Source organism: Solanum verrucosum, unplaced genomic scaffold, assembly GCF_900185275.1.
Source record: "Solanum verrucosum unplaced genomic scaffold, falcon-dt-bn FXZP01001278.1, whole genome shotgun sequence".
Taxonomy (NCBI): Eukaryota; Viridiplantae; Streptophyta; class Magnoliopsida; order Solanales; family Solanaceae; genus Solanum; species Solanum verrucosum.
Genome location: NW_026020317.1, coordinates 809,331 through 1,094,017, shown reverse-complemented (window position 1 = coordinate 1,094,017; position 284,687 = coordinate 809,331). Strand labels below are relative to the sequence as shown.

Below are 284,687 nucleotides of genomic sequence, written 5' to 3'. Positions count from 1 at the left end.
TATTGCCAGTGTTACTACTCTGATTATAAATTTACTGTTTTGGATAAAGTTAAAAAATATACTATATTATATTGTTAGAAAATTTAAATAAAAAGTTCCAAAAAAAGAGTCATCTTATATAAGCCTGATTAAAACGAAAAGCATATATAGAAATAAAATGGGAATTTTTAGAGGTCAGTGTATTATGATTTCCCAAGCTTAGTGAATGATTTTTTGTCCAATGACTTTATGGAACTCTTTATCTAAAAAAGGTCACTTTATGTAAAGCTGCAACTCTTTAAATGAAATGTGTATTTTAATCCTTTTTTTTAATAATGGTATATTTTATGTATTTAACAAAAGCTTTATTCAAATATTTGTATGTTATTTTTATTAACATTTGTTTTACAGAAATGAATATGACACGTTCAAAACTAGAAGACTAACCAAGTATTTTGATATGTTATTCATATTTTTAATTTGAAATCTTAATATAGATAAAAAAAAAAAAACATATAATTAAATTAAAACACATCAAATAAAGTGGATATGAGATACTTTCTCTGTCTCAATTTATGTGACATATTTCGGATTTCGAAATTCAAATAAGTTATTTTTTATCGTAAATTTTTCATATATCTTTTAAATATTTTGGATTGTCAATTATTGTGACTTATAGTACTTTTTACGTTGTTTACAAATATTTAAATTTCATTTCAAAAAATTGAAGATTTCATGCGAATATTTTCGATCAAATTTAAACTATTTGACTCTCAGAAAATGAAAATGTGTCATATAAATTAAGACAAAGTGAATACTATTTAATAAAAAAAACTTACTTTTGATTAAATAAAAAGAAAAGGTAAAATAATTGTTTTTTTCAAGGTATATGAATAGGTTAGTAACCATATACGTGTGATAGATATAATTAGGGGAGCAAAAAGTGCAAAAAGGAATAAAGTAAGGTGTAAATTTCCAGTAAAAGAATAAAAGTAAAAAGGGAGCCGCCATGAGCAACAAACAAGGTTCTTTTTTCCTTTTTATTCTTTATTCTATCATATGAGTATATATATGAGGTTGTGGGGGTGGGTGGGTGGGGAGGCTACAAAAGTTGATGCTGAACTTTTTGTCCACATCATTATTCCACGTCATCTTTTTGTGTTGAAAGTCTCCATGAAGTGGGACCTACACCAGGTAGGTTGCTTATATTTTTCAAAAAAAGTGGGAGTTATTATTATAAAAAAAGATAAGGCCACAAGGGGGGTGAATATAAAAGAAAGAGATAAAGCTAAAAAAAAAAAAGGAGGTCTTTTCTAATGTTTAGTTTAATATCAAATCTGGATTAGCTTTTGCCTATAAAGTATTTTCTTTTATTTAATCAAGATTGAGATTATGCTGACACATCATGTTCATGCCATTTAATCCTTAAGGGTGAAGCTCCAATATTTTTTTCCCTTCTTCTTCCACTCAATCCATCCATCAGCGTGAATTTTTTTTAGACGGCGTTTCACTATTTATATTGTATATATAGCAGTGATAAAATATGCTTACACTATTCATTTATAATATTTCATTAGATATATTATTATTATTGTTATTCCACTATTTACACCAAACTAAATAATTTAAATTCTATTGTTAAAAATTTGAATAAATAGTACATATTAATTAATTAGACGCACCTTCGTCCAAAATTCCAATCCTTACACTCTCCTAAGTTAAGTCCTAAGTACGCTTATTTTAAAATTTTAAAAAAGTAATTTCTCTAGGAAGATAACTTGTGGATATCATTAAAATTATGATCTACTAATTAGGCTATGCTTAAATAAGATCAAAATCGATGATAATGTTATATGGTGTCAGCGAGGTTGGATACATTTAGGTGGCATTTGAAAGGAAAATCCGTGAAAAAGTTTTTGACCAATTTTATCATATTTTCAAAATTTGAAGTTGTTTTGTTTGATAGACAAAAAAAATCATCAGCCATACTAAAACTTTACAATATGCCTACCTTAATTGGTGCAATTTCTTGATGGAATCAAAATTATCTTTTTTCTAATCTTAATCAGCCATATATATATATATATGGAAAAATCCTTTTGACCAGAATGATATTTTACTTATGTTATTTTACCTTTTTAAATATTTTTACCCTTTTAACTAAAGTATACCGTTTGTAGGGGTGCGCATCGGTCAGTTCAGTTCGGTTTTATGTGTTATTGGTTCGGTTTATCGGTTTTCGATTTGTAAATACGTCAAACCGATAACCAAACCAATAACATATTTCTTATCGGTTTTTGGTTAATCGGTTTATGATACTTAACAATTCGGTTTTCAGTTTAACCAATAAGAAAATACTCATATATATTAATATACACGATAAGAAAATTTTCATATAAACCATATGATTTTTCCAGCATTTGGCATGAAAGTAATTATCATAAAAGTAACAGTCATTTTTCTTGCAAGTTTAGACACTAGACAAATTCAAAGGAAAAAGTGTGAAAGTAACAATCGTTTTTCAGCAAGTCTAGGCAATTGGCACATTCAAGTTAGAAGTGTGCTTGCAATTACAGAATGAAACAATAATCAGGGTTTTAAGTAATACTGAGATTAAAGTAATAGGGTTTGTAAAATGTTATATAATTAAGGTTTACTGGTATAGGTATAAAATAGTAAATTTAGTATAAAATCTTATTGGGTTATCAGTTTAACCATTAATAAAATCATAAAATCGGAAACCGAACCAACAACCCAATAAAAAAAATTGCGAAACCGTTTAAAAATTGTTAGTCCAATAACCCAATATCAATAAATTAATAGTGTTTTTTCGATTCGATTTATTGGTTAAATCAGTTTTTGCACCCCTACCTGTTTGAATACTTTCAGTTCTTTTTAAGTCCCTCATCATTCATTCAACAGTTTTTTCTTCTTTAGACCAAGGAAAGAAAAGAAGTTATTAGACATGATTGCATATAATGTAATGCACACCACACATCTTTATCTCTTTATAATTAGTACCAACATTTAACAATGATGATGATGTCTAATGGCGGAGCTATAAATTTTGTTAAGAGGTGTCAAAAAATATAAAATAGATACACGATAATCAACATATAATATATTTATATAAAATTTAAATTTTAATCAAACTAAACAGTACAATTTTTTTATAAAAAAAATGTCACTTCCTAAGCATAAGATGGCTCCGCCACTTATTGATACTGAGTAAGAAAAAAACCTCCATATATAACATCAACGTCATAAAATCCTATTAACTTTGCATACAGGGAAAAAGAAGCGGAAGAATTATCTTCCTTTGAAGGTAATGACACATGTCATGATTTTATTGGTACGTTTATAAATATATTATTTAGTGGTCAAATATAAAAGTAATGTATTTTTGAAGGAGGGACGTATTACAGTTTACAGAAATATTTCACTACAAAATTACTTTTCTATTCACTTTACTTATTTACAATTGAGCTTAATACCTACCTATTTACATATTTTATTATAATATTCATATACTTTTAATGAACTTAAAAAGGTAAATCAAAAAATGAAAAGGAAAAGGAAAAAAAAAAAGGGTTTCCCCTAAAATAACGGAAAAATCATTGACTTAACTTAAAATGAAGGGGAACAGAGAAGTCATAAAAAGAGATAAGAACTGAAAGATATTTTTGGAGAAACCAAAAAAGGGGATAATTTTATACTTTAAACTTTAAAGTTGGATGCTTGTTATGGTAAATAAATGCTATTCCTTTTGGCTTTTTTTTCTTTAATCAAAGTCTTTGCTTTTCAAGCATCTATTAATATTTTCTATTTCTTTTTTCTAATTACTTTTATTATGTCATCTTTTTTCAAAATCAATCAGAATTTTTAGTAAATGTGTTGCTGTCTGAGTAGCTTTCAGTTCATAAAAATTACTAATAAAATAAAAAAAAATAAAAAAGGTAGAGGGAGTACCTTTTAAATTTTCAAGATTATGGTGTTACCTTTAATAAAGTTATATAGTCTTTTCTTTGATCAAAACAGGCTATTACTACAGAGCTTCTTCATTTCCAACACAAAACTTTTTCTTTTTTTTTATTCTATATATTAAAATGACAAGCATTGAAGTCCTTTACATGGAAAAGATGTATCCACTTTTTCTTTTTGCTTGCTTGTATAACTTATGCTTAAAAAAAATTTCAAAAGTTTGTTGAATATATATGTAGAATATTCAATCTTATGGTAATTGTAATTAGTTCTTCACATTTAATTTCCACTTAGTTGCCCTTATAGTTACCACTATAAATAGCAATATAATCCATAACTAGTTGTAAGTTACCTAAAAAGAATTGAATTTAAGGTGATTTAAAACTTCAAAAAAATCAAGTTTAATGGGAGAAATCTACAGTTATAGCTTGTTTCGTAGAGTCTAGCCTCATCGCGGTAATATATGCTTTAATTAATGAAGATTTTCGTCCAAAATTTCAATAAAATAATATAATAAAAGATAGTCTTTCCCTTAACAATCACATCGATCTTCTATCTCAATCCAAGTAGCAGAATTAACAAATATTATATTGAAAGGCAAAATCAATCAATATTTGAGTAGGGTTTTTATCAAAGTGTTACTAATGATGATGGTTATTATTATAAGTAGAATAATGTTATAAATAAGTAAAATATAATGTGAAAAATTGATTTAAAAAAATTTGATTATCTTCGTGAAATGTTATCACAAAAAATGATTATTATAAAAAGTTCTGACTGTACCTAAATTTTGAAAATGAAAAAAAAGAAGAAAAAGTTGAGCTAATAAAAAGCATATAATTAGGGGTGTGTTGGAAAGGCTAAATTGCATGTTGGTGCTGTTGTGGATGATAACCAAGTTGCTTAAACTAATCAAGGGAAAGAAAACCTTTCTTTCTTTTCTTTTATTTAATTAATTCATATCTTCTTCTGTAATTTATGTTATTTTCCTCCAATTAAAGACCAAGTTGAAGACTAATTGGGAAATACATCATCACAATTAAAAAATATAATTAACATAATAACTGTTGATATTGTAGAAGATAAAAAGTAATCTACTCTAGATACATGCATCTTTTTCAAAAGATATTGTTTTGTTTTTAGGTCGAAATTAATTAATTATTCTTGACGAATTTATTAATTATTATCAGGATATTAGCCAAGACACATGGCTTTTTTTTTTGGAAAGAAACAGATAAGGTTTAATGGGGTACGTTTTTTTATAGCACTAAAATTTCTTTGTCCTATTGTTTGGTCTCTTACTTGTTACGGAAACTTCTTTTGTTCTTGTTAATTTGGTACTCACTCAGGTTCATTTTAATGGGCGGCCTTTATGATAAAAATAGATATTTTATTTTATTTATCTATTTTAGTAAATTGTTACTTTATCTACTCTTTTTTATTTATTATATTTTGCTTTACAAAAATTAATTTAATTAATTTTTGGAGTTAAATTGAATTTGAATAATTTAATATTTAAAATTTAGATGTTCGGAAACTATATGAAAAAATACTATAAGTTATAATTCTTCTCACGTTAATATGATAAGAAAATTACATCTTTAACTATTGTTGAAAGTTTATATTGTTTGACTCTCAAGAAGAAATATGTGATAAGGAAAAAAGAACAGAGAGAGTACTCTTCTTTCTTTCTTTTTTGCATATTGCCTTCATATTAAATAACGGCATAAAATAATAATAATAATCAAATTTAAAATTTCAAAGTATAATTATTAGGATTAATTTAATAAAATATACTTCTATTTTAAAGCTTTTTCAAAGAGTATGCCAGGTCAAACTATTTTATTTTATTTTTTATCAAACTAATTAACTTATTAATATTATATTTATAAAGCTAGAGGGAGTGGAGGAATTCGATGATCATAACTCCAAATGAGTGTGTATAATTTTTAATTGAGAAGTGGTAAATGCCTATTGCAATTTGCATGTAGTAGCTCATTTAATTTAATAAGATTCTTATCAAAATACTCGATTAGTTTATTTAATTGATTGTCAAATTATTTTATTGAATAATACTCATTCTAAAAATAATAAAAGATAAAATTCATAATTCAAATAAAGTTTTAGGACGTTACTGATCAAACTATTTATTTATTTATTCTTTTTAATCCCTTTTCAGGAAAGTTGCTCTTATATATCATGAGCCTGCAAATTCAAAATTGATAACATAAAAGCTTAATTACTTACTAGGTTAGTGATAAATTATTTATATTATTATTATAAGTTGTCCACCCCGAGCATATTTAAAAAAAAACAGCTCGAAAAGAGGGACAAGTTTGAGGTTTAATATTTTGTGGCGTTACCTTCAAGGCCAGTAGTTGCAAAAGATTCTAAAGTAAGTAGTAAAAAACAAATTAATTAAGTAGCAGAAAACAAGGAACACCTCAACAGATTTTAGAAACAAGCAAAAGAAGGTGTTTTTCTTAAGCAACTTCAGTTCATTTCTGGGTAAGAGTTGAGACCTGTCCAAAAGTCAGTTCTACCACAGCTGTATTTCTTGATTAATGATTATGAACAACTTGCTTTTAAAGATTGTATAGGTCCAAAAACTCATGCCACTAATTAATTACTATTTCCGTCTTTTACTTTTACTTGTCCAAATTTAGAATTTGAACCTCTTCAAAAATAATGATTGACATGAGTATTTTATCACAATATCCATCTTTGATTTTATCAAAAAATAATTTATTTTCACGATACAATATCTATATAAGAAAGGGCCGAAATCTCAACTATTACATCGCCCCTCTAAAATTTGCCCTCAAGAATACTATATGTAATTGTGTAGAGGTAGATGCTCTACTGTTTTAGTAGAGGAACTATTAGCACAGAATATTTTTAATCCAAGTTGCCATGGTTCCTGGAGTTTGACCCTAATTTTCAGTGAAGAAGTCAATCAAAACCCAAGCTATAACCATATACATATAAGAAAAAGAAAAAAACCCTTTTCCACATGACACGGTCAGAAACTTTTGAGTCGTGAACAGCCGGCTAATAAGCTACAAAATAAATTTAAGAAAATAATATATAATTACACAGGTAATTAATTTAATCCCATGGTTAAATAAGATATTCCACGCAATGTAATTTTATACTAGTCACTTCCCATTGTTTAGAGATATTTGTTCTACTATTTATGTTACAACTATTACTTCAACTGAGTATTACTTTGGATGTCTCAATGTATTACTACTATTATTTTTAGCTTGTACACTTGTTTATATATTTAGAGAAACATCTCAATTTTAATACTTTTAAGATTCACTTTGTGCAACTGCTAATGTTTTTAGCTTCCATATCTATGATGGGTCAGCCATGGAAGCAACTTCAGCAGAAAATCTGAACCATTTCATTATTTCAAGGAACATGTAATAAATATATCATGCCATCCCATTACGAGAATCTCAATGATTTACTAAGGAGTCAAAGAGCACATAATATATAGTACAACAATTGTTAGGACTCCAAGAACAGCTGTGAAATAATACTAGATAGATGTTGAAAGCATCAAAAGAGAGGTGGCTTATGCATAAATTTATGCCTTGAAAATGTTGCTGGGTCATACTAGAGTTTAGAGCACAATGTTTACAGAAACAGGTTGAAAGCTACCTAAGGTGAAAAGCTAATCGAGATACAAAAAAGGGGACCTAAAAATACTTACAGATAACAACTAGTTATTTACACACACTCACCTAACTCCAGAGGCAAAATTATACACGCTTGGGTTTGATAGACTAATGTCATCATTCTTGAAAAATATTTCAAGTGTCGCTCCAGTTATCTTCTCCATCATCACTTCCAACTGCCTGAATACAACAAGTTGAAAATAACAAGTCAATGAAAAAGGAATAGTTGGACAGTTTAGCTGTGTTGGTAGTTTGTGCTTCATTATTCTTGGAGTAGCCAGGAGGGTGAGGATTCGGGGTTGTACAAGGGAGAGAAGAATGCAGGTTAAAATGTTGATACCTGACGGATTGCATTGGCTTTCTCCAAAATTGCATTGACCTTGACGCTTGCTGGAGGCACTGTAGTTCCAGTTGGTTTTGCTGGAGCAGTTCGTCTAAGATTGAACGACTGAATCACACAACAAAAAAGGAAAGTAGATAATGATAATTCGTAAAATGACATGAAATTGGTAATTATTATTAGATGCTTCATCATCCTCAAGTATGAAGATCATAACTTCAACCCCTACTCACGTTTCAAAGAAGAGTGAAAGACAATTACCTACAGAAGGTGGGTCACATTCATGAGAAAGAAAATTAGAGGGTAGTTCAAGGAAACATGAGGCTTAAAGAAGCTAGTGAACCCATTGAGGTAGCAGGCTAAATCTAGCTTAGCTATCCAATTCAAAAAGAGCAGCTAGCTGATTTTCCAAAGCAGATATAAATTCATGAAGTATTCAGGGAATCCACTCAGGCTTAAAGAAGATTAACAGATAAAGATGGTAAACAAATCTGCACTAGTCAATATCAAAACCAGACTGCAGACAAATATTCAATCACCAATAGAACAATAATGACCACTCACTTTTGCTCTAATCTGGTGCAGGAAGTCTTCCTTTTCATTGTTTCCTCTGCCATTTTCAGCATGATCTGCAAATTGCTGCCCAGTTGTGTCTATTGAGTGTGGCTGCTGCATGTGTAAATGTGTTATTGTCACCTCCTACTTAATCAAGTGGTATATGAAAGAAGAAAGAGAACCTTCAAAACAAAATTTCTGTTCCTTTTGATATTTTGTAGTGAGGTTAAGAAGAATACCTTGCTTTTCAATGTAAAAGCAGCTTCAATAACTTGGTTTTGCTTGAATGGGGGAGGCTTAGGTTGATGGGAAATGGTAGATCCAGGCTCCTTTTGATCAAACACATGATGGTTTTCAGAGAAAAGATGTAGATCATCTTGTTCGTCATCTAAATGTGATTGCATATTCTGCCACTGCATTGAAGGAAGAGGTGGAGGAGGTGGTGTAGATTCCTTACCAGACAATGGCTCTAGAAAATCTCTTGCAGACGCAATATTACCTACTCCATGCTTGAATGAGGAATGCTGGGTATCCAGAACTGGAAGATCAAATAAATTATCCGACTGAGAATCCTCCAGAGAGTATTCTGCAAAAGGAACATGGTGTCTACTGCAGGTGTGCAAATTCTGATGAGCTGTTCGGCCATTCTCGAAAGATGTTGAAGTTGAATCAGTTAATGATATTCTATGCAAAGCATTGTATACTTCTTGGTCCTTTACATTAGGAGAGTTACCAGATTCCCACTGTTCAGAGTTTGACTCAGACTGATGGCTAAGATAATCATCTGATAGGTCCGGAGATGATCTGGAAAATGTGTCATCATCCGAGTCTGAACCAACTTCTTGCAGAGGAATAGAAGACTCTGGTACTAGCTGAAATGAAGGAAACATATCATTATTGCTTTCATGGATATTACTCCTATCAGGAAATCTGAGTTTCAATTTCGTAGTCTCAATGCTGTCTATTGGCTGGAATGAGATTTTCATATGTCCAAGTGGGGGTGATGAAGGAGGTGATGTGAAGGGGGATCCTCTTCCTGGGAAGTCTTTGATTGTTCTACCCACACATTGTTGGTAGTCATTTATAGGCTCATTGCTTCCAGTGTTTAAAGAACTGGCTGAATCCGTCTTATCATTCCAACCAAGTGAGAGTTTCCCATGGAACCCATTTGTAAGCAATCTATTACCTAGTTCAAGAATACGTGATGAATTCTTTCCGTTCTCTTGACCAGCTGAAATAGGGGATTCTGGACTCACTGGTCCCATTGTCCTAGATGTCATACCAGATCCATTTAAAGAACTGTGTAGGGGATTATCAGTGCAGTTTTGCTGGTATAAATTACTTGACTTGTCAAGTTTGACATCTAAATCTTTGGCTGAAAATCTTGATGATATGTTCTTAATAGAAAAGGCAACTCCTTGATCAGAATTTTGGCAATCATCTTTCTCTCTTGACGTATTCTGTACATCATCTTGTTTCCCTGCATGTTTTTCACTGCTGGGAACAGGATCTTGCCTTGAAGCAATGACTTCCTCATTTTGATTAGATTCATAAACTTGACCAACACTATTTATTACACCATCTGGTGGCTTTGAGGGCTCAAGCCCGAGCAAACCACCATTTGTCCAGAATTTGACTTTAGAAGTGCCAAGAAGTTGGGGTGGAGGTTTTTCAGAGTCGGAAGGACCACAATGGATCTTGTTGACCACTGGCAATGCTGAGCCAGGATTCCTAGGGTTAGAGGTGATATGATTGCTAACAAGTGGTTCCTCTTGTGATGCTTCCAGAATATTGGATTTTTTACTTGAAGGGACACCTATAGAACTGTCTGATTTTAAAGTAATTCCAGCAATCTGCGGAGACGATAAAATCTCACCAAACCCTGAAGAGACATTCTCTGGAATTTCCTTACATTTTACTTTGTCAGAGGAAGAGAAATCTCCAGGATCAGAGTCAGCAGATACCAAGTTGGTCTTACCACCAAAACCACAGTTCTCGGGGGAATTTCTGGCTGCAGCCTCGGGTATAGGAGTAGACAAATTCCGATCAGAAAATTCTGCTCTATTTACATGGGTTCCATTGAAGGATGATTCAGTCTTCAAACTAGACTCCAGCTCCATTGCTCGTTTTCTTTGGCAATCCAAATCAGTTTCAGACTCTGACTCAATGGTGTTAAGTGCATCCATAAAACTGTCAGTTTCACTTTCAATGTCATCAAACTGGCTTTCATAAGAAATTGACCTTTGTATAATTTCAGCCTCAGGCTCAGAACTTTGCTGTTGAATATTTTCAGAAGTTGCTAAATCTAATACCCGTGTGTCTAGGACTAGATTTTCTTGAAGTGTCTCCAAACTCTCATCAAAATCATACTTCTGAATACTCAGGTCCAACTGTTCATTCTTAACACTGCTACTTGAGAAAGGTGAACTAAGAACCACTTGCCCTTGTGGAAAATTGTTAATCTCTTCATCAGATATGACCCAAAGCTTTTCATCGGGAGAAGCATCTTCTATGGAAGCACTTGGATTCATCTGCAACGGAGAGTAGAAGATTTCTTTAGACTCTACTTCTGCAGTTCTCATCTTACCACTCAAAGCAACAGACAATAAGTTGCGGCCAATTTGGTCCTCTGTTGAACTATTTCCCATATCACTGTACTCATCATCGCCTTTTCGATCAGGGGAAGCATAATTAGGCAAATCATCATGATGAATCTGGGATGGAGAAGAGAAGGATTCTCTAGACTCTTGTTTCTCACGTCCTGTTTTATCATTCCAAGTAACAGAAGATGTGCAATGATTAGCTTGCTCTTCGGATACAATATTACCAATGTCATCATAAACTTCACATCTTTCCTCGGGAAAAGCATGATCAAGCATATTGTTAAGATGAAGCTGTGAAGTTGAATCAATGGATCCTTTAGACTCTTGCGTGTCAGGTTGCATCTTCAAGTTCCAAGAAACAGACGTTGAAACAAGGTCAGTTAGCTCTTGTGAAAAATCATTGTCAATATCATTGAAAGCATGATCACTCTTTTCTTCGAGAAAAGAATAATCAAAGGACTGATTGTGCTGCATTTTTATTGGAGACGAGACAGTCTCAGATTTTCCATCTTCAGGTTGAATAGAGAAACTTGGCTGTGAAACATAGTCCGTCAGACCCGACCCATGTCTCGAATCTATGTCAGATTTGACGGTCGTATCATATGTGGAGAAACTCTGAACCCAGGAAGGACGCCTATCGAGATTTCTATAAGCAAATTGCATTCTGCAAAAATCACAAAGTTATATTTCAGAAAATTCCGATCTGTAAAAGCTACAAATATACTCCCCCCTACCCCCTTCCTATCATACATGAATGCTCTAAAGTCACCACTTTTTCTCCATCTTTTCTGTCCACAAGAGAAGACAAGTAATGCATACCTACTACCATAATTGGGCATAGACGCACTACGAGAGACTTCTCCATTCCTCCTCCATGATCCTTTCTTCTGTTCAATGTTGACACATATTTGTGTTAGAAAATTTATTGAAATTACCACCAAATATAAACAAGCTTGCAATAGCTCAGATTTTTGTTTAACATTCATGAGCACTTGTTGGAAAACACCAATGGAGCTAAATCCTTTTTTGGGCTTATTATAAGAAGCACTACAGAAAATAAATTCTAATATTTCAGGGCCGAAGTAACACCCCGTTAAACAAAAGACCATTGTCTCTCAGTGCAAATAAGCTCTGATCCTTTTCAATTTTTACTAATGGAAGGATGACTCATAAGAAGCCCATCCCCCTTGCATCTTTTGCTCAATCTGCATATGTAGTATCACCTTTCATTTCCGTTCTTTGTTAGGAGTATGGTTATGGAATTTTTTTTTAAGATTAATGCAATTATAAACAGACAGTACTAACTTGTGCTTCTAGTAAATCCTTGATGTTCACTGTGCAAAGTTAGATTTCATCAATGTCAAGCACTGGTATGCTCAGGGGTTGTCTCCTTCCCCAGCCTCCCCTCCTCAACTTTTTTTTTAATGCCAAACACCTTAACAACTCCCCCATGAGCAACCCCAAAACAAGAAAAATAAAGGAAAAAAGGACAACCCTGAATTGATATATTGGCAGTGGATACCTAACATTTGGTATGAACTAATACAACTATTTAGTTTTGGAACCTTGCTTGGTTTCTATTTATGCCCTCCCTCCCGTTCAAGGATAGTAATTAATACATGAGATATTAGCTTTCCACACAAAGAAAGTTCTTCAAACCCAAAATCTAAACAGACAACGCGGAAAAAAGATGAAAGAAAGGACAATGTCGTGGTCCATACCTTACCTAGGCCCTGCGCATAGTGGGAGCTTAGTGCACCGGACTCCCCTATTTCTTAGTTCCAATTGACAGTGTAAGTTAAATATTTAGATGACAATGCTATGTCCAAAAGAGAATTTCATATGAACTACCACTTGAATATAGTTTCATTAAATTTGTGCAAAAATATATTGTTGATATGTTTCTTTGCTCTATTAAATGTATCCACCAGTGAGGAATCAGTGTTTAGTTTCATTCAGTTATTTTCTTGAAAAGAACTTTAATAATAAAAGATCAGGTTGCAATTTTTCTTTGTTGAAAAGACAGTTCCATTGTGATATTATTAACATACTGGTCTCTTATTTTTTTTTAATCTGCTAAATTTGTGTGATAGTTTTCAATCAAAGCTAATTTCATTTTCATTTCATTCAATTTTCAATAATTTTATCTCATTTTTAGACTTCTTTTGTCTATGTATATAAACTAATACAAATTTATACTCCTAAATCTATATATTTGACATAAATGATCTTCTCCCTATGAATCAAATTTCTAGCTATCCCTGCTAATTATATGGTTCTAACCAATCCCATACAGCATACTTCTGGCTCTACCTAGATGCAAGTCACATTTTGGAGAGGCTTTCATTGATGTGTGTGATACTAGTATTTTTCCATTTAAGATGTAGTTCTTCAACTTTGTAATATCTTTTATGTCCTGTGAATATATACGAAGATACTGCTCATAATGTGTGGTGACTTCAATGTCACTAGATATCCGTCAGAGAGAACAAATTGTCACAGACTGACCGGTGCTATGTCATAATTCTCATCCTTCATTGAAGAAATGGAGATGGTTGATCCTCCTTTATGTGGAGGCTCTTTCACCTGGAGAAAGGGAGAGAATAATATTTGTGCTTCTAGAATTGACAGATTTCTATATTGTGCAGAGTGGGGAGAGAATTTTACACAGATAATTCAAAGTAGTCTCCCCAAAATTGCTTCAGATCATAATCCTATTGTGTTGTCCTGTGGAGATGAAGGGTGGAAAAAGTCTTATTTTAAATTTGAAACATGGCGGTTAGAGGTGGAGGGTTTCAAAGAGAAGGTGAAAGATTGGTGGGAGTCATTTAGTGTCACTGGCAGACCAGGTTATATTTTGGCTGAAAAGTTTTAAATGTTGAAAGTAAAGCTTAAGGAGTGGAGCAAAAATAATAAGGGGAACTGGAAACAAAGGAAGGAAGATATTCTCAATCAAATTTCTAATTGGGAAACAATTCAGGAACAAAGGCCCCTCACAGATGATGAACTGCTGCAAAAGACACATCTGGGCATGGAATTTGAAGATGTGGCAAGGAAGGAAGAATTAGCTTGGAAGCAAAGATCAATAATCCAATGGCTAAAACAAGGTGACAAGAACACACGATTTTTCCACAGAATTGCAACTTCTCATAAAAGATTCAACTATATAGACCAATTGGAAGTGGATGGAGCTGTTACTAAGGATCAAGCTGTGATCAAAGAGGCCGTGCATAATTTCTATAAAAACCTATACAAGGAGGCAGAACAATGGAGACCTGAGTTGAGACTGCAGGAGGCTACAATGATCACTGAAGAAGAAAAAGTATGGCTGCAGAGACCTTTTGAGGAAGAAGAGATAAGGGTATGTTTGAACTTATGTGCAAAGGAGAAAGCCCCGGGTCCTGATGGATATCCGATGGTATTCTTCCAGACTTTTTGGGCCCTGTTGAAGGAAGACATCACCAATACAATTCAATTTTTTCATTCTAATCAGATTTTTGAGAAAAGCTTTAATGCAACTTTTATTGCTTTAATCCCAAAGAAACCTGGAGCATCAGAGTTGAAGGATTTTAGGCCAATCAGCCTGGTGGGGGGAGTCTACAAGATCATTGCTAGATTGTTGGTTGAAAGGCTATAAAAGGTGGTGTCAAAATTGATCAACAAACATCAAATGGCTTTTGTAAAGGGGAGGCAAATCATGGATGCAATACTCATTGCTAGTGAATGCATTGACTCAAGAATGAAAGGAGGAGCCCCTGGTCTAATGTGCAAATTGGATATTCAGAAAGCCTATGACCATGTGAATTGGTCTTTCCTTCTGAATACTCTCAGACAAATGGGATTTGGCAGCAAATGGATAAAGTGGATTGAGGTGTGTATAAAAACAGTCAAGTTTTCTGTCCTTGTGAATGGGGAACCCGTGGGCTTTTTCGAATCAGAAAGAGGGCTGAGACAGGGTGATCCTCTTTCCCCTTTCTTATTCATTTTGGCAATGGAAGGCTTTGATAGTATGATGAGGATTGAAACACAAAACAGATGGATTAGAGGCTTTCAGGTCGGAGATAGAGTGGGGGAAGAAAAAGAAGTGTGTCATCTGCTCTATGCGGATGATACTATCATCTTTTGTGAACCTACAGCAGAACAGATTAGGTACATCAGAGTGATTTTGGTTTTGTTTGAAGCAGTTTCAGGGTTGAAAGTAAACTGGGGAAAAAGTAGTCTCTTTCCGGTAAATGAGGTCCCTCAGATCCAGCAACTAGCAAATATATTGGGATGCAAAATGGAGCATTGGCCTACCATATACCTGGGCATGCCCCTGGGTAGCAAACACAAAACAATGGAGATTTGGAATGGTATTCTGGTGAAAACGGAGAAGAAACTTGCTAGATGGAAGGCACAATACCTATCCCTAGGGGGGTAGATTGATCCTCATAAACTCTGTTCTGGACCCTTTACCAACCTATGTGATGTCCTTGTTTCCAATCCCAGCAAAGGTGGTGAAAAAACTAGACAAGCTTAGAAGGAACTTCCTATGGAAAAGCATAAGGAGGGAAAGGGTTATAACTTAGTCAACTGGAAGAATGTTCTTCTTAGCAAAGAAAGAGGGGGTTTAGGGATCAGAAATTTGAGGCTGCAAAATGAAAGCCTTTTGATGAAATGGCTATGGAGATACACTGAGGAAGATGCAGCTCTCTGGAAGGAGGTTATAGTAGCATAATATGGAGAACTAAATCCCTGGTGTACAAAAATCACCTCTAAACCATATGGGGTGGGGGTATGGAGGACAATCAGGAACGTATGGCCACAAATGGAAGGAAATGTGTATATTAAGGTGCGTAATGGAAACAAAACTAAATTTTGGAAAGATGGTTGGATAGACCAAACCTTTCTTAGAGAACTTTTTCCAGATTTGTTTCTAATCTGTGAGAACCCTGATGCTAGAGTGAGTGATTATTGGACAGAACAGGGATGGGACATATCTTTAAGAAGACTACTTAATGACTTGCAGGTGGAGAGGGTGGCAGTGCTACTGGAAAAACTAGCTGGAATGATTATAACTACAACAGCAACAGACAAGATCCTGTGGAAACATAGCAAGGATGGAGTCTTCTCAGTCAACAATGCCTACAAAAGAGGACTAATGGGGATGACAGGGGCCCCAAAATATAATTGGAACTACTTTTGGAAGAGTGACATTCCTACAAAAGTAAAGTGTGTCACCTGGTTAGTGATAAAGAGAGCATGTTTAACAGAAGAAGTTCTACAAAAGAAAGGCAGACAACTGGTTCCTAGGTGTTTTTTGTGCAACTTGACAGGGGAAACAAATAACCATCTCTTCCTGCATTGTAAGTAATGCAAGTTTACTGCTCAAATTTGGAACTTGTTTCTCAACATCACAAGCATGAACTGGACAATGCCAGAACATACATCAGATCTGTTGAGCTGCTGGATTAGGAGGGGAGGCAGTAAGAGTCAAAAGAGATGGTGGAAGCTAATACCATCATGTGTATGGTGGTCAGTCTGGAAAGAAAGAAATGGAAGATGTTTTGAAGATAGATCCAATTCCATCCACAAAGTTAAATGGAATTGTATAGTATCTCTACTTTTTTGGTGTAAACAGCTTTGTATAGATGATATAGACCAGATTATAGATTTGATAGGAAATCTGTAATTATCCCTTTTTGGAGGTAGCCAGCATACCCTTAATGCTGAAGAATTCAACCTTACCAGTTTCAAAAAAAAAAAAAGATACTGCTCATAAAAATCCCAAGTCAATCTACACTAGTTAAGCTGTGGCAGGTAATTTCAGAATAATTTGTGAGATACCTTAATCTTCCGACCCTTCTTTTCTTTTAGGACTTTGGCAATATATTCTTCATCTGATCCAACTGATGCTCTCTTAAAGAAAGTTGGATCTGAATACCTTTTCAAGCAAGATCCAGGTCCACCAGGGTCAAATCTGAGGAGACAAGTAAAAGTTTAACGAGTGTAACAGTGCAATCAGGATATACAAATATAGCTATAAAGGTGAGTTCACATACTTGTCAAGCAAATGCAAGCGTGGCGGACCATGACATTCTTCATACGAATCCATGATAAATCTTGGCAAGTCATTGTATATAAAATGATTTTGTTCACTACGGATACGGGCATGCCAATTGGATCCTGCATACCAACTGCTTCCATAAAAAAAAAAAAAAAAACTCGAACAGAAAAGAAGCCATTTCTGCAGAAATAGATATTCCAAATACACCGAAATTGAAGTATTTCCTACAACCAAAACTTCATTTGTGGAACTATTTGGAACATCATTTGTATCATAGACAGATATATCTGAGTGAGATAAATAAAACCAAATTTCCCCCATTCCCACTATCTTCTATCATCGGTAGAAGGAATCCAGTAATTGAGATTAAAAAGTCATACCAGCTGTATAAGCAAAGTGTAAATGACTCCGTTGTGCCAATACTGATTTCTCAAGTGGAGGAAGTGCAGCTTCAATTTTTTGCACCCGAGCAACCAACTTATTGCTTCTTGAGGATGTAACCATCACTTGCTCTTGTAAGCCATGAAACACTTCCGCTGCAAATCTACAAGTACAAAACTAATATTAATTACTATGTTCTAAGCATTCAAAAGTTACTTTTCCAATCCTTAATTGGACATCAAACTGAGAGTAAACTTACATGTATCTCATTCCAACAAATGAAGTCCAAAAATTACTATAGAGCAATAGATAATAGTATGTACCCCCAATCTTCTAAGGACCTTGTGTTGATCTTAAAGGATAAGACAAAATGTTAACACTTTTGAGACTTCGCCTGTTTAGCCAAGCTGCCAAAATCTGCTTATTTTGAGTAGTGTTTTTATTTTGTCAAAAGTAGTTTTTGAAAAAGTGATTTTGAAGAGTAGCAGTTTGTGTTTGGCTAATCAATTTGGTAAGCACTTTTGCCAATATTAGAGCACTAATTTGTGCTTGGCCAAGGCTGCAGGAGTGTTTCTGGGAAAAAGCTACTTTTTTTCCAGCTTCTGCTACTATTCGAAGCATTTATTTTTACCTAAAACCTTGGCCAAACACTCCCAATTCTCTAATATAAACACTTTTGGCTACACAGAAGCTTGGTCAAACATATTAGTATTGGCTGTTTGAAATACCCACTGCAACTTATATATCAATATCAACCTCAGCTCCAAATAACAGATGGCTAATTCAGAGCACTTAAGTTATCTGCAGTAAAAGATATACTAGAACTAAAACTCAGAAAACAACCCAAAAGCAACAAAAGAATTCTGCCCAACAGAAATCAAATGCATAGTTAAGCACAACTCATTACTTCTTCCTCCAAAGGCAAGGAGCCATTAACCTCTGATAAGAAGGTAAGACCACCACATTGAACTCCTCTTCTTTTTCTAATATATGGAATAGAATGGAGTGTCTATACCGGCTTGCATGCACCTCAATGTTATCACAGGTACTTGCATCTTTACACCAATACAGGTACATGTATCAGGTAACTTTACCTGTCAAGGCTTAGGCAGATGGAAAGAAATCACCTTAATTTTTTGCCTCTGCTAGAATTCAAACCTTGATCTCTCATGGTCTTCATTAAAACTTCATTGATCGGTAAGCTATATCCTGGGGAGGCGGGTCACATTAAACTACATTTTAGCAATGCTGGCCCAGCATTTACCATTTCTTAGATGCATTATAACTACTCTGTATAATCTGTATGAGCTTTAACAATTCAGGACTTTCTGCTGAGTTTTTGTTGGTCATACTAGTCATCACTACCATACTGAAATCAACCATATCTTCCAATTAGCCTAAATAGCTTGTTTCTAGCAGACTAGCATGCACTTCACAGGAAAAGAAAAAGAAAGATTCTTCACTAATAACAAATTTAAAGATGCCAATTCCTTAAACCCAATATATTAATGTTGAATGCTAGAACCACCATATTGTACAAGATGACTGCCACAAGCCTTAGTCAAGTTTACAACCGAATGTACATGTGAAGAACCATCACTCAAGTAATCAAGACAACAATTGCAATGCAGTCACATGTTAAGATTATCAATAGCTAAACTTCCTCTGATCATGTTTACCAAGTGCCTCATCATAAATGCTGCAAATGTAAGCAGAATAACATTAAACTATCCAAATACAAACATTTTTTCCTTACAGCATGATGGCCATAGAGTAAGATTATATTGAACGCACTATACAGATACCCCTTTCGTCTAAATATTTTTTCACTTCACAATTCTCTAGAGTCAATATGACAAAACCTTTTACCATAAATTTCCTTGGTAAATCTCTATTTGCTATCTTCAAATGAAAAGTTTATCCTTTTCTCATTTTCCGCAAAATCCAGTCAACTTGACTTAGGTAGATCCGAAGTAACCCAATTGAACAGAAAAAGGAGTTACCTTCTTCTTTTTTTTCTTATTTACAAGACATCATCTTTTTTCTCCTAATTTAAATGACATTTTTCCATTTGAAATAACCAGAAGTGTTTGACATCACTAATATAGTTTCAAAAATCCAAATCAAACAACAACAACTACACCTCATTCTCAAACAAGTTAGAGGTGGACTATATGAATCCCGACTTCTTCATTTCATATCATCATCATACTAAATAAAATAAAGTGAAAAATAATTTCAAATATATATAATAAATAATAATAACAATAATATTAGAAGTTCTCTAACAAGTCTAAAACCTATTCTCAACTAGTATAGCATGACATATATGAATCTTTTTCTTTCATCGTTCCCTATCATTTGTCAAGTCTGCATTGATACCAAGGAAAATTTAAACCACATTAGCATTTTCTTCCGCTACTTATATATAATCTACCAGTCAAATTAACATACTTGTGTCATGAAAAGTGGAGCTGAGGAACAACTTATTTTGCATGCACTAAGACTAGGGAAATAATTATGAAAGAATAAAAACAAGAAGAAAGAAATATGCTGATAACAACGAGTAAAATTCAGATAATTCCTTCTCATCGAAAAAAAGTGTAACTTTACTAAGCTATAAACTTAATTCGAAATTTAGCCAATTTCAGCTTGACTAATTTGAAATTTCAGCAATACTTCCGTTAAGTCAGTACAAAAAACGTTCAATTTTTTTCAGAAATTACTTCAACTTCACCACAGTATAACAAAATAGAACTCAACAGAAAAATCAAAGATGAAACTTTTTTCGGAAAACGTTCACTAAGATTGAACTTTAAAGCTGGCAAAGAGCAGAAAATGAACAAATGTGTTTAAAAAAATTCTGAAAAATTAAAAAACGTACTCAGCGAGATCGCCGAGCTGACGCAAGATCCCGACGAGTCCAGCGACTGCAACTCCGTCAAGCACCGCCTTTGGATCCTCCTTCTCGGCGTCTCGGTACAATTCCGGCGTTCCCAATCCGTACACATTCCTCACCGCAGTTCTCACCAACGGCATCGTTCCGTTTCACCTCTCCCTTTCTCTCTCTACTTTGCCTACAAGTATTCTTTTATTGAATGTGAGAGAATTAATAAATATAGGAGAAATAAATGATGGAATGATGAGAGAGAAAGTAAAAGAGGGGTAGTTGAAGGAGTGGAGCAGCTTAACTACTGGTTAGATAGAGAGAGTGATGTATAGAGATAGAAAATTTGTATATCTAGAGAGAGAAAACGATGGGTCTAATAGTTTTCAGCTTAGAGAGAGTGAAAATGGTGACTTCGTCCAAAGAGAAACGACATTGCCAACTCTGCAAGCCATTCTTCCTGGGTGGGTGGTATCATTACAGGTTGAACAACAGTAGAAAGACTGTCTTACCCTTTATGACTAATGAAATTGCATTTTACCCTCCTTAAGTTCAAGTACACGTTTTTTGAATTTGATATTTCACCTTGTAATTTATTTAAAGGGGTAATTACGACCCCCAATTTTAATTTGAAGGGGTAAATTGGAATTTTGCATTATAGTTATACATTTTAGTGTCCGGAATTGGTGGGGAAAAAGCAGACGGAAATGACAATGTTGCCCTTCATGTATTGTTTATTTGAATAGTGGGGGTTCCCATGAGCGTTTGTTACTTTGTTTATTCCGCCGTGTATGGTAGGTCACGGCACGGCGCCATTATATTAAATAAGAAATATATTGTACTATTTCATTTACTTTTAATTGTCTTTTTTTTTTTTATAGTTAAATTATAAAAAAAATTATTAACATTTTACGATGTATTCTATCATCATATTGATATGCAAAAAATTACAATTTATAGTATTTTTATATTGTTTTTGAATATTTAAATTTTTTGTTTAAAATATCAAATTGATATAATTTAATTTAACTTTGAAAATTAGTTAAGTTAACTTTCAAAAAACGCAACATGACAAATAAAAGTGGATAGAGATGGTACTTTTCTTTTTCTAGGTGCTACTAATATAAAAGAAAAAGTTTTTTTTTTTTCTGATTCTCTATTTTCTTGAAGGACAATAAACGTCAAACACACACATATTGTGTGAAGTAATCTCTTTAATATATATCACAAATTTGTCATTGGTGATTATTTTGCATTGATAATTATATTCTCAAATATTGTTTGTTTTTCTTTAATTCATAAAAGTCCAATGTGTTCTGAGAAAAGCATGCATAAATGTAAGTATTCGTAATTTATTGATCAAAAAAATTTCAATTAAGTTCATTTAATATAGAACAAAAAATTTATAAGCCGTTATCTAGAGTATGTTATAGCTAAAATATCAGCACAACAAACTAAAATGGTCAATCTATTAACTAATTAGGCTTCGAAAATATAAATTGGCCTGTATTAGTACTTCAATTAATTGTAATTTTTTTTTTATGATAAGAAAAAATTGTTAAGCAGAAAAATATTTTATTTTTTTTAATATACCACACTGATAAAAGGAAGTATATGTTCCCCCACAACTCTCTTTTTTCGATAACAAGTGATAATTGTATTACATTAATCCCCAAACAGTAATTAGTAATTACAAATTAGGATAAGTGTCATATATTACATTTATTTAAACTAGTCGTAATTGTTTTAATGAAAGCGCTGACTCAAAAGTGAAATGATAAACTTATTTACAATCTTTACAATAAAGTCTAACGATGTTTACATTATATTCAAACACATTAAAAGCTCAGTTGTTAATTATCTAGATTTTTCATTTGTTAAAAATTTAGCTAACTTGAGTCGATAATCTTTTAAATATAATATTATATTATGTAAATACATATATTATGCATCAATGGGTTTGATATAACAATTCCACAGATTCGAGCCTCTTGGGTACGGAGTCGTCTTAGTTAGGGAGAACTTTACCCCAATATGGGATTTTCCTGCGCGAATCTGAATTTAGTCGGGCTCCAATATGGATATCAAACACTGGATGAAAAACAAAAAAAAATAATAAAATCCACGTGAATAAGTTTTAACAAATGAAACTACTATAGGACAATGACTAACTTTGAAAATTAAAGATTTAACTATATTTTGATTTTCTCAAACATACAATTATATGATAATTAAATCATATGATAAGAACGGAAAAAAGAATGATGGAAAATATATTATTCTCTTATAATAGCTCAAGAAAAGGAACAACATTACAGCACAACATTAGGAACTTCTTCCTTAAGATTAAGACATTTAACGACAAAAGTGTTATATATGATCGGCTTTTCCTATGTTAACAAAAATAAATACTACTAATCGTTAAAGGGTAATTGAAATCTTATACGTGGACTAAAAAAATATTTTTAATTCGAAAATTAATAGTACTTTAAAAGCAATTTCACTCCAATAATGCTAGAAGTATTTTTTTAAAATCCTTTTCCATGAAACTTCTCATAACAAAATTACATAAACTTACAACAATCATCGAAATACTTATTTAGAAATCATTATGTCAAAAACTTTTCGAAAAAGTTATCCAAACAGACAATTAAATCACAGTCTTCAACTTTCTCATCAAAGAAAGAAACAAGAATTACAGTCAATCATGTGGATTCTTGTTAGATCTTGTGCTCTTTATTTTGTCTCAAAACTCCAAAGGAATAAAATATCCTCATTCATAGTTTAGTTGTCTGACTTTAATTTTACATGAAAAAAAAGATGACTTCTTTTTTGAATCTTACAATTTTATATTAAAAATATGTTGAATAATAAATGTATCAAAATATTTTTTAATTTTATGGTCTTACACATATCTCCTGAAAAGTTAAAATAAAAAAGTTATCAAAAAAGAAAAAAAATATCTTCCTTTTTAAGCGGATTAAAAATAAAAATAAAATAAACACATTAAAACGAAAAAACTATTTAAATCCCCCCAACAAATTAAATTTTTCCAAGATTAACTACTAAATACATATAGCCATAAGTAGATCTAACAACACAATTTCCTTAACTAAAAAAAAGGGTTAAAAATAGAAACAGAGAGCATCTTCATGTCAGTATAGACGTGGTTGACTTCAACTAATAATCAATAAATCTATATATTCATTCAACTAATAGATGATTCATTGGATGTCGTTTAACTTTCGGAATCTTAGTTGGCGCAAACTTCAACTAATACCTGCATATAAATAAATATCTTATCTGTCCAAAAAAAATTATATAAATTGTAGTAATAGCAGTACAGTAATAATTATTGTCAGGCCATTTACATAAAGGTCAAGGGCCCCAAAATATTCCAAAGCCTACGATATATGTTTGACGTTAAAAAAAAACGGATTAATTTTACAAAATCTATTATTTTCACTGGTACATATATTAGACTGTTCTGTTTACAAAGATCTAGACAGAAATTAAGAAAATTACCTGATATTTTTATCTTAATTCAGTTCATTAATTACTATCATCTACATCACATTCTTGAACTTGAAGTTGAACTTAAACTCAAAACGTTAGAAACAATTTCTTTTTACCGAAGATTTTCAAGCTTCTATACTTATTTATTACTGCTATTATATGGTAATTAATACTGAGGTCAAAATTGGCCCCTACTATTATCAAAAAAGTAAAGGAAGAAAAATATGGGATAAAATAATCCAAATAAATATAAATTAAAGAGTAGTAGCACATGCTATTCAATTTCTTTAAAGTTATTTATAGGTTAAAAGATAAGGTTTCAGACACTTATTTTATTAATTAACTAAACATTTAAAGTAACTCTACCAATAATAATAATAATACTCCATTATATACATAATTTCAGAAAGATAATAGCTGTCTGAGATCCGAGAAAAATATAATGAAAGGAACCATACATCGATTATCATTACTTTCATTTCCGATGTTAGTACAATACTACATCCGTTTCTTTTTATATGTCATTTTTACTATAAATAATTGATCCATAAGACTTGTTATTTCATAAAATCAATGGATAAATTATAATATTCTTTCTATTTTATTCTTGTGAGTTATTAGCATTGAAATATACATTTGACCAATATAGAAAAACGAAGTAAATAAATCATGTTCATTGGTCAAATCAATTAATCAAAGTAAAACAAGAGAGTGGTTAAGTCCAGTATGTCCCCCCTTATTCCCGACATGCTATGATACCCCGGAGTGGGTAGGAGCGTCTGAATCGGAAAGGTCGGCCGATCAGGATCAAAGATGATTGCCTAGTGGCGACGAGCCCACTAGGAAGACCCGCCTTTCATAACATTTCCGGGCAAGCAAGCGGGGCTGAGTTTGAAGAAGATCATTTTGAGATTGATGTCCTCTTGGAATCATGGGAAAAATCTACGGAAATGGGCACGTCGGTGGATCAGCCAGAACCAGAACCAGGACATGTGCCGCCTGCTATTCAAGTAGCTCCCCGGGGGAATCCTTTATACAGTTGGATACAAAATTATCTATTTTTGAAACAAAAATTAAAGTAGTAGAACTTTTAGCCCCCTATCGTCTCGAGCAGCAGATATGAGACCAGTAAGAATGGATTCAAGATATTTATTGATTGAAAAGTTAACTTCAAAAAATTTTAAATAAGAGTCAAATAGTAAACTTCCTTAGTTTCTTAATGCACGTGAAATAAAAAATAGTGATATATAAATAGAAACAAAGGGAATTAATACAAATTTCATAGTACCTCAAAATTTTCTCTATATACCATCAATTGGAATTGGTTAAATCTAGAGCCTAGAGAGCAGCCTATTATTAATAGAACATATGAAGCTAAGTTTATAATCTACTCTAATAATCTTGTGACTTCTTATCTTCATTAGTCGAACATTTATTTAGCTGTTTGATGCGTGGTCTAAATCATCTTGTGTTTTAAATTTTAGACTAATTTATTCATTTGAGAGGTTATCAATCAGATAATTTTAAGTTTAGTACAAAAATTAGAATTAAATCTAAAAAAAAAAATTATGTTATATTTGGTTGATGATATGTTAGCATATTGAAGTTTTATCTATCTTTGAACATAAAAGTTTGATGTTTGAACCAAAATAGTATTTAACAAAAAGTTGAAAAAAATATTTCAAAGTTGAAGTCATATTTAAATATGTCGTATTTAACTTGAAAGAAAATTTAAAAAAAAAATCGAGTGTGAAAAAAAATTGCCTGATAAATGTCAAGAACACTTTTTAAAACTTAAACTCATCTTCAAGAAACTTTTCAAAAACCAACCAAATGTATAATCAAACTTTATTTAAAATGAATTATTTTTTTCGAGAGAAGGGCAAAAATTCAATGGAGCTTGAGGATATGAGATGTACTTAATTTAGTTTTGATACAGCTAGATAAGAAAATATTGCTCCTTTATATCGTGGAGATGTTTTACTGAATATTATGAAATTAACTTAAGAATGAAAGAAATGTGTTTGAAATTTGTGGTAAGAAATAATAATAAATTATAATATTTGTGTGACTATAAATTATTTCATAAAAAATAAAAATAATTTTAAGTTAAATTATAATAAAAGTAAGTATCATTTTTTTCTACATTGATTAAAAATTAAAGAAAAGTTTCTAGTATGAGTTTTTTTTTTTCTTTCCATTTCTCAAGGACGGACCAACATTAATAGTTTAGGATGCAAGCAACAACCTAACAAATGAATTTGGCTGCCTAAGCCCTAACTAGCCATGAATTAGGTAGTAGTATGTAATTGGCAGGGTTCGTTTGATTGGTGATTAAATTATTTCAAGATTTATTTAAGAATTATTATTTTATTTTTAATGTGGATAAAAATAACATTATAATTTCAAAACAACTAATTTCAAAATAAGTTATTCCATGATTTTATTTCAATCAAATATAAAATGAACTTATCCTGAAATTAAAATTGAAATTAGTTATCCCTTATTCTTCCTACCAAATAAGTATCGATAGTTTTATTTGGATGTTTGGTCGTTTTTCTTTGATAGTAGTAATAAATAGCTTTGTATTTATTACCAACAAAAATAGCTTTGTATTTGCTCATCTTTATTTGTGTAAGAGTTTCTGGTATTGTCTTTAGCTCCTATATGACTCGTCGCTTTCATTTACAACCATGCAAGTACTGATTGTGTTTCTAAGTTATTACAAACTGAAGTACTCAGGGAATACAATTCAGAAGGGAAAAAAATGTTAAAAAGAAAGATTTTCAAAAAAGATTTCATAATTATTTTTTGGGAAAATTACGTAATTAAATGATTTAAGATAGCATAATCTCTAAAAATTCATATTATTAAAATTAATTACAAAAATTCCCCTTTTTCCTTCTCTCTCTTAACATCCTGATACATCATTCCACCTCCACCAGATACGTTACAATTTTCTTTGTGTATAATGTATGGTACAAATGTTATTGTTGTTAAAAAAAACTTCAATTATTTCAAACCTAAATCAGTATGAATCTGATTTATAATTATGTATCTGATACATAACTTATATATCGTTTGTTGTGTATCGGGTGAAGGAGCAATGTAGCCACGAATTTTGAAAAATTCGATATTATTGTAATTTGAAAAACTTTCGAAATAGAATGTAATTAATGCCCAAATTATTAGGTTTCCGTACTTTATACTTAATTTTTTTGTCATAGGAGACACTATTTTGGAGAATTTTTTGTTGTTGTAGGGTTTTCGAGAAAATGATCAAAATGATCTTTAATGTATTGGGGTTGCTTTATTTTGGTCCTTAATATATTCTAGGTGATTGAAATAGTCCTTCATGTATGACAAAATGTGTTCAATTTAGTCTTTTACCCTAAACTTAACAATTTACTCCCAAAAACTATTAAATATAACTGTGGGCCCACATAACTTACAAAATCCACCACTTTTACCATCTTTATTAACTTAAAGAAAGAGTTTCATGAATTCTAAAACATCATTTTCTCTAACATCCAACCACACAATTACAAAATAATTATTGTAAAAAGGTTGAATGAAATGGATAGTTACAAAATAAATTTCCCTGTTTTTCTTTACGGATGAATAGCTAAATTAAGCGGGCCTTTGACAATGTTTCATTGTGAAATTTGAAAAAAATAATTTTTATTTTAAAGTGAAAAGTTTATGGCCACACTTTTTTATTGTTTTCAAATTATTAGAAATAAGTTGAATTTTGTACTTCATGGCCAAAACATGTTTAGACTAGAGTTCAATTTCGAAAAAAAAGTGTTTTTTTTTTGTAAACTTCCTGGTGTTTTATTGGACATCACGTTGTACGTGACTCAACTAACCTTATGAAAAATAAATTTGGCTTCGACAGATCACACTGTGTATATTTTTGTATATGCTAGTGCAAAAGATTAAGGTCACTATAGACTCCAGCCATTAAAAACTATATTTTATTCCAAAGTGCGACAGAAGAACATTAATTGCTTTAAACAATATGATTATCATGAACCTTTTACAATACGTAGACCTATATACATATAATTAATAATTAAGAAAAGCATACTCAATGATGGCTTCCTTTTACACGAAAGTGTAGAAATTAAAGACGTACGTGGTAGATCGATATAATTAATTTCTCCAAAAAAAAAAAAAGTGTCATAACTCATATATTATGACTCCCATTTCTTGTGTGGTCCTTTCTTACTAGTTACTAATATGTATATAATTTATACCTACATATTCAATGTTTCCATGTTTGTATAAATATGTGCAGATATATTAGCAGCTATATATACTACAATTGATAGTTTTCACATAGTATGGAGTTTTTATATTTATGAGAAAATTAAAAACGTAATTTAAGAAATTCAAATTGTTTAAACAAAATGTGCAGCGCTCTAAAGGACCACTCGATCTCATCAAAGTTGTCTGATCTACGTACATGCAACAGTATCCCTTGACCAACCAAATGACATACACTAAATTTCACTGAAAAACTTTCACAGCTAATATTTGATGGCACAAAAAGTGTACCACACAGAATTACAGGCCAACTTTATATGTACATCCAAATACTTGTAGGGTTCCCTATGTTTTTGATAATTCCATCTCTACAAATTACTCCCTCCGTATGTTCCTTTAGACCAACATTTTTAAATGTGTTTTTTCATCATATCACTACAATTCATAGTATTTTTCATATAGTTTTCACATATCTAAATTTTTTAATATTAATTTCGCTTTGAAAATAAACCAAACTGCATGAACTTTGCCGCCTACATATATCACTATTAAAGGACTGAGAAAATCTGAATGTTTGTATTGTAGAGCAATTAAAAGTTCAACAGCATGATTCGACATATTTTCTTAAGAAAACGTACGATGAACTCCATTAAATTGAACATTAATGTCATCCAACTAATTAATAAGTACCAGTACTATATAACGTAAGCACATAGCTAGCCATTACTAGTATATAGTATAATTTAAGTGTCAACCATGCGTGGATGCTTCTATAGCTAGATCCAACTTTTGCCATTAATGTTCTTCCAATAAGGATTTCTTTTTAAAATAAAAAAGTTATATATAACTGGTTCATTGTTTCATTGACCAGAACCAAAAGGTCTAAAACCATTAATTTGTGAAAAGAAATTAATTAATTAGTGGATTCAAAAGTGTGTTGTTTAAGTTTGATCAATGATGAATTTGTCAAAGTCAACAACTGCCTTGTCAAATACAGGGATATATTGATCCACTGGATAAGGTATAGCATTAAACAATTTTTTATTAGTATAAATATAGTAACTCAAAAATTGTTCATTCACAAAACCAAAAACAATGTCTTCATATTCTTCTTTGCTTGTAATAACACTTTGTTCCTTATTCATAGTAACATTAGCTAATGTTCCTCATTCCAAAACCTTCAAGTACATAAATGAAGGCTCATTTGGCGAATACTCCGTTGAATACTTTGCAGATTATCGTGTCTTGGACATTGTCAACTTCCCTTTCACCCTTTGTTTCTTCAATTCTACTCCAAACACCTTCATACTTGGGCTACGAATGGGTCATCGTAGATCTGAGTCCATTATGCGATGGGTCTGGGAGGCTAATCGTGGTAAGCCTGTCCGCGAAAACGCCACTCTAACGTTTGGTACTAATGGGATTTGGTACTAACTGATGTCGATGGCACGGTAGCTTGGCATACCAATACTGTCAACAAAGGTGTAACTGGGCTAAAACTTTTGCCTAATGGCAACTTGGTTTTACATGACAAAAATGATAGATTTGTTTGGCAAAGTTTTGATCACCCAACGGATACACTTTTGGTGGGCCAAAGTTTAAGGGCTAAAGGCCCATCTAAGATTGTTAGTAGAAAGTCCAGTAAAGAACCTGTTGATGGGCCTTATAGTTTTGTCCTAGAAGGGAGACATTGGGCCATGTATTATACAAGTGTAAATTCACAAAAGCCTTTACCATATTTCAAATCAGATGATTTTGGTAATGGGAAAGGCTCTTTAGCCAATTTTGATTTCTATTGTGAGCCAGAATATGGTGAAAATTATGCTTTTGAGCTAGGATTTAGGATTAACATGACCAATTCTCCTAGCTCTGGTACTTCTATATTTACTAGGCCCAAATACAATAGTACATACACTATGTTTAGAGTTGATATGGATGGTAATTTAAGAATGTACACTTATGAACCAAATGTTGATTGGGGAGCATGGGAAGTCACATATCGACTTCACGATAAGGACAGCAATGGAAAAAGTGAATGCAAGCTACCGAGGAGGTGTGGATCATTAGGCGTTTGCGAGGACAGCCAGTGTGTGGCGTGTCCGAGCCCTCGAGGCTTGATTGGGTGGAGTAAGGGATGTGCACCACCAAAGTTGCCAGTATGTAGGGGAGGATCAAATGTGGACTATTATAAGGTGGAAGGAGTTGAACATTTTACTAGTGATTATAATGAAGGAGTTGAGCCTATAAAAATAAGTGAATGCAAAAATAGGTGCAACAAAGATTGCAAATGTGTGGGCTTTTTCTACAAACAAGAGTCATCAAAATGTTTGGTTGTACCTGAGCTTGGAGCTTTGGTTAAAGTGGACAATTCCTCCCATGTTGGCTACATCAAGATCTCAAAGTAGATGAAGTTATTACTGATTCATATTTATATCAAGCAAGCATTTTATATTTTTTTAAATTTCAGTAATAATAATGTAACTTTTGTCAAAATATAATAAATAATAAATGCACTTAATGTACCAGAATCTGTTAATTTAGAAAAGAGAAGTCCCCCCCAAAAAAATGCATATCTTTCTTGGCCATTTGTTATAAGTCATGCTCCACAAAATACACATGCAGAGTTAAAACTTTTAGTTTATGAATTTTGAATCACAATTTGCTTTTACTTGTTCGATTCTGGATAGATTATTCACATACAAATACAGGGTTTGAGCTAATGTTTTTGAGTTCTACTGAAGTTGTAACTCGAACGGTGGCTCCGCCCTGGCTCAATACATACTACAGATCCACAAAAGAATTGTACTCCTATTATATATAAGAAAAGAAAGAAAGAAAGAACCAAGTGCTGAGAAAAAACTGAAATACTACAACTATTATATATGACTCCTGCTGAAATTGATGCAAAGTATATTTATAAAAATAGCTGAGAAGTAATTTAATTTACAGCAGAGGAGAAATCCCTTTAACAAATTTCCAAAAGAAGTTATTTGATTGAAAGAAACTGATTATCTAACTAAATTATTAAAGACTAAGACTTCAGTATGTATATATATAATATAATAATAATAACTTAATAAGAAAACTTAACTAGCTAGATAGCTAGTATATTGAGGTACATATTTGTCTTGTGGCAGGCAGCATCATCTTCTATATATCTACTTAAGATATATCCAATTCATGTGACCACCCTATATATCTGCAATAAATTTGGTAAGCATAAAGTAAGAAATATCCAGAAAAACAATAAGATGAAATTAAAGAAAAAACATTAAACAATTCAACATTGAATGTTCATTACTCCATCCGTCCCAAACAATAAAGAAATTTTATACTATCAATACAATATAACTGATTATAGCAGTGGCAAGATATAAATAAACTAGATATATCTGTATAAACTGTCAGTAGAGTTTGAAGAGTACTTACAACAACAACATATCCGGTGTATTTCAAAAGTGGAGTCTGAGGAGCCTTATCCCTACCTTATGAAGGTAGAGAAATTGATCTCGATAGACTCTCGGCTCATATAAAGCATATTAAAACCAAGTATTGAAAGGAAATACAATAGTGAAACAAACTATGCTGACATTAATGTAGACGAGAACAATCAACAATAAAATAATACGATAATCGAGGCAAATAAAACAACTAAAAGTAATAAAATCAAAGAATAAGACAGTATACTTAGAATAATAGTAACAATAATGATACAGAAAACTAGACAACACTCGACTATGCATATTAACTTTAATTCTACCATAATCCTCCTATCTAGGGGCATGTCTTCGGTAAGCTACATATGTGTGTCATGTCTAGTCTATTCACCTCTCCCCATACCAATACTTCTTTGGCCTACCTTAACCTCTTCTCATATCCACCATAGCCAGAGTCTCACCTCCTCATCGAGGCATCTTTGCATTTTCTCTTCACATGCCCGAGTCATCTCAACCTTGCCTCCTTCATCTTATTTACCACTGAGTACACTCCCACCTTATTCCAAATATCTTCATTCCTAATCTTTTATTTTCTCTATTTTCATATTTTAGACGTGTGAGTTAAAAAAATAAGAATAATGTTGAGAACCGCTGAAACAGTGAAAAAATATATACTTCTTTTGTTCATCTCTTTATGTCTTCCACAAATTAAATGCAACTAGTCTAGCTAGATCTATCTCACTCGTCTTTGCATCAATTGATCGCAATTTTTCAATTCACCCATGAATGATAATGGGTTATGTGGAACTTAGTTCAAGAGGGACATTACGTATGTGTGTGAACAAAAGTAAAAATAGAAACAAGAAAAAAGGAAGCAACTTACAACAGTTGAACAATCTTTTAATCCTCCCTGATCATTCACTTTGTTATGGTTCATGGAGATGTTACTCAGTCTTCTGAAAATTGAATGTACATTATATTGTGCAATCGAACTCTAAAACCTCCAGTTATCTTATATAAATGATAGTTTCTTTTGTCTATCTTTAAATTTGAGCTTATTGCTTTCCTGAAGCCTCTCCGCAATTATAACTAGACGTCGTAAGGTTAGATCTCCTTTTGTATTCTTTTAATTAAATAATATCCAAGGTAAGGGTACGGGTCCAACCCCCCACCACAACGAGAGGTGAAAGCCTGAGTGGATGAAAAAAATCTTAATAGTGTGAGACCCTTTGCAAAAGGATCATATGGCCTAAGACCTAAGAGTATATATATCTTCAGGAATTATATTCATATAACTATGGAATGGGTGTTCTTAAAATTTTGACCCTATAGGTGAACCTTCAAGGTCAAAGTCAAGTTTGTTGAACTTAAAATTTTGTACATGGAGCAAGAGGCATCAAAAGTTCTCGACCAACCACTTCTAAAAATTTTCTTATAAATTACCAAGTATCTTTAGATTACCTTAGTTGAGTGTTCAAATACCTCTCTTTCTGTAACTTTTGTTAATTCACATGTTTTACTAATAACAAGGGCTCAAATAACAATGAATTCTCTAACATTGTACAAATTGAAAAGCAAACATATTCAATTTGGCATCAAAGTTCAGGAAATTATATAACCAAGTTCAAGATCTTTAACTTTTTGCATTCAAATAAATTTATCAAAATCAGTAGTTGGATAATAATTTTTTTTTGTATATACAAATTGTCAATTGGAAAAAACTAAAAGTTATAAGCTATCATTTCAAAGCATCAATAAATTGGAGAATGAATCTTTGAAGAAAATACATAGTGATTTATAAACACTATCTCCTTTTCCATCATCTAAGAACATAAAGTACATACTACAGTATGTTATTTTAGTGGGCTGTATGAGGTTCATTTTTTTTCCCTTTAAAACGAAAATCAGATTTTCTTATATTAGAATTAGTATTTTCCGAAATCTCGTATACAAATATTTTTTGAGAGGAATAATTTTTTTCAATGTGATAGAGAAGGTGAGTTTAGCAGTTGCAACTTCATAAATCATTTCAGTAAATTTTTTAACTTTCATAAATTGTTCAACTAATTTTAAATATAACTCAACTTAACATGGAATTTAGTGATAAATATCTTGTCCTCATACCCTAAAATTAAATGGAGTATTTTAACGAAAGCGCAGAGACATGCTCAATGCAAATTTGCCTTTGTTTCTATGGTGATTCGTTAGGATTTCTTATTTGATATTGATCAAGACTAAGCAACAAGTTATGGTGATTTGTTAGGATTTCTTGTCAATTCCTGACGGATCATAACAATTTTTTGGAATTCATGACTAAAATTCTGGCGATTTGTGGCCAGATCTTAGTGATCCTTCAAAATTTGGCACAAACCCTAATGATCATCATAACATGTTGTGTAAAAATTCACCAGGTCAATTTTTCTTCAAAATGGAGTATTTGGAAACTATTTAAATAAAACTTTCCACTTAAGTATCCTTTGATGAGAAGATCTTATAACTACATAAATATCATGACATATTTAAGAATTTAGACCACAAATACCAAACAATTTTTAACTTTTTAAAAAAAAAATACGTGCTTAGTAAAAAATGTTCACATTAATAGAAAACAATTACTTTATTTGGACGTTTAATGAGCTAGGAAAATGATCGGGTATGTAGAAATAAGTTCCTATGCTTAAATTTCTAAAGCTAATTATAAAATGATAAAGTTGAAGAAATTCCATCAAGAAAACTTAACATTACCATGATATGTTAAAATGTCAGGGATAGACTTTAAGCCTAAATCAACCTCAGCTTATTAGGAAAGGATTATTCGAGACCATGTAAGGAGTTCATGTTCTCATCCCATAAAAGATGTAAAACTCCAAAAAAAAAAAAAGAGATTATAGAAGTCTCAATGCTTTAATTCCTAAAACTAAAATGATAATGACGCAGAAATTAAATTCCATCAAGAAAACCACTAAAAATATAAGAAACCATCGAAATAAATCAAAGTAACAGAGAAAATATATGTTTACCTCATATAGAATATAATGTCACTTAATTTACTCACAATTACTTTCAAATTACACAAAAACACCTTAGCCTCGGGTACATTCCCCCCCCCCAAAAAATTGCAGTGTGAGGGGACTATGCATAATAAACCCCAATCCACACTTCAAACATGAAACAACAAATGAAGACGGGGACACTAGAGGCAGAACAAGATATGGATTCACGAGAACCCAATAGCTTTTGCCCAGACTCTCTCTCTATATATATTAAGAAATTCACTAAAAAATTGATTTTTGAATCTAGGTATTATTGTATAATAACTTAAGGTGCAGTAGTAAACTCATAATCTATGGAAGAATGGTGTGATTAGGCTGTTTACTTAGAAATCCGAGGGGAAAAAAGAATTGAAATTTACAAAAGATCTCATATATATATTTTGAATGTGAAGAGTCTAGCTCACATCAGTGGTTTAAGGGATGAGCGGTCTTTTTGGTATGACTTGGACAATCATCCTCTCATGAGCTAGTTTTTGAAGTTAAATTATGAGATCAAGATCTATTTTATATTTATATTGTATGAGAGCAAAGTCTATTCCAATTCTTGTTTCATGATATTGGGCCCCATATTAAATTGTTCATGCATCAAATGTTGAGGAACTACTGTTCTTGTTTCCTAATGTTGGGCCACCAATATTAAATTGTCCATATACCAGATGTTCAGAGAAGGGTGTAGGTTATAAAAGTCCCCAAAGAAGAAGAGAGACATTCCCTAAGTAGGAAGTTGAACATAACAAGCTACAAAGGACTAACTAGCAAGGTATACCTTGAAAATATATTCGTAATTAACAGTAATAAATATGACTATTTACAGACAAATAATACGAAAAAGGCTTGATGCTAAAACCTACGTACAAAAGGCAAGCATAATATGTCTGCTTATATATATTATCTGTATATTCGTTTGGAACTTTTTGTAGTAATGATTATACATATATGATTGTTGGTGATGTACAGAAGATTCTTTTAATTATATTAATTGTATTATTTAAAATGGTCCAAGACAATATAATTTTTGTTTCCACTTCAAAAATATATATATATAGTAACCAACTAACCATCACATAGTTTTCTCATTAAGACACAAAATCTTGCCAAATCTCTTAAGGGCCAAGAAATATTGAAAAGATCACAAAATTTAGAAGAATAAAAGTTTCAATTATGAAATTCATAAACTGTTTTTGCATGATATGACAGAGAGAATGGAAGAAAGATGAGAGAGATTTGTTATATAATAAGCTTACTAGAATATGCACTATTCATACCCTACTATATATATACTCCCAAATATTAATAAAAATAGAGATGAAATTTTCCTATATCTATTATTCCTCAAATTCAATTGCTTCACTATGACCATAAAGATCAGGGTTTTAGGGATTTTGATTTAGTAAATGACCTTTGACATCAAGGTCTAATCGAAAATTAGTTGCACTTTGGCAATAATAAAAATATCACTTGTACTTATAATTCTTCTAATTTTACTTTTCAAGAAAAGATGTTGATATTACAACAACAAACTTCATAAAAATAAGCAAATCATTCGATTCTTTGTAACTTATACATATAAGGTTTATACGAATACAGTAAGGAAATAGCGTCAAAATTGAAGTCCATATATATATGATACATATAATTTACCATACTGATCTAAAACAAAGAAAATTACTTACCCATATGATCGATTTAGCTTGCTTGCATCAAATTCTTGTGTTGATCAGCACCCGCACTAGCACCAGCACCAATGGACTTAATTGAATTATTATTGATCTTCCTTTTCTTCTTCTTCTTGTAAGGAATCCCTCTTGCCTTAGCTTGACACTCTTTTACCTCTCTCAAATAAAGGCGAATCGCGCCATTTCCAAACGGATTATTCTCTGGTGGCCCTCCGTGTTCTTCGTAAGCAGCTCTAAGCCTCCCTATCAAAGCATCAAGGCTACCCCAAGCTTGCCTTAAAGGACAAGTACAAGGTGCTGGTGGATCAGGTTGTCCGAAAAACACGCATCCGTGTAAGTGAACCTTAGTCTTCCCGAACTGGTCTAGGTACCGAAGGAATTCTAGAACATGATTGCAATTACACTGTGATAACAAAACGGGTGGTCTTTGATTTTTCAAGTACTGACCAAAAGTGTTCCAATCTCGCCTTTTTTGTGATTCGTACCGACTCAATGGTGCAGGATTATTATTTTGTAACTGTTCACCGCCGGATCGTGATGATCCAGCGGGGAGTTCTTTTGTCATGACTATGGTAGAAGGATTCATTTTTTTTTAATTTTTTTTTGGAAAGAGGATACTGAATAAGGGAAAGAAAATGGAAGGGTGCAGTTTGTAGAAAAAAAGAGAGATGAAAATCACATCTTTCAGTCCACTAAGGAGACAATGCATGGGACCCTTACTAGAGGTGCTTTTGTTCTTTCTTTTATTTTTTGTTTTTTTAAAAATATTTTTTATTTATATCTCTCGCTTTCTTTCATTTTCATTCTTTCTTTTTTAATCATAATTTTATCACCACTAAACATGTACTATTGAAATTTTAATCATTTATTAAGAGTAATGAACATCATCCTTTCAAATTGTTATAGTTTTTAATTAACACCATACACCATAAGTTATTGTACCTGTGACTTTGTTAGTCGGTGCAATTCACCTTGTACTATCTTAAAGAAAAAAAAAACACTTTTTTCATGGGAATTTTTTCGCTTCTGTGGAATAAAAATTATGCTAGTTTTTTTCTCGGTCGAAATTTTTATATATTTATTAGATTTGTGTGGCTATTTCATCTAACAGTAGTAACAGTGTAACATAGTTATTGAAAGATCACATTTTTATTAATCATCAACAATGGATTTTATTTTTGTATAAAACATACAAAACTCATATTTTTTACTTAGCTTGAATACTATATATTGAAGCATGTGATATTGAAAATTGAAAGTTACTTGTGGCCAAAAATTATTTAAATTTTGAAATTCAACTACTTATAAAAGAAGTTATAGGGATTTAGAAGTGTTTTATTCTTTGGGTATATATTATATGTATGTTAAAAGTGAGGTTGTCACAAGTCATCATATATAATAACCCCTTTTTCTTTCAAAATTTTCCGCCTCTTTTCACGTGTAAATAGAGACAAAAATAGCTGTGAATTTAGTTTTCAGGCTGCTTAAAATAATACGACTCTTAATAAACTAGTTAAGGTTAGTAGATTTAGTCAACTTACTATAGCGCTCTCTCGAATGAAAAAGATTTTTAGAATACTAGTAAATCTTTTAATTTGTTTAGCTCAATATATGTGGAGACATCTAAAGACAATACACGAATTTTTATTAGATATTAGATACTTTATACAAGAGTGAATACTCAATTAATTCAAAAATTATTATTCCCTTCGTTTTTTTTAGTTGTCATAGTTTTCTTTTTGATAGTCAAATTATATGAACTTTGACTAACGTTTTAAGATATATTTTTGAAATGAAAAAAATTGTCACTTTGTAGTATTTTTGTATAATTTTTTGAATATCTAATTTTTTACGGATAAATGTCGAGTTAATATAATTTAATTTTAATTTAAAAATTAATTAAATTGACTATCAAAAAATGCAACGGGACGAACTAAAAAGAAACGTAGGGAGTACCTATTAGATATTTTTATAACACACTCACCAATATTGTAACAAAACAATGAATTGACGGATTACATATGACATTTTGGGTTCAAAATTAGGACTAAATAATTATGAGAAAAAAAGAACTACTTTTAAGTGGTAAATTAAAAAATCTAGTTTCTTCAGAGCCACCGTTTGCCACCGTCCTTTTTTTCTTCAGCTACCACCGTCCAGCTAGAGAGCCAACGTTTTTTTTTTTTTTTTTTTTTTTTAATTTTTAATTTTATATCATATCTTTTTGATTCATGTGATGAAATTTGATTGAGAGAAAATGGGGAGTGAAAGAGAAAGAGAGTAGTGACAGTGATGAGTCTCCATTTTTTTGAAAAGAAATATTTAGTTCACGAATTATTTTTATATAAAAAATTTAAACCGTTCAAAGAAAGTGAGCAATGTTTTATTTTTTACTATCCTAGCATCTTGTGTTTAATAGGTACAATTAAGTTTTTGAATAAATTGATTGATTGATCATGTCAATACATAAGATATCAAAATTTAAAATCGTACTAATTTTAAATGTCTATGCATACATTCGAACTAATATTTTACACACCATCATAGCTATTTGTAATGGTATGGTCATTATGTTCAATGATGACTCTAGCTAGTAATTTCGTTGTATTCATTACATTTTTTTGCCCAAAACTTTTACCTATATAGGCTAAAAAGTATAATGGATCATAAAAATATTTGTTTGACTTGTTTTAGGGAATTTAAGCCCAAGGAGGCAAAGTCCTTATTTGTGTTGATATAATTTTATGGCTTAAGCCATTTACATCCCCTTGAAATTGTCTGCATAATTCACTGGACACCTCAACTAGGACTCTTACCTATTGAATACCTAAATTGTTCAAAACATATACCTATTAAACACAAAATATTGATGTGGCGAAATAAGTGTAACTCACTGCTGTTGAGTGCGTGAATGGATTTAAAAATAATAATAATAATAAAATTAGTGCTTATTTTTTTGACACTTGGCATGTATTAATTAAATAACTAAAAACTCATTTAATTAAACATTTATCTCTTTATTTATAAAAGAAAATAACCCCACACCCATGTACAAGTCCTCTTCTTCTTCTTCAACCCACCATTTTAAAGACTTCAAATTCTCTGCCTTTTGTTTTGTTCTTCTTATTTTTTTTCATTTTTGGTTATAAACAAACTAATTGAATTTGCAAGAAAAAGGAAAATAATCGGACCATTGGAGTTAAAAAGTTAGCCGACATTCATGCATCTCTATTTTCGATAACTCCGATCAAGCAACCATCACCATTCATTAAACTTATTAAAAATAGTATAAAAAATTGATATCCTTTTGATTTCTCTTCATCGTCGATTTTGAAATAATTTATCGACATCAATTATTTTCACAAAAGTTTCAATAATTACAGGAAGAATAGAATACAATGAGTGACAGGGGAAGAAAAAAAAGGCAAAAGATTAGGTGGGTGTATTAGGGCTGGGTGGGAGATATTTTCTTTTTTTGTTACCGTTAAGGAATCATGGTGGAGTGACATGGAAGAAGATGAAGAAGAAAGGGCAATGGGTTAAGTGGGGGAGAAATTTTCTTTTTTATTCTTTTTTCAATTTAATATTTCTAGATTATTAAAGGCTGAAAATATTTTTCATTTTTCAAAATTTAAAATTTTGGACCCATGTGCCACGTGTCATAATTCTATTCATGATTTTTTCAAGACAATGTGTGTGAATTACACGCACAATATTTGTAAAGCTAGTTGTCAGTTTATGTTCAATAGATAAATATTCGTTAGTATTAAAATATCTAATAGGTAAGACCGTAAGAGTCCTAGTTGAGATGACAAAATGAATTATGCGGACAACTTTAAGGGGCCGTGGATGACTTAAGCCTAATTTTATTCATGAAATGCCATGCATGATTATAATTGCAGATATGACATGCATGCATATGCCTTTAGCCAAAAGTATCATGAAATAATGCTAGAAGTTTAGGTGCGTAATAGTTTCCAAATATACGTATTGTTCACTATAAAATGATGAAATGATTGATGTTATTCCCACTTGTGTTTTCTTTTCTTTTTTTAATAACGATGATATCTGAATCTATTTATACATATCTCGATCAATTTTATAAGGTATTAATTTGATATTTTTTGTCAGCGGATGTATCAATTTGTCATAAGGTAAAAATCATCTACTCCATATGATAGTGTGTAAAATATTTTTAGTCGAATAAAATAATAAAATTAGCTATATATGATGGAGTAGTATTTTTAGTTACACTAAAATTTAAAGTCAAAATCACATGATTCTCAATTCATTTTACTGGCCATTATATTATTCCGTTAAACGCGATTCTCGCTTTTGTTTAACTCCATTTTGAAAAAAAAAAGCCTTTCAAGACAAAAGATAAAAATTCTTTTTTGTTTGTGATTGATATGTTGTAAAATATGTTGAACAAACATTTATAGTCCTGATATAAAAATCTAGAATTGTTTTATCCCTTTTTTAGTTACTAATTTTTGGATAAGTTTTATCATGATTATAACTAGTATCAAGATAAAATATCATCGAGTAAATATCTCAAAAGGTCACTCAATTATGTGAAATTATTTGAGAAAGTCATTCAACTTGGTTTTATATCAATAAAATCACTCAACTTTACGAATTTTCTTTTATAAAATCACTCAATTTAAATTATTTTTCTAGAAAATCATTATAGCCAAAAGATTAAAAAAAATAATTGCACAAACTACCCTTCAAGATTAGTTTTATAATACTTACTTCTATTGTACTTTATAATATTATGCTTATTTCTCTTATTTTATTTTTAATAATTGTCTTAACTTAATTAATATCAACTCAATCGTCCAAGCATTAAGCATTAATTCAACTTGGCTCAGGTTTCATCATATTTTACCATAATTTATACCCACTAATATATGCACTTAATATTTTAATTTGCTAATCAAATGCATATACACCAACACTATGAAATTATAAGTCCGGACAAATTCAAATTCAATGACTCCAAAGCTGAATCATCACCCCAACTGAAATTGGACATGAATGACAGGATGAGGCTGAGATAAACCACCCTCCCCCACCAAATTCTTCCCTCTTTTTCTTCCTTTGTCAACCTGCGAGATGTTCTTTAAGAAAAAGAACCATTCCTTTTTTTTCCCATCTGGCAAAAGTTTTTCAAAAAATTATTTCAACTAAATATTGGATACTAGTTTTTGAATATCCCTTTAGTAGTTCTGTTTGTGTGGTTTTAAATTAAAATTTCATTTTAATTCGTGGGTCGAATATTTGATATTACTGTTTAATATGGTATTATTTAGTGTGACGTGCATATTTATATGGAATAAAAAATGAGTTTGTTTTGCAAAGTTAGATTTTTTTGATAACTTGAATAAAAGATGTTATAAAATTATTTAAATTAAATAATATATGATAAAGTAAAATTTAGTTAAATCAGAAATTTTTATGTTAATAATAATTAGGTTAAGAAAATAATTATTAAAAATAAAATAATTATTTAAAATTAATAAAATAAGAGAAATAAACATAATATTATAAACTATAATGGAAGTAAGTATTACAAAACTAAACTTGAAGGGTAGTTTGCGCAATTATCTCTTTTATCTTTTGGTTATGATGATTTTCTAGGAAAAATGTTTAAGTTGAGTGATTTTTTAAAAGAAAATTCATAAGTTGAATGACTTTATTGATATAAAACCAAGTTGAGTGAGTTTCTCAAATAATTTACATACTTGAGTGACCTTTTGAGATATTTTCTCAAATATCATCTTTGTCAAAGAGTGAAATAATATTATCAAAATTAATTATCCATGAATAAATTATCATAATATAACAAAACTATTCCTAAGATCCCTCAAATATTTTTTCTCCTAGATAAAGTGATCGAAAAGTATTTTTATAAATAAATAATTTCTTCTTAAAATTATGTAATACAATTCAAATAGGCAATAAAAAATAATATGTACAAAATAATTAATTCCAAATATAACTAACTCTAGCATAACTTCTCTTCAAAATGACAAGCCCCGCTGATAAATTTTAAAAGCTTCTCAATGCAATGTTTCAAGATGTTATTGCTTCTTCTTTTTTCTATTGTTCCTTCCATTTTATATCTTGGCTATTGTTGATCTGCCACATCCCTTGAAAGAACTTTAATTAAAGGTATATCTTATCAAACTCACCTTATTAGTGATATTTTGAAATTCTATATTTGACTACAATTGTTATTTTATATACTTATTCAATATTAAGTAGTATTGAATAAAATAATAAAATTCTCTTGAACGGTTAAAATGGACAAATAAAATGAACATATATATTTTCTATATAGGTCGCAATAAGTCGTTGTCTTATACTCTTATTATCCATCCTTATTAATAGTTATAGTATTGCTTCTGTAGTTGTTTATCCTTTGATTTCTTTTACCATCTATTATTTTTTACACTTCAATTATCACTTTATTTTGTAATAGTTACTGTCCTGGTAATATTTGATATTTTTATTATATTTTTACTTTTGTTATCTTTTATTTTCTAACCGATAAATTACTTTTACTTAAATGAAGGATCAATTGAGAATAATCTCTCAAACTTTAAGATTAAAATAATATTTACTTATACTTTACCTACTTAGATCACTTTATAAAATTAAGCGAATATATATGTTGGTGGTCAAAAAATGACGCAATTACTCTATTTGTGAGTTGTTAGTTGTTACTGAAATGAGGGGTCCCAATGATTATTTGATTGTTTAATTTAACGCGTTTTGTCATAGTAACCTTGCGGCTGCTTTTTATTGTACTTATAATCCCAAAATTAGATTTCATTTATTACTCCTTCCTTTTTAAATTATTTATTATGATTTTAAAAATAGTTATCTCAAATTATTTATGATTTTAAAATTTTGAATAAAATTCATTATTTTTAACTCATTTATTTTAGTAGTATTTGTTCTCGAAAAATATATACACCTCTATGTAGATAAAATAAATATAAAATAAAGAAAGATTATATCAAATAAAGAAATATTATATCTTAAGATGTAAATAATAATTAAATAATTAAATCATCTCTTAATTCATATCTTTTTTTAAAAATATATAAAAAATATATAATAAATAATTTGAGCCGGAGGCATGAGTAAGACACAAGTGGTCAGAGGCATCATGATTAAAGAGTAACAAAACGTAGGGTTATGTAGAGAATGGAAGGGCCAAATATTGTGTACTAATACTTATATATTAGTGTGCACAAACTTTTTTTTTTTTTTTTGGGTTTCTGAAAAATATAGATATCTTTAGAGCAAATGACATAAATGGTCCCTAAACTATCCTAGTAGGTCTAAAATGGTCCTTTAACTATACAGTTGACGGATATGGTCCTTTAACTATCCACCCTTTTGTCAAGTTTGGTTTCCATCCACTTTTTAAAAAAACTGTTAGTTAACACCGTTAATCTGTTAAGTCAATCTGTATTGACTTTCTTTTTCATCATTTCTTTTGTCCATTATCTCACTATTTCCTCACCTTTTTTCTCAATTCTTTTTTTTATTGTCTTATTGCAATTAAGTCGTTGGTTGTTATTTCATGCGAGTTAAAACAAAATGCAAAGTAGCGAACACAATTGAGAAAATATTGTGAGCAAAAATACGATTCTATTTTCATGTTAATAATTGGTCATTACATCAATGAAACTGCATAAAATTGCAGAAAAAATAAAAAATCAGCAACTAAATTGAACTACAGTGCTCTGTTTTCAACAATTGTTGTGCAGAAAATAACTTAAACTACAACAAAAAATAGCAGCTATCAAACTTTGATCGAATTGCAGCACCAGAACACCCAAAAAAAAAACAGCTCCCAAAACGTCACCAAACTGCTGCACATACAGCTCCAAAAACGTCACCAAACCGCTGCACAAACAACAGCACCAACCACCAAAAATCAGCACCAAACTGCACAAAACACAGCTCCAAAAACGTCACCAAACTGCACAAAAACAGCTCCAAATTGAGAGAGTGTGTACTGAACGACGTTTGTTGACGGTATTCATAAAAAGTGGATGGAAACCAAATTTGACAAAAAGGTGAATAGTTAAAAGACCATATCCGTCAACTGTATAGTTAAGAGACTATTTTAAACCTACTAGGATAGTTTAGGGACCATTTATGTCATTTGCTAGATATGTTTATATACTTTCATTGTTTTAATGTTTGTCTTACTTCTTCTTTTTCTGGGTAAGGAATGTTTGTCTTAATTTTTGAAATGTTTTCAAAATATTTTTGAATTCTTAACTATTGAGACTTGTAGTATCTATACTTAAATTCATATCAAACATTAATTAATTTAATCATTGTACTATGAATTAAGACAAATAAATTAAAACATTAGGTGTATGTTAATTAGCCGTTATAAAAATTGAACACCCTTCTCGTCAATATCTAACATTGATGACATTAATAATACACACCTTAATACACAATATAGTGTATAATTAATGTTTGCATGACATAAAAAAATGTATCAAACAAGATATAATTAATACACAAAATTAATATATACATTATTTTTGCTAATACACTCTATCAAGCGACTCCTAAAGAGATAATTCCTTACCTATTGAGTCTCTCACATCCGCTAAAGAATGGAATGAGGGACTTGATCTCTTTTAGGGTGAATGTAATTAAGATAATATACGATGATACAATATTATACACAATAGAAGATATATAATTACATGACACGACAAAAAGTACAGAAAAATACACATAGAGAATGAAATTGCTCTAATTAAAATCGTTTAAGATTTTGTTTATTAGTATCCTAGGTATGTAAAGGTGTCACAAAAGGACAATGTATAATCACATCACGTACAACCAAGTTGTCTCAAAATATAATATCTCAAAACACATGACACTTTTATTATTTTTCACCAAAGTCGAAACCACAATTAAATCTTGAAACATCATTTTTGTCAAATTCTATGAAAAATTACTCCATAATTATAGAAAACACACATTATTGAAGAAGAATGAACTAGAAATCATTCCAATCAACTACTCCTCTTTCTCATATTAATTGATCATTTTTTTACACGCATATTAAGAAATCAAAAATAAGAAGATAATTTTCTAATTCACCCCTTAAAAAACTTTTTGGGAATTTTACAGACAAATGTGAACACTTTTAAAAATAATTAATTAGCAAGGGTAATGTAGGGAAATTTTAATTAATGTTTTCTTGATTTAGTAAGGTGGACAACTAATATGAGACAACTGTTTTGAATAAGATGATTAACTAATATGGAACAGAGGGAGTATAAACTAATTCAAATTTTCGTGTTGAATCAATTGTTGATAATTGAATGTAGGGGTGTATATGGTCGGGTTGGTTCGGGTTTTTCAAATATCAAACCAAACCATTTGTGTCGGATTTTAAAATTTATAAACCAAACCAAACCAAACCAATAAAACTTGGGTTTTTTCAGATTTTTTCGGATTTTTCCGGTAAAGTATTCATACAAACATATAATTTACTTTTACTTCAAATATTTTCTTTAGTCCTACCAAAATACAACTATCTAAGGTGTTTCTTAAAAAAATAACATAAAATATGATATAATTAATGATACTAGAATATCCAACAATAATAATGAAATCGCGTAAAACAAATATTGCAAATTAACAATTGATAATGAAAATCATCATAATTTAAAAGTACTAAATCATGCTAAAATAAGTTCAATAAGTATTAGTTACATGACTAAATATTAAAGGAAATTAAAATTAGATTATGTATTTTAATTGTCTAAACCAATGTAAAACTAAAGAACAAATATTCAATATTATTGTCATTATTTGTGTTGAATTGATTTTCTTTTTGCATTAGCATTAATTTGATTTTGCTTTAAGCTTTATTATAATTACCAACATATGTGGATTATAATCTTTATTGGAACATTCAGAATTCTAAGTTTCAAACTTGAAATAATATATTAAAAGATAAAACTATGAAAAAGTATAAGAAATATTTAAAAATTATATCAAAGTAAATATTTTATGTATAAAATAATATTTTAAAATTATATATATATAATGTCGGGTTGGTTTGGCTTCGGGTTGTTTGTTTTTAGTTAAAACCAAACCAACCCAAATATAGTCGGGTTTTTTTTCAATACCGAACCAAGTCAAACCAAACCACTAGTCGGATTTTTTATTCGGTTTAACTCGATTTACGATTTGGTTCGGTTTTCTATTCGGTTTTGTACACCCCTAATTGAAAGTAGTGAATCCAATTGTGTCCTTTAACCCCTAGATGCTCTCTGAATCCTTCGTCTGTCAAAAGTCCCCTTCAAAATCATGTTTTAAATGTATTTATATCATGTACCAATAATTTCAACCAAAAATATCCTTAATTTGACGAAATACAGAATTCTGACGAAATTCAAAGCCAATATTTTTGACCGTTCGCATTTTCTTCATTTTTTTTGTATGTACACTTGCTCCTCGAACTCTAAACTCGATCTATGTTGAATTCTTTTGACTTCTACTCAAATTTCAAAGTACCAAAGTATTTGTTTTAGCTTTAAAAGTGCTCCTTAGCTAGGAATCATGCCCTACATAATAATTTCACGTAATAAATACAAAGTACTAACATTATATATAGCTCAATCACAATTAAAATGTAGTAAATAAAAAAAATGAAATATAACTAAAACTCATGTTTCTAGCTGCCTATCATCAAGGATGTATATAGAATGATACAACTTAATTAATCGGATTTAAAGATAATTAAATATTGGAACATTTTTATTTATTTTTTGCTTTTTCTTCAAATTTGTATGGTAACACAATTTATAGAGAATCTCTAGGGTTGTAGAATCCCTAAAGTTGATTTCATTGTTCAAATAGAGAAAAGTGAAATCGTGAATTTTTATAATCCACCTTAATTAATGTCAAATTATGTCTTGAACCTACTTTATAATCCAAAACTTAGCTTAAAGAGAAAAGGATTATCCAAGTCATATCATGAGTCTAAGATTCCTTTCATCCCCCAACCCCTCACGAGTCACGCCCAGACCCGGACATTCTTTATTTGAGGTTCCATTATCCGATCCAATGTGTGTATTAATGGAGCATGAATATTTCTATCCCTCCAACTGTTTGAGATCCTGAGGGTCCACATCGGATCAGACTTGACTCTGCTACCATGTCAAATTAGGTCTACAATCTAACCCATACATTAAGAAGTAGCTTAAAGGAAGAGAATTTGTCAAGTCATATAAAGAGCTCAGGTTTTCATCCTTCACTGATTTTTTTAATGGTTGTAGATATTTTTTGATGGAATAATAACGAAATTTCATTCATTAACCATTTGCGTGCTTGGGAATATGCATGTTTTGTAAATGGTTAGACAAATAATAAGTAGTAGCCAAATTAAGGAACTTTCCTTTGAACCTAACATTCCTTTTATTTACTTTTCAAGTCAAATAATGTTAAATTGGTTTGAAGCTATTTTTCTAATGAGAGATGGGTCCAACCATCAGATCAGGTAGTGTTTTCTGGTTCACCATTATCATATGTGTGTGTACTGCCCAGCATCTTAATGGGTAACAGAGATTCACTGTCATCCTAAAAGGGGAAGTTCTATAAAAAACCACTACCTAATTTATATTTATAACTCTTATGCTCCAATTTCATTATAAATCCTTAACATTTGCTTTCTAATTTTCAAGAACAATGAATCATTTGGAATTTGGAAATTGGTGAATGATGTAATGGGATGGATTGATGAGCTACGATTAAATATCTCAAATTTAAAACTTTACAAATTGAGAAATTTCTGATATGATCATATGTTATTGGATTCTTAAAGGAATCCTAAGCAACATAAGTCTGAATTAATTGGATCGATCATAGGCAGGAAAAAAACATGCCTGAATTTTGGAAGAGGCAAAAAATAAAAAAATTAGCATACCATTTTCTTAGTTTACTTTTTGCACCAAAAAGTCTCTTAGATTAAGACACTTGGTAGGCTTCTCACCTAAGCTAAAAAAAATCTTGTCCAAAATAAATGTATTCCGTGGAAGTAGATTCATTAATTACTTAAATTATGTTTGATGGAAAAAGGCTTGTTTATTGGTGGCAAAAAAAATCCAGTCGTGAGATATTGTCTCCTGACTTTGTGTTTCCACTAGCTTGTTTTATTAATAATATATAATAATTTTTACTCCAATATATCCTACCTGCTTCCTCACAGATATTTGCTATATAATTGGTCAAATACTTTTTTTGTTAGAGTGCAATTAATTTAGATGACGTGTAAGATCTATTTTGAGACGCACTCTTCATTAAAAAAAAATTCTATATCCAAAATTTAAAATCAAGACTTTTAATTAAAAAAAGAAACCATCTTATTTGCTGCACTGTATATTTTGATAGTGGTAATTAATTGGTCAATTCGTGTAATCTACAGCAGTTCTTTTTCCAATAGTGTTTGACAAGGCTCCCTGAGTAAATTACTGAATAAGCACCCTGACGTATACACTTCTACGTATTTTTTTTTTTGTTTTATTAAAAGAATATTTACAGATATTAAATTCGCTGTTGGTAAATCTAATTATTACAGATTTGGACTGCAGCAATTTGAATTAGGTGTTTTTATATTATTTGTCATGAAACAAAAAATTCCATCATTTTGGGACACTTTTTTTTTTCTTTGCAATTTTTAGATCACAAACTAAAGATACTTTTTAATCGAACTGAATCTTTGCAATTTTTAGATCACAAACTAAAGATACTTTTTGATCGAACTGAAAATTGTATGAGATAATATTAGTTTATGGTGTAAAATTTTGTTAATTATTGTAAATATTAAACGATAATATAATATTTTGTCAATAGAGTTGAGAAATATATGAACACGTACATATTAGAATTGAGTCTTATATTACTCTTCTTTTTTCATCTATTGATCCTTAATTTATGTCCTTTTAAACTCCAGCTTTCCAAGATTAGAGATATAACGCAAAGAGACCGACATCATAGCTTTTTTCCATAGACACAAACAAAAAATACAAGCAATATCTCTTGAAAATTAAATCTGTTAAAAATCGTGAGGTACGTGCTACATTGTCAAAAAAAATTAAATTAGTCATTTCGATAGTCAAGTTGAATTGTCCCACCCACCACCAATGCATTCAATAAGGACTAGTCCGTATTAGACACCCCTGAACCACCGTGCATTTGGCGTACGTCCATATTTGCTACTTACTTTTTTTATTTAGCCGACGAAGACGACAACTCGAATCAAGAAAAGATAGTTTATACGTAGATTTTATTTTATTTTCGATACACACTTTTGTGTTTATTGGTATGTCCATATTAATACTCTCTCCAGCAAATATTATCCGTATTTATGGTTTTCTCGATTCCTACAACTCTTAAGTATGTCCATATTTAAATTGTTTTTGTTCAGAATGTAGGACTTAATTAACACTTTATTAAATGGGATGTAAGATTAAATTTGAAAAAGAGAATAATGATAATAGTACTATGAATTCTAACATGATACTATAAAATAAACGGAAAAGGGCTAAAAATATTCTTAAATTATTTGAAAAGATCTAAAAATTCCCCTCATTCAACTATTGGACTTAAAATACCTCTTCATCCATCTTTTTGGTCCATCTCTACCCTTAAAACTAACAATCACTTTTTAAAAAAATATTATTATTATTATTATTTGTTACATGTCATTTTCTTATTGGATAAATCAAAATCTCAACCCATTTAATTTTCTCCTACCCACCCATTATTGTGAACATGACCCAAACCCAATTAGAAGACCCATTAAAAAATAAATTGATTGAATCTTTCTCCCCTAACCCCAAGCCTCTTTCTTCTTCCCTCTTTTCTTATTCAAAATTTTCAAGACTACTTTCAATCAAATGATACAATGTCTAGTGCAATCTAGATAAGTGTATTATATGAAAATTTGTTGATGGTGTCTTGGTGTAATGTTCTTAATTGTAATTACTATTATTGTTGGTATGATAGTGAAATTGTGTTTAGTTTGGTTAATGTTCTTACGTTTAAGGAGTTGGAATAATTTGTAAATTTCATTGTAATGTATTCCATCGTTAATAAAGTAAATTTGAACCACTTTTATTTTCGCTTGTGGACCAGCTTTGGTGCTATTTATCATCAAATTTTGGTCCAGTTTTTAATCTCATATGGTGCACTTTCATTGCCTTTTTGCCTCTGTTTTTTTTAAATTTATGATTTAGTTTTTGGTAGAATATAGGTGCAGGTTAGCTTCTGTTTTGTTATAGTTTAGTTGCAATTTTGGTGTAGTTTTTTTACGCGATGGAAAAAAGACTGCCAAAATCAATACTCCTTGAATCCTTCAACTTAAAGTTAGTATTGCAGCGGAAATTGTATTATTTGATTGAATATTATCTTTGAAATTTTTTAATAACAAAAGAGGGAAGAGGGAAGAGGAAAGAGGCTTGGGGTTAGGGGTGAAAGATTCAATCAATTTATTTTTTAATGGGTCTTTTAATTGGGTTTGGGTCATGTTCACTACAATGAGTGGGTAGAAGAAAATTAAATGGGTTGAAATTTAATTTATCCAATAAAAAAATGACATGTTACAAATAATAATTAATAATATATTCTTTTTAAATGGCTGTTAATTTTAAGGATAGAGATGAACAAAAAGGGTGGATGAAGGATATTTTTAAACCTTTTCAAATAGCTTAAGAATATTTTTGGCTCTTTTCCTAAAAATAAATTCAAAGTTTGTCAAAATATTGGGAGATTTAAAGAGTACTGTGTGGGGTATTCAGTATTGTCCTTGAAGGTATTTTTCAATCACCACACGTGGGTTGTAGGACCTAATGTTTTTTCAAAAAAAAAAAAGAGAATCATTCCCTATTTTTTCTCCTTTGGTTTTCCCTTTTTCTACTATTTCCTTTCTATCTTTATCTTGTCTGGTCCATCACCGAAGAATGTAGTGCAGTAGATGTTTCTTTTTTAATTAGATATTTTGAGTTTGAGTTTTAGAAATGATAAAAATTCTTGGCAAACGTGGAGTCCTACACAATACAAATTCAAATTAGTCTGACTTCAATACAAATATCGAACACCAAATAAGAAACCAAAAAAAATAAAATTTGTCTTGCCCAACCTCTTTTTTCTTTTTCTTGTTTTTGTTTAAGGTAACCGAAAAAATGATCATGCTTCAAGATCACGAGTGAATATCATAACCAAGATCCTATATAAAATTAATTCTTCTTCTCTTCACCATATATTTTATAACTAGGTATAAGTTCGATAGTAACAAAAAATTATACGTTCTATCAAATCATCAATGCCTCAATTTCTTGTCTGCCAATTGTTATCTTTACACAACTAATTGATCAGATTTACTGTTTACTTTTTTTAACCAGTACATATATTATTTTTTGAAGCGGTTACATGGACAACATTTAGGTTAATTCTTCAAAAATTTGATCATCTTCTAGGCTCTAGCATTATCTTCTATTCCGCTGAACTCAAACTTGCCCAAAAAATCAACATGTTATAATGGTAATTAACTAGGGTTTCAAACGAAATTATTTGACGTAATTAAGAAATTTAAAATTAGGCTTTTAGTTGCATGTCTCTTTCCATTTTCCATTTTTTGATTATAATCTTCCCCTCTAGTACACTGGTACAGCTAGCTTTTCCCCCTAAAGTTGGCTAATTAGGTCCACTTAGGATAATTTTTTCACTTGACAATTGGCATCAAGACTTTTAAGTGGTTTTCAGATAGGCCCACCAAAATTATTCTGTGTTTTTAAATAGAAAACAAAACCGTACAGTATTTTGTGGTTTTTTTTGTTGATTATGTCTATATTAAAGGCCACATAAGGAACACTATAAATTTGAATTCTCACTTGTTTAATTTTGAAATGGTACAAGTGGAATAACTTTTAATTGGAGCACCAACTACGGACTTTCACTAGAATGCGTTAAGAATTTTTTTATCAGACAAGAATTACTGTTACGAATCATTCATGCTTTTCTCGTTATATTGTCTTGTTAGTTGAAACTTCACGCGTAATATTCACTATCTATCTTTATAATGTGGGTAAGATTGCGAGTGTATCACCAAAACCTTCCCCATCAAGCAAAAATTACACTAAAGATCACTTGTTTTTTCGTTTCACGGCTACAATATATCAAATTAATTAAGTGTGTGGTATATATATATATCAACAAATTAACGAGTGCAGAGACTACAAAGAACTAATTAGTCATGTAACTATAAAGAAGAAATAAAAGAGTTACCATTAAATTATAGACCTTACACTTGTTTTACTTGTACGAATGGACCTATAATCGTGTATGTTATATTTAACTTTTACTTCTAACGTAATTATGAAAATCAAGTCGGCAATCTAAGTAGCTCAGTTAGTTGGTATTTGATATTTTTACCTTTATTAATAAGGGTTTGATTTTTCATCTTATAATCCCTTCTCTCATTTGTATCAATCGAATGAGTACTTATACAATGATGCACTTGTGTCAATGGAATTTAACCAAAAATAAAATAAAATAGCATGCTGTTCAACTCTATTAATTTCCCAATTATGAATCTTTTTTCTTTTATGTACCTCACCTCATCCCTGATCAATAGTGTTCTCACTTATTGTTCTTCAACGTGACTCGAATCTTCCAATAACGACTTCAAGAGATATTGTGGCAAAATAAATTACCTCATGAAACATGATAAAAGTTATCTTATCCAATTATTAGTTAAAATTACAATTTCGATTATCTAATACATTCGATTAAACAAGATTTAAACGTATTATCAATCAATACCAGAATATTATTAGTATAGTATATAGTATCCTATTCTAATTTGTTCCTCTCAATTAATTACAAGCTTTTATTACCGACCCTTAAAAGTTGTTATCCTATTAGGACCATCAAATCAAGTGCCAAATCACCTAATAGAGGAATATTAGTGGATTTAAAAGAGAAAATAATACAAGTGGATATTCAGAAGATATGAAATGACATACACCTTTAATAATTTTCTTTGATTTGCCATCCGGGATTCAGAGTCCATATTAGAGCCCCGACTTAATCTGGATCACGAACTACAGGGTCTATTTAGGGATGACACTCCTAGCAGGATTTTCTCAAGGCTCGAATCTGAAACCTTTGGTTAAGGGTAAAACACTCCCACCACTACATCGCCGTCCATGTTTATGACACACACCTTTAATATAACACTACTAATGCTAAAGTCTTTAATTTTCAAAAAATATATATATTGGGGCCTTGCCAATTCACGTGAATAGGCCCTACCCTCTTCTTCAATTGTCTCTTAGTGCAAATTGTGGTGAAGGCCCACTAATATTCATTGTGAATTCACTATATATGCTTGATGTCAATAATTGATACTTAGATTCTCCTTAAATTTTTTATTTATTTTCTTGTTACTAGTTCAATTTGTAACTTTTGAATTCAAATATATGCAGCTGAGGTATAATTCTTTTTCTCTAATAGATATAGTCCAGTTTTTATGTGTAGAAATGACAAATAAACTTTAGAAAAAAAGAGAAAGCTTGACTAAAAGTAGATATATAGAATGAGTGATATATAAAGCTGCCAAAATTAGAAAGAATGTATCAACTTTTTGAGATCTTGATGTAGCCAAAATGGGGAGTGTGCTTGACCAAAGTTATTATGGGAAAAAGCCCAATTACTTGTAAATTTCTCATCTTTACATGCAGCTAGTTTTATAGGCCCAATACTTGTAATGCATGTCAAATCAATAAGGAAAAATCACACCATATACACATTTAAGAGATAATATTACGAGTTTTAAACCTACTCTTAAAAAATTCTTACTTATAACAGTTTAATTACGGGTTATAACATATCAATTAAATTTAACTTTATTTAAAAATCAATTAAAATTTACTTTATTAAATGATTAATCTTTTTATATTATTAATTATTTAATTATATTGATTGCAGTTCCTTTTATATAATTAGTAGGTGAGAGAAATAATATTAATAAGAGAGAATCAATTTGTAATTATCTATTACACCTTTTAAGAGATTTTTTTAACTTATTCAAATAAATTTTATTTATTAATGACTATTGGGGCCTTTAATTATTTAAAATAATAATAATTTATGACCGTATATTTTAACATGTAATTTTCTCTCTCTTTAATCTATTTTTTTTGCTTTTCATCATATTTTTTTATTTTAAATTTTGATATTGTTTTTTTTTTAATCTGATTTTTTTAGAATTAAGAATTCTATATTTTGAAAATTTGATTTCGTTTTTTATTTTAATTAATCTAAAATATGATTTCTTGAGGAAAAAAAATCGTTTTACTTAAGTTTGAACTTGTTTTTGGTGTGTTTTTCTATATCTAAAATATTGCTTTGTTGGTGAAATAAGTATATTTAATTCTGAAATTTGTTGATATATATAGATAATATGAGATCATAAAATCTTTAATAAGGATTTCTTAAGTTTTAGCTTAAATATGATGAAAAAAAATCACACTTGAATACGGAATATAAATTGAAGAGAGAGGAAAATATAGAACTTGTATTAATTATTGCAGTTTAGACTTTTAATTACATGTTTTGATTTTTGGGTGATGTATATTTCTTTTGCTACAATTTCTGACAACAATGTATAATATGCATTGTTTTACAACCAAATTTATTCTTCCCGGATTTATACCCGTTGGATACTAATTTTATACATTTTTATTTTTTGTCTTTGTTCTAAAATTTCAAGTTGGATACCAAGTGTATATAAATTGGATAAAACATTAACTTGTTTTAGATTGTCTAATTTGGTTGAAATATCAGTTATATTTTGTTTTTTTCATTTTCAAGTGGGATATCTGTTGGATACCAATTGAATACAACATTAACTTGTTTAGGTTGTCTAATTTGATTGATATCTCAACCACCTGTTGATTTTTCAATTTTCCAATGGGATATCAATTCAATGCTAAATTTATACAAATTGGATACAATATTAACTAGTTTTACGTTGGCTATTTCAGTTGAAATCTCTATTACATGTTTAATTGAAATCTCAATTACATTATCCATTGCTATATTCTTCAAAGTTAGGCACAATGGATATTTAGTAAAGAAATCTAAATTAACTTTCTTTTGATCTAAAAAAACCCGCACACCAACATCATTGTGGATTCTAACAGGTGGACATCTATCATTTACTAAATATTTTATCTCTAAATCATTTATATTAGTCTCTATCATAAGCTGCGATGTTATCGCACTTACTAGACCACTATAACGACTAGAAGAATCGTATATAACCCCCTCCATTTGAAAATCGACATAATTCCCTGTTTCATTAAAAAAAATATAAATTAGTCTCACATTATAAACAAACAATTCGAAATACAAATATCATTCAGACAGTCAGAACATTACAAAACAAATTTTATATTCAATCAAAAAACATTTCATACAAATATCATTCAAATAGTAACGTTCATACTATTTTAATACAAATTTCATACAACAAATATGTCCATTTTTTTTTACGAAAATACTTCATTAATGTCACACAAATTTATACAAAAATGTCAACAATAAAATTTCAAAATTAATACAACCTTAAAACACTTATAATACAATTCGTCAAAATTTCAAATAACTTTTTTTTCAGATTATTGGACACGCTTTCATACAAATTTCATACTTTCTTAATATACATTTCATACATATATCATTAAGTTAGCTTATTTCATAACAACTTTCAAACTCACTTAATACACATTTCATACAACAAATAATCATACATTACAAATATCTATATCTTATCGTACCAAATAATTCATTTCTATCTCACTAATTACTTCAGAAATGACAACATCTAATATAACACACTAAAATTTATAGTTTAATACCAACTTAAAACACTTGTTATACAATTCGTCAAAAATTCAAATAACTTTTTTTACATCTTACGAAACACATTTTCTTACAAATTTCTTTCCAATAATTCTATTAAATTCATTCATAAATATACAATTACTTTATAATTTTTTAAAAAATACACAAAACAATCATAAATTCAGAAAATCACTAATATTATACATTTCACAACAGTTAACAAGTAATGATATCATCTTAAACACAGAGACGATTTACAGTTTAATATATATTTTTTCATTTCAATGTAATTTAAAAGCAAACACTAAACAATAATAAATACTAATCCGAATGATCCCATCTTCCACCATGTTTAATTAGAATTGATACGTAATTGTCCATCTCAATAAAATCAATTTTTTTAATGAAAAAAACCTTCAATTACTCGATTGTGGTAATCTTTTAGGCTGAAGAATTAAGAGAGAGATATGTTGAAGAAAAAAAGGATATGATCTGATTTTTTATTTTATTTTAACTGCTTTGAGTGAATTAAGGATAAAAAATATGGTTAATTTGTTTGGATCCCTTATTTCATGCTAATCATTAATTATCTACAATAAGTTCAAATTAAATTACATGCTACAATTTCAGTTTTTTACTTTATTATTGCTAATTTCATTTTTTTTAAAATTTTCGTTTATCTTTTTATTTTATTTTTAAGTTTTTTTCAATTAATAAAAATATTTCTTTCTTTTTTTGTAAATTTGTTATAACCTGAAATTTTTAATGCTATAACTTGAAAGTCTAGATCTACTGCTATAGCTTGAAAATAGTACTATAACTTAAGTTGATTTAATTTAATTTAACTTCAAAAATTAGTCAAATTAAAAAAGAAAGTGAAAAGTGTCACAAAAATTAGAATTGAATGGAGTTTGTATTTATTTGCATATAAATTTTGTTAGTATTCCATGTAGGTAGCAGAGATCATAATTTGTATGAGACCATCAGCACTTGTTGAGCTAGTTTGTCCACACTCTAACCGTTGACTCTAGGCGTGCATGGTAGTCCCACGTCAGCAAGTGCAAAGATCTCCTTATATTAGTGGTGGAAAATTCTTACCTCTTGAGGTGGCTTTTGAGACAATGTTTAATCAATTGAAATTTTCCCTTTAATTTATCACCTACTTGTTTTAAAATAATACTATAATCCTCCTCTACACTGAGCAAAGTTTGTAGTGCATATCCCCTTAGTCCACCTAGCTACCATTCCTCTTCATAAATTGTCCGGATGAAATATTTTAGGCTTAAATTATGCTTATCTACTTGAATTTATTTTTATTTTTTTGGAAAGAAAAAAACTATTTTACTTTCATGCTCAATGTCACGAGAAAATAATAGAAGTTACATTGATAATTTTTATTAAAAAAAAAGTTTATATATGGCTAGTAAGTATACATTCTTAGGTTGCCATTCATATCAACTCTAAACTAACGTTCTATCCTTTGCAGACTTTACTTGTGCCAAATGATTTACTAACGGAAAAAATCATTGACTAATGGAGGAAATCAAAGTCAGTTTATTTTATTTCTGCCACTCTGGGAGAGCCAATACCATCGACTTCTTCCAATACCTTGAAATTATATTCGATAAAGAATTATCTATAAGACTACACTACAACCAGTAATGTTTCTGAAGAATCAAACAACAGGTGAAAAGTGCCATGGTAATTCTAAAAAGAAAAGATGTATGATGCCAATCTCATTAAGATCTTGATGTTTAGCCAAGTGAAATGCCCCCAAGAAATGCGATTTTCTATTTGAATAGGCACAAAGTTTCCAGAAAAAATAGGCGAAAGCCTTCAATGCCCACTTCAAAATCATTTGAATTGTTTTACCATATGAAAAATGCGACATAGGCTGTTTATAGAGAATGCATGTCACAATAACTTTGTTGATGCACCATTATCTGATTCATGGAATAGCAAACAAAATGCTAAAAAGGTAACCCTTCATTTCAATACAGAAAATTTTCAACACGGGCTAATGCTGTATTTTAGATCCGCTAAAATAAAAGGGAAGTTAACTACAAGTACCAACTATTCCTGCTCAAAAAAGTAATAATCAGTTAAACTAGGGTCATCATTAGATATGAATTTGGAGATAAACACTAAGGAGACACTGACTGGATTGCTCCATGATACTCCTCCATAATCTCGCAATCCTGCTTCTTTTTAATTGCTCTTTCACCACAGAGCTAGCTATACAGATCTGCAACATTAAAAAAAAGAAGCAATTAGACAGTGAAATATAGTCATACTACAGGCAATCATTCACTGGTCAACCACTACTAAATAGTCGAGGTGTGCATCAAGCTGGCCCTGACATACCAGTATCATCAAAAAAAAATCTGCACCGAGGCATTATGTGATGCTCTGCTTGCAGCCCTTTGACATTACTCAAATCCTAATTGAATTCTAGAACTCACACTAATTCAGTCAGAGACACAGGATGCACTTGAGTCTAGATGTAAGAACAAAAAATTCTCATCTCCATATGCATGAAACACCTGGTTCTGGGCATCGATGTTCCAAAGCAGGACTGATGAGTTTGTGTTGGTGAAGGTCCAAAGGGACTGAACTGCCTCTGGTCAAACTTTTTGCATCAAAAGATCAAGGTTAGAGGCTATAGAAGAAAATCATTTCCCACATCCTTGTGAGAAAGAATCTATAATGTAGTCCTAGAGCGGGAGATTGAATTTATTCCAATGTTTATCATCTCCAAGCCATCGAATGCAAAGACAATTAGGGGTTGGGTAAGCACATCTTACCCTTCAGAAAGAGTGAAGCAACTTCTTTGACACTCTTCATAAAGTAATAGAGATTCAGACAACTAACTCATGCCTACGGTTCTCACACCATTCCATGAGTCAGGCCCTTAAGTTCAGCTGAGGGTAAGAAGTCATGTCAAACCAAAGCAACTGCGTATGTCATTCAAAAGGAACTATGATAATTTGAGAATCATCAATCAGCACCAGGTCAGCAATCATCCGACCATTAGCAATGATGTAATACTGTCTAACCCATATTAAGCATCTTAATCTTTTTTTTCTCTAGAGAAAAGGCAAGTATAATCTTAATCTCTTAACAAGTTAATAAGATTTTTTTTTAATGAAGTGATAAGTTCTAAGATTCTTAATTTTCCTTGGCATGGATATCAAAGCAAAGAGCATAAGATCAGGTCCCACCAACCTAATTTGGGTCCTTTTGCTACAGAAGGCAAAGAACCCTTTCAAAGACATTAAGATAGGTCCTTAGGCAGAAATAATGATGAAAGTTGAGACAGAACACAAAGGAACATCAAACGCTTTGAACTGGGAAAAATGGATCCTTCTTGAAACACTTTGAATGGGTTAAAGGAAAAAGGAAAAACAGGTCTCCTCTTTATGTGAAGACTGCAAAAGATCTGCTACTACTGGTCATCATATAACCAAAGGACTACTGTTGAAGGTATTGAATAAAAAAATAAGAGGTTGCCATGTTCTCGTAAAATTATAACTTTTTCATAATCTGGACAAATGATGGTATTTTATCATTTTGGAACAATAGTCCTGACATTCCAATTACAAACTGGTCCATAAAATACTAGCAGAAAATGCCTTTAAGCTTTCCAACACCACGAAAGCTATCTACAACACTGTTCCTAAGGTGTAAGTTCAGAACATTGTTACTTAAATACTTGAAGATGCAATCCTAGTGGTTCAGACCCAACACTGGAGACCAAAACTAATTATGCTAAAAGGTACTCTCCGTCCATCCCAATTTAAGTGTCTTAGTTTGACTAGGCATGGAGTTTAAGAAGAAAAAAAAGGAAGACTTTTGAACATTGTGGTCTTAAATTAAAGATGTGTGTAATCCTTTAAATCTTGTGATCTTAATTGGGACAGACCAGAAAGGAAAGTAAGACACTTCATTGGGACGGAGGGAGTAAAAAAGAGTACCCATTTCAACTGAAAAACAATAACTATAAAGAAAAAGAGAGTTACATCCAAGGCTCCAAGATAAACATGCAAATCATCAAATGCCCTAAAAATATTTACACAACTAGATGCACATTTAAACTTCAAATAGAGGTTCAAGACCATTGTTACACTTCTAATTTTGTTTAATCACGCATAAGCATACATCCATCTTTGTCTCAAAATCAATTACACACATATGTAGGTCTTGAGAGGCACAATATTCACTACTGTATAATGAACAACACATAAATCATCAAAAGGAACTTAATATTAGCAACAATATCACAATGAGATGAAGAATTTAGAAACTAAAACACCCAACACTCTTATCACTATTACATATCCGCATGCTAAGCCAACAAGTTTTGAACTTTCACACCAATGAATGTAAAAAGGAGCAAATAGGTTCATGAGAAATCAAAAGGTGTAAACTTTATACCATCAGAGCCAGATCGCTTAGTATGCTTAATCTTTTCAAGCTGAACTTGTGTATCCATAAACAACTGCATCCTTTGAACCTCCAAATCCTTAGCAAACTGCATCCTCTGCTTCTCCAGCTCCACCATTTGTCTCTGTTTCATCCCTTCAACTCTCTCATATATATCCCCAAACCTCTCTATAGCCTTAGCCAGCCTCCTCATCCCATCCTCTTCCCAACTCTCCTCAGTCATCTCCACATCCTCCTCCTCCTCCTCCTCCTCCTCGTCATCATAATCCTCTTCCCCTCCTCCTGCTGCAGCAGCAGCAGCTACTGCCGAATAATTTCTCCTGAAACACGATTCATCAAAAGCCGGCAACTGCCGCTTCTGAGGCAAACTGACCGGCGTCACCATCGCCGATCTCCGGTAAGGCAACGGCACTCCCATAGGCGGAGAGGACATCGGTAAAGGTAAGGGAGACACCATCACCGGCGTAACTTTTTTATCGGAGTTTCCGATCAACATATCAAGCCGTTCGAAGAAGGGCCAGGATGACGTTAGGGTTCCGTTAGACTCAATAATTTTCGCCTTCTCAACTTTGTACTTCTTCTTCAAGGTATCTATCCGATTCTTACATTGAACATCGGTGCGGCGACTCTTCTTCGAATGTCCATGAAGGACATTAACGGAATCGGACACCTGTTGCCAATCCTTCTGACGGAGATTTCCACGGTTCAATTCCATATAACGACGTCCCCAAGCATCAACAAGGGTCCATGTAGCTTGTTCGCTCCAACAATCCTCACGGAAGGGCAATGGCCTTGAGGACATGGTTACCTGTGTGGAGGATTCGGTAATTTCACCCATTGATGGAAAGAATGAAGAAGAGAAGAGGAAACGTTGATCGGAGAATGAAGGAAGAAAGAGGGAGGGTATAAAGGATAATCGCCGGTTGGCGATTGGAAAAGCGCGTGAGCCGCATGAGTAGGAGAGTGTACGGAGATGATGACATAAGTAAAGGTGAAGTCGCCGGGAATGGCGCGTGAAGTTACGACAGACGGCAACAGGACGGAATTGAGGAGTGGCTTTGTGTTACGCAATTACGTAACGTCGTTGTCGGAATTGGAATTTGGAATTGTCGATTCGATTACAGGGTTAATTTTCTGTTTTACTTTTTTTTTAAAAATCAATTTTCAGGTAAAGTATATGTATTTGTGATGTGGAAGGAACGGAGAAACGGGGTGGGCAGATGCCAACTTAGGAGAAAACCAAAGTTATCTGAATTGGGTCACATTTTGCAGGTAATCATTTTGTTAATCTTGCTACTATTTTACTATTTTATCCCTATTCCGAAAACAATTCTTTTTTACGAAGGTGAAAAATATTAAAATGCGCTGTTAAGGTTGAGCACTTGTAAATATAATCTTTTAAGATTGAAATTCATTAGCTGGCATGCATTTGTGAAAAAAAGTACATATACCGCTTTGAGTAAATTGCCTTGACAGTTAGTTTTAATCAAATTCACTAGATGACATTGATAGATGAAAGTTTCAACTGTACTGGAATATTATTATGTTTTAAAAGAAAATTAATTTTCTTGGCAATTTAAGCTAGACTGGCGAGGCTACTCGAATGCAATCCTGATAAGTACGCGGTGCCGGTTGCCAACTCTCTTTTCGCTCGCATATACTTTTTAAAATTAAAATTATGTTTTAAAGTAAATTAAAAATATATCATGTTTTTTTTTATTATTATTATCTCTTCCTAATTTTTATCTCTCTAAAATCTTTTATAGTCAATTACTTACGGCACCTCCTCTTGGCATGTTTAAATTAGCTAACCCCTCCGTCAGCTTTTAAAGTTTGAAACTAGTAAGGCTATAAGAGCAGCTATTTCATTTACTCGGACCCTCCCCAAACAGACGGCTCAAAACTTTGTGGGCTAAGGCCCACTTCTATTTACCCAAACGACCCTTCTTTCTTTAATGGGGTAAAAAGGAAAAATTACTTGAATATGTAATTAGTGATTTTAGCAATACTTTTTTATTTATTATGATAAATCTGTAATATGTATTAAAAGTAAATAATGTATGCAATATATATGTATTATACCTATTTAAAAATATATTGGGTTTGTTTGGTAAGAAATTGACACATTGTATTATAAGTGTATTAAAATGTGTGATAAATGTATTATTCATCAATAAAACTTGTATTATATATGTATTAAAAGTGATCAAGTGAAAATATGTTATTGCTATAAATGGTAAAAAAAAAAAAATATAGTATATTTATGTAAGTTTTCGAGGAAAAAAAATATTTAAGCCACCAATAAGATTTTGTCTCTATTTAAAAAAAAGTTATGCAAATACAACCCTCTAGAGATTTTACTTTTCAGATAATGTTAGACTCGGCTCTAGTACTTATATATATATATATATATATATATATATATATATATATTTCTCAATGTTACAAACAAAACTTATATATTACAGAAATTTAAAATGTGCAACGTTTTCTCGTTACATTTCAATTTACTTAAAATGGATCTTTAGATTATTCGCCTAAAAAGTTCATAAGTTTCCGATGAAACTTAGTTATGATGGAACAATAAATACGTTCCAATCCATGTATATAAAACTCTAATAATAATAATATTACTTTACTTTACTCCTATATAGAAGTGGGAGTTAATAGGACTAACAAAGCAATACAATTTGTACAACAAGCTAAGAAATGTGTACTTTACTTTTATTTATTAATTGGATCTATTGTTACACGTGTAGTGCAACACTACTCTTTACCAAACCCTTTCCTCCTTTTGTGGCACATGGATTTCACCTTCTTTACTTCATTGATTTCCACTAGCTTTCATTTCTTCTTTCTTCCAATGCTAAATAATGGAAGAGGCACTAATGTTTCGACTTCCACAGCTCTGATAAAAATGAAGAAGAAGGCTGGTGTTCAAGATTAAACCGATCATTTAGGACTCCACAATTTTTAGTATTTTAGTTTAATAATAAATATGTCATTTCTATATATATATTTCTATTACTATATATAATAAGTGGGAATATCTACTACTTAGCACATGACAAGTGTTACATGTGCTTAGATAGTGTTGTACATTCTTCTTTTATGGTTGTACCTTTAAAATTTATATTATTCGACAATTTAACACCATTAATCACAATAATTAATAAGTTAAAACATTTTTAAAAAAATTATGAAAATTTGGATGACTCTCCAAATTTTATTTGTGTCACATAAATTGAGACAACAAAAATAACATATATTGGGTCCATTTTAATTTATTTGTCTTTTTTTTATTTAAAAATTGTGTATAAATACTATAAATCATGATAATTGACAACATAAAATATGTTTTGAAAAAAATACAAAAAATTCCACTGATTCTTCAAGTTAATCTATCGTAAAAATACTATAAATCATGATAATTGACAACATAAAATATTTCAAAAATAAATACATATAAAAAAATTCCATTGATTCTTGAAATTAATCTATCGTTACAAATTATATATAAAATATAATAAATCATGATAATTGACAACTTAAAATATTTATTAAAAAAACACAAAAAATGAAATTGACTGATTCTTAAAATTAATCTATCAATGTCACATAAAATGAGACAAAAGTAGTAATATGTATTATTTAATGTGAAATTATTGAAAACTATGTAAAATGTATTGTAAATCTTAACAATTAACAACATTTGACTGACTCTTGAAATTTTATCTATGCTACATACATTGAGACAAACGGAGTAATATATATTAAGTATTTAAAATTACGTACAACCTTATTGCTTTCTGTAGGCTTCGAATTATCGTGGTCATTTTTTAGGCTGATACAAGTTTTGTACATTTTCTATTTATTTTTATTTTAATATTATAAATTGCAATAATTAATAATTTAAAATATTTAAAAAAACATATTAAAAATTGAGTTCTATTTAGAAATGGGAGTTTGTGAGGACCAACATTGCACTAAAGAGTTGGACTAAAAGCTATAGAAATTGTACATTGAGGCCCACCAAAAAGATGAACTAAAGTAACTTCATCTACTTCTACTTTTTCTATACATTGGAATGTGTACTGCTTTCTGTACACATGTTTTTCTGACAATTTTGATTATATTTTTCTTTAAAATAATTATTGCCTCGATTTTTATTTTTATTTTTAACATTTATTTTTAATTTTAAAAGATTGGAAATTTTATGTTAAAAATTTAAATAATAGAAAAAATGATTTATTTAACTTTTATCATCATCAATACTACTAATTTATTTGACGTTTTTTCTTAATCTTCATCTCATCATTAATGTTATTTATATAATTTTCTTAAATAACTTATTTTTTCTTTTTTAAGTCTTTTATATATATAAAAGTTGGATATGTAAATGATGATGTGACATTTCTTAGAAGCTAAGATTACTATTTATCTAATTTCTCCAAAAAAATTTAAAAAATTGAAGATATCATACGCAAATTTATGGTCAAACTTAAACTATTTGATTCTCGAGAAATAAAAAGTGTCGCATAAAATGGGACAGACGAAGGATAACTCTCAATTAAATTTATTTCACTTTTTATTTTCTATTTTTAACATAATTTTTCAAGTTGGATTTCTAGGAATTCTATAGTAGACCCATTTAAATTTTACTTTTTTGTTTTAAATTAGAGAACTTGGCCGCCGCACTTCGCGCGATCATTTAAATTAAATATTTTCGATTAATTTTATATTTACTCTGTTGTTTAATCGTAATATATATATATTTTTTAATAATATGAAGATTGTGAAAAAAATAAACCTTCACAAATTTTACATCTATTAAATGAGGAAGAATATCTTTTTTATCAAATAAGTTAAAATATATTTGCTAATAACAAATTCTTCCATTGCATGAAGTTGATCTTTTAATATATAATATATATTCCGGTGTATCATTCTCCTTAAATGTCTAAGAAATATCTCATAATGTCAAATAAAATTGTAATACTCTCTTTGTCCCTAATTACTTGTTCACTTTTAAATTGACACATTTATTAAGAAATCAATTAATGACATAGTGAGTTTATCATTTTACCCCTATTAATTATGAAGTAGATGAAAAATTCTGCAATTTTCAAAGTAATTAGGCATTTAATTGAGGGTATAGTAGGTAAAAAAAATATTTCTTTCTTGATTTGTCAAAATGGACAAGTAATTAGAGACAACTATAAAACGAAAAGTGAACAAGTAATTAGGGACAGAGGGAGTACTAAACAAATGCATTAGCAAATGAAATTTATATTAAAAATATATTGAATAATGACGTAATGATACCTTAATAGAATTTCCTATCCATTTTAAAAAAAAACATTCACCCTTTCATTTTCGTTATATCTTCTTATTTAGTAGAAGAATCATTATTTATTATATTCTACTCCACCTTAATTTGTACCATCAGAGTTTTTAAGAATAAACATTAAATTTTAAATCGAAATAAAAAATCATTGAAAAATGACAGAAAAAATAATAATAGTATATGAAAATTAAAATAAGGTGCAAGAAAAGCCTTTTCACGATAATTTTTTGAAATATATTGATAACAATTAAAATGAAGCTGTTATTTTATCTTTAAAATTAAGTTTGATTGAATTGAATTAGTACAATGAGAAAAAATATTAAACTAATAACTTTTTAATGTTCTTAAATGCATTTTATTTTTAATTGAGTAGTAGATTAAAAGTTCCGAATTAGGATATTAAAATAATATCTTACTCTCTCCTTAATTATTATCGTATTGCAAACATTTATTTTCCTTAAATGGTGATTCATTTTCCATTTACAGTTATATCCAATTAATTTCTAATGTATTGAATGTGGTTATGGGATATTGAAATAATATCTTTATCTTTCCTTAATCATAATAAAATTATAATTTAACATTTATTTTTCTAAAATGATAATTTTGTTTTAATTCCTAGAACATATTGTTTACTATATTGAATGTAATTATAATAAAACATATTGTATTTAGTATGACAAAAAAACTCAAAAATTGGAGAAATTAGATAAATAGTAATCTTAGCTTCTAAGAAATGTCACATCATCATTTACATATCCAACTTTATATATATAAAAGAGTTAAAAAATAAAAAATAAGTGATTTAAGAAAATTATATAAATAACATTAATGATGAGATGAAGATTAAGAAAAAACGTCAAATAAATTAGTAGTATTGATGATGATAAAAGTTAAATAAATCATTTTTTCTATTATTAAAATTTTTAACATAAAATTTCCAATCTTTTAAAATTAAAAATAAATGTTAAAAAAAATCGAGGCAATAATTACTTTAAAGAAAAATATAACCAAAATTGTCAGAAAAAATTGATAAAAAAAAATAAGTATCTATTACTAAGAATGATGTCACTACATTTTCTATTTTAACTTTATTGTTACATATGGATAGAAACTTTTAGAAGAAGAAATGATCCAAAAATTTAAAAAAATGATTCCTTAAATGGTGATTCCTTTTCCATTTACAGCTTTTCAATTAATTTTTAATGTATTATATATGGTTATGGATATTGGAATAATAATTTTATCTTTCCTTAATCATAATAAATTATATTTTAACTTTTATTTTTGTCAAATGATAATTTTCTTTTCATTCGTACAACATATTCATTAATATATTAAATGTAATTATAATAAAACATGTTGTATTTAGTATGACAAAAGAATTCAAAAATTTTAAAAATTAAATAAATAGTAATCCTAAGTTCTAAGAAATGTCACAAATATATATATATATATATCTAAGAAAATAATATAAATTACATTAATGATGAAATGAAGATTAAGAAAAGAAGTAAAACAAATTAATAATAATATTGATGATGATAGGAGTTAAATAAATCATTTTTTATATTTTGTAAATTTTCAATATAAATTTTTCAGTCTTTTAAAATTAGAAAATGCTAAAAAAAAAAAAAAACTAAAACTAAAAATCGAGGCAACAATTATTTTAAGGAAAAAATAACAAAAAATGTCTGAAACATTGATAAGAATAAATAAGTATCTATTGCTAAGAAGGTGTCACCCCACATTTTCTATTTTAGCTTTATTATTACATATAGATAGAAACTTTAAGATGAAGAATGATCCAAAAATTTTAAAAATAACAAATCAATTATGTAAAAATACATGTGTAATTCTTATAAAGTTATAATAACTAATTTCTTCAAATAAATAATTAAATGAAAGAAAAAAAAGTAATTAAGAAAATAATATAAATAACACTAATTATGAGATTAATAGCATTGATGAGGAAAGGAACTAAATATGATCATCTTTTTAAATTTTTTTTAAAGAAAATATATATAAACTTTAATTAAAGATAAATAAGAAAAAAAACTTTAATTAAAGATACAAAAAATCAAGACAAAACAAAAGAAGAAAGAAATTAGAAGAATAATGAGGTTGAAAGAAATAATATCTAATTTTCTCTCTTTTCAAATCACAAAATAAATTTTTGCTTGTTCTCCTCCTAATTTGATACGAATTCCATAAATAAAATGATTTTTTCTCCAAATAATTTTTCTTACCCTTTGAAACACTAATCAGCCTTCTTATAAATTTCTCAACCACAATGAATTTTCTCTCCTTGTAGGAGGAATAAACATTTTTTCAAAAAGTCCTTTATTTTGAAAAGAATTTTTTGTTACATAATCTCTTTCTTTACATCAATGTCTTCACAAGAATCATGAGATATTCTCTCTTTCTTTTTTGTTAAAAAAGTCACATGACCTAGAAATTTGATGGACATCTTAGCGACAGAAGTTGATACCATATATTGATCATCATCGTCAGAAGAAGAAGAGCCAAAGTGAAGAAATTTGTTCTTATTTGTTACAAATGCTCAATTATTTTTTTTATTTTATAGGCTAAGTAATTATAAACAGTTATAAAAAATGAATAGTTTTTATCTTTTCATCTTCCATTTTCATTTACTTAAATCTATATTAGTGTAATGGATGTTATAAAGGGCTAATTAATCGGGTATGACATAAATACTTTTTTTTTTAAATACAAAACAAAGATAAAATGCCAAAACAAAGAAGAAAAAAGATGAATAGAAATACTGGTCATAGAGAGATGCCACATCAAATTGTCTATATTCAGCTTTATATATACATATATACGTTCATGCCCTTAGATGTTATTTTATTACTTTAGCTGGAATCGACATTTTTGTAAATTTGATGTCTACTTTGGAACATTTTATAATATGGCATAGGCTGACAATTGAGATCATAAATTTAAAAATAATAAAATTTAATTTATTATAATACTAATATATATATATATATATATATATATATATATATATATCATTTAAAAAATATATAAAAAGTATTATAAATTGTAATAATTAACCGCTTTATTTTTTTTAAATCATATAACTAATTTGATTTACACTCCAAAATTAATAGGTGTCACATAATTTACACATTAATTCTTCATTACTTAATATATGTAATTATATCAATGACATATAAATTGAAATAAAAAAATTACATATTATATTTGAAAATCACGTAATAGTACTATAAGATATAATAATTAACAACTTAACATATTTTAAAATTTTAGTTGACTCTCCAAATTCCATATTTCTCATGTAATTGAGACAGAGAAAAACATATATTGGTTTAAAATTAATAAAAATATTATAAATTATAATAATTAACAACTTAAAATTTATTAAAAAAATCCTTTAAAAAAATTTAGTTGGCTCTCCAAATTCAATCGGTATTATAATAATTAAAACATAGAAATTAACATAGATTGGACTCCTGCTGACATTTATGTTTCCTTTTTTTAAATTTTTTCTTTTATACTTTATATAAATAATTTTTTTATGTAAAAAGTATTATAAATCATAATAATTAATAGCTTAAAATATTTGAAAACATATAAAAAGTTTTTGTTAACTTTCAAAATTTCATCTATACCGCATAAATTGAGAGAAATATAGATATATAGATATTTTAAGTTGCTAATTATTGTGAGTTATAGTACGTTTTATGTAATTTTCATATATATTACTCGCTTTGTCCTGATTTATGTGATACAAATGAAATTTCAAAAGTCAATGATTTTTTTATAAGTTTTTTTTTATATTAACTTCTTAATTATTGTAATTTATAATATATTTACGTAAAACATACTCTAAATAAAAATAATTAGCAACTTAAAATATATAAAAACATACTAAAAAATTGATTAACTTCAAATTTCATATGTACCACATAAATTAAAACAGAAACAGTAATATATATTGGGCCCGTGCTGGCACGGGTCCCATATCTAGTAATATATAGAAGAGAAAGTGTGACTTTCTTGTCAACTACTGACATATTTTTATAGTGACTGGTACTCTCCCCTTTTAATTGTTAGCCATTTTGTCACTAAGGCAACTACATAATCAATTTTCCTTTAATTTCCCCATCTTTAAGTACAACTTTAAACAAAAAATAGATGAAAAAACTCCTTTCCCATCCCTTTTAGAGGGAGAAAAAAATATGTGAAAGGAATATTAACAAAGAAAATGAGGGGAAGTATTTGGTCAGTTTCATGGGAGAACGTGGAGTCCTCTTTCTATCCCACAAAGAAAACATATATAACTAACTAAATAAATAAAAAGAGAAAAGTAATGTCATTTTAGTACTAGCTAATTAGAAAAATTCAATGGCCAAACACAATTATCATGTTTCGTTTTTTCCTCCAAGTTCATTGCCTGTGGAAGGAATATTTCAAGTTCTCTATAATATGTTAGTTACTCATTAGGAGTTTATAAATAATAATAATAATAATAATATATATGGTGGAGTAGGTGAAGCTTTCGAAATTCAAAAATCAAAATAAACCCCTTTCGTTGCACCAAAATACTATATATAAACACATTTTTTAGATATGCATCTTTGGCACTTTATTTGTGTATATATAATAGATTTTTGAATATAAATATAGAGTCAGCGATAAAAGTTATTGAATTTTCAAAAAGTCACACCTAATTAACCTAGAACCGTCCCTAATTTGTACTCTATATATCTTTTGATCTTTTGTTGTTGTAATTATTCGGAAACTTAGTCCTATAACCCCAAAACATCGGCTTTGTGCATGTATTTGATTAAGTGGTTAGATATTGGTCAGCATAACAAACACAAGTCATAAAATTGAATACGGAAGAAAGGGAAAAAAGTAGAAGAAAATAAAGGAAAAGATTAGATCAATATTTTGATCCAACAAAACTTCAAATTTGAATATGTAAAATCATAATATATTATATAATACGTAAAAATAAACTTAAAAAATATACCCTTTGACAATATCGAAATTTATTTTAAATCTGAAAAAAAAAGGATAGAAGTCTAGTGACGAAATTAGAAATTCCATTAAGAATGTTCAAATAAATTTTTTTTTTTAACCTAAATACTTCGTATAATTTTCGACGAACAATGTCCAAGACTAACCAAAGAACTATTTTAGATAAATATTAAATGGATCAGAAAAGACCACATATGTTTGAAAAATAAATTAAAGACATTAAGAAATGACCCTAGCAAAAGGTACATGGACTTAATTCCTCACAACCAATGCAGCAGCCAGCAGGTAGAGGCTCTAATTTAATTTCATATTATTAAATTTATCTTCTTGTCTTATTCATTTTGTATTTCTCTTCTGCTATAATCAATCTATATAAATATATTATATAACATATAGAAAAAGATAAAATAGACTAGAGTTATTAAAAATGGCCAAGTTGATGGATTTTTTCGTAGACTTTTGACCCATGATACATGTCGCATATAGTGGAAATATACATGATTTATATGTTGTGATTTTCATTGTTGTTATACTATATCCAAAAGAAGAAAAAAAGTTTCAAATTTCGTTTTCATATTTCGTCGTATTCTACTTTAACGAGTTCGACCATATATAAGATTATTACATTACATGCATGTTTTTGACACGAGTTATCATAAACAGTACGTGATTCGTTAACATATGGAAATTTACGTAGCTAGAGGACTACACAACTAATTACTACGCTCCAATTTACGTGATACTTTTTGTTTTTCTAGAGTGAAACAGTTTAAGTTTTATCGCGAATTTGTGCTTCAATTTTTTTGAAATAAAATTTATATATTTGTAAACTACGTAAAAAGTACTACAAGTCACAATAATTGATAATTCAAAATGTTTAAAAGATCTATGAAAAACTTACGGTCAAAGATAGACTTGTTTGAATCTTGAAATCCGAAAAGTACCACATAAAATGGGACAGAGGGAGTACTTATTTTTCCGTTGCAATTTATGTAATGATATTTAATGGGATACAAACCGTAGTAAATAAAGAATGATTTTAAAATTAAGTTGCAAATATTTGTATGACTATAAATCATCTTATTAAAAATAATTAATGAGTATTTTAAAAACAAATTATTACTAAATAAAAAATTTATCATTTATATTTTACTCTATTAGATCTAATTAGTTCAACCAACATCATTCATCATAATTAGTCATAACTATTTTTCACGATTCATTGACTTAAACACCCATACAAATGAATCATGTGTCAGGATCCAAATTAAAATTTTATATGAATAGTCGATCATGAAAACAATAGCCAACAAATATATAGATTTTTTAAATATTTATTTAGCGAATATAATTATTTTTTGTATAACTTGCCCAAATTTAAATTGGTGATACACGAATTTTCAGTCCTCTTATATAATTTCACTCTTTTTATCATATCTGAGATCAAAACTCTTGATTTTTTCACTGTGCGCACTCCAAACATACATATAGAAGAAGAAAAAAATCTAAAAATGGGTGGGAGAGAGGTGACAAAAATTCGATATTCTAATATTCTCACTCACAAGAAATCTAATCAATGATCGATCAAAATGGATAAAATTTCAAATAATTATTATGCCAACCTTTTTTGCTGGCCCACAATTTAGTGGAGAGAGTTTCAGAAACTCAAAAATGAATCAGAATATGGAATTTTATATATATGGGATCACCAACCATTTTCACTATCAGATGAATATGACCTGTTACGAATTAAGCAGTGGTAATTAATGAAACCTTTTAAGGATGTCAACTATTCATGACATTAAAAAGGGAATAAAGTAATACATTCATCCTCTAAGTTTTTCTTCTTCTAATGTTATCAGATAATTCAAAAGATATTTAACTTTTTAACGAAATATTATAGTCACCCTCTCTAGTCTTCAAAGAACAAAAGAACTACTTTTGAAGGAAAACTCTATCATTCCACTTAGGCATAAATGATAATGCAAGCTAGAACTACATTATTATTCTATGCTTGGGAAAAAGTATAGTGGGGACAATTGTTCCATCAACATTATAACTTAAAGTACCCTTTGATTATATTAACATATAATATTTTAATTTTATTTATATAAAGAAAAAAAATGTATATTTTAGAAGGAAAAAAGTTCATGATAGTCTAGCTTATAATCTAGTTGTTAATAGCCTTTTCAACCAAACATTTGATCCAAAGAAGAATCATTTTCTCCTGGAGTTAATTAAATTACAATTAGTATATTTTTAATCCCACATGAGTCATGATTTTCTTTTCTTGTTACTACTTTAATTAGATCTAATGATGCACTTAGCCTTCAGATTTTATAACCTGGCCTACTTTAATTTAAAAAGCGTAATTTTTTATTTCATGATGAATAATTTAGTCATGAAGCGGCTTGTGCATTTTGTTTAGTTAAGTTGGGTAATATTTTTATATGGAAAAAAATAAATCTTCCTTTTTCAATGGAGTACTATAAGTTGCTTTGAAAAATAAAACAAGAAAAAAAAAATACTAATAGAAACTCTTCGTTTTTTTTTGCCGACACATTAGGGGGAACCAGAACCATGAAACAAGCACCATATCAAATGTGTTAGTTAAATTGTTTCTAAATAAAGTAGTTACTCACCGTATTTGCTATCACCTACTTCTTGAAACATATAATTTGAATTTTATGAGTTTTAAATTTTAGAATAGTTAAGTTAGATTATAACTAAGTTTAAACTAGAGTTGCTGAATTTGATCAAAAGATATTTTACCCTGAATTGAAACCAACCAACTAAACAAATTAAGTAAGAATTCATCATAAATTAATTAATTTCAATTGCTAGCTAGTCAATTTATCATAGTCTTTTCCCTTTTATATAGGTTTTAGAATACATTACCAAAATTAAGTACTGGAAATTTTGATCATCAATGACAATGACTTTCTTGAAGATATATCTATTGATCTTACTTTAAAAGAATTAATCCCAAACTTCTTCCATTATTCCATAGGCTCTAACCTCATAAAAAAGTAGTAATTAATCAAATTATTAAGTAGCAAAATTCAAACAATAATACAACTTTCTTTTTTGGGGCATATTATTGTTTTCTTCAATCTATGCGTATTTACAAACCGAAAAAAAAAAATAGAAGAAAAATTTCAAACTTTCCTTGAGAACATTTACCTTAGTGAAGAAAATTCTTGACAAAAAAATTTTAATAACAAACTCGAATTGAGATTTAATTATGCTTCATGAATTGCAGCCTCAGAAATGCTCTCTAAATGAGGCCTCCAAACTCCAACTCTTCCTCTTCTTCTATCTCTTTGTGTTGAGACTTTCTCAGACAAGATTTCACTTAAATATTGATCATTAGACACCATCATATTTTTACTATTACCATTTATACTATTATTACTATTCGCATTACTATGACGACCTTGTGATGATGATGATGATGATGATGATGATGAAGATGAAGATCTTGTTTTCTTCTTTCTTGTTGTTGATGATTTTGAACGATTTTTTTCACTTGAAGGAGTAGGAAGTGGCATGAGGAAATAAATCTTGCCACGTTTAAGTTCAGCATCAGGAGGAACTACGACGATTTTCGGACAAACTCCTCCTCCTTCTGAGGAATAATAAGATGATGATGGTTTTTTAAGAACATGTTTAGGGTAAATCTTCATGATTTCAGCTGCTTTAACACTTCCACTAATCTCTTCAACTTTGCCATTAGCATGAACTATTCGAATCACATCAAGTGCCCCACATGGTAGTATGCAAGATATGCAACATCTTATTGTGTTCTTCATGATGGCAAGCTATTTTTATCTTTATTGTCCAAAAGAAGAAGGAGGAGAAAGGAAAAGAGAAAGATAAGTCTATTTTCTTGGTTTATAATGAGAAGCAAAAGAAGAAGTGAAGAGAGGGGAGGGATATTGTATTGGTATCACTATCAATCAACTTGGTATAGTTTTTTGTTACTACAAATGATGATTTTATTATATGCTTTGGGGGGCTTACCACCTTTTCCCCCCTTCTCTTTTTGTGGATACTTTTTCTTTCGGGGTGGAGCTAAAATATAAGTTACAAGTTCAACTAATAATAACTTTCATTTAAATAGAGGTGGATTTAGAATTTAAGATTTATAGGTTCAATCTTTATGGTTCTTAATTAGAATTGAACCTATTGTATTTCTAAAGTTATGGGTTCATACATATTGTATTGTTTTAATATTTAAGTGGAATATGTTTACACATAAATTTATACCCTGCGTCAAAAGTATTGGGTTCAGATAAACTCTATATCAATACTCTACTACATATATATGCCTCTGAATCTAAACTTTGTATTTGTCTTAAGAAATCTATTGAATATGTACTAATATTAATTTTTAAATCCAATAACTTAAAAGGACTAAAATCACAAATCTATATACTTCAATTCTTGGCTCAACTCTGTTTTTTCTTTGGTCTTTTGCATTTTTTTTATAATTAAATTCACTTGTTTGGGGGGTTGGAAATGAATGGCATGAATAATTGCACCTCATTTTGTACTTTGCCTTTTGTATCCATCATTCAGGGCCCTTTGCCATTCAATTCCATTCTCCAATAGCCCTTAATTTGCTGAGTTCAATTAATAATGGGAGTTGGCTGCCTTACCTATGCATGAAACTTGGATGACCCCATGTTTGTACATGATTGGAATTGACGTGTCAGCACTGGTGGGGCCAACTACATTTGCTCTATGACCACGTGTCTGAATCAGAATTCGACACCTGTCTATCGACATTTGGTTGAATTCTCCTGGTTTAGAGTAGGTGGAGAGGCTAATTAGTGTAGGGCCTTTATTCATGAAAGGGCCAAAGAGAAATACTTGTGATAGAAGAATAGTGTTTCTTGAATATGGAGAAGGTTTCATTTGGTCCCTAGCTCATTAGATTTAATTAAGAGTGAAAAGGAAATTGTTTTTCTTTTTTTGCATTTTGTTGGAGTGGGTGGAAAAATAATCAATAAGGAGATATGGGACATACAAAGAGATCTTCTTTTGATTGGAGTTTTTTTTTTGTGATTTTTCAATATTCCCAAGCAAATCATGTGGGTTTGTGGTTTTCATGGGAAAGTGAAGTGTTTATAGACTCTTTTTACTCATCTCAAGTATATAGTTGATTTATGTTTTTAGGATATATATATGTAGTGCTTTGACTAATGTGAAGTTGCTTGTCCTATTTACCCTAGAAACATGAACTTCTAGCCACAAAACCAATGTGCATTTTTTCCATCATTACCCAATATCAATAGTCAATTAAGAGAAAAGATATACACACTATATATCCTAATTATCTAAAATCTAGTTGGACTTTCAAGATTTCATCCCTTTTTAAAATTTGAAGAATTTATGATTCCAAATCCAATTGTACTCTATGTTTTTCAATAGTAGTTATAGTATATTCAAATCCAACATCATGACACAAAAGAAAGTGGTTCAATCTGATCTATATATCCAAAGTGAAAAAAAGTTGTAACATGATTGATTTGATGTGCAAAACATTGTCATATAATAATGGACCATGACATTGATTTACTTAGGGGGCCAAAAAATGAAGCTTTGCTTAGAGCAACAAGGTAAAAAACACATATGAAAAGGTACTTTAAAACTATAGATAGCTTATATATACCTTATAAATCAATTTGAGTTATTGCTTGGTTAATTTTGGTTGTCCCATCAAAGTTATGGCCCAGTCATTAAATGGTTCAGATATGGATGTTAGTGGACAGCATGTGAGAGGATGGAGAAAAGGGTCCATATGTGGGTCTAGGGAGGAGGGGCGGGGGGGGGGGGGGGTTAGAGAAGGGGGTATCTTACTTTAAGGCATGTATCAATCCTCTTGATATCTAGGACTTAGTCCTTAGATTTGTGATTTTTAATTGATTTAGTGATTAATACTAACCTATTGTTAGAAATAAATTTTACGCTATCAGTATAATTTTACTTATTATAACATATCAATCAATTTATGTATCGTTAACTTTTATATAACCTGATAGTGTAAAATATTTTATAAAAATAGTGTTGAACTTATAGTACGTACTCTATTATTAAAGGTGATTTAGGAGTAATAAAAAAAGGGAATTTGAGTTTGAGATGGATCATGGGTTGTCTGATAGCTTTCAATAATTGGACACTAGTGTGGATAGGAACTCTTTTCTACCATAATTCTAATTTGCCAATCATCTTCTTTGAACAAGTAACAAAAAGGGAATTTTATTACCCTTCTGACATATTTATCAACTTCTCACTTTCCATATACTTGGTCTGCAACTTCTCTTCCATCTCTCTCTCACACAAAATTCTATTTGTTTCTGTTGGATTTTCTCTCTCTTTTAATTTCTTCATCCTTTTTATTATTATTATTATTATTATTATTATATATCATATAATATAATATACACAATCAAGAATATCAGAGGTTTGGATCCATCTTATTAGAAGATTGTTTTGTATATTGACCATAATGCAATTTCCTATTATTCAAGCCCATGACTATATATACCTACCTAGCATTTTGAATCGGGATTATACTTGCTACGTCCTACCAACAAAATTTGAACAAATGAGAAAATTAAATTATCTAATAGGTACTTTTGCTTCTATTGAGATTTAAACATACTATCTCATAATTCTTAACTCACTTTCATTAACCACTAAGTCACATTCTTGAATTTCGAGACTCCCTCATCTTAGAACTATGAGATATATAAATGAAAGAATTTTTCTGCGCACCGATAATATAAATAATGTTGTACTATAAAATCAAGTCTACACACAATGATAGGAACATTTCTATTTCAACTCTAATATAATAATTTAGAAAATAGAATAACAACCTGCAATCAGTTAAATATGGTGTAATAAAAATGATTCTTGGGGTATAGTAATTGAACAGCTCTTAATGTAGTACAACTTTATGCATAGAAGACGTGACACAAGTAAACAAGCTTTGATAGTTGAACTTTTTATTACTTTTAGGAACATTTTCTCTCAAGACCTATCAAACTAAAAGTCATTTGCTGAAATAATGTCTTTACTAAAAACCAGAAAAAAATAGATATACCATGTGAAAAAACATATATACTAATTGATAATCAGAATAAATTGGTACTTCAACAACTCTAGATGCTGTTGATGAAGATGACTGATCCATATATCTGTATTGTACCTATCAACATCTCTTTATTTAATGGGTGAAAGATTAAGGAGAATATATTTGAGAATTTTACACTCAAACTACCTTTTTAATTCAACTAATGCATTAGTGGGGATCACCCAAAAGCTTTGCTTGAATTTAACTTTTATATACACTAGGGGTAGTTTAGATGGTGGGATATAATGATAATAATCTCGAAATATCTCAAAGAACTATTATATTCTGTATTGATATATAATGGGTAATAGTTAATTTAAAGATTATTTTACTCCACCATTTTAGTATAAAGATAGAATAATAATAAAAGTTGTTTCATTTAGAAAGTGAGATAAAATAATTCCATGAAATATCTTAACATATTCCATCTCACAACCAGACATTAACCCCTTAATAACGTAATTTTTTTTTACATTGTCATATTATCTAAAAGATAACCACATATAATTACTCGGAATTAATAACTTAAAAGTTAAAAGAATTCGATTAAGATGTAGGATACCTATCTACAAGTTTTCGCAACTCAATCATAGATAGATTTTACCTTTTCGAACTATCTCGGTAACTTACTAGAGGGGGCAGGTTACAAAGATAAGATGTGTACAAACGAGATATCCAACAACAAGAAGAAGGAATAGGATTGTAGAGATTGAATCTCCTGTTGTTCCTCAGTAGCTCAATGGTAGAGCGGTCAGCCGTCCGAATCCAATGCATGAAATATTAGTGGTGGGATCAAAATTTTTATTAAGAAGATTTAATATATGAAGAAATAAACAAGCTAAAACATTGTTAATGATATGGATATCACCATGGAGGGTTAGGGTTCCAAGTGGGACAAAAAAAGTTCTCTTAAGATCTCTTAGGCTCGAGTCCTAAAAAAAATAAAAAAAGTTTTCAGTCAGTTCAAGGGAACACTTATTTTTTAATGAGTAGTGAAAATTGGACATGGGTATAAATATTTTATTGATATATTTTTCATGAGAATTAATAAGAACCCTATTTTTGCAACAAAACAATATATCTTTCTCGTGCTCCTCGACTTTAATTGCACATTGAACTATGTGTATTACTACCATATTGAAACAAAATAACACAATTAGATGCACGTACATGTGTTCATCAAATTGAGGTCATCCATAACAACTTATTAAAACGACAACTGATTATTATTCTATTAGTAAGCTAAAGATGATAATATTCACAAGTAGTAGTTTCTTATAGGATTAAGTAATTTGACTTGGGAGTCAATTGATTTCCTTCCAATTATCTTGCAAAGTAGGTGTATACACAATAGTATATAAGTTGTTTAAAACTGTATATAACCTCCACATAGATATGTGAAATATACGTTTAAGAAACAGTGAAAATTAGGAAAAATAACTTAAATACACAACTTTAAGTTCCTTATTATCTATTTTTCCCTACTTTTTTAAAAAATTACTTAAATCCCTTATTTCACTTAAATATCAAATATGTCAGATACATGATTATTTTTTACCTCCCACGTTTCACCACTCCCTATGTCACTCCTTTTTTTTCTCCCTAAATTCACTCCAATATTTTTTTAGTTACAGATCATTATCCCAAATTGATTTTCAAAAAATTTCTCTCTCAATCCAACCCTTTTCAAACTCCGTCCTCTCTCCCAAAGTCTGCCACGGTAGCTTTCATCTTCTTTCTTCAATTTTTATTTTGTTTCGATTTTTTCTTCTTGATACATATGGATCCTAATCCTACATCAAATCTTTCTAATACTAATCGAACAATATACGACTCTGATGATGAAAATTGGGCAGAAATTAGATCAAAAAGTTTGCATGACTCATTAAACTTGATTAATCAGTCGACCAAAGATGTGCCAAAATCGTCTAAACCAAAGATTGCAAAAACCCCCCCAAAAAAGGAAAAGAAAAGCAGCACCCACTATTTCCAGACTTGCATTGCCTAGAGTATGTGTTTTTAATCTTTATTAAACTTGTTTGTGATTTGTATTGCGTTTGATATTTTAGACTGAAATTGACTGATACATTAATTGGATGTGTTATATTGTTTATTGGGTTAAATCACGATACATTCAAAAACGCTATCTTAGTTTGATACATACTGATTTGAGATTTAGTCGAAACTTATAAAACCCTTGTTTTATATGTGTATCGAAAAAAAATGATACATGACAAATCCCATTATGAAAAAGAGATTTGTCAAATTTAACAAAAAAGTCATTGATGTATCAGACAGGGCATCCTTCTGTATAGTGTATCAAGTTTTATAATACGACTCTGTTGAAGTCTGGTAACATGTATTTTTCTATGTATCAATTGTTTTTATTATGTATCATTACTTGTTGTGTAGTGTGATTTGGTGTTTTTATTTATGTATCATAAGATATCATTATAAATAGTATCTGGTCATTTTGCAGTCAATCAAATATGTTATAAAAAAGGTATCATTAATAATATATCATACAGGGCATCCTTCTGTATAATGTATCAAGTTTTATAATACGATTCTGTTAAAGTCTGGTAGCATGTATTTTTCTATGTATCAATTTGTTTTTATTATGTATCATTACTTGTTGTGTAGTGTGATTTGATGTTTTTATTTAGTATAATTTTCTTTTTCATTTTGCAGTCAATCAAATATGTTATAAAAAAGGTACCAACACATGCCATAAGGTTTGGTGTCCCTTTTAACACAATTTTTTTGGAGGAGTTCCAGAAGTCTATAGGGGATGAGGTAATTGAACTGTTTAGAGCTACAATTTTTGGACCCTATTTAAACATTCCTAAATGTAATTTTTAGGGTCAAATTAGTAAATGTTTGTTGTTGTTAGAATTGGAACAAGGCAACTCAAATGTGTTGCATATTAGGCATGCAAATGGGGGTATCTTGAAATTTAGTATCAAAGAATTTGCAATAATAACTGGTCTTAAATGTAAAGGCAATACCAAAGACTTTGAATACCCAGAATCAACTCCCTGTAGGCTATTCCAAAAATATTTTCCTGGTGCAGTTAAAAGTGTAAGCAAGAATCATCTAGTCCAACGATTTCTGATGGGCAACTGGGAGAATAATCAGGATGCACTCCAGATGGCTATCCTGTACTTTCTCTATACATTCATTTTGGCTCAAACTGGTGATTCTTCAATATCTGTTAACGAATTCTTAATGGTTGAAGATGGTAGATATCAAGTATATCCTTGGGGACAGATTGCATTCACAAAGCTCATGGATTCACTCCGACAGGATTTCAATCTTAGCAAACAGTTGTATCGGTTATATGGAATATATGTCGTATGCACTTAACATATGGACATATGAATTTGCATCCCAATTAAATCCTGAAATTGTTGTCAAAGAACGGAATGTCATCCCTAGAATTTGCAATTGGAGGGTTGTGGCTTTAAAGCCAAAGTTTGAAATGCTTATGACTAGTATTTTTCAAGAGGTAACATTTAATCCCATTTTATATTACATTTCATACACAATTAAGTATATAGTTGTAAGGCTGCAAGTTTGTCTTTTTAAAATCATTTTTTTCTGTGTTAGGATACATAACTTTATCTCTTAATATTAAAAAAAATATATTTTTCCAGAATGCATGTTCAAACATTGTGCCAACACCGGAGGAACTTGCAGCTTTTGATTTACCTGAAGATGAACATGATCCTCTTTCTTCACCCACCACAACATCTGTCAATCCCAAGATAGTTCAACCGAATGACATTGCTGATTTCGATGATTTCTCCACAAGACCTCCCGAACAGTTGTTGAGGAGATTATCTAGAGTGTCTGATACATCATCTCCACCACCACCAAAAGGAAGAAAGAAAGTGGATACACCTAAAACAAAGGTGTCAGAACCCAGTCAGCTAGATCAGTCCAATGAGTCATTAAATCAACCATTTTCTATTCTAGATGGTCCTCCGACACCGGCTGCTAATGTACACGATTCTGCAGATGCTCAAAAAGTCAACTATGTAATTTCAGATATTGAAGAACTGAAAGATCATTTGAAGAATTACGTAAGTAATTATTTCGATTTTATTATCTTTTCTTTATATTGACTCTAATTGTAGTTATTTTTTAAAATAATTTTTTGATAGGTTGACAAGAAATTTGAGGAACTTGTAATCTTGATAAAAGAAAATCACTCGCAGTTGATGCTATCTCGACACAAGAAAAATAACAAAGTCGATCCTTAATCAAGCAATAAACAACCATCTTCACATAAATGGACTGATCTTGCTGATGCAGTTGGTGTAGCTGATTTTGAGGTTGGTGTATCTGTTAATGAGGGTGGACATCAAGTTAATGTCAATGCAGAGGTATGTATCTGATACATTGTTTGTAATTGTCTTTATACCCCATACATTAAGTATGTATTAAGAATCATAATCACATGTATCAACACATATATATCATATATATAGTTAAGGTGATTCACCGAATCTTCTATCTCATTAATCAGTTATATATTTCAACTTTGTATTCCTCACTTATGTTAAATAATGTATCAGTAACAATTATGTTAACACTTCTTTTTATTATTAAAAATTCAAATATAGATTGATCATACTATCAGTAACCAACAACAAATGAAGCGTGTTTCAGAGCTCCAACCTACATATGAAAGTACTCATGTTGATACTGAAGCAAATAATCCTAAGAAGGTATCGGTATGATCAAAACTTTAAACATTACAATTTTCTTTGATACATTATCCTCTTATTTATATATATATATAATACATAATTATTATAATGGATAACTGATACATACAACATGCTTATATTCAGGATGATGAAGCACATCATGCCCTACAAGATTTAAATAAAGTAAACATGGATGAAGATGGTGCTGACACAGTTCAACACAACATCTGTCATTTTATGCCTTTTAAAATAACAGTTGATACATCGATAAATTTATCAATTATGCATCATGACACTAATATTCATTATATGCAATGATACTAAAAAAATATAATATCTTATTATACAGAATTCTTCCACATCAACAACAATATCGCCCTCAACTCAAGCAGCAATAGATGCACTTGTATCTGATCTAGGAAAAGTTCCTATTCCTGCTAAACCATTGTGTGTTTACAATCCACAGAATTTAACTGGCAGTCATGATTTGTTGTATGATAGTCAATTACCCACTGATATTCCAACCACCGAGATTGTTGTTAGAAGTCATTCAAAGACTCCTGCGCCTAGAAACAGGATGCCTTCAAGAATTATTCAATCTCCATACGTGACTTTTTTTGGGTCAAGTGAGAAGGAAAAACATAAATTGAATGACGATGTTCGTCTATATTTTCCATTTGAAGGATGTGGGATTACATATCAATCTTCGTCTAAACTAATTGATGAGTATATACAGTGGTTAACCAAGGGGCTTCTCAAAAATCATGCCAATAAGTAAGTTTTATACATATATTTTGTAAATGTTTGGATTAACTTATTTTGATGTAACCAATTGATAATACAAATATTATCACAGAAAACCATCGGAGGATAAATACAGATCAAAAGCCTCTTCGTTTGAATTTGAGATGATGGATTTTGTTGTTGCATTTCCAATTAACAAGAACTGGTTCTATGCCATGTCACAGCCAAACAAATGTTGGACTGATCAGGTAAAGTTCTTAATGAAACAATTTAAGCATGTATCAGATACATAGATATAGAATAACATGATACAAAAAATTATTTTGGATACACTCAAATAAAGTATCAAATTAGTATTTGTTTAGATTATCATTTAATATATCAATTCTATCATAGACCTTTTTTACAAGTTTCTAATTTCGTTTATCATGTTTTTTATAGCACATCAATGTTGTTTTTTACTACCTCCGTAAAAAATCAAAACTCCGCATCATGAATCAATACAGATACACAACATCCAACTCTTGTTCATCTCACACATCAAAAATACCTATGAAAGGTATTACCTGGCTAATGATGATGATCTTATTAGTACCCAAGAACACATTGATCGCGCTTCAGCTGTATCTGTATATGAGAGGTCAATCACTAACATCATCAAAGGTTTTGAAATCCCAGTTGCTTTACCATGACATCTTGTAGACGATGTTTGCATTTCGGTTAATTACGGTGGACAATTTCATTGGGTGTTGGCTGTTGTTGAACTGAAAAACAGGGTGATAAGGGTGTATGACTCTTCATTAGGCTCAAGGAAAAAAGCAACTCCGCACGAAATAAAAATGTTGTCTAAAATGCTTCCTTCTTACCGCATGGACAGTGGATTCTTTGAAAAAATTGAGCGAAAAAACTTTGTTGATTGTGATGCGTACAAGGACAACAATTTTGGTTCACTTTTGGAGGCACAAGTTACTTTCATGGTTGAATTTGCCCAAGACATTATGCAACAAATAGCCTGTAAGTATTGTGCTTTTATTGTTTCTGAATCATGTTTGATTTAAATTCATAACTGATATTCTGCATTTTTGTAGAGACTGTGGGTTATATGTTGCTACATTTGCGGAGTATCTGAGCGACCAAATCGAAACATCATTAATTGATTTTCTTCCTGAATACCTACGCAAAAGATATAGAGCATTGTTGTGGAGTTTTGGCAGCGAGAAGGCTAAGGGTGCATACGTTAGTCAGAATAATGATCCACCAAAACCTAATAGTGTAGTCACACAACCACCAGAAGAAGATTTGGTTCACATAGTGTAGTAATTAAATATCTATGTATAAACAATGTTTTTTTTTTTATCCTTTTGACAATTTCACTCATGTTTTAGTCTGTTTTGATACTGTATGGACCAACATACTTTGCTTATAAAAAACTAAATTTCAGACACATCATTGCATTACATAAAGAAAAAGTGTAGTATATAACATATATTGTAGCTGATACATGTTTTCATCGTTATTATGTATCTTATAAGTAATCAGATATAATAACATATTACTAACCAATAGATTTTTGAAACTTTAACGTATATGATTCATTATTTATAATTAATATTATACGTGCAACATAATATAGTATATGATACACGATTCATAACTATTGTGTTAAATAAACTGTTTACAAACTTAATTGTTTAATGTATGTATCATAATATATATAGTATATGATACACGTTTAATAGCTTATTGCTAACATATATGTTGTGTATGGTTTAATGTAAATGATACAGTAACCAATTAATATATATGATACAACAAACGTTATATAATTTGATGTATATGATACATTACTGAAATTATTTATTATTTAATGCATATGATACATTAGCTTATACGTTAACCAACATTTTATTTATAATTATAATTGCACCTTAAAATTTATTTATCAGAATTAATATTGATACACAAACTATTTTTTTGAACAACAATACTTATTAATAACAAATGTAAACAATACAGTTTAATTATTTTTGAACAGCAATACTGATTAATAACATTGATAACTGTTACGTGAAAAATTGTTCAACAAAAACATTAATGTCATATAAACATTATGATGATTTCACTTTTCTTTTGGAAAGAAAGTACAAGTTCTTCTGTTGTGACCTTCTTGTCCACATTGTTCATCAATGAATTGCGGATAACTTTCTCCTTCGCCGGTAGTTTCGAGAGCTAAGCTAATTCGTTTCTAGTTTTGTAGGAGGCCATAACATAAAAAATTAGGAGAATCTTCCTAATCCTTGACTTTGAAGTGGGAATGGTCACAAATAGAGAGAAAAAAGAAGAATATGTTAAAGGTTTCCCGATTGAAGAATCTTTTCATCTGCATTCTTTTTTTTTCTTTTCCTTGGTCGTCCAGCTAATCGTCTGTATCTAGGTGGATACACAATTTCAGTTACAACATCTTCAGGAGCTGACCAATCTTCCTTATCTGGCATTGGAACTATTGGAATCTCATATGTTTTCCTAATACATCAGACTTGTAGTAATAAGAGCAATATAAATGCATATCTTTAACATTCTTTTCCTTTAAAACAATGATTGCATGTGCGCAAGGTATCTCATCTAGTTGAAATCTTCCACAAGAACATACTTTCTGCTCAAGACAAACAATGTATCTTCTTCCAGCTTCATAAATCGAGAAAATAAATTCAGATGATGGAACAACCTGTGTACATTAAAAAAGTCACCTATAAAATTATTTCAAAGAAATCATGTTTAAACAACAGAATGATACACCGAATTATATACATAGAATATAAAATAATGTATTATGACACATACCTCCATCTTTGAACTTTTAGACGCGTTTATAATCAATACCTCCTCAAATCTTCTCCCCAATGTGTCATTTGTATAAGAGGCTATTTCTCTGTTTTTGCAATGCCAAGAATCAAATAGAATTCTAACTTCTTCCAAGAATTCTAATATAGACAATTGTTGTGCTTCAACAAGACAACCATTGATACATTCCGCAATGTTCGAAGTCATCATTCTACCTCTATTTACTGTTGAATGAACTCTCGACCACTTCTCATACCTTGCATCCTCAAGGTACTCCTTAACCCTGTGATCAATTTTATCAACCTTAGTCATCAATTTATCAAAGTCTTCCTTTCTGTATGCCTTAGCCATAGAGTAAAATAGATCACTTAGGGTGTTTCTGCTCCTTTTAAAATTTCCACAGACATTCTTCCAAAGATGTCATATGCATGCATAATGAGGTATATTTGGAAACACAATCCTTACACTCTTCATAATACTCTCATTCCTATCTGATACAACACACATTTCTTTGCGCTCGCAAAATGCATTTTTGAATTGTTCGAATTCCATGTCCACGAACAGTCATTTTCAGTGTCCACAACACCATATGCCAATGAAAATATGCAACCTAATTACAGAGCAACACATATTATTTCATTCGATACATAACATTTACAAACACATCACAACTATAAAAAAAATACATACTTGCCCCATCAAGTGTGCTTGCTGATACAAATGTCCCTTTGTAAGCTCCGCCCATATGTGCATCATCGACAACAATTATTGGTCTGCAGTAATCGAACCCCTTAATCAATGGTCTTAAGGCTACGAGCAGATACATAAATTCATCTTCCTCAGTATTCTGCATCCTTACATAAGAATTTGGATACACAGTATTTAGCATGTATATGTATCTCGGCATCTGTCTATATCCAGCCGATGGTTTACCCCTTATCATTTCTAGTGCACGTTCTTTAGCACGCCATGCCTGCTGGTAAGATATTTGAACCCCATAGAATTTTCTAATATCAGCAATTATATCTTTCGGAGTATGAATTCTTTTATGGTTGACCAATTTGGGAGCAGTCATACCACTTACAAACCTGACTGTTGCTTGGACTTTGGTTAGTACCCTATCCCGCATTGGACACATATGTTCACTATTGAAATATCTAACTTTGAAAACATCAGATTTTTTTCGCAGGAAGCCTTCATAGTCCAACCACATTCATCCGAAAAGCATACCAACACATAATTGTACAATTTTTTTCATCATATTAATACATATAACATTATAGCAGTTACATGTTATAATATATAAAACACTAAAGTTCAAAGTAACCAAAAAATGATGTATTTTTTGTATCAGATTCAGAAAATAATAATTTATCCACGTATCACAATTTTTTGAAATGTATCAGCTACATGATTATTTACTGTTTCAACAGTATTATCTTAACGTATCAACAATATTAACTCAATGTATCAATAATATTAACGACCAACACAATTAGTTTTTATCAGATTAAATAAATAGATAAATAATGAATCATGTATCACAAAATGACGGAATGTATCGGCTACATGATTTTTGCGATTAAATTCTTTAATGTTTAAACAGTCTAATCTGAACGTATCAACAATATTAACTTAATGTATCAACAAATAATGTATCATTATCAATCTACCACAAATCATATTCAACGAACTAAACAAAAAATCAAAATCAATGACTTTCTAATTAAACAAAATAATGGTATCACCATTTATAGATCTAAAGAATCCAAACACAGTTCTTCACAAAATAAATCAAATACTCGCATACCTTTATCTATCAGATCTCTTTACTTTGCAGTTGAAGTTGTTCTCTATCTTATATTTTGCCATCACATCTAAGGGTGTTGCTTTATCCTTATATAACTGACTTGTCTTCACCCCTATACTATTTGAACCAATTATGTAATTTGTAACTTCCAATTCTGGAATATAATACGAATCAAGAATTCTTGATTCAACCACCGCAAAAGCTTATGTATCCTGTGGTGTGCCTTCCACACACGTAATTTCTCCGCATGTTCCATCAAAGTTATGTACATCACCGCCAATCTTTTTATTTGTGTCAATGCATAATGGATACATTGCAAATCCTGTCTCACTTTTTTTCACTTCTAAATAAAGTTTAACACCCATATCGTTCTTAATTTTCATCAGAGACGAGTTACCTTCTACGATGTAACTAATTTCAATGTTTTTCCTTGATACATTGATATCCAACTCGGGTGAAATTGTTGCTTTGAGATTCAAAAACGAAATTGATTGTCCAACAACGATTCCGTCACTTTTGTAACTTTCATATTTCACTTCGCTGACCCAAATTCCTGAATGCCTCAATAAAATTGATATATTCATCTTGTATCAACAAAAATTCAGAATTTTATTCGTATTTCTAGCTTTTTCTAAATCGATGGATGTTCACAAATTGTTCTTCAATGTAGAAGATATAATTTTGAAATTTGAAATTTTGTAATGTCTGAGTAGATTACCTATTAAGATAAAGAATGTTTAAGATCAGCTAGGCGTAAATTAAGCTAATTAAATTAACAGAATTAATTATTAGGTTTTTTTTTCTTTTTTAGCGCGACATTAAGTTATTTAGCGTGTATCAGTGACAATGTATCAGAACGGTAGCTATGTATCATTCGCCTACCTTTTTAAGGAATTTTTTGTAAAATGTAAATTAGTTGGGATAGGATGTAATTTATATCCTACACTATGGGATTCCTTTAATTTTTACTAAAAATTATGATCTTGCAACTTTGCTTTTAAAATACAAATCCTTACCCCTCCTCAATTTTGAACAATAGACTACATTGTCACGAAAAGCCAAAACGAAAGAGTTAGGCTAAAATTATTAGATGGAAGACTCTGGATAAGGAGTTGGTGAACTTTGTTGATAGGTTTGATCAACCACCATCTAAAATGATGTAGTTGACAAGCTCAACATTAGAATTTGAGTATAGAAAGGTTTTCATATCCGATTTTTGTTTGGTTGCTTCTAGTTCTAAGAATTCTAATTTTTTTTTAAGTTTATCATTAGACGAAAGCCTCCTTGTTTTTTTTTCCTTTTATTTTGATAATTATGTTAGAAAGTATAAGTATGTGCCCCTCACTCCTAGTATTGTAATGGGTAGGTCAGGTTTTGCCCCTATCCATGCTTCTTTGGTTTATCTATTGAATTTCTCTTTGTGGTAACCTTTAACAAAGGGTTAAAATTAGTTTTCTTTTTCTTGGGAATACAACGTCAGAAATTTCGAGGTCACTCATTCAAACAAAACTTGTACTAAAAAATTAGGGATTTTGTTAAAGGTTATTAAAATTGCACGATTTCGTTAATGGAGGACAAAGACATTGTACTCAACAACAACATTGTTTGTTTTTGACATACAAAATGTGAGCCTTTGTCAGACTATATCCACAAGCAAACCTGAAAATCATAGTTCCGCACAAGAGGCATCTCTCTTAACACTAGACTTGATCATATTCCTACTCGAAATACTCATCTTTGGAATTCTAATAGGGATCCAATTATTTAAAAAATATATATAATGTTAATGAAAAATAGATACATTATACTCGACAATAGCATCATCAATTTTGACATTAACAACATGACTCTTTGTTAACTTCAAACAAAATTGAAAATTCTAACTCCACCGCAATAGGCCATATCTCCCAATCACTAGACATGACCATATTTCTACCAAAAACTGAACAGGCACGAAGTCATACTAATGCGATAAAGTTTGTGAGTTATCCAACAAGATATCTTAAGTTAAACTTGATATCATGACACTTCAGTTGAGCTTGTGACTTTGTACAACTTAAAAGGTATTTTTATCGAACTTAAAAAGAGTCAAAAGTGGCTATTTTTGTGCAAATCCGACTACCAATAGCCCAATTAGTCCATATTACAAAAGGCCCATAATTAGTCCGTCGTTGGCCTCCGAACGTGCTGTTCTGAGTTCCCAATTTCGTTAAGATTCCACAATTCTTCTGCTGCAGAATGCGTACAATAGCAGCGAGATTCAGCCCTGTAATGATCATCATCATCATCAATTTTCATTTTTCATCTGTTTTCATTTGCTGATGGATTTGTGAAATAATGTTTATGCAGTATTTATGGAGGAGAACGCCTATAAATTCACAACCCCAACGTTTTTCTACTTCCAGCTTTGGGAGAGGTAACGATTATATCTAACCTAAATTCGGAATCTTGTTACTTCTTTAGTGTTTCTCTAGCTGTTATTAGTGTTTTTGTTTTGTTTGATTTTTGTGTGATTTTCTAGATGAACAGTCAATAGAACAAGAAGCTGAAAGAAAAGTAGGGTGGCTTTTAAAATTAATTTTTGCTGGGACTGCTACAGTTATTGGGTATCAAATTTTCCCATACATGGGTAAGGTCTCATTTCTATGGTTATACTTGAATTGATAGCATCATATTCGATTCCTGATTTGTGGTCGGCATAATTTAAATAGGAGACAATCTGATGCAGCAGTCTGTTTCACTTCTACAAGTCAAGGATCCCTTATTTAAAAGAATGGGTGCGTCCAGATTAGCTCGTTTTGCTATAGATGGTAAGTTTGGGTCACAGTACTTGAAAATTGAGAAATGATGTATACATGTATTCTTTAATGGGTTCAACTATATGTTGCCATTTGGTGCACAATATCATGACTTTGATGTTATTAGTAATGTGTGCAGATATGTCTTTGATTTAAGAGCAGTAAGGAGCTGTTACTTTTTGTTTTCAGTGTAGTGACAATTCTGTGAGTTATGAATTCATTGAACCTAGGTTGATCACCCTTTTGTGTTGTTAGGAGCTCATTCGAATTTAACTGATAACATTAACCTCTTACCTCCTCTGCATCGTCTGTTATATTATAATAATTTACACGCTAGATAACTATATGGAGCTGAGTCTCTTGCATCTGGACGCATTCCCCATTCTTCATGATTTATTTACTGTATAACCTTCCTTTGAAACTTAAAGCTAATGGAACTCCCTACTGATTAGTTGTACAAAATAAGGAAAATGTCCCAATATAAGATGAGACCACTCCAGTACCTTAGATTTTAGTATCATAGTCAACCTCTATTTGATTGTTGTTCCTTTTCTCAGTACTATAACAAGGTAGCTGTATTTCTTAAATAGCATTTTTCTGGTCTTTAAATATCTAAAACATTATACAAGTTAAGGGGGATGCACACTGCTTAATTTCCATATGATATCTTGTAACAGATTAGCGACACAGTTGACAGTTTTTGCTCAAAGTGCAATATTTTGAAGTTTGTAGTCAAAACATGACAGCTCTTTGAAGTAATCATGAGACTTTTAGATTCTTATCCGTGAATCTTTTACCCTATGCATTTTTGCTTCCTAGATGAAAGAAGGATGAAAATAGTTGAGATTGGTGGGGCTCAACATCTGTTGAACATGTTAGAGTCTGCCAGAGATGATCGCACGAGGAAGGAAGCCTTGAAGGCTCTTTTTGCAATATCCAAATCAGGTCAGGACTCAAATTTATCTGCAAATTAAATCCATGAGGATTTCCCCTTGATTCTGCAAATCCAATCTCCTCCCTCCGTCTGAGGCCTGCAGGTCATTTTTTGCCCCTGAATCACTACTCTGTGGATGCATTTTACTACACAATGAGTGATGAATATGCGTGGATGACTACCTTGTTATATCAAACTTCCTGAATCTAGCCACAAAATTTTAATAGACAAAAACCATTTAGCTGATAGAGAATGTTACCCTACTTCACCTTGTTAAGATATGTTACAGAGAAGAGTCTGCTTACTGGTTGACCCTCTTGGTAATTCTTCTACTATTGGCTAGACCCAAGAGTTCTGTTATTGAACAATCTCTGGGCATTTCCACAACGATACATGCTTCTGTGCTATAAATTAATTTTATGCTTGATGTTTCCTTGGAAAGGTTTCTCCCTAAAATGCCTTTAATTATACCGCCAAACTGTTGAAGCACAATGTAAATAGACAAAAAGAAATTGGACAAGAAGTCTTCTGTAATTTTGTGTACTTGACAGGTCCTCCTTTATCAGTGAAACTTTTAGGATAGACAAATTAGGAACTAATTTTTCAGACAAACCTTGGATACTACTAGGATTAGGTACATCTGTGACTATCCTGTATTTTGTTGTGATGCATCTCTCCTCAAAAAAAATATTGCTGTGATGCATAGTGATAAATATTTCTAGTCTTTTTTTCTTTTTTTTCCTGAGCCAAAAAAAAAAAGTCACTTTAATTGCATGGTTTTCTAGTCGAAGCCCAGTCAACCTTGGCGCCAGTGTTCTCAGCTTAAACAAGAAATTCTCTGGTGCTTGTGCTTGTTACTTGTTACTTGAGGCAAAAGAATGCTGTACAACTTGAGTCAGTTTTTCTTGATGTTTTAACTTTGGATGTATGAAGACGTCTTATTTTATTTTGTATAGCTCTTGCTACCTTATCCTATTTTGGCTGATGAAACTAATCGGAAGATTAAGACCAATTGGCTGATGATAGTAGGCATTTGGCGATAGTATTTGAAATCATGTCCAAACGGGCCCTAAATGTTGCTAGGGCCTAGGGCTGATGTTTTCTAGCCTGCAGGTTAGCTTGACATATTCTATTTGTGTCAGATGTTACTAGAATACCTTGCTGAGGCACTTGTTATCTGTGCTTGAATATCTGCTTGAATGGATGTAGTGTTTAGTGCTCATTCTTATACTGCAGATGCGGCTGCTGTGGTCTTACATCAAGCTGGAACCATATCAATCATCAAATCCACCCTAGAGTCTGGTGAGGATGCTGAAGTTGGGAACTACAAGTCAAATTTGCTGAGTAGATTTCAAGATTTATCGTATGATATAAGGTCTTGAGACTACTATTATCTGGTCTGAGATTCCTGTCACTTTCTTAGAAGTTGGCCATAACGTCTTTAGGTAGATGTTTTATTAGATTGCTGACTAGCGCTTTTTTTCTGAAAAAAGTTGAGAGAATATGTGCATGGCTGTTACAAGTCCACTAGAAAGCCATGATTATGTTTAGTGAAAGCTTCCTTGTTTAATGGGATCTTAAACATTGCTAACGAGTGAGTTTAGCTATAATGGTGTAACTTCTTCCAGGGGCATCAGAATGGAAAAATAATCCGTATTCCCAATGCAAAGTTTCCATTATGCAGTGTCCTACAATTTGTATTGTCAGGGGTAATACTTTTGGCTTCCCTAATTATGTTTTGGGAGCCAGATTATGAATGAAAGCAAAAGGACGCTTGTTGGCTTTGTTTCTTCATACATCCTATATGTAAAGAGGCTCCTATTCAAACATAGTCTGATTTCGTTAATTTTGCAATTGCTAAATATTCTGAGGCAATTAATGATAGTATCATCTTAATTCTTTCTTAAATATAAATCAACAAGCAGTCCAGTCCATAGTTTCTACATTGAAGTATTAGTGACAATATTTGAAGCAAGTGTTAATACTAAATATGTATTTGTAGCTAGTTTGAAGAACCTCATGCCAACTTCCTTATAATGAAATGTTCCTATTGGCAAAACTGATAACATATATACATTGGATATTGTATGGTGTTCCTCGACCTTACACCTCCTCCTACCCATTCTTCTCCGAGATATATTTTTCTTGAGAAAGACTTCGATGGCAATTTAACTCTTCTCTGAAAATTTGATGGTTTGGAGAACGTCAATCCTCTAGATTTTCCGACGTACCTTCCGTTTCAACTAGGCATTAAGGGATTGTTTGCTTGAGGCTTTAGAAGTCGCATCTAATCTGCACTAAACTATACATACCAACATTTGGTTTGTGTTGAGGAGAGGTGAAAATGTTTACACCATTAAAAGAAGACCCAGGACTTCAAGTTTCAATTAATTGACATTGTGAGTATTTCTATTTGTAATAACTGATCCTCTAAACAATCCTTTTCAACAAAGTAACACGGCAAATCCGCAGAAAAGATTGTGGCATAATGAAAAAGGGAATAACAACCAGAACTAAGGAGTTTAGAAGTAACATTATTTTTTATAGACTTCAAAATTTAAGGAAATTGATGTTTAAAGACTGGAATATATACAATTTTCATAGAAGAATTAATCCTCGCTCTAATCAATTAGCAGAAGACCTACTACATTCTCCTAGCCGTGACAAAATTTCCTCACAACTAGGCCGTTCATCTGGTTCTGCCCAGCAATCTACAACACAAAACGAAAAATATATATATAATGAGTAGATCACACTATGATAGAGTTTGTACATATTATACACTACTAATGCAAAAGAATCAGGTAACCTGTTAAATTATGGGAACAAAAACTACTTTACACTATCAGTGTATATAAGAAAAATTCCATGAAATACAACAACGCGTCCACAATGTAGAGTAAGATATTCTAATGAAAATGACCTGCAATTAGCTTTCCTAGAGGACCTTCAGGAATTTCTAGCCGTTTTCCATCATTAGCAACAGCATATACAACCTGAATTTGTGAATTTCCATTATATGAAGATTGCACTTGAAGATGAAAGGAAGTGTACTTCTCTTCTGTTTTTTCAGTGGAGCTGACAAGAAAGGTTATGTAGAAATTACCTGGATAGGTGGAACACCTTCCCATGGTCTTTTGAGTGTGTACAGTTCCCATATAATGACCCCAAGACTAAAAATATCACATTTTTCAGTGAAAGGTTCGTTACGGATAAGCTCTGGGGCCATCCATTCTGGTGTACCTGCTGACGAAAAATCTTGCACAGGCGATGGAGTCAATGATCGGGACAGCCCAAAATCACAGATCTTGACTTTGGAGTGTTTATTTACGAGGCAGTTTCCACTCTTCAGATCACGATGCACAATTTTCATCCTATGTATACACATCAGCCCCCTAAATAATCACAGAGAAGCAGATGTTAAAGATACATTCAAAGCAGAGAGCAGATTTAGCAGAACTATAGGCTATAGCACAAAATTGTGAGAAATATTGAAAAAGAATATTATTGAATTGTTGTCTCTACAATATTACAGAGAGACCCTGTTTATAGACACCTTTTCCAACTAGGACTCTACAATACAATCCTTTTCTAAGTAGGACACTATATACTATTCCTATTCTAAGTAGGATTGCATATACCCATTGCTATTCTAACACTCCCCTCAAGCTAGTGCATACATATGTATCTAGCTTGTTACAAATATAATTACTACGAGGAAAGATGAGGAGCTTGGTGAGATATCTGCAAGTTGATCACTCGACTTCACAAAATTGACAGTCAATCTCAATGTACTTAGTCTTCTCATGAAATACCAGATTTGATGCATAATGTCAATCAATCTCAATGTGCTTCTATCATGAAATACTCAATTTGATGCATAATGCCAATAATAAAATTACAGTGTTGAACTTCCCAAACCAAGTGTGCAGTGACTTATGTAATCGACATACAAGGATACTAAACCACCTAATTTTGTTGCTCGGGAGTGTTTAGTAATCTTGTATGTCGATTACGTAAGTCACGCTATGGTCTGAAACAGTCTTTGCACACTTGGTTTGGGAAGTTCAAAGGGCCTGCGATATCCAGGTCCATGTCCTCAAGCATTGGGCAACGAGAGATCAAATTCTCAAGATATTTGTCAGAAATAGCAACGTTAAGCAATTGCAAGCGAAGAAATTTACTAAATGCTTGAAAGGTAGGTGGAGGATTGACAACACAATAGTGAAGAGTTAAATGCCTCATCTTCAAACATGTGAAAACTAAAGAAGGCAATTTGTACTTTTCACCCTTTGGAAGTTCAAGCATGAGCCCATTCCATGACAGGAAACATATCAAGTTGTCAATCTAAGAGAAATGTTTTGGATCCGGAATATTAGAAATTCTACACTCATTAATTGGTCCTTGAAGAAGTGAAAACAGATGAAGGAGAATCACACCAAGCTTAGCTCTAACTTTACCGGTTGATATATCTTCCCATAGTGTCTGATCAAGCGTTAGTTTTGGAAATTTTGCCCACTTATACCACCATTTCCTTGACAAAATAATCATCCTAACATCATCTCGGAGAGGCAAACACATTAAAATGACATTAATTACATCGTCAGGAAGGTTGCTAATTATATCACAAGTTCTTCTGCATGGCGCTTCCATCATATTTGGAACCGATAGAAGAATCTAGATCAATTTATACTATCAATTTTTTCTCTAAAAATCTCATCTCACAATATGATGAAAGTGCTATGCAGAAGAACTTGTGATATAATCAACAATCTTCCTGATGATGTAATTGATGTCATTCTAATGCGTTTTCCTCTACGAGATGTTGGTAGGACGAGTATTTTGTCAAGGAAATGGTGATATAAGAGGGCAAAATCAAACACTATGGGAAGTATATCAACCCGTAAAGTTAGAGCTAAGCTTGGTGTGATTCTCCTTCATCTGTTTTCACTTCGTCAAGGACCAATTAATGAGCATAGAATTTCCAATATTCTGAATCCAAAATATTTTTCTTAGATTGACAACTTGATATTATTCCTGTCACGGAATGGGCTCAAGCAACTCGTGCTTGAACTTCCAAAGGGCGAAAAGTTCATATTGCCTTCTTCAGTTTTCACATGTTCGAAGATGAGACATTTAACTTTTCACTATTGTGTTGTCAATCCTCCACCCACCTTTCAAGCATTTAGTAAGCTTCTTCGCTTGCAATTGTTTAATGTTGCTATTTCTGACAAATGTCTTGAGAATTTAATCTATCGTTGCCAAATGCTCGAGGACATGGACCTGGATATCACAGACCCTTTGAACTTCCCAAACCAAGCGTGTAAAGACTATTTCAGACCATAGAGTGACTTACGTAATCAACATACAAGGCTACTAAACTCCCCCTCTGAGCAACAAAATTAGGTGGTTGCTCCATATAATTAATATGAGGACAGATGAATAGCTTGGTGAGATATTTGCAAGTTGATCACTCGACTTCACAAAATTGACTATCAATCTCAATGTGCTTAGTCTTCTCATGAAATACTAGATTTGATGCATAATGTCAAACAATCTCAATGTGCTTCTCATGAAATACTCAATTTGATGCATAATGCCAATAAAACACACTGATAAAATTACAGTGTTGAACTTCCCAACCCAAGCATGCAAAGACTGTTCCAGACCATAGATTGACTTACGTAAACGACATACAAGACTAGCCCTGAGCAACCACCTAATTTTGTTTCTTGGGGTTGTTTAGTAGCCTTGTATGTTGATTACGTAAGTCACTCTATGGTCTGAAATAGCTTTTGCACACTTGGTTTGGGAAGTTCAAAAGGTCTGCGATATCCAACTCTGTCCTCAAGCATTGGAACCGAGAGATCAAATTCTCAAGAGATTTGTCAGAAATAGCAACATTAAGCAATTACAAGCTTACTAAATGCTTGAAAGGTAGGTGGAGGATTCACAACACAATAGTGAAGAGTTAAATGCCTCATCTTCGAACATGGAAAACTGAAGAAGAAAATTTGTACTTTTCGCCCTTTAGAAGTTCAAGCACGAGTTGCTTGAGCCCATTCCATGATAGGAAACATATCAAGCTGTCAATCTAAGAGAAATGTTTTGGATCCGGAATATTGGAAATTCTACACTCATTAATTGGTCCTTGAAGAAGTGAAAATAGATGAAAGAGAATCACACCAAGCTTAGCTCTAACTTTACGGGTTGATATATCTTCTCATAGTGTCTGATCAAGCGTTAGTTTTGGAAATTTTGACCACTTATACCGCCATTTCCTTGATAAAATACTCGTCCTAACAACATCTCATAAAGGCAAACACATTAGAATGACATCAATGACATAGTCAGGAAGGTTGCTAATTATATCACAAGTTCTTCTGCATGGCGCTTCCGTCATATTTGGAACCGATAGAAGAATCTAGATCAATTTATACTATCAAATTTTTCTCTAAAAATCTCAACTCACAATATGATGAAAGCGCCATGCAGAAGAACTAGTGATATAATCAGCAATCTTCCTAACGATGTAATTGATGTCATTCTAATGTGTTTGCCTCTACGAGATGCTGGTAGGACAAGTATTTTGTCAAGGAAATGGCGGTATGAGTGGGCAAAAGTTCCAAAACTAACGCTTGATCAGATACTAAGGGAAGATATATCAACCCGTAAAGTTAGAGCTAAGCTTGGTGTGATTCTCCTTCATCTGTTTTCACTTCGTCAAGGACCAATTAATGAGTGTAGAATTTCCAATATTCTGAATCCAAAATATTTCTCTTAGATTGACAACTTGATATTTTTCCTGTCACGGAATGGGATCGAGCAACTCGTGCTTGAACTTCCAAAGGGCAAAAAGTTCATATTGCCTTCTTCAGTTTTCACATGTTCGAAGATGAGGCATTTAACTCTTCACTATTGTGTTGTCAATCCTCCACCTACCTTTCAAGCATTTAGTAAGCGTCTTCGCTTGTAATTGCTTAACGTTGCTATTTCTGACAAATCTCTCGTTGCCCAATGCTCGAGGACATGGGACTGGATATCCTAGACCCTTTGAACTTCCCAAACCAAGCGTGCAAAGACTGTTTCAGACCAAGGGTGACTTACGTAATCGACATACAAGGCTACTAAACTCCCCCCATGAGCAACAAAATTAGGTGCATAAGTTCCCCAACCTAACACAATTGTCAATTTTACTAATTCTAAGAACAATATTTAGCTCCAAAGTGACTTCTAATTTTTATTTTATTTTGTCTAAGGATCTTAGCAGGACTCATTTACAACTTTTCGAAGAGTCACATAAATTTCCAAAGTGTGTCCGACTGAAGAAAGTTGATGGAATTTTGAAGTGCAATGGCACCTATCCAGTCGTATGGACAGTAGCCTTTATCAGACACAATGTATAACATTTCTAGGCTTTATGCCAAGATTTTGCGAGCACCCCAAAACAAAATTATTGAAAAGGTAGTTGAAATAAAAAAAATTAGTTGGAAACGAAGAACTATGAATTAGAATCTGAGTACAGAGTTTATGTTGGAAATACCTGCATATATCACAAATCATTTTCAATCTCCTTTGCCAGCTGAGGTTATTCTTCTGTCCACTTACATGAATCAAATGATATAGGGATCCCATCTCCATGAATTCAGTAACCACGGACAAACGAGGTGGAGTTGTGCAAGCACCGAGGAACAAGATAACTGAAAGGAAAAATGTGTTTGGCAAACAACTACAGAACTGTTCCTCCACCAAAAGTGTATTATTTGAATTTGGTAACATAAAACTGAAATGTATTTCATATTTCCCATAGAATCTCAAGGATCAAGTGCCTTCTACAACTTTTAATTGCATATTCAATGAAGTGGGTACAAGCAGTATGCCATCACAAACATGGATTCAGGGAAGAGCAGAAAAATTACCATTTGGGTGGCGAATGCGGCTGCATAAAGGGAAAAGAGATACAAGGTTAAGCTAGCTAAATAAGTATATCTGATTTGGTTCACTTTATAGGATGTTCCTGAGGTAAAAAAGACGAAATGATTTGTTTAGTACTAGCTTACCTCAGGATGGATATTTCATTGGCAAAATCTTCAATGTTCTCTTCAGTCAATTCTTGTTCTAGGAAAACTTTAACTGCAACCTCTGTTCCATTCCAAATACCGCGAAAGACTTCTCCAAAAAAACCTTGAAATCATAACAATCAGTCAGCAAGATTTATTTGATATGAGCTCAACAGAAAATTAACATACATAATCCGTCACATAGTTCAAAGTAAAATTACCAAAGGGATATCTGTGAGTGTCCAATTGGGAATCAACCTCAGTTTGGAAATAGGCATGATTAGTCAGATGATACCCAAGTCTGTTTGTGACCCTAAATGACCAATGGTATGCCTTGATGAATTTTTCAAGTTTTGAGATCTTTTACTTAACCATCTTTCTATGAGTACGCAACGAACAAAATAATCTAGGTGGATTACGGATTAGGTGTCCATCAATTGCTGAGTTACCTCTAGCTATCAACATTGGGACTGCATGATGATGGGTTAGTTATATAATTGGAGAATTATAGAATGATTAACAATTATATGAACACCAGTTAATGATCTCCAGGACTGATTAAAAATTGATGACGTTTCCATCTCCACCGTTGTAGAACAGAACTAATGAAAGATAGAAAAACTAGAAACTCATACTTAGTTAATGGACTTATATGCCCGCTTCTACCAAATAATATTCATAAATAAAGAATTGAGAATGCATGATGAGTTTACCTCTTCAACAACAACAACATCATACCCAGTAAAATCCCACAAAGTGGAGTCTGAGAAGGGTGTACGCAGTCCTTACCACTATCTCTCTGAGATAGAGAAACTATTTCTTAAAGACCATCGGCTCAAGCAAATCACAGCAGCAAGAAAATGAAAAAAGATAGTAGGGAGAAACATGAAAACTAATAGCAAAGCAGTACGGCGCATATATGCAAGGAACCGTAACAACCAAGTGTGATCACTTAGACACAGTAAACCACAAATGATATCAAATACCAAAAGCTAAAGACTACATTAATACTACAACCGACACGGTGCACTATACTACCACCAAACCAAAAACATGAAAAGGCTAGTAATAGGACAAGTCTTACCTACTACCTTCTACCCTTATCCGCGACCTACCTACCCCCTATCCAAGGTCATGTTCTTAATAAGATAAAGATGTGTCATATCATGTCTAATCACCTCCTCCCAATAATTCTTCGGCCTACCTCTGCCTCTCCTCGACCCCACTATATCCAACCTCTCACACCTCCTCACCGGGGCATCTGCACGTCTCCTTTTCACTCCCTAACCTCAACTTGTCCACCACGGAGGCCACCCTCACTTTGTCCCGGATATCCTCATTTTTAATCCTATCGGTCCTAGTACCCACACATCCATTTCAACATCCTCATTTCCGCCACTTGCATCTTTCATTCTTTTGAATTTGAGAGTTTTTGACTGGCCAACACTCCGCCCCATACAACAAAGCCAATCTAATCACCACTCTATAGAAATTACCTTGAAGTTTTGGTGGTACTCTCTTGTCACACAAGACACTGGATGCAAGCCTACACTACAAGCCTTCACTTCATCCATGCCGCACCTATACGATGTGTAACATCATCATCGATCTCCCCATTTCCTTGGATCAGGGACCCCAAATACTTAATCTCTCTCTTGGCGACAATTTGTGAATCAAGTATCAATTTCATGCCTGCCTCATGCGTCACACCATTTGAATATACACCCCAGATGAGTTTACCTCTTGACAGAACTAAAAGTTCTGAATAAGTATGAGAAAGAAGAAAAGCATCAAAGCAAAGAAACTATGAAGTTATCTAATGAATTTCTATGTACGGAACTTTGTGACCAATCTTGTTCTTTGAACCAGTCAACTGTCAAGGACTTGGAGGATATGAAAATCATCTTGACATGGACTTTTGTCACTTGCAAACTCAGAGCCAATACATGCTCAACAGATCCAATTGGAAAGACACTATGTTGCTTATTCAATTAGCTCTATGAGAATTTTATACCCACGAAAGTTGTGATTTTTGTAAAAGTTTTAAGTAATTTCTTTTTTTATCAAATAAGAAGGATATCATTAAGAAAAAGCATCAAGAAAATGCAATCATTACAAAGAGATTATCAGCTCCCAGGAAGGCAAAAAAAAACCTATCACAACTATCAACATAGATCTATGGAGCTCTAAATTCTAGGAATGAAGCTTTAAGTAATCTTACCGAGAAGGAAATACAATGCACCCAGTCAATCATTGATTTCTGTCTCTGCCCTCTGCCAAATTATACTGTATGTATCTCTCTCTCTCTCTCTCTTTCTTTATTCAATTCTAAGAATCTATGAAGGAATGTATCCCAGTACAGATAAAGCATGGCCGCTAGTCATTATCCATAATTTTGCGCTAATATCCCTTACTAACTCCACCTATGTGGTTCAGTTGGAAAGAAAAAGAACCATCATTGGAGTTCTTGGATGAATTATGTCATCCTAAAGATGAAAGAGGGATTGGAGTTAAGAGAATGGAAAATATCAACGACACATGCATTATTATGAACAGAAGGTGGAGATTCAGGACTCAACCATCACTGTGGGAAGCTTTTCTCAGAGCTAAATACTGTACCAGAGACCAGTAAAAATGGTCTTCAGGAAACTCTCGGGCATGGAAAGGTTTGATGCAGATTAAACTCAAGACTGAGAAGCACATATTTTGGAGAATTAATTCAGGGGAATGGAGTTCTTGGTGGGACAATTGGACACTTAAAAGGAACATTAACTATCCAATGGCCAGGTTCCCGAAGATCTGCTAAACTAGTCAAAGATTTCATGGAGCATGGTAGCTGGAATGTGAATAAGCTGGAAGGAATGGTAACGGAGCACCTGGTCAGATATGACAGAGGTCCATTCCCTTTGTAAAATCTCATTGACATGGAGACAGATTAAAAGAAAATTACGTTTTGATGATATTATTACTAAGTTTGGAAATCAGATTGCGTTTAAATGCTCGTGTTGCAATGAACCACAATGTGAAACTTTACACCATGTACTCGTTGAAAGTGATGCTGCAGTTCCCTTGAGGATTTTTTATTTTTATTTTTTGCAAACGCCAGGGGCATACAAGCAGCATATTAGACCTATCAGAAATGTCTTGAGTAGTTGGCGGCAGCTTAAGACTCAGAATGTAGTCGACAAATACATATTACAGGTTGTGCCAACTGCTATTTGTAGGGAGATATGGAGAAGTAGACGTGCTTGTAAGTATGGGGACAAAAGCTGCATTAGGAAAAGATTTTAAAGCTGCAGTATCTTCTTCTCCTAGCATGCAGTATCATATTATGTGGAACATTAAAGCTGCACTAGGAAAAGATTTCAGACATGAATTGGCCAACAATCTGTGAGATGGTTGAGAGTCTGAAACCAGTTACTATATGGAAGTCAACACAAATGGCATGGTCATTAGAGAAGGGATGAACGTGGTGATTTAATCATGGCCTTCTCCTCTGCAGTTGTGTGTAATTGGAACATGGCAGGAGCTAAAGCTGCCAGATTTGGAATTGAATGGTGTTACACAGGGATTTACCAGATTCATAGTGGAGCTTGACCGATTATTGATGATATTTTGAACAAGGCTACTAACAAGCAGAAGTTGAGGAGGATGATTGAAGATATCATTGCAAATCCTAAACCAAGATGAAGTATATGTTAACCATTGTTACAGAGAGGTGAACCAGGTGGCAGACTGCCTGGCCAACTTTGCTACATCCATCAATGAAGGCATAATATTCCATTCCTTCCAGTGGCTGCCAACACTTGATAAGGGCCCTTTCCAACTAGAAAATGGCTACTCCCTAGCATAAGAATTAGATATGACAAAGTGATTTTTTTTTGTTGGCTAGAATGTATAGCTGATCATGGAAGAAAGAAGACGTAGTAACTTTCTTCTACTTTTTTGTAATAGAGTTGTACCTCTGAGGTTACACCTGCCCCCCCCTCCCCCCCTTTTTTTTGGTTGACCTCAATGCTTAATAAAACACTGCCCAAAGTCGATCTGGGTAAGGTTATTAAAAAAAATTGCCACAGTGAGCTTTCTCACATTACTGGTCTCAAGCCCGGATAATGGTGGAGGATTGCGGTTGGTGACAATCAACATAAATCTAGTCAATTTATGATGAATCCTCACCCCAACTTGCTTGGGCCTGAGGCGTTATTGTTCTATACCTTACTGGGCTAGGGTTTTATGCTTTCAGAAGGAAATGAGAAAAGGAAAAAGAACACACGATAGATGTTACTCTGTACAGATAATCCTTGACTTTCAGGATAATGATGTGAAAACTTTCACAGTGTGGGAAAATAAGGGTAAGTTGCACACAGGTGAAAAATATGCTGCCAAAAGAAAATAGCAAGGAGCAGATTCATGACAATGAATTAACAATTAAGATACCACACTAAGATAAATAAGCATACATAATAATGGTTACTTGATAAGGGAACATACATCAAACTGTACATGAGAGAAATGTCCCAGTAACTGTATGAAATCATTCTTTCTTTTCTTTTGGCTTTAAATGGTTCAATCATTGTCAGCGACTAGCATGTGTTTTCAACCCTAACCAAACAGTAAGTCATGCAGTTATAGCATATCGAGTAGATGGAAGCAAGGAATACAGATGTTGTCATATATTGGATGTGGTTCATTTCCCTACTGAATTTAAGAATCACCTTTCATTTCATTTTTCTATTCCCCAGAGACGTTACTGGCAACTTAAACTAACTTTCAGAACCTGATATCAGATGAAAAATTAACAGTGTGGTACAATCCACACTGGTTAAAAAATGTAATTATGTCACTCCATGAAGAATGAACACATTACAGATCTTTGGAGGTGACAGGTACACAACCTCTTGGTGAATCATAATTCTGTGTTAATTTTCTGAATGCTCTGTGATGCTTTCCTTATTAGTTGTCATGTTTTCTTCACTTCTGTAATTTATTTTTCACAACTACTTTGATTTGCTGCACTTGAGCGAGGGTCTTTTGGAAAGAGCCTTTTACCTCCATGAGGTAAGGGTAAGGTCTTGCATATACTCTACCCTCCCCAGACCCCAACTATGGGATTACACTGGGCATGTTGTTGTTGTATAGCTATTTGTGTTCAAAGAAACGAAAATAGCAAGAGAAATAAATGCAGATGGACCCTAACATGTGAAATGAGCAATGTCCACTGACCAACCACCTGTGTTCCCACCCATAGGAAAGCCTTTAGTTAACTGCTACTGAATGCACGACTCAATAAGCACATGGAGCTTCAAACTACACGTGGGTTAATTAGGTGTCATATTGTAGTATATAAGAAGAATGTATACCAATTCCAACACGTGCTCCAATGGTTATTTCAGAGAAATCAATGTTCCATTCATCAAATGGTAACAATGGTTTGTTGAGGATCCTTGATGATTCTATCACTTTGTCCAATCTTGACATCATATCAGGACTGCCAAAAATTCCTGCTGCCTTGCCTCTGCCATAGCTCCAGCGTGGTGATGAAGGCAGGGATATTGCTTTGTCAGATGGCAAGCACTTCCTGTGAAAATGCTGTGCCTGACCTTTTTCACTATTTCCTGTATTTAGGTCATCTGAACGGAAATTTTGTACCTGGAAAGTGGTTGATATGATTAATGTCATTATTGAGTTGAGCAAATTCTATGGCTCTTATTCTATCAGTTGATCCAACCGACTCACAAACAAGTTAACAAGCATAGAAAACAAGGTCTTACAGAGTTAGAGAACCGGTTGGAAGTGGCTATAAGAAGCATAACGTGAAAAGTATTAAGCACAAATTATTGAAAGCAATATCACAAATTAAACACACTAGGAGAAATATTTAACAATCACGGCTTTGCTTCTCGGAAATTGAAGTGGATTTCCTGAAGAATGTAAGAACTTTTTTCTTAAAGAAAACTATAAGCACATGTCCTCAGCATGTTTAAGATTTTCTATTTCCTTTTATGACAATGGTGTCTGGAGAAACTTCTGTGCACCTCAAAGAATCTACCAAGCAACCTGCTACACCCAACAAGCACAAGTGCTGGGTAATCCATCAAGGTTGGAGCAGATGAGCACACACTGAATGTTGTTGTCACGATTCAAACCTGGGATGTCCAGTTGTTACTCCTATGCCTCAACCTCTCAGTCACCCTTGGCAACCATGTTTAAGCTCATATAATAAGCATAGACACATTGTGTCCTTCATGACATATTAATACCTCCCAAAGGTAACTTCCTCTGCAACAAATTCGGATTTAGTTGGAGGAAGTTTTGTTTATTCTGAGATAATATTTGGGTAGATTTGTAAACTGGAGTCACTGCACCAGATTAGACCCAATTTAAGCTTAATGTGGATTGGGTTCCATCCAGGGTTAGGTTGATTGTACTAGTTGTCATATTATTTATTTCATCTTTTCAACAAAATGGAGCTTGAGGGTAATCCCATTTACTGTAATGAGCATCTGCCTCAGATCCATCCAAATAAGAATTAGTCCAATTGGAATTTACTCTCCTTTCCTTAATTACAAAAGATGTAGTCAATCAAAAACATATTTTACCTAATTTAAATTTAAAGTATGTCTGGATAATAACTTCCAAATTTTAGAGTTACCTATCGAAAGGTCTTGGAAGCAAGTTTATCCAGATAATTCTAAGAAAAACAGCTAGATACCTGTGTATCCTTTTGTAAACAAGGAGTTCAAGAGAACAAACACTCACTTGATGACCAGAATTATCTTCCCCTTTCCTTGTAGACAAATCAAATGTTGCTTGTTCTGCTGAGAGATGATTTTTCTTCATAGTTGCATTCATTTCCCGAACAACCCTACATTCAAGGTCAGACAAATGCTTACGAGAAATGCAGAAAGTTGGTGTAACCTAGAAGGAAATAGGCGCTGTTTATGTATATCTCTTGCATAAGAATAGATCTGGATGGCTCATTCAGGTAAATGGAGTAAAATGGGGGCATCTCTGTACCGCTTATAAATTTTGCTAGAAGATTCTGCAACCCTGTGGTGCATTTATTGTGGTGCCAAAACGGACACTATTAAAGCGATTGAGGGGGTTGTCAGTTTTCTTTAAAGGTAGTTGTCGCTTTATAGTCATTTTATCTCTCAAGCTATTCTTGTCAAAATTGAGACGTCTTTTTTGTCATGTCATTCCATGAGTTGTCAAAACTAGTTGTACAGCTCACAGTGGAAATACAAGATGTCAAAACAATTCGATCTAGCAACATCCTCATTTGGAAAAATCTTAGCATTGTATGTATAAAAATGATGATAAACCTCTGCTATAACTATTATTCCGCATAACTTGCGTAAGCGACATATAATAGCCGTTCTCTCAATTTTTACTTGTCCACTATACTAAAAATAGATATCAATTTTTACTTGTCCAGCTTAGAAAATCAAGTAATAATTATCATTCAGTTCCTAATTATCCTTATTATAAACTAAATCGTTTCCCTATGCATTTTTCAAACACATTGAATTAATTGTATTCAAAGGGTAATATATAAAATTTTCATTCTATTTATTGCTCTTTAAGGGATGTTTCAAGTCAATACTGGACAAGTAAAAATGGACGAAGGGAGTAAGTATATACTCATTTGGAGCTAAGTATTGAAAATTGTCTTTTTAAGAGAATGTGAAACTATTTTGCTAGGGAGAAAAGGAAATGGAGGATAAAAGAAGAAGAAGAAAGGAGATGACTGAGCTAAAGGTAATGCTCTCTCCGTCTCAATTTATGTGATGTTTTTTGACTTGGCATGGAGTTAAAGAAAGAAAGACCTTTGAAGTTTGTGGCCTAAAACAAGTCATAGATGTTTGTGTAAATCATCTCATTAAGGGGAAAATGGGCATTTTAAAGTTAAATTGTTACCAAATATAGAAATGTGTCATTTTTTTGGGACTGACCAAAAAGGAAAGTGTGTCACATAAATTGGGACAGAGGGAGTAGGAGGTTTAGTTAGAGACAAAGGGACATGGTCAACCTTACAATGTCATCACCAATCTCCGGAATCATGCTAATGGACCTCCGTCTTCTTCTACGAGTGTGTATAGGTGATGCACCAGCAGACCTGCAGTCAGTTCAATTCATGTGTCATGTTATGATGCTAAGCCATGAAATGCGGACAACACTTCCAGAGAACTTCTGCCACTCCGGAAAGAGACAGGAGTAAGCATAATGGCAAAGAAGCATAAAGTTAACAAATCATCCTCAGCAGAATAAGAACGTTGAATCATTTTTTTGAATAAAAACATTGGATTGTTTGTGCACTTCCCCATGAAATAACAGAAATCGGGGATAATCGATAAGAAGCAAAATCTTCATGCTCTTGACACAGTTCAAAGAGTAAGAAGCCGAAGTGTATAAGGTACACCTTTCGTATACATTGCAGCCAAACAACCAGAACAACACACCTCAAATACATATGAACTCCTAGTTCACTAAGGAAAAATAAAACAGCTCCACCTGTCAATGGATCATGCCACTATCAGTTCTCATTTCAAGCATGATCTGTCGGGTTGAATATATTACACGACCAGGCTACTGCCTAAAAATAAAATTCTGTCTTTTTCTTTGATGACTAAAATACAAACCTCTATTATGGATCCTGAAGTGCTCAGGGAACCTTTTAGATACATAACACAGCAATTAACCATAACACACCTCAAATATATTATACATATGAACCCTCCAACTTCACTGGGGGAAATGTAAAACAGCTACGCCCCTCAATGTACAACAATTCACAGATCATGCCTACATATCACTTCTTGGTTCAACCATGATTTGTATGGTTGAGAATATTATGCTACCAAGGCAGTATAATGACAAATTTGACTTAATAGAGAATCAGAGAATAGGAAAACAATTATACAGCCAGATTGTAACACTTAGAAAGCAAAATGCTATATTTGATGCAATTTGATAGTTTATATTTATTAGATGTTTGATCTTTAAACAAGAAAAAGTACAATGAAAGGGAAAAACAACATATAGACAGACACAAGATTTATTAACATTACTGACAAATAGATGTGGTGACAAAAAGGAAAGGAAGGCTCTGATACTTAATTGATGTAGCACCTATAATGAAACAGAGAGAAAGGCAGGGGGGAGAAATGAGAAAGGGAAAAAGAGAGAGATAAAGAAAGAAAGAGAGTCTGAATGAGAGAAAATAAGGGAGAAGGAAGTAGAAGATAGAGAAATTTTAACCAAATTTAGCAAAATAAAAACATAAGGGTGTAGGATAAGGAGTTTAAGTAGAACTCTTGAAATTACTAGACCTCTCTCTTTAACTAGAAAAAGGAGACCTTTTGTTCAACTAGAAGATAAATATTTCTCTAATACTTAAAAAGAAATTAGTTTGATAAGATAAATAAAAATCAAAGATACAGATAGTATAATCAATCATTTGTTAAGCTACATAATTCTCCACCAATTAATTAAGCTCGATCCCGATGAGTGGAACTGTTGGTGCAACTCCCAAAGGACCTTCTTGAAATACTAACTGAAGAAGACGAACAGATCCATCAACTAATGGCAGGAATAACAACGATTGATGCTAAAAAGTACAGTAGTGTGATGAATCAAACTTTATCAATGATAGATGCTAAGAGTACAGTATTGTGATAAATCAAACTTCAAACCTCAGCTTAGACACAAAATCAAAGTACCAGCAACGGGAACGAGATCAAAGCAAGAGGAGGAAATGAGAAAGGGGTGAAAGCGAGGAGAATAAGAGGGACATGAAGAAAGGGAGAAAGATTGGTTGAGAGGAAAATAGAAAGATGGAGAGGAAGGAAAGAAGGAGATCTGAGAAGCGTGCCTGAAAAAGAGGATAATAGAAAGAGAAATTGTAATGCCAAATCAATTTTGCAAAACATAATTGAAGCCTCCAAACAAGTTAGTTAGAGTTCTAGTTTTAGGTTGAGAATTCTAAACAAATCAGAACTTTTGAAACTAGAACTCAATTAGCTAAGAAGATAAGATAACATAATACTGTGTCTGCAACTAAAAGATAAGATCTAAGTAAAACAGAAAGATAAATAAAACGAAAGGCTATTTTTTCTGTAATTGTTTCTTGAGCTACTTCACTTATTATTCCAATCATTTAGATTAAAACAAAACTGGAACAGGATACTTTCATCAGGTCAATATCTTTAAGACCAACTAGAAGACTGAAGCCGTTAAATGATAAAGGAAATGTATGTTCCTTCAAACTATGACAATTTCAGATAACTATTAATCTAAAGATATAAGAAATGGTAGAGTTTGAACCTTGAAGAAGTAACGTCATAGTTGCAGTCCTTGAAAGACTGTGCACGACCACCAAGAATAGACCTCCCAGGTCCCCTGAAGAAAGGATGCTCTGGACTGAAAAAAGGATTTCAAGTTTAAGTATCAACAGAAAACCTAAAACTCTAACAGCCAACATAAACTCATGTAACTGCGAAGTAAAAAGATTGCTTTATAACAAAATTTGGAAAAGTTTAAACATCCTGAGATATAAAATAAACATCTTTGTTTTTACGAACTCACAACAGTCTTACGATAAAATTTGAGAGCATGTTGAAACTTGCAAATAATGAAATAACTAACAGCAATTCTGACAAATCAGAAGTATGAAATAGGACTACTTTTATATGATAGATATACATGGTTACAATAAATGGGGAGATCCACTTTTACCCACAGATTATTGAACCTGCTGTAGGAACATAGAGAAATACACACAGCTTTCAGACTAAAATATAGGATCAACCAAGACAGAGTGACTCCAAATGTAAATATTTTATTTTTATGATATATTTAATATTTTAAAAACAATTGAAGGTAGTGATGACTCTATGTTTCTCTAAAGAAAAAGAACACAAAAAAATTAATCAGCCCAAACTACATAGACCTATCTCACAAAACCCTTTAAGTTAATCCATAGTGATGTTTGGGGACTTCTAGGGTGGCAACTGTAAATGGAAAAGGTGGTTTGTGAGTTTCATAGATGATCACACTAGACTAACTTGGGTGTACTTATTGAAAGAGAAAAGTGAAGTAAAACATATATTTGAGGCTTTTTATGTTATGGTCGAAACACAACTTCATGAGAAGATTCAAATATTTCGGAGTGATAATGGGAGAGAGTATTTTCATGTCCTAATACACCCCAACAAAATGGAGTAGCTGAGAGAAAAAATAGGCATCTTATGGAGGTAACTAGAGCCCTAATATTCACAAGTGGAGTCCCTAAATTTCTTTGGGGAGAAGCTCTTTTGACATCCACTTATCTTATTAATAGGATGCCTTCCCGTGTTCTAGATTTTAAAACCCCTTTTAGTATGTTCAAGACATACTTCCCTACTTCTAGATTGACCACTGATCTACCTTTGAGAGTCTTTGGGTGTAGTGTATTTTTTCATGTTCATGATCATAATAGGAGTAAACTTGATCCACGTGCTAAAAAATGTGTTTTTGTTGGCTATGCCCCTAGTCAAAAGGGATACAAGTGTTATGACCCAAATACTAGGAAGGTTATTGTCACAATGGATGCCACCTTTTTGGAATCTCAATTATTTTTTGGGTCTCATCTTCAGAAACATAGTGAAGATTCAATGGATAGTAAGGATTCTCGCGACCTCACATGCGAGAAACAAAAGGATCTACCTTTTATGATAGATACGGGAAATAGTATTTTTGGTAGTAACAACCTTGATAAGGTAAGAGATCCCAACTTATATAATGAAAATAAGGAAACTGAGACAGTAGAGTCTTTTCATGATACAATTAATGACAAGGACATGGAGCAAACAAAGGAATTGCAGGTTTACATGAGAAGAAACCGAAATCAAGAAAAAGAGACTAAGGACGCTCAGCAGAACCAAAATTCCACTCCGCAAGATCTTACTGATATACAAGGTAATTCTCCAGAATCTAATTCTGATTTGCCCCTTGTTATTTTAGACCTTGATCTTTCAATTGCCAAACGTAACGGAGTAAGAAAAGTCACAAACCATCCCATGTCAAATTTTTTGTCATATAGAAACTTGTATCCTTCCTATATAGCTTTTCTTTCTCAATTATCTGGAATGGAGATAACGAGAAATGTGCAGGATTCTTTGAATGTTCCCGAGTGGAAAGAGGCAATTCTAGAGGAGATGAATGCTCTTAAGAGAAATGAAACCTGGGAAATGGTGGAACTACCACGTGGAAAGAAGACAGTGGGTTGCAAGTGGGTGTTTACCATCAAATTTAAATCAGATGGGTCCTTGGAGAGGTATAAGGCACATTTGGTAGCAAAAGGGTTCACTCAGACCTATGGAATTGACTATCTTGAGACATTCGCTCTAGTTGCCAAGTTGAATTCAATCAGGGTTCTTCTGACCATTGCTGCCAATCTTGATTGACCCCTTCAACAACTAGATGTGAAGAATGCATTCTTGAATGGAAAACTCGAAAAAGAAGTCTACATGGATCCTCCTCCGGGTTTTGAAGAAAGGTATGGAACTAGAGTGTGCAAGCTAAAGAAATATCTCTACAGGCTCAAACAATCTCCAAGAGCTTGGTTTGAGAGATTTACTCAGTTTGTAAAAAAACAAGGGTACACTTAAGGGCAAGCAGATCACGCCATGTTCATTCGACACTCTCTTGAGGGAAAGACAACTATCCTGAAAGTGTATGTTGATGATATTATACTTACAGGAGATGACTTGCCCGAAATGAAGAATTTAAAGGCACAGTTGGCCTCGGAATTCGAGATCAAAGATTTAGGTCAGTTGAAATATTTTCTTGGCATGGAAGTAGCAAGATCAAAAGAAGGCATTATGGTGTCACAAAGGAAGTATGTACTAGATCTTCTAAAAGAGACAGGCATGAGTGGTTGTCGTCCAGCTGAAACACCTATTGATCCGAATATTAAATTTGGAAACAAAGAAGGAAATGCAGTTGACCAAAGTCAATATCAGAGACTAGTGGGGAAGTTGATTTACTTATCACATACTCGACCTGATATAGCTATTGTTGTAAGCTTAGTGAGTCAATTTATGCACTCTCCAAAAGAAATGCACCAAGAAGCGGTCTACAAGATTCTAAGATATCTGAAAAGTTCACCAGGGAAAGGATTGTTTTTCAGAAAAGATCAAGATAGAGGCATTGAAAGCTTTACAGATGCAGATTGGGTAGGTTCTACTATTGATAAGATGTCTACATCAGGATATTGTACTTTTATCTGGGAAATCTCGTGACTTGGAGGAGTAAAAAGCAGAATGTTGTAGCTCGTAGCAGTGCTGAAGCTGAATACCGATCTATGGCCCACGGGATCTGTGAAATGATTTGGCTCAAGAAGATAATGGAAGAACTAAAAAAGTTGTTTGTGTTACCAATGAAGTTGTACTGTGACAACAAAGCCGACATAAGTATTGCTCACAATTCAGGTCAACATGACAGAACAAAGCATGTTGAAGTGGACAGGCACTTCATAAAAGAGAAGATTGAAGAAGGGAACGTGTGCATCCCTTTCGTCACAACAAATTAGCAAATTGCGGATATTTTCACGAAAGGCTTGTTTAAACCAAAGTTTGAAAATCTTGTAAGCAAGTTAGGCATGACAGATATTTACATGCCAACTTGAGGGGGAGTGTTGATTTGTAAATATCTAAAGTGTGATCAGATATGATTATAGGATTTAAATTGATCTTATAAAATCATATCTGATTTGCTATTGAATAGGTTACGATATTAGATCAATAAAATCATCCCTTGATTCTCAAATCTGCCAGAATCAAGGGATCTGATAGCTAGTTAGTCAGTTTTCTATACTATAAATATGTATCTCTATGGATGAATAAGATTGTACAATTTTGGTACCAAAACTTACATCTAGGTATATAACTAGGTAATCATCTAGCAGTGTATCAGTAGGTTGCAACTGAATATGCAACTTTTAGAGGTCTATGCCTCCTGGTCCAGCCCTATAAATTTTATATTCCAAGCCTGAATGAAGAAATCTCTTCTTCTAATTATTTATTAATTTATTTGGTAAACTGACCAACAAGCATAAAAGGAAGAAGTCATTAGAAATGGGAACAGAAAAGAAAAAGGCCAAATCCCAACTGGAGCTCAAAAGCTGCATGGAGTCCACCTCTCTTTAATTTCTCTTTCTGGAGAAACCCAAAAAACTTATAGTTCCTAACCTTAATAAGTAAAAACATTAATAATAACTAAATAAAATAAATATCAATCAATTCAACTGATATCTATCATAAGAATACTTTACTCTCTTTCATTTTACACTAATTACAAGGTTTCACAGGATAGGATCTTTTGGGATTGTTTGTATTTACAGATTGGATCAAATTAATCAGAGGATTAGTTGCAGAGACATCATCTCATTGAAAACAGTCCCCTTAGTTAATTCCATGAACAAATTAAGTTTCAAGTTGTAAGACCCTCATCGCTTGCATTCGAAACAGAACTCATATTCCTTAGTGTATCTCTCAGGAGACATGAAATAGATCATCTTCTAAAGAAGAGGATAATGATCATTGGCATGCAAGAACAATTACATCAGAAAGCAATTGGGAGTTGAATCTCTAACTTCAGCTACTTAATCTGGATAAGTTAGACTTAGGATTCTCTGTATCTTAAGTCCTGGAAGGCTATAAGACAAACTGAACCTTGAACTTGAGGCCCTCTGTTCAGATACAACTTTGTTCCTTCCATGCCAAAGTGAACTTTTGACATCGGGCTGACTGTGTGATACGCTGAAGAAAGTGAATAACACATCAGAAAACACAAGGCAGTACTCAAAGGAACAATGAGAGTAATTTGTTCCTTGTAAAATCTAGGAAAATTAAGGAAGATGAAGAAGACTGGACAGAATATAAAGATGTTTATCCATACAGAGTTTTGAAAGCAACTGCATTATTACTCAAACTTTATGCTTGTCACAGATGGGCCAAATAAAGTCATTGGGATCCATCCAGCTTATGCCGATACAAGGACTGCCTTTTCACATGCATAAGTGAAACGAAATCAAAATTCTAATTTATTCTTTTAATGAAAAAGTTTTATCTTTATTGTTAGTAGTTATGTCCAACTTCCTAACTTCCTATGTCCTAATTCATGTGTGATATGACTTTGATGGAAAATATTGACAAACTTTAGACTGATACTTGATCCATAGGTGCCAAACTTCAATGGCTGAAAACTAATGCTATGCATGTGTTACATCACATAAGTTTTAGATGCCAAAGACTGAAATAGAATAGAAGTCTATTGGTCAACAACTTAAAACATGAAAGCCAGACTAGAACAGTTAGTTGATTCTGAATGGGTTATAAACAGTACCACAAGATGTTGAGTGTTCCCTATCGGAAGTCAAGAGAATCATAAAAGGAATTGTCCACAAAATTCTTGATGACTATGGCATAGCAATTTGAAATCACTAGAATTAGGAAACTCTTCATATTTTACACTAGGTGTGTTTGTGGGATTACACTGGGTATGATGTTGTTGTTTTCCTTATGTCAGTAGCTCAAACTTCTATACAAAAGCTCTCATATTACTTATATGTTGTTAACCACTAATTTTAAACAAGAGTTGATTCTGAATGGGTTATAAACAGTACCACAAGATGTTGAGTGTTCCCTATCGGAAGTCAAGAGAATCATAAAAGGAATTGTCCACAAAATTCTTGATGACTATGGCATAGCAATTTGAAATCACTAGAATTAGGAAACTCTCCATATTTTACACTAGGTGTGTTTGTGGGATTACACTGGGTATGATGTTGTTGTTTTCCTTATGTCAGTAGCTCAAACTTCTATACAAAAGCTCTCATATTACTTATATGTTGTTAACCACTAATTTTAAACAAGAGTTTCTCTTCTCTCATGTACAAGTTTCAGTGCCTCTACATTCTTGGTAGGATTAAGTAGCTTTTGCTTACCAGTAGGTTGTCTAACAACATCTACCGAGACAAAAAATTATGCATTCCCATTGTTTAGTATTCCTGCCTCTTATAGATGATAATTTTGACAGCACTGGACCTCTTTCAATGATTGTTAATAGCAATACAGAGCCTCTCTTTGGTGACTGACTCGACGTCTCCGCCCATCTTTCTGATGACGCTCTGGCAGAATCATGCCTATTCTGCCAGAATTATGGCTGTTCATCTAGAAAGTTGTAACGCTCACATGCGTGTACCAGTAACAAAAAGACCAAGGTGGCATTTAGGAAGTACAGACACCCACATTTCCCAGGATGAGCCTCTGCCAGTAATTTTTCTGGTGACAAGGTGCCTTGACGTCTGAGATTTGGGGACGAGCCAGCAGTGACGAATTGAGAAGTCTATCTTCATGCATGTAATTTAGTTTACAATCCTATAATGCCCCTAATTACATAATTATTTCGGGAGCATTTCCCTACTTGCAATATAGATATCCTTGCCATATTTATGAATTCGTAACAGTTCGGGAGAATATAATAGAGAAAAGTAGTAAATTTTACATTTACCGGAAGTGGACAAGGACAACTGAGATAGGCCTAGAACTATCTTTCTGGACTGACGAATAATTAAAAACTCTAAATGGTGCCCACGTTACAGGAGTTTAATTTTCACCAATCACCAGCATAAGAACATTAACTTTGGCCCACATTCTTTCCAACTAACATTAGGTAATATAAATGTCATTTTATTTAAAATGGTTAGTGTGTACTCATCAAAAAAATAACACACACACACACACATATATATATATATAAATCATGTCAGGTCAACCAGAACAATTAGTTTGAAAGAAAGGGATAAAAAGTTTGCATTCTAAACAAATATCATGCAAACTAGCCTCCCCAAGCTTTATACCCTTACCTTCCAGTGCCACTGTAGTCGGAACTGAAACAGGTAGGACTAATGGGATCCATCGGTGAGTTACATGAATCAGTTTCTACAGAATCACTCTCACCAAAGAAATGTGAGCGATGTAGCTGCTTCGTTGAACAAGGAAACAGCTTGCCGGGATAATGCATAAGGTCAACCAGTAGTTCTATAGAATCCAGAATGACTGTGACACAGATGTGCTTAGATGAATCTGCGCACTCCAGCGCTCCTCCTCTTGGGAAACCCTAATATTAATTAGAAGATAAAATGGAGGGAATTGAAAGAAGAAATAGGGGTTGGGAAGAAGAAGAGAACAAACTCCAGAATGATTGTGCATCGAACAGAAGCTTGAAAATTCAACTGAATGCAATTTACTTAAACACAAAAGATGGAAAAGAATCTTTTTTTTCCAATTACTGAAAGCAGACTGACATTTTGCAAGAGAAATAAAAGCTCACCACAATCAGCTTGCACTCAAGGCCCACAGTATCAGCAAGAACTTTGAATAAGATTGCTCGAGAATGGCAGGAACCATCCTTTATTTGGCACAGCATGTGGATTCCTTGACTACCCAAAGCATGTGAGACTTCCTCAAGTGTACCACTCACATGAGTGGACTTGTACTTAGGATGCTTATAGAAATCACAAACCTAACCACAGTGTATGCTGTCAGACTAAAACCACACAATCTCAGGAAAACAGAGTTTTCGGCTAAATACGCTAGCAGTTAAGTCATCTTTTAATTTTGGAAACTTAATTCACAGTTACACAATAAGAATATGTCATACAGAATTATGGGTTATATCAAGACTAGTTTTTTCCCTGCATGATAGTCCTAGATGGCTTCATGCATTAAAGGACTGCCAAATTCATATGATGCATTTAGAAAAGTGAAACAGATAACAAAAACTGAATGAAAAATAATTAATCAGAAAAATATCATTTTGATAACAAATCTTGGGCTCATCTTTTTCTTTTCCGGTATCACATAGTTCCACAAAATTATATGGAAATTAAAATTGAAAAACCCTCCATATGGATATTGTTGTTTCCAGAGGAATAATTGGTTCAAGAAACTAGGAAAACTTTTGAAAAAAATTCAAGAATACGTAGAAACTACATACTTCCTTAGAAATAATTTGTTGAGAACTTTTAAGTTTGTTGAACTCTTACATTTGAGAAACCTTAATTTGTATTTGAGAGAAGATGGTAATGTAGTTTCAGTTTCCTTTTCAACTCTGCAAAATATAATAAATATTATACATATATTCTGATTACAGCTTAATCTTATTTATGCAATATTCTGATAACAGCTTAATCTTATATATGCATTATGGTTGCCAACACTACTGGAAAATGTAAAAGAAAAGTTATCATGCCTTCTAATAGTAAAAGGAAACTAACAAGAACTAAACCCCAGTATAGACAACAGAATAATAGATGACGCACCAACCCTGCAATCTTCTTCACAACTACAGCTGGAGTCGAACTCAATCCTTTCACTAAAGTGAGAGTGAGCTGTTTTAACATGGAAAGTTTCTTATCTTTATGCATATTGACAAGAATAACATTAGGTCGAAGACCCTCTGTCTCCAAAGCATAAAGGTCATCCAAAGATGGAATAGTATCGAATAGCTCCTTGAATCTTCTTTCCTGCAGAAATTCAAGAATTAGAACAATATTGAGTTGACAAGATCCCATCCAGAAAAGAACCAAAGCAAACAAAAGGTACATATTCAGAATGTCATGTTAGCAACATAATTGACCCAAAAAAAAATAGTGAGCTACACTAAAAACATATGATTCAATTTCCCATCTTTCCATATTAAGAGAATTCATCCAAGTGAAGAAGGAGAAGAATCCAAGACCACACAAAACTATGTTCTACTCACTGGAATAACAAAGTAGAAACCATCAGGAATAGGCTCTGCAAGTTCCCCTGTGTCCCACAGAATCTGAGACGCTCTCTTTGATGCTAAGCCCTCTCGCTCCTGTTTGCTGCTCAATACAGTAGAGTTTGCTTTATCTTCGGAAGAAACCAGAGTGATCAACTGCAGTTTGTCGGAAATATCTGCTGGCCACCAAGGAGAATCGGGAGGCAGAGCCTCTGCTGGCCCGGTATCATTTCCTGTCTTTTCCATCTCCTCAAAGATTCAAAATTCTATATCATGTTCAGCAGATTGTGACCCGAACTGATAACTGTACACGAATCCAATATATCTCCAAGAAAAATTTCAGACAAGCTCTATGAGATGTCCTGGTAAAAGCATGACAACAAAATGTAATTAATTTTACAGTTAATGAAGTGCACGCCTTGTTTTCTTGAACCTGTGACCTAAGCCACAAATCCTCCACCTTGTTTTCCAGAAAGATGCTGAAGTAAATAACTGGAACTTGATGCCCCCAAGGCGTAGCTCAAGTGGCAAAAGGTGGAGGATTTGTGGCTTAGGTCACAGGTTCAAGCCCCACACCATGCAAAGCAAAGCCCGGTATTTAAGTGGAGAAGGGTAGAGGGGCGGCATTATCCACCGAGTTAAGAAGGTTGTGATTGGTCCAAAGGGCGGGTCACAGACGGATTTCTCGGTTATCAAAAAAAAAAAACTGGAAATTGATTTGGTGTATTGCTCGCATTTTAAGAAAATTTACTAGTCACTGGGAAGAGGCTGAATCTGTTAGATCCCGCATCAATTGGGGATTTAAAAATGGGTCTTCTTATATGGTTGTGAGAAATATAAGAGAAAAATATTATTGAATTGTGTATCTACATTATTACACTGAAAACCCTATTTATAGACACTATATGACAACCATTCCAAGTAGGATTCTATATACTATTCTTGTTCTTATTCCTATTCTAACACTCCCCTCAAGCGGGTGCATAAAAGTCATAAGCTTGTAACAAATGTAATTGATACAAGGGCTAGTGAGGAACTTGGTGATGATATATGTCGGTTGATCACTTGACTTCACGAATTTTGTAACAATAACTCCTAAGAGTATCTTTTCACTGACAAAGTGAAAGTCAGTCACAATGTGATGAAATACTGGATTTTGATGCGATATGAAGGGCCGCTTGATTATCACACACAAGTTTCATCTGATCGATTTCTCACAAATTCTCCCCCCTAAACAAAACTCTAAAAGCTCTTAGAACTACATTGTGGATGCTACCAAATTAGAACGAATGAGCTTCTATTTATAGAGTCATAAATCATTTCCTGAGGAGAAAAGACTAGCCAAATATGGAAAAATTGTGTTTTTGTTGTTGGAAAAGGAAAACTCAATTATGGTAAGAAAATCAGGGCAAACACCCAACAATTCTCCCCCTTGGCCTGCCTGAGTTTCTGACAAATTAAATTTGCTCCAGGTTTATCCCAATTTCTTGGTTTACCATTTGTGTCTCCATATTATATCGTCTAAGCTTCAAATATCCAATCCTACCCATGCGAGCAGGCTAAGACCATTTTTTTATTAGTATCAAAGGGATGGAACTTGGTCCAGAGTCTAGTTTTCACTTTTGATGAAGTTCAGTGTCAAGTTTTCATATCCAATAACATTCATACCTATTCGACTGACAAATTATGCAAGCAAACCAAATCTGAGGAAAACATAAAATAGAAACGTCCAAAAGCATAGCCAGATACTAGAGATAAAATAATAAAAAACATAGCCCAAAGTCACAAATAAAAGCAGTTGCAAACTGATTGTGTTAGGCTAGTTTTTTGATTCCTCTTTCAAGTTTACTCTGACTTTCCAGACTACATGAGACACCGGTAGAAATCAAAATAGTAAGAAACTGACCCATATTGGGCAAAAACAACGAAATGAGCGTACAACTGAGCCTGGGTCATTTGTACTTCTCTTTTTGACAATGGTAACAATAGGATCAATTGTACTTTTCTAGCTTTAAGAAAAGGAGACATTTCAAACAAGACAGTAACTAACTAGGTAAAACTGAAGCATTGTGCATAAATTAGATAACAGTTTTCTCCATGGACAAAATATTGCAAGTCCAAATGTACAACAAATATTTCCCTCTTTTTTCCAGCAAAAAAGTTGATTAATTTTTTGTTCCCTTTTCCTCAAAAAAATATGTGAGATCAGGCCTCCCTCGCTAAGAAGATATTCCTCTGAACTTTGGGTCAAAAACACATAAAGGGAGGGAAAATATATTGGAGTTCCTTTTACAGAATTTTGTATTTACATATTTGGATAACCTCCATTCCGGGCTAATTGTGCATAGCTCTTGCAACTTGCAAGCCTCTTTTGAATGAGATCAACATCCAAAACCAGATATTGGACTGAAAGGTCATTGAAATGTGCTGGTAGATTCCAGGAACTGATCTGATTATTTAAATGTGGGCTTTCTGCCCCCACAACTTCATGTTGCCTAGAATTCTAATAAAATGAAGCAGTCGATGCGATCATTCCTAGGGGAAGGTCCTGATACAAAGCACATGGAAACAAAAATGGACTGTGAGTATGTGTGTCCATGACAAGGGAGGCAAGTTAACTTCTTTAAAACTATTATGAAGATATCTGAATATTTTGAGCAAAAGCTACTTTTACTTGTTAACAAAAATCTCTGGTCAGTAAACATCTCTCAGGACTGCCCATGGATTTGGGAAAAGTATTTGCGCTCATTTCTGCAGCAAGGAATTAGATAAAAACAAGAAATGAAAATGATTATCGAGCTTCCCTTTGATTTAAGCCCAACTATCCTCATCCCCAGATATATGAATTTCCCGGGTAAGTGCTTTGAGTTCAACTAGGAAATTTACCAGTGATACAATCGACATTGTTATTTTTAAGAGCTGAACGGCTGCAGCCTCGAGCAGAAGTTGTACAGGGACTTATTTTGAAATGGTCCGCTAGTTTAATTTTCTTTATTCTGGCACAAACACTCTAAGCTTTGATTTATATGACCAAGGCCACTATCAACTTCCTTAAGAGTCCACTGTCTTTATCTTTCTACTCATGCTAATCTTGAGTGGCACATGTTTCTATCAATCCTAAAGAAAGAATGTCCTGCTACTTTAATCATTTCTTCTTCTTCGTTTTTTTCAGAAGGATAGGACTTAGGAGAGAAAAAAGATTAATTATATCACCCTACTTCATTCTTTCCATCAGCTGACTACTCAAAATTCAGGCTTTCAGCATCCCAGTATGAAATATCAAAATTCACTTTGACATCACCATGTTAACCACGCCTCTAATTTTCTTTGACCATTAAGTTTCACCTTTTATAGTAACAACACAGCAGAACCCCAGAAAACATCTGCCATGCCTTTCCATCCAACAAATCAATATTTGCAGCCCTAAAACAGCCTGAGCAATTCCACTGCCTTTAATGAGTGATTCCATCATCCTAATGCAGTAAAACTCTGAACTTTACAGGTGCAACTGTCTCGAGCTAAGACACCATGTCTTTCATCTCATTCCAAGACTAACTTAAGCAAAAACAGCCATAGATTAATTATCTGCAAGGATAACTCGAGCAATATAGTAAAATCTTTGACTTTAATACTTCATTCCCTAAATAGAAAAATAACCCCAACCCATCCCTCATACAAAATGTCCATCAAGGTGTAACAGCCCAGCCCACTAGTATATTGTCCACTCTGACCCTAGAACCCACGGATTTAAAACGCGTCACTAGGGTGTACGGCCTTCTTACTTATACACCCAGCATCTCTTCCGCGCTCCTAAGCTAGGCCGTCACACGAGTGACACTCAGAGTTACTCCATCCAAAGATTGGCAACATAGAATAACTTATGCAATATATCCAATCACAAAAAAAAAAAAAAAAAAAAAAAGCTCCTCCAACACAGCTAATCCAATAGAAAAGAACTCAGCTTGTAAAGATTTGGATGACTATAACCCAACAAAAGGGTTAGCAATTAGATTGCAGCAAAAAATTGAAACTTGATCACATAAAACTCCAATGCTGTAAATTTGGTAATGCCCCAAGTAAGAAAAAACAATCATATTGTTACTTGTCATAAACCAAAAACCCCATATAGCATTATACTCAATATCACCAAATCCGAAAGCTATAAAAGCTAAACAATAGTAAAGAAGGGTACCCAGATGAAAAATACTGTATTACCTAGTATTGAAGGACGAGAAGTGTTGAATGGTTCTTGAAATCATACCATCTGAATCTGAATAGAGCTGACTTTGCTTTTGTAATTCGTTATTTATTTCCGAATCTGAATCTGTGTGATTATAAAATAGTATTTGTGATTTGAGAGAAGGGGTTTGTCGGGATTGAGGAAAGGGTTAGTTTGGCAATGGCTATGGCAATTTCCACTACACTTCCGGCCATTCCTCTTCTTCTGCTTCACTTCTACCACTTTTTGGATCTCGTTATAACTGTCACTCATTCAATCTCATTATTTCTAATTAATGCATTGTCCCTATTTTCTACAATATCAAACAGATTAATTAAAAGTTGAATATGCTTAATCATATTTACAAACAAAATTTTAGTAAATTTGATCGTGCATTGCTTATGTCTTATTTAATGAAAATTTATGGATCAAAGCATTTTTAATTTATGACCTTTACTTTTGTAAGATAAAAGTATAGTGGATCCTAAAATTGATTTATACATGTATCGATATAAATTTTATGTTGATGTATTCATCATTTCAAAGTTCGACTGAAATTGTATATAACTTTAATAGTTGGCCAAAAAAATTTAAAATCATAAAAACACTAATGTCATGCAAGAATTCACAAATCAAATAACTTTGGATCTAATAATGTAGCAAAAAAATAAGAAGTCGTAACAGTAAACATCGAGTTGTTAATAATTCTGCAAAATTATTGTCTTGTCTTGATCCAAACTAGTGACACTTAGCAAGTTAATATTTACTAAATAAATGACATATATTGTCAAATTCAATTAATTTTCATTATCTCACAAAATATATAGAAAATGTATTTGAAATTTTATGATTAATTGTTTAACTTTATATATCTAAAACATTAGAGGCATAATCATTCAGAATACAACGTACCCTGTTTTATTTCACATGTATATGCAGGGGTGTTAACATTAAATCATAAAAATATAATTCATCTTATTTAGCTTTAAGTTTTGATTGATTTTTATTTCTCTAATTTATTAGTTTGGTTCATTAAAGTTGAGCTAGTATGTACGCAGCTCAAATTGTTTTATGAATTATTCGTCAAACTATCTTTTAACAAAATATATTTTCATTTGCTACGTTATGTATAATTATAATAAAGAAAAAAATTAAATACTAAAATAATTACATACAGAATGAATAAATTAACTACAACTTAATAAAAATTAATCATTTGAGTTATAAGTCACTTTCTAGCTCAATTCATTTCAGCTGAAATAATTATAATTTATCTAAATTCAATTTAATTCACCTATTTAACATCCTTATTTTTATATGTTTTTCCTTTCTTAGTTGTCAAGTAGCTTGCTATATTTATTAGTCAGTGTAATGCTTAGGGGTACAACGTGATCGTGCCGCGTACGATTATTTTTTTCTTTCTTTTTTAATTAAAGAAGAAGTTGGACAGCCCGACTTTTGTTAGGGGTTCATCCGAACCCCCTTCGACAGAAAATATTACTTTTTATATATGATTAAAAAAAAATTATGTATATATAGTAGATGTAGAATCTCCTTCGATTAATTGTTGTGTTCAGTTCTTCAAATTTCGAACATCCTTATTAAAAATCTTAGTTCCACCACTGAACTTGACCATGGCATAATTTCCATTTTAAACTTTAAATTTAGAACCAACACAAATTTATGATGAATTTTAGTAGAAAGGTGATTGCTTATTTAAATTTTCACCTACGAAAGTTTGATTTACTTACATCTTAATTCTCTTTTAAATCTCTTTTTTTTACCATTAATTTATTTTATTTTTTTCTTTAAAAAAGAAGAAGAAGAAGAAGAAAAGAAACAGTAGTACAAATTTGTAAAAGGAGTACTGCTAATTGGCAAGACAGAATTTTGGCACGAATTGCCAAGACACAGATAAATAATAAAACTGTCCCTTTGGCTTCAAAACCGCTTGTATTTTCCTCCAAAAAAGAAAATCACCTTTGACATTTTAATAATAATTTACTCTCTCTCTTACTTTACTCTTTTTATCTCCTTTAACTTCACTCTTCACTCTCATCCGTTCTTATTTTAATTTGTTGATCAAGAATTCATTTTGTTGTTGGATTTATAACATAAGTATATATAGTTCTTTAAATAACATGACTCCACAATACTTTTGTAGCTTAATTTCACTCTTCATTGGAATATTTCAATATTCAACCATTTGTATTTACGGTATAAACTATCACTAAGTCAAATGGTCAAACTTGCACATTCTTGTCAACTACAATATATAGAAGTAGGGGTATACAAAATCGAACCGAAAATCGAATCAAACCACAAATCGAGTCAAACCAAAAAAAAAAACCGACTAATGGTTGGTTTGGTGTTGAAAAAAAAAACCCGACTATATTTGGGTTGGTTTGATTTTAACTGAAAAAAACCAACCCGACATTATATATATAATTTTAAAATTTTATTTTATAAATAAAAATATTTACTTTGATATAATTTTTTAATATTTCTTATACTTTTTTTATAGTTTTTATCTTTTAATATATTATTTCAAGTGTGAAACTTAGAATTTTGAATAGTTCTATAAAAATTATAGTCCATAAATGTTGGTAATTATAATAAAACTTAAATCAAAATCAAATTAATACTAATGCAAAAATAAAATCAATTTAACACTAAGAATGATAATAATATTGAATATTTGTTCTTTGGTTTTACATTGGTTTAGACAATTAAAGTACATAATCTAATTTTAATTTTCTTTAATATTTAGTCATGTAACTAATACTTATTAAACTTATTTTAGCATGATTTAGTACTTTTAAATTATGATCATTTTCATTATGACTTGTTAATTTGCAATATTTATTTTACGCAATTTCATTATTATTATTTTTTTCAAATATTTTAGTGTCATTAATCATGTCATTGTTTGTGTTGTATTCTTAAGAAACACCTTAGATAGTTGTATTTTGGTAGGACTGGAGAAATTTTTGAAGTACAAGTAAATTATATGTTTATATGAATACTTTAGCGGAAAAATCCGAAAACCCGAAAAACCCGAAAAAATCCAAAAAAACCCGAGGTTGAAAAACTCGAGTTTTATTGGTTTGGTTTGGTTTGTAGATTTAAAAATCCGACACAAATAGTTTGGTTTGATATTTGAAAAACACGAACCAACCCGACCATGTACACCCCTATATAGAAGATTGATATATTTAAATATAGGGTTCTTGTGAATGAAGAAAAAAATTGACAAAAAACAAATATATTTGAACAAAGGTAGTTTAATCAACTCGGATTTGTCGTTGATTTATTATTCCAAATTAAAATTATGAACGAAAAGGAAACAAAAAAACGCTATTTAAAATGACAACTTATGGAGACCCAGACTTGGTAGAAATAGAAGTAAACCTTACCCAAAAAAAATGAAAAAACTCAATAAAGTATGAAATTAAATAAAAATTTCTTGGGCAGTGTAAAATAAATAATAATTACAACTTGGACTTTTCAGAAGTGGTTTAAGTTTTAAACAGTTGTAGTTTTAAAAGTATTAAAAGTGGTTTTACTTTTGAGGGTAATTTAGGTACACGAAATAAATAAATCTACCCAAATGCCCTTAACTTTTCACCAAAATTACGAAAATACCTTATTTTTGTTGCTCGTGTCATTTCGTGCCAAAAATCTGTCTTGCCAATTATATTTTCCGTTTGTAAAAAGTATAAAGAATTTTGTTTCTACGTCATCCACTCAAAGGACAACGAATTCTTTCTTGAAATTATTAGTATAGTAGTACTTTTTTTATATTATGAGAAAACAAACGGCTACGTTTGTTTCGGAATATCATTAATTTGTGAATTTTCAGATTTATTTTTGGAAAATCCCGTCTCCGGCTCTTTCTGACATTAAATGATGTAATGTAGTCGATAAGGTTATTCCTCACTTAATCAGAGGTCTATGTTCAAGCTTTGGGTATAAACAAATCTTTACCATGAGTGCTTCCCTTCCAATGAGACCCTATACAAGTTATAACGCGAATCTAGAATAATATGGCTTCAATACTTCAATACGGTATCAGACACCGAATGAAAAAAAAAACTCCCCTATTAGTGCTTGATCAAATTTTACATGTTTAATTTAATAAGTTAAATATATTTAGTTTAATTAATAATACATGAACCAAAAACTGGACTATTACTTCAACTAAAGAACTAAACTTTTTCTTAAATCTTACTCGATGATTACAGTTTCAAAATATGTGAATAAAAGATATTGACATCACAATCTAATTTCTTTAACCTGGATTCCAATTCAGGGACAGTAAGACCTTATTTTTTAGAGAAAAAAATAAAATATAGCTCAATTATTAGCCGGTTAAAAAATGAGACAAATGACAGTGCTTTTTCTGAAGTAAGATCTTGAAAAGTTGCCATTCAACAACTTCAGTTGAGTACGTGGCAGCTCCAGAAGAGTACACGTATACATCACCCACCTTTATTATAAAAAAAATACTTAAATATTAGTCCGTGAAATTGTTTAATTTGGAACTATATTTAAGAAAAAATACTTTAAAATTTGTGATTTAAAATAATATTAAAATATTTATGTGACAGTAAATTATTTATTCATTAAGAGTAAAAATATAAATCTAAAAGCTAAATTATCTATAGTGATAATAAAATGATATATCTTTTTTAGATAAAGTAATAAGTATTCATTTATTCATAGTCAAAGCTTAGTTTAAATCCTTTAAATAAGAAATCACGACGGAGTACTAGAAAAAAGTATGAGATAACGATAAAATATACTTTAACGGATAAAAAGTGCAATAAGAAACCTCTAAGAAGCATCCAAGGATGATTGTAACTTTAGTGCAGAATTTCTGCAACAAAATAGGCAACTTGAAAACTAGCAAGTCGATCGACCCTATATGTGACCTAAGACATGAAATATATTACGTCTATTTTTTCTTGTTGGACTAAATCCTCATCACAGAACCAAAACCGCCTACTTCTCGAACTTTCGCATTAGATACTTCTAGTATAGAACCTCGAAAAACGCTATTCTTCGAATGCACACCGAATAAAATTTCAGCACACCCTCTATAAAAGCAAAACAATAAAATCCACTATGGAGCAAAGAAACATTTACTCAAACCTCACATGCATACAATATCCAATCATGTTATGTACAAATCAACCAAAAAACTCAAAAGCTTTAGAAGAAATGATCAAACTTCAACACACTCATGAACTTTCACCAAGACAATGTTCTTCATTTTTAGTCCAAGTCATTGATGCACCACTTCCTTTAGTATGGTCTTTAGTGAGAAAATTTGACAAGCCACAATGTTACAAGAATTTCATTAGTAGCTGCACACTAATCTCTGGTGAAGGTGGTGTTGGTAGTATAAGAGAAGTGAACTTAGTTTCTGGATTTCCTGGTAAAAAAAGCATAGAAAGATTGGATATTCTTGATGATGATATGCATGTAAGTGTGTTTAGTATTCTTGATGCTGATCATAGCTTCTTGAATTTCAAATCTACTATCACTTTGCATGAGGATAAACAAGAAGATCATCAAGAAAAAGAAGATCATATAATTGGTAATTACTATAAGACAGTGGCTATTCAGTCATATGTTGTGGATATTCCAGAAATTAGTTGTAGAGATGATACATGTGAGGTGACTGATAATATTTTGAGATGGAACCTTAGATCTTTGGCTTGGGTTGCTGAAAATATGGATACTACTGATGATCAAGTTTCTTCCTTGGATTTGAACAAAAAAGAAATTGCTTGTTAGTTTTTGCTCTTTTTTTATATGATCTTTGCTCTTCCTACCTTTTACTTATTGAATACTGATGTGTTAATTATTATCCACACATAATGAATATCAGTATTGGATTTTCAGTCTCTCTTAATCTTTGACGAATAGAGTTACATAATAACTTATTGTTGGTGGAAGAATTTGTGCTAGTACTTATGGCGAATAAAATTACATAATATATTATTAATGAAAGATCGTAAAGTGTGAGATATTATTTCAAATTAATTGAGATACGTGTATAAGTTATTGCAATTTGGACTAAAATAAAGGTTGTTCTCTTCTTCTTAATTCCTCCTTGAACTCCTTAATTCATGACCATGAAGTTAGTCTAATTTTCTTGTATTAAAGAATTATTTTAAATAAAATTGTCATAAGAAGAAATTATGGGATTAGGGATAATATCTTTGCATAAGTTTTCAATGTTTCTCATCTAGGAGACATTAATTTTTATGACCTTCCATTTCCAAGAAGTCAACAAGTGACAACATATGTTAATTGTTAGGGGTACTGTTCAAAGCATAGAAAATTCGTGAGGATATAAAATCGTGGCAAACTGATAAGGTGCACACGGATAGATCTGGTGGCTACGTGACACAATTTGACTTCATGAGTCTAAAACTGATATCCATGCTCTTTTATTCTTTATATGAAAAAAAATTAAAAATATCTTTAAATCATGTGATATTAAAAAAAATTACTTGAATCAATAGTTTGATTTAAAATTTACGTACCACTAAGAAAATAAAATAAAAATATTATTTAGTTGAAAAATATTTATCCTCCTTCAATTCGTAAAAGATTAAGAAATAACAATAATTTTATTTTATTATATTATTATTGTTGTCTAAATAAAAATTAATGATAAAAATACTATGATTTTATATATATTACTTATGCTATCAGTTGAAAAAAAGTGGATGAAGTTATTCTTAGTCATAATGTTAAAATGAGACTGAAGGAAAAAAAATCTCCTTAGTTATTAGTTAAAGCATTAAAAAAAAAAGAGAAATTCGAATTTGATTATGTAATAGTAAAATATATTTAAAAGGGAAAATAGGTAAAAACACATTTTTGATCCATTTAAATAACATAATATTAAACATTTTGGATCAACCTATTAATTACAAGGGCATTTTGGGATCAAATATTAATTAGAAGCATTTTTGTTCAACTTCACATAATTTAAAAATATTTCCAATTTTTTTATGAATCGAAAAAAAAATTATCTTAAAAAAATAACGTTATTATTATTTCAGAAATATATGTTAGAAGATATAAATATATTGCTAGAATATAATTCAAGTCAATGCCTTTTGAAGCATAAATAAATATTTTCAATAGATCAGACTCTAATTTTGTAATATTTTTCAAAAATTTCATATTAATAATCAAATTATTTTGTCAATACTTGAAATCGGTTCGGCTTGGTTTTAAGTAGTATCGGTTCGATTTATCAGTTTTCGCTTTTTAAATATGCTAAACCGATAACTAAACCAAACCAATAAAATATTTGTTATTGGTTTTGGTCTTTAACGTTTCGATTTTCGGTTTAACCAATAAGAAAATGATTTCAAAACAAATATATGACTTCTCCAGCAATTTAACGCGAAATAAAAAAGAGAGAAATCTAATTACTCATTGAGTGCAAAAAATCTGCTAATTGTAGTAAGAGTATATCAAATACTCGTAATTCACAACCCTAGTCGTTGCCTAAACTTTGTTGTTGTCGTTCTTAGTTCTTTAGATTTTTGACGTTGTGAACCTAAAGACTAAAGTAATACTAAAACCTAAAGGATAAATGGAGAGAACATAGTTAATTAAGTAATGTTAATTGTGCAGGGTCCTTATAGTTATAGTCTAATATAGTGATTATATTAATATTTTTTGTTTGATATTTATGTATGACTTAAAATTAAAATAATAAATTATTATTTTTATTGGGTTATCGGTTAACTCAATAACTCAATATTAAAAAATCAATATCGAACTGATAACCTAATAATTTTTTTTTAATAAAATCATTAAATAACCGTTAACCCAATAACCCAATAATAATAAATCAATAACACCTTTTTCGATCAATTTATCGATCGGTTCAGTTTTTGCACACCCCTAAATAAATTTTGCTAGTATTCGAAAATCTTGTATATTTTCTAGATTAGAAAAAACTAGTTTTGGGTGTTCAAAACCCCGTAGATAAATGAGTTTATCTATTTATAATTAAAAAATAAAATCATGAGTTCTAATCAAATTTGAACACGAGAGAATCACAAAATTAATTATTGAAACTTTATATTGTAAAAATAATTCGAACATTTGATTTAAATAATTCCAATCACAAATTAGCCGATATAGATATCGAAGGGACTGAATACGGTGGCTCTCACCTTCAGTCAGCAACACAGTACGCCGTTCTCCATCTCCATTACCGGTGAAAATCAGTCCAACTACCATCGGTTCATTCCTCTGTAACCAAAGAACCCATCTCTTTGTGGTTCGCGTTTTATCGGGTTTCCGTTTGTAACTCCGGCTCGATTTTTGATTGAGATTTTTTTTTAGGTTGCCCTGCTTTGACTCGACGCAGAGTTGAATATATTGGAATTGGCTATTAAAGGTCCATTCTTTCAAACTTTGGAATGATTTATTGCTACTGTTATATGCTTAATTTATTATTTTGGGTAAACGATTGATGTATCATCTGATTTATTGCTACTGTTTTATGCTTAATTTATTATTTTGGGTAAACGATTGATGTATCATTGGCGACAACAAGCATGCTGTATTTTTAGTTCATTCTCAAACTGGAAATAAATTTTACAAAGAACTATCGGTGTGCTGTTAGAAGAGAAGTTGGACCATGGAAATTTAATTCATAAAGTAGATGAGATTCCATGTAGCTTTAGAAAGGATAGTTGTTTCTTCTTGAGTTCACAAATTAATGTTGGCTTATCTAGTTATCTGAAGTTTATGTCTATGTCGAAAACGAAAGGCAGAAATCAAAAGGGAAATGCAAGCATCTTATTAACAAATTGAGCAAAACAACTTGTCTATCTTGTACTAGGTACATTTGGCTAATGATACTATGTGCATTTTGTAAGTCAAGCTTGCACATTGTTTTGAATAGGAATGTCAGAAATTCTTGTAGACATTTCCTTCCAACCTTAGAAATTAACAAATTCGACAAATCAATTCTAGGAATGCAACAATATCTTCTGAATTGATAACCCTGAAAAGATTGCATACCTGACTCTTCTAGTTCTTGGAACTTCAGCTCAATCAATAGCATTTCATCAATTCATTTCGATCTTCTTGTAAGTCTGCAAATTCTTTTCCTTTGGATTTGAAGTGTTCAGAATTAACTCTTTGTTAGTAGTATCTGTAGAATGATAGAATCAGTCTTTTTCAGAGAGTCAATTAGTATCTCCATGAAGAAAATGCTATCTTGAAAAAATTTCTCATCTATACAATGTCAATGGCTGTGACAAGTATCTGTGCACAACTATTTTCTCTTTTGGATTACATAGTATCACCAATCCCTCCTAAAACAAGTAATAGTACAACTCCATGAACCTGTCCTACCACAATTGGAATCCATTTCTTCCATAAGTACAATGACCTGCCACTATTGTTCAAGGTCGATAGGCTTACTTCTATAGGGATTGACATCCAAATATGATCAAACTTGCCCACTGAATATGCATTATAAATTACTCAAAGAGAGGAAACCCATCTTGGCTTATAATTGGCCTCGTACGTTTAGTCCTCCATTCAATTCCTTTAAACCGTTCTTTGAAGTTATGTCTGGATTAGTAATTTAGGGAGTAGTAATGCAAGGATTGCATAATGTAGGGATTATGATGTTTAGTTTGATATTTTACATATTATTATACAATGTATCATTTAAAATATTTTATTTTTTAAATAACGTAAAAAAATTCTTACTATTGTGAGGGTTAATTTTGTCATTTTAGCATTTCTAATCGATTACTATTATCCGTGCCCAACTTGTTTGGGACTGAAGCGTTGTATTCTGATATCCACATTCTTATTTCACATTCTATCCGGCATAAAATAATACGTAAATTCCCGCATAACTTATGCAGGTATTATTTGTGAGGAAAACAAAAAGGAGCAACCAATGGTCTATCAATTAATGCTGTTTTGTACATGGAATTTAATTATTCTCAAATCCCGACCGATCGTTTTATAAGCTTATGCTGATCATTTTTATCTGTGGGTATTAGCTCTTCCAAAGCCCAGATCAAACGACCCCTTAGATTCTGAACAAACATAAGATATCCTTTGTTTCTATCTATTTTGTACTTATTCTAGATTTTAATCATGTATTGAAATGCTCTGGATATCTCCATGTTTTTTATGGTCTATGTTGCTTTGCAGTGTCTGGATTTTAGTTGCTTATATGTTAATTGGGTTTCTTTGTTGAATAACTAGTATAAGATGACTAGTCTAGTTATTAGAATGTGTTAGCAATTCCTCTGTTTGGCCAGTTCCTAAATTTGATGAGTAGCAGGACTATTTCACGGCATTTCTCCTCTCTTGCATAGCACTACAGTGGTAGAACGGAATTAGGAAGAAATGATGCTCTCAGGTTCTGCATTACCTTATATTTCTCTTCATCCTTCTTTAAAAATACACTTTTTCTAATATGGCAGAGCTCCAAGAGTGTGTCAGTGTATGAGAAGCAATAGACAACATCTAACTGTCAAGTTATACAAGTGTCGTCTCATCCTGATACCAATAGTAGATTTTAGATTTTAAGAGATGTGGGGTGTTCCTCAGTGCAGTGTGCAAAAGAGCGTTGGATCTCTATCAAAGTGCATATCATCCATCACCTTGAAAGCTCTTCCTATTTTTACATAAACAAAGAAGCAAGTGTATTCCCCGTGGACGTGCCATTATGATATTTACTTTTCCTAAGAGCTGTTATTTAGCAGATAAAATTTGTTTAATGTTCTCAAAAATCTACTTCTGTCAATTTCTGAGGTCCTTATTTAATAATTTGTCTGAGTGGCATTAGAGCACATAACATTGCTATTTAATTTGTCTTAGCCATAGTTCTGTGTTTTTCAGTGTTCAACATGGGAGCTCAGCTTCAACCAAGAGTAATAGGCATTCCCAGAAATCAAGGTAAGTGGAAGTTTGGATTATATGGGCATTCTTTGCACTTATAGTACCCCCACCCTAAACGGAAATAGAAAAAGAAAACAAGAAAAAGAGAGTAAACCTTTGTTAGAAATAATCTGTAATTTCAGGAGATAATAAGTAGGAAATTGTAGGACCTTGAATTCTCTTGAGAAAGCATGTGATGTGAAGACCAAGGAGAAATCACCACAACTATTACTTATTCTGTTTGTCCTTTTTAACTTTTTTCACACAAGCAAAAGAGAGAAGCGAACCAGGACTGGGATAGGAAGCTTACACCTAAACATTTATTCTCGAGTTAAGCTTGCTTGCTTTTTCCACTATTTCATTTTTTCTTGAGTTTTTTTAATCTTACGGAGAAAGTTTTCTTTTTGACCTTCTCATATTCTATTTCTTATTACCAATATGTGGAAAGATGCAAATTTGCAGTTGATAGGTGTTTTGAAAAGTAACTTATTATGATTTTTCCTTAAGATTCTTTTAAAACTGGTACAGAGTTCTAGTTGAAGTACAATATGATAGAAATGATACATCATTCTTTTGCCAAAGCTTCTTTTTACAGGTCTATTCGATGTAAAAGTATACACTACAAATAGAGCACGACTGAGGACTTCCTCCAGGAACAGATTTATGTGCACCTTAAATCAGTCAGCACGGGTCTCGGCTCAAGCAGAGCAAAGAGAAAGTAGGACTTTAGTCAAAATGTGTGGAATTACATCAGCTAGAGATGCTGCTCTTGCAGCAGAAGCTGGAGCCAATTTTATTGGTATGATCATATGGCCTAACTCAAAACGTTCCGTTTCACTTTCTACTGCAAAGGAAATCTCGAAGGTTGCACGGGACTATGGAGCTCAGCCAGTTGGTGTGTTTGTAGATGATAATGCTGACACAATACTAAGGTGCTCTGATGCAGCAGACCTTGAATTGGTGCAGGTGAGGAACTGTCTATCTTTCACCATTACGAATTTCTTGTTTTCAATACTCAAATCCACATTACATTCAAATTGAGCAGCTTCATGGAAATGGTTCTCGAGATGCTTTTCCAGTTTTAGTCGGAGAGAAACGTTTAGTATACGTTCTTCATGCAAATGAAGAGGGAGGCCTTTTGAACTCTGTTTCGGATGAGGAGTCTTCTCTGGTTGATTGGATTCTAGTGGACAGTGCCAAAGGTGGCAGGTACAGTTCTTCCTTATGTATAAACCTGCCATTGGCATGGCTGTGTATGTAATCATGCACTCTCTTTTAGACTAAGCTTAATCCCACCCCATATGGAGATAATTGACAAAGATGTAACTACATTTGGCTAGTATGATTAAACTCCTTTTTTGGATTCATTCGTTCCAAAACAAACTTGTTTATTGTAACTTTAGCATTGCCGAGATACTGAATCTGATGAGATAGGAATCAAACCACTAACAGTACTGACATACTTTTGCAGTGGCAAAGGGTTTAATTGGGCTCAGTTTAAGCTACCATCAATTAGAAGCAAACATGGATGGCTCTTGGCTGGAGGAATTAACCCGGAGAATGTTTGTGAAGCTCTCTCTGCTCTTAAACCCAATGGAGTGGATGTCAGTAGTGGCATATGCGGACAGGATGGCATCCAAAAGGATGAGTCCCGGATACTATCATTCATGAATGAAGTGAAATCTTTACGCCTTTAGTTAAATACTGAATAATGGCAAATTCCCTAGTGCATGCAGATTGTTAAATCAACTGCAATGTTAGTGCTGATCCTCTTGTAATTGCTCAGCTGATTAGTGTAGGCCAGGACTTGTATCTCATGAGAGATGCTTCAAGTTTGTATTTGAAAATCAAGTAACATTACATACTTTCGTTTTGCAATGGAATCAAAGTATTTTGTCATGTCAGATAACTAGTGAAGTCACAGTCACGTCTTGATTTTTGGCACGTAAAGAGGAGGAGCATGGATGCTCCAATGAGGAGTTGTGAGAGATTGACAGTAGTAAGTTTGAGGAGAGGTAGATTGAGGAAGAATTGGAGAGAGGTGATTAGACATAACATAATAGATTTTTAGCTCATTGAGGATATGATCCTAGATAGGAGAGCATGGAAGTCAAGGATTATAATAGACTGTTAGTAGGTAGTTGATTGTTTCTCTCTTTCTAGTGCTAGAAATTAGAATTGGTTTCTAGTATGAAGCATCTATGCATTCCTTTACCAGTATTATTATGAACTGAGCTAGTTAATTTAGGGTTATTGTCGAGTAGAAAGTGATTTAATTTGAAGCGATTGAAATTTATATTAATCGATCATAAAGAAAAAGAATCGTATTATTTATTTCGATTAAGCTTCTTTCCTTTTAATTTGGAATGACGAATATGAGCTGCATGAAACGCCTGAGAGGTCAAACTTGTCAATCACATCTTTGATGTTCATCAAACTTAGAAACAAGTTAAATAATTTTAAAAAATTTAATACAAATAAAATAATAGTATCCCTTAATTTTTTTGTTAAGAGCCATGATTTCATTCATCTCATTATATCTTTTAACGATATGATAACCTTTTGTCTCATTTGATACTTGAATACGTGTTATCACTTCCACGTGTTCATGTTAACGATTTTTAAAGAATCGTTAAAATCATCAGGATTTTATTAATATCAGCTTAGTGATTAACCAAGTAATTGATTTGGTAGTTGAGAATAAAATATCAAGTGGGAGGTCACATGATGATAGTAGAAGTAGTGCTCAACTATTCTATCCTTGCATTTCTTTACGTTGAAAATTACATTTGTGTCCGTTAGTTTTCAACCACCATATCCCATCATCTTTTTTAGTCAATCTAAAAAAGAATAATATATTTATATTTTTAGTAATAATTTAACTTTAAAATATCTATTTCATTCTTAATAAAATGATTTATAACCCGTAATTACACAAACATCTTCTTTCTTAAACTTCAGTCAAATCAAACTAATTAATTTAAAACAGAGAGATTACTATATTTTATTAGGACCGATTATATGACAGATAAATAATTATTGCAATTAATAAGAAAGTAAACTGAAAACGACCCAAAATAAAGAGAAAAAGAAAGCGTGGGCCTTGGCTCTGTGAGATTATGACAATTGAAATCGACAATAATTAAGTATGAAAATAGATCGAATTCATACCTTCAGTAACTTTAGTTTTCAGCATTTCCACAGTGAGGTAAACAAAAAATTGTGTTATCAACATTATTTATATGTAATCAAGCAAAACACTATATATAAGGATAGGAGGGGGGCCTCGGGCATGGCAAGGGATGGAGTGGTCAAGGTACAGGGGTTGGGGGCGTTGGATGGATGAAGACAGAGGCGAACCCATGATTTGAAGTCTTTGAGTGCATCAATATTAGCTTAACTCAAATATGACTCTAAGAATAGTGAAATAAACACTCTGCCTAGATTCGAACCCAGGCCTCGTGGGTGAATCCTCTAGTTTGTATGACATTCCTATGAATTGGAAAATGGGAGGAACAATTCAACACATCCAGCTGGGAGGTCCAATGCTTATCAAGGATTTAGTAATTGCATTTGTGTTGGCATTTGCAGCAGGTGGTGCTTTTAAGATGCGGCATTGGGATATGCAGAAAAGATCTAAGAATTTCTATCACCAACTTGACAGAGGTGAACCCACTGTCGTTGCACAAGACTATTAGCCCATCACTCTAACCTTATCAATAATCATCACCTATCTCCTTATTTTCTTCTCTTTTTTTCTTTATTAGTATTTGTATTCATGTGTATTTTGTTCTTAATTCAAATAAGTTTCATGCGAAAAAAAGAAGTAACTTTAGTTTAAATATAATATTATATTTATTTTGAAAAATTTATTTAATATGTTTAGATTGTTAAAAAAATAAAATTCTTAACTCATAAATTAAATTTTAGCTTCATCTCTATAATTCAAAGTAAGAAAAATATCTTATAATTCACCTATTACCAAAAGTTATAATAGAATAGTAAATGTTTCTTTTATTTTTAAATAAAGACTTCAAATTTCAACTCTATAAGTTAATATTTTACCTCAAAATAAGATTTCTCAATATGAATTGGAATTAGTTAAATTTCAAAATGAATATCAATGATTGTATGAGAAAATGAAAAATAAACTTATATAATTATGCATACTATCTTTTAAATTAATTTAATCGATTCATTGATTCAGATCTCAAGTCAAACCTCTTACCAACCAACACATGCACCATTACAATTTACAAGTATTTATGCTATATATAATGATATTGTAAAGAATTTTAATATTACTACAGTAATTTAATTTATTATAACAAATTACTCATCATTACTTTTGAGTTCAGTCCATTCTTATTAGACAGAGTTATTTATTATTATATTTTAAGTCATGCATTTGTTTAAGTGTCTTCTTTGTGTTGTTACTATATTCTTAATATTATTTTGTTATCTTAGGTATACTCATGAATAATTCAAAGTTTTAAAATATTGCCCTTACACTTATGATGGAAGCCACGCAGAGATATATTAGACTTTTTAAAAAAATTATTCAAGAATATATTTGAACTTTTAAAATTGTTTAATGGTGTATTGAACCTTTTCAACTTTTTTTATTATTATTTTAAAACAATTCAATTTGTCAAGTGCATACTATAAATTATTGTATTTGCTATTAAACTATGCAAGATTTATTTTTTCTACAATGAAATACATATAATTATGTATGACCCCTTTTTCCTTGATTTTGATTAAAAGTTGGAGAAAAGAGCTTACAAATAATTTAAAGGTAAAATTGACCCTTTTTAAGAAACATACTTTTGAGTTTGGAGATAGTGTTTATCCTAAAAAGTAATGAAGGGTTAAATTAACCTATTAGGAATCATTTAAAAATATCTCTGACCTTTCTCTCAAAAAATGAAACTTAAATTTTATAAAATGTTTTAATATATATTTGATTAAGAAAATAAAAAAAATTAAAATTTACTATAAAAAAATATTTTAATCTTATAACCTGTTACTAAAAATTGGACCTAAAAGTTTGGCCAAAAACAAAAAATGAAGAGATGAGTAGGAGAAACTAGAGATGCAATTTACAATGGATGCGACAAAATTCAGCATTGCGCCTGCGATTTGCCAAATAATAATCCGAGCAGTAGCACTGCCACCAACAGCAACTCATCACAACCAGCTTCTCTGGTTCCAATTTGATAAGTACTATTCCGATTGTTACCAATAATCATCGCAATTGACGTTGTTCAAATCGACAGCGAAGTTGGACGAAATATAAAATTTCTTTGTGAGTATAGGTTTTACTGTGTTTTTATGTCTACTGGTGCAATTTTGCCATTTCTTCGATTAGATAAAAGTCCGACGAACTGAGCCGATTTGGGGATCGCCTCCCTCGTTTGGTCCCGGTTTGCCCAAGCTTATTTTTCTCTAAAAGTGTTTTTCCTTTTTTTTAAAAAGAAGAGTTGTTTGACCAATTTTTTGTAAACAAAGGAACTACTTTTGGGTAGCAAAAGCTATCTGAGTTTGAAAAAGTAGCTTTTTCGATTAAAAAAATCAAACTAGTAGTATATTTTAATGGCTGATCAAAATAATTTTTAAATTTATTGGTCTAACACGAATAAACTGTTACTAAAAAAGTGAAAAAATAAAATAAGTTCATTTAAGAAGTTTTACCGTCATACACCAGCTCAATTTGATTGGAGTTGGTAGGCCTTGAAAATTGATGGATGAAAAATATCAATGTACGTTGTATGCTGTCTTCAAAAAATCTTCACTAGGTTCCACCTTTCATGCCCCTCTCAAAAAGGAAAAGATACCAAAAATCAATGAACATAAAAACGTGTAATTGATTCAATTGAAAAAGACATACATTTATCTCCACTTAGTTTGGTGAGCTATGATATTTTGTTCTTTCTTACTGTGCTGTTGTCTCAACTTGTTCTTTTTTCAATTTTCTTAGGAACACATGTTTTACATGAATCTCTTAACTTAATCTACTCATTGATCCCTTACCTACCAACACATGCACCAGTACAATTTACAAGTAGTTTTAAGTTATATACAATATCAATGTAAATAATTTCCATACTATCACTGTAATTTAATTTAAAAAGTTTACCATTTGATTATGTAAATATTGTATTGCGTAGTTAGTGCATAGAACTTCTTAAGCTTCAAATAAATTAGAGTTCTTTCAAATAGTTGACTGAATCGTTGAGCATCACATCAATGAAATAGAGTCATTACATGGAAAAAGTTATCATCTAAGCTTCCAAATATTGCTTAACTTATTTTAGTCACCAGCGCTGTATATGGGGACAAGCAATAAATATATGAATTTACTGTGAGTAGCTCAGTTCATTGATATATAATAACCAGAAAATGCTTTTAATTTAAAATATCCTCACCTACCTGCTACTGTCCTCTTCTTTCTTAAACAATTCTATTATTCTCATTTCTGAAATCTGAACAACAGCTAACTGTTCCCACAATTCTTCATATCATATCATGGCATTGACTGATTGGGAATCTCATTAAAAGGCGCCTTGTCCAAAAAAGTAGTACTAGTATATATATAAATTGAAGTGCCTCAAAATCATTTCATGGTTGATGTTAATGAAAAAATGAAAAATGTAGAAGGAACCTATCTTCTCTTTTTTCTTTTTCTGATCTTGGCTGCTTTATCATCTCAAGTTTATAGTATTTCTAGTGATTTCTCAATATTAGACAGATCAAATGATTTCATATCAGATGAAAGTGTTTTCCAACTTTTCCAAGAATGGAAACAGAAGCATGGGAAAGTTTACAAGGATGAGAAAGAGGAAGAAATGAGGTTGGAGAAGTTTAGATGGAATGTGAAGTATATAGTGGAAAAGAACTCAGAAAGGAAGTCAGCTTCAGAACATTTCGTTGGTCTGACCAATTTTGCTGATATGAGCAATGAAGAGTTCAGGGAAGTTCATGGTTCAAAGATAAAGATACCCTTTAACAAGAGAAAGATTATTCAGATGAAGAATGTGGAAGAAAAACCAACTTCAATTTCTTGCGATGCTCCTCGTTCGAGGGATTGGAGGAAACACGGGGCTGTCACCGAGGTCAAGAACCAAGAACTATGTGGTAAGCTCACTTGTGCTCTTTTATCCTTTTCAATTGATCATGTTATCAATAGCTAGATGCTGTTTTTTCTGTCTGCCAGTCAGTTGGCCTGAACACTTGAATAGTAAGGGTTGGGAATAGAGTTTCTGCTTCACTTTTCTCTTTAAGTCTCTTACAGTTTTAGTATTACCTTGTTGCTTATTGAATTCATGAGGTGGCTGTGAAGTTTACAGCATAGTACTGAGAAATAAATGGTGCTTCTGTTCAGTAGATCGCTGGATAGTAAAAGAGGAAGTTGAACGATTTGAAAATTCAATTGACAGGAATAAAAAGGGTAATTCAGCGGATAATTCCGTTTCTCTCATATTATAGCGCACAAGGGTGCAGTTGTTTCTTTAATTTGATTTGCCAATGATGGAATTTAAAAACTAACACTGATAACTAGGTTCCACTCGGAAGATATGCTATTGGATCTTCCGTCTCTTCACTTATGTAACACAGAATGGGAAAATGAAGATATGAATACCTTCTTTTAAGCCTCAAGCTTGACTACAATCTTGCTCAGGATCCAACCAAAATAATTTTTTTGTGCTTTGTTTTAGAGAAATATTTCTTCATGTATATATCCTGGTTTTTTGAGCGGTTCGTATACCTATACTTTGTGGTGGTTTATAAATAGCGCTGGAGGGCACATCGAAGTCAAACTGACTTACATTAGGTACATGTTTTATATCTGGGCAGCTTCTATGCATTATGTTCCTTGACACAAGTAGTGTCAAAGGCAGAATAGGCAATCTGCTAATTGAGCTAATTTACAGTCTAAATGGAATAGTATGGGAGTTTCCTGCTTTGCAACTTCGTGACAAATAAGGAGCAATCCAGATGATCCATGGTCTTTAAATCTATGTTAGTGGAGTAATTACCTTGATTTCTACTAAACATTTGCAGGAGCTTGCTGGGCATTTTCAGCTTGTGGAGCCGTGGAGGGAATAAATGCAATAATTACTGGTGAACTTATTAGCCTTTCTGTCCAAGAACTTGTCAACTGTGATAATTCAACCAATACCGGCTGTTATGGTGGATATATGGACCCTGCTTTTGAGTGGGTGATCAACAGTGGCGGCATTGCTTCAGAAATTGATTACCCATACACGGCCTCTCAAGGCGCATGCAAGATCACCAAGGCATATGACAGATCAATTTCATATCAAATCTTCTGTTCATTTTCAAAATAATATCCTTCTTTAAAAGAAAATCTTTGATCAGTGTTCCTCAACAGGTGAACCACAAGGTTGTAACAATTGATGGATACCGAGATGTTCCACAGGAGGAAACTGCCCTTCTTTGTGCTGTTGCTCAACAACCTGTCAGTGTTGGCATCGATGGAACGAGTGCTGATTTTCAGCTGTATAGAGGGGTACTCTTATCTTTTACTCCTTTTTCACACATTTCTTTGCCCTTTCTTCTCTCAGGAATCCCAAAATGACGTGCACTTTGTTCTATTGTATTATGGAAACATGCAGGGAATCTATGATGGAAGTTGCTCTAGTAGTCCAGATGATTTGAGCCATGGAGTACTAATAGTAGGATATGGTTCTGAAGGAGACGATGACTACTGGATAATCAAGAACTCATGGGGTACATCATGGGGAGTGGAGGGGTATGGATATATAAGAAGAAACAGTGATTTGCCATATGGTGTTTGTGCCATTAATTCATTGGCTTCTTATCCGACGAAGGAATTATCTTTTGTATTATCTCCTTATCCATCTCCCGCCGTTCAACCACCTCCTCCACCGTTCCCTCTGCCCTCTCCCCCATCTTCAGCCATTCCACCACCTCCTCCATCCCCTTCTCCCCCTCCACCATCCCCTTCTCCCCCTCCACCACCTTCTGCACCATCTCCGTCTCCGCCCCCTCCACCACCTTCTGAGCCATCTCCTTATCCGTCTCCAGCCATTCCGCCACCTACTCCACCATCCCCTCCACCTCCTTCTGCACCATTTCCTTATCCGTCTCCGATCGTTCCACCACCTCCTCCACCATCCCCTCCGCCATCTCCAGACGTTCCACTATTCCCTCCACCACCTCCATCCCCATCCCCTCAGCCACCTTTTGCACCATATCCTTATCCATCTCCAACCGTTCCACCACCTCATCCACCATCGCATCCTCCACCTTCACCTTATCCGTCTCCAGCTGTTCCACCACCTTCTTCACCATCCCCTCTGCCCCCTCCACCATGCCCTCCTCCACCATCCCCTTCGCCCCCTCCATCACCTCCTCCGCCATCCCCTTCGCTCCCTCCACCTCCTCCGCCATCCCCTTCGCCCCCTCTACCTCCTCCATCACCTCCTCCGCCATCCCCTTCGCCCCCTCTACCTCCTCCATCACCTCCTCCGCCATCCCCTTCACCCCCTCCACCATCCCCTCCACCATCTCCACCACCCCCTTCACCCTCCCCACCACCTCCTCCACCGTCCCCTCCACCACCTCCTCCACCATCCCCACCACCCCCTCCACCATCTCCACCACCCCCTTCGCCCTCCCCACCACCTCCTCCGCCATCCCCTTCGCCCCTCCACCATCTCCACCACCCCCTTCGCCCCCTCCACCACCTCCTCCGCCATCCCCTTCGCCCCCTCCACCATCTCCACCACCCCCTTCGCCCCCTCCACCCTCCCCACCACCTCCTCCGCCATCCCCTCCGCCCCCTCCGCCATCTCCACCACCCCCTTCACCCCCTCCACCCTTCCCACCACCTCCTCCACCATCCCCTCCGCCCCCTCCGCCATCTCCACCACCCCCTTCACCCCCTCCACCCTCCCCACCACCTCCTCCACCATCCCCTCCACCACCTCCTCCGCCATCCCCTCCTCCCCCTCCACCACCTTATCCAAAACCAAGTGAATGTGGAGGCTGGTATTCTTGTCCTGAATATCAAACATGTTGTTGTGACTTGTATTTCTTTGGCATATGCTTCCGTCATAAGTGTTGTCCTTATGAGAATGGTGTTTGCTGTCATGGATCAGACTATTGCTGCCCAGCTGAATATCCCATTTGTGATGTTTATGAAGGCGTCTGCCTCAAGGTACTACTACTTATCTGAAGCTTTGTAACATCCAAACTATAATAAGCAAATTTATTCATTTTGTTGGAGTCGTCAAAATCATTAGAAAGAAAATTCTTATAATCCTATTGTCTTTTGATCATTCCACCTCTTTCTTCTTATTTTTCTTCTCTTTCAAACCGTGGTAAAAGTTAGCCATCTCTTATACCCTAATATTCTGAAGCGACTTTATGCAAATCCTTATTAACATTTAGGACTCGAATTTGCACCATCTAAGCAAGAGAGTAATAGTGGTACTTTGGAGTGAGAAAATATTTGGGAGGAATATGATATTGGAATTAGGACCTGTTTTTCCCCTATTTGGGAAGCTAAGGCCTAAATACCTGGAAATTGTAAGTCCTAAACATCATCTGTATCCAATATCTTGCTAGAGCATCTGCTATTCCCCTCTCAGCCTGTTTGTATCTGTTCATGACCAAAATCTCCTAACGAGAGCCCTTCAATCTTCAATACACCAAGAGGATGCAAATATCTTCTTTGATCTCGTAGTCTTCGCTGACTTTCCTATTTCTGAGTTTCCAAAGGGAGCATTTACTAGAGAGAAAGCTAAGATGCCAAGGGAGTTAAGTGCCAGGGAACTCATAGGGTAGATCACTCTTGATATTTTGCTTGTATCAAAAAGTTGAGAGTTTTAATCAACACACAAGGTTAAGAATAAAATAAATTCTGTTGGATACTTTATATTATTTTCTTTCATACTTCTTTTCCTTATTGCAGAGATTTGATGATACTGTGGGAGTGGCAGCAAAGAAGAGAAGAATGGCCCAATACAAGTCACCATGGAGTACAAGCACTAAAGAAACAGAGGAGATGGGCCAAACTCTGAAATGGAAGAGGAAGCATGTTGCACCAATGTTCTGAGTTAAATAATTGTTATCATGGCATTCGAAATGTTGATAAATAAATGTAATTCTGGTTCTAACACCAAGAATTTTGATGAATAAAACTGTTTAGCTGAAACCACAAGTACAATTCCTTAATGAATCTTGCTTGAGCAAAAATATGAATTTCTTGAAATACAGAACTAGAAAGAGAGTTATGTAGCCTGAAAATTCGACCTGCCACAAGCATTTCGTTTGCAGCTGCACTATACCTTCTGGTGAAGGTGGTCTTGGATGTCTTTTAACCATTTTCTTTTTATGTACTTGAGAGAAAATGGTGTCTGTGGAGGAGGATACAAAAATTTATAGAGGTGAATGTTAATTGCTTCTGGCTTCGGGTAAATAGATTGCATGATGTATGCACATATTATTTTCAGTATATTTGATGGCTACCTAGTAGCACGATCTTCAAATTCATCATTTGGCATGAGTATAAGAAGAAGACTACGTCTATTGAGTTTTATGTTGTGTACATTCTTGAAAATAGTTCTGAAGAATAATAAACTTGCATTATGATTGCCAAACTCTGGAGTTCCTTCAAATTCAGATTGAAGGAGCAGAAAAGGCTGCTTGTTACTTGTTGATATGACATTATAACTATATGGGAAGGGGGGATTTTTTTTTATATATACATATCTAATATATTTTTCACTAAAAAGGTTGTAACTTATAATACATGTATGCAGATTCTTATGCAGTGACTTACTCTGAGAGTACAACTTTTTTCAATTTTTGGTGTGTCTAGTTTTATTTTAAAAGGACTTGTATTAGAAAATATGGTATCTCACGTAATTTACTTTGCATAATCTATTACAAATGGGAGATACAATGAAACCTCTCTATAACAACATCATTTTGTTCCAATATTGTTTGATTGCTTTAACTTAATGTTGTTATAGAGACATATAATATAACGTAACATGAATCATGGTTCCATAGAAAATATGACTATTATAGAGTGGTCTGATTGTATAGCAAAATTAGTTATGCAATGTGATACAATATTAGCACACTGATCAAATGTACACTAAATTAACAATACTACCAAACTAATCAAATGTAACACTAAATTTAATTTTGCCAGCTTACCCCAATTGCCTTGCAGAGAGCAGCATAAGATATGAAGATGTTATTAGCTTGTAAAATTATACTATTATTAACATGCCAGCAAACAATATATTTACTCTTTTTTCACAAAATGGATGGTCTGATTATGGACTTGAAATAGGCAACCTATGGATGCTACATTGGAATTTCTGTTCATGTATGTTTTTATTAATAAAGAATAACTTTTTAGTGTGTGTGATGTGCACGGTGGTGAATGGATTGTTGGACAAAAAGAAAAGTATTATTTTTTCTAATACACCAAAAGGCAATACATTTGCTATATCTAAACATTCTAAACTAAAGTAGTCATAATTGAAGTGCGTTTAGGGGTAGTTTGATTCGTAGATAAAGTTATTTCGATATTATAAATTTAGAATTATATTGTTTAGAATCATTTATTCCAATTAAGTTTGAAAATAAAAAAAAATAAAAAAAATAAATATATATATATATATATATATCTTGAGGTTAGTTATGTCTTTAATAAAAAAATATAAATTTAATCTTGAAATTGTCATTTTAGTATAATACACCTACAATTCAATCATTCATCGCGATTAGATTTCACACTTCAATATTCTAATTCAAGGTTGCATAGTTTTGCTTAATTATTAGTTATCAGAGGCCTTAAAAGAGATCACTTTTGGATAAATAAAAGGTTAAAAAATATATTTTACTTTTATATATCCATCGAAAATACATAAAAAATCATCTTTTTCTTCTTGTTAGCTTCTCTCCTTTCTTTACCTTAGTGGCATTATTCATGTCAATTTTTTCTTATTTATCTTACGCAAATTACTCCTAGACATCAAAATTCACTATTTAGGCAATCATAATAATTAAACCAACAAAAAAAACTTTGGTAACTAATATAAATATGTACATTTATGCCAAACACATACGTTATAGAATATTTGATTCCATATTTTATAGAATGGATAAAGAAAACTATATGAACTACCAAATAGAGATTTTAATTTGTCAAGATTGTGAATTGCGTGCAAGGAAAATTGAAGTAATCTTGAATAATAGTAAGTATTCTCATTATTAAAAAAAGATGACATTATTCAATAATGAAGTCAAAAATTTCGTCAGGAATATTCAAGATTTAATATTTACAAATAAAAAATAATTATTGACTTCTATACTTCGTATAATTTGTTATATATAATAGGGAAAAGGGTTAAAAATACCCTTAACGTATCTCAAATGGTTTAAAAATGCCCTCCTTCTACCTTTTGGTTTAAAAATACCCTCAAAGTTTTTTTTAAGATTTAAAATTGTCCTTTATTAACATAACAGTGACATGGCAATTGTGACATGAATTTTCTTTACCTATTTCAAAATATATGACTCACTTGATTAGAAACCCATTTCAAATCTGACCCAATAAGCCCAATCAATTTTGGGTCTTTTGTTCCCATTTATCCTAACTCTCTTCTTTCTTCCTTGAGTTCATACATCCTTCAATTTATCTTTTTTTTTTTTTTTTTTCATTTCTCATTAGTTTCAAGAAGAAAAAGAAGGAAGAACTACAAATAATAAGGTAGATAAATCTTGAATTTGTTCCTGACTGACATTGAAACCAAAATATGGTAGAAACTGTAATACAGAAAACTCACGGGAAGAGAGGTAATTAGCTCCTAAACTAGTGGGATTTATGTTGTTTGCCCAAAATTCAAACCCACCCTAAAACCCATTTTCATATTAACCTCCGAAGAGACGCCGCCTCACGGAATTTGATGAAAGTTCTTAATGAAGCTTTTTTTAATACAAAGGCAAAGGGTTCTTCTACTGCTTGTATTCTGTCTCTTTCCGATGACGCATTACACGCGATTAACGTCGGAGATAGTGGGTTTGTAGTGATAAGAGAAGGGATAATTGTGTGTAAATCAAAAGTTCAGCAATCGAGGTTCAATTGTCCTTCATAATTTCGAGTTAGAAGCAATTGTGAATTCGGGGGTGGATTCATGGGAATCAGATGTAGCATAAAAGAACGTTTCAATGTCAATCAGGAACAAATTCAAGATTTAGCTACCTTATTATTTGTAGTTCTTCGTTCTTTTTCTTCTTGAAACTAATGAGAAATAATAAAAAAAGAAGATAAATTGAAGGATGTATGAACTCAGGGCAAACAACATAAATCCCACTAGTTTAGGAGCAAATTACCTCTCTTCCCGTGAGTTTTTGATATTACAATTTCTATCATATTTTGGTTTCAGATACATGTCCATAACACGTTTAGATAAATGTATCTTGGATACATGCTATGCAGATACATCTAATTATATGTATCTAAATATAAAAGGTAGTTTAGATACATGTATCTCAGATACGTGCTAAGCAGATACATCTAATTATATGTATCTAAATATGGAAAGTAACGTATAAACACATCAATTTAGGAGGAAATCACGCGTTTTCCTATTAATTTCTTCTCCAATTCTTCCATGAATTTCCTCTCCCAAAAATTTCAAAAAAAATAATAAATTTCTTCTCATTTTTTTGAGCATCAGAATTTTTTCTCATAGGTACATAATCTTAATTCAGATACATGTACACTTTATGAGATACGCAAATTTTTAATTAGATACATGTATATACACATACAACTAACTAGATACATATTTTTACCACCATCTCTCTTCCCTTTCCCCTTCGTCTCTCTCATCTTTGGCAATAGAAAAAGTGGCCATTGATGCCACTAGTAAGAAAATAATAAGTATTTTGCTGTCAAATCAGTCCAATATCATACAAAAGTTTGATTCTTCAAGTTATAATTAATTAGATATTAGACTTCCGCATGTTGATAGTCTTAGAGAAGACACGCCCATTGATGCATTCTTCTGCTCCGGTGAAGGAGTCATCATTGTACCGAGAGTATTTTGGGATGCGATGAGAGTGGAAGAATTAGGAGAGAGAGTAGGTTGATCATTTGGAGTGACGATAAATTAGAGGAGAGGGGATGACGTGAGAGATAATTTGAATTGCTAATCAACCATAAATTAAGGAATTTAAATTTTAAGATAATTATTCAACACCATATTTAAGGAACTTGTATAACTGATTAAATTTTTTAAAATATATGATATAGTTATTAAAAGTGATATTATATGTAATTGTTTTAAACTAAAGGTAAAATAAGTATATATGATAGTGAAGTATGTTTAGATAAGTAATTTTTCCTTGAATTTTTGTAGCATAGATGGGTCGGGTCGTTGAGTTGGATTTTAAAAATTAGTTAGACCAATAAGATGAAGTCATTTGGCTAATTAAATGACTCATCATTTATCATGTTAGTGAGTTGTTAATAAAGGACAATTTTAAACCTTAAGAAAACGTTAGGGGCATTTTTAAACCAAAAGATGGAAGGAGGACATTTTTAAACCATTTGACATACGTTAAGAAGATTTTTAACCCTTTTTCCTATATAATATAAATGTTTAATAAAAGGTGTTCAACTGATCACTCCTTACTAAATGACTACATATAGTTACATCTAATTATTAGTACTGTCTATTTATGTGAAATATCAGTCATGGAGAGTATTTTGTCGGGCTTTCATAATGGAATTTTACCTATGATATAATATTTTCCGCAAATTAAAAGAGAAAAAGTATCTTAATAAACAAAACTATAGTATTTGAAAAAATAAAATCTAGCCATCTAACAATCATCTAATGTTGGCTAAGTCGAGTCAATTATAAACTGTGTCAAATCAGCCCTAAAGCTAATGAATTTTCAATTAATCATTTATTCTTAGAAAATAAAATAAATAATTAAAGTAAAAAAAAAGGAAAAAGGGATATCTGGGTACTAGGGTTTTTGTCCAAAAGCCCAAGCACTATCACTGGTCTTGCTCCTCCCACCATTGAAATTTATGTCTCTTTTCCCTTTTTCACTATCAATTTGCCAAGAATTTTAGCTGATATTGGTTGAGACACAACCGAAAGGTATTCTCTTGCTATAAAAATTGTATGTTTTTATTTTATGCTGAAACTTTGTGGAGAAAGATAATTTTTTTATCTCAAGTTTTGATTTTTAGCATACAAAACTGGTGTGTACACCATTGCAGCATAATTTTTTATGCTAAAAAAGCATTTGGGTGTATTTGTTTTCGAAGAAGAGTCAAAAACTGGGTTAAAGGCAACTCCTTTGTAGCAAGAAGTGTTCTTGTGTGGGGTATTTAATTTGAAGTTTTCTTGGGTTTTTGTATTTTTTCTTTAGCTAATATATATAGTCTGTTAGTTTGTGAGAAGTTGAGATGGTTTCTGACCCCAAAAATCTATCTTGCTAATTGTTTCTAGTTTCTTTTTGATTGCTATTGTAGGCTCTGGTCTTTTGTTTATCTGAAAGATATTTTATTCTCCTCTTACTTATTGCAGCAGAGCAGGTTTTGGCAATGGCTACATCTGCTTGGGACATTGCTGCAACAGAATTCTTACAAGTATGATCATTACTGATTTTTTTTCAAGAATATGTTGTGTCAATGATGTTGAGAAAATTGTTAACACTGATTTATTTTGTATTGCAGGGTTTTCATAGACAAAAGCTAGCATTGCCTAGACATTCTAGTAAGCAGACAAATCTTTTGCTTTGGGGTACACTTCCAAGACAGAGCCCTGTTGGGTATTCACATAAAAAATTGAGACTCAGGTCCCATATTCCGGCGAAGATTAGAGCTGTGGTTTCAGGGAATGTCAGTAGCTTGGTGGATGAAGATTCAGGCAAAATGCAGGAGGTTGCTGAAAAGCTGATACATTTATACCGTGTTCCATTTCTACAAGACAGTGCCACAGCTGAGCTTCTCAAGTTGGTTCAGACAAAGATCTCTAATCAAATAATTGGCTTGAAAACTGAACAATGCTTCAACATTGGACTCAAATCAGATCTTTCAAGTGATAAATTTTCTGTGCTTAAATGGCTTTTAGGAGAAACTTATGAACCTGAGAGCTTGGGAAGTGAGAGTTTCCTTGACAGAGAGCAGAGGGAACTTCCAGATGCATATATCATTGAAGTTGGTCCACGGTTATCTTTCACTACAGCGTGGTCTGCTAATGCAGTGTCGATTTGCCAAGCATGCGGGCTAACAGAGATAAACAGAATGGAGCGCTCTAGGAGGTACTTATTATATGTCAAGGGGTCACTTCTAGATAGTCAAATTAATGAGTTTGCTTCAATTGTTCATGATCGAATGACAGAGTGTATTTATGTTGAGAAGCTTACTTCTTTCAAGACAAGCATAGTTCCAGAGGAGGTTCGATATATACCAGTCATGGAAAAGGGTCGCAAGGCATTGGAGGAAATTAATGAGGAAATGGGCTTGGCCTTTGATGAGCAAGACTTACAGTACTACACCAAACTTTTCAGGGACGACATTAAGCGAAACCCGACGAATGTAGAACTATTTGATATTGCTCAATCTAATAGTGAACATAGTAGGCACTGGTTCTTTACAGGAAAGCTTGTTATAGATGGTCAACCTATGGATAAGACTCTTATGCAGATTGTCAAAAACACTTTGCTTGCAAATCCAAACAATTCAGTTATTGGATTCAAAGATAATTCCAGTGCTATCAAGGGATTTCCAGTGGAGCAATTGCGACCTATTCAGCCTGGTTCGACATGCCCTTTGGACACGGTTACTACTGACCTTGATGTCTTGTTTACAGCGGAAACCCATAATTTCCCTTGTGCTGTGGCACCTTATCCTGGTGCTGAGACAGGTGCAGGAGGCCGGATCCGGGATACCCATGCTACTGGAAGGGGTTCTTTTGTTGTTGCATCTACAGCTGGATATTGTGTTGGAAATCTTAACATTGAAGGGTCATATGCTCCCTGGGAAGATCCTTCTTTCACATACCCAGCAAACTTGGCATCACCATTACAGATTCTCATTGATGCTAGTAATGGAGCATCAGACTATGGGAATAAGTTTGGGGAACCCTTGATCCAGGGTTATACTCGAACTTTTGGAATGAGACTACCAAGTGGTGAGAGGAGGGAATGGTTGAAGCCAATCATGTTTAGTGCTGGTATTGGGCAAATAGATCACCGTCACATAACAAAGGGAGAACCCGAGATTGGTATGTTGGTAGTTAAGATCGGGGGACCAGCATATCGTATTGGAATGGGAGGTGGTGCTGCATCCAGCATGGTCAGTGGACAGAATGATGCTGAGCTTGACTTCAATGCCGTGCAGCGTGGAGATGCTGAGATGGCACAAAAGTTATATCGGGTTGTCCGTGCTTGCATCGAAATGGGTGACAGCAACCCGATCATAAGCATTCATGATCAGGGTGCCGGTGGAAACTGTAATGTCGTGAAGGAGATAATACACCCACAGGGTGCCAAAATTGATATAAGGGCAATTGTAGTTGGCGATCACACAATGTCTGTTCTGGAAATTTGGGGTGCAGAATATCAGGAGCAAGATGCCATACTGGTGAAGCCTGAAAGCCGCGATCTTTTGCAAGCTATCTGTTCAAGGGAAAGACTTTCAATGGCTGTTATTGGAACAATTAATGGTGAGGGCCGTATTGTTCTGGTTGATAGTGTGGCAACTAACAAATGCAAGTCTAGTGGACTGCCTCCTCCTCCACCTGCAGTGGATCTTGAGCTTGAGAAGGTGCTTGGTGATATGCCTAAAAAGACATTTGAATTCAATCGCATGAAAAATCTGCGTGAACCACTTGATATTGCTCCTGCAACAACAGTTTTAGATTCATTGAAGAGGGTCCTGAGGCTTCCTTCTGTTTGTTCGAAAAGATTCTTGACCACTAAAGTTGACAGGTGTGTCACTGGTCTTGTGGCACAGCAGCAAACTGTGGGTCCCTTGCAGATTACTCTTGCTGATGTGGCTGTCATAGCTCAAACTTATACAGACTTGACTGGAGGTGCATGCTCAATTGGAGAGCAGCCAATAAAAGGTCTCTTGGATCCAAAAGCAATGGCAAGGCTGGCTGTCGGAGAAGCACTCACAAATCTTGTTTGGGCGAAAGTTACATCTCTTTCTGATGTTAAAGCAAGTGGGAATTGGATGTATGCTGCAAAATTAGATGGTGAAGGAGCTGCAATGTATGATGCTGCTGTTGCTCTTTCTGAAGCTATGATTGAACTTGGGATTGCAATTGATGGGGGGAAAGATAGTCTTTCCATGGCAGCCCACTCATCGGAGGAAGTTGTTAAAGCTCCAGGGAATCTAGTCATCAGTACCTATGTGACGTGTCCTGATATAACAAAGACAGTTACTCCAGACTTGAAGCTTGGAGATGATGGTGTGCTGCTTCATATTGACTTGGCCAGAGGAAAACGACGACTCGGTGGATCTGCTCTTGCCCAGGTGTTTGATCAAATTGGAGATGAAAGTCCTGATTTGGATGATGTCTCTTATCTTAAAACTGTTTTTAATGAGGTTCAGAACCTAATCTCTGATGAACTGATCTCTGCGGGTCATGATATCAGTGATGGGGGACTCATAGTGAATGCCCTTGAAATGGCATTTGCAGGGAACTGTGGCATTCGTTTGGATTTAACATCTTCTGGGAGCACTATACCCGAAACACTTTTTGCGGAGGAGCTTGGCCTTCTCATTGAAGTTAGCAAGAAAAACGTGGATTTAGTTCTGGAAAAGCTCCACCATGGTGATGTTTCTGCTGATATCATTGGTCAAGTTACTTCATCTCCGATAGTTGAATTGAAGGTTGATGGGGTTACACATTTGAATGAGGAAACTTCTGTGCTCAGGGATATGTGGGAAGAGACTAGCTTTCAACTGGAAAAGTTCCAAAGACTGGATTCATGTGTAGAATTAGAAAAAGAAGGGTTAAAAAATCGGCATGAACCATCCTGGAAACTATCTTTCACGCCAACATTTACTGATGATAATTATATGACTGCCATTTCAAAGCCAAAGGTTGCAGTTATCCGGGAGGAAGGCAGCAATGGTGATAGAGAAATGTCTGCAGCCTTTTCTGCTGCTGGATTTGAACCATGGGATGTTGCAATGTCAGACCTTCTCAATGGAGTCATCACACTGGATAAATTTAGAGGAATTGTGTTTGTTGGAGGTTTTAGTTATGCTGATGTACTTGATTCTGCCAAAGGCTGGGGAGCGTCCATTCGCTTTAATCAGCCTCTTCTAAACCAATTTCAGGCATTTTATAACCGTCCGGACACTTTCAGCCTCGGAGTTTGCAATGGGTGCCAACTTATGGCTCTATTGGGTTGGGTGCCAGGGCCCCAAGTAGGAGGTGTTTTTGGTGCCGGAGGGGATCCATCACAGCCGAGGTTTATACATAATGAGTCTGGAAGGTTTGAATGTCGCTTCACGAATGTGACAATAGAAGAAACACCAGCCATAATGTTCAAAGGTATGCAAGGCAGTACATTAGGTGTTTGGGCTGCTCATGGTGAAGGAAGAGCTTATTTCCCTGATGATAGTATTTTCAATCATATTCTTGGCTCCAACTTGGCGCCAGTGAAGTATTGCGATGATGATGGCACACCAACAGAAGTATATCCTTTCAATCCTAATGGTTCTCCTTTGGGTGTAGCCGCAATTTGTTCTCCAGATGGTAGACATCTCGCAATGATGCCTCATCCAGAACGCTGCTTCTTGATGTGGCAGTACCCATGGTATCCTAAAAATTGGGATGTGGAGAAGAAAGGCCCAAGCCCCTGGTTGCGCATGTTTCAAAATGCCAGAGAATGGTGCTCATAAGGTATAACTCCTTAACTAACTTTATTATAATCAAACCCTTTCTCTCATCTAGCTATGCATGTTGGAACATAAATTCATGCTCTTATCAAATGTGCAGATCTTCCAAAAATCCCAAAGGCGTGATATTTGTGTTTAACAAACAACATAGAAGCACTGAAGGTGCAGAGATTGAGATTTTTGCAATTTGGTTGCAGATACAATGGGACAAACTAATGAGTTCTTCGACATTCTTATCGTGCCTTCTAGCATTCTTAAGAATGTATTTGGTTTTGGTTCTGGTTCTGGTTCTAATGCCAAGTATTTTGATTCATCAAATGCGTAACTGAAACTATAAGCACAGTTCCTTTAGACAATTCTGCTGTCTTTTTGACTTGTTTGGGAAATCTATATAGCATCAATATCACATGGCACCGTTGACACTATTTATTATGGTTCACCCATCAAAATTTACCCATCTTTTTAATATGCAGAGACTCACTCAATTTTAATCACTTATTTTTATCCTTTGGTCTAAGATTAAGTGCACTTGTCCTTCACAAATTGGCGATTGATTGAATAAATTTAGAACCTACCAATATATAGCTCAACGTGAATTTTTTTTTCGAGTTTACGATGCAACTACCCTCACAACTTTTCTGGACAACCGTATTACAGTGTAATATGTCAATTTCCTGCCGTAATCAGTTGTTCCCTTGCAAATACTACTGCATATATAAGTCAATTTTCCTGTCTTAATCTATAGCTGCAAACATTAGTTGTTCCAATACACCAAAAGACTTTATTTTGAGAAATTATTTCTTTACTAGTGATATATTTTTGCCACGGTATTCCCAGCTTAATTGGTCCAATTGAGCTAAAGAAAAAAACAATCTCTGTTTTGCCACCCATACATTATTGATAATAACACATGTTACATACCAGAAAATGTGTCTTACATACCCGATACCCACACCTACCACACTACCCTTCCTCAATCCTCATTCATCACTTTGAACCATATAGAACTGAGAAAAGCTTGCACAGTTTTTCATATATCTCACCTACGTAGAGTTATTGGAAACGCGTAGGCTGTTTAAGTGTAGTTAATTTTTTTTTACTATCAGGTCACCTAAAGATCTCTATATAAGTATGTCTCCTCAAAATGTGGGATGTAAAATCTTGACGATATGATGTATTTTTGTGTTACAACAAAAAAATATGACCTGATAATTATTTACAGTATCCGTATACGTAACTTAAACTCTTTTGCTAAAGCTATAAAACAATGAGATTAGGACTAGAATGATCACAAAGTCAATAACTGTTTAGTGTAACTGAAAAATGGGAAGCAAACAGAGTCCTCCTCTCTTCCTTTCCCTTTCCCCACTTTTCTTGATCTTTGTTGCATTATCATCTCAAGTTTCTTCTTTTACTACTGATTTTCCAATACTAGATAGACCAACTGAGCCTCTTTCAGAAGAAAGAGTGTTCCAACTCTTTCAAGAATGGAAACAGAAGCATGGGAAAGTTTACAAGAATGAGAAAGAGGAAGAAGTGAAGTTGGAGAATTTTAAAAGGAATGTGAAGTATATAGTGGAAAAGAACTCCAAGAGGAAATCAGATTCAGACTATTTGGTTGGTTTGACAAAATTTGCTGATATGAGCAATGAAGAGTTTAGACAAGTTCATACTTCCAAGATTACGATACCCTTTAACAAGAGAAAGACTATTCAGATGAAGAAAGTCGGAAAAAAACCAACTCCATTTTCTTGTGATGCTCCTCCTTCAATGGACTGGAGGAAACATGGAGCTGTCACTAAGGTCAAGGACCAAGGAGAATGTGGTAACTTTACACTTGTCTTCTCTTACCATTGTCAGTTCATGTTGCTATAGCTTGTTTTTAGTAGTTTTTTTTGGAGCGGACTAAAAAGGAAAGTAAGACAGATAGATTGAAACGGTGGGGGTACTTATTTAATCTTTAAGTATGACTCTCCTCTGTAGATGATTGCTTGATGTTGTATTTAGGCATATTTCATTGTGTTTTATATATTTATAGTATTGGTTTACACTAAATACATGTTTTACTTCTAGGTAGCTTGTTGTCCTTGCACAAGCACTAAGAAATCCAAATAAAAGAAATTAAATGAGTTGAATCTGCAAATTGGTCTAAATTACAGTCTTACTACTTTTTGTTGGCTCAAATTACAAGTCAATAGTACTAAAAGGTCCAAAACTCTATCACTAAGGGAGCAATAAGATGGCATATGCACTTATGTACATTAGAGTAATATATTTGATCTATGCAAAACTTTTGAAGGAGCTTGTTGGGCATTCTCGGCGTCTGGAGCAATGGAGGGAATAAATGCAATAGTTGCTGGTGAACTTATTAGCCTTTCTGAACAAGAACTTATTGATTGTGATACTTCACATAATAGTGGCTGTAAAGGTGGACTTATGGACCCTGCTTTTGAATGGGTGATAAACAACAGCGGCATTGATTCAGCAGCTGATTATCCATACACTGCCCATTCTCAAGGTCATTGCAATTACAGCAAGGCATGTGATGATCAATTTCACATCCAAGTCTTCTATCCAGTTTCCAAATATTTTTCCCTTTTTCAAAACTTGATCATTCTTCAAATATTTTCCTCAATAGGTGAACCATAAGGTTGTAACAATTGATGGATACCGAGATGTTCCAAAGGAGGAAAGTGCCCTTCTTTGTGCTGCTGCTCAACAACCTGTTAGTGTGGCCATTGACGGAAGCAGCCCTGATTTTCAACTATACCAAGGGGTAACTATTTTCTATTATTCCATTTTCACATGTCAGTAATCCCAAAAATGATGTGATTTTTTGTTTCTATTCTGTTTTGGTGTCAATTCAGGGAATCTATGATGGAGAATGCTCTGATGATCCAAATAACGTATCCCACGGAGTACTAATAGTTGGATATGGTTCTGATGGACATGATGACTATTGGATTATCAAGAACTCATGGGGTACAGAGTGGGGAATGGAAGGGTATGGATATATAAGAAGGAACACTAATTTGCCATATGGGGTTTGTGCCATTAATTCATTGGCTTCATATCCAATGAAAGAATCATCACCATCTCCTTATCCGTCTCCAGCCATTCCACCACCTCCCCCGCTATCCCCTCCCCCGCCTACTCCAAAACCAAGTGAATGTGGAGACTTCAGTTACTGTCCAGGAGACCAAACATGTTGTTGTGAGATAGAGTTCTCTGGCATGTGCTTAGAGCAGGGCTGCTGCCCCTATGAGAACGGTGTTTGTTGTGATGGATCAAACTATTGCTGCCCAGCGGACCATCCCATTTGTGATGTTTATGCTGGCCTCTGCCTCAAGGTATGACTTCTCCTGTAACAATTTCTTTAGGAAAAAAAAAATCCAACATTTGGTTTTCAAATGGTTTCTGAGTAATTTGAAGCTACATAAATGAGAGATATGCATGATGCAAGGGAATTTGATGTTACAACTCTTAAGCTAGATCACTCTTAAGATTCTCATTAAATCCATGTTGAGTCACATAATAAAGTTTACACCAAATTATTGCGATTTGCGGCAGTTGGAGGTACCACGCTAAATAGATTAGATTTGTCATCATCAACAAGGTACTAGGAGTAATCTTTACAGACAAAAAGCAAGGCAAAAGGGTTTGAAAGATATTTAAGGTTGCAAAATTTTGCTCAATTATTAGATACCAACAGAAAATAGTACAATGTCTAAAATAACTCACTTTGGATAAATCAAAGAGTAAATAATTTTCTCTTTGCTTTAAACATCCTGAAATCAACCGGTCCAACTAATCACTTATCGCTTCCTACACCAAATATATTAGAGCAAAACGCTTCCTACCAAAGATTAAATATTCGATGTGATAGAAAAAGGATCCCAAATAATACAGATAGAACAAATCTTTAGAAATTTAAATAAATTATGATTTGTTTGATTATTTCTTTCCCTTTTTTTGCAGGATCATGGAGACAAAATTGGAGTGGAAGCAAGGAAGAGAAAAATGGCCAAGTACAAGTTACCATGGAGAACTAACACTGAAGCAATAGAGGAGATGAGCCAAACTCTGAAATGGAAGAGAAATCATGTTGCTGCAATGCGTTGAAACCAACATTTCTTAATAAAAAACACTAGACTTTCGAGAATCTTAGTATCTCAGTTGGTTGACTCCTTGAAATTTCCACCTTATTAGCCCATTTCCCCTTCCCCAATTTTTCTTTTAAAAAATAATCCCAGTGTGTATAATATGTCAAGGTTATCTTTCGGATCTTTGTAATTTTAAACATATCGTGTTGTGTTTTAAGGCATGTATAAATAAATTTTGGTATTTAAGTATATTTTTGCTCCATCTCCCTAGTTACAAAAATTTCATCTGTTATACTCGAACACATGTCAAGCTCATAATCAAATAACTCGCCCCCAATTTTAAATTCGGTAATACTTGGCTCTCTTTTTTAGGGCAGGAAGTGCGGGAAAATTCGTTATAAGGCGCAGTACAATTCCGAAGATAATAATATATTTGAATGGCAAGTTTAAGTAGAGGAAGAACAATCATCCAGCAAAATCTGAAGATAACACAGTTAGGGAAAAGGGGACAAATAGATGAAGCCATCAGAGTGTTCAACAGAATCACACACCCTAATACTGTCACCTACAATTCTATGATTTCTGCATATGCCAAGAATGGTAGAATCATCCATGCACGCAAGCTGTTCGACAAAATGTTGTTTAAAAATTTAATCTCTTGGAATACAATGATTAATGGGTATTTGCTTAATGGTCAAGTTGAGAAAGCATGTGAACTGTTCGATAAAATGCCTCAGAGAGACCATTTTACTTATGCATTGATGATAACTTGTTACGCGCGCATTGGGGAGCTTGAAAAGGCTAGAGATGTATTTGAGTTGCTTTCTGATAAAAGTAATATAGCTTGCTGGAATGCAATGATTACAGGGTATGCAAAAGCTGGAAGGTTAGATGATGCTAGGAAAATGTTTGATGGTATGCCGGCTAAGAATTTAGTTTCATGGAATTCGATGCTTTTGGGATATACCCAGAATGGGGAAATGCAATTTGGATTGAAATTTTTTGAGGATATTGAAGAGAAGGACGTCATTTCTTGGAATTTATTATTGGGTGGGTTTATTGAGGTTGGGGATTTGGATTCTGCTAAAGAGGTTTTTGCTAAGATTCCTAGTCCAAATGTTGTTTCATGGGTGACAATGCTGAGTGGATTTGCACGATATGGGATGATATTGGAGGCTGAAATGATTTTTGACCAAATACCGGAGAAAAATGAGGTTGCTTGGAATGCCATGTTAGCTGCATATGTCCAGAATGGAAAAATTGACATGGCTGCTTCATTATTTAATAGAATGTCTCAGAGAAGTGCCGTGGCTTATACAACAATGATTGATGGTTATTGTCGTGCTGGAAAGCTAAAAGAAGCAAGGGATTTGTTGGATCAAATGCCATACAGAAATGTTGGTGCACGAACAGCAATGATTTCAGGGTACATCCAAAACAACATGATGGATAAAGCTCGTTGGGTATTTGATCGAACTGCTACTCGTGATGTTGTTTGTTGGAATACAATGATTGTAGGCTATGCTCAATGTGGACGGATTGATGAAGCTTTTGGTCTGTTTGAAAAGATGGAACCAAAGAGCATAGTTGTTTGGAATACAATGATAGCAGGTTATGCTCAAGTGGGACAAATGGAAAAAGCACTTGAGATCTTTGAGAATATGGGGGAAAGAAATGTAATTTCTTGGAATTCTCTAATTTCAGGTTATACCCAAAATGGTTTTTATGTAGATGCACTTAAATATTTCATCACGATGACACATGATGGCAAGAAACCAGATCATTCTACGTTTGCTTCAACATTAAGTTCCTGTTCCAATCTTGCAGCTGAGCATATCGGCAAGCAACTTCATCAAGCGGCTATAAAAACCGGTTATGTGAAAAATTTATCAGTTTGTAATGCTTTAATCATTATGTATGCGAAGTGTGGAAAGATCTTTGATGCAGAAAATATGTTTGAAGATGTTGACAATGCTGATGTTATATCCTGGAATTCCTTGCTTGCTGGCTATGCTTTAAATGGATATGGGCAGGAGGCTGTCAAACTTTTTCAAGAAATGGAAGATAAAGAAGTCATTCCTGATGAAGTCACATTTGTTAGTGTTTTATCTGCATGTAAGCATGCTGGCTTGAGTGATGCTGGTGCAAATTTGTTTGAGCACATGACCAGAAAGTATTCTATTACTCCTTCATGTGAACGTTATGCTTGCATGGTTGACTTACTTGGGCGAGCAGGGAGGTTAGAAGAAGCTTTCCTTCTAATAAAGGATATGAAAAAAAATGTCACTGTAGAAATTTGGGGTGCCCTATTTGGGGCTTGTCGCATGCATAACAATATAAAGATTGCTGGCTGTGCTATTGAGAAGCTTCTTGAACTTGAACCTCATACATCAACAAATCTGATTGTCTTATCAAACATGTATGCTGAGCTAGGAAGATGGGGTGATGTGGAGAGAGTTAGGGAAACAATAAAAAAGAGTGGAGCAGGCAGACTACCAGGATGCAGCTGGGTTGAGGATAGGAATCAGTTGCTTGTTTTTCTTTGTGGTGATACTTCAGTGCAGTCAGTGGAGAACTTTAACATGCTGTTCACTTTAACTGCTCAGATGATGGATATGGGTCATATGCCTGCGATGACATCATTTTGTCTTGACTCAGACAATTGAGCCATAAGCATGTATGTTAAAGCGCCAAACTTGCATTCATAAAATCACTTCTGGTTTAGGGCTGCAAGGTGGCTTTGCAGGACTGTATGGCAGATGAGAAAATCACTCCAATGTCTGGAAAATCCTTTGCATCTGCAGCAGAACACATACAGAGCTGGAATGGTATTCTGCAAGATGTAACCAGAAGAGTGAATTAAAACTTGCTTATGAGGTAACTGCTGTTGTCTGGATATTAATGTAGATCTTTGCAGTGATTATGTGTTAAAGCAGCTCATGACCGTGAATGGTACATTGGTATTGCCAGGTAGGTGAATCCAAGTTTGCCCTTATATAATGTGCATATAACACTACTTGTAGAATCTACTGTCTTATCATCAATACTTTTCTTCTATCCTTGTAGTATCTCCTATCTTCTTCATTTTTCCTGATCTTAGAGAACATTAAAATTGCACATAAATATTTCTTACCGTCTCTCTTTTTGCACTTCCATAACAATTCGTGCACTGTAGGATTATGTCAACATAATGGACTTTGTTCTGTTGAAGGACTTTCTGATTTGACTGGAAGATTGTGAACTTATTAGCCTTTCTGCCCCAGAACTTATTGATTGTGATAATTCAATACAATAATGACCGTGATCAAGGTGGCCTTATGAACCCTGCTTTTGAATGGGTGATCAACGCTGGCACCATTGATTCAGCTTCTGTATCTAAACACTGCCTCTCAAGGCAGTTGCAATTACAACAAGGCATGTGATGACCATGTCTTCTATCCATTTTTCAAATATTTTCCTTTAATAACGTGGTCATTGTTCAAATATCTTCCTCAACAGGTGAACCACCACAAGGTTGTAACAATTGATTGATACCAAGATGTTGCAGAAGAGGAAAGTGCCCTTATTTGTGTTGTTGCTCTAAAACTTGGTAGTGTGGACATCAACGGGAGCATCCTTGATTTTCAACTATATAGCTGTTGCAGAAGATGAACGTCCCCTTCTTTAGCATCTGGCAGTGAAGGTAATTTACGATCTATACTTTAAAACTTTTTCGTTTTTCTTTTTCTGAACTTAGAGATGGTTTCAATAACAATTTTGGTTTTGTAGAAATAGTAAATGTATAAGCTAAAGGATGAAAAAAAAATAGATATAGGAGAGTACATATGTTATGTCCACAATATTACGTACTTTAATATTTCTTCTTCTTTTTATAATTTTTAGTGACAAAATGATAGTACTAACTCACTTACTGACATTTCAAACTTTGTTTCATAGTAGACAAGTTCAAACCTAAAGATAATCAAGATAATAATGCAAGTATATAATTAGAGCATCTTTTGTTTGTTCTACTAATTATTAATGAAAACGGAGAGCACTATCCACAACATATCAATAAGCCAAAGACTGAAATGGATCATAAAGCTTGTTGATTTATCGTAATTTATTTTTTTGTTTGAAGACAAATCGATCCCTCTTTTTCGTTTTCTCATACTAATCCATAAAACTAAAATCATGGACTTTATATGAGAAAACGAAAAAAGGGACCGATTACTCTTCAAACAAAATACAACAAGCCTACAAGCTTTATAATTGATTTTAGTCTTTAGCTTACTGATATATTATGGATAATGTTCTCCATTTTTATTAATAACTAGTAGGACAAAATAAAAATATGTTTTAATCATACACTTGCTTTATTCTATATCTTAATTATCTTTAGGTTTGAACTCGTATATTGTTGTGCAATAAAGCTTGAAATGTTATTACCATCAAAATATCATGTTGTCATAACTTGAAAAGAAGAAGAAATACTAAAGTATGTAATATTGTGGACATAAATTTATTAGCTTATAAATTTACCATACAATCTAGAAATTAAAATCACTTAAGTTTAGAAAGAGAAAATGAGTAACATTCATTTTACATAACTTAGCTTTCGGTCAGTAGATGCTAAAGAAGGGCAATTTCCTTCTATTGATGCAATGCATTGAAAGAATCATTTCTTAACCACAAAAACAAGGAAAAAGACATAAATACCCCTCAAACTTGTCACCTTTGTGTTGCCTATTATCACTTTAATCTTTTGAAGTAGAATAAATATCTTTGTGTGATGATGCAACACAAAAAACATGCTTACTCTTATGGAGGGCAGGCCATAAACTAGTTAAAATTGCTACTCTCTGTTTCACTTTATATGTCATAACTTGAACGGTCACAAATTTATTACTATTTTGTAATTTAAATTTGTTGCAGTAACTAAATTATGTTTCCGTCTTATTGTTTCATTCTTAATACTGCGTTAGTTGAGAGAGAGATAAACTGTGTTTGCTGCTTTAAGTAAAATTGCTTTACTACGTTTTAAATAGGCTAATACATAATTCTTACACCAAATATTTGTCAAACTGCATAAAATCCAGAAAGGATAGTATGCTATTCATTTCTAGTGGTAATGGGCCCCAAAAAACTGGCACCACTAAACTTACAAATACTACAAAATTCCAAATCGGGGTCCAGTGAATTATATTTCAGTAAATTCATATATCAATATTGGAATTTAGACAGAAGATTGATGATTTTATCGGCTTGGCTTAATATCCTATCGAGTTTCTGATAATTGGATAATAAGGGGTGGATGAGAAATGTTTTGGAGTAAAGATAAAAAAACATCTATCACAGTCTCTTAGAAATAAATATCCAATAAACTAATTAGTATCTTTACTACAGGATAAAGTTTTAGGAGCAAGTGCACTCAAAATATCACTCACTAGCCTTTCCAAAAATATCATTACATTATTGTTCAATCAAATAATTAACAGATAAAAGTTTGTACGCTTGTTCCTCTTCCTAACTTATTCATGACCATAAGGGTCATCTTTTCAAAAGCTATATATAACAGAAGAATCTCAAAGTCATTTATTGGATTGTGTTACTAAAATAAAATATGGGAAATACACAAAAATTCCACGTTTTTCTTCTTCTTAGTTTCCTACTTTTCTTGATCTTAGCAGCATTATCATCTCAAGTTTCTGCTTTTACTACTGATTTTCCAGAATTAATAGACAAGCCGCAAGAGTTGCTTTCAGAAGAAAGAGTTTTCCAACTTTTCCAAGAATGGAAAAAGAAGCATGGGAAAATTTACAAGAATGAGAAAGAGGAAGAAATGAGGTTGGAGAATTTTAAAAGGAATGTGAAGTATATAGTGGACAAGAACTCAAAGAGGAGGTCAGAATCAGACCATTTAGTTGGTTTGAACAATTTTGCTGATATGAGCAATGAAGAGTTTAGCCAAGTCCATACTTCAAAGATTAAGATGCCTTTCAACCAGCAGAACAAGACCGCTATTTCTGCAAATTCTTGTGTTGCTCCTCCTTCTAAGGATTGGAGGAAACATGGGGTTGTCACTGAGGTTAAGAACCAAGGAGCATGTGGTAAGCTGTGCTAATCTCTTCTGCATATTAAATTCAGTCTTTCACAATTCTCCATTTTTAGCGTATAATGGTTTAAGGCATATCATGGACATTTACTTGTAATTACCTTATAAGTGACATATCATTGTGTAAAGATCTTTTACGGCGTCACTACATACAGCTTAAACTCGATATTATACATGGAAGTCTTGTTTTGAACAAAAGAGAGGCACAACAGTAGCATCAGTTAGTTCATAGATCTTTAGTTCCCAATTTGTTGATGCCTATTTAATGGGAAAGAATGAGTAAAAGTCAGGAGTACAACCTTCAATTTTTTGCTACTTCACTTCTATTATAAGCACTTTGTTGATCTAGTGATTACCTAGTAGAAGGATGGTATAGTACCAAAGCTTCCGAGAGTACTCCCAAATTAGGCAGCTGAACCAATGATGTCTTGGGATATCGGTGAGCCTGAAAATATGCGCCTTCTGCAAATATCTTTGATTCTCTGCATTACAAATGCAGGATGTTGTTGGGCATTTTCTGCATGTGGAGCTATAGAAGGAATAAATGCATTAGTCACTGGTGAACTTATTAGCCTTTCAACTCAAGAACTTGTCAACTGTGACACCGCCAATAAAGGGTGTGAAGGTGGACTTATGGACCCTGCTTTTAAATTTGTGATCAACAATAGTGGCATTGATTCAGCAGCTGATTATCCATACACCGAATCCCGAGGCACTTGCAGTTACAACAAGGCATGTGATGGCTGCAATTTCCTATAACATCTTTGTTTCTTTTAGCTTTTTCATTTTTAGGAGAAAATGTTGATCATTTTTGCTCAACAGTTGAACAAGAAGGCTGTAACAATTGATGGATACCAAGATGTTGCACAAGAAGAAAGTGCCCTACTTTGTGCTGTTGCTAGACAACCCGTTAGTGTAGGCATAGATGGAAAAGGCCTTGATTTTCAGCTATATGCAGGGGTAACTCATATATATTGCGTCATTCTTATTGTTACTTCTGTCTTCTTTCAACAAATCCCAATATTAAGCTCTTGGCCTTTCTCTGTTTTTGGGGTTTAATGCAGGGAATCTATGATGGAGAATGCTCTAGTAATCCAGATGACTTATCTCATGCAGTACTAATTGTAGGATACGGTTCTGAAGGAGGAGTTGACTATTGGATTATCAAGAATTCATGGGGAAAATTTTGGGGTATGGAGGGGTACGCATATATAAAAAGGAACACTGGTTTGCCATATGGGATATGTGCTATTAATTCATTGGCTTCTTATCCCATGAAAGAATCGTCTTCCACTCCACCATCCCCTCTGGTTCCTCCACCACCTTCTCCAAAACCAAATATATGTGAAGACAGCTTATATTACTGTCCAGAAGGTCAAACATGCTGCTGCGGCTTAGATTTCTTTGGCAAGTGCTTAGTTCACGGATGCTGTCCTATTGAAAACGGTGTTTGCTGTGAGAATTCAAGATTATGCTGCCCTCAAGACTTCCCATATTGTGATGTTTTACAAGGCCTCTGCCACAAGGTATGACTTAAATCTTCAATAGCTTCTTCGTACCACCGAGACTTATAGTCTAGTGGTACTCGTGAGGTCTTTCACACATACACTTGATAGGTGTGAGTCAAATTCTCACACCCTGTGCCTTCCTCTTTCTCCTAATGTAATAAGATAAAGTTTTGTTTCCCTTTTTGCAGGATTATGGAGACAAAATTGGAGTTGCTGCAAGGAAGAGAACAATAGCCAAGCTCAAGCTACCATGGAGTAGTGGTACCAAGGGAATAGAAGAAATGGACCAAACTTTCCAATGGAAGAGGAATCAGTTTGCTGTGATGCGCTGAAAGAACTTATCCAAGTTATTATAACTTTTATCATCCCAATTGGCAACCCTTAGTGTTAATCTGGTTCTTGTTGTCAAGTAAATATTGTATAAAAATATATAAAAGAAAAATGTAAAAAAACCTTTGGTTGTCTATGTATAATAATTTATGAATCACAATTGCATTCACATTACTTTTAAAAAAATCTCTAATCTCATCTTTTCTTGTTTTTCATGATTGTAACTTTTCCCATGCTTCTGTTTCCAATCCTGGAAAAGTTTGAAAATCTATTGCATCTGGAAAAAAAACTCATTTGGACTATCAAATAGGAAATCACTCATAAAACAAGAAACTTGACATGAATTGTGAGGGTTTGATTCTCTACCTTGTAATCTCCTCCCCGTTTTAAAAAAAATAGACATGATAAGGCATCTATGATATTTCTGTGTGTGTGGATTTCCCATTTTATTTGGAATAAAACAATTTGAGATATTTCTGTTGCTAATCTTACATTGTTTATATAAATAGTTTAATTAGGAGAAGATGAGCCTTTTTTATTTTACCAATCAGTCAAACATTGTATAAGCAAGAGCAGCACTGGTAGTTTAAAACCAAAATCTGTTCCCAAATTAGCTCAACTCAAAATAAATGAGAAAATAAGAAGAAATTAGTTAGCAAGAGGAGGATCGGTAATCTAGATTTTTAAATGATGAAACTGATTTTAAAAATAAGTACTTACGTATTTTTATATGAGTATTGAAATTGATAATAAACGGTTGGTAAAAGAATGTTGATAAGCAATTTTCATATCATAAGCAATTTTGGTCTACTAAAAACAAAATAAACCAAAAACTACTTTTAAACTAGTTTAATCAATTTATAAGTTTATCAAAAACACAACCTTATTACAAAAGTTCTTTCATCCCACAAACCAAATATGAAAGACTTTAGAAATGGATTGATAGAAAGATGGACTAAAGGTTAGATAGGGGGTGTGCTATTACCTAAGTTGAGCCCAACTCATTTTGGTTTATGAACTTTACGACAAAGCAATAATAATATAATGGGCCTAAAACATCTACTCAAAACCTCTAACTTTATGATGAAATTACACTTGTAAATATTCTAGCTATTGTTACTTTCAAACTAGTAGATATGCCCAAATTGTAAATAATACTAGTAATAATATTGTTTTGAAGTGTTTTGACTTTATCACTATATATTCGATACAGTATAGTGTATGGAAGTTACATATGATAAGTGTATATATCAAGACTAAATCAAACTAGTAGTTCTTAGCCTTTTTTTCCTTTTACATATATAGTCAATAGGAAAATTGAAAATGTACGAATAACTAAAGAACAATAGTCAAGATGTTATTGAGATTCAAACACGCGATACTACGATTTGAATTATACACGCATGATTAATTATAGTCGTTCTGTCGAAGTCAATCGGAGAAACTATTACCATTGATCTTTTAAGTACTAACTAAGGATTAGAAAATGGGATTTGGAAGGATAACACTGAATTTGTGCAAGTGTTATCATTTGTGGTCTAAAGAAAAATAAAATGTAAGGGTTGAAAGGCATGGGAACATGATCATAGCATGTGTATAAACCAGTTAGCACATGGAATGTTGTCTCTACTCTTCAAACACATAAAAATTGACACGAGTGAACACCTCATCCATACATTCATTCTGATAACATCACGACAAACATTTCCTGCATCTATAAACTTTTTTCTAATGCTCTCCACCATCTTTCTCAAAATAAATATTTGTTTTATCTCATAAACGTCGAGGGCATTTTAAAGCTAAAATATAAATGTTAACACGTTGTTTGGCCGGTTGTTACACATTATTTTATAATGTATTATATTGTGTTGTACTATATCGTATGATATTATTTTAATAAATATAATGTTTGAATAGATTGTATCATTTTTCGTTGGTTACATAAAGTCACATATCAATAATTTGAATGATAAATCTATAAGAATTGTAGGGTACAAAGTAGAGTTTTTTTTTTGGAACCCCGGGTAAACCATTGTAGGGTACGAAGTACAGTTTTTTTTGGAACCCCAAGATAACGTCCCACGGCCTCTACAACCTTTGTCATTCGGGTGAGTACTCTGTGGTGAGCACTTTGTGTGCACTGGGTAAACACCCCAACGCACTAGGCAAGCCCTATGCCACAAGCTCGACTCAGAAGGCATTGAGGGGGGATCGATCCCGAGTCATCCGTGTGGATGACCACCCTCCAAACCAACTAAGCCATCCCGAAGGACGTACGAAGTAGAGTTACTATGAAAATGAAGAATAAAAGATAAAATAAGACTATTAGTAAAGACAAAATGAGAAGAAACCATTAAGGTAACATGCGAGCATACCAAATCGATCGTTACAGAAAAATGAGACTTTTCACCGTTACTTAATGATGAATTTAAACTATACGATACAATAAAATAACAATCAAAATAAATATTGTGTTTAAACTAACAATACAACGTAATACAAACAATCGGACAAATTTATAAATGAGTACAAACGAGTAAATATTCTATTCCACTTAAATAATTAAGGAAAAATCCTTATTTTAGATTGGCATGCCTACTAATTACGCCCTAATCAAACGACAAGGAGGTCTGCTATTTCTACGCTCCAAAGGAAGATTGAATTTTAAATATTTTGACACAAATAATTACAAGATGTGACATAACATGGGTGAGGTTTTGGTCTTTTCCCATTTTAATAGGCAGTTGAAAAAAATAGATAATGAGAATTATGATAGGTGCCAAACTTTTGTGGCCCAAGTTTAATGCTTGAATAACTCAAGAAGAGTAGTAATGAGAAGATTGCTTGAGAGGTGAAAGAAGAAGCAAAAAAAGAAAGAAAAAAAGAGGCTAATAAATGGCCATCATATTTCACAAGGAATATTGATTGTGAAGTCCTTAAATTACAAGACAACATCACATGGCATATATTCAATTATTATTGTTATATGCATTTTGATTAACCAAACAATATTGATTATAGTAGGGGACCTTCTTCAATTCATTTGCAATCTAAAATTAGACCCTTTATTATTATGCTCTATTAGACAATAGCATTTATTAATTGTACCTTGCCTCCTCTTCTTCTTTTTGGAGAATAAGAAAGGGATGAAAATTATTACTCCTTCTTCTTCTGTCCCTAATTACTTGTTCACTATTTCTTTTTTATTTGTCCCTAATTACTTATCCATTTTGACAAATCAAGAAAGGACAATTTTTTTTATCTATTATACCCTCAATTAATTACTTTAAAAAAGGTAGAACTTTTTGAAAAGCTTAAATTTTTAATTCACTTACTTCATAATTAATAGAGATAAAATGGTAAAGTCACTACGTTAATTATTGTTTTCTTAATAGGTGTGACAATTCAAAAGTGGACAAGTAATTCGGAACTGAAGGAGTAGTAATTACCAAAGAATATAAAGAGAAGGGAAAATTATAAATTTGGGGTCCTATAAAGTACAAAAAATATTCTTTTAAGGTAGAAAAATAATGTAAATAAGAATACACAAATTCTTTTTGAGATATAAACAGGGTGGGAAATAATATATTTTCTTGTTTTTTTTAAATATAATTTTTTTAAAAAAAAGAAGGGAAGTCGTTGGAGTACTTTCTTTACCCCTAATTCTCTTTACCTTACTTTCAAAAGTACAGGGTATTTATTAAGCAAAGAGGACAGAGCAATTTTTTATGAAAATTTAGGGTTTAAGGTTATTAAATTCCAAAAAGTACATTTTTCGAAGTTCCAAAATGATTTTCTTTCACAAAGTTAATAGGCTAAAATGGAACAAAAAAGTGATTAGGTTTAAATTCAGACATTATAGCGTATTGACCTTCTAATTATTTAAGCATTATCGAGAATTCTAATGAGATGAATAAGATCTTTTTATAAAAAAGTTATCTTATATTTACATCAAAAAACAATAACTTGACATATGTCTTTTGAATTCTTTTTGTCACTTAACTATGTGCATTTTCACCTAATTTATTATTCAATTATGATAAAGTACATTGATTTTGTGTAAATACAGAATGAAAATAGGATTTTATAGGACCTCTCCACTCTTAATTAGAAATTTTGAGTGTGAATATTATATGTGAGCGAAAAATCTTGATAGAAAACACAACAATTCTAATTATAAAAGTGACAACCATCTGAAATATACTTGTCTAAGTGTAAAAAAAAAAAAAAAGTTCACCCAATTTTTTCATGCTTGTGAATCATTCCCCCATATACTATTTTAATTTCATAACAATAAAGAAAATACAAGGATAAATGATTTCTGAATACTGAGGTATCCAACAAAACATTGGCGCCAATCTAGGTCAAAATTTCATAAGTTTAGCTACTAGATTTCATGTTTAACTTTCTCGATCCCCTTTTTCTTTTTTCGTGTCATTTTTTCAAATATTATAAGTAAACAAGTTTCTAGGTGGGGTTTAGGGGGGGTGGGGGGGACCCTAATCCAAGAGTGAGGTTAGTCACAATATTATAATACGAGTATTTATAATCAGTATTTTATATAAATATTTCTAAAAAATTTAATGACTCAAAATATAATAATATTAACTTAATTATAACTAAATATTTTTTCGGTACCTTATAAAAATCTATTATCACTAAATATTTATTTTATATAGTACTGTCCAAATATAATTGAAATTACAAAGCAAAATCCAAACAAATCACTAAACATACTGAAATTTCGGCGCTTATGTCTCTGTAACTAAAATAATTATGTCTTTTCTTGAAAGATGCCATCCCTTTATTTAGGTGACATTTTTTGTCTATTACCTTTATATTTATTTAATTTTGCTAAGCGTGTCCAACAGACAAACCTTTCTTAATTAACCGAAAAAAAATAATTCTCCAATAAACAAATACTTTTGGATTGATGACATTGTCAATTATAGCAGACAATAAAAGTCATAAAAAAAAGTCTTTCATGAAAAAATTAGTTTGAAGAATTTACTTTTCTTTAGGGCCCTATTGGCAGTTTCTTAAAAGCTTTTTACGAAGTTGTTGGAAATTTAGACTAAGAAATTATTTATATACAACCACCACCAAATTCTAAAAGCATAACTTAATGCACAAATTAAGTGGGAGGGACTACCAATTTATTTATTTTTGGACTTTTTTCATTCACATTACTCACAAGACTAAAAGTGTCATAATATTCAATATGTTCCACGAGAGAAATTGTTTGAAAATTGAAATTAACAAACTTAAGCAAAGAGTTTTTCCAATATGAATAGTTTCGTTACGAGACAATGTAGGGTCATGCATGGTTTATAATTTATTTATTTTGTTGTGATGTGACATAAAATGAAAGCAAAGTAATTAAAAGAAAACACAAGCAACTGTTCAATCAGTGTCTATATCGTTGCTAAAAAAACTTAATTTCAGTAAGGGGTACGTTTGCGTTTAATAAATGTTTGATAATGTAAATTTAAATTATTTGAGTTATTAGTGAATTGCGAATACGGATAACTATTTATCTTCAATACGACTAACACAATTATTTTAGAGTAGTACAATATAAGTTCCATCAATGTCTACATTTGGCATTGTAAGATCACATGCATGAATAGACATTACAAAATTTATTGTACTGCTTCACACCAAAAATTTAGTCACGAAAGTTTTAGCTTTTAAATAATTAATTATTTTTCTGAGAGATCTATTTAAATATAAAAATAAAAATGAAATTAATATAACATACATTAAATAATATGTCCACGAGCTTGAGTCCCAGCCACTGTTAGTAGTTGGGTCCTCTATCTCCCTGTCATATATGTTTCTTAAAAAGTAGGTCGTATAAAATTGAATCGAATTTTTTTAATTGATTTATCAGTAATGAATTATTGATTTAACAGTTTTGACGATGGTTTTGATTTTTTTTATTTTCGGATTATCGATTCTTAAAAGTTTGAGATTTTTTCTTAACGGATTAACTGATAACCCCATAGTGAATTAAATAATTATATTTATACCATTTTGTATATAAAGTGTTTGACTTAGAATTTAGTTTTCTATTTTTCTTTATGTCTATCTCAAACTCTTGGTTATTCTACAATATAAAAGCGTTTGATTTTTAGCAAGATACAATCTGTGAACTCAGGTACATGATTCATTTGGTTTGTCACATTGTTCTAAGTGATTTTTTTGTGTGTGTATCAAATCTTAATGGTTAAATCGATAATGATCAATAACCGATAAACCAATAAACTTCAAACTGAACCGAACCGACCGATCAACATCCAGGTGTACAATTTTATTTTTTGACTTTTATAGGATAGAAGGTAGTAGAATACTACCTTTTATCAAAATCAAAATATTAATGGATAAAAGGCGGTGATCCTAAGTTGTGTTGATTAAATTTTTTGACTTTCGAGTCACTAGAAGAATTATGATTACATGAATTCAAATTTAATCGAAATCAACAGACTAAGTAAATGGATCAATAAAGTAGTTACTGAAAATAGAGCTGAGGAAGTGATAAATAGAGGAGGCGAAGAATTTTAAGGCCGTTAGCGTATTAACTGTCAATTTGATCCTCTCTTTCCATGTTTTATGTGAACCCCACCCACCCCATCTAGTATACTACAGTCATCACTAAAAAAGCAAAAAGCACCAAGCAAAGGCTGACCATTCTTCCATTTTTCTCTCTCCAATTTGTGCCCTTTTTTTTCTCTCCACAACTCGCGCCATCATTCAAGGACACATTTCACTCAACTCTCACTCCTTTAACTTTCCCCCCTTCAACTTCAAGGTATGAGCCATTAACATTCTCTTCTTGGGGTTCTCTTTTTCTTGAAATTTTTGGTAAAGTTTTCATCTTTTTCTCACACTGTATAGGTATGAACTTATTTTCTTGATTGTTATCTTTTCTGTTTAATGCATTCTTTTGGTTCTTGGAAAATGATAATGGTAGTATTTGTTTTGTTAAAGAAAATTATGGGTGCCCATATCTGGAATGTTAGGTTTTATCCTCTAGTTATGGTTCTGTTTTGGCTACTTTGTGACTGACAAGATCTTATTTTTTTAGTATTATGTTAGGAATTAACAAGGAAATAAGAGTTTCAAGTGTTCTTGGTTTATGGTTTCTCTCATTTTCTCACTTCTTTCTCACTTCTTTTGATTTACTAATTGTTAATTAGCATCCCCTCTTCTTAGTTTACTTGTATAATTAGCCTTTAATTCCCCAAGAGAAATAGCATGTTATTCCATTGTTTCTGAATTCTGTTTTTGCCTTTTTTGAGGGGGTGGGGGTAGGGGTTGGCAATAAAGAGTTATTATTCTCATTTCTCTTTGTTAAAAACTTCAATGGGGCATTTTAATCAATAGTATCTGTCTTGTAGTTTCATTTAATTTTGATTAGTGCAATTCTGAATCTGTGGTGTTCAATGTAGTACTTTCCTTTCTCTATTGTACTTAGTTCTGTATGGAGATAGGTTGTTCATCTGTTTTCTTTCTTGAAACTGTATTTTGATTTCTTGAATTCTCTTTTTTTGTAGTGATTTGGAAGGCATATACGCCATTGTTGATTGCTAATTTTGTTTCGGAGGGAAGGGAATAGAAATTTTGTTAGTTGAACAGACAAATGGCGAAAAAGCAGCTGGATTTCAATGCACCTCTTTTATCTGTGAGGAAAATAGCATCATCTTTAACTCCCAATGAGAGAGCAAATAAAAAGATGGCAGATAAGGTACCACCAAATCGACAACAATCACTACCTGTCAAAAAATCAGATTGGGAATTGACTGAGGTGACAAAACCAGTAGCTGTTCCATTTGTGTGGGAACAGATCCCTGGAAGACCAAAAGATGACATTGAAGTCCGAACTAGCCTTCGTGTGGAGCGTTCAAGTAGTCCTAGGTTGCCTCCAGGAAGATTGCCAGAGACTGTTCGGTTCTATTCGGGTGAAAGGCCTCGTACTCGTAACATTTACAGGTCTCCAGCTGAAGGACTTCCTTGGATGGATCATGCAGCTTTACTGGATAGACTGGTGGAAAGTATATACACGAGAGGAGATAGAGAAAGTGAGGATGGTGCTTATTCTGATGGTCCTGAAACAATGTCACCTACCGAATCCTTATCCTTGAACTGCAGTGTCAGTGGTCTGAGTGGACATCAAACTTCAGATTTGCAACCATCCGGAACCTTTTCCATTGACTCCCAAACTAGAGACTTTATGATGAGTCGATTCTTGCCTGCAGCAAAAGCTGTTGTGTTGGAGACGCCTCAATACGTTCATAAAAAAACAGTCTCTGCTGAACAACCGATGCCAGTCAAAAAGCTGGTCCCCGTGGAACGAAAACCTTTGGTTAAGCCATTGGAGTCTAACCCTGTCTCATATTATAGCAGCCATCCAGCTGATGTAGGAAGTGAAACTGAAGATGATGTGCCTGAGAATCCGGACAAAAAGCCAAGTAAAGGGTGGAGATTTTTCCCTCGGATTTGTGTGAAGAATTCTTTGTGCCTATTAAATCCACTGCCAGGATTGAAAGTGAAGACACGTGCTCCGACACCCTCGCCTCAAGCAGTAAAGAGAGTTTCAGGAACGAAACCAAAGATGGCCCAGAGTCCCACATCTTATGCTCATGAAGTCAAGAAATTAACTAGAAAAGCTTATAGTGGTCCTCTTGAGAAGGTAATAATCATAGTAACAGTTTCTTTTTGTCCTAAGATTAATAAGATTTATTTTTGTTTCTAACGATCAGGTTCTTTGCAGAATGCTTGTGATACCATTAATAAGCAAAGATTTCATTCTGGAGTACTGTCTCGCGAGCTGTACAAAGCTGATAATAGAAGTATGTCCGGGCAGCTGTCTAATCCAAACGACTCATGTAAGCTAGTTGGAATCTCTCCTGGCAGGCGTTCAAGAAGTGGGGCTATATCTCCTTATCGAAATGTAGCACCCCCATCTCCGTTCAATGAGGGTACAAGGTTTCTTGGTGTCCCAAAGGAAATGGAGAGTCTTTGGGCTAGTCGCTTTGATTCATTCCGCAAAGGTTGCTACACTGTCAAGGACAAAGCAGTACCACAGAGAATGGGCACAGGAAAGTTTTTTGATTCGCCAAGTGAAGTAGTTGAGAAAACCTTGTACATAGATTCTGTAGATAATGTGCAAATTTCAGCCCCTAACGCTGCTTCTTTGAAACCCAAGGGAATAGTGAACTCCCCGGATAAGAATATGAAAACTCTGGTTGAAAACAGAAAACTGCTTGAAAACTTGGCTGCCATGGCTCCTATTCAAGGTGCCAGGCGCTCAGATGTTTTAGAGAAAAATAGCAAACAGATTGTTGAAAAGGAGTCTTCCCTTGATTTGATTGAAGCTTCTACAATTTCCATAGCAACACACAAAGGTCCTGCTGATCAAGAGTTTTTGAAACTAAAGCAAAATGTTGATACAGTATCTGGAGCCTTAGAGTCTTCAAAAGTTCATCCTTGTGGGAATTTAGTTACAGAAAATGAAGATAACCAAAATGCAAAAGACTCAAAAGATTCTAACCTTACCTCCTTGGAATCTACTTTACCACCACCATTACCTAAATCTCCCTCTGAGTCTTGGCTTTGGCGCACGCTGCCTTCCATTCCTTTGAGAACTCCATTCTTGAGTTTTAACTCTAAGAAGCAGAATCAGAAGTCCCAAACTGATGGTACCAAGTGGGAGACAATCGTGAAAACTTCTAATTTGCATAAGGATCATGTCCGTTACTCTGAGGTAACCTCCTTTTTATCTTTTAAAGTTTTCTGTAGCAAATTTTGATGTTTGAGAAACTGAAATTTATTATTTTTGGTCCATTTTGTTTGAACAGGAGCTATATACTCTTGGTTCTTGTCAGCAGAGCAAATCTTGAAGATGGATCATTCATAAAGATGAAACATCTTGTTTCTTTCGGTATAGCTTCAGTGCTATCCTGAAACTACATTTCATTCCTCTTGGAATTTCCTTGTCACTATTTTAGTCTAGGTATACGAGGAAATTTTTTTCCTATTCCACCTCAAAAAATTACTTGGTTTTGATGGTGGCGATTGTTGTAATTTTCAATATTGACATAGTAGTGGGCATGAGAATTGCTGAGTTTTTTGTGTTCCTGAAAACCAGCCCTTGCCTTGAGATATGAATGAATGACATTTGATTCTATATGACATTCTGGTATAGTATTGTTTTTTCATAATGTGTGGCATTGAAGTAAATATCTTTAGCTTTTCTGGTAATATTTGATTCAATTCTTCATCTTTTGGTCCATTGAATGAGCTAGCTCACCAATATATAACATTTTGACAAGAAAAAGCTCAGTAGTAGTCCGGACCTTTTATCTGAAACAGGCTCGAGTAACGGAGTTTCAAGGTTATACCATATTTGGTGGAAGAATAGCTTCATCCCTTATTCAGAGTCAAGGTCTTAAAGACGAATTCAGGATTTAGGGTCGGGGGTGTTTGAGTATGCATACATTTTCTCAAAAATTTCATCGATCTATATGATCCATGATTCCATGTCGAAAGCCACAAGTGCACTTGAGTTTGAGCCTGCAGTCAATAGCCTAAATCTCCCTCCATCACCTAGAGTAAAGCACAGGCTCACAGGATGCTACAGATATGTTTACACTATGTAATTGGTTGATAGCAATAATATTGAGGTGTTTAAGTTTCGGAAAAAACTAAGTCTATTTATGCATCTGAGAGAACACCTTGATCTAGAGTTGAACCCTAAGTTTGCTTGGTATGCGGGATAAGGTGGGATATTCCATGATTACGATTGAGATTAGATTTATATTCTGTTTGGTTGATGGTATAAATCATCTGGGGATAAATTTAATTTGTAACCAAACACATAAATCTAATCCAAACTTAATCTTGAGATATTCCATCCCACTTGAAATTATTTTATTCTACATGGGAGGTGGGATATAATTCCAAGACTATAGTCCCGCGATAATTTAGTTCGCATACAAAACGACCCTATAAGATCTGTGGCTTCAGCCTTCACATAGGAAAGGGAACTGTTGGGGCCTAACATGAGTCTAGGCCCAGCCCTCAGTCAACCTATGCAAGCCCAGGTGGGATTGGATCTTATCCAAGCCCAATCCATTGGACACTTTAAATACCTCATTCTCTTCATTTGTATTTCAAGAAACTAAAATATCAATTGTCAGCTATATATCTCACAGAAAAAGAGAAATTTGGAACCATACACTTAAATAAGAAATACATTAATCAACTTCACAATTTACCAATACCTTAGATTGAAAGAAAGAAAGAGAGATAGAGAAGACAAAACAAACTACAACAATAACAACTTGCCTCAATCTCAAATAAGTCAAGATCAGCTATATGAATCCTCATTTCATCATTTAAGTTAAGAGAAAGAAGAATACACTAAAAATGATCTTTGCAACAATATATTAAAGGCAATTAGCACTCTTTATAGATATCTTTACATTATTTCTCTTATATATTTTGTACGTCGAAAAAGAGTACAACTTCCGATTTTTAAAGTTTTTAATGATCTTTATATATATTCTCAATCTGAATTATGACATGCTACTACAGAAATCGACATGATTTGTTCTGGTAAAAATAACAACAATATATAATTTTGGTTTTACTTTCTGAAGAAAAGAGAATATCCCACTAATATTAAATACATGTAGCAAGATAGTAAATATTATATTGTTTTGTAAAACAAAGAAAAACTAAGAATGAGAGAGATATAAGTGGCAACTCAAACTGTATGGTAATTGGATGCGGCCTATAAAGCAAGTACTTAGGAGATCTGACTCCAATTAATTAATGTTAATTGCTTGGTCAGATCTCAAGTACTCACCCTCCTACCTAGGCTGCTATCACTCATGAACAATAATTAACAACCTAATTAATAATAAAACTTTTGTATGTTTAAGAACTCTAGCTAATTTATTAACTAAAGTAGGAAGCTAAAGAGAAAGCATCGTGTTTATATCTGACTGATCCATCCTCTTCTCATTAATCTTGTCATCTGTGCTTCTGCTTAATCTTAGTTGCAAATCAGGTAACCATTCTTTTTCCTCAAAACTACTCTTGTCTTCTTTCATCTGCAAAGTCAAAATTACAGTTAGAATATATTTTGACGAGATATTTCATGAGTCAATATGAATTATGGTCGTTAAGGTCACATTATAATACAGATTTTTTTCGCTCATTGAGAAAGGATAAAGGCCCTGGATGAGCTGAACTAGGCAGGTCAAAATAGGGCCCAAGTTGACATATACACGACTCTATGACTACCATTAAGTCATATCCACAAAGCATAATTTACAAGTTTACTACTTCAAAACAAATTCAACGTAGTGTTTGAAGTTTTATATGACTGAAATTCAACTATTTTTGTTTGAACATCAGGCATAAATAGCTAAACTCAATGCTTGCTAACTTTAGACACTGCATGCAATTTGAAGTTGTTTTAAAGTGGTAAATATTTGCATTTTTAAAAAAAAAATAGGGTGTCCGGATACACTATAACAAAAACAATTTTTAGCGGCTTTAAATATACACATTAACAAAGAGAGCTAAAGCCTTTACCGACATTAGTTAATTGCCATTGGATCCAATGTCGGCTATAGGCTAAATGCCACTAAAAAAAATGACAATTAAACTATTGTTGTTAATTAATTGTCATACTTCATGAAATTTTTATGTTAAAATAGATTAAGCTAATAAACAGACGAGTCATATTTTTACCTCAATCCTGCAAGGTGTCACAAGATTTTGCTCAAGGGCATTGTTTCTGCAGTTCCACTTGGAATATGATTGTCCCAAATTTTGTTGAAGCAAAAAATGGGAGTTTTTAGCTGTTTTCTCCTCCCATTGATTGGGGATGAACTTTTTCTGTTCAAGAAATTGGGTTGACCTAATTGGCATAATTCCATTTTGTTCAATTACTACTTGTCTTGGTGTTTGCCAGCTCTTCATTCTCAACAAATCTTCCCCTTTTTGAAACTTGCTATTAAGTAAACTTCCTTGATTATCGGAAGACCACGGCAAGTACCTATATACATTAATTAAATTATTACTTGCTCGTTTCATTTTACTTGATCGATCCATATATTTTTTTTCATACTACCCTTAGTTAAATAACTACGTAAATTAGTAGTAATCAAATTTAGCGTTCCAAAGCAACATAAGTATTGTACCTGGAAAAAATGGTTTTGGCCTGATATGGGGGTCTTGAAAAGGAATGGGGTTTAAGTGCATGGTTATCATAGTTAAAATTCCTTGCCAACACAATGGCACCATTCTTCATCTTGAAATCTTGTATAGGGTTATATCTTTGACCACTTAAGTGGCTTCTAAAGAAATAGCTTCTTCCTTGCATTGACCTATTATTACCACGCCCTAACACTGTCAAAATGAAACACCATTAATTTAGTCGGGATTTCAATGCGGGTTCCAGACACAACCAAAAAAAAAAGTATTGGTGTTTTAAGGAAGAGAAATTTCTAATTTGAAAATAAATGTAGTACCTTGTCCAGATTCATCAAGTTTCTTGCTTCGATACATCTGGATCAAATAAGTAACTTATATTAATTACATTAAAAACAAAACACCAAATTAATATAAGTATTTCAATTTATCACAAAATATATACGTATATGATTACCTGTAGATGACTTTTTACATGAGCAATACTTAGACCTCTCACATTCATCATTTGTAGAACCAACTTAGGTGTGGCTCCTGAAAAAATAAAAAAAAACATTAAATAAATATTTCTCGAATATATGTAGTTATCTTTTAGTTGACGTGATAGTATATATATAGTGGCTTACTTTCTTGACCACCAAGTCTTTCAATGGCATGAACAAAAGAGCGATGGAGGTCTGGAGTCCAACGTAGCCTTGGCAATTTTGATCGAACATATTGCCTTACGTTTTTCTTTTCAACATCACTACTAGTATTATAATTTCCTTCAATTTCTTTCTCACTACTATCTTCCACCTCAATCACTTCTTCTTCTTCTTCTTCCTCTTCCTCTTCGAGTTCCCCTTTGTTGTCTTCATTCAGATCAATGGATGAAGAAGATGCTTTTTCCATAATATATTCCATTGAATTATTTTCCGCCATGACTATTTATACGTCTTGTCTGTCTTACTCAATTATAATGCAAAGAGGTTTGTCTTCAATGCAATTGATCAGAAACAACCCTGCATTGTGTAACATTCATTACAATATATACTAAAATAGATAATTGAACTATATCTACAATAGAGAATCCCATGAACCATCGAATCTTTGGACACAAGTTGCACCTAAGGCTATCAGGACGTCACATATCGTGTACGTAAAAGATATGTAAATCAAAAAACATGGTACATGCAATTTCTTTTTCTAGCTAGGTGTGTATGTGTGCATATATATTGTACTGTTGTTTTCTTTATTGAAGAAATTAAAGGGGGGGCCGGGTTGTAGATGTTTTTCTTGATTTTGTCCCAACATTACTCTATTTATTAAATAATAGTAACAACTATAGAATCAACATATTTAATTTTACAATGTTGTGTACTTAGTTACAGTCTGTTTTTTTTGTGTGCAATAACAATATTGTACTCTTTGCCAGTGGTACAAAATATATAATTCTGACAGTATCAACTGCTAGTTGGAAAATTTGAAGTTTGAAAGCGGCAAAAATCTGCTACTAGAATTTAATGGTAATTATATTCCTAGTGTTTTATATTATTTTCCTATGGATGTAGTTGATACATGACATAAAGAAATGTTCAGTCAAATAAAGACTGTTAAAAAAATGGGTCCTCGGGGGTTTACGAAATTTAAAAAGTTCTAGAGTTTTTTATGATGATTTTAAAATCCAGCGACATTTATTCTTGTTTAATATCCTCAATACTAGGAAACTTTTACTGTGCACTTCATTCTTCTTCAGATTTCAGAACCGCCCAAAAAACGGATAGATGTTAGAGGAAGGATCGGACCATGAGGGACTATTATAGACAATCTTATCATGTATAGTTACTATTCTCACCGCTAAAACTTCTAACTTCCTAATTACATGACATTAATTTTACCCGGTACATCAAGATTCCCTTTTCCAACAACATATGTATAAGAGGAAACAAAAGTCTTGAAAAAGGAGTAGATATATAATTAAATTGATTAACCCTAGTTTTTTTCACATGGAAATAATTCCAAATTTTCATAAAATGCATAATATGGTTGTGCTGAAACCATATTAGAATCGATCTATTTGCATAAAGTTAAGGGGAAAAAATGATCGATATTAACTTCCTACATAGTACTGCAAGATAACAAAATAGAGAAAATTTGTTCAAAAGAAATTAAAAGGAAACAATTATCAATTACTGGCTAATTACCACCAAGCACTGGAAAAGAGAAAAGAAACAATTTCCAAACTGGGTAATTAAATAGAACTAGTTTATATTCCTAATTAATCTAGAATATTCCTATTTTTTTCCCATATATATATATACTTCATAGAGGAAATTTTTTTTAAAAAGGAAGTTTTTCTAAATACAAACCATCGATCAGCTGCTGTGCTTAGTCTCCAAATATTAAAGCTTGTTTAGACGATCGATGAATCACTTGCTGAAGATGGAGTCAAACATACCCTAATTTGGCAACGTAACAATAATAGATACGCCTTTGTTTCAAACAAGTTGGTCGATCCGATCAACTATAAATATGAATCACTATTCTCCCAATCGATCAGCCAGAAAATATATATATATGAGAAGACAAGAAATTTTCCTTTGGTAGTGGGGTATATAATGGGAGGAGAAGGTGTTGTTTTCCCTTTTGGGAGTTGGGAGGTTTTTGTATCATTTAACAATGGAATTAATTTTCAATGCCAATGACTTTTTTTTTACTTAGATTAAATGCAAAAATGAATACATTTAATTTTAATAAGAAAATTAGAAGCTTTTGGACGTAACTTGGTGCTCATTATAGTGCAATAATTCTGACATTTATATATAATTAATTAATTATTATATAATAAATGAGACGACTAGTCCAATTCGTTTTGGTTGAACTTATCATATCATGTGACTTTCCCGAAAAGTTATTTTATAATCTGTAAAAAAAAAAATATGTTTGACAGTTGTACCTTCTCATGTGATTATATATCTTTTAGTTTGACCTTTGTTGAGGACTTTTCCATTTGAATGAAAGTAAAATAAAATAAATTTTGTTTATTTTTTTCTATTTCAGCTAAAAGTCGTATTCATATGGCAATTGTCCAAATAACTACTCCCTCTCTCCCTGTCTGATACATTTCGAATTTAGAGATTCAAACAAGTATATATTTAATTGTAAATTTTTCATATATCTTTTAAATATTTTGAATTGCTAATTATTGTGACTGAAAATACTTTTTACATGGTTTACAAATATATATATTTCATTCAATATTTTTTTTTGAAGATTTCATGTGCAAATTCTCGTTCAAACTTAAATTGTTTGACTCTCACAAAACGGAACGTGTCATATAAATTGGGACAGAGGGGTATCTATTATTATGATTTATTTATTTATTTGACGATGGGTGTCTCTTGTGTGTAATTATCAACCTCCTGAGAATTTGGCTTAGTTTGATTTTGGTGTTTATTAATTACAATATATGTTGTAATTTAATAATGAGATACTTTTATATGTTAAACAACGTGAAATTAAACACATGATATCTTTATACCGAAAAGCAAAAAAAATTATATTGATTATCATGATTCATGAGGACGTTTTTCAAACTTGTTTTAAATAATGTTTTTGTTGAATCCATGATCTATTTAATAGTTTTTTTTCATCTCATAAAAATAAAAATAAGAATAAAATTTGTAATGTACGCGTACGCGTCAATTTTTTTAGACCCCAATTATAACATTATACTGAGTTGCTTATAAATATAACACAATGAGTTTATTAGGAAAATGTTCAAATCAAAACTGTTGTTCATTTCTCTACACAAATCTTTATTCTTTATTTTAAAGATAAACATATTGGTTAATTTCCCTTCCAACAAATTCTAATTACTTAAACATGAGGCCGGGTTGTACCTTATATGTGACATACGAGTTAGTCCTTCACGAACTAGCTAGCTAGCTGCCTAAAAGTATAGTTAGGTAAAAAATGTGATTAATTCTAGCAATGATTGCTATTGGAAATATAATTAAAAAAATAAAAAAACTTGCGACTAAATAATCCAATGTTACGTAGTCAACTATTAGAAAATTCATAATAATTTAATGGTTTAAGTGGAGTACTACTCACAAAATAATTATCAGAGTATTTGTATATTTTTGTAAATAAATTGAACTTTAAATTAACTTTTCATTTTGACAAAATAATATATAGTCACATAAATGTTTATGAAAACTAAGTGTTTTAAAAGTTTGTTTTTCTTCTTAATTAAACTTCATATTTAGCCAATATATATCACATAAATTAAAACTAATGAAAGTAAGTATTGTATTCATTTCTTTCTCTTTGGGGTCATTTGGTAGGATATATTGTCTATTGACTACTACTCGGTTAGATGCTCATATTTATTATTCGTAAATGGTAGATTAATAAAGATGTTATTATAGGGAAATCATATCTATCCAAAAGAGAATCCAATATTTCTTGGAGTGAAGATAATAATTTATGTATTTAATTAGGTATGATATTATTTAATCCTTTGTTAAATAGGAATGATATATCTTCAATCTATGTGTAGCTTAGCAAATCATTATATTGACAATACAAGAGTTACTAATACATGAACAAATATGATTAAAAATTTGTCTTTAATACACCAAATTAAATTGTGGAAAAAAATAATTTCAGTATAACTTATAATTACAACATACAAATTTCAACATTATCAATCTATTCAATATTATTCTTATATACTCTATCAAATAACTCGTCTATGTTCACATGGTGCCTTGTCGTGTTCTTTGTCACAATACTCAACAATATTTAAGTTTGCATCCCCCTATTTTGCATACATAGAGTTCCTAAAATTCCACATTTGAAATTATTAATCTTGAAATTCATCTTACTAGTACTCGTACTTTAGAATGAATTAACCTTCATTTTACTATATACTATAATTTATCTTGGAAATTAGAATTAAATCTTAATCTTCACCAAACTATACGGCTAAGCCATTTTTTTTGTAAAATAAAGTCCCCACTCCCCTACTCCCTATATACCCCCTACCTTTTTCCATATTTGTTGTACTTATTCTCGATGGTCAAGTCTTTCTTTAATCTCTAGTATAGACATAACAACTTATATATGTAGCCTTTTAAGATAGTTTATTTGCTAACATTAATTGAAGAAGGAATTTCAGAGTTGTAGGGTACAAGTGGTGGGTGAAATTATATGAATTAGTCAATTTTTGGCGGGACAGGTGCATGCAATCAAAGAAGATGTAAAAACCTTGACTTTTGCCATCCACTAATATATATATATATATATGCCGACTGCATCGACGTTAATTAGATTACTAGCTAGGATAAGACAAGGTTAATTGAGAGAAAAAATCAAATTAATATTCAAATTGACCCACTTATTATAAAACAGCAGCCAGTGCTTATCTAAACTAAAATCATCACCACATGATCAAGATTTAGAATTATTGTAATTTGATATGTTAACCTATATTATGTTTATTATAGTTAAACTCTTTTAAATGCTAAATCATAGAGTTATTCAAGTCTTTTAAACAACTAACTTTTTTTCTTGGCTAATGAAATGCGCGCAACTTAAATTAAAGCAGAAAATTAAAGTAATTCAATACATAAAAGGACAAATAGTAATGACTTAATGAGCCTGTTTGAAATAGTTGATGAGTAATAAGTGTTGAAATTAATTTTATATTTAGCAATTTCGTGTTTGGATAAAAGTGTTTAAAGTGTTACTCCATCCATTTCAAATTAATTGAATTGTTGAGACATTTTTCATTTTTCAAATTAACTTAATTGTTCAATCTTCAAGACTACTTTTAGAATATTCTTCCAATTTTACCCTTCATTAGTTAGTAGTGAAATTATTTATTATAATTAATATTTAGTTATTTTAATCATAAACTTGACAATAATTAATAAGGGTAAAATTGGAAATTATGCTTAATTTATGTCTTAATCTTCTTTTCTTAAAGGATGTGAAACACCTCAACAATTCAATTAATTTGAAATGGAGAGAGTAATAAATAATAGTTGACGTATTTTATAAAAAAAAATATTGATAAGTTATTCTTTTGTTTAAATGATTAAAATATCTTTAATATTTTATTTTTTTTACAAAAACTATAAATTTTACAAAAAAAATTGCAAAGAAAAAGAAGAACAATGGATGTACAAAGTGAAGAGAAAAGTTAGGAGTTCTATGTGTGAAAGGTATTTGAAAATTAAAACAAAAATATTGAGGATAAAAATTGAAATAGTGCCAAAAAATTGATTAACCCATAAAGTTTAAAAGCCAAGAAGTTATAAATAGAATTACCAACTTATGATTTTTGACTAATAATAATTTAAAAATCGTGCTTATAATGACTTCAACGTTTACGAAACACGTTTCGCAAAGAAACTAAAAGATATTTCTAAATTTAACCACACTTAATATTAGTCTAGTTTAATTGGACCCTCTAAATCGATATGCAATGAGAAATCACGATAGCCTGACAGTGCATGCAGCAGACAAATTTTGATGCAAACTATATTGTATTTAAAAATTTACTAACTTTTTTCTGTTTCATTTCTATTCTTTATTCTTTCATATTTAATGGATTAGACTTGCAAACAGTAGAGGAGAATATGGTGCCATCACTTATTTAATTACCAGCCTCCAATTTTTAAATATTATGTACTTTGACAAGACTTGCAATATTTTTTAGAGAATAAAAGTTGTAATAAAGATCTTGGTGAAAGCCAGTTGTCAGCTTCTACTTAATAAATCTTCAAAACCAAACACATAATATTGATTTAATACTAGTACCATAGACAAAAAAACCTCAGTCCGTAGAAAAGAGAATAAGCCCAACGTGTTACATAAGAGAAATATTATTGTATAATTATTTGATTTTCCTTTTTACTACCAAAATATATAGTTTATGCAGCGTTTGCTTCATGAAAATATCTTTAATAGCTTGAATTTTTTATCCCCAAATAAATGACAATAAAGAGAACAACTTGAATTTGTGATAGTTAAGTGGCTTAATACGATATTAATATAATGTGGTTGTATTTTCACTTTCTTATAGTTTTAATGTATGAAATATGAATAATAATAAAAGTTAAGGGTTCAAAAATATACCATACAATATCTTTGGTTTTTCTTTTTCTATTTAAACTATCATGTGTAAGTTTTTTTATTTGAACATTTATCAAATGTTTATCAAACACACCTCAATTTTTAGTTGTTCACTATTCCTACGTAAACGACGGTGATATTTCAGGTAGGAAAAGTGAAATAGATAGTTAAGGCGTATTTCGATAAATATTTGATAATAATTCAAATAGAAAACTCACGCACCTAATTATTTAAATATTCGTAACTCAAAATCAGGTTATATACTTTAACCGTGTTTTTAACCCTTTATAAGCTCTAATAGGAATAATGTCTATAGATGTATGATATATATCTTCTGTGGAAAAAGGCTGGAGTTGATATTGATCATAGAACTAGTCAATTATCTCAGGGGGATTTTTTTTTAAAAAAAATTAGCGAATTGGAAACCCTACCCAAATTTAACAGTTTAAACTATTCTTGATATTTCGTCTTATGCATGGGAGTTAGGTAGTTTCCCATTGATTATCTATATAAGGTAACTTATAATTTGTAGGTTAGGTAACTAAAATGTTTTCAGATTAATAATTCATATATAGTACTTGATATCATAAGTTACAAGTAATTGAATTTAACTTGATTTTTACTAATTATTATGTGAAAATTATTTATATACTGTTCATTAATGTGTGCTTAATTTGGAAGTCATTGGTGTGAGAAGGACCACAAGGGGGGTGGAATTTTGAATAAATCATGAATTCATCTAATATTGAGGCCAATCATGTACTCAAGGTGTTGCATAGTAGTAATTATTAGTGCAGTGTGTTTAGAATTATGAGGCTTCAGCCTTTAATTTCAAAACTTTAAATCTTAACGGTGGTAAAAATGTTACTTTCTCCATTTATTTTTTCTTATTATATTTGGACTTGTCATATCTATTAAAAGAAAAATATTTAATATTATTATTTTATTTTTTTATCCTTATTAATTTACATTTAGTATTAAGTATTGAAAAATAATTTGATAAATACGTAATTAATATTAGGGTAAAACATGAAAAAATATTAAAAGAAAAAAATTGATATGTTAAATTGTTATTTTTTTATTTTTATTTTTTACCCTCCCTAGAAGCTCCTACCCTTTTGCTCTTTTGGTGACTCGAACTCGCAATCTTTGGGTTAGAAATGAGGGGTGCTTATCATCTAAGCAACTCCCTCTCGTCAATATGTTAAATTAAAAGTGACAAGTAAAGAAAAAAAAAAAAGAGAATTAGTGAATGATATTGGTCAATATCTGAATAGTGATGAAAGATAACAAAAACTTCATTTTATTAATTGTGAGGGACGTATAAACTTGTGATCCACATCACGATTATAAAAGAAGAGATTTAAAGTGAGAACAACTAGGAAATACACATAAGGGTGGCCCTCCCCATCTCAAAAAAATGTTTGACACTTGACAGTACTGCTTTAGTCAATACATATATAGCGACCTAACTATTACTAGCAAGTACTAAGTAGTAGGTAATACCTAAAGTTAGCAGCTAGTTGGAAGGAAGAAATTAAAAAGAATTAATGATTACAACTATGTTAATATTGCTACTATCATTTATACTATATAATTTAAGATGCCATTATATTCGCATGTGTTTGGTAAACTCAACTAATTACTTATATATAATAGTATTACATTGAACTACAACGTAAAATATTTTTTCATTTACTCTTCTCCCTCCTACCCCCCCCCCCCTCCCCCCACCCCGGAAATTGATGAGCTTTTTTTTTTTTTTTTTACAGAATTAGGCTAAGAAAAATAGTGAAGAAATATTATATTTGGAAAAATAATAATGAGGAATATGATTTTTTTTTATTTTCCCATTTCTTCTAATGGGAGTGAAAAAAAATAATTTTAGATTAATTTTTATTTTATTTAAAAAAAAAACAAATAGGGGCACGTTTGTTTTTCTTTTGACTAATTTGAATTTATTATTTGGATGATCAAATTTGTTTTTTTCACTTATTTTCTTGTAAAATTTATTATAGATGGCCCAAATTTTATTTTATTTTGCAAATATAAAAACTAAACTACAATATAGCCGCAACTATTTTTTAAAGTCTTTTTTATATTTTTTCATTCACACTTCTTTCTTTTTATTTCTCTTATTTTTACACTAAAGAATGAAAGAAAAAATAAAATAAGAATAAAAAATCTAAATAACAATAACCAAAGAGGTCAAAAAATAATTTGTGTGAAAAAGATCATATACATGATTTCTTTTAAATTAAATTAAAAATTAACTTTTTCAGATGGTAACGGTAGGGACTAGGGGTATATATAAGCCACTTTTGTAACGGTAAAGGTATATGTGAATCGTTCTTATAAGTTATAACGGTAAAAATATATGTGAGCCACTTTTATAACTAGTATATAAACTCTATATAATAAAGTTAAGAGGTATATCAGACCTTTTTTTTTATAATCAATTAAAAGTCACAATAATGAAGTTATCGAAAGAACTGATTGAAGATTATTATTATTATTATTATTATATCCCTAGAATCTTTGAACACCAACAACCAATTCAGAGATTTGAGTTCTCTAAACATGAAAAGATGTGTTCGGTACAGAGAATTTTTTTTTTTTTAGAAAATAGGTAAGTTTTTTACTATCATTTTTTTTAATTTGCGTTCATATGTAGGTAAAAAGAATATATTATTTCAAAGATATTTATATATAATCTAGACAAATATTATGAAAGGTTGAATAAAATAGGGATATAGGTGGTCGGGATGGGATGAGTTGGAGGGTGGTCAGAGGAGACTATTAATATGATAGAATGTCACTTTTGGAGTTTATTGTACCTTTTTTTTTTTTTTTTGGAGTTTATTGTACCTACTTTCATTAAGAAAGTCATTTTCTTTATTTTTAAGGAACGTATTTTCTCTAGAAAAAATATTTTTCAAAAAAATTGACCGACTAAAAATAAGAAAATTGAACCAAACACGTCCTTTTATGACTTATTTTCTAATTGTGCACCAAAATAGATAATTAACAAATAACAAGCTCTCACTTTCTATCGGTTCCTACAATTTTAGAGAATCTTGATGACAAAAATGAGTAGTAGTAGTTGACAATCCAACGAACAATGAAACTTATAAATAAATGAATGAAAATGTGTTTTCTTATAGAGCAGTAGTTGTTGGAGATCAAGCCCAATCATATTCAACCAAATAATTTGGGCCTAACTACATTTCATGATGGATGGCCTGAAATTGGTATTTGAGCATTTTTCATAAATAACACTATTTATATCCCTAATAACAAATCGTGGTGACATTATTGAGTTATCCAAAACGTAGCAATTAATTTTGGGACAAAAACATTTACACTAGCAGGCATATAGGCATGTGATACGTACATATATACACTCATTCATACATACACATAATATTTAACTGAGATAATTCCAAAAATTATACATCCCGAATTATATTATTCATATGTCACGTATCAAACTATTTAATGTATTTGAAGGAGTAATACTTTTATATTTTATGGAGTACTAGATCAAGATGATTCATTTCGTGGAGATTATTTCACATGACTCGCAGTCGATCATTCTTGTTAATTATAATGAGGACAATATTATATTAGACCACTTTGATTTTTGACTAGAAAATGTCTCAAATAAATGAATAATCCAAACGTAGGAGAAACTCAAGAAGAATTTTGTTTCCTCCATTTTATTTTCTCCACATAGACCTTGATGACTGACTCAATCTTTTAAAAGTTTTTCCAATTAGATAGGGACTAGGGAGAGGAAGAAAGATCGAATGTGGATATCGAAACTTTATTGAATTTAAATTATATATAAAAGTTGGATTATTTAAATTCAAGGTCTATTAGTCTAATTAAATATTATTGGATAATATAATTAGATTAATTATTTAAGTTTAATAAATGCGAATATAATTGAAGTTCAATTTTATTAGGCTAATCCATTGACTTGGGCTTCTAATGATGAGCCCAATTTGTTAAGCTCGAGATGCCATCTTATTTTAGAGGTCCATGTTACATGTCAAATAACATGACATGATAATCATATAAAAGAATCAATAGGATCATGTCATATGTCAAAATGACATAACATGCGTAGTCAGATTAAAGGCCAACCAAAATATGTCACGCCTCTGACCAATCAAATATTGCCATGTCAACTTCAATCTTATTGGTCGAAAAGAGTTTGTCCTCATCACAACTCTTTCATTCTACAATTATAATTTAGAAAAAAGGGATCAAAATTCTAACAAGAATACAAAGAGAGCTCGTTGATCAAACTTCGTAGATTTCTCTAAAAATTACAAATATTCAAGCACTCAAATATTTCTCTACAAGTTTCAGAGTTCAAGACCACTGAATTTAAGATCAAACTTCATACCATTAAATTCAAGTAACAAGTCAAGATCAAACCCATTAAATTTAAGATCAAGTTTCAAGCCCTTAAATTTAAGTAAAGTTAAATTCAAGCTCAAAAGTCTTGAGTATATAAAAATAGGAAGAAAGAGGATTAATAAAGATTGTAACACTTATCTTATTTGAAATCAATTACTATGAATATTGTTGTGAATATTAAATTTTAATTATTATTTTCTTAAAGGAAATTTATTGTCCGCATGGAAAAGAAGGAAATATGAATCTGAGTCCTTACCTTTTAAAAGTTGACATATTAGAGTAACCTATATTATTTAAAATGATATAAAAAATATTATAAATTATAATAATTAATTATTTAAAAATAATATAAATTTTGAATAATTCTCTAATTTTCACCGTATCACATAAATTGAATCTAAAAAAACGACAATATCCATGCTAACACGGATTTCCATGTCTAGTAATATGACTACCTTTGATAATATAGGTTTCCATATAATATATGTATATAATATCATTGACATTAAGATGTAAACTGATAATATAAATTATATTTCATTTTACACCGTCAAATAAATACCCGCATGAGTTATGACTTAGGAGGGATTACTTATTTCTAATATAATATATCCTTAGTCAAATTTAATATTTTATCAGTTTATACAATTAAGAGTCGTTTGGTACATGAACGAAACGTATAATTTTATCTTAAAGATAAATTTATAGTATAGACTACATCTCAAAATTTAATCTTGAGATATTTCATCTTATCCCACATATTAAATATTAAATTTATATCTTCAATCAAATAAAGTATATTTTAATTCAAAATTAATTTTGGGATAACCATCAAACGACTCTCGCGTACCAAATACTTCGTTTGGTATGTGAAATATAGCTTCAACCAAATAACGCATAAATTTAATTTCAACCTTAATCCTAAATATTCTACCTTATCCTCCATTCAGGTAGATATTATTTTGTCTTACCTTCGAATAAGATAATTCCAGAATTTAGGAAGCTGAGGATAACAGGATGGCACGTATTATTTGTGGGACCCAGTCAACGGCCGTAAGTCTTGGTATGTAGGGGCCCACCCCGCCGGCAGTTTACGGTTAATCCACCTGGATACTGGGCCCGTCTTTATCATAGTTTTACAAAAAACATATTTTAATATATTTAAAAAAAAATGAAAATGACGGAAAATAAAATTTTAAAAAATAATTAAAAAAATGGAAGAGAAGAACAGGAGACTTTGCTTGCCGGGATGGTAGCTTTGTGTCAGAGGAGACAAAACCAAAAAAAAAAAAAAGAGAAAAAATCTTGTAGAGAGAGAAACAAGAGAGAGGAAAAAACTTTTTTTTTCCCACCATTTCCCCATATTTACCCTCTTGTTCCTCCTCAACCATTTTTCTGAGAAAAAAAAGTAGTTGAAAAGAAGCCCCTGTTTTGAAATCACCCTGCAAACTGCAGTCAAGAAAAAAAAGAAAAGATATTACACTATTTTTTACAAAAAAAAAGATTGATTTTTTCTTGTGTGATTTCAATTTTCTTCTTCAATCTCTGTTATTTCTTTAATTTTTTTCAAAAAAGAAAAAAAAATTTGTCCCACCACCTGCATTTTCCTATTGCAGTTATTTAATTTTTGGCTTTTTTTTCAAGAAATGTGACGAATTGGCATTTCCAGTTCTGCAATAAAAAGCAGAGAAAGATTTCATTCTTGTCTGGTAAGTTTTACTCTTTACATTTTACCATCTTTTGGGTTTTTGGATTTTTATTTTTCTTTTGATTGCTTGCAAATTCAGTTATTCCCTCATCATCATCTTTTTCTTTTTCTTTTTCTCTCTCTCTTTTTTTTTTTTTCATGGTTTGGCTTGTGAAGTGTTCTTAGGTTTTTCACCAACCCCTTTTCAAGAAACATATTATTACTAATTTTTTTCTTTTGTGTTTATTCATTTTCCAGATAAAAATTGAATCTTGGAGATTAATCAATCGAGTTTGTGGAAGTGTTTGGTGAGGGAGATGTTGTTATAGTCTAAATTTTAGAAACTGTGAAAAATGAGAGACCCCAATTTTGTCCATTGTGTCAATAGGGTTAATAGTTTTTCTTTTAACTTGTAATATAGTTTTACATTGTAAAAGTTGAATGATACGTAAACAGTGGTGTATTTGCTCTCCTTTTTTTCAACTTGTTTATATTTACGAGTGAATTCAATTGTTTGGAGAGTAATTTTGTACAAGAAAGCTGGCGATTTTGTATAGAGTCCTGGCTGTTGACAGATATTGTTACTGCCTCAACAACTGATTCATATGGTTGTGCAAGCTATGGGTGGTAGATGGAACACTTATGGAATCAAATTGTCGTATCTCGCTCTTTTGATTATCATTTTGGATATTCGCGGTTGTTGTTCTCTTAATTCGGAAGGTAATTCTTATACTTGAGTACAGTTCTATTGGTTTTGTAGTTCCGTCTTAGGCTAGTTTTAAGTGTTTGGTATGTTTTCTTGTTTGCTAATTATTGTTGGTGTGTGAAACAGGATTGGCACTATTGAGATTCCGCGTGAAAGTGGATTCTGATCCGTATGGCATTCTTGAAAACTGGAATTCAGATCATTGTGACCCGTGCTTGTGGTCTGGTGTCCAGTGTATGGACGGGAGAGTGCAAATGTTGTAAGTCTCTTGTTAAATATACCCAAAAATTTCCTAGTGTGAATCCTTTTCTTATAAATTTATATGTGTTGCTTTGCTATCGACAAGCCTGTTGAAATGATAATGACAGACAAAGTGCAAACACTGAGTTGTGAGTTTTTCTGTTTGTGGTTCTTCGGATATTGTTAAATCATTTGTCTGTTCTCTATTTAGGGACCTTCATGGATATTCGTTGAAAGGAAAACTCGCAGCAGAACTTGGAAATCTTACTCACTTAAAATCACTGTAAGCTTCAGCTATACTTTTATGCTTCTCATTTGTTTCTTTAGCTCATATTCCTGTCCTCACCATCTGAAAAGAGATTGTTCCAATCATTGGTGTTTTTTTCTACTTACGAAATGCTTTCATGATTCTGGTCTTAGTCTAGAAACAATATTTAGTGTGCTATGCCATGGAACTAATACTTCCTTATCGTGGTAGACACTATCTTATCACTATACAATTTGAAATTGCACTATACTTACATGTCTGGTCAGTACAGGTTTCCATTTTTCGTTCCCATTTGTTACTTAGGAGATGTCTCAAAATATAAAGAGCGTCATATACATTGGGATATTTAGCATATTTGGTCATGCAAATTGCACCAAAGAAAAACTTTACCTTTTTTTTTTTCCCAAAGAAAAATGTATAAAGTGAATTGGGTAGATTTCTGGTAATCAATGTTTCACCTCTGTTCTGCATCTATGTACTATGTAGTAATAAATTTTCTTCCTCTTTGAATGCTTTTCTTCCACAGTGTGCTTTCTGAAAACCGTCTTTTTGGTGCTATTCCTAAAGAATTTGGACGACTCAGAATGCTGGAAGTGCTTGACATTAAGAACAACAATTTGAGTGGAAGAATTCCAGCAGTAATAGGAGATTTGCAATCACTTAGAAGCTTGTAAGTTGATAATTTGTTGTGTTTCTGTCTTATAATATATTTGTATGTATTTATGCTACAACATTGCTAACAAAATGTTCTTGAATTGTGCTTGATACTTCTTTTCCAGGTTGATTAGGGACAATAACTTCGAAGGGAAGATCCCTTTGGAGATCAGAAAGCTTCATCTGCTCTCGGAATTGCAATTTGATGATTACCTCACCTCTGGTGTTGCTGCCGGAACTGGTTGCATAAATAGAAAATTTGGGCGTTGGTAAGACTTCCGTAGTTGTTTGGTCCTTTTATCTTCATGTTTCAGCTGTGCTGCATTTAAAGTCGCAGACTTGTTTCTATGTTCAATTATATTGAAAATGCATAAAATCCATCATTTGAGGAACATATACCAATATACTACTTTCATACTAACTACCTCCTGCTATAAGTTTGGTATTAACATTAAATTATGTGCAAGCAATTATCCCATGGAGTTGCACTGAAGATCTTTGAGACATTTTCTATGCATAGTGTGTCCCCACTAATCTCTCATACTTCCCTTACAATAGTGAAGCAACTATGATGGTGATTGTCGAAAGCATTGCCATGGGGAACTTGATACTTTCCTGTCTCCAACCCTAATATTCAGAGGGGATTAGACTTTAGTGTTTCTAAAGTTGTGATTCATCTTCTTATATCAAGACCTGTTTATGTGGAAATTTGACTGATCTATTGCATAATATTTGTTTATTTTGTCGACTTTTCTGTACATTAACCACTAAAATTGATGGAAATGTGGTTACTCTTTCCCATGAGTAGAAGAACACTTGGATATTATCGTATTCCTGTTTTGTAGCATGAAACTTCAGCCAGCTATATGAATAAATTTATTCTATTCATCCCGTTGACTCTGTTTGAATTCTGGATCGAGATACTCATCTTGGACAAGTACCTTCAGCTTTATCCTTATAACTGATGCCAGATTACTGACTACCTCTTAATATGCTAATGTTTTATTTCTCAATCACGCACTTTTAAGTTTCATACTCCACTCTGAAAATTTGGTGCCTTTTTCTTGCAGCATCTGGCATGGCAGTTTGAGGCCATATAAGACTATAGGCTCCTTTCTCAGACCAATTAAAGGGATGCTAGCATGGTATTTTAGTTTTTTCACACTGTAAGTAACTAAATAGGTTTTTTTCACCTTATGCTTTCTAAATAAGTTTAATGGTTCAGAAGCAACTTTTTTGTTTCCTAAAAGGTTCCCGCGTTTTTTGGATGCTCAGGCAGACTTCTGCTCTGACAACCTACCAAGTGAGTGAAAATATTTTGTGACATATCTTTTATTGGATTTCAAAGAATTGTACACAAAAAAAAGAAAGTATTTTATTCTCTTTTGTTTTTGCAGGTTCAACTAGGCCTCACAATATCCACGCTGTAGAGAATCAAGCAAACATTGAACGCCGTAAGTTAGCTGAACAATCCAGTAACTTTGCTGCTGCTCCTGCTAACGGAGGGAAACCATTGGGACCTGTTGATCCTGTTCCAAGCAGCAGAAGTAGTGGTTCATTTCGTGCTGTGCCAAGTACTGAAGGAGCTCCTCCTCCTCCTCTGACTACACCATCACGGACCACACATGATCATCATCTGCCTCCAAATCCTGGGGGACACTCTAATGGTGCTGTTAAACAGCCAATTGCTAGTCAAGCTCCACCTGGTGGAAAGTCTGGAAGTACATGGAAGTATATAGGAATTGGCATTGGGGCTTTTCTGGTTGCTGTTTTTGTGTGCCTGATAATCATCTGCAAGAGCAAAGCTGCGCAAACAATAGGCCCTTGGAAGACTGGATTGAGTGGACAGCTGCAGAAAGCATTTATTACAGGTACTTTTGATTTAATATTGTGTCAAAGCTGATGAATTCATATGTTCTAGTTAAACTGTTGGATTCATTTTTCTCTGGTGGATATAATCCAAATCTTCAACGCCTACAATAGTTTTTGTTTCATGTCTAATGTGTGAAATCAATTTTGCAGGGGTCCCAAAACTAAACAGGCCGGAGCTTGAAAATGCATGCGAGGATTTTAGCAACATAGTTTGCCATCAAGATACATTTACAGTCTACAAGGGAACTCTATCCAGTGGAGTAGAGATTGCTGTTGTGTCAACTGCTATAAATTCTTTGAAAGATTGGTCCAAGCGTTCTGAATTGGCCTTCAGGAAGAAGGTTAGTAGTTGTCATCTCCTTCACAAATACAAAAAACTGCTTCATAACTTATTACCATCTCACTCTTTCTGTTGAGATATCCTAGTTGTCTCGGTTTTTTTACTTATAAGATTTCTACTTATTGTGCTTTTGGGTAGATCGATTCACTCTCAAGGATCAATCACAAGAATTTTGTTAATCTAATTGGATATTGCGAGGAAGATGAACCTTTCACTAGGATGATGGTCTTTGAGTATGCAACAAATGGAACACTTTTCGAGCATCTGCATGGTAAACTGATTAATTGTTCAAGTTTCAGCGTAATCATTTTTGTGATTTCGTTTTGATTAATGCAGTCTACATGTTTCAGATGAAGAACTTGAACCTCTTGACTGGCCTGCAAGGGTACGAGCTATAATGGGAACAGCATATTGTCTCGAGTACATGCACAATTTGAATCCTCCTCTGTCGCATTCTGATGTGAATTCACACTCCATATTTTTTACGGACGATTATGCTGCTAAGGTATGCTTCATTTCATAAACCACATTGAATTTACAAACGTTTTACTTTGTGTAATGTCATGAATCGTTTTTTATTTACACAGATTACAGAGCTTGCTTTCTGGTCAGAGATAATGGTGAAGTCAAAGTCCTCTAGTGGTGATCTAGAGAACTCTGAGCTGCCACCACTTTCTGATCCCGAAACAAACGTCTACAATTTTGGGATTTTGTTGCTGGAAGTAATTTCTGGAAAATCACCTTACTCGGAACGAGATTCTCTTCTGAGCTGGGTAAAGTCTCAATCTATCTAACTCTATTTTCTTCGGTGTTTAATATAGACTAGTGAAACGTTGTTCTGTGCTTTTGTTTAGGCGGAGCAATGCCTTAACGATAGACAGTTGGTTGATCCAAAATTGAAGTCGTTCAAGAATAATGAGCTAATGGTTATGTGTGAGGTAATGAGAGAATGTGTTGGAGAAGATTCAAGGAAGAGACCAACAATAAAAGAAGTGATTAAAAAGCTAAGGGAAGCGATTGATATCTCCCCTGATGCTGCAGTTCCAAGGCTATCTCCCCTGTGGTGGGCTGAACTTGAGATCCTATCCTCTGAGGCAGCCTAATATACTGACTAGTGTGTCTTCTACTTTTGTAAGTAGAGAGTTGCTTTGCTATGCATAAATGTTCTGAAATATACTTCACTTAATGTCAACTGTGTACCACATTTTTCTGTTCTAAATATATGTAAACTTATGGAGTAATCACCATCTAGAAGATGCAAAAGGATCAGGAAGAAGAAGATACAGAGAGAATTATAGAAGAAAGAGAACTCATTCTTATTAAGCTGAAAGCATCTTGAAAATATCTTTACAATGCTATGTCTATATAAAGGAAAGTTACTGTGCTAACTAACTCTAACAACTTTCTAACCTTCTAACTGATTCTAGAATAATTATCTTGTGAACTGCTCTAATCCTAGCTGTCATAAATCTAACCAACACCCCTCCTCAAGCTGATGGTTGAAACAGGTTCTTCAATCCCAGCTTGGAAACTAAGTATTCATGTGGCAGTCTTCCCAAGCCCTTAGTGAGCAGATCAGCTAGTTGTTCTTTTGTCGATACATGCAGTGTTTGAACCAGCCCTTGAACAATTTTTTCTCTTACAAAATGACAATCAATATCAATGTGTTTGGTTCTTTCATGAAATATTGGATTAGCACCAATTTGGATTGCAGCTTTGCTATCACAAAACAAATGTACAGGCTGCTTAATGTTAACTCCTAGCTCTTTGTATAACCCTTCCAGCCAGGTTATTTCAGCAACTGTAGATGCCATGGCTCTGAACTCAGCCTCTGCAGAGCTCCTTGCTACTGTCTCCTGTTTCTTGGACTTCCAGGATACTAAGGCATCACCAAACTTCACAGTGTACCCTGTAACTGATCTCCTGGACTCAAGACATCCACCCCAGTCAGAGTCACAATAGGCTACTAGTTTTCTTGAGCTTTCTGAAGGCATTAACAGTCCAAGACCTGGTTCAGCTTTGATATATCTGACCACCCTTAAAGCTGCCTCCATATGAGATTGCTTAGGCTTGTGCATAAACTGACTCAACACCTGCACAACATAGGATATGTCCACTTTAGTCATTGTTAGATACAAGAGTCTTCCAATTAGTCTCTGATATGGACCAGCATCATCTAATAACTGATCACTAGATTCCATTGTTTTCTCCTTTACATGACTGTCATACTCAAACGAGGTCAGCTTGACATTGGCTTCTAGAGGTGTGCTAGCAGGTTTAGCACCTCCAAGCCCCATTTCTGATATCAACTCTAGTGCATACTTCCTTTGGCTTATATGGATCCCCTCTTGTGATCTAGCAAACTCCAAGCCCAAAAAGAATTTCAACTGGCCCAAGTCTTTCATTTTAAACTTCAACTTGAGATCATTCCTTGTCTGTAGAATCAATTCAGGACAGCTACCAGTTACCAAGAGATCATCTACATACACTAAGACCACAACTAGATGAATTTCAGTCTTTTTGGTAAATAAGGAATAGTCAAAATGACTTTGTTTAAAACCAAGTTGTAGTAAAGCCTCAGTAAGTTTCTTGTTCCACTGCCTAGGTGCTTGTTTCAGGCCATAAAGGGATTTGTGCAGTCTACACACTTTATCATTCCCCCTATGGCTGCCAAACCCTTGAGGAATCTGCATGTATACTTCTTCAAAGAGATCACCTTGGAGGAATGCATTATGCACATCCATTTGATAGATAAACCACCTCTTAGCTGCAGCAATGGCCACAACAGACCTGACAGTCACCATCTTAGCAACATGAGAGAAAGTCTCTGTGTAGTCTAGCCCTTCTTTCTGACTAAAACCTTTAGCTACCAGCCTTGCCTTATACCTTTCAACCTCCCCATTAGCTTTGTGCTTGATCTTGTACACCCACTTACACCCGATTGGAGACTTGCCTGACGGAAGATCAACTATACTCCATGTGTGATTATCCAGCAGAGCATCAATCTCAGACTGCATGGCAGCAATCCATTTAGGATCTGTAGCAGCTTCAGAGTAGAAAGTGGGCTCCAAAACAGCTGAGAAAGCTGCTAATGCTGAGCTGTAAGAAGGAGAGATATGAGCATAGGACACATAATTGGATATAGGAAAAACACAGGAGGCCTTTGTTCTTGTGGGAGCAATATAGTCTTTCATCCAGATGAGAGGTTTGGGAGTCCTACAGGACTTTCTAACTGGTTCAATAGATGGAGACACAAGCATAGGAGCAACTTCAGATGATGAGGTGAACTCAGATACATCAGGTAGGGAAGAGTCAACTATATCAGCCCTTAGAGAGGAATCATGATCAGGAGAAACATAGATAGGATCAGCTGGACAGTACTGAGGAGAATATAAAGGGGCAGAAAATAGAGGAGAAAATGAATTGGACAAGTGTTTGAAAGGAAATATGTCTTCCTTAAACACCACATCTCGACTAGTAGTAAATGTTTTTTCCTGAAGGAGATACATCTTGTAGCCTTTTTGAGTTAAGGAGTAACCAAGGAAAACAGCTGGAACAGCCCTAGGTGCAAATTTATCAGACTTCTTCAAGGAAGTAACATAACCGAGACAACCAAAGACCTTCAAGTGAGATGAATCTGGTGAGTTCTTAGAGAGAACCTCAACTGGTACTTTACCATGAAGAGTATGAGAAGGCAACCTGTTGATCAAGTACACTGCAGTCGCCACACAATCTCCCCAAAACCTGAGAGGAACACTGGCTTGAAATCTGATGGCTCGAGCAGTGTCTAAAATATACCTATGTCTTCTCTCAACAACTCCATTCTGTTGAGGAGTATAGACACAAGAACTTTGATGCAATATCCCTAAGGATCGAAGCAAGCTGGAAACTTGAGAGTTAAAAAACTCACAACCATTGTCAGTGCGCAAAATCTTAATGACCGCAGAGTGGACATTTTTTATCATTAGCAAGAAATCAGTCAAGGCAACTATAACTTCTGACTTGGAATTTAACAGAAATATCCAGGTATACCTAGAATAATCATCCACCAAGGTGAAAAAATACTTCTTCCCATCATAAGTAGGTACCCTATAGGGACCCCATACATCACCATGAATAATATGAAAGCAAGCATCAGACTGTGAAGTACTCAGAGGAAAAGGAATTCTTGTTTGCTTAGCCAAAGGGCACACAATACAATGTTTGTGATCAAAATTTACATTGTCAACATAGCAATTCAAATTTTTCAACTTCTTCAAAGTATTTAAGGGAGCATGGCCCAATCTTCTGTGCCATAGATCAATGCCTGTTTTCTTCTTAGACTTCTCTACTAAGACAGAGTGACACCTAGTCTTGATGTACTCAGGTTTGTCATGTCCTGCATTCAGGCAAGGAGAATCCACCACATACAGACCTTGAACATGTTTACCAGTCCCCTTCACCTTTCCACTGAAGAGATCCTGAAAAGTACAGAAATCAGGATAGAAATGAACTGAACAGTTCAATTCCTTGGTAAGTTTTGACACAGAAAGCAAGTTATGTTGAAACTCAGGTATATACATCACATTATGTATGTCGTGTCTTCCCAAAACTGTAGAGGAACCTAAGTGACTCACTTTAGCTGTGTTTCCAGTAGGTAGCATAACATTGCCTTTGCTTGTATGAAGAAGAGATCTAGTATTGGATAGTAGACTAGGATCACTAACCATATGATTGGTTGCTCCTGTGTCTACTATCCATTGGTTAGAGGGATTAACCATACCTGCAGATAGAGCAGTACCACTAGTCTCACTGTTTTGTCCAATCATCTGCAGAATTTGATGGTATTGCTCAGGAGTAAAGTGTGGAGCACTAGGATGAGAGATCTGAGAAGATCTAGACTGCTGTACATAAGCAAATGTAGGATTGGAGGAAGTTGCACCCAAAGCATTACTAGAGCTACCTGAATAACCATCCATATCTGATGAAGTATCATGTTCACTAGCAAAGTTGACAGCGTTTCCATGTCCTGATGATGCAGCTGAGTGTGAGTTAAACTTCTTCTTTGAGTTTAGTCTAAAATCTGGAGGATATCCATGCAGCTGGTAGCATCGATCGCTAGTATGACCAGTGTAGTGACAGTAATCACACTGTAGATGACTATTTTTTCTGTTTTTAGAGCCAGAGCTTGAGGCATTGCCTGAGTTGCCTGATCCAGAGTTAGAGCTTGAACCTGTATAGTAACCAGACCTAGTGTTCCCAGTATGACCTTGACTAGAAGTTGGCCTAAATTGGACTCCTCCTCCTCCTCCGGGATTAGGCTTAAAATTTCCTTTGCTCGTATAGAAAGCAGCTCCTTCATTAATATCAAGGTTTTGGACTGATTTTCCAAGAGACCTTTGGCTCTCCTCTGAGATCACCATAGAATAAGCTTGATTGATAGAGGGAGTAGGAGTCATCATAAGAATTTGACTCCTACTGGGGGCATATGACTCATTTAGACCAGTGAGAAACTGAAGTAAACGTTGATAATCAAAATGTTGCATGTAATTCCTAGATTCAGGGCAGTTACAGCCTGGGCAGGGCATTATGGCATCGAATTCATCCCAGTATTCGCGCAATCTAGAGAAGTAATTGGAAACAGTGAGTGTACCTTGTGACATAGAGTGAATCTCCTTGTGCAGAAAATGAATTCGAGATCCATCAACCTTATCGAACCTTTCCTTTAGGTCACTCCAAACTTTTGATGCATTTGATGCATAAATCACACTGCTCAAGAGCTCTTTCCTGATTGAATTGATGATCCATGAGAGAACAATGGCATTACACTTTTCCCATAGATCATGAAGAGAAGAAGGAAATGTGTCTCTGGTATGCTTCCCATCAACAAAACCAAGCTTACTTTTTCCCAGTAAAGCAAGGCGCATAGATCTACTCCAGATGGCATAGTTTTCAGGACCAGTGAGCTGAATTGAAACCAAAGAGCTTCCTGAGGTATCTGATGGATGCAGATACAGGGGATGATAATGATCAATCTCAATTGAATGAGGTGGGACAACTGCTGCATCATTGGACTCATCAATCGCCATGGATTATAGATCGAAGCTCTAAAAAGAACCGTAATAATCGAATCAACAAAAAATCACTACAAAGATGAACAACTACACGTTGAAAAAACCACAAATTGATGATGAACTCCTGCTCGAACACTCAGGCTCTGATACCATGTAAACTTATGGAGTAATCACCATCTAGAAGATGCAAAAGGATCAGGAAGAAGAAGATACAGAGAGAATTATAGAAGAAAGAGAACTCATTCTTATTAAGCTGAAAGCATCTTGAAAATATCTTTACAATGCTATGTCTATATAAAGGAAAGTTACTGTGCTAACTAACTCTAACAACTTTCTAACCTTCTAACTGATTCTAGAATAATTATCTTGTGAACTGCTCTAATCCTAGCTGTCATAAATCTAACCAACAATATATTTGTTCATTCTTTTAATACTTCTCTCTGCCTTCTTCGCCATAGTTGCCTTAATGGTGCATGCCCTTTTGTGATCAAATTTTGTATAAGAGGATTTGAACAGGGGTGTTCACTGTTCTCTCTCAGCATAGATTCTTGGAAGTTGTGGCAAGAGAAAATCAATCATGATCCAAATAGCACAAGAGATCTCTACACATGCATGTGGTTGTGTGGGTGGGTCATTTTCTTTCTCCTACATATAGATAGATGGTGAGATCATTGCCTCCTGATGAAAAAAGAGAAAGGTGCGGTTGTATTATTTGAACATTTTATATTTTTTTAATTTTTTAGTGTATGAGAAAATGAGATGATGGGTGAAATGGTCAAATTGGAAGCGTTGAATGGTCAAGTTGATTATGAAAGTCCTTAATTTCTTAGTGAAAATCAAAGATGAGAAAAAAGAGTAATTTAACTTCAACTCAATATTGGAACATAAAGAGTACAAATTAAGACTACTGAAAACTTAAAAAGATTATATGTAGCACACTATCGAGACAAAAGCTAATTCAAAAGCCGTTCCAATAAAAGGAAATCGATACTCTACTCTCAAACTAGCCAAATTTTCTTAATACAAAACCTGGATCGGAGATCACTAATTAAATTTGGCAACTTTCATTCTTTTTCTTCCCCTTTTCCTCATCTGAATTTGAATGGTAGAAATAGCAGCCAAGAAATCAATACTCTGTATAGGACTCAATATCTCCAACAAACCTTTCAACGTTTTAAGCCTAACACAATCTGCCATTTTCATAACCCTCTCTAAACTCATCCTTAACCCTTTCAACGCTAACTCTACCAACTCATCATTATTATCACTATTTTTAATCCTTGCTAATTCCACCATTTTTCTATCCCCAATTGCCACTTGTTGCCTCTCCATTTCCCTCTCCACTTTCTCTTCTTCTCCCCTAATTTTCACCCTCAAACCATCAATATTCTTCAATTGCTCATCCGAAAACGCTCCTCCACCGACTAATCGAAACGCCATCGAAGGCTTCCACCCTGTGATCCATGAGTAGACAATTTCTAAAGGGCTAAGCCACATTGGTGTGAAAAATGATAAGATGTCTTCATGGGCTGCCGCCCATTTGGCTGTGTAGTAGTCTTTGTGATGTGTGGTCATTTTGCTCACCAATGACTCATGATCATTGACGTATGAGGTTTCCCTAGGTACAATAACAAGTTGTTTGAGTAACTCTTCAAGTTGAATCATCCAATTTTCGAAGTATTTTGTGAAGTTTTCCCCTGCTTGGCATGTCATTTTTGTTGATAGTAGTAGTTGTAAATGAGAAAAGTGATGCATTAATTAATTGAGCTAATGAGTTCAACAAGAAAAAAGAGATTCAAATATATAGAGCGAGAAAATAAGTGGCAATGCTACAAAAGTAAAGGAGTTGCGTGGCTGCTACACCTCTGCATGCCTTACGCGCAGCTATTTAATCACACTCTATAATTAATGATAAGAGTAAATTAAGAAGTAAATATTAAATTATTCATTGACTTTATAAAATGAACACGTATTGTTGGACATTCCAAAATAGTATAGTGAACAATTATTATTAAACGAAGAGAGTATCTACTAACGATGCAATAAATATTTGTATATTAATCAAATTATTTACTTTTTAAATTTGGTTTTTATATCAGTGATAAAGATAAATAAATGTAAAGAATTTTTTATGTAAATATTAGGTTTACTATGTAAAGTAGTACTTCCACTATTCCATATTAACCAAGAGCCCGTTAAATGAAATGTATTTTTAAAATTATAGATCAGTGGTAAAAGTTAAGGTTGGTGTTGTTTGATGGGATTGAAGAGGCAATTTTGGGAATGAGAAAGAATGCATGTAGAGTAAGTGTAGGCAAAGGCCATGAAACGTGTCATGAAGAGAGGTTACACGTTGCAGCCACTTTCACATATTGATGTTGCTAATAATCTGGGAGATCATCGACCATGACTGGGCAGAGGCGGAGCCAGGTGGGGTTTATGAATTTGAATGAACTCATTAACTTTTTCGTAGATCATGTATTTGTATTAGAAAATTAAATAAATATATATGTATATTAATTTGTGAACCTCTAATCGAATTAATTAACAATTGTCTTAAAATTTTGGGCCCCAAACTCTTAATTCTAGCTTCGCCTCTGTGACTAGGTGCACAAACACTATGAAGTATATATTAGTCGGATCTAGTCATACAGACTACAGAGTGACAAGTCATGGAAATTGGAACATATCTTGATGTGGTATCATCACTCACTGACTTATTTAATTTGCGCCATGAACCTGACCCTCTTTCACACGTTGTTTTATCTCATGCATGTATGTTGTCACTAAATATTTTCACTTAATTTGTCTCTTAATTACTTTGTTAACTTCTACTTTGATATATGGAATGAGAAGGATATATTACTTTATATAGTTTTGGATAATCTTCGTCACATGAATTGTGGTAAACTATTTTTGGGCCGGTCTAAATTATTATTAAGTATTTAAAAGTATGAAAAAGTAAAAACACAAAAAAGATTTAAAATCTACTATTCATAAGACAAATGCATATAATTAAAGAAAATGATATATTTTATATAGTTAATTTAATTATTTAATAGACAAATATGAACATACATCAAAATAATTTAAAGCTTGAATCAAAAGTGTCTAATTGAAACACTTTATTAAAGGTTAATTTGAAACAAAACTTAGTTCGAGTGTTGTAAATAAGAATGACAAGTTTAAAGGCCCGACTATGTATTAAGCATTTAAGCCAAACAAAACTATTCCTATGTTTTAAAATCTTACTAATATCATTATTTATTTGTTATTAGAGGCATAAATATTGCTATTTAAGAAAAGTTCTCTCTTCTTTTTAAGATATCAGTAAAGAAACCCAATCGAAATATTTGCAGCTCTGTGGAAAACATGATCAAGATTTCAATATTTTAAAGCCCATGATTACATCCAACAAGAATACTGATGGGCTTCGTATTGAAACAACAATGGACTTCTTTTTAAAACAAAAGTAAATTTTAGCCAAATCCTTTCCCGATACCTCCCAAGGAAAATCTCTAATTTGGATCCCAAATTGATGGGTTAGAGTGAGCTTATCCATGCGGTTATGCACTCTTTGAATAGGAATCCGTTTTCTGAAAGATCCTGCTTTCGTACTTTGGTGGGTCTCCGAGATCCTTTCGATGACCTATGTTGAAGGGATATCTATCAAATCCGATCGATTGCATAAAGCCCACGGTAGCAACGAAACCGGGGAAAGTATACAGACAGTTCCTTTCTATTATATTAGTATTTTTTGTTATATTATATATATTAGACTATTATATTAGATTAGTATTAGTTAGTGATCCCGACTTAGTTAGTCCTTTCTTCCGTGATGAACTGTTGGCACCAGTCCTACATTTTGTCTCTATGGACCGAGGAGAGAAGGGGCTCGGCGGGAAGAGGAGTGTACCATGTTTAGCAAACATAAAAAAAAACAAACTTTATGTTTGCTACAGGGGCGGCTGGTTAGGCTTAAGGAAAAGTCCTTGGCCTTAGGCCCCCAATTTTAGGGGGCCCCATTTTTTAGTTAATTAGGTAGATTAAATTAAAAATAAAATTAGAATGAAGACAATAATAAATGCAAACGGCTGGAAAAAAAATGCAAACGGTTGGGAAAAAAATGCAAACGGCTTGGAAAAAAATGCAAATGGCTGAAGTGATATATATGAGTTATGACTCTGACTTTTTAACTTTACAAGTTATTTTTTTTTTCTAATTTTATTTTTATATATTCTATCCTCCTCCCTTCCTCTCTTCTATTTATTCTCACTTCTCTTCTCTAAATTCTAATCTTACATCTCTCTTATTCAAAGCTTAAGAATTTACTTGTTCTATTGATAATTTATATTTTAAATTTGGAGAAAAATATATTGCAGCAGCCCAAATCATTTAGAGTTGATTACTTCTTATACATAGTAGACCAAGCCATCTTTTCACTTCAAAATAGATTTGAACAATTTGAAGTATATGAAAATATTTTTGGTTTTCTATTTAGTGGGAAGAAATTGAGATCATTTGATGATGAGAATTTTAAAAAAATATTGTCTTAATCTTGAATGTTCCTTAAAACATAATACTCACTCCGATATTGACGGTTTAGACTTATTTTCTGAATTAAAAGTGTTAAGGGAAATCATAAAAGTAGAAGACAATACTCTAATTGAGATACTCAATCAAATAAAAAGACTTGATTCTTTTCCAATTGCTTACATTGCTTATCGAATAATGTTAACAATTCCCGTAATAGTCGCCTCAACTGAAAGAAGTTTTTAAAAATTAAAAATAAAAAAATCTTATTTAAGATCGACAATGTCTCAAGAAAGATTAAGTGGTTTGGCTATATTATCGATTGAAAAAGAATTATTAGAAAAGATTGACTACACAAAAATTATTAACAACTTTGCATCTAAAAAAAATAGAAAAATAGATTTAAAATAAAAATATTTATAATTTTTTTAAGGCCTCTAGTTTGAGTTTGTCCTAAGGCCACCATCGGGTTTGAGCCGCCCCTGGTTTGCTATGGCTATTAATATGTATGTTTCAATATACATATACAAAATAATCAATTGTATAATCTGTTTCGGTATACATATACAAAAGAATCAATTGTATAATCTGTGTCTGTATAAAACGAGAAAGAGAGAAAGACAAAAGGAAAATGGGCAGGAGAAATCTGTATTTGTATAATTATAAGTGTATAGGACGGAAATATATGTATTTGTATTTGTATATACAATTTTCTCTCGCTTTATACAAACACAAACGCAAATTATACATTTGTGTTTGTATAAAGTGAGAGAGGTGAGTGAGAGCGGCGAGCGAGATTCTCTGGGGAGAGAGGCGAACGAAAAAATATGTAGATATACAGTTTTCTCTCACTTTATACAAACACAAACGCATTTTATACATTTGTGTTTGTATTGAGAGACGCGAGGGAGAGACTGCCAACGAGAAAACGAGAGTGGTGACTGAGAAATTCAAGGAGAGAGGCGAATGGAAACAGTTTACTACGAGTTACAATTAAATCAAACTGTAGTTATAGCATTTAAGTTGAATTAATAATTTGTTATTTTATACAATTTTCCCATAAAACAAATGGATGTGGAGTTAAGATCTGATATGGGCTCACATTGATGCTCCAAACTCGGCCCAAAAGTCATGGTTAAAGAATGAGAAAATTAATACATCTTTTTTCTTCTTCTTTTTAGGGTTCTAGTGATATTTTGTGAGTGAATCTCTTTTGAAGTGGGTATAAGTGGTGACTCGAGGTGGTTTTTAATTTTGCCCTATAAATTGGTGGTCTCTCTGCTGCTTATTTAATAAAAAAATTTGTAATTTAAAGTTTCCTTAATTATGACCTAATTTCGTAAGTTGTGTAGTATTTAGTTCACATGACTTGTAGTTAGAAAACATTTGCCTTGTCCAGCATAAATTTAGAGAACTTAAGGCATAATTTTGTGAGTTCTGAAACTGAACTAATTAATTATGTCTCTATTGACATGAGTTCTATAGGAACTAATTTATGTGTTGTAAGACATAATTTATGGGTAATGAACTTCTTAAGCTATAATTTTCTGATGTTGAACTTATGTCTCAATAACATAAGTTTTGTAGGAATTAAGTTATTGCCTTGAAAGACATAACTTGTGGGAATAAACTATGTCATTCGTTCTGCAGGAATTAAGCAATATAATTTTGTTTTCCTCGTAAGACATAATTTGTGTTATATTATGATATGAAAATGACCCATTTTTATTTAGTGTATAAAATTTGTATATTGACTATTATATCATATACAAAAGTTGTATATACACCATTATTCAATGTAGCAAAATTGCATATACCATGTATGAGTTAATATCTCAAAAGGTCACTCAACTTTGAGAATTTATTTAGCAAAATCATTAAACTTTGTTTTGTATCAATAAAATCACTCAACTTAGACATTTATATCAATAAAATCACTCAATTGCTTTGAAGCATAAGAAAATAGTTTTCTTTTGAAAGGATTTTTTTGAACTTTGACCAAACATAACTGTTGCCATATTAACATCGGCAAAGAAAAACTTTTTTAAAAAATAATTGATCAAATATCATCCAATATTATTATTTTTTAAAAAGAAATTTCTAAAATAAGTAGATAAATTGAATTCCATCATCAAATTAACATTAATTAATTGAGCATTAGTTGCCGTGAACAGAGCTGGCAGCCTGGCATAGTTTCAGTTTGAGCAAAATCGAGAATTTTTAAATTATGAATTTGATTTTATTTATCTGTGGAGTCTATATTTATATGGTAAATATTCTAATATGTTAATATTTTAAAGAAAATAAATTTTATTTAGTGATCTTTTTGATATAAAAGTTTAAGTTGAGTGATTTTTTTGATATAAAAGTCTAAGTTGAGTGATTTTTGTGATACAAAATAAAGTCTAATGACTTTATTGGATAAATTCTCAAAGTTGAGTGACTTTTTAAGATATTAACTCTATATCCTGCGTTTGTTGGTGTATATATCCCTAATGTATTTTTGTGTATTCGGAGTGAATACAATGTTTTACCTTGCATAAAAAAATGCATGCATTTTTTTAATACACAAGGTTAATGCATGCATTATTTTTGTAACTTTTAGGGGTTGTTTGGTAGAGTATATTAAAATAATGCTAAATAGAGTGTATTAGTAACGTTTGGATTAATAATGCATTAGTAATATTTGCATTAATTATAGATTAGATTATTTTTATGCATTGGTTGTTTTGGTACATTAAAAATAGCATGCATTGCATAAAAATGTTTATTTACAAAGATGTCATTCAAAATTATGGTGGAAAATATGTAAGAAAGGGTTTTAAGGGGCAATTGCGTCTTTAACTATTCTAATGCATGCATTACAACTGTTACATTACTAATACCTAGAAATCCATCATAATAGTAATACACAATAAAGTGTATAATTAATGTTTGACTTAGTTATACATTAGTTGGAAAAAAGTAGCAAACAAGAAAGTAAATGCATGCATTATTTTTTCATAATACACTTTACCAAACGACCCCTTAGGCTATTGTAAAAGATGAAAAAAAGAATTACTCCCTCAGTCCACTTTTATTTGTCATGTTGCGCTTTTCGAGAGTCAATTTGACTAATTTCAAAGTTAAATTAGATTATATTAATTCGATATTTTAAACAAAAACTTTAGATATTCAAAAACTATACGAAAAGTACTATAAATTGCAATTTTTTGCATATCAATATGATAAAAAAAATACATCATAAAATGTTAGTCAATTTTTTTATAATTTAACTCCAAAAAAAAGGAAACTATACCATTAAAAATGGACGGAGAAAATATAATTTTACAATAACACGAAAAAATTGGTAATTGTGTGAGAAATTGGTGTTTACTGGATTTTTGGAAGGGATAGGCATACATATCAAAATATCAGATTAAATCGAACTAAACAGTTCTTGAATTTTGATTTTAGGATCTCAATACTTTTTTTTATTTAAATTTCCCATGTCTGGGGTGTTTTATATCGGAATATGCATGCAAGAGGGGGAATCTCAATACTTCAATGCACCGAAAGAACATTTGTTTAATATTTTTGTGTTTCGTTTTAGTAGTCATTATTTTTTAATACAAACGATAAAGATTTTGATTAACATTTTACGATATATTATTTCATCAAATTGATGCGTAAAAATTACAATTTATAGTACTTTTTGTATAATTTTTAAATATCTAATTTACTTCAAAGTTTAAAAGAACCAAATGTCCACAGCAATTTAGTGTTAAAGTATTTTTTAAAAACTTAAATATGTATCAAAATATTTTGAAATCACTCTCCGTCGTTGGTTATAGAGATAGCCGCCTCTAGAAACCGACGAGCAAAAGGATTCCAACATTTAGGGTTCCGAGGGCTGTCGATATTTTAAGTATGTAAATACGTACAACTTTTTCACTTTGTTTGAAGTCTCAATAATCTTATACTACTATATAGTATCTACTTGCAACTTGTTTAGTTTGTTTGATAGTTTCAGGGCATGCATCCATCCTACGCTGTTAAATAAGCGGATTGAATTGATATGAAAGATATAAAAATAGGTTGAAACAGAAATTGGATTGACTTATCATAATTCGTTCAAATTTACTTTGGACTTAAATAGGCTGAAAATTGGATTGGATTATGTTCCATTTAATTTGACCTACTTAATCTCAATAATTTTAATATATTGCTATTTAATTTTATAAACACAGTTTGAATTTCAATTCAAGAAAATAAAAAATAAAAGTTAGAAATTGCTCCTTTACATAACTATAAATTAAATCAAATTCATATTGATTTAGGTTTGAAATACTTGAAGTTATGCATTGATGTGAGGCCAAAAATATATATTTTAATCATTATTTGCTCACATTTATTATTTATATATGTTCTTTTTGAGCATTAATTTTATGGATTGTGCTAAATAGTGTATTTTATTTGTAGGAGTAAATTGGTGTAAAATTGAAGAAGTTTGGAGCTAAAACGAATAAAAAATACAAGATTATAGAAAAAAAATCAAGCAAACAACTTAATAGATTAAATGAAATATAATAATATATAAATATATGAAGTGCGAATTACAATTGCAATTGAACCTTACCTGTATTACTGCCACGTGGCAGCATAAGGCATCTCCAACTATTGAAGGCGGCGGAAGACAGCGCAAGGTGCACTGTTTCAGGCGTACAACAATTTCAACTCGGTTTTGGTTTTCTAGTTTATTCTGGACTCAATTAATTTATTTAAGGTTTTCTATGTTAAATTAGGTCTTAGGCCTAACTCACACCCCAAAAGCTAGCTCAAAGGGAGGAGGATTGCCCAAGCCTTATAAGGAGTCCACCCATCTCATTAACCACCGATGTGGGACTTTTGTCATTCTACATCTATAAATAGTTCATAGAAATAATTATTAGAGATCATCAATCTAGAGGGGGAGATCAATCATAGGACATCAAGTAGAAAATCGTCAATACTTTTTAGAGTTCTTTTCTTAGAGATTAGTGGCTAAACGCCCTTGTTCTGGGGCTGTAGCTACGAATTTAATGTTGATTATTTAAGCATTTTGAATTACTTCTTGGTTGTCATTATAAGTTACTTCTATATTCTTGTTTTAGTATTTCTTGACTAGCCATCTAGAGATAAATCTATTGTCTAATATTAAAATCAAGAGAGCAGGGGTTAGATAGACCAAAGAATATATAAAGCTCGATCGACCCATTTGATTGAGGTGATTTATGTTTAGAAGTGACGCCCGGACGAACAATTTTCTTGGTTACGAAACAGGATGAAATATAAATGCTCGCCAGTTAGTCTATTTATCCTCGCTCAACGATGTAGTTAGATAGCTAACTGGAGTAGGCGACTAGAGGTGTGAACCTGACTCATACAATTAACCCTGTAAATCAGTAACTTGACAACTAAAATTAGTTCTAAGCCAAGAATATGATACATGAGATTCATTGCATGCTGTAGCCCTGAAATTTTCCAACTAGTGTAAGTAATTTTATTATTTTGTTCTTGCATTCTTTTCTTTTGGCACTCTTAAATAAATAATTAGACTAGTATAATTTAGTAAAAATAGTTAATTGACAAGTCCTTTGGGTTCGACAATCTGGTTCTTTTAAGAGCTACTATATTACTTGCGCGACCGCGTACACTTGCGTGTATATTGGGGAGCAACAAGTTTTTGGCGCCGCTGCCGGGGAGTTAGAAATTAACTATTCTTCTAGGTTATACTGTTCTTTTTATTTATTTATTATTATTATTTTGTTTTTTTAATTAGTTATTTTTTTCTCTTAACAATTAATTATTATTTTTTGAATAATTTGGTACTCTTATTGATATGGATGATTGGGATAAATTGTGGTTGGGTGATGAGTGTTCTTTATGTCATATATGTGGTCGTCAATATATTCATTGGAATGGTTGTCCGAAATCTTATTCCCTTTCCCCGTACCCCTATTATGATTCTTCTGTTATTTGTGATGTTGGTTGGGGGGATGAAGTGGAGAATGCAAAACAAGAGGCGTGCAATGTGAATTCACTTATGGAATGTACGAACATGTTGGACAAGGTTAATTCAAAAATCACCGAACAATTATTTGAATGCATAGAAGGGCACAAAGAAATCATGAAATTACTGAATAAGCTTGACGCTATTCAATTAGAAATTGCAGTCCTAGCTAAATTAGAAGAGAGAGAAGTCCAACAAGGAGAAAGTTATGAAGAAACAGAGATAGTGAGTCAATCTTGGCTACAAGAACAAACTGAACTTCTAAAGTTTCAAGAGTCTATTCGTGATGGTCTAACATACATGACAACCTAACTAATTGAAGGAAGAGTTGAGCTCACACAAGAGATAGATCAATTTGGTTCAGATATTCATGACTTAGATGCTCACTTGAAGAAAACAATTGAGGCATCCGAAGCCCAATTACCAATTGTCGTGGATGATGACCAACTAGTGGAGCAAAAAGAGGAATTTCAACCATTCAACTATACTTCATTCCTTAATATCGATGTTGAGAAAGAGTACAAAAGTGAGAATGTTGTAAATAATGCTGCTTTGGAGTTGAGGCAACTTGAATCTCATTCAAAACATTTTTCTATATCATCTGAACTAATGGATGAGTGTATAGATGAAGAACAAGGCCCCCATCTTTAGTCCACATAGAGAAAACGACATTCCTCATTTAAGGGCCAAGAAGTGCAAGATGCGACATATATTACTTGGTTCCTTTATCTTTATACCACCTCCCCTAGAGAGGAGCAGAAAAAGTGATGCAAAATTAGGGGTGAAATTCATAAGTTCAAAGTGGAAAGAAAAGTGGTGAACTTACTTGTGTCGTGCCTCGACGTTAAATTAGGTGCTTATTGGGAGGCAACCCAATTTATAGTGTAACTTCTTATTTTTTTCATTTTTTTATTGTCATTTTTTTGTGTGGTTTTTACAGGTTTTGGAGAGGTCTACGTATTCAAAATTTGGAGCTAAGGAGCACGTTTGAGCTTAAGTGTGGGGTGATGACCTTGATGAAAATTAAGAGAACATGCTACTAGTTACGCCTAAAGGCCTCAGGGAGTTTTTCTAACCCTTGTTTTAAATTTTATTTGATGCTTTGGGGACGTAACATATTTTTAAGTGTGGGGTGGAGGAATGAATTCCTAGTTTTTACTGTTTTATTGAGTCTTTTCTTTTTTAGGATGGGTTCCTTGGCTTTTGTTTCGGTTCTTTTCCTGAGAATAGTCCCTTTGAACCGAGTGTCTTTTATTTTTTTTTAGGAATAATTTTTTATTTTTTATTTTTTTTGAGAAAAGAAAAGACTCTTTTGAGTGGTGTGATACTTGATATTTAAGTCTAATTTTTGAGTAGTACTCTCTTGTGAATGCTTGATAAAAAAAATGCAGACTCTTTGACACCTAAGCTCATGGTTGTGAGTTTGAATATAATTTATTTTATTTTGTAGTTTGTTATGATCATGTCTCTCTTAGAAGTTGAATTGATCCATCTTGATTGATATTTGTGTCATGTGTGGTGAGAATATTTTTTATTCCATGTTTTGCATCTTAGTCTAGAATTTGCCCTGCATGTTATTGAAGCGAAATAAAAAGTGTTGCTTTGTTTAGGAGATGATAATAGGTTTTCTTTGATTTGTCTGGTAAATTTTAGCCTTTTCAGATATTATATCATTAGTTGGCCTTTTTGAGCCTGTAGCCTTTTGTTGATAGCCATATTTTGCCCTTGACTATTTTATTGAATCCCTAGTTTTTGCACCTTGCTTCCTTTAGCATTATAGCATAGACTTATTCTAATTATCAATTCTGGAAAAAAAAGGATGGTTGAGCGAAAAGGTAATCAATGATAGCTACAAAATGCTTAAAAAGCCCTCTTTGAAAGAATGTGATGTGAAAAAACAAAGAGATGAACAAAAGAAGTTATCTTGATGATGGCCCTGGTCCTTCCAAGGACATCGTGCACCTTAACGCATGTAAAATACGTAAGTTGAGGGTGGCTATTATGAAGGAAAACTTTTTAAAAAAATGATTGAAACATTCTTGAGATGATGAGAATTACTGGTGAAATAATTGTTGAAGAGAGGGCTGAAAATAAAGAGAAGAAAATTATGGGTGATGAAGTCTAAAATTGCAAAGTGCTTAAGGAAGTGTAAATCACTATTATATAGTTTTCCTACCTGTCCCCTAGCCTACATTACAACTTGTGAAAGTCGTATTTGATTTTATTCAAGCATGCTTAATTAGTGGAGATGTACATAATGAGCAAGCCTATGGTTCTTTGTGCATACATGTGAATTTTCTTTGTGAGTGTGAGAGTTGTTCTTGATGCGAAGTCCTTAATTTATATTCAATCTTTTGAATTGAGTGTATGGACTATTTCTTCTTGTGAGGGCGCTTGTTTCATGATGGGTATGTGATTTTGTTAGCTTTCTTTGATGAGATTAGGTGAGCAAACTTAAATTTGATGAGTTCAAAATCCTTCCTTGAGGTTAGGAGGTCATAGGTTTTGTTGTTTATTTAATTGTCTTGCATAATGATACGAAATTGTACTTGATGTTTTGAAATTAATATATGGCCTAATTGTTTGTATCAACCAAAGTGATGACAAACATATTTTGATTTATTTGAGATGAGCTTTAATGCTTGCTCGAGGACGAGCAAAAGTTTAAGTGTGGGGTGTTGATGTGAGGCAAAAATATATATTTTAATCATTATTTGCCTCACATTTATTATTTATATCTATTTTTTTTTTTGCATTAATTTTATGAATTGTGCTAAATAATGTATTTTATTTATAGGAATAAATTGGTGTAAAGTTAAAGAAGTTTGAAGCTAAACCGAATTAAAGATGCAAGGTTATAGAAGGAAATAAGCAGACAACTTAATAGATTAAATGAAATATAATAATATATAAATATATGAAGTGCGAATTACAATTGCAATTGAACCTTACCTGTATTACTGCCACATGGCAGCATAAGGCATCTCCAACTATTGAAGGCGGCGGAAGACAGCGCAAGGTGCACTGTTTCAGGCGTACAACGATTCCAATTCGGTTTTGATTTTCTAGTTTATTTTGAACTCAATTATTTTATTTAGGATTTTCTACATCTATAAATAGTTCATAGAAATAATTATTAGAGGTCATCAATCTAGGGGGGAGATCAATCATAGGGCATCAAGTAGAAAGTCGTCAATACTTTTTAGGGTTCTTTTCTTCTTATTATTTTTTTAGAGATTAATGGCTAAACGAACTTGTTCTGGGGCTGTAGCTACGAATTGAATGTTGATTATTTAAGGCTTTTGAATTACTTCTTGGTTGTCATTATAATTAAGTTACTTCTATATTCTTGTTTTAGTATTTCTTGAGACCATCTAGAGATAAATCTATTGTCTAATCTTAAAATCGAGAGAGGAGGGTTAGATAGACCAAAGAATATAGAGAGCTCGATCGACCCATTTGATTGAGGTGATTTATGTTTAGGAGTGACGCCCGGACGAACAACTTGCTTGGTTACGAAATGGAATGAAATATAAATGCTCACTAGTTAGTCTATTTATCCTCGCTCAACGATGTAGTTAGATAGCTAACTGGAGTAGACGACTATAGTTGTGAACCCGACTCATACAATTAACCTTGTAAACCAGTAACTTGACAACTAAAATTAGTTCTAAGCCAAGAATATGATACATGAGATTCATTGCATGCTGCATCCCTGAAATTTTCCAACAGTGTAAGTAATTTTGCATTCTTTTCTTTTGGCACTCTTAAATAAATAATTAGACTAGTATAATTTAGTAAAAATAGTTAATTGACAAGTCCTTTGGGTTCGATAATCTAGTTCTTTTAAGAGCTACTATATTACTTGCGTAACCGCGTACACTTGCGTGTATATTGGGGAGCAACATGTATCAACAATAACATTTGTATAGGTACATCGTACACAAATAAAATTGTAGTGTATTTAACTGAGATAACGTGTTGTGTCCAGATGTTGAGAGAGGAGGAAACTATAATTTTTGTAATTAGTGTAAATGATAGGAATTTTAAAAATTTGTATTATCTTAAATCGTTTAATTATATAATTTTTCCATTTATTTATATTTGAGCTTATTTTAACCCCTAATGCATCTTGATCCAATGTTGTCAGTTTGTTGTTTAGTTTGGTTTAATCATTCATCGTTTAGCGAATACACGAGTATATGTTGCACTACTACCGCTACAACCGTGATGGCAGTATGCTTGCTAGGGATAAGTTTGAGAGAACATTTTCAAGTGCGTAAAACAAAGAACTAACTAGTAGTATGAGGCAGAGGCAGAGGCAGAATTAGAAGTTTAGGAGTTCTAAATTTTAGGATAATAGAGAAAAATATTGCAAAACATGCTTCTTTAAAAAAAAAAAAAAAAAGGAGAAAGGTTTGAACTCACAACACTAGTATGAAAGACATTTTCACTGCCCCTTCCTTAGCACTAAACTGTCAATCAATTTTATTAAGGGGTTCACAAGTTAATATATATATATATATATATATATATATTTATTTATTTATTTAATATTCTAATACAAATACAAAATCTACCGAAAAACTAATGGGTTCGTTCGAACCCACAAACCCGACTTAGTTTATCAGTATTTAGCTTTAATTACTTGGTTACTTCATGTTTCCGAATTAATCATTTTCAAATCACGTATGTTGTTGATTAATACATACATACAATTTAATTTTAGACGGTGGCGTGGGCACCAATATATGTTACGGTGCAGGTCTGTTGCCGTTCCAGTATATCTGATCCAATTCATTTAGTTATTTGAAAAAATAATACTCCATCTCTTACCAAATTTAAAAAGTAATTTAATTTTAATTTTTAAAATTTTATTGTAAACAAATGTTATGACATATATTGATGAAAATATCATAAATTATAATTGAAAAATAATATAATAATATCCAAATTAAGACACTAGTAATTTGCTCTTTTTAAAAAAATTTAAGTTCTATCCATCATGTATAGTTTTTACCAATCTAACAAAATAACTCTCGATCTGTCCTCTTCAAATTTAAAAGGTTTAACATTTGTAACTCAAATAACTCAAAAACTAATTAAAAAGCCTTAAACTTCATTCATAAAAACACTTTTTTTCGACACACAGTTACTCTCTTTTATAAAGAACAAACTGGAGACTCAGAATTTTTCTGTTTTCTCAACTTTATGCCAACCTCACTTTTTTCATGCAATATTCTCCTACTCTAGAGTATGACATGTATTACTGTTGAATAATCTAATTGAGATCATCTATTTGTAGCGGCTATAATCTAATTGAGATCATCTATTTGTAGCTGCTATCACTGGGACCCAAAAGGTGTCATGTATCATATTCAGTGCCCAACTCTAGTTTCTATTATATAGAAATGTGAAGACGACCATGACGACCAATGGCAATTTCGAAAATCTAATATTATTGAAGGGCAGAATAGTAATTATTCCTTAACTATTAGAATGGATTTCTAGAAGGACATGGACCTTTCTTTTCCATTCCTAATCAGCAAGAGTCTCTTTCTTTCGTTGACCAAAAAATAAATTAAAAAGATCTTTTCAATTTTCATTTTTTCCATAAGTAATACAAGGTATGACTATGTTTTTTCTTTAAAATTTCTCAAATGCTTTCTTCTTCATTCATATTAAGGTTGTTGTTCAAGATCATATGAACATGTCCCTCAATTCGAATATCACACTGTAGTTATAATTAATATCCATAAAAATGTCTACATCAACTCACCCAATTTTCTTAGAATCTTGTGTTCTCTCTTTCAATTACTCTGTAGTTTTGTTCCCAAATATAATGAAGGGTGTGAATTTGATGAAAATATTTTGTAGGAAATAATAAATGGACAAACATTTTCATAATTTTGGAGGAAAAAATACAGTTAGAGATCGAGGGATAGGAATATAAGAGAGAGAAGGAATTGTTTGGAGTTGCAGGGAAAGTGAGTGGGTTTGTTTCATAAAAAAATTTCATCTGCACTAATCCACATAATTTTTCTTACCTTGTTAACCATTTGTTTCAAAAATTTAACCTTACATTGTTATTTCGTCAAGAAAGTAAAATTAGATGCAAAGAAGAAACAACAACAATAAGAGGGTGCATGTTTGGAAAAAGAAAGATGAAGAAGCAGAATCGATGGATATCTAATGGGACTAGATCTAGAAAGATCTTTAAGGGTATATTTGTTATTTAGACAATATTTTTTAATTTAATTTTTGTTATAATTGTACTTGTCCCCAAATTCTTTCCACGTGGCAAAAATATCAAATATAAATGCCAAACTATGTTTCTCTAGAAATTTCCATTCATGCTTTAAATAATTTTTTAACGCTTCAAATCCTTACCAACAATTTTTTTTCTATTATATGGAAGAGTGAAGACGACCAGGGGCACTTTTGTCATTTTACCAAAATTATCAGCTTAAAACAATTGTACTTTCGGCTGCAAAATTATTGAATTTCCCAGATACCCAATCAAGTTGCTATTATTATGATGGTCACGTGTACTTTCTATCATGAAAAGATAAGTAGCCGTACTATCTAAAAATGGTGGGACCCACTTATTAAATCAATTTATATTTCATTAACACCTTTACTTTTTGCACTAAAATAAATATAAAAAGAAACAAACATGATTTAAAATATATTAAAAAATAAAAATATTTACATAAAAATAAAAATTAATAAATAAAATGGATAGATAAATCAAATGAAATTAAAGTAAACTAAGAAACTAACTAAATTTTTAAGTAAATAGTTTAAAAATTTTGCGAATCAAATATAAAGAGAAATAATAAGTATTTTTCGTGTTCAATTTACGTACATTAATGATAAGAATATTTTGATAATAGAACATTTTAAATTTTAAGATTAATCAGATTGTTTACTTTATTTACTTAATATTGCTATTCTTTTGTTTGAAATAAGAAGTTAAGAATCGGAACACATGAAAAATCAATACATTAATTAGAGAAGTAAAATAAATTTAAGTAGATTAATATTTAGAAAGAGATGACAAAAATAGCAAATGATTAATAGTAATTTTAAAAATTATTAATAAATTTTGGAATAAGATAAAATATTTGGATGAGGAAATCAATACGATATGTAATGATCTATGTATTAAAACATCATGCTAATTTAGCATTTAATTCTAAATAGATTTTTTTTAAAACAGAGAATGCATTTATGTTTTCAGATTGTTTGAAATTTTTTCACTAAACTGATAAAAATAACAAAAATACTTGTTCCTATAAGTTATTGTGCATGAAAAAAGAGAACCAAAAACATATTTGTATCATGCTAAAAAAAATTATGTTCATTAGAACTTCATGTAATAGTGAAACATGCTTCTTAGTTCTAATTTTTATGTATGAGTGATAAATAAAAAATATTAATCTCTCTGTTTTAATGTGTTTGTTCTATATTGACTTGACATGAAGTTTAAGAAATTAAGGAAGATATTTGAATATTGTGATTTTAAATTTTAAATATGTGAAATATAGTAAATGTCTTTTAATCTTGTGATCTGAAATATGTTATGTGGAGTTGGAACTAAGAAAAGAAAAGGGACATTACTTTTTAATAGATTATAAAGAAAAATTCGACAGATTAATTGAAATGAATAGGATAGATTTCAAGATGATAATACATAATGATTCATGATTTTTATATAAGATATAATCCAATCTAACAGACAAATTAACTCTGAATCCTACTAAATTTGTGTCTTATAGTAATAAATAAATAAATTGAATATTATACTTCAGAGTTTTACAACTTAAAAAATGAATCTACCCATCGCTAATATCAATTATACTTTAAAATATTATTGGGTTAATTTAATTTAATATGTTTTATTCAGTATTTGATATTTATATTGGAGTTGCCCATTCTGATATAGAGCTCTCTATTAAGAATTTTTTTCATATCCGAAACTCAAAATTAAGATATTTAATTAAGGAAGGAGAAACACCATTCAATGCACTATATTCTTTGATGGTTATTTTTTGATATTTTTTAATACTAAATTTTTTACCAGGATCAATATTAATTAATGTTGATCAGAATGCTATAGAAATACCTTTTAATATTTGTCAAATAATGATTAATATTATATGAAATGTGATGAGGAGGACGACCAAGGACACTTTTGTCATTTTACCAAAATTATCAGCTTAGAATAGTTGTACTTCCTGGTGCACAATTATTGAATTTTCCAAATACTCAACCAAGTTGCTATTATTATGATGACCACGTGTACTTCCTAACATGAAAAGCATAAAAAATATCATAAGTAGCCGTACAATCTAAAAATGGTGGGACCCATATTTTAAATCAATTTATATTACATTAACACCTTTACTTTTTGCACTAAAATAAGTATAAAACGAAACAAAAATGATTTTAAATGTATTAAATGAAAATAAAAATACTTTAATTAGGGAGCGTAAAAATAAAAATTAATAAATAAATAAAATGGATAGATAAATTAAATAAAATTAAAGTAAATTGAGAATCTCACAAAAATTTAAAATAAATAGTTTTAAAATTTTGCGAATCAAATATTGAAGAGAAATAATAAATATTCTTTATGTTCAATTTACGTACATTAATGATAAAAATATTTCAATAACAAAATATTTTAAATTTTAAGATTAATCAGATTAATATTTAATTATTTACAATAGATTATTTACTTTATTTACTTAATATTGCTATTCTTTTGTCTGAAATAAGAAGTTAAGAATTAAACACATGAAAATCAATACATTAATTATAAAAGTAAATAAATTTAAGTAGATTAATATTTAGAAAGAGATGACAAAAATAGCAAATGTCTAATAAATTTTTTAAAAATTATGAATAAATTTTGGAATAAGATAAAAATAACTGGGCAAGGAAATCAATATGATCTGTAATGAACTATGTATCAAAATATCATGTTAATTTAACATTTAATTCTAAATAGATTTTTTTTTTTAAAAAAAAAAGAAAAGAAAATGCATTTATGTTTTGAAATTGTTTGCAATTTTTTCACTAAACTGGTCAAAAATACTTATTGTGCATGAAAAAAGAGAACCCAAAACACATATTGTATCATGCTAAAATAATTATGTTCATTAAGTTGAATTATACATATATAGAACTTCATGTGATAGTTTATGTGTGAATGATAAATAAAAAATATTAATCTCTTCATTTTAATTTGTTTGTTCTATTTTGACTTGACATGAAGTTTAAGAAATTAAAGAAGATTTTTGAATTTGTGGTTTCAAATTAAACATATGTGAAATATACTAAATGTCTTTTAATCTTGTAATTTTAAATATGTTATGTGGAGTTAGAATTAAGAAAAGAAAAGGAACATTACTTTTTAACAGATTATAAAGAAAAATATGAAAAATTAATTGAAATGAATAGGATAAATATCAAAATGATAATAAATAATGATTCCTGATTTTTATATAAGATAAGATATAATTCAATCTAACAGACAAATTAACTTCAAATCCTAATAAATTTGTGTCATTATAGTAAAAATAATAATTAAATATAAACTCGAGTGTTTTACAACTTAAAAAATGAATCTACCCATCGTTAATATGAATTATACTTAAAAATATTTTTTGGTTAATTTAATTTAATATTTTTTATTTAGTATTCGATATTCATATTGAAGTTCGATTAATTCTAATGTGCGCCGATGTTGATGCCTATTCGGATATAGTGCTCCTTATTAAGAATTTTTTTCATATCCAAAACTCAAAATTAAGATATTTAATTAAGGAAGGAGCAACACCATTCAATTTGGTGATGCACTATATTGTTTGATAGTTATTTTAAATTTTTTTTACTAAGTTTTTTACTAGGATCAGTATTAATTAATGTTAATCAGAATGCTATAGAATACCTTTTAATATTTGTTAAATAACGATTAATAATAGATTATATTGGGCCCGTATCACGGGCCTTAAGAATCTAGTAAGATTAAAAAAATGGGGCCGATAGGTACAATAAATTTTGGGCTGAAACAGAATTAGAAGAAAATTAAACCTAAAAATTATGATCAGTGTGACCATTTATTTACCATTGTTAAAATGTGTGATTTTTTTTTTCTTGATTTGGATGCGATCAGATTTGATAGTAGGGTATATCACCTAAAAGTTTAAGCTATTAAAATAAATAAGTTTTATTATTCAATTGTATTCTCAACAGCAACAAACTATTGTTTGAAACGGATTACTCCTTCTCCGTAACTCAAATATATATATATATATATATATATATATTGGCAAAATATATGAAGTTCCAATGCAATGTTATGTACTCATAGATGAGGACGAAACTTTATCTTGTGCTGCACGTGGACAAACAATAAAATGATAAAATCTCAAATATTCTTTCCTGTCCTTTTGTCTTGTAAATAGGACTATATATAATTTAGCTTCCGATTATATTTTTTTCACATATGCATAATCCAATTAGGTAAAACATAAAATGGCGAGTACTTCAAGCCGTAGCATTAGTGATAGTCCAACGGAGCAAGAATGCGCATACGAGACATGGATGAATTTGCAACGTAAAGAAACGATAGAGCTTGAACAAGCTGCACTTGAAGCCAAAAAGGGCCTAAAAAATGAAAATCAACTCACTCAACTAATCGAAAAAACCGTACAAAATTTCCAAGATTATGCTAACAACCGTAGCCGTCTAGCCCGGACCGACGTGTCACCACTGTTTGCGCCAACTTCATGCACCCCGTTGGAGAATTCGGTGCGATGGATCGCTGGTTGTAGACCATCTTCTCTCATACGTTTCGCGTACGTGCTATGTGGCATAGACATCGAGTCTCATCTCACCGAGTTTCTTCAAGGGAAAAAGCTCGGTGAGCTGACCAATAAACAAATGAACATGATTGACGCTTTACAAGCTAAAACGATTAGAGAAGAGAATAATCTTTCTTCAAGATTGGCTAGCTTGCAAGAGGACATTGTGGATCTGCCTTTCGCCGGTAAAACGAAGAATGATTGTGAGAATGCAGATGAAGCTTTAGATGAACATAGCCGATATATGGCTGGTGTATTAAAAGACGCTGATGAGTTGAGGATGAATACGTTGAAGGAAATTGTACTCAACATACTTAAACCGCTTCAAGCTGTGGAATACTTAGCCGCTGCCAAGAGGCTTAAGCATTGTTTCAAAATATGGGGCCAGAAGAGGGATCAACCACGTACCAACAATTAGAGCTAGCTGCTACTTTAGTTTTCTTTAATTTCTGCAAGACGTATGTGATCATTAATAAAGTTGTTGAGTATATGTGATCGTTAAAATAGTTAGAGTTTTTTTTACAAATTACATATGTATGCTCGTTAGTATAGTTCAGTTTTCTACAAATTATATATGTTGAGATTTTGCAAATTAACATATTAGTTAATAATCTTTCTAAAAATAGTTGTTTGATATAAATTATCCTTAATTGATTTGGTTTGACTTCACAGGATCGTTTGTCCTTGTAAGTCTTTTGTGTAAGACTTAGTTTTTTTTATGACAATAGATTGTGTGGCCTTGCCACCTTTTGATTTAAAAAAAAAAAGAAAAGGGTCTAAAAAATACTTCAATTTTGAAATTGTTGTTACGATACTAAACTTTATGGAGGACCTTTTACCCCATGTACTATTTAATAGTGTATTTTAAAGGTATATATGTGCCCACGTGGACACGTTACTATTTATAATTATGAAATATTTATGATGTCCACGTGTGCACATATATACCTTTAAAATACACTATTAAATAGTGCAGGGGGTAGAAGGTCATTTTCAAAGTTTAGTATCGTTATAGCAATTTAGGTCAAAATTTAGATATATTTCAGACCCTTTTCCCCAAAAAAGCATTAATTAATTTTTTTTCTATATTAACCTTACAATTAATTTGTTGATCATAAAAATTTTCAAGGGGTGAATTAGTATATAATTATTTTTCTTATTTATGATTTCTAAATATGTGTATAAAAAAAGAAAATGATCAACTAATATGAGAAGAGAGAGTATGTATGATCATTAGAGTAGTTAAATTTTTTTTCAAATTATATTTGTGTGATTATTTGAGTAGTTGTGTTTTCAGTCAATTACATATGTGTGATTATTAAAGTTGTTGAGTTTTCTTTAATTCCTGCCAATTACATATGCGATCAGAGTTTTGCAATCATAATGTGAGAAGTATTTTGGTTTTGTAGGAGGAATATTAACCTACAACCTTTAGATGTTACTGAAGCTAAAATTACACAAGGGCTTAGATGTCTTCATGGGCCACGGCCCATTTTCTTGTGTAGTAGTGTTTGTGAAAGAAGGAAATTTTAAAAAATAACTAAGACTAATACAATCATACTTTTTAGTTGATATTTCTCTAATTATAAATCGTAGCTATAATTTAATGTGCTACAGAAGGTATATTTTGTGCTTTTGATCTGTTATTTATACAAATAAAGGAACATTTGATAGTTTTGATAGCTAACTCCTTAATTAATGCAGATTGACATTTAATTGCTTGATTGATCAGTTACTTATAAAATTCTATTTTATAATGGAAAAACTTTCACAAAATATGCGAAGTATGTTTTCCAAGTATATCTTACCAAAAAAGTCTCCTGAAGTTCGAAACTTCTTCCTTGAAAATATGGTCATCAATTTTCTTGAAATTAAATTAAGAAAGAACACAATTATCAGTAACTGATATCAATAAAAATAAAAGGTATATAAATACAATTATTTGTTAGATAAATAAGCAATATTGGATAAATGTAAGAGATATACAAATACAAATATCAGACAATTACTAAAAATGCACAACTACTTGAGATATACAAATAATTAATTATATACCATTTCTATAGATATACAAATAGAAAAGACATAAATACAATTAACTGTGTACAAAAATCTAATTCTATATTGATATAAAAAAGAAAGTATATAAATATAATTAAATGTTAGATAAATAAGCAATTTTGAATAAATATAAGCGATATACAAATAAGTAATGTTGGAAAACTATTGAAAATGCACAAATGCTGAAGTACAAATACAACTCTCTAAAATCATATGCATAATTTCATTTATCCAAATACAACTCCCTAGAATCATATCATATACAAATTAGTATACAGCACTAATTAGACAACAATTTATAACAAGTATATGAATGAAATTCTAAATTGATATAGACCTATTGGAACTTTATAAACAATACAAATGGAGAAAATTAGATTTTACCATTACCTCCAATTATTGAATAACATCCTCAACATTCATTCGATGCAGAATCAACTCATTCGCATCTTTACTTTAAAAAATCCTGAAATTGAGGAAGCATGATTTAGAGGAAGAAAGCAAACTATGAAATTTTAAATTAAATATGAATAAGCGAAACAAAAAATCAGATAGTAGAGAGATGAAACCGTCATTAGTTTAGTTGTGGCTTCACCAATGACTTGTGATCTTGGACGTACGTATGAGGAACAATAAGTAGTAATGTGAGTAACTCTTCCAACTTGGGTTCATGTCATTTCAATTATATAGAGCCAAGAGCTGAGAAGTGGCAATGGTACAAAAGACACCTAACTAATGAACTTCGAGGCAACGTATCAGTTTATGTTTTCTAAAATAGAAAGAGGCATTACTTGTACTTTAACTCGGTTTTGACATCGATGTTTGGTGAATATAAATAGATATTTGAATTTATATAAAATTAAATTAAGTATATATATACGTGTTTTACATGTAAATTCACATGAAATATCAATTTCAATATCAATATGTATAATGATATATATATATATACATACTTATTTAACTTTATATAAGTTAATGTATCTTATACGGGATGTCAGATGAGAACAAAGTACAGACACATATATATATTTTGTATAATAAAAATAACAATTGATTGGTCGCTATTGTGAATTGAAATTTATTAGTAAGTCTTGGTGATCTTTGAGGGAAGTGAAGAGGCAATTTGAGTGTCTTATACGGGATGTCAGCTGAGAACAAACTATAGACAGGGTGTACATAATTGGGTTGATTCGGGTTTTTTAAATATCAAATTAAATTATTTGTGTAAAAAATTTAAATTTATAAATCAAATCAAACTAATAAAATTTAGATTTTTTTGGGTTTTTCAACCTCGGGTTGGTTCGGGTTTTTCAACTACCAAACCAAACTATTGCGTCAAATTTTTAAATTTATAAATCAAACCAAACTAATAAACCTCGGATTTTTTCAGATTTTTGGATATTTTCGGTAAAATTTGCATACAAACATATAATTAACTTGTGCTCCAAATATTTCTTTAGTCTAACCAAAATACAATTATCTAAGGTGTTTCTTAAGAAAATAACACAAAATATGAGATGAGTACCGATGACACTAAAATATTCAATAAAAAATAATAATGAAATCATCATATAAAACAAAAATTGCAAAGTCATAATGAAAATGATCATAATTTAAAAGTACTAAATCATGCTAAAATAAGTTTAATAAGTATTAGTTACATTACTAAATATTTAAAGAAAATTAAAATTAGATTATGTATTTTAATTGTCTAAACCAATGTAAAACTAAAGAACAAATACAAATATTATTGTCATTCTTAGTGTTGAATTGATTTTCATTTTGCATTAGTATTAATTTGATTTTGATTTAAGTTTTATTATAATTATCAACATCTATGAACAATACTCTTTATTGGACCATTCCGAATTCTAAGTTTTAAACTTGAAATAATATATTAAAAGATAAAAACTATGAAATAGTATAAGAAATATTTTAAAATTATATGAAAGTAAATATTTTATGTATAAAATAAAATTTTAAAATTACATATATAATGTCGGGTTGGTTTGGTATCGGGTTATTTTTTTTAGTTAAAATCAAACCAATCCAAATATAATCGGGTTTTTTTCCAATACCAAACCAAGTCAAACCAAACCACTAGTCAGATTTTTTTTCCGATTTGACTCAATTTGCGGTTTGATTCAGTTTTCGATTCGGTTTTGTACACCCCTAATAGACACATATATATTTTGTATGTATAATAAAAATAACAATTGATTGGTTGCTATTATGAATTGAAATTTATTAGCAAGTCTTGGAGATGTTTGAGGGAAGTGAAGAGGCAATTTGAGTGTTGGGGTGAGGAAATTGAGAAAGGTTAAGAGTAAGTGTTTGGTATAAGGAAAATAGAATGGAACGTGTCAAGAAGAGAGCTTATTTGTGTCCAACACGTACGTGGTGATTCCATCTGTGAAGTAGGTACACAAACACAATGTAGTTATATTCTTATAATATATATATATATATATATATATAAATCTATCTAACCGTCGATCACATGTTTTTAAGTTAGATTCAAAGAATAATAATGAACTTAGGATACGAGTTAGGATGGAGGATATGTGGTGATAAGGTCTAAGGGAAGTTAGCAAGATTAGTCTTCCGTAGAATTGCACCCAATGATTTGGTGATTCGTATTTTTGATAATATGGTCAAAAGAATAAAAAAGATCGATATTTGAATATTATTATATAAATAACTTGAGTATAATTGAAAAATATTAGCTAGCATCATTAACGACATTACTATAAAATCAATATTTAATGATTTTAGTATTTTAAGCTTAAGTAAAACTTTTCTATTAATCGATGTTTCATCCTTGTAACTTATAAATAATTCGTTTTCTATATTTGTAAAGTCATTATGATTTAGTGCAATATATATAATAGCTAGGCTTTACACATATATATCAACAAATTCAATAAATTAAAATGGCAAGTACTTCGAGCGAATCAAGCCGCAAATATAATAAAGGATGCTTGTTGAAGTTCTAGTAATATTGGTTACCAAATTTACTTATCTTTATCCTTTTTATTATTTTAAAAAACTTCTAACTTTATTTAATTAATTTTTATGGTCATTTTAGTCAATAACCTAAATTTGTTACATATTTAATGATATGATTTTTTTTTTATTACATACTTCAATTTATTTACGTCTCAATTCTAAATTTAAAAAATTCATGATGGTGCACGATTGCTAGTTTGTTGGAGAAATACAATATCCAAACAAAATAATATAGCAATCATTTATGGTAGTTTAAGTTAAAACGATAATTCGATTTCAAAGGAAGTGATGAATATTTGATGAAATAAATGGAGTAAAATTAAATTGTGTTTAAGTTTTGTGCATCGTCGGTGTATAAAATTTTCTATACCATCAATTACTTTTAATGAGATTTAATTATAGTGACTTACTTTAATGAAATAACCATAATTCATGAAAAAAGAAAATCAATAATTTACTAAAAAAAAGAACATCAACAGGTAGTTGAATCATATTAGGATTCTAACCAAAATTATTTCCATAATTAAATTGTTTTTCTCCAAAGTTAATTACAATTAACTATGTTTATTGTAGGTTTTTCACCTTTTTCTATAGCTCAAGTAATTCTTCACAGCATCTAACTTTTCACAACATCAAACATTGTCAACCGGTAAGAAATAATTTTTAAAGTGTCAAACGATTTTGAAACTTGACACGCTTCTTCTACTTAGTGATATGTCGTCATGCAATTAGAAAAAATTTCACATTTTTCTCATTTATATAGAAACATAAAAGAGGCCATTTTAAACACATCTTCACGAGTAAAAGAATTTCAATGCACTAAAAACAAGTGAACATAGTCTCCCAAAAGGGGAATATTGTATCTTAAAGTGTCTTCATATTGTCCCCAATACTTAAGCTCCGCTCTTTAGATTATTGGGAAGGAGTTTATTTATTGAACTTTCACTAATATTAAATATATTTTACAGTAAACGTGTTGACTATTTATATGATCAGATTTATAATTAATTGTAAGCTATCTAACATTTATAATTGTATTTGCAAAATTAATGGAAAAGTTAAACGTAAATGAGCAAAATATAGGAGTTGAAGTTCCCTGAGAAGAAAGTGACGTACTTTGGAAGAAAATAATTTAGTTATGGAAATAATTTTGGTTAGAATCCAAGTCTGATTCAACTACCTTGTTGATGTTTTTTTTTTTTTAGTAAATGTTATTTTATTAAAGTAAATTACTATGATTAAATCTCATTAAAAGTAACTGATGATGTAGAAAATTTTGTACACTAATGATGCACAAAACTCAATCAAATTAATCCACTATAGTGAAGGCATGTCATGTATTGCTTATAAGCCTTATAAAGAAGAAAAGTTGGATTTTTAAATGATATTGACAATGAATGCTAACTAAACTAAGTTAAAATGACTTTTGGAACCCAAAAGAAAAATAAATGATTTAATGTTCAATTATATACAACAAATTGAGTGATTATTTAAATAAATAACTTCAATTATCACTAAAGTAGTTCCTTCTAGATTCATAAAATCAGAAAATTCAAGAAGAATTTAATTTTAAAAAAAATATTTTTTAGTAAAAGAGGTACTATTTTATTCCATAAGTAAAAGGTTACATTGGGAGGCTGGACTTTACCTCATACGAATATGAAAATTAGAAATTTCTATTAACAATTTTTGAAGAGATTTTTAGAAATATCCATCTTTTTTGAAAAAATTAGAAACATATGTAGATAAGTGAAAGTTGAATAATTTACTAAATTTTACCTAATCAACTTTAAATTACAATGCGTAATAAGTTTTGCACATTTGAGGTATTTATAAGCGGGGAGAAAAAAAGAAAAGAAAATAAAAATAGAAGAAAAAAAGGACCGACCCGGAAGCCCAACCCAAAATCCCCAACCCGTTCTTCCTCAAATCCCTTCTCGGAATCTGCGGGCTCTCTCTATTTTTCTTACAATTGGTAAAGCTTTTTCCCAATGCTGCTGCGGACTGCCATTGTTACAACTCTTTCTCTCCCCTCATCCGCAACAAGTATGCTTCTTGCTAATTAATCCCTAAACTAATTCGATATAAGCCGTAAAGTTTACTTTATTTTGATTAATGTCAAAAATAATTCATTCAATTTCAATTACTACTGAAAAGCAATACTCTCCGAGTTGCATATACACATATTGTAGTTTGTTTTCTAGATATATATAGGAACTGAAGTGAAGCTATTTTGTTAAAACTGTGCTTTAGGATATAGGGAGCATGCAGAGACATATTCAATACTACCAATTTAAATTAATACTGCATTCATACATACATATTTGGATTATATCTACCGAGTAGAAGAAATTGTTACTACGATCGATCTCCGAAAGAGTATAAGATAGAGTTTTTAAGTATTATCAAATATTATTTAGAACACTTAAATGCCTAAGTGAAAGCAAGTGAGTGCAGTGTGAATGAGTTTGTAACTTACAAAAGATAGTGGACAACAGTTTGGATCAGTAAGAGTGCACTAATGGTGTAAAATAATTTTTTTTTGTAGTTTCAGTAGATATAACTTGAATTCTGTATACATGTATGGAAAGATGACCAATTTTGTTTCTGCTACTCCTTGTCTTGTCATATTGTTTTCTTTATTCTCGACAATTTGAGAAAATGTGCAAGTGTTTCAAGTTTAATTCCCATATTGGGGTATGCTGTGTAAAATTTCAAAAATGTTTTCTTCTAGGCGCTGTGACACGTAATACCCAGTTTTTCCCTTCATAGGATTAAAATGTTTGTTACTGTTTTGGACTTCTGTTAGTGATTGGATCGAAATCATCGAATTTGTTTAATTTAAGGTTAAGTGTGCTAGTTAGTTGATTATGTTATTTCCCCCTTCATACGTTAGTTGATTATTGTTATTTCCCCTTTCAAATGAAAGAAACTACTTTCCTCTCTATTTTAAGAAAGTCATTATTGTAGATCAACACGTTTTTACGCTTCATTCGTAGTCACACAAGATTGAAAGAAGTTACGAAGGTAGTAAAAATGATGCCGACTTAGTAACAACTAAACATTTATTCCATATATGTACATAAGCATTTTAACTATTCTATTTTAGTTTTCAAGACAAGATAAATTTGGACATGTGTTCCTCTCTTGTGTTGTTTCTCTGTTCCTCCCATGCTGATGATCTCTTGTTTTACCCCAAGCATTGACACAAAGATGGAGCTTCTTGCTAGCTATGAGAAAATCCACAGCTTGAAGTGGACTCAGTATGTTGATCACCAGCTCCTTCAAAGTCTCCATCCTCAGCTTATCAGCTTCTTCTACAACATTCATCAAAAACTTAGCATGTCTATCAAGTGCCTCCTCTGCTTCGTAACATATTTCACCAAGATTTCCCACTTCATTGGCGATAATGGAAAATGGCTGATCAGCTATCTCCTCCTGCAAGCTGGCGAGCTTATTTGACAGCTGGTCTTCTTGTCTTATTGTCTTCCTCTGTAACTCATCCACTGAATTCAGCTGCACGGTCAAGAGCCCGCTGAGGTGTCCGGATCTATTGCCTTGGATATAGTTGGAGAGATGGGATTCAAATTCTTTGCCACTCATCGCATAAAGGAGACGGATGTAACTGGAAGGCCTGCATCCGGAGATCCAAAGCATGGAGCTTTCTAACGTGGTGCACCAAGTAGGTGCAAGGTAGGCAGTGACATCACTACCTGCTAAATGTCTGCGGGTGTCAATGTATTCTTGGAAGTGTTTGATGGATTTCTCAATGAGTTGTTTTAGATTGAAGTCGCTGCTGGCGCTGGTGTTGGATGTGCTGGACGAGGAGGCGGAGGAGGAGGAGGAATTGTGGAGGAGCTCCAAGAGGTCTTGTTGTTGGAGCTCCATCCATTCTTGAAAGCACGAGTGTTGAGCTTCTTTATCACTTACATTATTATTCAAGGAAGTCATCTTACTCTAATTTGCGCGTCAATGAGATGAGAGTTGATAAGACAGACCATCCAAATTCCAAACAATAACGATTGTGTTAGAGATACTTCTTTGCTTTCGATACTTTATAGTAAATAAAAAGATTTTGTTTGCATAATAATTAATCTTGGAACTCGTGACAGTAGCCAAACCAATAATTTTGTATGCACTAGTCTGGCACTTATGTATATCTTTGTTACAGCTTTCTATTTTTTAGGTGTATGGATCTAATTTTATTTTTATGCCAAACACGTAAATTAAAATAATGTTTATGCCAAGTCCGAATGTATTTATTTACTCTCATTGTTTCAGAAGCCGAATTGTACATGAAATTAAAGTAATAATCTCTGGGGCAGATGGAGTGATTGTAGACTTATGAAGTCGAACATTTTTTGGTTGTTACTGAGAGCCAGTAAACGACACTGCACACTGCACAGCCACCTCTTATAGATATTCTATAATTCGGGCTTTTAGGTAAAGCCAACGAAGCACGGGCAAAAGTAATACGTACAATATTGATGCTGAACATAAATAAAAGGGAAAAAGATTTGATATATCTCTCAACTTTGTCATTTAGAGCTAATATATAGTTCTCGTCATGAAAGTGACTCATATATATTCTTACCGTTATACAAATGACTTACATATAACCTTATCGTTACAAAATGAGTTCACATATACTCCTCATCTAACGGAAGTGAAAAAATTAGTTTTAAATTAGTTCTTTTAACTTTAAATTTTAGAAAAACTCATTACTCATGTAGGGGTATATATATGATCCTTCTAACAAAGTTCAAGGTATATTTTAATCATTTTCATACAAAAAAATATTTTTTGACTTCTTTGATTATCATTATTCAAGTTTCTTATTCCTTTTGTTACTTCATTCTTTAGTGTAAAGAAAAAATTTAATAATGATTTTTTTGCGGCTGTATTGTAATTCAGTTTTTTGTATTTGTAAACATAAATTTAAAAAAATGGGGCATCTATAATAAATTTTACCAGAAAACTAGTGAAACATAAACAAATTTGACCATCATAAATAATAAATTTAAATTAGTTGTTGAGACAAAAAACTCAAAAAAATATGTGTGAGGAGGATCAAATATACTCCATATGGATTATATTTTTTTCAAAAAAATAATTGAAAGATTAAATTAAAATTATTTTTTTCACTTCTGTTAGAAGAAACGGGTATTTGTGAGTCATTTGTATAACAATAGGGATATATGTGAGTCATTTGTATAGCAGTAGGGGTATATATGAATCACTTTCATAACATGTGGTATATCAGCTCTAAATGACAAAGTTGAGAGGTATATCAAACTTCTTTCAGTTATCAAAACGAAATTGTGTGTTGAAAGCGATTTTGATACAACGATGGTGCAAACCATTTAGACTGCCTCACGTATGTCTCGCACAAGAATAGTATAATGCTAACAATTTCTAAAAAAAATTGTCTCAATGAAAAGAATATTTTTTTAAAAAAATTAAAATTTATAAGATCTTACTTAAAATCAACAAATGTTAAAGAGAGATTGAATGTAATATATAGAGAGTAATATATTAACTTGAAGAGACATTTCCTAAATTCTATAAACTTATGAAATAATATTCACAAAAAAGTTTAAGATGTAATCAGATTCTTCTTGACAAATAAAATACTTTAAGAAGATCTAAAATACTCTCTTAACGGAGATCTACATCATCCTAGTCGATAAACACAATGCTTCAATTCTTGAATCACAAAAATAATAAAAAGAGAATAATAATAATAATAAAAAAATTGTAGCCAAATTATTTATTAATAAAATTTTATTTTTTTCATATTTATTTTCTAATTAGAGTCATTTTTCATATCATAAAAACACGTTGCAAACACACGCAAAATCAAATATCTTTGCATCATGTCAAATCAAATGGTATAATAAACATCGAGACAATAACCGTTATAGATATCACTAAAATTTTGCATAGATCAGTGAGTAGTTAGTCCTGCTCAATCGATCGTAACAACTGGTTGATCTGGACCTTGTAATAAATACTGGAATGGTTTCAAATATATGAACCATCAAGTATGCATTCAGCCCATTTATATTGGGAAATGGATTAGCTAGTTCCAACATATCCATATTTAAAAAAAATGAACGAAGGGAAATTTAAATTGGGAAGGGGACAACAAGGTGAGAATCGAACCCTCATCAACTGGATGAAAGTTCAGATAATCAATCAATCGAGCTACTAAATTTTTCGAATGGATAAAACCTAACATTTACAATAGTGCAAGGATGAATATTTATGTACTAGACTAGGGCCTAGGCTACGTCCATGGATACTTTCATTACTAGAAATACTGGTTAACATCATTTTTTTTAATAAAAAAACAATATAAAAAGGGATGGATACCCTTTTTTAAAAATAAATAAATCTATAACAAGACTGCAGATTTATTGAACTTATTAATACCAACAAAAGAAAGAAAAGGACAAACCTAAACGCATTTCAAGTCACAAGATGCATATGTAGTGTGCTGGATTTGAATATCAGTTTTAGTTTGTTTTTTTTCGATTGTTCATGTTTTGTAACCAAACTTAGAACACATATATGACACTGTCTACGGCAGACAACACGATGCTTGAGCAAGTTGCTTCTTGTTTGTCAATACATTTTGTGAGGTTGTAAATTTTTTGCAGATTCTGTCCAAGTGGTCAATATTGGCTTAAAAAAAAAAGATTATTACTTCTTCGTTCATTTTATTTATGGTAGTTTGACTTAATACAAAATTTAATAAATAAAGTGAGGTTCTTGAAATTTGGTTTTGTGTGATAAGAAGATATCATCAAAATTTAAAGGTAATTAAGTTCTACAGTGATGGTTAGACAAATTATATTGTATGCAATGGAGTGTTAGCTAGTCAAGAAATCATATGTATTGAAGATGAAAGTTGTAAAGATGAGAACGTTGAGGTGGATGTATGAAATACTAGGAGATACAAGATAAGAAATAAATAGTTAATTGGGATCGGACAAGGTAGGAGTGATGGACAAGATAAGGAAAACGATATTGAAATGAAATTTTGGACACGTGAAGAAGAGAAGTGTAGATGCTAAAATGTCTAATGAAGAGGTGTGAGATGTTGGCAATGGCGAGCGTCAAGAAGGAAGAGACAGATCGAATAAGTATTTCATCTATCCCTAACACAAACGATATTTTCTCTTGAGGTTATCAAGGGCATAACTTTAGATTAGGGGTTCGAAGATCGCGAATTAGGGTAAAAAAATAGTTTTACACTTTCATGTTAAGTAAGCTTGGTGATCATACTTAGATATTCTTCCTTATCATTGGTATAAGCACTATTCTCATAGGAATATTAGCACTATTGACATAAAATAAGGGAAAGTTGACACATAGGTACAAGTCCTATCTAGAATTGACATATGTTAACCCAAGTGTTGAAGCAAATTTTAGGCCAAAAAAATTTGGCACTACGTAGCCAATTTTTTTATTAATGCATTTTACCTGACCAAAAATAGGGGAGAGGATGTCTTTTTTTAAAAAAAAAATTATTATTTTTATTTTATAATTTCACATTATTGTATCCTTAAAATTAGGAAATTAATTTTTTTTTTCGAAAAAGGCTTAAATGGCCCTCAACTATTTGAACATGTAAATAAATTATCCTTCATCCACCTTTACATTCGACTTCACTCTTTTGATTCAAAAGTACTTTTATTTCTAACGACTCAATCCCTAAATAAAATTAATGGATTCATTAATTACGTATCAACTTTTATCAACTTATTTTAAATCAAGCCTAATTAAAACCTCAAGTTCAACACATAACTCGGTATCCAACTAAAAACTCTATACTCGGTATTCATCTGAATTGAGTCTTCTTTGAACGTGAAGCTTCAAAGCTTCATTAATGGCTTCCATGGAGTTTTGGTCTTCTCTCTTTATGTTAATTCTGCGCATTAATTCGATAGTTATTCGTGCTGTCAGCTTTAAAATAGTACTCCCTCCGACCTTCGTTCATCTTATTTGTCCACTATATTATTTTAAAATGTCCAACAATATTTGTCCCATTTATAAAATTAATTAATAATTAATAATTTTGTGTTTATTTTATGTTTGCTATTAAATACTATTTATTTTTCAATATTTAAGATGACTTATATTTAATAAGGGTGATTAGATAAAATTAATTGTATCATTTACTCTTCTTAATGCATATGTCAAGCCAATAGTGGATAATTGTTGTTGAATGGAGAGAGAAAATCACCCAACTGATTTTAACACTTAAATTCAAAAACTTCGAGCCAAGATTTAAATAGGCAACAAATCTGAAAATCAAATATTGGTGTGCATCGGTCGGTTCGGTTCGGTTCGGTTTTATGTATATTGGTTCGATTTATCGGTTTTCGGTTTTTAAGTATGTTAAATCAATAACCAAACCAATAAGATATATTTTATCGATTTTGGTCCTTAACGGTTCGGTTTTCGATTTAACCAATAAGAAAATACTTATAAAACAAATATATGACTTTCCTAATAAATTTGATGCGAAACCAGAATAATGTAACTTTACAAATGTTCATAAAATAGAAACAATAATAACAAATATGAAAAGAACTATACAAGTGTAACACAAAGAGAAATTAAGAAGAATAGGGTTCTTACTTTAGATTTTAACGTTTTGTATAATGTGAAATTGTGAACTCCAAGTCATTGTGAAGTGTGAATTGAAGGCTAAAGGACAAAGATAGTAACAGTAAGATATTGAGATTAATATATAATATTTATGTACAAGTAAAAGTAGTAAATTAATTACTAGTCTTAATGGGTTATCGATTTACCCAATAACCCACTATTAAAAACCAATACCAAATCGATAACCCAATATTTTTTTTTATAAAACCACTAAAAAGCCGTTAACCCAATACCCCAATAACAGTAAACCAATAAAACTTTTATCGGTTCGATTTATCGATAGTTTCGATTTTTGCACACCCCTAATTCAAATCGAGATAAAAGTTCATAATGAATGATCAAATTTTATGAAGGTTTCATGAGTTTAAAATCCAGTGTTTTCTTCGGTATTTAGCTAGATTTCAACACAAACATGTTGGAGAACTTTATGCACAACGGAAGCATATCAGAATTATACTGCTTACATGAATAATAGATAATTAAAACGTTTATGCTAGAACATATACAATTATGCTAGAACACATAAACTTGCTGAAATTTAATTCAAGAATTACCTCTTGAAGCGTGAGCCGATACCTTCAAGTGAATCCACAAGTTGGACAATTCAAACAAATCCACAAGATAGACATCAACTATTGTCTTTTACATCCCAAGTTCACATCCGAACTCTCTCAATACTTGGGTGGGCAAGTATGAATAGAAACCTTCTTCATCTATTTTCTAGGTTAGGAGAATCCCTATTTATATAGATTTCTTCCCAATCCAAAAAGGACTAGATAACCTAGTTTTTTCTGAAAAACCAAAAAAACCCACGTTATTCTTTCTTTTCCCATAGAAATATGATTCTGAGTTCTATTTAAATATGGGTACTATAGGGACCACATAATTAATTACTGAGGCTTCCAATTATGGAAATAATTCCAAATAATTAATTTGAATTATTTTTACCATAATAAATTACAAATCATACTAGAAATTCGTAATTACACTCCTCTATTTATATTTTGAAATTCCCCATTAAACACTTATGTCATTCCCTATGTTAAGATGTAATGACCCTCCTGGTCATTTCTGTGTCTTGCCTTCTGTGTGTCTTTTAGAGCGTTTTTGTAGCGATCTCAAGTCATCTATGACTTGCTGGGACTTACAGTTCGGTCACCTGGTCGTTCATTTGGTTATAGTGCGAGTTTTGGAGATTATGAACCTTGAACGATCATTTTTTATCAGAAGTTCAAGAAGATGACATCGGAATCCATTTCTGACGATTCCATCAGCTCCGAAAGGGTCATTTTAGGCTAGTAGCATGGTCGGCATGACTCCCGAGATTTTCAGTGTGAGTCGGTGCGATTAGGTATTTTAACTTTAAGTTTAAGCATAAGTTTGACTTTGGTCAACATTCTGAGTAAACGCGATCGGATGAGAATTCTGTCAGCACGGTTAGCTCCGGAGTGTCAAGTTTGGTCTGATTGACCCTTCTTTTGTGTCTCGAGGTTTTTTTATATTTTTCTGAGGTCTTTTGTGATTTTTGACTTAAAATGACATTTGGGTGTGGGTCCCACTTTTTGTCAAGATGACCTCGTATGGAAATTTTGACTGTGTCATTGAGTCCGGAATATCAAATTTGGTGCGTTTACATATTTCGTTTGCGTGACCGAGGTTCCGAAAGAGTTCGGAGCACCCCATCGAAGTTTTAAAATTTTTGGGAAAAGTGCAGAAAAATCTACTATAAGATGCAGAAAAATCTGCATTTTTGGAAAAACTTAAACCCTCATCTCTCTCTCATCTCTCAACCTATTTAGGCAATTTGAAGTGCGGGAGCACCATTTTTTCTGTGGCCTCACTATAGAGTGTTCGAAAGTTGTCGAGTGCGCATAGTTCCAGGTAAATATCACGATAACCTGACTGTTGTACCATTTTTCGAGCTTTTGTTTTTTACATTCATGTTTTGGTCATATCTCACTCATTTTAGCTCGGTTCTAGGTGGTTTGAAGTCCCACGTATTGGAAATTGTCGTGGCTTTGTTGTAGAGTGTTCAAAGAGTGCTGGGCACCATTAGATTCTTGTAAATTTCAAGTTTAGACTGCTGATGTTTTCTTTTAGGTTGATTAAAGTGTGGTTTTCTTGCGTATTGGGTTTTGCTGCGTTTTGAGCCCCGAATTGTGTTTCATTTTGGAACACAAGTTTGGGGTACTGTTTAGGGTCTCTTGACGGATTCAAAATCAGACAGTTCGGTGCAGGTCCCACGATTCTCATTTTAACTCCAAAATTGACCCGTCTCCGTTTGTTGTGATTTTTGTGTCTAAACGACCGTAATAACGTTGTGACTCTATTTTTGATAGCAGGGTAGCGTTTCGAGACCGTTCGGAAAGAGAAAGCTCCGAAGAAGTGATTTGGGAGCGCGTGTGATCAACCTACAGGTAGGCTACGACTTCCCTCTCTTAGATTGAGCTCGAGAGTGTAAATGCATGTTGATTAGTTGGGATTTGGGTTGGTAGTTATTGAATCATGCATTAGTGTTTAGAAATCATGTTTCAGCCTCTTTTGGGAATTTTCGGGTAACTGTGAGCATGATGTGTGTTACTAATTGACCCTCCTTGCTATGTGGAGTGCTTGTATGTTTGATTATTGTTTATCTGAAGCATGTTGAGTCTTAGTTTAGGTTTGACTAGGGCATGCCTTAGAAATATATGATTCGGATCCGATAGGCTTTAGTTTTGCCTCGACGTCGCTCGGCCGGCTTAGATCCCTGTAGACTGGTGTAGCAGACTTGAGTCTGATAGTTTGGGCCTTAACTAGGCGATACGCTTGCTTCGACGATAGTTATCCTTATTTCCCTGATGTTTTGGCTCCACGAGTTAAGTCGGTAACGCTAGTTCTGCTTCACGATTTGAATTTGATTTTCGATTCGGCTCCAAGGACTTACATTGATTGGCTAAGTGTGGACGGCGTTCCACAGACATTTATGAGCATGGATCGATTGGACTCGTTCAGCAGCTACATTGGCACTTTTATAGAGCATCTGGTTTAAGGTCCGGCCTCTATTGTCCAGATACTTATATGGAGCATTCGATTTAAGGTCCGGCCTCTATTACCCAGATAGTTATATGGAGCATCCGATTTAAGGTCCGGCCTCTATTGCCCAGATATTTATATAGAGCATCCGGTTAGAGTTCCGGCCTCAGATACTTGATACTTGTGATTGGTTACTGAGGTACTTCTGGTGAGCATCCGGTTCGAGGTCCAGCCTCCGTACTGTCAGATTCTACTAATTGGGGTTGAGGTTCTGGTTCGTGTTCTCCGTTCTTGGCTTCTCATATACAATTCTCTTTAGTTATAGTTATTTTGTGTACTGATCGGGCTTATGGGGGTTTGTTTGGGTTTTAATTAAACTTACGCACGAGTGTACCTTTTGTGCTTATGGGGCCTCAGTTAGGTGTAGTTAGCTTATAGATTACTTTAGTTAGTTCTTTCTACACTCGTGTGCATTCCATTGTTAGTTAGATTTCCGTTCTTGACCTTTGTTTGTGTTATTCCTTATTTTCATATTGCCTTTACTTTTCAAGTTCAGTCGGTCTATGATGCCTACTGGGTACCTGTTGTTTTGGTACTCATGCTACGCTCTGCATTTGTTTTCGTGATGTAGGTCCGAGCACCAGTAGTCAGCGTTGATCGAGTTTGGAGCAGTCTGATCCGAAGACGGGGGTGAGCACACGACGTTTTGTACTATTTCAGTCTCCATTTGTATTTATAGACTTGTCTTTTACCTTTCGAGACAATCCAGTCTCTGTGGTCCACTTTTGGGACTTGTACTCATTTTGTTAGTAGCTCTGTACCAGTGACTTCCAGGCTCTGGGAGGAATCTTTATTTGTATATATGTTTTTGGGTTGCTTCTACCTATTTATATTGTTATCTTAAATTTTGCCTACTCTTGTTTAAATTCTACCCTCATACCCATTACTTGTTGTTCCGGGTTGGCTTACCTACTGGTGGGTTATAGTAGGTGTCATCATGACTTGGGAGATCAGGTCGTGCCATAAGATTACAGATAATAATCAATAAATTAAATTACTGACGAATTTAATTCAATGATTACTTTTCTTTAGAGCACTACTTAACTTGTTTTATGTGTCGGATTAATAAATCAACTAACTTATTATTTCACCAATATATATTATTATCATCCAATCTACCAGACATTGACTCATCTCAGAATCTCACATTTTAATAAATCAAAACGATAATTAATATATACAGATCATAATAGTTATATCAGAATAAAGAATATAAGTACATTTAATATTTTAGAGAATATGCTTTTGTCAGTCAGTCTAAAACAACTATCTCTACTTGGTCCCGTTCAATACATACAAAATGCACTAGCACAAGAAGTTGAAACTATACAGTTCCCATAATCAAGATAAATTATATATAGTCTTGTGCTACAATCGTACCGATGACATGTCCAATTTCCATCCTAAATTGTGAACAAAAAACTTTATATTTATAAGAACCGATGATTTAATCATCTGTGTATAAACTAAAACTATATACACTAAATCATCTACTATATAAGTAAACAGACATCATAAATGAATATATGATCTATTAAAACTGAATAAATAACTATTCTATAATAAATACTATATCTAAACATATGATTAATAGTATGTATCCCAACAAACAAACAACCTAGAATTAAATTCAAACTCAAACAACCTAAAATTTCTAAGTATGAACTTCTCGATTTCAAAACTCCCAAAAAATAAGAAGAAAAAGAAGAAGATCTTGATTTTATTTTGAAATTCCCTGATAGTTCAATTTTTCTCTTCATCAGTTCATCGAATTTTGTGAAATCTTAGTAAAAGTTAAACCAAAATGATAATTTATTGTAAGATATGAATTATACTGGCTTAGGTATTCCTTGAAGAAAAATTCATTTTCACAAAAAAAAAAAAAAAAAATGGCGGAGAAGAAAAGGAAGGAAATGAAATATGAAGTGGGGGGAACAAAGTATTATTTGGGTTAAATGGAAAAGATATTTTATGGGTGGATCAAAAGCGAATTCGGTAATGACGCAAATTTAAATAGTTTAAATTAATAATAAGATAATCAATAAATAAGCAACACGTCATAGATAAAGTTGAATTAAATTTGAGGCATTAGAAATAATCATATTCCTTATTGAGCCAAAAGATTGAAATTGAGATTATAGATTTATTGGAAGGCATCAAGTCTAGTAAATTGAAGAGAGAATAGAGAAACAAACAAACGTAAATGCATTTCAAATCACGTGATGTGCTGGATTTTACTGCATGAAATGGCAGGATACACGTACTAAAGTTAAAAGGGTGCGTGGTATATTATTGTGCAACTTGTTTTTTATTTTATTTTTACTTTTATAAATTATTTAAGAGAGTATTATTCTGAATAAAATACTTGAAAAATTTTACTAGACAAATATACGAAGATTGAAAGTCAAATATTTGTTTTCATACTGAAACATCCTTAAATACCTCGTCTAATCATTTTTATTTTTTTTTATTTTCCATTCGGTGTTCGAAGCCCACATTGGAGCTCCGATTAAATTCGAATCGTGTTCTGCAGGGCCCATTCGGGAGTGACGCTCCCAACAAAAAAATTTCCATACCCAGGGCTCGAACTCGAAACCTCTGATTAAGGGTGAAACACTTCCACCAGTGCACCACAACCCATGTTGGTCGTCTAATCATTTTAGTTACTTCGAGAAACTGCTTTGTAAGCTACTATATTATTTTCAAAAGCCGCTCTCTATAAAACTGTAGTATAAGATACCTGAAAGGTATTTTAAAGAAAGTTAGTATTTGCAAAGTTATGTATAAGGCGTATTTAATTATAAGTTAATTACTTCAAAAAGCTACTCGCAAGAAGTTATACTATAAGCAATTTTGATGAAACTACTTGCAAAGTTACTTAATTATAAAGTGTTGTGTAGAAGCTACTTACAACTTCGACAAGTATCTTTATAATTAAATTACTCTAAATGTCTGTTTGTAATTAAATTATTATAAGATATTTGTAAGCTGCTATGACTTTCTGAATTAGAGTATATACTCCCTCTGTCTCTAATTACTTGTTCGCTTTTAAATTGGCATACCTATTAAGAAAATAATTATTGACATAGTAAATTTACCATTTTATCCTTATTAATTATGAAATTGATGAATTAAAAACTTCAAATTTTTAAGAAATTTTACATTTTTAAAGTAATTAATTGAGGACATGTAAAATAGATAAAAATATTTTATCCTTTCTTAATTTATCAAAATGAATAAAATAATTAAAAATAACTAAAAAATAAAAAATAGACAAAGTAATTAGTTACAGAGTATTACAAAGGTTGGCCTTACTCTGCAGACCAATCAATTCCCGGAGCTCGCCGACTTTTATATTTTTGTTTGTGTTAGACACATAAGTTCATCACTTGCAATTTTTAATTTACAAAATGAAATATGATAGTCATCTACACCCACCACTCACCACCATCACTCTTTTTTTTTAAAAAAAATCATCTTAAATTAATTTTTTAATTAAATAATTTATAATTGTATAAAATTTATAAAAAAATTAATTAAAAATTTATATCTTATCAAATAATATCGCATGAATTAAAACGACGGATGGAGTAGTAGTATCAACCTCATTCACTTGATTTGAGGCAAGAAATATTTTTCCCTTGAACTCATGAGTTTTGTCATAGAAATGTGTCAAGACTATTTGTTGCTCCCTTCGTCCCATAATACTCATGTTACCATTATCCAAAGTCAGTTTAATTAATTTGTAAATTGAAACTAATTTAATTTAAATGACTTAGAGGAAAAGTCATGAATATATATGACTTATTTTAAAGTCTAACCAAACACTTTCACATTAATTAATTAAGATGAGGGTGGGGCTATTCGGTTGTTTTTGTCCTCCTCTCAATATCGGATTTACATGATGTACCTCCCTCCCCCCCCCCCCCCCCCCCGCGGCGGTTCTCAGATCATTCAGCCTTATATATAAAAAAAATATATATATATATACGATACCACATATGTGAAGCAATTTATTAAAAGAAGAAGAAAATGGCAAGTGATTCAAAAAAAAGTGATCGTGAGGAACAAGAGTGTGCATGGAAGAGTCTTCAACACGAAGAACTAACCGAACTGGAAGATGCTGCAGCTCAAGTCAAAGACTGTGAAAAAGATGAAGAAAAACTGACACAACTGATAGAAAAAATCATACAACATTTTCAAGAGAACTCTGACAAGCGTATCCGTCTAGCCCGAAAAGACGTGTCCCCATTCTTCGCACCCGCCACGTGCTCCCCGTTAGAGAATTCGGTCCTATGGATCGCTGGCTGCAGACCTTCTTCTTTTATTAGACTCATTTATGCACTCTGTGGATTCGAAGAGGAGGTCCAAGGAACTGATCGGTGCCTTGAAGGGATGGCAACCAAGGATCTCAGCAAACTATCTGGGGAACAGTTGAGCATGATAAACGAGTTGCAAGGCAATATTATTCGGGAAGAGAGGAGGATATCGGGTAAATTGGCTAGTTTACAAGAGGAAATAGTGGACCAACCGCTTGTGGGGAAGATGAAGAAAGAAGGACATGGTTGTGATAAAGCGGATGAAGCTTTGGATGATCATAGTGGACACATGGCCGATGTTATTGAAGAAGCTGATAAATTGAGGATGAAAACGTTGAAGGAAATTGTGAAAATACTTGAACCGGTTCAGGCCGTCGAGTACTTAGCAGCAGCTAAGAAGATTAGGTTTTGTGTGCAACAATGGGGAGAGAAGAGGGATCAGCAGCACAAGGAGTAGTAGTATTTTATAACTTGTACTTTTTTCTTCTTTATTTTTTATAATAAATGGGAAAGGGGAAGAAATATTATGTTGCTTTTTATAGTAGTACTAAGTTTTGATAATTATTTTTTCTCGTTTGATGCCTGAATTTGGTTTTGCTTGTATCAGTTCGTTTTATTTCTTCATCTGTCGTTGTAATTGGGATAAAGACAACTTCTATTCAATTACAAAAGTTTTCACCTGGCTTCTTGCTTTCGGTAAAATTAATCCTCTCAAGGAAACCGAAAATTTTACCTGCTCGGATGATAAATATTCTTCACTTTTAATGTTAAAATTGTGAATTTGAGTTACAAAGAGAGCAAAAAGATGGAAGCTTCTGGGAGAGGGATAATATTTTTTTTTTTACTAGAATGCACCTTATGAGCCTAACCAGTGGCGGATCCAGATCTTACGCTCGTGGGTCTCAATCCCCTTATTATAAAGTTACTATAAATCACATTGTATAACTATATAAGGGTACAACTATTTAAACGTTATAGTTAAAAACTCTTCATTTCTTAAAAAACTAAGAAATGAAGTCCAAATTTTGCTAGCTTCTCTTACCTGGCCAATTACAACTAATAATTCACTTTTGCAAGCACCCTCATTTATTTTATGTTAAAGAAATGAGCACTACACAACCATTACAAAATTCATCACCTATACTATTACAAAGTTCATTTTTGATGTACTTCATGAACAAAAAAGCTCGTTCCACAGAAACACTAGCAACACGAAGAATGAGAGTCAACTTGATAAGCAAATAAACAAGTAGCCAAGTTCGATGCAAATTTGACTTCACCAATACTTTAGCAAAGTCGCTAATTCCCTTCAAGTTGAAGAACCTCGATCTAGTCAAAATTACGAGCATAAATTATACTCTCTCCGTCCCATTTTATATGAGGTACTTTGACTCGGCACGAAGTTTAAAACTTGTGGTCCAAAATGAATGATAGAAATTTGTGTGGTTGTAAATCATTTCATTAAGGGTAAAATAGATATTTTATAGTTAGATTGTAACTTTATATAGAAATGTATCATTTTTTTTGGGACTGACTAAAAAGGAAAGTGAGTCATATAAATTGGGACAGAAGGAGTAAAATTATCAAGCTGATAACTGAGATCTCGAAGCTTATTGCTATCAAACTCATTCATATTAAACTCTTGAAGATGCAAATTAATAAAGACATAACAAATCTCAACGCGCAAATGATGAGAATATATAACATCAAGAGATTTACGGTTGGACTTTTCTGGAAAGTAGCTAACCATTCATGAAAGTGAACATCAGGAAGTGCTAATTGCCGTAAAAAATACACATTTAGCAGTAATTAAGCTATTATCGTTAATTAATTGTCGCTAAAAATTATTTTTGTTTTGTATCTATACATATTGATACATAATTTGCAAATAAAATTTTAAAATGTTATATCAGATGTTGAACACCTATTGCTAACTCAGGGTGGGCAAAATCAATCCAAATATTTATGATCAATCTAATTCATTTATGTTTGTATAAGTTAATAATCCGCTTATTTTATTATATGGATTCATTTGATCTGTTTATCTCATCTCATTTTAAATTTGGGTTAATATAATGCAATTCAAATTGATTCATGAGAAATTACAAATGTCTTTTTTAAAACATTCAAATAAAATTTTCCATGAATCAATTTGAAATGTATTTTAATATGATATTATAAATAATAATTTATTTTATGTTCAATAAAAATACATGATGTGAACGAGGGATATGTTTCTAAAGATTACTAAGGCTTCATTAATTAATTTTCAAGAATGAGATCTAACTTCCAACCTAAATTATGTAGAGTGGTCAAATCCAGCTAAAAAAAAGACTATGGAAGAACACTTATGAATGTCGTAAAAGGTTGAGATCTAACTGTAAGAAAAATGTTTAATTTATGAGGAAAAAAATTTGAGCTGCTGGCGAGATTCGATACCTCAACCTAGCAGCCCCGCACACATGACTTTAAGATCCAACCCTGAACCAAAGCACCCATCAGTGCTTCTGTTCAAATTTCAATGGTTGCTAATATCTATTATATATTCATTTTTGCAGATTTTCTATATAAATATACAAAAAATTTGTCGGGCACCCGGCAGGCTCCACATAGATCCGCCCTTGAGCCTAACTCATTTGAACCAAACTCATTTTAGCTCATTCAATTTGAGCCTAAAAAAAGGAATTGGATTGAATCATTACTCACTTTCTAGCTCATTTAATCCAATTAACTTTTAGGGGCCATTTATTAAAATAAATAATTCATTTTGATCTGCTTAAATTCATTTAGAACCATCTATTTGACACAACTAGGCACATGCAAGTTGGGATGTTATGTTTTTCTTTTCTTGCTAAAGTTCTAACTATACACTAATTAATTTAGGAACATGCATGCATTTTGCACGTATTCAATTAGTCCGTTTAGTTTCTTTTATCATAGTTGATGGATTATTTAGTTGACTATATTGTGAGTTGTGAGATGCTCAGTCAGCATTAATAGTGACAAAGATATAGCGTTCACTAGCATTAGACACTAGCTAGTCCACTTCATTTTCCTTCAGATATATATATGGTATCGATTGATCTGCATGATCATGTGTAAATAAAATGATTTATACGTCTGAACTATATATCCGTTATGTTCTTAAGGACCAAACATCATAAATTATTTTCCTTCACTCCCACCCCCAAACATGTACTAGAGATGAAAAAATTAATCCATTTTTTCGTAATTGGCTTACTCCTCCAAGTATAAAATGAGTTATTGCCTGAAAGGAAACCCCTTCAATTTCAAGTAAATGAATCTATGACAAGATTGCAGATTTATTGGAAGGCATGAAGTTTACTAACTGAAGATCAGTGAAACAAACAAACCTAAATGCATTTCAAACAAATATGATCCCATGAGAGAAACTGTTTGCAAAGTTACTTGTTAACTGTTGTATAAGTTTCTTGTTATTGTTATGCTAAAGTTATTCTCAAATATTGATGATTTAATAAATTGTGGCATCTAATATGTGACCTGATCCCATGAGAGACTGAGAGTTCAACTATGTGAAAGGGATAGCTATAAAAAGCTGCAAAAATCACTGTCACAACTGCAGTGGTTGGTACGCGATTGCGGAGGATAAGTACTCTCCCAGCCAAGGGCGTTGCATCAGGTTATTCGTCCATCCTATATTAGTCATTGAGACAAGTGACATAACCTAGTTTTTACTTTGGAAAAATTATACAACAAAAGTTGTAGTCTCTCGAAGAAATATTTCTAAGATATACAACAAGAGACCTGATAGAGCAATCTACTATCTTTAGTGGTTATTTGAGAATCTAGTTTTGTGCTTATTCACTATAAGATCTATTCTTATGTTATAAAGGAATTAAATCATTTCAAGTTGTATATATTCGTTGTTTGAGTTTGATGAGTTATAGTTAGAGTTAGCTATGTTACGTTGGGGTCTTGAATATTATATGACCGAATAGTTGTAGTGGACAATAGAGGTATTGTTTTATTTTACGTAACAGAGTTGTTACAAAGGGGAAAGGGATTAAGAATTCAATTCTTAGGTTACAAGAGTTTGTAATTTGAATCTTGGCTAGTTGAAGTTAATGGAGTTGTGTCGAAATTATGTTAGACATGCCGTGGTTTTCTCCTCCCTGCAAGAGGTTTAATTTTCACTTTAACTCTCGTATGTCTTTTACTTTAAGCTTTTACTTTCCATACTAAGAAACCCTATTCATTGACTTGTGATGAACACGTATATATAAGTCATCATTAATTCAGAAAGCTACTTATCAACTTCGACAACTTGCTCTAAGGTTGGCACTACTCTACAGAGGAATCAATTCCCGGAGCTCGCTGATTTTTATTTTTTTTGTCTGTATCAAGACATATATAATATATTCATCACATGGAATTTTTGTCTTATAAGTAAAGTCTAATTTACAAAGTGAAATATGATAGTCATCAACACTCGCGTAGAGGTGTCAAATGGATGGGTTGGGTTGAAATTACAGATATTAAAATGGGTTGAAATAGAAATTAGGTTAGGTTTTGACCCATCGAAGTTTATTTTGGGTTCAAATGGGTTGAGCTCAAATAAGCTTAAAAATGGGTTGGGGTCTTGATCCGCCCAATTTGACCCGGTTAATTTCAATAATTTTAATATATTGTTATTTAAGTTTTATAACCACAATTTGAATTTCAACTCAAGAAAATTTAAAAAAAGAAGATGTTACAAATGAATAGATTAATCATAAAAGATACAAAATAGATAGCAAATCATACCTTCAATATAGTAACATACATTATATTAATGAAAATAAAAAAAATCTTAAAACAGGTTGAAATAAAGATTAAATTAAGACTTGATGGATTAAGTAAATATGCCAGAAGAAAGTCATAAATCTAATCACACTTTGACATTAACGAAGGCGGTGCTAGCAGCTATTCGGTTGTTGTTTGTCCTTCACTCATGATCAGATTTATATGTCTTACACCCCCCGCGCCACAACTCAAGTAATTGAGCCTTATATATATCCCTCCATGAGTATATATACCACATACATGAAAAAACTTGTTTATTAATTACTCTTATCATCAATTGAAAAATAAGAAGAAGAAATTAATGGCAACTAATTTAAACGACACTGAACACGTACAGTGTGCTTGGAAGAGTCTTCAACACGAAGAACTAACCGAACTCGAAGATGCTGTAGCTCAAGTCAATGACGGTGAAAAAGATGAAGAAAAACTGACACAACTCATAGAAAAAATCATACAACATTTCCAAGAGCACTCTAACAACCGTCTCCATCTAGCCCGAAAAGACGTGTCCCCTTTCTTCGCACCCGCCACGTGCTCCCCATTGGAGAATTTGGTTCTATGGATCGCTGGCTGTAGACCTTCTTCTTTCATTCGACTCATTTATGCACTCACCAAATTTGAACCTGACTCCCACGAAACTGATCCGTGCCTTGAGGGGATCGTAAGCAGGAAGCTTCGCGAACTAAGTGGGAAACAATTGAGCATGATTAACGATTTGCAAGATAAGACGATTGGAGAAGAGAGGAGGATTACGAATAAATTGGCTAGTTTACAAGAGGACATAGTGGACCAACCACTTGCGGGGAAGATGAAGAAAGAGGGACATGATTGTGAGAAAGCGGATGAAGCTTTGGATGAACATAGCAAACACATGGCGGATGTAATTGAAGAAGCTGATGAATTGAGGATGAAAACGTTAAAGGAAATTTTGAACATACTTGAACAGCTTCAAGCTGTGGAGTACTTAGCAGCAGCTAAGAAGATGAGGTTTTGTGTGCAACAATGGGGAGAGAAGAGGGATCAGCAGCATAAAGAGTAGTACTACTAATTGTACTTTTTTATTTTATAATAAATGGGAATTTATGTTGCTTTATATATATAGTAGTACTAAGTTTTGATAGTATTAGTATGACTCTAAATTTCTTAATAATAAACCTCAGTTTCAGGTTATTGTTATACTTTTCAGCAACCATATCCTTTTAATTAATGATTAGTGAGTCTATCTCAAGAATTTTTATTCTTTTGTTTCCTCCATCCTACTCCAAATTTAGCTGCATATGCCTCTCTGCCATGGTCGTTGTTGCTTCAAGAACAAAATGTCACGATAAATTTACCTCGATCATCTCTGATGATGCCTCCAATTCCTGCATTACCTGTCATTGGATATTTTTTTAGATGGAAGTCTAAAAAAGATTTTTCTCAAGCAAATTGAATTTTCTTTTTTTGAGAAAATGATTGATTAAATTTATTTAAAGTTGTATTAACATTAGAAAATAGTCTTATACTTTTTAAAATTTTGTAAATGTGTAGCAAGCTCGCAAACTAGCAATCTAAGTGTTTTTTCCTCGTCAAAACTAGTCTTACAAATGCAAATTGCAATACAACTTCAGGCACATGTTGGGGTGGCAAAGTTTGTCTATGAAAATATGACTAGTTTAAGCCGCTCAAGTTTACTGGGTTATAGACCCGTCATATATTAGTTTAATTTATTTTAACCCATTTAAAAGTTGAGCAAATCTGTTGCTTAATTGATTCACAAAGATCATTTTTTTGTTTGATATATTAAGGAGAACTGAAGTTGCTTGGTAAGTTACTCCAACTAAGCTGCTCTTTTGACAACCACTTGTGTATTTGTCATGGCAGTAATTACTCCTTCATTCTTGTTCAGGGACGGATCTATGAAGGGATGTGGGGGTGCCACGCCATTTCCGAACTTCGACGGAAACTCTATATATACATAGGTATAAGTATATATGTATAATATTTATATAAATATAAAGCGTGCCACCCAAAGAACAAAACTGGCTTGTGGTGCCACGGTAGGAGGGCAACTTTAGAAGGCTGATGTTGCGGGTTTGAATTCCATTTGTACCTATTTTTTTGAGAAATTTGCTGCAGATGTATTTTAAGGAAAAAAAAGGCTCCAAGTACGTTTTTTAAAGAAAAAATAGCTGGCACATTTTTATTTTATTTTTATAATTGTTAATCGATAAGTCTACTTGGCACCCACGGACTCTAAATCCTAGATCCGCCACTGCTTAGGTTTGAGTTCATCGGATACAAAGTGTTAGGAAGCGCTTTACCTTAATATGAACTTTTCAGTGCGAATTCAAATTTAATCGAATTTCAATATAAATACCGTACACCGATCCGAATGAAAAATAAAAAAATAGATCAGTTAGTGAATTCTGATGCAGCTGCGTACTAAGGTTGGCACAACTCGGCAAACGATATGTTCTGCAATTGGAATTGTTGTCTTGTAAATAATGTCTAATTTACTTAGGGAGGACAGCCCTCTGATTTCACCTCCACGCCCACTACTCACCACCACCCCCTCCTTTTTTTCCTTATTTAATTTTTTCTTTATCTCAATTTATTTATAAAAAATGGAAAAAAATATAATATGTTTTTAATTTTGCGATTTAAAGTTGATATATATTTCGTTCTTCATCTCAATTTATTTATTAAAAAATGGAAAAAATTGGATATACTTATCAATTTTGTGATTTAGACCTGATATATATTTCGTTATAAAAGTCTCACATATCATTACAAAAGTAGCTCATATGTACCCAACCGTTACAAAAATGGTTCACGTTTACCCTTTTCATCTAATGATGGTGAAAATACTAATTTTAATTTATTTTTTTATTTTAAGAAAATTCATGTAGGGGTATATAGAATCCTTCTAGAAAATTTCACGGTATATTTAATATTTCTCACACATGATTTTTTTTACTTCTTTGATTCAACGCATAATATTAAGTTTTAATAAATATGTTTCCCTTATAGATCTATTTATTTATCATTATTGTGTTTCTTATTCTTATTTAATTTTTATTTTTTTTGTCTTTCATATCATAGTGTAAAAATACGAGAAATACTAAGAAAAATGTGAATGAGAAAAAGAGAAAAAAAAATTAAATAATTTTTTTTTGTAGCTATATTGTAATTTATTTTGTTGTATCTGTTAAAAGACGGAAGTATTATGATAAATCAAAGATGGTCAAGATGATCTTTCAAATATCAAAATCATAATTAAAAAAGGACACTTCAATTTCTCGACATTATCTGTTGAAGCACTACTCTATATATGTGTTGTTATCCATCGGGGATAAGCTGCTCAGAATATTTATCATGACTATCTTATTATATATAGAATTATCTTATGTAACCTAAGCATAGGACATTTTTTGTACAAGAATGAGGTTCTTCATTCTCATTATTCCACATAGAGAGGAAAGGACCATATTCCTCCTCCTGTAAACTTTTTGCTCAATATATAAACATGTAGTGGTCTGTCTAACCCCCACCATTGAGGTGGCTTATCTATGAAAAAAAAAAAATTAAAAATGAAAAAATAATAATTTTCTAAAAAATTAATCTTTACTCATGTTAGATCAAAAGGGTATATATGATCATTTGTGTAACAACAAGAGTATATGCGAATAACTTTTGTAACGAGAAATATATTAGTTTTGAATCGCAAAATTAAAGGGTATATCAAACTATTTTCCTTTAAAAAATTCGTTCTGTCTAAAAAAATTATTCTTTATAATTAAAAATAATTATCATTATTAAAATAATTAAATATTATACAATCTCTAAAGTCTATTAATTATTTTTCCCACTATTGAGAGTTGACCTCATGAGCTTATCGTACAAAATTGTAAGACTATTTTCGTTTAAAGTAAATTAATTAAATTTAATATTTTAAAATTAAAAGTTAAATAATATATAAATATCTCCTTTTTAATAATAATAATATGATTAAAAATCATTTTTTTAAAAATATAATCATTTCATATTCAAAAAGTAAATTAATAGGATATTATAAAGTATCGCAGTCTTTAATCAAATGCTCTCATATTGAGACAATGGAGGCCGAGGGCGGTGTGCTATTCGGCTGTTCTTGGTTACAAAATTGTAAAGACTGACAAAATGTGAAATCTACAACTACAATTGAAGATCTAATTGGAGAGAAAAAGATGTGAGCTGTAAACTGATTTCATTGATTAGAAGAAGTGATCTGTACAATGCACTATGTACATACATATATACTGCTACTACTAAACTCACATCCTATCACAATCTTACACCTGTCAATAATAACAGAATTCAGTTACATCTAATAATAACTAACTGCTAAACTAAGTTGTAACAAATCAGTAACAAACCAGTGAGGTCAAGTTACACCACTATCCTCAATACTCCTCCTCAAACTAGGTGTAGTGAATACATTTAGAACACCAAGTTTGGATAAAAGTGATTCATGTTGCAGTCTTCCCAAAGCTTTGGTTAAAATGTCTGCTTGTTGGTGTTGTGTAGGGATATACATAGTACTAATCAACCCTTGTTGAATCTTCTCCCTAATAAAGTGGCAATCAATCTCTATGTGTTTCGTCCTCTCATGAAACACAGGATTTGCTGCAATTTGAAGTGCTGCCTTACTATCACAGAACACAGAAACTGGTTCCTCAATCTGAATATTCAATTCTTTGAACAAGTTTGTCATCCAAACAATTTCTGTTGTTAGACAAGCCAAGCTTCTATATTCTGTTTCAACAGAACTTCTTGATATTGTAGCCTGTTTCTTTGATTTCCAAGAGATGAGAGAATCTCCCAACTTCAGTAGATAACCTGTCACTGATCTTCTGGTATTTGGGCATGCTGCCCAGTCTGCATCACAAAAACCAGTCAGTTTCATCTTCTTCTGTGAGGACATAAGTAAGCCCAATCCTGGTTGAGTCTTGATATATCTAAGAACTCTAATAGCAGCCTGCAAGTGCTGAGCTTTTGGTTTCTGGAGGAATTGACTGAGAGTCTGGACTGTGTAAGCTATGTTAGGTCTGGTGATGGTTAAGTACAATAACTTACCAATCATTCTTTGATATTGAGTAACATCCGGATGCAACTCCTCCTCACCACAATCTTCTTCAGAGGCTGTAGTGAGTTTTATATTACACTCCAACGGAGTATTCGCTGCCTTTCCTGCAGTAATGCCTGCTTCAACTAAGAGCTCCAATGCATATTTCCATTGGTTCATAAGGATACCCCATTTGGATCTGCTGAATTCTATGCCTAGGAAAATTTCAACTCTCCTAAATCCTTGATCTTGAACCACTTATGCAAGATGTCTTTGGTGTTCTGAATCAGTGCAGCATCATTCCCAGTAATAAGGAGGTCATCAACATAGACTAAGATAATAACCAAATTGACCCCTTGCTTCTTAGTAAATAATGAATAATCCAAATGACTCTGACTATATCCAGATTTCAATAAAGCCTCAGTAAGTTTAAAATTCCATTGTCTTGAATCTTGTTTAAGCCCATAAAGGGATTTCACAAGCTTACAGACCATAGGTTGATCAGTGGCAACTTGTAGACCTTTAGGTAGTTCCATGAATACATCTTCGGTGAAATCTCCTTGTAGGAAGGCATTGTAGACATCCATTTGGTATATACACCAATTCTCTGCAGCAGCCAGTGCAATAATAGTCCTTACTGTCACCATTTTTACCACTGGAGAAAAAGTTTCTTGGTAGTCTATACCAGCAGTTTGGCTATACCCTTTTGCTACTAATCTAGCCTTGTACCTTTCCACTTCACCATCTGCCTTATATTTGATTTTGAAGATCCACTTACAGCTAATCACAGGCTTCCCTTGTGGCCAAGGAACCAGATTCCAAGTGCCATTTTCATCAAGGGCTTGCAATTCTTGTTGCATTGCTGCTATCCACTTCTCATCATGTAAGGCATCTTCATAAGATTTAGGTTCACACAGCTGAAAATCTGCTTAAACAGGCTCTGTATGTGGAAGAGATGTGCTGATACGAAACACAGTTGGACAATGAGTGAGGTTTCTGCTTCCCAGAAGTGATATAGTCTTGATGTCAGGCTGGTGTAATCACAGTTCTACTGGACCTCCTAGTAATATTGGTGGTTGGTTGACTCTCAGGAATACCAACAATATCATTGAGTTGATCTGCAGTGTCATTCAATACTGTGGACACATCAGAAACTTCAGGTATATGATCAATAATAGTCTCTGCAGAAACTTGATCTTGTTCTGATTCTAATGGCTGAGTGATGTCTGGGAACAAGGGAATTGTATCATCATGCAGTTCCTTAAAAGGAAACATATGCTCCTTAAACACCACATCCCTACTAACCATGAACTTCTTGTCAGCAATATTATAAAGAAGATACCCCTTCTGAGTCAAATAATAGCCCATCATAACACAAGCAACAGATCTGGGAGAAAAATTGTCTTTCCTAATTAGTGTGGTAGCATAACACATACATCCAACAGTTCTTAAATGATCCAGCTTAGGCTTCCTTTGATAGAAGACTTCATAAGGAGATTTACCTTCCAATGTAGAAATAGGTAACCTGTTGATTAAGTATACAGCTGCTACAACACATTCTCCCCAAAACCTGATAGGTATGCCACCCTGAAACATGATACTTCTGGCTACTTCCAACACATGCCTATGTTTTCTTTCCACCATTCTATTTTGTTGTGGAGTGTGTGGACAACTGCTTTGGTGAACTATGCCTAAAGAGGCAAATAAGTCTTTGCATTCAATGTTAAAAAACTCACCCTCATTATCTGATCTAACATTCTTCACATAGTGATCAAACTGAGATTTAACCATTTTGAAAAAAGACTTCAAGACAACAATAACATCAGATTTCAGTCTAAGCAAATACAACCATGTAGTTCTAGAATAGTCGTCAACAATAGTGAGGAAATACCTGAAACCAACATGAGTGTTGATTCTTTGTGGACCCCAAACATCAATATGTATCAATTCAAATACAGAACTACTTCTAGTTGTAGACACAGGAAAAGACAACCATGTTTGCTTAGCTAATGGACATACAACACAATCATTAATATGTCTATCATTAATGAAAACTAATTTCTTCAAAGTAGTGGAGGATGGGTGGCCAAGTCTATTGTGCCATAGCATGCCTTCATCATCATTGGTCTTTATGTGCATCAACTTTGCACTAGCTGCATTCATGTTGCTTCCATCTCCAACATTTTTATTCAACATAAAATATAAACCTCCTGTCTCCTTACCAATCCCCTTGACCTTCCCAGTTAACAGGTCTTGAAATACACAAAACTCAGGAAAAAATCTTACTGAGCAGTGTAAATGCTTGGTTAACTGAGAAATTGAAATCAGATTATACTTGAAATCAGGAACCACTAAAACATTAGCCAACACATCATCATTGTCCCATCTATAACTACCAGTGTGTGTTATTGATGCAGTTCTTCCATCAGGCAATTGTACATGGTTCTGATCACTTTGTTCTAATGCAACGATGTCAAACAAATCATCTAGTGATGTTGTTATATGCTTTGTTGTGCCAGAGTCTACTACCCAATGTTTAAACTTATTACTAATAGAGAATGAGTGATCCATACCTGCTTGATTGACTGCTGGGATCACAGAATTCTCCTTGTTCAATAGCCTGAGAATTTGACCATATTGCTCATGTGTGAATGTAGGAGGTGTTTGGCCAAGTGAATCATTCTCAACAGCATTGACATTTGCCATTCCATTAGCATTGTTTCCAGACTTCTTCCTGAACTTGTAATTTGGTGGATATCCAACAACACGATAACAAGTTTCTTTGGTATGGCCCTTGATTTTGCAAACATCACACTGCAAATTGTAGTCCCTTTTTGGCTTGTAGAGTGCTGATTGTTGGTGACCTCTACCAGCATATAAAACAGTAGAATTAGAGGCACCTGCATCTTCTCCTGAATAAGAACCATCACTAGTGTATGAAGCAACACATGCATCCCCTCCTGAATAGGAACCTCCACCAGTGTACTGTCTTTGATCCTTGCCTACATATAAAGCAGTAGAAATCCCCAAATCTCATCCTGAATATGAACCTGATGTTACTCGTTGACTCTCATCTGAAATGATCATCGAATATGCTTTGTTCACAGAGGGCAATGGAATCATCATGAGGATTTGACTACGTGCCTGAGTATATGACTCATTGAGCCCCATCATAAATGCAAATAAGTTCATATATTGCAAGTGACTTGCATACACTATGGATTTATCACAGCCACAAGAAGGAGGTGCTACAAGGGCATCAAACTCATCCCAAAGAAGCCTTAATCGTGTGAAATATGCAGAAACAGAGGAAGTACCTTGTGTGATAGTGCAAATTTCTCGATACAACTGGTAACCTCTCGATCCATCAACCTTATCGAACCTCTTTTTTTCGTCAGCCCACACAGTTGCAGCATCAGTGGCATAGATGATTCCACTCATCAATTCCTTCGAAACAGAATTCAGTATCCATGATAATACGAATGCATTGCACTTCTCCCACTGTTCTTCTAATGCATCACTATAATCACTCTTTCTACAGGTACCAAAAATGAATCCAGCTTTGCTCTTAGCTCGGAGAGTAAGGAGCATCGATTGGCTTCATAATGAGTAATTTTCTACGCATGTAAGCTGAATTGAGGTCAATATTGAACCTGGAGTGTCAGATTGCAGAAGATACAGAGGATGATTTCGATTCTTCTCAACCATTTCGATTGTATCAGTACTCACCATTTCCCCAAAATTTAGATCACAAAAAAAACTCAGAGAATTGCAGGAAGTAGATCGTCAACAATTACAAGTGAATCAACTGTGGATTCGAAGCTCTGATACCATGACAAAATATGAAATCTACAACTACAATTGAAGATCTAATTGGAGAGAAAAAGATGTGAGCTGTAAACTGATTTCATTGATTAGAAGAAGTGATCTATACAATGCACTATGTACATACATATATACTGCTACTACTAAACTCACATCCTATCACAATCTTACACCTGTCAATAATAACAGAATTCAGTTACATCTAATAATAACTAACTGCTAAACTAATCTGTAACAAATCAGTAACAAACCAGTGAGGTCAAGTTACACCACTATCATCAATAAAGACAGTGTGCTTGGTGGAGTACTTAGAAGATGAGGTTTTGTGTGCAACAGTGGGGAGAGAAGAGGGATCAGCACTACCAATTTATAATTTGTACTTGGGATCAATTTATTAGCTACTTCTTTTTTTTGTTTTTGATAATAAATGGGAAGGGGAAAAAACATGTGTGGCTGAATTTATGTTGCTTTTTATAGTATTACTATACGTAATTATTTTTTTCTGGTTTGATGCTGAATTTGTTTTGCTTCTAGCTGCTTTATTTCTTCATCTCTCCTTGTAATGGTGGTAAAAGACTAATTACCTTTTATAACTTCTATTCAATTACAAAAGTTTTCACCAGGCGTCTCTTTTTTTTAAAAAAAGATTACAAGTAAATAATCTTTTTTGGATTTCAGTCTAAAAGACCCCTCTCAAAGCTAACTTAAAATTTTATTAACAAAATATAAATGAGTTCGAAATCAAAAGGGCAACAATTTTTTTCGAAAATTCCAAAAGGACAACTCAATTAATTATGAAATCAAAAGGGTAACAATTTTTAATACCGTTTAAATTAGGTTTTCTAAAGCGAGACTCAAATTTCAATGACCATTACAAGGCTCAAATTCCAATGAGCCTTGTAAGGCTCAGCCACCAATGAGCCTTGCAGGGTTTTTTTTAACTTTTTTTTTTTATCACTTTATCTAATAGTTTGCGTGATTTGCGTGATTTATTTTTACACAGTGTTGATTTGTGTGATTTATTTTTACAGTGTTGAATTAAATCAACATTGTACAAGTTTCAGCGGTATATGTTTCAAAGAAAATAAAAAATAAAATACTTCAATTAATAGTAAAAAACTATTAGATAAAGTGATAAAAAAAATAGTTAAAAAAATACTATATTAAAATAACAAACAAACAAAATTTAAATAATTAAAAACTATACATATAAAAATAAAAAACTAAACGTTTTGAAAAATAAAATTGTTGTCTTTTATATTTTCTATCATGTCCCTTATATGTTCTATCAAGTTTTTACAAATATTATATATATATATATATATATATATATATATATATATATATATATATATATATATATAAATAATTGAAGTTTTCGAACTCCAACATATATGCATGGTTCATGTTTACTATAAATTATTTAAAGAGTATATTGTTTTTTTTACCTTGATATGAAGTATAATTTTTCTCATGTTTTCAACATATTCATCAGTAGGACATTTCCACCAAAATAAAGTATGACTAAAGAAGACTGAATTTTATCATTCTGCAAGTGAATAAACCAAATTATAATTTCACATAAAAAAAAGTTGAAGAAAAAAAAATATCAACTAAGTAGAAAATAAGGTCTAAATTATTGGATTTAGTTCGTTTGAAAAGCCACCAAGTAATGGCTAGCAATAAGGTTTAAACTATCTTTATGCATCACACCAACAACTATGTATTATTATTATTATTAGACTTTTAACAAACAAGAAAATAAAACGAGAATATTTTTTTAAAAAAAAAAAAAAACCCTGCAAGGCTCATTGGCGGCTGAGCCTTACAAGGCTCATTGGAATTTGAGCCTTGTCAGGCTCATTGAAATTTGAGTCTCGTTTTAGAAAATCTAATTTAAACGGTGTTAAAAATTGTTACCCTTTTGATTTCATAATTAATTGAGTTGCCCTTTTGAAATTTTTGAAAAAATTTGTTGCCCTTTTTAGTTTCGGACTCAAATATAAATAGTTACCTCAAAAAAGTGGTAAGTGGTATTTGTATGACCATAGTCAACCAATCAAATCAAATCTGACTCATTAAATTATTTGTATGATACATGCCAAAATATTAAAGGTATAATGGAGGAACTGGATGGATTCCTTACCGAAGGAGAGCCAAGTCCGAGATCATAAAGACTAACCATAGTCTTTTGACAACTTCTATCAATTACAAAAAAAAAAAAAAAAAATCACCCGTTAGTCTCTCTTTTTTTTCCGGATAACTCTTTTAGATCTTCGTCTAAAAGATTATTTTTTTAAAAAAAATGAAACTTTTATGAGAAAATGATAGATATATAGATAAATTAAATTTTATAAATGTTAGCTGATAGTCTCATATTTTATCCCAAACATTATATTTAGATAACTTTTTAAAATAAAAATAAAATAAATAGTGACTAAATAATGACATTTGCTTAAGTTTATAGCATGTACAAGCTAGCCTCTCTTCTATCTGTAGTAGAAATTGTTGCATATTAAGTGTCCGCTATGTGTATGCTATGTTCATCCAAAGCTTAGTTGGAATTAGGGTCAGCAAATGAGTATTTTTTTATTTTTTTTTACTCTCCCTAAGAGCTCCCACCCCTTTTTGCTTCCTTGGTGAGTCGAACTCGCAATCTTCGGGTTGGAAGTGCCTCTCTCTCGTCTTTAAATTAAGGATGTGTTGAGAGAGTAATTTATATGGGTATTTATTCAAATTTATCTATCTTAAATGAATTGGTTACCCAACTCATTTAAAATGGATTAGTGGTGGGCTGGGGTGGGTCGGGGTAGGGGTAGTAAGAAAACAATTTTGAAAAAAAATAAAATTTTGAGGCATGGGGGATGGGGGTAGGGGTAGTAAAAAATAATTTTAAAATAAATAAATTTAAAAAGTCTTAAATTTTTTTTGTGGATGGTGGGGATGGGAGGGTGAGGGGTGGAGTGGGGTAAAAGATTTTGCTTTAGAAGCTTTTATCATGATTTCTACTATAATATAGATATTCATATATATTTACCCATATTATTTATTGAGTAATTCTTTTTTATCCATTTAAAATATGAATCGAGTCGAGAATTTTAATTTATTTTAGTTTAACTCATTTTCGATCTATTCATATTTGATTCGATCCACTCGTCACTCATCTATCACTCCTAATCGGAATGTTCCATAGCGGACACATGGAGAATGTAATAGAAGAAGGTTAACTCATTTTAATCGATTCAAATTCAATCAAATCCTTCCATTTGACACAACTAGGCACATGCAAGTTGAGATGTTCTGTTCTTCTTTTCTTGCTGAAGTTCTGATCATGCACTAATTATATAGCAACATGCATGCATGTTGCACGTATTCAATTACTCCATTTAATTTGTTTTATCATAGTTGATGTATTATTTAGTTGGCTATATTAAGAACAGCCTCAAATAAATTGCGTCATAACGTAACATAGTGAGTTGTGAGATGCTTAATCAGCATTAATAGTGACAAAGATATATCATTCACTAGCATTAGACACTAGTCCACTTCATTTTCCTTCAGCCACATAAATAACCAATATATGTATCTAAAAATTGTATGGTATCGATCGATACCTGCATGATCATGCATATTGCAAAACATTATTATTGATGAGTCACATGTAAAGTTGGGCTCACCAGATAATTGACACTTTAATATACCTGTCCTCCAATTAGTTTCTACCAATGTATGTGTACACATTGTGTTGGTCTAGAAATAATATTGATGTGACTCGATCCCTCCGACCTGTTTACTTATTGGATGGGCAAACAAAATGTTACTTCCTCTCGTTTAAAGTAAAGAAGACTTTTAAGTATGATAATCACGTATAAAATGTCTTTTAATTTTGTGTGATTTTAAAGCACTAGAATCTTTGAAAAAATTACATCGTCTATATATGTGTTTTAGTTTCTTTTGTTTGAAATATTAACATTTAATTAATCATGTGCGCTATCGTTGATCATTGATTTAGTAATACCTAAAATGAAAGGAAACGAATAAGTATTAATATATATATATATATATATATATAGTATATACTATCATTTAATAACAACACCTTGTTTTTCTCTTTTTAATTTCTCTAGACATAAAAACACTTGCAAAAGCATATGTCGTGAAAATAGGAATTGAATTTGAAGAGTTCATGGTTTTTGTTGCGTTTCATATCTTAGCTATAGATGCATGCATCTGTGGATAATGGATTATCAACTTTTTTTATCAATTTTCTGTCTACCACTAACTTCTTAGCAGATACCGTTTCACCAGCCATAATATATATGTGATTCACAATTAATATATATTTTCCTCTTTTAAAACAATTTTATTTTTCTATTTTCATAAAACTACCTACTTATATCTTAACTTAGATGTGATAGAGTCCAATATTGATTCCTAAACAGTCATAGACTTACATGACAAAGCAATAAGAAAACGATCGATTTATGCCAAAATATTAGGGTAAATGTAATACTATAATAACGATGTCATGAATTCAGTATATCAATTTAGAATCGTGTGTTTTAATTTTTTTTCACACCATCACATTAAAGTTAAACATATAACAACATGTAATTGTCTATAGTAATTCCAATTAATAACTTAAAATATCTATAAATAACACATTCAAACACACCAATAACACACAAATTTCATCTCATCCGTTTAATACCCAAAAAGTACTTCATCTTATGACTTATAGTTAGACTAAGGTATAAAATGATGAAACTAATAAAGGTATCTTCTTCTTTTTTATAAAATGGGATAAAATCACATGAAATTAATATATATTGACGTGGAGGGTTAAGAATTTTCTAAAATTTCATTTATGATAGGTAGTTGAGGCATGAGGAGAAAAAAAATGGAAAATGAGAGGTGAAAATTGAATAACGCATGTAGGATATGGTCATATCTTAACTAACTTTCACCAAATTTCCCCTATGCATCAAACACAATGAAATTAGTGCATTTATTGCCATAAGTTTTCTCCATACTAATTGAGAGTACTTTCTCCTATAGGCATTTTCTCTAACCCTGCCACAAATAAGGCAAGGTTTTTGGCCTTATTTTCCCTTTTAATTTGTCTCCTCCGTATCAATATTCCAAATCTTTCAACAAAACAAAAAGGGCTCCTTAATCTCCGTACAATAACAACTACGCCTCTGTTCCAAACAGATTACGATAGCCTTTGTTAAGCCACAATGGCAATGATTCCTCAACAATATTAACAAAATTGTCTCAATTGTATTGCCAATTTCTTCATCATGATGACTACTAAGAATGAGAAGAAAGGCAATATTTTGATGCAAAGGTATGAGATTGGGAAATTGCTTGGGCAGGGCACATTTGCCAAAGTATACCATGCTAGAAATCTCAAAACAGGGCAAAGTGTTGCTATAAAAGTGATTGACAAAGAGAAGATTATGAAGGTTGGGTTAATTGATCAAACCAAACGCGAAATCTCCGTCATGAGGCTAATCAAACACCCAAATATTGTCCAGCTCTATGAGGTTATGGCTAGCAAAACAAAAATATACTTTGCTATGGAATATGTTAGAGGTGGTGAACTTTTCAATAAGGTTGCTAAAGGCAGACTTAAAGAAGATGCTGCAAGAAAATACTTTCAACAATTAATCGCTGCAGTCGATTTTTGTCATAGCCGTGATGTCTATCACCGTGATCTCAAGCCTGAAAATCTCCTCCTTGACGAAGGTAGTATTAAAATTTTGATAAGAGTCGTGAGAGAAGCACATTTTTATTTACTTAATTATGTCTTGGTGCAACAGGTGGCAACCTGAAAGTCTCTGATTTTGGTCTGAGTGCATTGTTCGATTCGAAAAGGCAAGATGGTCTCCTCCACACAACGTGTGGAACACCGGCTTATGTTGCACCAGAGGTGATCAACAAGAGAGGTTATGATGGTGAAAAGGCTGATATTTGGTCATGTGGTGTTGTTTTATTTGTCCTGTTAGCAGGTTATTTGCCATTCCATGACCAAAATCTTATGGAAATGTACAAAAAAATAAGCAAAGCAGAATTCAAATGTCCACAATGGTTCCATCCAGAAGTAAGAAAGCTACTCTCAAGGATTCTTGATCCAAATCCAGGATCAAGAATCACCTTAATTAAGCTCATGGAGAATTATTGGTTCAAAAAAGGATTCAAACAAATTGATAAAACCCCAAATCCAGGGAAAGATCAACGTGAATCCCCTCGTAGTGTTTTCGATATTGAGGACAATAATTCAGATGGAGAGGGACCTTCCAATCCCCAAAAAAATCAAGATTCCGCAACAATGAAGCCTACTTGCTTAAATGCATTTGATATCATTTCTCTTTCCCCTGGTTTCGATCTTTCTGGATTATTCGAAAAGGAGAAAGAGAGAAGATCAGAAGCGCGATTCACAGCGAAAAAGCCAGCTTCTATAATAGTATCAAAATTGGAAGAAGTAGCATCAAATGAGAGTTTTAATATAATGAAAAAAGATGGGACAGTAACAATGCAGAGTATTAAAGAAGGAAGAAAAGGGCAACTAGCAATTGATGCAGAGATATTCGAAATTTCGCCTTCTTTTCATGTTGTGGAAGTGAGGAAAAAATCAGGGGATACAATGGAATACAAGAAATTCTTTGATCAGGGATTGAAAACTTCACTTAAAGATATTGTTTGGACATGGCAAGATGGTGAACAACAGCAACAACAAGTTGAAAATCAAGCAAGAATTTGATCATCTTTTTTGTTTGTTATTATAATGAAAATTTTCATTTCTTTCTTGTCTGTATTTATATTTTGTTTTGTTTTTGTTTTGTTTTGGGAAGGGGGAGAAAGGGGTAACTGGAGATATCTTGAATTTTCTTGTTTTTGATTGATTAGAGTACTGTATATTGTACAGGTCTAATAGATCTCAATTGAATTCAAGTAAAAAAAATATGATGATGAAGTCAGTTATCCTTTTTATCTTTTTTTTCCCTTATTATTACATTTTCCTCTGATTTATCATCTCATATTTTGTTACGAGAATATAAAGCTAAAAATAAGATTATAAAAGTGCGCCGAACAAATTTATTTTTATATATGGTTATATACAGATAATTGAAGAAAAATTCAGGATAGATTGGACGAAGCCCTAGCTTAAAATAGAGAGAGTGAGAATTTTCTTATTGGATGAATCGTAAGATGCAAATGAAATGAGTTTTCTTGCTATCGAATATTCTATACAGTAAGACATTTTTATAACAACTACCATCTTTAATAACATTGCTATAACAGTCAAAAGGTATGTAACAAACAACATTGTTATAGAGATATTTGATTGTGTCTATATGGAATATAACAATGATGACATTTACAAAGAAGATGTTACATTTGTCAAGAAAATATCATGAAGTCTTCTCACAGTAATCTTTGTTCCAGGACTTGATGGTTTTGAACGTTTGACTCCCGAAAAAAAAAAACCTTAAAGGTCAAAATTAAATAAAATTGTCCATGTTAAACTTGAAATTTTGCACATGAACAAGGTGATCAAAGTTCAAGACTACCCCCACAATTTAAAGTCTTGCTTATAACTTATAAGTCACCCTTTTTGTTATTGGTCTGGGCTTGAGGTATATTGGACCCCGGAAATAGCTAAACTCTTGATATTGGACTTCAACATATGCAGGTATATTGTCCAAAATACTAAGATGGGATCATTGACACTTTTACCCCTTCTTAGTAATGGTCTTTAAATTTTGTCCCTCGGGATAAATAGTTCTTTCAAGAAACATAAAAATCTATATTTTCGCATCATAATATCTCACAAGTTATGTTCCGCATTCTGAAATCACTTATCTCCTATTAGATATGAGTTAAATTTCTTAAGGCAAAAATTAAAGATCTGCCCATTTGAAATCACTTATCTCCACCCGCAGACCGACGGTCAAACTGAGCGTGTCAATGTCCTACTGGAGTGCTAACCAAAAATATTGGGCAAAACTCCTGGACATGGCATAGTTCTCTTATAATTTGCAACGGAGCGAATTCACCAGGCGCACACCGTTCGAGTTGGCAAATGGCCAACAACCCCAAACTCTGCATTCTCTATCGACTACTTTCCAAGGGAAGAGTTTGGGAGCCTACCATCTTGCCAATGGATGGGAGGAACAACTCGACACTGCCAAGTCCTACATGGACAAGGCAGCAAAGAAGATGAAGAAGTTTGCGGACCGCAAGCAACGTCCCACGGATTACCAAGTAGGAGACATGGTCTTGGTGAAATTCAACCCGATACAGTTTAAAACACTAAGGAGCGGCCATCAGAACTTAGTGCGAAAATATGAGGGCCCGTTTAAGATCATTGCCAAGGTAGGCAAGATCTCATACAAGGTGAAGTTGCCTCCACACTTCAAAATCCATCAGATATTTCACGTAAGCGTCCTCAAGCCATACCATGAGGATAAGGATGATCCCAGCCCATAACAAATCACGACGGGCACCCATAACGGTTACCGCCTCGCATGATCGAGAGATTGAGGCAATCATAGACTATCAAGCCAAACGGAAGCGATGCCAACAAGTCAGCGTCATGTTCTTTGTTCATTAGAAGGGACAAACTCCGGAGGAGGCCACATGAGAAGAGATATGAAGACTTGTGGTAATTCAATGACCAAATCCAGGAATTTTTACAGCAGTGTGCCGCGGTCGTCGCATCAACAGGTGGGGGAGAGTGTCATGTCCCGCCACTTCACAGTTCAAATTCGGCACCGAAATAGGCGAGAACAATCAAGAGTTGAGGATAAGCTTATGGAGAACTCTAGAATCCCTAGATATTTCAAGAAGGTTATAGAATCCTCTAGATATTTCAAGAAGATTATAGAATTTCCTAGAAAGTGTAGAGAATTCTAAAATATGGACCAAAATGTAAATACTTTAGGGACTTGTAAAGTAATTTTTATTTACATTTTAGCCCCTAGGTTGTAATATAAATAGATGGGGAATTCATTTGCAAGGCATCAACCAAGTTGTAAGCAATCTTCCTCAAGTAATACAAAAGTCTTCTTCCAAAGTTCTCTCTCTAAATCTTTCTAAGTCTTTATTTGCATTCTCTTAGCGATCTAGCTTCAAAGGGCTTACTTTAGCTTACAAGACCGTGAAAGAATCATGAGTAAGTTGTTGGTGCCGCACGGAACATTGGTGAGACTCTAAGTTTGTGGCATTTATTTCTTCATCCTTCCAAGATTCTGACTCAACGGAATAAACCTCTGTTATAGTCACTCGAACTCGCATAGAATTCAAATAGCTAAGAATTCTGATTACTTTGTAAGACTTAGAAGTCTAATCATATCTGAAACCCATTCCAATGTTCACATAAGATTTCGTCTTTTCATAGTTCACATTATGCGTAGGGAGAAACATGTATTCATCTAATGATGGATTCCATATACAGTTCAATTTATGGGAACATGTAATAGCGAGGATGACCAACCCATGTATTGAACCTACCATCCTAAAATTCGACGAGTCAAGAACATTGTTTAGCGGTTCTGTGAACTTCATCAAGAAGCTACAACTTCTTTCACTGATGTGAGGGTTCGAACTGAACGTGTTGAGATGAAGATAATATGGGGTTGAAAACTCAGTATGCCAACGTTTATTCAATAGTTTCAGTCGAAGCAAATCTTTCACCGGCAATTTCGAAAATATGAGTAGAAGAACGTCGTGGGGAACACAAGTATCGGTTGCATTATTCATGTTCCGAAAAAATGAATGTTGAAGAAATTTCCCCAAATAATCAGAAATGGCTATTTGAAGAAGAAACACTCAAATTGTTACTCTCGCTCCTGTGAGAATTCGTTTTGATTCTTCTTGAAACTGAATCTTTTTATTACATTTTTCTCTGTTTTATGATCTCATATTTTGTTACGAGAATATAAAGATAAAAATAAGTTTGTAAAAGTTCAGGGAATGAATTTATTTTTATATATGGTTATATACAGATAATTGAAGAAAAATTCAGGATAGATTGGACGAAGCCCTAGCTTAAAATAGAGAGTGAGAAGTTTCTTATTGGATGAATCGTAAGATGCAAATGAAATTAGTTTTCTTGCTATCGAATATTCTATACAGTAAGACATTTTTATAACAACTATCATCTTTATTAACATTGCTATAACAGTCAAAAGGTATGAAACAAACAATATTGTTATAGAGATGTTTGATTGTGTCTATATGGAATATAACAATGACGACATTTACAAAGACGATGTTACATTTGTCAAGAAAATATCATGAAGTCTTCTCATGGTAATCTTTGTTCCAGGATTTGATGGTCTTGATCTTTTGACTCTCGCATACTTCATTGTTGAACCTTCAAGGTCAAAAAAAAATTTTAAAAAAAATAGTCCACGTTAAACTTGAAAGTAAGCACATGAACAAGGGGATCAAAGTTCAAGACTACCCCCACATTTTAAAATCTTATTACTTATAAGTCACCCTCTTTGTTCTTGGTCTGGGCTTGAGTATATTGGACCCCGGGAATAGCTAAACTCTTGATATTGGACTTCAACATATGCAGGTATATTGTCCAAAATACTAAGATGGGATCATTGACACTTTTACCCCTTCTTAGTAATGGTCTTTAATTTTTGTCCCTCAGGATAAATAGTTCTTTCAAGAGACATAAAAAAAAATTATATTTTCGCATCATAATATCTCACAAGTTATGTTCAGCATTCTGAAATCACTTATCTCCTATTAGATATAAGTTAAATTTCTTAGGGCAAAAATTAAAGATCAGCCCATTTGAATGATAAAAATTAAATTCGATGAGCAAACTATGCAATTAAATGATTGATAAGGAGAGACGGAACCGAGACATTAGTAATATTCTCATCTCCAACTTTACTATAAAAAATGAACTCTTCACTTAACTTTGAAGAATAGACTTCTTTGTTCAATTTCATCAGTAAATATAAACAGACTGTATAAGTTCCAGAAGCAGCCAAATTCATCAATCACTTTCCAAATAAAAATTGAGCAATTGTGCCTTTTCAGTAAAGAAAGGCCACCAATACTTTAAAAATTAGTGATACATGACATCAGAAAGAAATATTAAAAAATGAAAAGAATCAGAGAGGGTCCAGTCGTCCACTAATTTAAATAAGAAAAGCAGCTATAGTAATACCTATTTTTTAACAGAATTAAGGACTGGAAAATCACTAACTACACATCATATGCAAGAGTAATCATAGGAATTTACAAAGTTCAGTCCTTAAAAAACGGATCTTGCCCATTGTATCATATCCTTATCATCATAAAAAAATATTATAGTTAAATCCCGATATTTGTTTAATATGGTTATAAAAGAATATATAATATAACATAATTAATGTTATGAAAGTTGATGTGAACAACGTTCATTTCTACTCTAAATTGAGATTGTAGAAACAGAGTTAGAGCGGATTTAATAAGTTCAACTTAAACTTATGTTTTTACTTGATGTATACAGTATAAATACAAAAAAGATGTATATACTTGTGTAAATACAAATTTTGGGATAAAGAAGTAATGAACATTTACTGGTTAAAAACGATACAAAAAGAACCAAACAATAATAACATACCTAATGAAATCCCACTAAATGAGGTTTGAGAAGGGTAGAGTATACACAGACGGCATAACTTACCACTACCTCGTATAGATAGAAAGGTTGTTTCTCAATTATTGAAGAACCAAAGATAATTAAATTTGTGTCTAATACGAAAGATTAATCAAAACCAAATACTCCCCACAATCAAATTAGTCTAGCAAATAGTACTATAAGAGTATTAAATTTGGAGTATTATATTGAGAAATGTTTTTGGGAAATTAAATAAAATTTAAAAAATAAACGCACTAGTTAATGATTTGTTGGTAAGAGATACGAGTTGCATAGATCAGACTGGAGATATTTTTTTTAATGGTCATGTAGATCTTCTTTTATGGATGTTCCAAGAAGATGAGACGAAACACTTAAAAGGTGAAAAACTAAACAAATTAATTATTAGTTAAAAAAAGACGAAATGGTCTGGTGAACCTTTGTACTTGTATGCGTTTGCATTGTGAATCCTTCTACTTAATGAATTATCAATTGAACCCTTACACTTAATCAAAAGAAGATTTTTAAATCCCTCCTACCATGTGTGTAGTCCACTCGCCCTTAAGTAGATGACATGTCAAATCCATGTCATTTAAATTAATAACATATCATCATTATCTTCCCTAATTGTTATTTAAACAAATTATCAACTAAATTTATTAAATAAAAGATAAAATAATAAAATTTTAATTTATTTCTTAAAGTAAAATCTGGGCTCCTCTGACGCACCATTTTCCTTTCCTCATATCGCAGAACCAGCCATCTTAAGCGGCGGCCGCACCACTAGTTCTGATCGGCAAACTTTTTCGCCGCCGTGACCAGTTCCTCATTCTATCTCCCGCCTCGTTCTCATCTTCAATGTTTTCCTTTCTCCATACTTTCGGCGACCCCCGCCAACCATCAGAAATGGCGTCTCCTCTCCATCCTCCATTGCGTACCAGCAAACTCCCTCGTCGCCTTCCATTCTGACGGAAAAGAGACAAATACCACCTCCCATTCTAGCGAAAAAGGACCAGCGCCACCTCTCTCCCTCTCGTTCTACTCCGAACCAGCGAGCACCACCATGAAATCAGTGCCGCTTTTTCCCTTCACTGATAATCGCCATGAAACCTGATGTCAATGAGAGTGCTAATGCCAAGATTGGCTAAAGAAGATAACATACGGTGTGGAGAAGATAAAAAATGGGGTTGGGGCAACGATGGAGTAGGGATGGCTGGAAAAAAAGGTTGGGGGTGGGGGGAGAAGTTGGATTTTTTTCTTTTCTAAATTTATTATTTTAATTTTTTATAATTTTAATAATTTAAAATTTAAAATATGTTGTTCACTTGCCTTAACACGCGTGTAATCACACTCTCTCACCAACTCAGCCATTTAATGCCACATAAGCATGATCAATGGTCAAAAAGGTTTAATATATTGTGTTTTACAGAATTTAAGGGTCCAGTTGATAAAAAATTAAGTAGAAGGATCCACAATACAAACTCATACAAGTATAAAGGTTCATCAGACCATTTCGCCTTAAAAAAATAAAGGAAAAACTAACATAAATAAAAGGAAAAACTATGTTGTTCTTCTCGTACTCCTAAGAGAGTTGTGTGATTCACATGCTAATTATTTGCAAATTATAGTGTAGGAATAGTTTATACGATAAGATCATTTGTCTCTAGTTCTTATAATATATGCTTTTTTATTTTATAATAACCTTTCGTATAAAATAATGCATTTGTATTAGTACTACGCCTTTTTTATTCCAGTTTTGAACTTCACATAATTTATGTGATATTTAATGCTGAAAACAAAATAATGTAGTATTAAGCATATGGACTATGGGAAATGTAATTTTAAGTACAAGATTTTATAGTGAAAACCAAATGATATATATATATATACATTATTTTATATCATGAACAACTTATCTCCCGTACAACTATCGAACATGATATGTATTACTTGTGCATATGATTTAATATCTGCATAAGTGAGCATGACTCATATCCAAATCAGTTACCAAACGACCCGAAGAAAATGATTTTCCACCATTTTCACATGTATGTCATCCTATATTTTCCCTTTCTCTTTTATCTCTAGTTTACAATTTCTAAATTAGTAAAGAAATGCACGGTGCTCCATAAGATTCGCATATAATAAAACTAGATACGAATAGCCCCACAAAATAAAATAGACCAGAAATAGATTCTTTTAATCTAACAAGTCTCCGAATTTTGGTAAGAGGACAAAAGTTTGATAGCAACAGCTAGTGAAACTGCCGTCTAACGACAATAAACAAAACTTTCAAATTTCAATCATTCACTAGACAGTGGTCCAGATTTATTATTCTCCTCTTTCTATGGCCCAAAAACATTATTACAAAGATTTTTATTATTTTTTTAAATTTAAATCTGGCCTTTGGTATCAAATTTCTCTGAATAAGTACTACATCAACTAACTAACGCGAACTGGATGGCCTTGTTGATGGGACTACTAATATACAATTAGAGTACGAACCACGTTTTTCACTGGCCAGAATTGAAATGGTGAAACCTTGATCGCGAACATCAACTCATGACATAGTGCTAGGTCAAGGGTTCACTAGCTTGGCATGTGTTTCTGCTTTTTGGTATTCAGGAAGTCCCCGTTCGAGTGCAAGCAGCCTCCACCTGTCCCTAGGAAGTCCACAGTTACCTACCAGACAGGGAACAAACAGAAAAGTATTATTGCCCTGCATTTTCTGAATAATTAATGAAGAGTATGAATGCCTGACTAGTTTTGTTTATTTGATAGAACCTGCTAGGTCAATGCAATCACACAGATCTAGTGAAGACGCGAAAGAACATAAAGAGAGATCAAACATAAACATAAAGACCAAAGAGAGGTCTAGCAATTAGAAACCAATGTGCTTAGCTAAGGCAGAACATAAATATTAGACCATCAAAACGGAAGTGCTTATTCAAAGTAGTACAGAAATAGATGAGTCATCAATTAATTGGTAATAGGTCAATTATAGATTATATAAAGAATTCATAAGTGGCCAAATTCAGGGAATCAGTTGCAGAATACAAATTGAGCAATCACATCTTTCAGTACCAACCACTACTAAATATTTAATTAATCACCCCAGCATCATAGCGATGAATGAACTGGCCATAATAAGAAAACAATATTCTTTTATATGAGAAAGGTTGGTCAACAATGTTCAAATGGCAGTACCAAGAAAATAATATAAAAAGGGAAAGAACGAATAAGGACGAGCCCTTCACTAACTTTAAAACAACCATCAGGATGCTCATTTTTAACATAATAAGGAACAGAAGACCACTATGACACAGCATAACAGAATACAGCATATGCAAGAAGTAAACATAAGAAGTGACAAAGATATGCCCTTAGATCCAGGATCTTGCATCATATTCCTATCAAAGATAATCAATCCCCTACTGGTGAAACAATAGAACTATCACTAATGAGAGACCATCAAAAACCACCACCTTCTTTTTTTTAAGGTAAAATGAATTTTATTACCACATCACCCAGAAGGTGCCTCAAAAAGTTGGAACATGCTAGTCAAATTGAAAGCATACTCCTATGAGTTTATTCACTTAGAGCTATGTTGCTCCAACATCATTCAGCATTAAAGCATTTCCCATCTATTGAGGAAAAGCAAAAGGCAATGTGAAATATCAAAAGAAGCAAATCTTTCGCTTCAGGTCTTGCTAAAAAATCTAGGCTGCAAGGTATGAAAAACATCGAGGAAAATTATTTAAGCACCATATATACCAATTTCATCACCGACCAAGGGTAATCAAAGAGCTGGTTTTCATAAATCTACAACAATCGTCTTCACAGGTACTGTGCCCAAAAACACTCACACAAATAAAACCTATCTGGACAAACCTCACTTAAATGTTTTCCCCTTAGTTGCCCCCTGTGCTCAGACGTACCTAAACCCATCAAAGGTTAAAGACGGCCATTTAATTTCCAGGCTAGTTTGTACTTTTGTAACGATAAAAAAAAAGGTTCTTCTGATACCTTTTTCATTGAAGAAGATTTACTAATGCAAATATAACAAACTCAAAGGGAAACTCCAGATTGACCAATAAAACTAGCAGGCAAAATAAGAGAACAGTTAATGACAAGCATTAATCATCCAGTAAGGTTTGTCAGATTAAGCTTGGCAGGTAACATCCTCAAGAAAATCTATAAGAGCCTTGATCCAAATTCCAATCATCAAGGTTCTACTGGCCTTGATCAACTTGGCAATACTCTTACGAGAAGAAGCAGATTACAGGTCATGAATGATTCCCATTTCTATCAGACCAATCCAGACACGACAACCAAAAAAAGAAAAGAAAAACTTAAATTCTCTTTATTTTCTCATTATATTGTGAAGACCATATGTGCTGGGGGAAGGATCGGACAACTTTTGAGTAGTTAATAAAAAAGCACGGTCCAGTGCACGAAGCATCCTGCATTCACATAAAGTTTGAGGAAGGGCCACAATGTAAGCAGCTTATGCCTTATCCTAATGCAAGCATCAAAAACTTACCGTGGCTCAACCCCATGAGAAGTTAATAAAAAATTATGATGCAGATATTATTAGCAAAATTGCTCCTTATTAACTGGCCTTACAAGATTGAGAAGCTCAATTTGTAATACAGCGCTTCCTACAAAGAAGTTGAGAAGCTCAATCTATAACATCGCACTTCCACAAGCTGCAGACTACTACAGCCAAGCATTTGCTCATAGGAATAGCGTGCCAAATTCTTTAGTGAGAGTCAAAATAATACTAGAAATAGAAAATAAACGAAAATTGAAAAACGGGTCAATTTCGAGACACTGATGTGTTCATTTCTTAGATAAGTTTATATAGCATCCCACAACAAGAACAGAAATTACAAGATCTGATAAGCTTCGAACATGAGCTAATAACAGATGCAAAAGTGCAAAGAATACAAAGTGCTACCTATACAAATGCACCTAACCATATAAAAAGGAAGGAGAAAAGAGCTTACCCTTTCCCCTTCTCTCTCTTTATTCAGTATCTGATGGCAAATATGATGAATCAACAGGGTATCCAACTTCATGTGCTAAATTCTGTAATCCTGGCTTCAATTCCCTGTTGTAAAACTCCTCATACTCCAAGCTGTCTCCTCCTTTCTTCTTCACTTCAACAACTCTCAACGAAGGCGTCAACTCAAATATCTCAGCTGCAACTGTCAACGGCCCCTTTGCACCTTCCTTAGACCCCTCCATACTCACTTTACAATCCTTCTTCCTTACTGCAAAGCTCACAACTTTAGCAATTTCCTCCAACTTATTTATGATCTTGGGCACAGGAGCCCCGGATACAAACCTTGCCCCATCTCCTCCCTCCTCAAACAAACCGGACAAATCAAAGCCACGGGAAAATGAAATAATATCAAATGCATTCAAGCTAGCTGGCCTAGGCAAAGTAGCTGACCTCCTTCTGATCTCTATTTCAGACTCAGACTCTGATCTATCAGACGAATAATCAATCCCACCATACTCATCATCATTTATACTACACAACTTATCATCCTCAATATAAAATTTAACATGTTTAAAACCCTTCTTGAACCACCTATTATTCATAATCTCCTGAACAGTAATCCTGGTTTCGGGATTAATATCAAGAAGGTGCTTTAAAAACCGAGTTAATTCAGGTGAAAACCACCTGGGACATCTAAACTCACCCCTATAAATCTTCTTGTACATAGCCATAACATTCTGATCATGAAATGGTAAATACCCTGCCATTAGCACAAAGAGTATCACCCCACATGACCAAATGTCTACTTTGGCTGCATCATAACCCTTTCTTCCTAACACCTCCGGCGCCACATAAGCCGGAGTACCACAGAAAGTATGAAAGAGCCCATCTTGCTTTATCTGCTCTGAAATGGCACTAAGGCCAAAATCAGAAACTTTGACATTCCCATCTTCATCTAACAGTATATTTTCTGGCTTTAGGTCCCTATGGTAAACACCCCGGGCATGACAAAAAGCGACAGCAGAGATTAACTGCTGGAAATATTTCCGAGCAACTTCTTCCTTAAGCCTGCCTTTGGCAACCTTATTGAAGAGCTCACCGCCTTTGACATACTCCATGACAAAGAAGATTTTGGCTTTTGTAGCCATAACTTCGTACAATTCAACTATATTTGGATGCCTAACTCTCTTGAGAATTGAGATCTCACGTTTTATGTGATCAATAAGACCCACTTTCAAGATCTTTTCTTTATCAATCACCTTAATCGCTACGCTCTCATTCGTCTTCACATTTCTAGCATGGTACACCTTAGCAAAAGTACCATGCCCTAGTAATTTCCCAATTTCATACCTGCCCAACAGAAGCCCCTGATTTTCCTTCTTGCTCAAACTCCTCGTCGGCGCTAGGTTGCTGCTGGTACTGGTGCTGGTGTCGCCGGCGGTAGCGATGCCGGCCATGGATTCTGCAAACTTTTAACAAAAAATATGTATAGTTGATTTTTTTTTCCTAAAAGAACCAAAATTTATCAAAAGGGTGCTTCCAAAGCGATCAAAAAGCCAAAATATCAGATGGGTAATTCAAAATTTGCAAAAAAGGGGTAAAATATCGAAAGGGTCGTTTGAAGATTTGCGAAAAAGGGGGGAAAGGGAAGGCCAAAAAGATCAATAGGATTAGTTGACAGTCAGCCTAAATAATGGTTTTTTTGAGGAGAAATTGCCATTGAAATGGTGAGCTGTCGTGTAGTTGGAGATGTTGATGTTATTGAGCTATTTTTAGGTTTCAAGGAAAATGATTGTGTACAGAGCTGTACCCTGTATGTATACTCTATATCTATATATTTGAGTGGTGTAGGATTAACGCAGGGTGCGGGTGATGCGTATAAAGAGGATTTATATATATATATATAACTTTGTGGGGGAATCCACAGCTGGAAAAATACGCAAGTTAATTGTCAAAATTCAAAAAGGGTTTTATATAGAAATATTGATTATCAATTTTATCCTTGAATTATTATTTTGATTTTATAATAAAAATGAAATAAACTCTAATTTTTATCAAATTTAGGAGAGTTCAACACTTATCTTCACTTTTTTATTAAGAGTTTGAAAACACTTAATATGTCATATGACAAATTGGAATGTATCTAAATTTAATTAATCAAATAAAAAATGTCTTTAAAATTATCAAATGGTTGAAGAAAGAAACTAATGCGTCAAGTTTAAGAATGTTTCAATATTACTCTGTTTTATATGTGAAAGAAATAAAAAGGTTTTATATATAATAGATATTTCTCTTTTTCTTTTCTTTTTTAAAACAATAAATAAATAAGAAAAGAATGATGTTAGAGTCACGTGATATATATGTGATTGTTTTTTACGTGGATGGATTTAATTGGTTTTGAAGATGTATGGTATGTGTTGTTTTTTGAAGGAAATTTCTCGATGGAATATCCTATTTTTGGGTCAAATTTCTTTTTTTTTTTAGAAAAATTAGGTAACACAACAAACTAACACCAAATATTTACCCGAAATAACGGTAATATATATTTTTTTAAATAACGATAGTATAGGATTTTATCCATATGGATATTATACGTGCGAATATAATATATTTGCTATACACATGATAAACTTCACTTGGGTATACTAATTCATAAATCACACAAAAAAAAAAATTACACGAAATATATTTTACTATTAATGTACGTGTGAAAATTTAAACAGTCACTACATCTCATAAATATAAGAATTATAGATATGTTTCACAATTAGAAGCCAAACTAAAGCAATATACAAAAAAAAAATCTCTTCTTTTTTTCCTGTTCTTTTTCGTAAAAAGGAGTTTTATTCGTATTATTGAAGGCTTTACAACCACTAAGATTTGTACGATCACGAGACAATGGTGAATTATTGAGCCATTGAGGTTTTTTTTGGGTGGGCTATGAATAATATTTATAAATACTAAATTTTCTTGTATTTGCAATTATTAAGAGGTAAGAAGATGGTAGTTGTAGTTCGTCCATAAATTGGCGAACTGTCCGTTTTGGTGTATGTTTTTAGGGAGGATTCCTTTTGGTGTTTAGGGTTTAAAAAGCGTCTGTTTTAATGTCTAACTCTAATTTGAATACTCTCTTTCTTGAATTGTTGTATTTTTTCAAAAAAAAAAAAAAAATCAATTAAAGCCTCAACAAAGAGGTGAAACTTCATGTGGTCAACTCCTTTTAACTTTAAGTACTAATCATTTATCACAATTTCAATCAAATACTATCAGATCATCTATTTAATTATTTTCAACTTTATGAACATGAATTTTATTTTACACCAAAAAAAAAAAATACCTTTCATGATTAACGTGATTTTGTGGATTGTGTATCTTCATTTTCTTAAGTCTAATTGAAACATGCTATTGTTGAAATTGAGTGAAAAAATGAGAAAATTAAATAGAATTAGCATTTGTCTATGGAGAGTTTGTGTGTCACATTTAATACACTACACATACAATCTTTCATTATTATTTTTATTCGATATTTGATATTCATATTAAATTTCGATTAAATAGGAATTTGCACATTGTATATGATTCGTTTTAATAGTGGTACATCCAATTGAAGAGATTTCAACCATCTCACCACAGTTCAGATTGATATTACACGCATTATCTACAATTGCTATGTTTTCATTTTAGGATATAAAGAATGAGTTTTGTCGAGTTGAATCATTGATACTCCTCAACTTATATTTACCAAAATTATCGATATATCTCTTATAGTGGTACATAAACTCAGAATTAAATATGTACCAACCTAAGCCAGATATGTAGACTAAAAATATCATTTTAGACTGCAATATCGTAATATCTTATCTTGAATTCGTGTCACATCTATTTCTTTCCTGAAATTTTGACATCTTATCTCTACTTTTTTTTTTTGGTTTTAGGTAAGATATGTTTGCTAACTTTCTGCCCTGGTCCTCATTCTTTTTCTTTTTGTTTTACATGAAAACATAAATATCTCAAGGAAAAGTAAAATGTTCTCATCAAGATGTAGACTTTTCTTTTTCTCTAATCTTAATAATTATAGTGTAGTAATCATCTGAAAAATAATTAAAAGCATATATATACCCCAACTTTTTATATTTTATAAAAAATATCCATCATTTATTAATTCTAATTTATATTTATCGATCAAATTATTCCATTAATAACTAATAACTATTCTCCTTTGCTATCTATACAGAACGTGGCCAAAAAGAATAATTTATTTTTAATGGGTTATAATTCATCCTAAATCAGTGACAAGTTTGAGTATGCGATTAATGTATTGGTCTTGTCCATATTGTTATTTTGTTATTGTTGATTGTCATCAATTATTTAATAAGGTTAGTTTTTAATGGAACATGTTCATTATAAAAATGACAATACAAACTTAAAGGTATTTTTAATAATTTTTAGAACTTATGGGTATAAATCATTTTTTAAATAGTCAAATATTTTTTTCAAAATTTATGACCAATCGCATGGTGAAACTTCACCCAAAAATAAGTTGCCAAGAATATTTGAAAATTTGGGCCAAACACTAACTAAGTCTGAGAAAATTAGATTTGGTGCAAAAAGAAGAAACTTCAATAAAAACGGAAAGTCATTAAAATAAAATTCATTTCGTTTCAATTTGTTTTTCTGATAATGACTTGACACCAAGTTTAAGTAAAATTCTTTTTATGAATCTTATGATATATATATATAATGTACTAAAATATTTTTTAATCATATGATTTTAAACATATCATACGAAAAATTGAAATTATTGAAATATAATATCACCTTTTCCTAATTCAGAAATAACAAAACTTCTAATTTTCTTTTTAATCCTTTAGATTTCACTTTCCCATGGTGGACTATTATCACTGATCATGGACTTCAATGTCTTAATAAAATTAAAATATTAAGGAAACCAAAGTCATCAACGTATATATATTGCACACTTCTTATAATTTATTATTATGGATAGATAAATTAAAAGTAGCAAAGTCAACTTATGGTCGGTTTGGGATTTATAGATACGTATGCTTTGGAAACACTATATTATTGCAACACTTCCAACGATTACAATGGGTACGGTTTTAGGTATGGAGAGAACGTTTTTCATTTTTATGAAAAATAAGTGAATAAATAAGTAAAAACATTGTCTCACAATAATTATATATATATATATATATATATATATATATATATACACACTCTAGATAAATATTTATAAGTATGAAAATGGAGTCATGTAGTAAAAATTATTTTTAGCGGGAATAAATATAAACGGTTTTCATTCGTATTCGTATGATGACTTGATTAATAAAATGACAAGAATAAATATTACTAGTTAATATGCCGGTAGAAATAAATTAATTAATTTCTACGTCAAAGTTCATTTCGTAATCTCATTTATCAATTGTCGGTTTAAATTTTTAGGTCACCTACGTGCAAAGGTGTCACATCCATTCATTTATGTTTACGTATGAACCTCAACTGCTGTGTATTAAATTGATTTCTTATGACAACTGATAACAAAGTTTTCGTAGAAACGATCTCCTATAACCACTTACTAATTAAATATAAGAAAAAGATGTTTTATGTATAAAAATATATGAAAATCTCTAATAAAATAGTATGTAAAGAGTTACAAATATCAAATTCAGAAAAAATGATCTTATAACCACTTGTACGACAAATAGTCATGTTTACATTAGACATTGTGTAAATTATAAGAAACAGCTAATTGTGTTTGTCATGTAAAATGAACGCGTAAAAGTAGCCAAAAGATGTTAAGTTGTTGCTTCCGTAGACATTTGTTTCTTAAAAGGAATTTATGTCTAGAGAAGGTGTTTTTATATAATATATTGAATTTATGAGTTTAATTAATTTGAATTTATGTTGCGTAAAATTTATTAGATGGAGAAGGACACTAAACATATTTAAATTAAAGTGTAAACGAGTTCCTAAATGTCATGTCCCATGGCATAGTCGTAGCCATATATAGTACAGGATGGCCAATTAGACACCATTCATTGAAAAATTACATTATGTATATAGAAAATTGTATGAAATACATATATATATATATATATATATATATATATATATAATTTTAGATATTCTTAACGAAATTTCTGACTTCGCCACTACGGTACTCTTCTAAGTCTCTTTTTTTTTCTCCTGATCTAATAGTACAATTAGTAAAACTACTTTGAAGTAAATCATGACTAAATAACTTTGTTAATATGATTTTCTTTAAACAACCAAGGTTATGGAGAATTGATTTTCATATACTAGCAGGATTTGATTTCCTCCTAATATTCTTTTAACCTGCTTTAGAGTCATACTTCAAGTCTTATTTTGCACTATGTTATGGTTTTATTTTTAATCAATAATGTGTGATTACAAATAACTAAACTTATCAGTAACCACACATTATCAATTAAGAAAATATAATCATAAAATGGTGCAAATAAAATTGAGAATCTTTTTGATGAATTTGGGTGTATTTAATGTATATCGGTGCTAATTATAAATGTTGGTCAATATATATGATTATATTAATACCACCGTCCACATTCCGGACTTAATCCCCGGCACCACCCCCACCATTGCATACGTACAAGTTTTGCTATCCCTTATTATACATAAAGGAACTATATATTAAAGAAGGACAATTGAGGAATTAATTATCTAGAGAATCAAATAAAGACCGTTGAGTAATTAATAAAATTAAAAAATATATAATGTGTAATTTATTAAAGTGTCCCTATTTAATAAACGACTTAAAAAAAAACTATTAAAAAGATGGAGTATAAGGATATAATTTAAAAAACATACTAATTTTCATCTTAAATTTCAAATGCGACACTTATCTTGCAACACACAAACTTCGCTAAAATTGACACTTATTTTGAAGAAAAAAAAGAGATATTTTTTAGGGTAAAACTTATCCGCACCGGGTGTATACACCAATCCAATACATGCATATCATGTGTTTAAATTTATAGTTCATTTTACTAAATCTGAATTAATTATCATGTGTTTACTTCATTAAATCACATAATAATAGAAATTGCATTAGTTTGGTATATACACCCCGTGCGGATAAATTTTTTCTTATTTTTTATACTTCAGAACCACACAATTAATACAGGCTCCTTTTCTTCTCATTTAACCATACACCATTATGATCTGCTTTACTTCTCAAAGTCATGTACGTTTTGGGCCTTTTACTTATGAATTAAATAAGAGCTTAACTTAAAACTCTTTACTTTCAACTAAGAACTGATTGTGACTTGTGAGTTATGGGTGATTTACAAGCAAGCCCATCCTAATAATAGAATCTAAACCTACACACATACTTAAGGACTAGGAGGTGTCAAATTTGCACGGGTTAAAATGGATTAAGTTAATAAATAACTCATTCAAAAGTTAATTTATTCTAAAAAGAGCTCATGATCTAACCCATTGATTCTTACTAACACTTTGTTTGGATGAGTGTTACGTATTGTTTCATAATGTATCGTATCATGCTATATTATATTGTGTTGTACCGTATTGTTTTAATGAATACAATGTTTGGATAGATTTTGTATCGTTCTCCATCGTTACATAATGTCACACATCATAATTTGAATAATAAACCTATAAGAAAAGTACGATACATAGTATAGGGTTTTTCTTTTTAAAATCTGAAAGTTTTTTTTTTAAATTTCCAATTAAAAATCTGGGAAGCTCAAAGGCCCAAACCCATAAGTCTTAAAACAAAGCAAAAAAAAAAAAAGGAAAGACAACAAAAAAAAGAAAAAGGAAATATACCTAATATAGGGTAAAAGATGAAATATAACTAGTAAATAA

General features: G+C 32.3%; 23 protein-coding genes and 4 pseudogenes across 29 annotated transcripts; 16 read left to right on the top strand and 11 right to left on the bottom strand.

Annotated features, from left to right (window-relative positions):
* Positions 1–7,492: 7,492 nt before the first annotated feature.
* LOC125835188 (protein SCAR3) lies at positions 7,493–20,896 on the bottom strand. Of its 3 annotated transcripts, none has more exons than XM_049514311.1 (9): positions 20,456–20,896; positions 17,571–17,734; positions 17,186–17,309; positions 16,971–17,103; positions 11,964–12,031; positions 8,781–11,808; positions 8,551–8,655; positions 7,987–8,094; positions 7,493–7,826 (listed from the first exon to the last, which is right to left on the bottom strand). In XM_049514311.1, exons 1-9 carry the CDS (start codon positions 20,608–20,610, stop codon positions 7,782–7,784), a joined length of 3,930 nt encoding a protein of 1,309 aa, XP_049370268.1. In that variant the 5' UTR covers positions 20,611–20,896; the 3' UTR covers positions 7,493–7,781. The 3 variants fall into 3 exon arrangements, with proteins under 3 accessions (XP_049370268.1, XP_049370269.1, XP_049370270.1); XM_049514312.1 differs by having other exon boundaries at positions 8,551–8,652; positions 20,456–20,886; XM_049514313.1 differs by lacking the exon at positions 20,456–20,896 and having other exon boundaries at positions 17,186–17,320; positions 17,571–17,723.
* An 8,411-nt stretch (positions 20,897–29,307) lies between these two features.
* Positions 29,308–30,671, top strand: LOC125835203 (epidermis-specific secreted glycoprotein EP1-like; annotated as a pseudogene).
* Positions 30,672–31,141: 470 nt separating this feature from the next.
* Positions 31,142–37,061, bottom strand: LOC125835233 (protein LIGHT-DEPENDENT SHORT HYPOCOTYLS 10-like). The gene is made up of 2 exons (XM_049514362.1): positions 36,407–37,061; positions 31,142–31,442 (listed from the first exon to the last, which is right to left on the bottom strand). The coding sequence occupies exon 1, from the start codon at positions 36,993–36,995 to the stop codon at positions 36,420–36,422; it is 576 nt and encodes a 191-aa protein (XP_049370319.1). The 5' UTR covers positions 36,996–37,061; the 3' UTR covers positions 31,142–31,442; positions 36,407–36,419.
* A 21,290-nt stretch (positions 37,062–58,351) lies between these two features.
* Positions 58,352–61,931, bottom strand: LOC125835226 (trihelix transcription factor ASIL2-like). Its single transcript, XM_049514352.1, has 2 exons — positions 60,815–61,931; positions 58,352–58,625 (listed from the first exon to the last, which is right to left on the bottom strand). Exons 1-2 carry the CDS (start codon positions 61,659–61,661, stop codon positions 58,612–58,614), a joined length of 861 nt encoding a protein of 286 aa, XP_049370309.1. The 5' UTR covers positions 61,662–61,931; the 3' UTR covers positions 58,352–58,611.
* Positions 61,932–74,234: 12,303 nt separating this feature from the next.
* Positions 74,235–75,069, bottom strand: LOC125835232 (uncharacterized). The gene has a single exon (XM_049514361.1). It carries the CDS (start codon positions 75,014–75,016, stop codon positions 74,447–74,449), a length of 570 nt encoding a protein of 189 aa, XP_049370318.1. The 5' UTR covers positions 75,017–75,069; the 3' UTR covers positions 74,235–74,446.
* A 1,867-nt stretch (positions 75,070–76,936) lies between these two features.
* On the top strand, positions 76,937–85,124 carry LOC125835282 (uncharacterized; annotated as a pseudogene).
* Positions 85,125–86,155: 1,031 nt separating this feature from the next.
* On the bottom strand, positions 86,156–87,200 carry LOC125835281 (uncharacterized; annotated as a pseudogene).
* Positions 87,201–87,279: 79 nt separating this feature from the next.
* On the bottom strand, positions 87,280–89,042 carry LOC125835279 (uncharacterized; annotated as a pseudogene).
* Positions 89,043–90,605: 1,563 nt separating this feature from the next.
* LOC125835231 (uncharacterized) lies at positions 90,606–94,003 on the top strand. Of its 2 annotated transcripts, none has more exons than XM_049514359.1 (6): positions 90,606–90,726; positions 90,808–90,874; positions 90,980–91,087; positions 91,170–91,268; positions 92,076–92,201; positions 93,427–94,003. In XM_049514359.1, exons 1-6 carry the CDS (start codon positions 90,697–90,699, stop codon positions 93,570–93,572), a joined length of 576 nt encoding a protein of 191 aa, XP_049370316.1. In that variant the 5' UTR covers positions 90,606–90,696; the 3' UTR covers positions 93,573–94,003. The 2 variants fall into 2 exon arrangements, with proteins under 2 accessions (XP_049370316.1, XP_049370317.1); XM_049514360.1 differs by lacking the exon at positions 93,427–94,003 and adding an exon at positions 92,294–92,399 and having other exon boundaries at positions 90,618–90,726.
* Positions 94,004–94,711: 708 nt separating this feature from the next.
* LOC125835191 (probable serine/threonine-protein kinase SIS8) lies at positions 94,712–123,576 on the bottom strand. 3 transcript variants are annotated; one of them, XM_049514315.1, is made up of 16 exons: positions 123,279–123,576; positions 119,061–119,425; positions 118,618–118,821; positions 117,627–117,818; positions 117,160–117,413; positions 114,965–115,051; positions 110,577–110,672; positions 108,283–108,369; positions 107,010–107,115; positions 105,611–105,899; positions 100,251–100,374; positions 100,110–100,129; positions 99,734–99,890; positions 95,297–95,585; positions 95,114–95,186; positions 94,712–94,901 (listed from the first exon to the last, which is right to left on the bottom strand). In XM_049514315.1, exons 2-16 carry the CDS (start codon positions 119,307–119,309, stop codon positions 94,816–94,818), a joined length of 2,313 nt encoding a protein of 770 aa, XP_049370272.1. In that variant the 5' UTR covers positions 119,310–119,425; positions 123,279–123,576; the 3' UTR covers positions 94,712–94,815. The 3 variants fall into 3 exon arrangements, with proteins under 3 accessions (XP_049370272.1, XP_049370273.1, XP_049370275.1); XM_049514316.1 differs by having other exon boundaries at positions 123,325–123,576; XM_049514318.1 differs by lacking the exon at positions 114,965–115,051 and having other exon boundaries at positions 123,279–123,575.
* A 4,929-nt stretch (positions 123,577–128,505) lies between these two features.
* LOC125835278 (abscisic acid receptor PYL12-like) lies at positions 128,506–129,084 on the top strand. The gene has a single exon (XM_049514409.1). It carries the CDS (start codon positions 128,506–128,508, stop codon positions 129,082–129,084), a length of 579 nt encoding a protein of 192 aa, XP_049370366.1.
* A 2,574-nt stretch (positions 129,085–131,658) lies between these two features.
* On the top strand, positions 131,659–136,136 carry LOC125835227 (N-(5'-phosphoribosyl)anthranilate isomerase 1, chloroplastic-like). Of its 2 annotated transcripts, none has more exons than XM_049514354.1 (5): positions 131,659–131,722; positions 134,200–134,256; positions 134,834–135,204; positions 135,284–135,447; positions 135,710–136,136. In XM_049514354.1, exons 2-5 carry the CDS (start codon positions 134,208–134,210, stop codon positions 135,933–135,935), a joined length of 810 nt encoding a protein of 269 aa, XP_049370311.1. In that variant the 5' UTR covers positions 131,659–131,722; positions 134,200–134,207; the 3' UTR covers positions 135,936–136,136. The 2 variants fall into 2 exon arrangements, with proteins under 2 accessions (XP_049370311.1, XP_049370310.1); XM_049514353.1 differs by lacking the exon at positions 131,659–131,722 and adding an exon at positions 133,690–133,717.
* Positions 136,137–140,673: 4,537 nt separating this feature from the next.
* LOC125835240 (low-temperature-induced cysteine proteinase-like) lies at positions 140,674–145,518 on the top strand. Its single transcript, XM_049514369.1, has 6 exons — positions 140,674–141,375; positions 142,303–142,538; positions 142,634–142,771; positions 142,878–143,134; positions 144,205–144,445; positions 145,202–145,518. Exons 1-6 carry the CDS (start codon positions 140,862–140,864, stop codon positions 145,343–145,345), a joined length of 1,530 nt encoding a protein of 509 aa, XP_049370326.1. The 5' UTR covers positions 140,674–140,861; the 3' UTR covers positions 145,346–145,518.
* A 5,345-nt stretch (positions 145,519–150,863) lies between these two features.
* Positions 150,864–155,640, top strand: LOC125835187 (probable phosphoribosylformylglycinamidine synthase, chloroplastic/mitochondrial). Its single transcript, XM_049514310.1, has 3 exons — positions 150,864–150,919; positions 151,007–155,195; positions 155,292–155,640. Exons 1-2 carry the CDS (start codon positions 150,875–150,877, stop codon positions 155,192–155,194), a joined length of 4,233 nt encoding a protein of 1,410 aa, XP_049370267.1. The 5' UTR covers positions 150,864–150,874; the 3' UTR covers position 155,195; positions 155,292–155,640.
* An 811-nt stretch (positions 155,641–156,451) lies between these two features.
* On the top strand, positions 156,452–159,561 carry LOC125835239 (low-temperature-induced cysteine proteinase-like). The gene is made up of 5 exons (XM_049514368.1): positions 156,452–157,016; positions 157,491–157,729; positions 157,830–157,967; positions 158,059–158,541; positions 159,170–159,561. Exons 1-5 carry the CDS (start codon positions 156,515–156,517, stop codon positions 159,311–159,313), a joined length of 1,506 nt encoding a protein of 501 aa, XP_049370325.1. The 5' UTR covers positions 156,452–156,514; the 3' UTR covers positions 159,314–159,561.
* A 123-nt stretch (positions 159,562–159,684) lies between these two features.
* LOC125835192 (pentatricopeptide repeat-containing protein At4g02750-like) lies at positions 159,685–161,960 on the top strand. The gene has a single exon (XM_049514319.1). It carries the CDS (start codon positions 159,732–159,734, stop codon positions 161,958–161,960), a length of 2,229 nt encoding a protein of 742 aa, XP_049370276.1. The 5' UTR covers positions 159,685–159,731.
* Positions 161,961–164,677: 2,717 nt separating this feature from the next.
* On the top strand, positions 164,678–167,273 carry LOC125835197 (low-temperature-induced cysteine proteinase-like). Its single transcript, XM_049514324.1, has 5 exons — positions 164,678–165,383; positions 165,888–166,120; positions 166,211–166,348; positions 166,453–166,914; positions 167,085–167,273. The coding sequence occupies exons 1-5, from the start codon at positions 164,897–164,899 to the stop codon at positions 167,226–167,228; spliced, it is 1,464 nt and encodes a 487-aa protein (XP_049370281.1). The 5' UTR covers positions 164,678–164,896; the 3' UTR covers positions 167,229–167,273.
* A 7,450-nt stretch (positions 167,274–174,723) lies between these two features.
* On the top strand, positions 174,724–177,501 carry LOC125835194 (uncharacterized). Its single transcript, XM_049514321.1, has 3 exons — positions 174,724–175,918; positions 176,000–176,992; positions 177,087–177,501. Exons 1-3 carry the CDS (start codon positions 174,869–174,871, stop codon positions 177,126–177,128), a joined length of 2,085 nt encoding a protein of 694 aa, XP_049370278.1. The 5' UTR covers positions 174,724–174,868; the 3' UTR covers positions 177,129–177,501.
* Positions 177,502–178,880: 1,379 nt separating this feature from the next.
* On the bottom strand, positions 178,881–181,454 carry LOC125835217 (uncharacterized). Its single transcript, XM_049514339.1, has 6 exons — positions 181,080–181,454; positions 180,911–180,987; positions 180,774–180,810; positions 180,444–180,651; positions 179,992–180,298; positions 178,881–179,345 (listed from the first exon to the last, which is right to left on the bottom strand). The coding sequence occupies exons 1-6, from the start codon at positions 181,372–181,374 to the stop codon at positions 179,208–179,210; spliced, it is 1,062 nt and encodes a 353-aa protein (XP_049370296.1). The 5' UTR covers positions 181,375–181,454; the 3' UTR covers positions 178,881–179,207.
* Positions 181,455–193,287: 11,833 nt separating this feature from the next.
* On the top strand, positions 193,288–198,892 carry LOC125835193 (protein MALE DISCOVERER 2-like). Its single transcript, XM_049514320.1, has 14 exons — positions 193,288–193,715; positions 193,952–194,413; positions 194,526–194,658; positions 194,851–194,922; positions 195,434–195,577; positions 195,687–195,830; positions 196,632–196,727; positions 196,812–196,864; positions 196,959–197,432; positions 197,584–197,774; positions 197,912–198,044; positions 198,124–198,278; positions 198,361–198,546; positions 198,628–198,892. The coding sequence occupies exons 2-14, from the start codon at positions 194,299–194,301 to the stop codon at positions 198,874–198,876; spliced, it is 2,145 nt and encodes a 714-aa protein (XP_049370277.1). The 5' UTR covers positions 193,288–193,715; positions 193,952–194,298; the 3' UTR covers positions 198,877–198,892.
* A 5,978-nt stretch (positions 198,893–204,870) lies between these two features.
* LOC125835277 (protein DOG1-like 4) lies at positions 204,871–205,539 on the bottom strand. Its single transcript, XM_049514408.1, has one exon. It carries the CDS (start codon positions 205,537–205,539, stop codon positions 204,871–204,873), a length of 669 nt encoding a protein of 222 aa, XP_049370365.1.
* Positions 205,540–224,935: 19,396 nt separating this feature from the next.
* Positions 224,936–225,682, top strand: LOC125835276 (protein DOG1-like 3). Its single transcript, XM_049514407.1, has one exon. It carries the CDS (start codon positions 224,936–224,938, stop codon positions 225,680–225,682), a length of 747 nt encoding a protein of 248 aa, XP_049370364.1.
* A 7,760-nt stretch (positions 225,683–233,442) lies between these two features.
* On the bottom strand, positions 233,443–234,289 carry LOC125835304 (protein DOG1-like 3). The gene has a single exon (XM_049514430.1). It carries the CDS (start codon positions 234,286–234,288, stop codon positions 233,443–233,445), a length of 846 nt encoding a protein of 281 aa, XP_049370387.1. The 5' UTR covers position 234,289.
* An 11,831-nt stretch (positions 234,290–246,120) lies between these two features.
* On the top strand, positions 246,121–246,864 carry LOC125835333 (protein DELAY OF GERMINATION 1-like). Its single transcript, XM_049514452.1, has one exon. It carries the CDS (start codon positions 246,121–246,123, stop codon positions 246,862–246,864), a length of 744 nt encoding a protein of 247 aa, XP_049370409.1.
* Positions 246,865–251,532: 4,668 nt separating this feature from the next.
* Positions 251,533–252,270, top strand: LOC125835275 (protein DELAY OF GERMINATION 1-like). Its single transcript, XM_049514406.1, has one exon. It carries the CDS (start codon positions 251,533–251,535, stop codon positions 252,268–252,270), a length of 738 nt encoding a protein of 245 aa, XP_049370363.1.
* A 12,863-nt stretch (positions 252,271–265,133) lies between these two features.
* LOC125835342 (CBL-interacting protein kinase 5) lies at positions 265,134–267,058 on the top strand. Its single transcript, XM_049514461.1, has 2 exons — positions 265,134–265,893; positions 265,968–267,058. The coding sequence occupies exons 1-2, from the start codon at positions 265,446–265,448 to the stop codon at positions 266,906–266,908; spliced, it is 1,389 nt and encodes a 462-aa protein (XP_049370418.1). The 5' UTR covers positions 265,134–265,445; the 3' UTR covers positions 266,909–267,058.
* Positions 267,059–273,965: 6,907 nt separating this feature from the next.
* On the bottom strand, positions 273,966–278,626 carry LOC125835341 (CBL-interacting serine/threonine-protein kinase 12-like). The gene is made up of 2 exons (XM_049514460.1): positions 276,805–278,626; positions 273,966–274,477 (listed from the first exon to the last, which is right to left on the bottom strand). Exon 1 carries the CDS (start codon positions 278,258–278,260, stop codon positions 276,824–276,826), a length of 1,437 nt encoding a protein of 478 aa, XP_049370417.1. The 5' UTR covers positions 278,261–278,626; the 3' UTR covers positions 273,966–274,477; positions 276,805–276,823.
* Positions 278,627–284,687: the final 6,061 nt, after the last annotated feature.

Excerpts from the sequence above, each read along its gene's own strand:
- LOC125835188 (XM_049514311.1), bottom strand. The coding sequence starts at position 20,610 with ATGCCGTTGGTGAGAACTGCGGTGAGGAATGTGTACGGATTGGGAACG. Across the intron at positions 17,310-17,570 it reads ACACTTTGCTTATACAGCTG|GATCCAATTGGCATGCCCGT; the intron begins GTATGACTTTTT and ends GTTGGTATGCAG. Across the intron at positions 17,104-17,185 it reads CGCTTGCATTTGCTTGACAA|ATTTGACCCTGGTGGACCTG; the intron begins GTATGTGAACTC and ends TTGTCTCCTCAG.
- LOC125835233 (XM_049514362.1), bottom strand. The coding sequence starts at position 36,995 with ATGAATCCTTCTACCATAGTCATGACAAAAGAACTCCCCGCTGGATCA.
- LOC125835226 (XM_049514352.1), bottom strand. The coding sequence starts at position 61,661 with ATGGGTGAAATTACCGAATCCTCCACACAGGTAACCATGTCCTCAAGG.
- LOC125835232 (XM_049514361.1), bottom strand. The coding sequence starts at position 75,016 with ATGAAGAACACAATAAGATGTTGCATATCTTGCATACTACCATGTGGG.
- LOC125835231 (XM_049514359.1), top strand. The coding sequence starts at position 90,697 with ATGCGTACAATAGCAGCGAGATTCAGCCCT. Across the intron at positions 90,875-90,979 it reads TACTTCCAGCTTTGGGAGAG|ATGAACAGTCAATAGAACAA; the intron begins GTAACGATTATA and ends GTGATTTTCTAG. Across the intron at positions 92,202-93,426 it reads TTTTGCAATATCCAAATCAG|ATGCGGCTGCTGTGGTCTTA; the intron begins GTCAGGACTCAA and ends CTTATACTGCAG.
- LOC125835191 (XM_049514315.1), bottom strand. The coding sequence starts at position 119,309 with ATGGAAAAGACAGGAAATGATACCGGGCCAGCAGAGGCTCTGCCTCCC. Across the intron at positions 115,052-117,159 it reads GACTACAGTGGCACTGGAAG|CGTATCACACAGTCAGCCCG; the intron begins GTAAGGGTATAA and ends CACTTTCTTCAG. Across the intron at positions 99,891-100,109 it reads CCGCATTCGCCACCCAAATG|TTATCTTGTTCCTCGGTGCT; the intron begins GTAATTTTTCTG and ends TTTTCCTTTCAG.
- LOC125835278 (XM_049514409.1), top strand. The coding sequence starts at position 128,506 with ATGATCAAACTTCAACACACTCATGAACTTTCACCAAGACAATGTTCT.
- LOC125835227 (XM_049514353.1), top strand. Across the intron at positions 134,257-134,833 it reads AGGCATTCCCAGAAATCAAG|GTCTATTCGATGTAAAAGTA; the intron begins GTAAGTGGAAGT and ends TTCTTTTTACAG. Across the intron at positions 135,205-135,283 it reads CAGACCTTGAATTGGTGCAG|CTTCATGGAAATGGTTCTCG; the intron begins GTGAGGAACTGT and ends CAAATTGAGCAG.
- LOC125835240 (XM_049514369.1), top strand. The coding sequence starts at position 140,862 with ATGGTTGATGTTAATGAAAAAATGAAAAATGTAGAAGGAACCTATCTT. Across the intron at positions 142,539-142,633 it reads GCGCATGCAAGATCACCAAG|GTGAACCACAAGGTTGTAAC; the intron begins GCATATGACAGA and ends GTTCCTCAACAG. Across the intron at positions 142,772-142,877 it reads ATTTTCAGCTGTATAGAGGG|GGAATCTATGATGGAAGTTG; the intron begins GTACTCTTATCT and ends GGAAACATGCAG.
- LOC125835187 (XM_049514310.1), top strand. The coding sequence starts at position 150,875 with ATGGCTACATCTGCTTGGGACATTGCTGCAACAGAATTCTTACAA. Across the intron at positions 150,920-151,006 it reads CTGCAACAGAATTCTTACAA|GGTTTTCATAGACAAAAGCT; the intron begins GTATGATCATTA and ends TTTGTATTGCAG.
- LOC125835239 (XM_049514368.1), top strand. The coding sequence starts at position 156,515 with ATGGGAAGCAAACAGAGTCCTCCTCTCTTCCTTTCCCTTTCCCCACTT. Across the intron at positions 157,017-157,490 it reads CAAGGACCAAGGAGAATGTG|GAGCTTGTTGGGCATTCTCG; the intron begins GTAACTTTACAC and ends AAACTTTTGAAG. Across the intron at positions 157,730-157,829 it reads GTCATTGCAATTACAGCAAG|GTGAACCATAAGGTTGTAAC; the intron begins GCATGTGATGAT and ends TTTCCTCAATAG.
- LOC125835192 (XM_049514319.1), top strand. The coding sequence starts at position 159,732 with ATGGCAAGTTTAAGTAGAGGAAGAACAATCATCCAGCAAAATCTGAAG.
- LOC125835197 (XM_049514324.1), top strand. The coding sequence starts at position 164,897 with ATGGGAAATACACAAAAATTCCACGTTTTTCTTCTTCTTAGTTTCCTA. Across the intron at positions 166,121-166,210 it reads GCACTTGCAGTTACAACAAG|TTGAACAAGAAGGCTGTAAC; the intron begins GCATGTGATGGC and ends TTTGCTCAACAG. Across the intron at positions 166,349-166,452 it reads ATTTTCAGCTATATGCAGGG|GGAATCTATGATGGAGAATG; the intron begins GTAACTCATATA and ends GGTTTAATGCAG.
- LOC125835194 (XM_049514321.1), top strand. The coding sequence starts at position 174,869 with ATGGCGAAAAAGCAGCTGGATTTCAATGCACCTCTTTTATCTGTGAGG. Across the intron at positions 175,919-175,999 it reads ATAGTGGTCCTCTTGAGAAG|AATGCTTGTGATACCATTAA; the intron begins GTAATAATCATA and ends GGTTCTTTGCAG. Across the intron at positions 176,993-177,086 it reads ATCATGTCCGTTACTCTGAG|GAGCTATATACTCTTGGTTC; the intron begins GTAACCTCCTTT and ends TTGTTTGAACAG.
- LOC125835217 (XM_049514339.1), bottom strand. The coding sequence starts at position 181,374 with ATGGCGGAAAATAATTCAATGGAATATATTATGGAAAAAGCATCTTCT. Across the intron at positions 180,811-180,910 it reads ATGTAAAAAGTCATCTACAG|ATGTATCGAAGCAAGAAACT; the intron begins GTAATCATATAC and ends TATTTGATCCAG. Across the intron at positions 179,346-179,991 it reads TGACACCTTGCAGGATTGAG|ATGAAAGAAGACAAGAGTAG; the intron begins GTAAAAATATGA and ends TTGACTTTGCAG.
- LOC125835193 (XM_049514320.1), top strand. The coding sequence starts at position 194,299 with ATGGTTGTGCAAGCTATGGGTGGTAGATGGAACACTTATGGAATCAAA. Across the intron at positions 194,923-195,433 it reads CTTACTCACTTAAAATCACT|TGTGCTTTCTGAAAACCGTC; the intron begins GTAAGCTTCAGC and ends TTTCTTCCACAG. Across the intron at positions 198,547-198,627 it reads GAGATTCTCTTCTGAGCTGG|GCGGAGCAATGCCTTAACGA; the intron begins GTAAAGTCTCAA and ends GCTTTTGTTTAG.
- LOC125835277 (XM_049514408.1), bottom strand. The coding sequence starts at position 205,539 with ATGACATGCCAAGCAGGGGAAAACTTCACAAAATACTTCGAAAATTGG.
- LOC125835276 (XM_049514407.1), top strand. The coding sequence starts at position 224,936 with ATGGCGAGTACTTCAAGCCGTAGCATTAGTGATAGTCCAACGGAGCAA.
- LOC125835304 (XM_049514430.1), bottom strand. The coding sequence starts at position 234,288 with ATGACTTCCTTGAATAATAATGTAAGTGATAAAGAAGCTCAACACTCG.
- LOC125835333 (XM_049514452.1), top strand. The coding sequence starts at position 246,121 with ATGGCAAGTGATTCAAAAAAAAGTGATCGTGAGGAACAAGAGTGTGCA.
- LOC125835275 (XM_049514406.1), top strand. The coding sequence starts at position 251,533 with ATGGCAACTAATTTAAACGACACTGAACACGTACAGTGTGCTTGGAAG.
- LOC125835342 (XM_049514461.1), top strand. The coding sequence starts at position 265,446 with ATGATGACTACTAAGAATGAGAAGAAAGGCAATATTTTGATGCAAAGG. Across the intron at positions 265,894-265,967 it reads AAATCTCCTCCTTGACGAAG|GTGGCAACCTGAAAGTCTCT; the intron begins GTAGTATTAAAA and ends TTGGTGCAACAG.
- LOC125835341 (XM_049514460.1), bottom strand. The coding sequence starts at position 278,260 with ATGGCCGGCATCGCTACCGCCGGCGACACCAGCACCAGTACCAGCAGC.